The sequence below is a fragment of the Saccopteryx leptura genome, chromosome 4 (assembly GCF_036850995.1).
Source record: "Saccopteryx leptura isolate mSacLep1 chromosome 4, mSacLep1_pri_phased_curated, whole genome shotgun sequence".
Taxonomy (NCBI): domain Eukaryota; kingdom Metazoa; phylum Chordata; class Mammalia; order Chiroptera; family Emballonuridae; genus Saccopteryx; species Saccopteryx leptura.
The window spans coordinates 103,774,066-104,062,423 of NC_089506.1; the positions used below are offsets into that span (position 1 = coordinate 103,774,066).

Below are 288,358 nucleotides of genomic sequence, written 5' to 3' on the forward strand. Positions count from 1 at the left end.
CAAAAATACTTCCTACAACGAAGGTAGTAAAATCCATACATATGTATGTGTCCCGTGTGGCAGTTACTTTTCCAGGATGTTTATGGCTGAGCTTTGAGCTGAGTGTAGCAACAGAGTTAGCAACTTCATAGCAGCTCTGAGAACTGGAGGACAAGATGTGCATAGGCCTCATGTCCAGACTCTTAAATTACCATATTTTCCTATGTATAAGATGCACTTTTTGGGAAAAATTAGGGGTGTAAAAACTGGGTGCGTCTTATACAGTAGTCGTAGAAGTGTGGCATTTCAAATGCCATAGATGGAACTGAGGTCGAGGCAATATATGAAGACTGGTTCATCATCAGACACAGAGGAGGACAAGCTAATGGATGGGAGTTTTGACAGTGATGAGGATTTGTATGAATTTTATAATGAATAAAACTTGAGTTCAATAACTTTATGTAATACTTTTTTTTTTTTTTTTTTTCAAATTTTGGGCCCCCAAATTAAGATGCGTCTTATCCATGGGGAAATACAGTAAGTGACTGTCTTAGCAATGCTTATTACACTTTTTCCCACATTATCAATAGTAAGCCCTCTTTAAATGCTCTGTTTCCCTGGCAAGTCTATTTAACTGCCACTGCTCCTCTGAAGAATGTCACTTAGACATTTCTAGGTGCCTTCCGTTTTTACACCGCTATTAAAACATTTATCACACTGTATCTGCTCTTCACCCACAGTTCTCTTCCCTTCTCTAACAAGTGTTCCCCAAAAGGCCAATAATTGTCCTCCAGTTTGTATCTCCTAGTGATTGGCAGAGCTCAGCTCCTATTACACGTCCCGTCAATGTTTGTTTTTGTTTTGGCCCACCTTGCTTTACGGATTGGGCGGGAGGCGAGCGGCGGAGACCGCAGCACCGCCCCGGAGGAGAGGGCGCGCCGGCGGCCGGTGCAGCCGCCTGATACTGCCCGCGGAGCCGGGCCGCATCCCCTGACTCACCCGCAGATGGGCGAAGGGCCCAGTCTCACCCACCAGACTGTGCCGGGCCCCGTTACCGGCGCCCATGCCCGGAAGGGGGAGTTTCGGGTAGTGACAGGTTCGCGCGGGCCGCAGCCTCAGGGGAGGCGCCTGGGCGCAGGCCCGGGCTCCCTGCCCAGCCCGCCCGACCTCGCGCCCCCGCCCCGCGCACCGCCCGGCGCCCCGGTTCCCTCCAGACGCCGGCGGGCCCGGGAACCTCGCGGACGTGACGCCGCGGCCGGAAGTGACGTTTTCCCGCGGTTGGACGCGGCGCTGTGTTGCCGGGCGGGGGAGGGCTTGTCGGTTTTTCTCAGGGGACATTCATATTATTTTTGTAACGGGAGTCAGGAGAGGACGGGGCGTGCCCCGACGTGCGCGCGTCCCTCCTCCCCGGCCGGCCTCACCGCTCGCTGGCTCCTGCTCTGGCAGGGCGTCATGCCGCCCAAAACCCTCCGGAGAGCCGCCGCCGCCGCCGCCGCACCCCCGGCGCCGCCGCCGCCGCCGCCCCCTCCTGAGGAGGACCCCGAACAGGACAGTGGCCCGGAGGACCTGCCTCTGGCCAGGTGAGCGAGCGGAGCCGCTGCGGCGGCCGGCACGCGGGATGGGCGCCCCGAGGATGCGGCGGGACGGGCGCCGCGGCGTCTGGCGGGGGCGCGTCTTCGCCGGGGGCCGGTCCCGGCGGGAGGAGGGTCCCGCCCTGTCCCCCATCTCGGCGGAGCGCCTGGATAAGGGTGACAGGGGTCTGGTTTCGGGAGCGAGGGGAGGGCAGCCGGAAGGGGTCTGGCTTTAGCTTGACAGGTGTCGGGCGGGTGGGGCTCGGGTCCCTGAGCGAAGTGACAGGTGCCGCCTTTCCTCCGCGGGACTAGAGGCTCGCAGGCGGCGGGTAATTTCGAGGCCCCGTCAAACCGGGAAAAAAGGAAACTAACCCCCAAGACAAAAAGAGTAGTGTCTCTTGGAGAGATTGGTAGTACTCCGGTGGTCGCGTGACTTTCTGTTTTGGTCTCCTGGGATGCAACAGTTGGAAATGTTTTCCTCTGGACGTGCAACTGCATCTGAAGCCTCGTTCCGGGGGAGGCCAACCAGAAAAGCCTTGGACGCTGCTGCGGAGACGCCAGTGGACCTAAACCTCAGGGTCCTGAGTGTCATTTGCCCCAGCAGTACTTGGCTGAGGTGCTTCGTAGGGTTCTTACAATCCTGCTGAGTTCTTGGGGGATACAAAGCCATCTTAGTGACTGGTGGAACGTAACTCTTGAGAAAAATTGGTGTATGGGCAAAAGTTTAGCCTAAGTACTTAAATGTTTCTAAACGTTTTTTGTTTTTGTTTTTGTTTTCTTGTGGCATAAAACTGTTCTTGCATGTTAGTCTGCGTCAGCGTGTCTCTATTTCTTCCATTTTGCCTTTTGGCTTCGAGCCAGCAAGGGTATGGTGGCTCACCCCCCTTTGTTTTGGCACAAAATTAGTGGTGTTCTTGTGATCTCACGAACTGTTTTTTTAAACCTAAATGGAATTTAATTTAAGAAAGTTATGTTACCATGATATAATTAAATATCATGATTATGCAGGAAGATATTTACTGTATTGCCATATCTTGCTTTTCTTGATTGTGATACTCTATGGTTAAGAAGCGAAGAATGATCCTGACCGGGAGGTGGTGCAGTGGATAGAGCGATGGAGTGGGACGAGGAGGAGCCAGGTTCGAAACCCTGATGTCGCCAGTTTACCTGGTTTGAGCAGGACTCACCAGTTTGAGCCCAAGGTCGCTGGCTTGAGCAAGGGGTCACTCCGTCTGCTATAGCCCCGCAGTCAAGGCACTTATGAGAAAGCAATCAATGAGTGCCACAGCATATCAGAAAGCAGTATGAGTGCCGCAACGAAGAATTGATGCCTCTCATCTCTCTCCCTATCTGTCCTTCTCTCTATCTCTCTCTGTAACAACAACAACAACAACAAAAAAAGCGAAGAATGAGAGTATAGTCATTATTCTTGTCAGTACTGGTTCTACTTTGAGACTGTATATCCATTGCAGGGAACTGGGACACCTTTCTGTCCCTCACCACTTCTTGCCTCTTTCTAGTCCATTCCCAAGTACTGTTTCTTTCATCTCCCTAGACAGGAACAGAATTCAGGCCAAATTGTAAAATTTGGAAACTTTTGGAAATGGCCTGTAAAAGAGGAAATGGCCTATTGAAAATTTATATATTTAAATACACTGTCTTTATGGGGTCAATTAAAAGTCATAGTGACCAGTTAAAAAAGAGTCAGGGGAAGCAGTTGTGGGAGAAGACATTAATTTCTGATTAAACTCTGGTGTGTCCAATATTTGAAAGTTTCCCTTTGGAAAAAGCGGTTAAGCCTCCCTAGTGAAGTGTTCCATGTTATTAACAGAGCTTTGGAAGCATTCTTGATTACTCTATGGTAATCAGAAATATTGAAGCCCATCACTTGGGACTGTGTTTCTTTTATATTTTTGAATTTTTAAAAAATATACCTTATACTGCAGACTGGTGGTTGAAAACCACAGCCTTAATTCATAGAATTATTAAATTCTCCTATAAGTTAAAAGCATACAAGGTGCAGTTTGCTCTTGATTATCTATACCCATAGAAGGTTTCTTTAGCATGAGCAATCAAACTCTATAGATTAACTACTTAGCAAGGATAGAACCAATGCCTGGCAAGTTGAGGCTGAGAAACTTAGGGGTGGATTCAGGACCCAGTCCAACTGCTGTTCCAGTGACAAAGTCCATTTCTACCATGAGAGTTGAAATCTTATTTCTGTTGCATTATCTCTGGCCTAAATGATGTAATTGAAAAGGAGACCCTCACTAGTTAGAGCCGGCCACCTTCATTTTGAGATAACCAAAAGTTAATTATATTTTGAAAGAGGGTTGGCAGTCTGGAATAGTGGTCAAGGGCACTTACTGACTGTCATCCCAGGTGAGTGCTTTAACTACTCTGATTTGGTACTTAGCTGCAAAATAAGGATATAAGAGTACTTACCTAATAGGTCTAATATGGAGATTCTGTGGAACTATGCATCTGAGCAACTTTATATGGGGTCATAGTAAATATTCAAAAACTATTAGCTTATTTTCCTTATTATTATTATACATATATTATTTATACAATATTACACATACTGTTAATATATAAAAATTATTAACTATTCCTTATAATATTATACTACTCAAAAATTCGGGAATATTTCAAAATGAATATGAAGTGATAAAAAAGCATTTGATTTTTTTATTAAACAAGAACATCAGAAAAGCAAGCAACAAGTCAAAGAAAGTTGTTTGATTATGCAAATGAGATGCAAAACCAACTTTTATTTCATTGATGAAAATGCACTATACAAAAGGCTGAAAGTACTGGAGTATTGACACATTCCCTGATCCCCCAAGTTTTGTGAGCAGTATATTATTAGATGGCAAGTAGACATTCAGTGAATGAAAAGGAATTAATAAAAAATTTATGTCAAGTTAATCATTATGTAAGAAATGCAAGTAGGTAGGCTGCATATGTGAAACATTGATAAGTGTGGACTCTGTTTTAACTGTCACTGATAGTGAATTGATTTTATAGTAAGGGGGTTCCTCTTCTTCCTTTATTATCCCAATTTTCCCAAACAGCTTTAGTTACTTTACTCACTTTCCTTCACAAAGCTATTTTGTTGCTCTGATGTATATGTGGTTCACCAGGCCAACAAACATTTTTCACTGTGTGGTATCCTCATTTTGGAAAGACTATAAAAAAGTTAAACATATGCTTAAATTCTAAGTGCATCTATTTGAAATTTTAAAAGTTTATTTAAAATGGTCCATATGGTATGTACATCACAGTTGGTACAAAACTGCCTGTATTTAGTTTGAAACACAAAAACAATGCACATGAACTATATTCTTTGAAAAATAACTAAAAAAGCTGCCCCTGCATCATAATGCAGACTTATACCAAAGTGTCGACAGTATTCAGAGAATTAACAAAACAAGCTGAATAGTCAAGTACTGAAACATTTACTTTGATTTTTGGTTACAACCGATAGGAATAAGAGAACTTGCTTCTAAATTAACTCAGGACACCTTATTTATTTATTTATTTTTTTGTACTTTTCCGAAGCTGGAAACAGGGAGGCAGTCAGACAGACTCCCGCATGCGCCGGACCAGGACCGGGATCCTCCCGGCACACCCACCAGGGAGCGATGCTCTGCCCATCCGGGGCGTCGCTCTGTCGCGACCAGAGCCACTCTAGTGCATGGGGCAGAGGCCAAGGAGCCATCCCCAGCGCCCGGGCCAACTTTGCTTCAATAGAGCTTCGGCTGCGGGAGGGGAAAAGAGAGACAGAGAGGAAGGAGAGGGGGAGGGGTGGAGAAGCAGATGGGCGCCTCTCCTGTGTGCCCTGGCCGGGAATCGAACCCGGGACTTCCGCACGCCAGGCCGACGCTCTACCACTGAGCCAACCGGCCAGGGCCAGGACACCTTATTTTAACTCCCTGAAAAAAACTTGCAATATGTATTCTAAACAAAAGCAAAATTAGGCACTTTTAAAGGCACTTAAAAAGAATTTACTTCTTGTAGGTTTTGCAGCTAGGTGGCTATTTAAAAATCCTCACCCCTTTGACTGTCATTCTGTGACCTTGAAGGCAGAAAGCTACATGTACCCTATGGGAAGGCTTTGATTGGAAGAATGGTTTTTGTAAAACATTTATTTTCCTAAGTAAAAATTTAATGAAAAAATATTTCTAAGTGTAAATTTTTTCAAGGATAAATAAGACCCTAAAGTACTTAGTGATGCTGCCTTTCATAACAGAGCCATTATTTGCAAACCATTGAAACAAATGTTTACTTAGTTTCATTTATAATTTTGTGCCTATTAATATATATATATATATATTTTGTAGGCTTGTATTTGAAGAAACAGAAGAACCTGATTTTACTGCATTATGTCACAAATTAAAAATACCAGATCATGTCAGAGAAAGAGCTTGGTTAACTTGGGAGAAGGTTTCATCTACAGATGGAGTATTGGTAAGAATTTTCCGTAAATTTTGAATACATCTTCCTCACCTTAAAAATAATTTTTTGGATCACTGTAGAAAATTTGGGAAATAAAAGCTAGTAGTAATACTATTACCAGAGATAATTTACCTCTTATAACATTTTTAAAAAATCACCACATAAGCCTCTCATTAAAGTACTTTAAAGCCAATCTTAGATAAATTTTATTTATAAATACTTCACTATGATATAATGCCCCCCCCCCTTTTTTTTTTTAGCAAAAGAGGGACAGACAAGAAGGGAGAGAGATGAGAGAAACAACTCATAGTTGGCACCTTAGTTGTTCCTTGATTGTTTTCTCTTTCTTTTCTTTAAGATTTTATTTATTCATTTTAGGGGAGAGAGAGAGAAAGAGAAGGGGTAGGAGACCAGGAAGCATCAACTCCCACATGTGCCTTGACCAGGCAAGCCCAGTGTTTCGAACCTGTGACCTCAGGGTTCCAGGTCTATGCTTTATCCACTGTGCCACCACAGGTCAGGCCTGTTTATTGTTTTCTCATATGTGCCTTGACTATGGGGCTCCAGCTGAGCCAGTGACCCCTTGCTCAAGCCAGCAACCTTGGGCTCAAGCCAGAGACCATAGGTTTCAAGCCAGCAACCTTTGGGCTCAAGCCAGCGACCATGGGGTCATGTCTATGATCCCACACTCAAGCTGTAACCCTGCGCTCAAACTGGTGAGCCTGTGCCCAAGCAGGATGAGCCCGCACTCAAGCCTGAGACCTCAGGGTTTTGAACCTGGGTCCTCAGCGTCCCAGGCCGACGCTCTGTCCACTGTGCCACTGCCTCGTCAGACTAAAGAGTTTTTAAAAATAAAGCCATATATTATAAAATCATTTTTAATGTCTTATAGTATGCAGTAAATGTTTAAATTTCCTGTAAGTCTTAGAATTAATTTTGTTAGAATTCAGAATTCTAACATTTTCATATGATTCTTCCATTTTTTTTGGCGTATATATGCATGTCTTTGTAATAGTAATAACACTTAAAAATGAATATTAGTTCTTTATTTATACTGGGGAAATATTGTAAGCACTTTGCAAATTATTCATTTAATGTCCATTGTGATATGAAATATAAAATATTTATTTTACATGTGTTATGTAAAATCTTCATTTTACAGATGAAGACATTGAAATAGTGTGAGGTTAAGTAACTTGACCAAAGTCCCTGGCTAGTAAGATCTACAATACAGATTTGGGATCATATATATAGTTATATAGTTGTATGTAGTTATATATACTTTGTATCTTGCTTTAAAATTTTAACATATCATGAACACTTTATTAATATTTGATATTTGATAATGTAGTTTTCAGTGGTAATATATTTTTTTACATGTATTTTAATTTGTTAATGCTTACTATGATCAGTATTTTTTCCGAACTATTTTGCCCGATAATGAGATAAATTTTCTTCGTTATTCATAGGAATTATGCTGGCACAAAATAAGTCCTTGATAATATATTAAATAAATTAATGACTCTGATTATTAGAGTAAATTTTTACAAGTTGAATTACTGAGTCAAAAGCTATGAACATTTACAAAACTGTTGGTAATTATTGCTAAATTGCACTTAAGGCAGTCACTTTTAATGAATTTAATTTTTTGTCAGCATTATATTAAAGTACATCTTCTGCTTTTTACTGACCAGATCAACAGAGCAAACTATGTTTTTATATATCCCATAAAAATAACTAATTTCTGGTGTCTTAGTCTATTCTGGCTACTATAACAAAATATCATAGACTTTGTAGTTTATAAACAACAGAAATTTATTTCTCACAGTTCTGGAGGCTGGGAAGTTCAAGACCATGGTGCTGGCAAATTCTGTGTCTGGTGAGGGCCCAATTCCTGACATCATAGTGCCTTGTCACTGGCCCCGCATGGTGGAAAGGGTGGGATCTTTCTCTAGCCTCTTTTTATAAGAGCCCTCATCCCATGCATGAGAGCTCTGCCTTCATTACTTAATCACCTCCTAAAAGCCCACCTCCTAGTACCATCATGTTGGGCATTAGGTTTCAGTATATGAATTTGGGGAGGACTCAAGTATTCAGTCTATAGCATCGGTAATAACAGAGAAAACAAATCTCAGAGTTCCAAACGTCTGAACATATTCTAGAATTCCTTACTGAAAAAGGAATGCTGTGAAGTGTTTTGGATGAATGACTTTGGTATTATCATCCCAAAGCATCTAATGTATAACCACTAATTTGGATACTTCATGTTCAAAGCTGATTTTGTGTATATGCAGTTAAAGAGAGTCATGACTTCTCCACCTCCTTATCTTCTGTAAAAACTAGGCTTTTAGTTTTCGGAAAGTTGGGAAGGGGTAGTTGCTTATAGAGTATTAGTGAATATCAATAGTCTCCATTTTATAAGTGGGTTGTGTTCTAAATCTCTTTGTAAGTAGTGCAACATGATAGTTCTAGTTAGTTTGTACAAAACTTTTTTTATACTGAACTCCAGCAGTAGTAGTTTTAATTGTGGAGGCCCTCTCAGGCTTCAGACTTGAATACGATTAAATGATCCTCCTTTCTTATCTGACCTGCTCTTTTCTCCTGGCTTTGCCCCTGCTTTCTGTGGGAACTGGTATAGTTTAAAACTCATTTCCTAATGGAGCTCATGATGGGGCCTAAAACATGTGAAATCATTTTTGGTTGTATTCTGGAGGAAGACAAGAAAGGAATTTCATGTTACCTTTGTGATTTAGGGTACCTTTTTGGAGGTATAACAGAGGACCACACTTTTACCTAGAAATATTAAGTGATATTTATGTTTTTGAGGTGTGGCTTGAGAATTTAACCTTAATTTATGCAATGATTTCTAAGGGAGAATGTGACCGAGTGTGTGCCGAGAAGCAAATGTCATGACAAAATGAACCTGTTTTCAAAGTAGCTTTCTTGTTGCAATTGGCTCTCTTCTCTGAAACAAGAGGAGGAGGACTGTGGTAATACAGGGATTTCTTTCTTTCTTTCTTTCTCTTTCTTTCTTTCTTTCTTTCTTTCTTTCTTTCTTTCTTTCTTTCTTTCTTGCAACTGAAAGTAGATAATATTTATTGGAAAAGACAGTGATTTTTTTCAACCCTTTTCATCTCATTACTAAAATTCTGTGGCCTACCAAAAGACACTTTTTTGTCAGTCTGACAAAAAAATAGGTATAATTTTGATTCATTCACACTGGACAGCTATTGTGTGTTAGCTGTTGTCATTTCTTTTCTTTTTTTAATCTGACAATGTATGAAAAGAGATCAGTGTCCCTGACTAAATAGTCAGTTACTGCATGTTTTAAAAATTCTTGCCACGCACAGGTTGAAAATCGCTGGAATAAAGGATGGGCTAAGAGTAAGGATTAGTTGTCAGACTAGGCTGACTCAAGTCTCAGATCTACTGGCTCCATTATCTTGAACAAGTTACCTAAAATCTCCAAGCCGCAGTTTTCTTATCTGTAAAAAGGACAAGTAATAATTTCTGGGTCTTAGAGTTACTCTGTGGCTTAAATAAATTCACACATATAAAGAAAGACCTTATTAGTATAAATGAGTGCCTGTATTAAGTCATGCAAGCCAAATAATTTGACTCAAGAATTAATATAAATTTTTATGAGAACTTAAGAATCAGTTAAAATACTTGAATTTTTAAAGGCATGTGTAGTGATTTTGATGTGGTACCTTTGCTATAATTAATATTTTTAAGTTCCCGAGAGTCAGAAAAGTTGTTTATGCATAATAACAGCATATATTTGTCCTTTTTTAAGGAAAGTTTTGTCTAGAAGAGTGTTTTCTCCCTTTTGTATTAATGTTTAGGAAGTACAATACATGATTGCTGTCTTAAGATTAGATTGTGTTCATGCTGTTTATGGAGTATGAATATGGAAGGGACTTCTCATTAAAGAAATTGGCTGGAAATGCTGTTCATATTGTGACTTGTGATGAATCAATTGTTAAAATTTTGGGTTTTTTTCTGCATGTTGAATGGCATTGTAGAAAGGCCTTGGACATCAAGGCAGAGAACTTTGATTGTAGTTATATTGTACCTGTATGATTTTAGACAAGTTGATTAACTCTCTAAGTATCAGTTTGCTCATCTGTAAAGTAGAACTCATACCTGAATGTCAAACTTCCTAGGGTTTTGTCTGTGTGTGCGGTGTATTCAAAAGCTTTGAAATATATTTAGAAATATATTTAGAAAGATAATGGAAAGAATAGTTTGGAACAGTAATTTTGGCCATTTCCTTTAAGTTACACTACAGAAATAGGAAGAGGTTTCTTAATAATCTTAAAAAGCAGACTGTCTTTTTAAAAATTATGTGTAATGAGAGGTGTCTACCTATTACTTTCCAGTCCTGAGTAACATATGTATACTTTCTATTTGAAGATAGTGCTCGTATTCTGATTGCATGTGGGTGTTGCTGAGAAACAATTTTCTGAGAAAACATTTATGAACATGTATATGAATGTTATATTTTGTTTTATAGATGTAGGGTACCCACAGATTCTTTTATAGATTCATTTTATTATTGAGAATTTCTGATATTTATAAAAGTAAATACAGAAAATAGTATGAACTCTCCTCAACCTCAGCCAGTTTCAACAGTTGAACTTGGCCAAGCTGTGTTTGTCCCTGAGCCCAGACTATTTTACAGTAAATCCCAGATAGGGTATTTCATCCATAAACATTTCAGTATGTATGTGGAAAAGATAACTTTTGTTATTATTTTTTATTGATTTTAGTGAGAGAGAGAGAGAGAGAGAGAGAAAGAGAGAAAGGGGGGAGAAGTGGGAAGCATCAACTCATAGTAGTTGCTTGCCATATGTGCCTTAACTGGGCCAGCCCAGGGTTTTGAACTGGTGACCTCAGCGTTCCTGGTCGATGCTTTAAAAGATAAGAACTCTTAAAAAGTAACCACAGTCACCTGACCAGGCGGTGGCGCAGTGGATAGAGCATCGGACTGGGATGCTGAGGTCCCAGGTTCGAGACCGCAAGGTCACTAGCTTGAGTGCGGGCTCATCCAAGGTAGCTGGCTCGAGCAAGGGGTTACTCCATCTACTGAAGGCCTGAGGTCAAGGCACACATGAGAAAGCAATCAATGAACAACTAAGGTGTCACAATGTGCTACGAAAAACTAATGATTGATGCTTCTCATCTCTCCGTTCCTGTCTGTCTATCCCTGTCTATCCCTCTCTCTGACTCTCTCTCTGTCTCTGTAAAAGAAAAAAAAAAAAAAAGTAACCACAGTTAATCACACCTAACAAAATGAAATTTCTTCCTCCCCACCCCATTGATTTGAGAGAGAAGGAAGGGGGGAGAAAGAGAATGAGAGAGAGAGGGAGAGAGAGAGGAAGGTGGGAAAGGGAGAAAGAAGCATCAACTTGTTGTTCCACTTAGTTGTGCACCCATTGATTGCTTCTCATACATACTCTGACTCAAACCCACAACCTCAAGATGGAGCTGGTGACCCTGGGATCACATTCCAGGATGACACTTTATCCACTGAGCCACTGACCAGGACATGAGAATTTTTTTTTTTTTTTTTGTATTTTTTTGTATTTTTCTGAAGCTGGAAATGGGGAGGCAGTCAGACAGACTCCCGACCGGGATCCACCCGGCACGCCCACCAGGGGGCGATGCTCTGCCCATCCAGGGCGTCGCTCTGTCCCGACCAGAGCCATTCCAGCGCCTGGGGCAGAGGCCAAGGAGCCATCCCCAGCGCCCGGGCCATCTTTTGCTCCAGTGGAGCCTCATTTGCGGGAGGGGAAGAGAGAGACAGAGAGGAAGGAGTGGGGGAAGGGTGGAGAAGCAGATGGGCGCTTCTCCTGTGTGCCCTGGCCAGGAATCGAACCCGGGACTTCCGCACGCCAGGCCAACACTCTACCACCAAGCCAACCGGCTAGGGCCGAGAATTTCTTTAAAGTAAATATCTGGTCTTTAAAATCTCTTGATTGTTTTATAAATATTTTTTTAGTATGTTCAATCAGGATTCAAATAAGATTCAGACATTATGATTGGTTGGTTAATCTCTAAAATACCTTTTAATCTGTAGTCTTTACCTCTTTCTTTCCTCCCCCTACTCCTCTGTTTCCTTATACTGTATTTGTTGAGTAAACTGGATTATTCATCCTGTGAAATTTCCTACATTGTGTATTTTAGATTTCATCTCCTTTACTGTTTAACATATTTGTCTAATTTACTGAAAGTGGATCTAGAGGCCTGATTAGATTCTGGTTTGCTAGTTTTTGGAAGAAGTATTTCAGACGTATTGTGTATGTATGCTGTTAGGAGGCACATAATGTTTTGTTATCTTTTTTTTTTTTTTTTTTTTTTCCTGAAGCTGGAAATGGGGAGGCAGTCAGACAGACTCCCGCATGCACCCAACCGGGATCCACCCAGCATGCCCACCAGGGGTCAATGCTCTGCCCATCCGGGGCGTCGCTCTGTTGCGACCAGAGCCACTCTAGCGCCTGGGGCAGAGGCCAAGGAGCCATCCCCAGCGCCCTGGCCATCTTTTGCTCCAATGGAGCCTCGGCTGCGGGAGGGGAAGAGAGAGACAGAGAGGAAGGAGAGGGGGAGGGGTGGAGAAGCAGATGGGCACCTCTCTTGTGTGCCCTGGCTGGGAATCAAACCCGGGACTTCCGTACGCCAGGCCAACGCTCTACCACTGAGCCAACCGGCCAGGGCCTTGTTATCTTTTTTGATGTAAAGCTGTTACTACTGGATCCATTAGGTGTTACTGAATGATTAACTCATAGCTTTATCATTCTTTTTTTAATTATTAGTTGTAATTCTTCTGTAAAGAGAAACTTTCTCCATCAACTGTTCTTATTCTGAAGTATAGTTCATTCAGAAAAAGGAGGATAAAAGCTTATTCTTTGTTTTCATTGACTAGTTTTCAAATTAATGAGTTTGTTCTATAACATCCTCCAAAGGGGACCAGTGCTTACAATAATTTTTTCAAGTATTACCTTGATAGCCAACAGACTGGTTTGTTTATAAATAGAGATTTAGTAAGATCTTGACTCAGGGCTGATGCGACATATTTAATAATTTCAAGAATTTTATGTAAATGGGGCTGGCTTTTTTCACTCAGTGTATTTCCCTGAGGATTCATTGAAGTTATATATCTATATTTTAGTTTGCTAGGGCTGCCATAATAAAATGCTACAAACTAAGTCAGTGGTCGGCAAACTCATTAGTCAACAGAGCCAAATATCAACAGTACAACGATTGAAATTTCTTTTGAGAGCCAAATTTTTTAAACTTAAACTATATAGGTAGGTACATTCCTTTTCGGGGTAGTGCCTGCACGTGGCATTTTGTGGAAGATCCACACTCAAGGGGCAAAGAGCCGCACGTGCTCATGAACCACAGTTTGCTGACCAGGGAACTAAGTGGCTTAAATAATAGATATGTGTTTTCTCAGTTCTGGAGGTTATGTAGCATGCACCGGATACGAGAACAAACATCGGAGACTTTCAGGAGTATAGATGTTTCTTTATTGGCCAGTTTAACCTGCGCAGGGGCGAATTCCCTGATGTCCAAAGACACTGTACTCACAAGGAGCTGCAATGGGAATCGCTCCTAGCGCTTACAGCTAAGTCTTTTTATAAGCTCAGCAAGCAAGCAGTTCATAGAAGCAAATGTGGCGGTTAGCTATTGGCTAATTCATACTTATGTAGCATCACAACCCAAATATGGAATGGAATTTTTCAAAATTCTGCAAGTCTAAACACGTATACTGTTATTGTGTGGTCAGTGAGTCAGTATCTTGAACAACCTAAACACATATACTGTTATTGTGTGGTCAGTGAGTCAGTATCTTGAACAACCTAAACACATATACTGTTATTGTGTGGTCAGTGAGTCAGTATCTTGAACAACCTTGGTCATGGCATTCCTAACGGTCAGGGACAGGACCTGCCTGTACACTTAAGTTACCTGTTCTGTTAGTGCCTTGCCTACATCCTGTTATTTTAAACATTCTGATCCTTTCTTGGTCTTTACAGCTAGAAATCCAAGAAGAGATGGCCCTCGATTTGGTGTTTTCTGAGGCTTCTCTCCTTGGCTAGCAGGTGGCCACCTTCTCCTCATGTTGTAGAATGGTTTTCTTTTTTTTTTTTTATAAAGATTTTATTTATTCATTATAGAGAGGGGAGAGAGAGAGAGAGAGAAGGGGGGAGGAGCAGAAAGCATCAACTCCCATATGTGCCTTGACCAGGCAAGCCCAGGGTTTTGAACCGGCAACCTCAGCTTTTCCAGGTTGACACTTTATCCACTGCACCACCACAGGTCAGGCTAGAATGGTTTTCTTAGTGCACATGTCTGATGTCTTTTTTTTTCACACTGCACATATCTTATTTATTTTTTAAATTTTTATTAATTTTAATGGGGTAACATCAATAAATTAGGATACATATCCTTAAAGAAAATATGTCCAGGTGATCTTGTCATTCAGTTATGTTGCATACCCATCACCCAAAGTCAGATTGTCCTCTGTCACCTTCTATCTAGTTTTCTTTGTGTCCCTCCCCATCCCTCTTTCCTCTCCCTCCCTCTCCTCCCCCCCCCCCCCCAAACCACCACACTCTTATCCATGCCTCTTAGTCTCGTTTTTATGTCCCACTTATGTATGGAATCATGCAGTTCTTATTTTTTTCTGATTTACTTATTTCACTCCGTATAATGTTATCACGATCCAACCATTTTGTTGTAAATGATCTGATGTCATCATTTGTTATGGCAGAGTAGTATTCCATAGTTTATATGTGCCACATCTTCTTTATCCAGTCATCTATTGAAGGGCTTTTTTGGTTGTTTCCATGTCTTGGCCACTGTGAACAAGTTGCAATGAACATGGGGCTACATGTGTCTTTACGTATCAATGTTTCTGAGTTTTTGGTGTATATACCCAGTAGAGGGATTGCTGGGTCATAAGGTAGTTCTATTTTCAGTTTTTTGAGGAACCACCATACTTTCCTCCATAATGGTTGTACTACTTTACAGTCCCACCAACAGTGAATGAGGGTTCCTTTTTCTCCACAGCCTCTCCAACATTTGCTATTACCTGTCTTGTTGATAATAGCTAATCTAACAGGTGTGAGGTGGTATCTCATTGCAGTTTTGATTTGCATTTCTCTAATAATTAATGAAGATGAGCATCTTTTCATATATCTGTTGGCCATTTGTATTTCTTCCTGGGAGAAGTGTTTGTTCATGTCCTCTTCCCATTTTTTATTGGGTGGTTTGTTTGTTTGTTGTTGAGTTTTATGAGTTCTTTGTATATTTTGGATATTAGGCCCTTATTTGAGGTGTTGTTTGAAAATATCATTTCCCATTTAGCTGGCTGTCTGTTTATTTTGTTGTCAGTTTCTCTGGCTGAGCAAAAACTTCTTAGTCTGATGTAGTCCCATTCATTTATCTTTGCCTTCACTTCTCTTGCCTTTGGAGTCAAATTCATAAAATGCTCTTTAAAACCCAGGTCCATGAGTTTAGTATCTATGTCTTCTTCTATGTACTTTATTGTTTCAGGTCTTATATTTAGGTCTTTGATCCATTTTGAATTAATTTTAGTACAAGGGGACAAGCTCTAGTCCAGTTTCATTCATGTGGCTTTCCAGTTTTCCCAGCACCATTTGTTGAAGAGGCTTTCTTTTCTCCATTGTGTGTTGTTGGCCCCTTTATTGAAAATTATTTGACCATATATTTGTGGTTTTATTTCTGGACTTTCTATTCTGTTCCATTGGTCTGAGTGTCTATTTTTCTGCCAATACCATGCTGTTTTGATTATCGTGGCCCTATAATATAGTTTGAAGTCAGGTGTTGTAATGCCCCCAGCTTTATTCTTTTTCCTTAGGATTGCTTTGGCTATTTGGGGTTTTTTATAGTTCCATATAAATCTGATGATTTTTTGTTCCATTTCTTTGAAAAATGTCATAGGAATTTTGATGGGAATTGCATTAAATTTGTATATTGCTTTTGGTAATATGGCCATTTTGATTATATTTATTCTTCCTATCCAAGAACAAGGAATATTTTTCCATCTCATTGTATCTTTTTCGATTTCCCTTAACAATGCTTTGTAGTTTTCGTTATATAGGTCCTTTACATTCTTTGTTATGTTTATTCCTAGGTATTTTATTTTTTTTGTTGTTGCAGTTGTGAAGAAGATTATTTTTTTGAGTTTGTTTTCTAATGTTTCATTGTTGGCATATAGAAAGGCTATGGACTTTTGTATGTTAATTTTGTATCCTGCGACGTTACTGTATTGGTTTATTGTTTCTAGTAATCTTTTTGTGGATTCTTTGGGGTTTTCCATGTATGGGATCATATCATCTGCAAAAAGTGATACCTTTACTTCTTCTTTTCCGATATGGATGCCTTTTATTTCTTTATCTTGTCTGATTGCTCTGGCCAGACCTTCTAGCACCACGTTAAATAAGAGTGGAGAGAGTGGACAACCCTATCTTGTTCCTGATTTAAGGGGGAAAGTCCTCAGTTTTTTGCCATTTAATGTAATGTTAGCTGATGGTTTATCATATATGGCCTTTATCATGTTGAGATATTTTCCTTCTATACCCATTTTGTTGAGTGTCTTAAACATAAAGTTGTGTTGTATTTTATCGAATGCCTTTTCTGCATCTATTGATAAGATCATGTGGTTTTTGTTCTTTGTTTTGTTGATATGGTGTATTACATTAACCGTTTTACATATGTTGAACCATCCTTGAGATTCTGGGATGAATCCCACTTGATCATGATGTATTATTTTTTAATATGTTGTTGTATTCAATTTGCCAGTATTTTGTGTAGTATTTTAGCATCTGTATTCATTAGAGATATTGGTCTGTAGTTTTCTTTTTTGTGCCATCCTTGCCTTGTTTTGGTAAGAGGGTTATGTTGGCCTCATAAAATGTGTTTGGAAGTATTGCTTCTTCTTCAAATTTTTGGAAGACTTTTAGTAGCATAGGAACCAAGTCTTCTTTGAATGTTTGATAGAATTCACTAGTATAACCATCTGGGCCTGGACTTTTATTTTTGGGGAGGTTTTTAATAGTTTTTTCTATTTCCTCCCTGCTAATTGGTCTGTTTAGGCTTTCTGCTTCATGACTCAATCTAGGAAGGTTTTATTGTTCTAGGAATTTATCCATTTCTTCTAGATTGTTGAATTTGGTGGCATATAGTTTTTCATAGTATTCTACAATAATTCTTTGTATATCTATGATGTCTGTGGTGATTTCTCCTCTTTCATTTTGTATTTTGTTTTTATGAGTTCTTTCTCTTTTTTCCTTGGTAAGTCTTGCCAAGGCTTTGTCAATTTTGTTGATCTTTTCAAAGAACCAGCTCCTTGTTCTATTAATTTTTTCTATAGTTTTTCTGTTCTCTATTTCATTTATTTCTGCTCTGATTTTTATTATCTCCTTTCTTTGGCTGGTTTTGGGTTGTTTTTGTTCTTCTTTTTCCAGGTCCTTAAGGTGTGAAGTTAAGTGGTTCACTTGGGCTCTCTTGTTTGTTCATATAGGCCTGAAGTGATATGAACTTCCCTCTTATTACTGCTTTTGCTGCATCCCAGATATTCTGATATGTCGTATTGTCATTTTTATTTGTCTGTATATATCTTTTGATCTCTGCGCTTATTTCTTCTTTGATCCATTCATTTTTTAAAAGTATGTTGTTTAGTTTCCACATTTTTGTGGGGTTTTTTCCCTCTTTTTTGCAGTTAAATCCTAGTTTCAAGGCTTTGTGATCAGAAAATACGCTTGGTACAATTTCAGTTGTTTTGAATTTGCTGATGTTATTTTTGTGGCCCAACATATGGTCAATTCTTGAGAATTTTCCATGTATACTAGAGAAAAATGTATACTCTGTCGCTTTGGGATGAAGTGTCCTGTAGTTGTCTATCATATCCAGGTGTTCTAGTGTTTCGTTTAAGGCCAATATATCTTTATTGATTCTCTGTTTGGATGAACAATCTAGAGCTGTTAGTGGCGTATTGAGATCTCCAAGTATGATTGTATTTTTGTCAGATTTTTTTTTAGGTCAATAAGTAGCTGTCATATATTTTGATACTCCTTGGTTTGATGCATATATATTAAGGATTGTTATTTCTTATTGATTCAGTGTCCCCTTAATCAGTATGAAGTGACCATTTTTGTCTCTGAGTACTTTTTCTGTCTTGTAGTCAGCATTATTAGATATGAGTATTGCTACACCTGCTTTTTTTCAGATGTTATTTGCTTGGAGTATTGTTTTCCAGCCTTTCACTTTGAATTTGTTTTTATCCTTGTTGCTTAGATGTGTTTCTTGTAGGCAGCATACAGTTGGATGGTCTTTTTTAATCCATTCTGCTACTCTGTGTCTTTTTATTGGTGAGTTTAATCCATTTACATTTAGTGTAATTATTGATACTTGTGGGTTCCCTATTGCCATTTTAGAAATTGCTTTCTGTTAGTTTTGTATCTTGTTTGATTCTTCTCTTTTGTTTTTCTGTCATTTGTTTTTGTTTGGTTGTATTCCATTCTTCTTTCCTCTGTTGCTACCTTTTTTAAGTCATGTGCTTCTGTGGAGGTTTTTTCAAAGGTAGTTACCATTAAGTAATGAAAAGGGTATCTACCATCCATGTTCATTGTAGTACACTATCTTATGAGTGTTTCTGTACTCCATCGTCCTTTGCTACTGTTATTCTCCATCCTCTACCCTTTTATTTGCTTTTGTTGACACAGTTTAAATTTGGTTTTATTTTGTTCTTGTTGGAGCTTTTACTTGTGGTTTTGTTTTGTTTTTTTCTTTGTATCTGGTTGGAAAAACCCCTTTAGTAATTCCTGGAATGGGGGTTTTCTGATGATAAATTCCCTCATCTTTTCTGTATTTGTGAATGTTTTTATTTCTCCTTATTTGAAGGAAAGCTTTGATGGATATAGTATTCTTGGCTGAAGGTTTCTCTCTTCAGGGCTTTAAATGTTGGGTTCCACTGTCTTCTAGCTTCCAGAGGTTTTGCTGAGAAATCTGATGATAATCTAATAGGGCTTCCTTTATATGTTGTATTCTTTTTCCTGGCTGCCTTGAGAATTTTTTCTTTGTTGTTGGTTTGTGCCAATTTCATTATTATGTGCCTTGGAGTAGGTTTGTTGTGGTTAAGAAAACTCGGTGTTCTGTTTGCTTCTTGAATTTGAGGTTTTAGTTCTTTCCACAGGGTTGGGAAGTTCTCGTCTATTATTTGTTTGAATATATTTTTCATTCCATTTTCTCTGTCTTCTCCCTTTGATATATTTATTATTCTTATGTTATTCTTTTTGATGGAGTCAAACATTTCCTATAGGGCTTTCTCAGTTTTTAAAATTTTTGAGTCTCTCTCTCTTCTTCTCTCTGTTTTGCCTCAAGTTGCTTGTCTTCTATTTCACTAATCCTACCTTCTATCTGGCCTGTTCTATTAGCTAAGCTTGTTACCTCATTTTTCAGTTCATGAATTGAGTTTTTCATCTCTGTTTGATTTGTTTTTATAGTTTCAATTTCCTTGGTAATATATTCTTTGTGTTCGTAGAGTTGTTTTCTGAGCTCCCTAAATTGCCTTTCTGTGTTTTCTTGTATATCTCGGAGGATTTTTAGGACTTCTATTTTAAATTCTCTGTCATTTAGCTCCAAGGTTTCCAATACATTAAATTTTTTCTCCATAGATTTTTACACATCTCTCTGTGCTACTTCTCTATCTTTTGTATCCATGGTATTCGATTTCCTTTTTGTTAATGGCATCTTAGGATGGTCTTGTTGCTAGCACTAATGAGAATTAATAAAGAATAGAAAGTAAAAAAAAAAAAAGTAAAAAAATGGAAAAAAATTTGGAAAAAAATACACAAAAAAACCCAATAAGACTTTATTATTTCCTCCTTTTCTTTCTTCTCTTCCCCTCCTCTTCCCTCTTCGTTAGGAAAATATCGTGATGAACTGTGATTTGTATTATGCTAAATGGAACAAACTGCCTATAGTGGAGGGCCTGAGTTGGGGGGAAGTGTCAAGGGGCAAAAAAGGAAAAAATTTGGGTCAAGAATAAAATGATTTGCTTGTAAGTGATGGTTGAATAGGAGACATAATGAGAGGTATAAAAGGGAAACAGGAAAAAGGAAAAAAAAAAAACTATTGTATTAAGTGGAGCAAAAACTAAATAGAATGGAGATCCTGGGTTGGGAGGAATGCTAATGAGTTAAAAAGCGAAGTAAAAAGCATCGAAAATGCCACACAAAAACAACTTGAGTCCCAAACTAAATAATTTGTTCGTGATTGAGGATTGAATGAGTGGACAAGTAAAAGGTAGAAAAGAAAAAACTAATAGAGAGGGAGAAATAAGAAAAAGGGGAAAAGGAAAAGAAGAAAAAAAAATCAGAGAGAGTTAAGGGTTTTGGAGTGTAAGCCTCATGGAGAGTAAGGAATAAGAAAAGAAATAAAATGTAACATTTATGGGTAGTGTACTTCAAGAAGAGGTAAGAATAAGACAGGCAGAGAATAAAAGGACCAAGGTGGAGGAAATAGAAATAATAATAATAAAGGCAAGAAGATGAAAGAAACAAAAAAATAGTGGAACAAGGTATAAAGTCTGTGGATTTTTCTTGATTTTGAGAGGTTAACTTCTTCTTCCTTTTTCTTTCCTCTCCCTCTTCCTGGTTGGTGACTCTGTACCCCAGGCTGTGCCCCTGTGGCACGCTTAGGTAGAGATTTGCAGTTGATGGGACTCTAGCAGGCGTCCCCAAACTACGGCCCGCGGGCCGCATGCGGCCCCCTGAGGCCATTTATCCAGCCCCCCGCCGCACTTCTGGAAGGGGCATCTCTTTCATTGGTGGTCAGTGAGAGGAGCACTGTATATGGCGGCCCTCCAATGGTCTGAGGGACAGTGAACTGGCTCCCTGTGTAAAAAGTTTGGGGACCCCTGCATGTCATATATTAGGCTTAACTCTCGTTGGTAGTCAAGGCTTATTAGCATTTGCAGGCTCCGACAATGAGAGAGTCCATTTTCCTGGAGCCTCTCTCTTAGTCTCTCCTTCCTGAATTAGCAGCCTGATGATCCAGCAATGAGGCTGCCACTGCCTTTGCCTGGGGAGTAAGAGGCTCAAAGAACTGGCAAATCCCCACTCTATCCCCACTCAATGCAAGGCTCTGGGTAAGGCTCTGGCAGTCAGGGCCGCCAGTGTAATCAGGCAGGGCTGGGAGCCAATTGCTCTCAAGGTGCCTTTCTATGAGCCTCCAGGCCTGTTCAGCATGCCTAGCACTCTGTGGGACCACTCTCCCCAGGCTTTCCGCACTTTGTAACCTGTTTTGGCTGGGAAGAAGATGCCCTAATCGCTGCCTGCAGTACAGGAGGTCTCACCATCTGCCAAGTCCCTCTTCTTAGTGTATATCCCTGAGTATGAAAGCTCTGCCAATCAGAAGTTGCCCCTACCCCTTTAGCAAGAAGCACTAAAAAATATCACGCCTCTTGTCTTGGATCGCTGAACTGAGAGAGATCTTGTCAATTAGAGCTGCGTAGGTCAGTTGGGAGGTGAGCAGACTGTGGGTTTAGCTAATTTCAGCGATTGGATCCGCTGATCTGCTCCAGAAAGGACTGCAAGCTGCCCGCGCCCCTCCCCCGAGGCTTGATTGTTAGCTTGAATGGCTGGGTGTTGCGTCCCCCCTCCCCCCCCAGTCCAGAGAAGCTCGGGCATAGGAAAGTTCGCTTTGGGACACTCCCTGCGCGCCGCTGGCAGCTGCTGCTCTTGGTGCATAGGCGTTTGCTTGCGTGGGCTGATTCAGCACAGGCACACTCTTTCCTCGGCTTGAATGAACGTCCCTGCGGCAGCCTAGCTTCCTCCACACCAGGGGTCCCCAAACTGTTTACACAGGGGGCCAGTTTACTGTCCCTCAGACCGTTGGAGGGCCGGACTATAAAAAAAAAACTATGAACAAATCCCTATGCACACTGCACATACCTTATTTTAAAGTAAAAAACAAAACAAAACGAGAACAAATACAATATTTAAAATAAAGAACAAGTAAATTTAAATCAATAAACTGACCAGTATTTCAATGGGAACTATGGGCCTCCTTTTGGCTAATGAGATGGTCAATGTGCTCCTCTCACTGACCACCAATGAAGGAGGTGCCCCTTCCAGAAGTGCGGCAGGGGCCGGATAAACGGCCTCAAGGGGCCGCATGCGGGCCGTAGTTTGTGGACCCCTGCTCCACACCCTTAGCCCCCCTGACTCTCAGTTCGGAGTGAAAGCAGCCTTTGCTCAGGTTAGTGAGGAAGTCAGAGTGTTCCTTTGTCCGACTTATTTCCTTCAGGGTTGAAATATATTTAGTCAATTTTTTGCTCGATCCTACCTTCGCCTTCAGTGTGTGGAACTTCCATATGCTCCAAGGATAGATTTTTCTGTCTCTGGTTGATGAACTTTTTGAAATTTTGGGGAGATTTGTCGGTTGCGCTCCTCACGGTGCCATTTCTCTGACGTTACTCAAATACAATTTCTTTAACAGATATGGGCAATTCACATTTACTGTTATTTTGGCAGTTTGTGTTTTTTAAGGAATTTGTTTCATGTAAGTTGTTGAATTTATTGGCATGAAATGATATATATATATATTTTACTATTATATCTTTAATGTTATCTTAATATACTTGGTTATTAATATATCTTATATTGTAGGTATCACATATAATGTAACATATGATGAGATGACCCTTTTTATTCCTCAGAATATTCTTTGCTCTTGTCTACTTTTCTAATATTAGTACAGTCATGCCAGCTTTCTTTTGATTTGTATTTTGTATAGTATACCTATTTTTTTAATCCTTTTACTTTTAACCTATTTGTGTTTTTATATTTAAAGTGAATTTCTTTGCCCTGGCCAGTTGGCTCAGTGGTAAAGCATTGGCCTGGCCTGTGGATGTCCTGGGTTCAATTCTTGGTTAGGGCACACAGGTTAGTGCCCATCTGCTTCACTCCCCATCCCCTCCCTGTTTTCCTCCCACAGCCATGGCTTGATTGGCTCGAGCAAGTTGGCCTTGGGCACGAGGATGGCTCCATGGCCTCCACCTCAGGCACTAAAAAAAAAAAGACTCTGTTTTCAACGGAGCAATGGCCCCAGATGGGCAGAGCATTGCCCCCTCCTGGGCTTGCTGGGTGGATCCTGGTCAGGGCACATGCAGGACTCTGCCTCCACTCCTCTCACTCCAAAAAAAAAAAAATATATATATATATATATATATATTATATATTTATTTTATATATAAAAAATATATATTTATATAAAAACAATATATATATATAAAGTGGGTTTCATATAGGAAATATATAGTTGAGTCATTCTTTGTTTTTTAATTGTGATTTAATATGATTACTTAAATGGTTGGGTTTAAATCTTCTATCTTGCTATTTTTTCCTATCTATTCTTTGTTCTCTTTCCCTTTTGCTGTCTTTGTTTGGATTGACTGATTTTTATGATTCCTTTTTTCTCACTTGTTGATTTAGTAACTATAACTCTGTGTTGTATTATTTCAGTCAGTTTTGGAGTTTATAGCATACCTTTGAAGCTTTTCAGTCTTTCAAACTATATTACCACATTTCAAATCATTATGCTTCCATTTATTATCTCTTGGGCTATGTTCTGTTCTCATTACATTTTTACTTCTATGTGGGATATAAACTTCGTACACATTATTATTATTATTTTTTGCTTTAAACAGCCAATTATTTAAAAGAAATTTAAATAATAAGGAAAAAAGTTTTTCTTTAGCTATGTAGTTAGCATTTCCAGTACTCTTTATTGTTTTGTATAGGTCCATATGTCCTTCTGGCATCATTTGCCTTCTGCCTGAAGAAGCTTTCTTAACATTTTTTATAGTGCAGGTCTGATGATGATTTCTGTCAGCATTTGTATGTCTGAACTAGCCTTTATTTTGCTTTAGTTTCCGAAGATATTTTCACTGGTTAAAGAACTGTAGCTTGACTTTTTCTCCTCAAGTACTTTGAAGATGTTGTTCTGCCTGTTCTAGCTTGCATTGTATCCAAAGAGAAACCTGATACCAGCTTTATCTTGTTCCTCTGTATGTAATATGTCATATTTTATGATCTCTTTCACACTAGTAAGTTTAAGCAATTTGATCATGATGATTTTTGGTGTTTTAAGATTTTCATGCTTGAGGTTTATTGCACTTCTTGAATTTGTAAGTTTATAATTTTCATGAAGTTTGGAAAAATTTTGGCCATTATGTCTTCAAAAAAAGTGTTTTGGTTCCTTTCTCTTTTTCTTCAGGGTCTCCAATTCTACATATATTTTACTATTTGGGATGTTTTTCCACAGTCCATTGGTACTCTGTTCAGTTTTTGGTTCCCTATTTTCTTTGCTGTGCATTTTATTTTGGATAATTCCTTTTGCTTTATCTTTAAGTTCGCCTATCTTTTCTTCTGCAACAATCTGATTTTCTCTTAATTCCATACACTGACTTTTCATCTCAAATTTTTTCAGTTTTCATCTGTAGAAGTTTAATTTATGTGTTTTTGAAAATATATTCCATGTGGCAACGTGTCCAATCTTTTCTCTAGCTGAGGGGTTGGAAAACTTTTTCTTTATTTTCTTTTATTTTAGTGAGAGGAGGGGAGGCAGAGAGACAGACTCTCACATGCGCCCAACCAGGATCCACCTGGCAAGCCCATTAGGGGGCGATGCTCTGCCCATCTGGGGCCATTGCCCCATTGCTCAGCAGCAGAATCATTTTTATCACCTGAGGCAGAGGCTACAGAGCCATCCTGAGCACCCAAGGCCAATTTTCTCAAACCAATCAAGTCATTACCTCAGGAGGGGAAGAGAGAGAGGTAGAGAGATAAGAGGGAAAGGTGGAGAAGCAAATGGTCATTTCTCCTGTGTGCCCTGATCAGGAAGTGAACCCAGGAGATCCACACGCCTGGCCGAAGTTCTACCACTGAATCAATTGGCCAGGGCTGAAAAACGTTTTCTATAAAGGGTCAGTTAATAAATATACTGCTCACAAAAATTAGACAATATTTTATCGCTTCATATTCATTTTGAAATATCCCCTAATTTTTGTGAGCAGCATATTTTAGGCTACCGGTCTGCCATTGTAATATGAAAGTAGTCATAGACAAAATGCAAATGTACAAATGTGGCTGTATTCCAGTAAAACTTAATTTACAAAAACATGCAGGCTGGACTTTAACATATGGGATATATATATATATAGTAACTGATTGAATGTCCTTATCTAATAATTCTGTACATGAGTTAAAAATTTTGATGATATTATGGTTATTTTCCTGCTTCTTTGTCTATATAGTACTTTCTTTCTTTCTTTTTTTTTTTTTGGCTACCAGATAGTTTAAATTTTATCATGTTGTGTATTGAATATTTTTGTATTCTTCTAAATATTCTTCAGCTTTGTTCTGAAATTTGATTATTTTTCTTGGACACAGGTTGATCCTTTTAGGTTTTACTTTTAGATGACACTAGAGATGAGTTTAGTCTAGGGCACTATTGATATTTTGGGTTGAATAGTTTTTTTGTTGTGGAGGCTATCTTGTGCATTGTAGAGTGTTTAGAAGCATTATCTCTGGTCTCAACCTACTGATGTCAGTAGTAGTATACCTCACAAGTTGTGACAACCAAAATTGTCTCCAGACATATGGCCATATATCCACTGTGATGAAAAATTATTCCTGGTCGACAGCTACTTATGTAGCATTAAATCTTCACTATTGAGGTAAGCCCCTTTCCTTTAATGTATACCCTCTGTTTTACCATGATGTTTTCTCCTCTGGCCATTGAGAATAGGCAATATTCCTAGCCAGAAATACTTATTTCTCATCTTGGTTGCTTTTGGATTTTGGCAATTTTGAATAAATCCATGTGTAGGTTTTTGTGTGGACATAAATATCTCATTGTTTTAATTGCAATTCTTTAATGGCATATGGTATTGAACATTTTTTTGTGTAACTTATTTGTCATCTGTATATCTTCTGTAGTTCAGACTTTGTGCCCATTTTTAAATTGTGCATTCATTTTCTTATTGTTGAATTTTAAGAGTTGTTTGTGTACTTTGCATAATAGTTCTTTATCAAATATATCTTTTGCAAATATTTTCTTGGCTTAACTTCATGTTTTCTTGACAATGTGTGTCACAGAGCAGAAATGTTTAATTTTTATGGTCTAGCTTATCAATTTTATGAATCATGCCTTTGTTGTTTTATGTAAAAAGTCATTGCTATCATGCTTTCTGATATCAAACTGTGTTACAAAGCTATAGTAATCAAAATGTTATGGGATTGGCATAAAAACAGACACCTGATTAATGGTATGGAATAGATAACCCAGAAATAAATCCATAGAAATATGTTCAAATAATTGTGACAAAAGGAACCAAGAATATTTAATAGGGATAAAAGGACAGTCTGTTCAATAAATGATGCTGGGAAAACTGGACAGCCACATGCAAAAGAATGAAACAAGATTGCTATCTTTCACCATACACAAACATCTACTGAAAATGACTTGAATATAAGATCTGAAGGCATAAAACTCCTAGAACAGCGGTTCTTAACCTGTGGGTCGTGACCCCAGCGGGGGTCGAACGACCAAAACACGGGTCGCCTAAAGCCATTGGAAATACATAGGCAACCCCTGTGTTTTGGTTGTTCGACCCCTGCCGGGGTCACGACCCACAGGTTGAGAACCGCTGTCCTAGAAGAAAACATAGATAGTGAGATCCTTGATATTGGTCTTGATGACTATTTTTTGGGTTTGATGCCAAATGCAAAAAAAAAAAGTAAGTACAAAAATGAGACTACATCAAACTAAAAAGCTTCTGCACAGCAAAGGAAACCATCAAGAAAATGGAAAGGCAGCCTGCTGAATTGGAGAAAACATTTGCAAATCATATTTTCTTAGAACCTAGTATATCCAAAAAAAGAAAGAACTCAGTGAAAAAGCAAACAATCTGATTAAAAAATGGGCAGGCGAACTGAATAGACATTTTTTTAAAAAGAGACATAAAGATGGCCCATTGGTACATGAAAAGGTGCTCAATGTCACTAATGATCAGGGAAATGGAAATCAACCTCAATGAAATATCACCTCAACTGTCAGAATGGCTGTTATCAAAAAAGACTAGAAATAACAAGTGTTGGTAAGGATGTGGAGAAAAGGGAATCCTTGTGAACTATTTGTGGGAATGTAAATTAATGTAGCCACTATGGACAACAGTATGGAAGGTCCTCAAAAAATTAAAAATAAAACTACCATATGATCCAGTGATGCCACTTCAGAGTATTTATTGAAGGAAACAAAAACATAACTCAAAAAGATATATGCATCCCCATGTTCAAGAGCCAAGATATAGAAGCAACCTAAGTGTCCATCAGTAGGTGACTGGATAAAGAACTTTTGGTATTCGTGCGCACACACACATAGGGATATTATTCAGCTATCAAAAAGAAGGAAATCTTGCCATTTATGACAGTATGAATGGACCTTGGGGCATTAAGTAAAATAAGTTCGTCATAGAAAAACAAATGTTGCATGACTTTACTGATATGTGGAATAATGATAATAATAATAAATTGAACTCATGGGTACAGATAATAGATTGGTGGTTGCAGAGATGAAGTGGGAGTAGGCAAAATGGATGAAGATGGTCAAAAGGTATAAACTTCCAGTTATAAGTCATGAGATGGCTTACATAAATAAAGTACAACATGGTAACTGTAGTTAATACTGACTCTATTGTGTATTTGAAAGTTTCTAAGAGAATAGAACTTAAAAGTTCTCATCACAAGAAAAAATTTGTAATTGTGTGTGATGATGGATTTTAACTAGACATTGTGGGGATCATTTCACAATATATGCAAATAGTGAATCATATTGTACACTGTTGACAAGTATAATGCTATATGTCAGTGAAAGAAAGTCATTGTGAAACCCAAGCTCAACTAGATTTTCTCCTATGTTACCTTTTGGGAATTTAATAGTTTTACATTTTATATTTAGTCCTATGATAAATTTTGAGTTAATTTTTGTAAAGGGTATCAGGTTTGTGTCTAGATTAATTTTTTTTTGCACTTGTACATATTCAAGTTGTTCTGGTACTATGTGTTGAATATACATCTTTTCTTCATTGTATTGCCTTTGCTTTTTGTCAAAGAGTTGACTATATTATGTGGGTTCATTTCTGGGCTCTATACCTGTTCTGTTGATCTATTTGCCAGTTCTTTCACCAATATCACACTGTATTAATTACTGTAGCTTATAGTAATTTATGAAGTTAGGTAGTATTGATACTTTAACTTTGTCCTTCTTCAGTATTATGTTGGTTATTTGGGGCCTTTTGCCTTTTCATATAAACCTTAGAATCAGTGTGTCGGTATTCACAAAATAACTTGCTAGGATTTTGATTGAGATTGAATTAAATCTAGAGATGAATTTGGGAAGAACTGATGATATCTTGACATTATTGAGTCTTCCTATCCATTTATTTAGTTCCCTTTTGATTTCATTTTCAGAGCTGTAGTTTTCCTCAGATGGATCTTATAATGTATTTCATTTTTTTGGATGCTAAAATGAATAGTATTATGTCTTTTATTTCAAATTCCACTTGTTGGTAAATAGGAAAGTGATTGACTTGTATATACTAATTAGTCTTGTATACTGTAGTCTTACTATAATCACTTATCAGTTCCAGGAGTTATTTTTGTTGTTGATTCTTTCAGATTTTCTAAATGAACAATTTTATCATTTGCAGAGTTTCATTTATTTTTACCTAATCTGTATGCCTTATTTTTTGCCTTCATGTTATAGGAATTCTAGTATGATGTTGAAAATGAGTGTTGCTTTATTCCTGGTCTTTCTTGGGAAAGCTTGTAGTTTCTCACCATTAACTATGATTTTAGATCAGCGGTTCTCAACCTGTGGGTCGTGACCCCAGCGGGGGTTGAATGACCAAAACACAGGGGTCGCCTAAAGCCATCGGAAATATATATTTTATTTAAAAATGTATTGTATAATAAATATGTATTTTCCGATGGCTTTAGGCGACCCCTGTGTTTTGGTCAATATGTATTTTCCGATGGCTTTAGGCGACCCCTGTGTTTTGGTTGTTCGACCCCCGCTGGGGTCGCGACCCACAGGTTGAGAACCGCTGTTTTAGATGGTGGTTGTTTGTAGGTGTTCTTTATAAAATTGAGGAACTCCCCCCTCTAGTAACAATTTGCTAAAAGATTTTTATCATGAATGGTGTTGGATTTTGTCAAATAATTTTTCTTCATCTATTGATAGGATCATGTCATTTTTCTTCAACCTGTAGAAGTAATGGATTACATTTATTGGTTTTTGAAGGTTGCATACCTAGAATAAATCCCACTTGGTCCTAGTGTATATTTCTTTGTATACATTGTTGGATTCAATTTGCTAATATTTTGTTGAGGATTTTTGTGTCTATGTTCATGATAGATATTAGTCTATAGTTTTTTCTTTTTCTTTTTTCATTCTTGTAATCACTTTGTGTTTGGTATTAATGGTAATGTTTGCCTCATGGAATGAGGAAGTAGTTCCTTTTCTTCTGTCGTCTAGAAAAGGTTGTTATGAATTGGTGTAATTTCTTCCTTAAATGTTTGTTAGAATTCAGTGAATATATTTGAGCACGGTGCTTTTTGTTTTGAATAGTTATTACTTATTGGTTCAATTTGTTTAACAGGTTATAGGTCTGTTCAGATTCTCTATTTCTTGTGTGACTTTGGCAGATTGTGTCTTTAAAAGTCCATTTCATCTAGGTGTGGGCATGGAATTATTCATAGTATTTCGTTATCATCCTTTTAATTTCCATGGGTCTGTAGAGATGTCCTCTCATTTCTGATATGAGCAATTGTTCTCTTTCTTTTTGTAAGTTAATTTGACTTGTAGGCTTATTGTTTTTATTGCTCTTTTAGAAGAAAAGGTTTTGGTTTTATTGGTTTTTATCTTTTGATTTTCCATTTTTAATAATTTTTTTGATGTTTGTAGTGAAATATTTAAGTTTATTTCTTATTTTGTTTGGTGTATATTTTTTAGCTGTTTTCTTTGTAGTTACTGTGGGAATTACATTTAACATCCTAAGAGTTATAAAAGTCTAATTTCAGTTTCTTTCAGCTTCTATTACATAAATACTATGCTCCTTCAACAACTTGGTTCCCTTTTAGTTGTCAGTGTCACAAAATTACATATTTATAAATTGTGAATTAAAAATCATTAATAATTTTTAAAGGATTTGTTTCTTAAATTATGCAGAAAACATGACTTTGAGTTACTGACTTTTGTCTTTCATTTCAACCTGTAGGACTTTGAAGCATTAGAAACATTACTCACAGAGCATATCTTATTGCAATGAACTTCCTCCACTTCTGTTTATCTGAGAATGTCTGAAGTTTTCCTGTACTTTTGAAGGACAATTTTGCTAGATATAGCAATCTTGGCTGACAATATTTTTTCTTTTAGCACTTTGAATATATCAGCCCACTTCCTTCTGGCCATCAGAGTTTCTAATTTGAAATCTGATGACAATTATATGTAAGATTCCTTGTATATGATTACTTGGTGCTTTTAAAATTCTCCCTTTGTCTTTGGACAGCTTAATTATAATGTGTTTTGGTATGGGTTTCTTTGAGTTCATCCTACTTGAAATTTGTTACATCATTATATGCATTGTAATTTTAAAGGTCTATAGTCATGATTTTTGATGTTGAGAGTTGTAGTTATTTCTGGTACATATTCAACATATTTAACAGAAAATCAAGTTTATCTGAGACCTAGATGTAGGACAGTTTTGAAGTGAAATATTTTTTTTAAACAGTCTAATTCTTTCCCTGTCCAGTTTGCTCAGTGGATAGAAGTATTGGCCTGACATACAGACATCTGGGGTTTGACCTCTGGTCAGGGCACACATGAGAAGTGACCATTTGCTTCTGTTTCCCTCCCTTTCTGCCTTCTCTCTCTCTTCCTCTCTTGCAGCCAGTGGCTCTATTGGTTTGAGTGTTGGCCCCAGGTACTGAGGATAGCTCAGCTGGTCTGAGCAGCAGCCTCAAGTGCTGAGGATAGCTCAGTTGATTCAGGCATCGGCCCCAGATGGGGATTGGTGGGTGGATCCTGGTCGGAGTGCATGCTGGAGTCTGTCTCACTATCTCCCCTTCTCTCACTTAAAAAAAAAAAACATTCTTACTCTTGTTCCTATTTTAATTTACTTCTTTTATATATGTGTCTTGATTTTCTAATTCTACAAAATATTTTTTAAGGTAAGTTGAATCAGAATTGTATTACACTCAGAAACCACCAAATTTTCCATTATTAGTTTTCTTTGACCTTGAGTCTGTTTCAGAGTCTTTACCAAACTTTGTTTATTAAGAATTATTTTTCACTAAACTTATATAATCTTATTAACCAATGTCACCCCCAATACATTTAATTAAAAATTTATTTCTCCTAGCTTTATTTAAGGCATAGCAAGTTGCCAGCCAGTTTTTGTTTGTTTGTTTTTTGTTATTGTTTTTTTAAATCAGCATAGAGATAAATTGTGTTACCATGCTGCAGTGAATTCTGGAAAAAGCAAAGTTTTAGTTACTGAGGCTTTATTGAAAGTAAATAAATGGTTTTATTAAGTTTTTTTTTTTTTTCTTTTGTATTTTTCTGAAGCTGGAAACGAGGAGAGACAGTCAGACAGACTCCCGCATGCGCCCCACCGGGATCCACCCAGCACGCCCACCAGGGGTGAAGCTCTGCCCACCAGGGGGCGATGCTCTGCCCCTCCGGGGCGTCGCTCTGCCGCGACCAGAGCCACTCTAGCGCCTGGGGCAGAGGCCAAGGAGCCATCCCCAGCGCCCGGGCCATCTTTGCTTCAATGGATCCTTGGCTGCGGGAGGGGAAGAGAGAGACAGAGAGGAAGGAGAGGGGGAGGGATGGAGAAGCAGATGGGCGCCCCTCCTGTGTGCCCTGGCCGGGAATCGAACCCAGGACTTCTGCATGCCAGGCCGACGCTCTACCACTGAGCCAACCGGCCAGGGCCCTAATGCTAACTCTTTTATCATTAGTGATATTTCTATTTTTTCAAGCAGCACATGTGCCATGGTAGAAGGAGTTGAAGTGCAAACTTTGGAAGATATCATTTATTCAAATAGTTGAATATAAGTTGTAGAAATTGACCTCTCCAGTGTTTTTCAACCCTGTTTTTAGGAGTGGTAGACATCAGTTTTGTAGCTCTTTTATAGACATGCCATTTAGTTAGTGGCTGTCTCAGTACAATGGCAGTTTTTCCTTCTTCTATATGATTATGTCTTCTTGGATCAATTATCTTTGGGCCTTTACTCCATAAACTAAGCACTAAACTTAATTTCTTCACTGGAAACTAAGTTTGAGGTCAGTTTTGTATACATGTTTAGAAAAAGAGATCTGGCCTGACCAGGCGGTGGCGCAGTGGATGGAGCATCGGACTGGGATGCGGAGGACCCAGATTCGAGACTCCGAGGTCACCAGCTTGAGCGCAGGCTCGTCTGGTTTGAGCAAAGGCTCGCCAGCTTGGACCCAAGGTTGCTGGCTTAAGCAAGGGGTTGCTTGGTCTGCTGAAGGCCCACGGTCAAGGCACATATGGGAAAACAATCAATGAACAACTAAGGTGTCGCAACGAAAAACTGATGATTTATGCTTCTCATTTCTCTCCGTTTCTGTCTGTCTGTCCCTATCTATCCCTCTCTCTGACTCGCTCTCTATCTATGTAAAAAAAAAGAAAAAAAGAAAAAGAGATTTGTAATAGTATTTCTTTATATGACTTACTCTCGCTGATACTAGTTTGTTACTAATGTGAATGGGAGCTGAAGAAGCTATAGTAGAACCAATAGTCTTGGTGATTGATTCAATTTCTCCTGTTTCTCCGAGTATACTACGGGAAGAAAAAGACAAAAGTATTCTGTCCTATACAGTATTTAGGTATGGCTATTGCTACTGTTTTTTATTTGTTTGTTTGCTTTTTAGTAACATTTAACATCAAGTTAGTGTTGGCTCTTGAGGGTATAGCAGTGAATTAGATATAATTCTTCTGCCTTCAAGATGCTCTCAGACTGAGACAGATAAGTGAGTCAGCAAGTAAATCATAATTCAGTTAAGTGCTTAGATAGGCCTATCCACTGAGTTCTGTAGATGTTGTTAAGGGAGGGATTCCCAAGTGTTCATCTTTTGGGGCAAGGGCCAGGTAAATCTGAATTTGTTGGTTACTTATTATTCTGGAAGTCGAGTCAACTCTCTCCCCACAAAGCCACTGTGTAACTGGATGCATGATTCATATGATGTTTACCACTGCATGTCGCATCAAAAAATGTGATGAGTACAAGTAATGTTAGCCTTTGCATTCTACTTCTTAGCTATGTTACTCTTGACTTTTAATTCTTCTGAGAACATCAAAGAATGTCCTTACCACTGACTACTGTCAGCTAATATACAAATGAGAGGGGGAGGTTTTCTGACATATTTGCATGTTATCCCTTTTGTTTCTACATATAATATGGTGAAAAGGAAATCCAAGTGTGGAAGAGAAAGGCAGCTTTTATCTTTTATATTCCTCTAATACATTCCTGTAATATATTTAACTTGGACCCTTATTGCTAATCATGCATTACTATCTCATGAATCAAGTGTAAGGATGTATTCTTTTGACCCTGAGAATGAGAGCTATTTCTTATGGCTTATTTTTATCTTGGTGGTAGAAAATATTTTAAAATGTGAAGATTTGAGACAATAGTATTTTTAACTTTTAAAATTTTAAGTTAAATTCAAGCAAGTTAACTTAGGATAGCATGAATAGCAAGGTAACCTGATTTTCTGATGCCAATTTTTCTGATATTTCCAAAATGGTTTATGTTACCACTTGGTGGTGCTCTTTTATAAGTTAGTGTGTTATAAAAAAGTAAGTACAAGTCTTCACTAATTAGGGGTTATCCTTAGGATAAGTCAAGTGAACTAAATAAACTAAATGATAGCTTCGTAAATAGCCTCTTCAAATATTAATTGTAGACTTTTATTTAAACTAACATATCTAATTAAAGCTTAATTATTTTTATGATGTTTTTCTTGGTAGTCTTGATTTTTCTCTCTTGCTTTAAAAAAAATAAATGTAGACTTAAAAATTGACTACTTTCTCCCCTATTTTATAATTAATAGTTAACTGGGAAAATGAATCTAGGATTAATGAAGAAAATAAAAATCATTTGTAATTCTACCACCTAGATTTAATATTAACATTTTGATATATATTTGCCTTCCCTTTTTATTTATTTATTTTTTTATAAAACTGGAATAAAACAAACAGAATTTTGTCTTCTGGTGTCTTTTTCTCTTCTCATATCTTGGATATTTTTCCATGTTTTTATAATCTTTTAATTGTTTAAAATTATACCATAATATAGCTCTATCAAAATGTAACTATTTTGTTTTAAGGCTATTTCCCTGTTTTTACATTAGAAATAGTTCTTTGAATATCTATTCATCTAAATATGGACTCAGCTCTCCAGTTTTTATTGGATAAATGCTTATATATAAAACTGTATTCTTAAAGATCTTAATGAATATTAACAGTGTCCTACATTGACACTATTCTGAATTTTAGCATTTTCCAAATATGTTTGTTGGAAAGTACTTTTTAATTTTGAAGATCCTTTTTCTTGCTGTTTGCCCATATTTTGCCCTCCATGGTTTTTTAAATTGATTTTAATTTGTTGTGTTTACATAGTTACAAGTGTTCCCCCGAATATATCTCCCTCCCCCCCCCCCTGTTCTCCTTGGTACCCCCTTTGCCCCTCCCCCATCACATTTCCCCCCCCTTCCTTCCATGATTTACTATCTTGCCCTTTATCTCTTTGTGTTATGTGTATATACTTTCACTAATGTCTTTCCTTTCTTTGATCCCCTCCTCTGATTCCCTTTCCCTCGGACCATTTTCCCTCTGGACTCTTTAAGCCTTTCTCTGCCTCTCTTCGGTTCCTCAGTTCACATTGTTCATTGGATTTCTGAACAATGAGTGAGATCATATGATATTTTTCTTTCTCTGCCTGGCTTATTTAGCTTAGCAATAGACTCCAGGTCCATCCATGTTGTTGCAAAGGGCAAGATTTTCTTTTTCACGGCTGTGTAGTATTCCATTGTGTATATGTACCAAAGCTGTTTAATCCACTCCTCTACTGATGGACACTTGGGCTGTTTCCAGATCTTGGCTATTGTAAACAATGCTGCAATAAACATGGGGGTGCATTTTTTCTTTTGAATCAGTGATTTGTTATTCTTAGGATATATTCCTAGAATTGTGATAGCTGGGTCAAAAGCAGTTTGATTTTTAATTTTTTAAGGAATCTCCACATTGTTTTCCACAGAGGCTGCAATAGTCTGCATTCCCACCAGCAGTGCAGGAGGGTTCCATTTTCTCCACACCCTCACCAGCACTTGTTATGTGTTGTTTTGTTAATGAGCGCCATTCTGACAGGTGTGAGGTGGTTTTAATTTGCACTTTTCTAATGATTAGTGATGTTGAACATTTTTTCATATGCTCATTGGCCATCTGTATTTCCTCTTTGGAGAAGTGTCTATTTAGTTCTTTTGCCCAACTTTTGATTGGATTGTTCACTTTCCTGGCGTTGAGTTTTACAAGTTCTTTATAGATTTTTGTTATTAACCCCTTATCAGACGTGTTGGTGAATATGTTCTCCCATTGTGTGGGTTGTCTTTTTATTTTGTTCATATTGTCTTTTGCTGTGCAAAAGCTTTTTAGTTTGATATAGTCCCATTTGATCATCCTGGCCTTTATTTCACTTGCCCGTGGAGTTAAATCAGCAAATATATTGCTGCGAGAGATGTCGGAGAGCTTACTGCCTATGTTTTCTTCCAAGATGATCATGGTTTCACAACTTACATTTAAGTCTTTTATCTATTTTGAGTTTATTTTTGTGAATGGTGTAAGTTGGTGGTCTAGTTTTACTTTTTTGCATGTATTTGTCCAGTATTACCAGCACCATTTGTTAAAGAGGCTGTCTTGACTCCATTGTATGCTCTTACCTCCTTTGTCAAATATCAATTGTCCATAAAGGTGTGGGTTTATTTTTGGGTTCTCTGTTTTGTTCCATTGATCTGCATGCCTATTCTTATGCCAGTACCAAGCTGTTTTGAGTACAATGGCCTTGTAGTATAACTTGATATCAGGAAGTATGATACCCCCTGCTTAATATTCGTTTTCAAGATTGCTGAGGCTATTCATGTTCTTTTTTGGTTCCATATAAATTTTTGGAATATTTGTTCTATATCTTTGAAGTATGACATTGGTATTTTAATAGCAATTGCATTGAATTTATATATTGTTTTGGGTAGTATAGACATTTTAATGATATTTATTCTTTCTATCCATGAACACAGTATATGCTTCCACTTGTTTGTATCTTCCTTGATTTCTTTTATCAATGTTTTATAATTTTCCAAGTACAGGTCTTTAACCTCCTTGGTTAAATTTACTCCTAGGTACTTTATTTTTTTGGTTGCAATAGTGAAGGAGATTGTTTCCTTAATTTGTCTTTCAGACAGTTCATTGTTGGTGTATATAAATGCCACTGATTTCTGAATATTGATTTTATGTCCTGCCACCTTGCTGAATTCGTTTATCAGGTCCAGTAGTATTTTGACTGATACTTTGGGGTTTTCTATGTACAGTATCGGGTCATCAGCAAATAATGATAGTTTTACTTCTTCTTTTCCAATTTGGATGCCTTTTATTTCTTTTTCTTGCCTGATTGCTGTAGCTAGGACTTCCAGAACTATGTTGAATAAGAGTGGTAAAAGGGGGCACCCCTGCCTTATTCCTGATCTTAAGGGGATTGCTTTTAATTTTTGCCCATTGAGTATGATGTTGGCTGTGGCTTTGTCATTGATATCCTTTATCATGTTGAGGTATGTTCCCTGTAATCCCACTTTGCTGAGAGTTTTGAACATAAATGGCTGCTGGATTCTATCAAATGCTTTTTCTCCATCTATTGATATTATCATATGGTTTTTATTCTTCCTTTTGTTTATGTGATGAGTCACATTTATTGATTTGCAAATATTGAACCAGCCTTGCCTCCCTAGAGTAAATCCCACTTGATCATGATGTATGAGTTTTTTCATATATTGCTGGATCTGGTTTGCTAATATTTTGTTGAGAATTTTAGCATCTATGTTCATCAGGGATATTGGCCTATAATTTTCTTTCTTTGTAGTGTCTTTGCCTCATTTTGGAATGAGGATTATGTTCGCCTCATAAAAGGAGTTTGGAAGTTTTCCCTCTTCTTGAATTTTTGGAAATAGCTTGAGAAGGATAGGAGTTAGTTCTCCTTTGAATATTTAATAAATTCACCTGTGAAGCCATCAGGCCCAGGACTTGTTTCTTGGGAGTTTTTTGATAACTGTTTCAATCTCTTATGTTGTAATCAGTCTGTTTAGGTTTCCTGATTCTTCCAGATTGATTTTCTTTTTTGTATTTTTCTGAAACTAGAAGCTGGGAGATAGTCAGACAGACTCCTGCATGTGCCTGACCAGGATCCACTTGGAATGCCCAGCAGAGGGTGATGTTCTGCCCATCTGGGGCGCTGCTTCGTTGAGGCCAGAGCCATTCTGGTGCCTGAGGCGGAGGCCATGGAGCCATCCTCAGCACCCAGGACAACTCTGCTTCAGCCTTGTCTGTGGGAGGGGAAGAGAGAGATAGAGAGGAAGGAGAAGCAGATGGGCACTTCTCTTGTGTGTCCTGACCAAGAATTGAACCCAGGACTTCCACACACCTGGCCGATGCTCTACCTCTGAGCCAACTGGCCAGGGCCCAGATTAATTTTTGCATGATTATATTTTTCAAGGAATTTATCTATATATTTCGTCTAGGTTGTCCGATTTTCGGTATACAGTTCTTCCTATTATTTTCTTATAATCCTTTAAATTTCTGCTGTGTCAGTTGTTACTTCTCCACTCTCCTTTCTAATTTTATTTATTTGAGCCCTCTTTTTTTCTTGGTGAGTCTAGTTAAAGGTTCATCAATTTTGTTTACCTTTTGAAGAACCAGCTCTTGGTTTTATTGATCTTCTGTATTTTTTTTTTTTTTTTTTGCCTCTATATCATTTATTTCTTCTCTGATCTTTATTATTTCCTTCCTTCTACTTCCTCTGGGCTTTACTTGCTGTTCTTTTTCTAGTTCTTTTAGGTGCAGGGTTAAGTTGTTAATTTGAGCTTTTTCTTCTTATGGTATACCTGTAATGCTATGAACTTCCCTCTCAGGACTGCTTTTGCTGTGTCCCTTAAATATTGAGTTGTTGTATGTTCATTTTCATTTGTTTCAAGGAAGTTTTTGATTTCTTCCTTGATCTCATTGTTAACCCATTCATTATTTAATAGCATGCTATTTAGTTTCCAAGTGTTTGAATGTTTTTCAGTTTTTCTATTGTAGTTGATTTCTAGTTTTATGCTGTTGTGATCAGAGAAGGTGCTTGATATTATTTCAGTCTTCTTAAATTTATTAAGACTTGTTTTGTGTGCTAACATGTGGTCTATTCTAGAGATTGTACCGTGAGGACTTGAAAATAATATATATTCTACTGCTTTGGAGTTAAAGGTTCTGAAGTTATCTGTTAAATTCTGTTGATCTAGTGTGTCATTTAAGACCACTGTTTTTTTGTTAATTTTCTGTCTGGAGGTTCTATCCATTGATGTTAGTGGGGTATTAAAATCCCCTACTGTTTTAGTATTGATGTTGATCTTGCCCTTTTTGTCCATCAACATCTGTTTTATATATTTAGGTGCTCCTTTATAGGTGCATATATATTTATAATAGTTATATCTTCCTGTTGTAATGTTCCCTTTATCATTATGTAGTGACTTTCTTTATCTCTTACTCTAACCTTTGTTTTAAAATTTATTTTGTCAGGTATTAGTATTGCTACTCCAGCTTTTTTTTTTCTTTCTGTTTGAAATATTTTTTTCCATCCCTTTACTCTCAGTCTATGAGTATTTGTTCTGAGGTGGGTCTCTTGTAGACAGCATATATATGGGTCCTGTTTTCTTATCCATGGAGCTACTACCCTATGTCTTTAGATTGGAGCATTTAATCCACTTACATTTAAGGTTATTTATTTATTTTTTTAAAATAATTTTATTTTTTTAATGGGGCGACATCAATAAATCAGGATACATATATTCAAAGATAACAAGTCCAGGTTATCTTGTCGTTCAATTATGTTGCATACCCATCACCCAAAGTCAGATTGTCCTCTGTCACCTTCTATCTAGTTTTCTTTGTGCCCCTCCCCCTCCCCCTTTCCCCCCCTCCCCCTGTAACCACCACACTCTTATCAATGTCTCTTAGTTTCACTTTTATGTCCCACCTACGTATGGAATAATCAGTTTCTGGTTTTTTCTCATTTACTTATTTCACTTCGTATCATGTTATCAAGATCCCACCATTTTGCTGTAAATGATCCGATGTCATCATTTCTTATGGCTGAGTAGTATTCCATAGTGTATATTTGCCACATCTTCTTTATCCAGTCATCTATTGACAGGCTTTTTGGTTGTTTCCATGTCCTGGCCACTGTGAACAATGCTGCAATGAACATGGGGCTGCATGTGTCTTTATGTATCAATGTTTCTGAGTTTTGGGGGTATATACCCAGTAGAGGGATTGCTGGGTCATAAGATAGTTCTATTTTCAGTTTTCTGAGGAACCACCACACTTTCTTCCATAATGGTTGTACTACTTTACATTCCCACCAACAGTGTATGAGGGTTCCATTTAAGGTTATTTTTGATTTGAGGTTTTTTTATTGCCATTTTATTCTTTAAATCTATAATCCTCTTTTTCTCAATTTCTTTTTTTCTTTGCTCTTTTTACAGCAAGCCTCTTAACATTTTCTGCAGTACTGGTTTGGTTGTAATGAATTCCTTAAGTTTTTGGTTTTTTTTTTGTCTGGGAAGCTTTTTATTTCTCCTTCAATTTTAAACGATAATCTTTCTGGATAAAGAAGTCTTGGTTGTAGGCTCTTGTTTTGTACTACTTGCCATTTCCTTCTGGCCTCAAGTATTTCTGTTGAAAAGTTGGATGTCATCCTTATAGGGGCTCCTCTGTAGGTAATTGACTTCTTTTCTCTTATTGCTTTTTTATTTTTTCTTTATCTCTTAATTTTATTGTTTTTATTATGATGTGTCTGGATGTAGGCCTCATTGGGTTTTTTAATTTTTTATTTTTCTGAAGCTGGAAACGGGGAGGCAGTCAGACAGACTCCCGCATGCGCCCAACCGGGATCCTCCCAGCACACCCACCAGGGGGCGATGCTCTGCCCATCCAGGGTGTCTCTCTGTTGTGACCAGAGCCACTCTAGCACCTGGGGCAGAGGCCAAGGAGCCATCCCCAGCGCCCAGGCCATCTTTTGCTCCAATGGAGCCTCGGCTGCGGGAGGGGAAGAGAGAGACAGAGAGGAAGGAGAGGGGGAGGGGTGGAGAAGCAGATGGGCGCCTCTCCTGTGTGCCCTGGCTGGGAATTGAACCCGGGACTTCCGCACGCCAGGCCGACGCTCTACCACTGAGCCAACCAGCCAGGGCTGGGTTTTTCTTTATTGGGACTCTTTGTGTTCTTGAACTTTTGTGACTTTTTTCTTCATCAATTTAGGAAAGTTTTCAGCTATAATTTCTTTAAACAGGTTCTCTATCCCTTCTCCTTCAGGAACCCCTGTGATGCAGATGTTATTTCTCTTCATATTGTCATAGAGTTCTCTTATAGTTTTCTCAGACTTTTTGAGCCTTTTTTTTTTTTTGCTGCTCTGTTTCTGTGGTTTTATTTATCTTGTCCTCTAATTTGCTGATTTAATCCTCTGCTTCATCCAGCCTACTGTTGATTCTTTCTAGTGTAATCTTCATTTCTGATATTGTAATTTGATTGATTCTTTTTTATGATTTGTGTCCTTTTTGATACTTGCAATTTCTTTATTGAGGTGCTCATTAAGTCCATCCATTGTAGCTCTGAGATCCTTAAGCATCCTAACAATCATTATTTTAAACTCTGCATCCAGTAATTTGGTTACTTCCATCTCATTCAGTTATTTTTCTGTGGATTTCTCTTGTTGACTCATATGGATTACATTTCTCTGTCTTCCCATTTTTTTCTGTGTGCGGTTTGCAAACTTGTTGCAGTTGTGGATCTGAGGTTGGTATATGGAATGCGGCCTCTCCTCCAGTGCTTTATCCCTTAGCCTCTGTTGATTGCTCAGATTTTAATTCTCCTTAATATGTTGAACTGCTTAAAAGTCTTAATTTCCCTACTGTTTGTTAGCTGAGCCCAGCAGGGAACTTCTGTGTTTAGGATGGGTGTAGTGGGCATATCTTGCTCTTTGACCCCAGTTGAATCTCTATCCAGGAATGGTGGGTGTGACCTCTGAGAATCAGAAGGTGTGGTTTGCTCAATTACTCTCTGGGGGCGGTGTGCATTCTCTATCAGAAAGGGGAGGTGTTACTCAGGTCTCCCCGGAAACCTGAGTCATTCCCCTCCCCTTCACTTCCTTTTTTTGAATGGCCTTTTACGCTGAGTGGAGCTGGATAGCTTTTGGGAGGTGGGTCAATTGGCTTTACGCTTGGCTTGTGCTGGACAGAGGTAGTGACCCTCCCCCCAGCTATGACAGCCTCATTATTGGAGAATAACTCAGCTCAGGTATTCTTCTCCCTGTTACTGTTTGTGTCCCTGTGCCTTGATCTCCCCACTCGCCTCATGTAAGACCAGTCCTATCAGCCCTCCTCACCCCTGGAGTCCCAGGTAAGTGGCAGTGAGTGATATTTTCTGTGCTGGCCCTTTAAGGATGCAACTTCTTCACCAGCCCTTCCCACAGACAAATACCGCTCTTATCCCCACTCAGTGCTGTCAGGCTGTCTCTTCCAGTCTCTGGGTTTCTAGGCTGAGGCTTCTGTCCTGGGACTGAGGACCCCCACCTCTCAGGGTCTCTCTCCCCGCAATGAGAAACCCTCTGGACCCTCAGCTGCCCCTTGCTTCTGGGAGCGGGGGAGCCCCCACCATGTCCCTGCACTTTTACCAGGTTTGGTGTGGTTTCTTCTCTGCTTCTTGGTTTTCGAGTCCTGTTCTTTTAGTCCAAAGTTGGTTTTGCATGGTGATTTTCTTAAATTAATTTGTAATCCAGTGTGATCCTGTGAGGTGGCAGTTTGTATGTCTGCTTACTCTGCTGCCATTTTGGAATCTCTCTTCTATGTTTCACTATTTGTTTTTGGTAATTCTTTTGGCTGAGTAAGAAGAATTTTTTATGGTGCTGTTTTGAGCCCTCTTCATAATTCTGATGTAAATTTTCAAGAAAACACATCAGTTACAGATTTTAGATTTTAAATTGCCATTGGAAAATAAGGCCTGGATCTTGAGAGACTAATAGGGGCTGGCTGGAAAGCAGGATGAGCTATATGAATCATCTATACCGAAGTGATGGGGATGCTATGGAAGTGGATGAGACTACTAAGGAAAAGAGAAGATGGTGGAAACAAGTCCTTGGAGTTAGGAAACACTAAAAAAGTTGTGAGGGAAAGGAAAGAGAATGAGGATGTTACAATATTTTAAAATCAAAGGAAAAAAGTTTACTGTAAGAGTGTCAGATACTACATAGAAATCTTTGTGGATGAAACCAAAAAAGGTCATTTAACTTAGACAGATTTTTAAAAAGCACTTTAAAAATTAAATGTATTTGGTATACAATCGTATATTGGTTATATTAGTTTTCAGTGTTCAGATTTGACATTTTTATAACTTAAAATGTGATTGCACCACTAATTCTAGTAATCATCTGTCACCCTTAAAGTTATCACAATATTATTGGCTCTATTTTCCTTCCTTTTTTCACTCATTGTTCCCATCTTCTCCTTTCAACCATCCCTTTTATTCTGTTTCTAAGTTTTTTTTTGTTGTTTTTTTTTACTTCACATATAAGTGAAACCATATGGTATTTGTCCCTCTGTCTTAACTTCTCTTAGCATAATACCCTCTAAATCCATCCATGTTGTTGAAAATGTCAAGATTTTGTTCTTTTTTTGTTGCTGTGTAATATTCCATTGTGTGTGTGTGGGTGTGTGTGTGTGTGTGCATGTGTATACCCCATCTTCTTTATCCACTATTATATTGATGATCACCTAGATTGCTTCTGTATCTTGACTATAGTAAATAATGTTGCAGTGTACACAGGGGTGCATTTATCTTCTCAAATTAGTGTTTTTGTTTTCTTTGGATAAATAACCAGAAGTGGAGTTGTTGGGTCATATGTTATCTCTATTTTTAGTTTTTTGAGGAATCTTTATACGGTTTTCTATAAGGGCTATCCTGATGTGCAATGGTGCAAAAGTACACGAGGGTTCTCTTTTTTTCACGTCCTTGTCAGCACACATTACTTGTTGATTTATTGATAATAACCATTCTGACTGGTGTGAGGTGGCATCTTGGTATCTCACTGTGGTTTTGATTTACATTCCCCTGATGATTAGTGATGTTGAACATTTTTTCATATGTCTGCTGACCATCTGTTTTGTATTGAGAAATTTTTATGTTCTCTGCCCATTTTTTTATTAGATTTTTTTTTTATTACTTAGTTGTATTCTTTCCTATGTATTTTGAATATCAACCCCTTATTGGAAATACCATTTGCACATATATTCTCCCATTCATTAGGTTGTCTTTTTATTTTATTGAAGGTTTTCTGCATTGTGCAGAAACTTTTTAGTTTGATATAGTTCTATTTGTTTATGTTTGCTTTTGTTTCCCTTGCTCAAGGGGACATATCCAAAAAGATATTACTCAAACTGATGTCAAATAGTTTTTTATAGGAGTTTTATGATTTTAGGCCTTACGTTTAAGTCTTTAACCCATTTTGAGTTTATTTTGGCATATGATGTAAGAGGAAGTGATCCAGTTTCTTTCTTTTTCTTTTTCTTTTTGCATGTATCTATCCAGTTTTCCTAACATCATTTTTTGAAGAGACTGTTGTTACTCCAGTGTGTATTTTTGCCTCCTTTGTCATAGATTAGTTGACTGTATAAACAAAGATTTCTGGCTTTATATTTGTGCCTTGTTTGATCTATGTGCCTTGTTTTGTGCCAGTAACATATTGTTTTGATTATTATAGGTTTGTAGTATAGTTTGAGGTCAGGGAATGTGATACCTCCAAATTTTTTGTTCTTTTTCAAAATTGCTTTTGTTATTTGGGGTCTTGTGGTGCCATATAAGTTTAAGATTAGTTCTAGTTCTGAGAAGAATGATATTGTATTTTGCATTGAACTGTAATTGCATTGTGTAATTACATTGTAATTTCATTTAATCCATAAATTATTTTGGTTAGTATGGACATTTTAACAATATTAATCCTTCCAATCCATGAATATGGCATACACGTTCATTTATTTGTATCTTCTTCGGTTTCTTTCTTCACTGTCTTACAGTTTTCAGAGTATAGGTCTTCCACTTCCTTGGTTGTTCAGTCCTAGGTATTTTATTCTTTTTGATGTAATTGTAATTGGGATTGCATTTTTCACTTCTCCTTATGATGTTAATTATTCATATATAGTAATGTGACAGATTTCTGAATATTAATTTTATATTCTTCTACTTTACTGACTTCTTTTACTCTGTTAATATTTTTTGTACATTTTTTTGGTTTTCTCTGTATAGTATCATGTCATCTGTAAATAGTGATAATATTACTTCTTTCTTTCCTATGAGCAACAGAGATCTTTGAAGGCTGAGAGAATAGCCTCAGTAGAATAATGCGTGTACAGTGAGAGTATGTGTTCAGTGGGTGCAATATATGTGTGCTGTGAGAGTAGTGAGTGTGTGTATGAATTGTGAGAATCATGAAAGGTTTGTATGTGTAGTGAGGACAGTAGCTTGATAATGTCCAGGGATAGAGAATAGGTTATTTTTTTAAAGGTAATATAAGCTTATTTGTGACTGAAGGGAAGAAATTTGGGAAGGAAACTGTTCTTCCTAAGAGAAATTGTAAAAGACAGGAAGGAATTAGTAAACTAGATCTTAAAGGAGATAAGAGGCAATGTGAACCAAAGTGGGAGGTAGGGAGAATTAGAGTTGTTCACTTGCGTGTGGAGGAGACTGTCCATTGTCAAAGTCAGAAGAGAAGAGGAACTTAGGTTGAAGATGTAGAGACATTTTGAGGAAGACTGGGGTATATGTAATTAGAAATTATTTGATATGGAAAAGAATGTTGAGGCTTTAGGTATTGTGATTTTTTTAATGTGCTCTTAAAATAAAAAAATAGAATATATAGTAGTTGAGTATAGAACTCTTGGTTGGGTAATGAGATGAAAGATTTCAGGAGTGAAAATGTTAGGAATATCACTGAGAAATGTAATACTGAATTATTTTAAAGAAATGGAACAATAAGCTTTCTATTCTTTATTAATCTGAACAATGAGAAGTGAATCAGATGACCTTTTTAGATTGAAAAATTTTGAGTAAGTTGAACTAAAAAAATGTATAAAGCTATATTCTAGGTGAAAGAAAGACAAAGTAGGTCAATGGAACAAAACAGAGAATACAGAAATAGTATTTACACGTGTGTAGTAAGTCTTTGCACACAGAGGTGCAAAAGTAATTCAATGAAGGAAGGATATTCCTTTCAGCAAATGATGCTGGAGTAATTGAATATATATAAGCAAAAAAAAAAAAAAAAGAACTTCAATTTCTGCCTTGCACCATTTATAAAAATTAACTCAAATGGCCCTGGCCGGTTGGCTCAGCGGTAGAGCGTCGGCCTGGTGTGCAGGGGACCCGGGTTCGATTCCCGGCCAGGGCACATAGGAGAAGCGCCCATCTGCTTCTCCACCCCCTCCCCCTCCTTCCTCTCTGTCTCTCTCTTCCCCTCCCGCAGCCAAGGCTCCATTGGAGCAAAGATGGCCTGGGCGCTGGGGATGGCTCCTTGGCCTCTGCCCCAGGCGCTGGAGTGGCTCTGGTCGCGGCAAAGCGACTCCCCGGAGGGGCAGAGCATCGCCACCTGGTGGGCAGAGCGTTGCCCCTGGTGGGCGTGCCGGGTGGATCCCGGTCGGGCGCATGCGGGAGTCTGTCTGACTGTCTCTCCCCATTTCCAGCTTCGGAAGAATACAAAAAAAAAAAAAAAAAAAGAAAACATTAATTCAAATGAATCATAGACCTCAACTTGTACAAATGACATAGGAGAAAATTTTTGTGACCTTAGGTTATACAGAGATCTCATAGATAATACCACTGAAAGCATGATCCTTGAAAAAAATGAATAAATCAAGCTTAATCAAAATTTAAAATTTACATACTTTGAAATGTCTTAAGAAAATGAAAAGATAAGCCACAGACTGAAAATTTTTGTAAGATACATATATTAAAGGATTTGAGTCTAGAATATATTAATAACTTATAATTTCTTTTTTTTTTTTCCCCTGAAGCCAGAAATGGGGAGAGACAGTCAGACTCCCGCATGCGCCCGACCGGGATCCACCCGGCACGCCCACCAGGGGCGAAGCTCTGCCCACCAGGGGGCGATGCTTTGCCCCTCCGGGGCGTCGCTCTATCACGACCAGAGCCACTCTAGCGCCTGGGGCAGAGGCCAAGGAGCCATCCCCAGCGCCGGGGCCATCTTTGCTCCAATGGAGCCTTGGCTGCGGGAGGGGAAGAGAGAGACAGAGAGGAAGGAGGGGGTGGGGGGTGAAGAAGCAAATGGGCACTTCTCCTATGTGCCCTGGCAGGGAATGGAACCGGGGTCCCCCGCACGCCAGGCCGAAGCTCTACCGCTGAGCCAACCGGCCAGGGCCAATAACTTATAATTTAATAAGACAAACTGAATAGGAAATTGACAAAAGATTATTCATATCTCTTTATCAAAGAAGAGATAATGTATTTAAGTAAGATTTGAAAAAGCACTCAAGGTCATTGGTCCTTAGTAAAATGTACCACTACACACCTATTAGAATAGCTAAAAAACAAAAATCAAGTGCTGGTGAGGATGTGAAGCAGCTAGGTACTCTCATTTTTGCTGGTGGGCATTGGAAAATTATTTGTCAGATTTTTATAAACTGAAACTCACATTTAACACAATTTAGCTATTTCCCAACTAGGTATTTGCCCAGAAATGCAAACATACATCTACTTAAAGACCTGTAGCAAGCCATTTAGGCTTAGTAGACTCATTTATAACAGTGTATTCAGCTGTTGGAATGGATAAACAAATTGTAATATATTTATACAATGGAGTGTTAGTTGGCAGTTAAAGTGAATAAATGCTAATTTATTCACTTTAACACAACAATATGGATGAGTCCTTAGAGGCATTATTCTGGGTGAAGAAGCCAGACAAAAAAGCTACAGACCATTTAATTCCATTTGTATGACATCCTGGAAAAGGAATTGAAATCAGATCAGTGGTTGCCAGTGGCTAAGGGTCAAAAAACCATTTTTCTTAAAAAACAAAACTATAGAATTTCAATATTTTTAAGGATGCCTGTTTAGAATTAGGAGAAAGTTAGAGGGTCAGATAGTTGGTAGTGTTGAGACAGATTTGATATAGTGGAATGAGTGGATTGCTAGATTCACTGAAAATACCTAATGTTGCTAATGACAGTTAACTTTGAATCAGTGGGTACAATATCAGGTACCATACTGATTACTTAAGAGCATCCTCACTGTTACTTTTCATAATAACTCTATGGTTAGACACTATGTACATCCCCATTTTAGTAGAAACTGAGGTTTGATTAGATTTAAGCAAGTCACCCACAATTATACTCCTAGAGTATGTATTCAAACTGTTGAATATTTGACACTGAAATCCATCTTCTTAATGTAAATATTGATAATAGAGTATAAGTTCCAGGCAGACAATGAATTTGATTTTGTTTCCAGTTCCACTCAACGTCAAACCTCTGGTAGTTACATGATGAATATTTCTTGCAAAATTAATAGAGATCTCAAATTTTAGAAAATATAAAAGAAAACAAATTAGAAGATGTAAAGACACCTGTGTGAAGATAATGATAGTGTTTATACTGATATTTTTCATTTAGGCATTTATCATATCAGATGACTGTATTAAATTGTTTTTGGTATGTTCAAATAAAATCTGGTTTTTAAAATTAAAAAATCTTTTTTTTTTTTTAGTGAGAGAGATATAAGAAACATTAGCTTTGTAGTTTCATCACTTTTAGTTGTTCATTGACTGCTTCTCATATGTGCCTTGACTGGGGGGCTCAAGTTGAGCCAGTAACCCCTTGCTCAAGCCAGCTACCTCTGGGCTCAAGCCAGTGACCATGGGATCATCTATGATCCCATGCTCAACCCAACGAGCCTGCGCTCAATCTGGATGAGCCTGTGCTCAAATGGGTGACCCTAGGGTTTTGAACCTGGGACTTCAGTGTCCCAGGTCCATGGTCTGTCCACTGTGCCACTACCAGTCTGGCGATACTGGGTTATTGAAAAGTAAAAATATGTACTTTAAAGAACTGATTGACCTCTTAATTTTCCACAATAACTTGTAATTTAACTTTTTGGTGTCTCTAGTATTTTGCCTTATAATAAAAAATTAAAGTGTTTGTTATTAGTGCAGAATTAAATGCTCTTATATATGTCATCATAAGGATTTAAACAGTATTGTTATGCTGAATAAAAAAATTACATATAACACAATTTTAACAGTATTCAATGTGTGAATGACTTAATGAAATATTTGAATTTTTTCTTTGTTTTTTAGGAAAGTTATGTTCAGAAGAAAAAGGAGCTATGGGGCATCTGTATCTTTATTGCAGCAGTTGACCTAGATGAGATGCCATTTACTTTTACTGAGCTACAGGAAAACATAGAAATCAGGTAAAAAATTTTACATCAGTATCACCTCAACCATTAAAGAAAATTACATCTGGATTTTTCTCTTATTAAACATTAGGGAATTAGTGTGAAGTGTTAAAATTAAATGAAACATAAAGGACTTAGGTCAACTAATGAAATATCATGAAGCCCTTAATGAAAGTGTATTTATGCTGTACTTTCTTAAAAATGAACCAGTTTGTGTCCTGGGGAGATGTTCATCATGTCTGTCACTATCTTTAAACTTTTGTAATTGTAGCTCTTGCTAATATGGACAGAAAAAACAAGGATTTATAAAGTAGCCTTATTATGTATTAAAACCTCTATAAAAGTAGCATGAGTTATTTTAAAAGAATTTAGTTAAGATTTCTTAAAGTTTAAGATTGTTTAATATAAATGTTATATATATTTTTGAGACTATATTCAGTTGAATATTTATGTCCCAATAATTATTTATTTTTTAGTGCACGAGAGAGAGAGAGAGAGAGAGAGAGAGAGAGAGAGAGAGAGAGAAAGGGAGAGAGAATTAGATACATCAACTTGTAGTTGAGTCACTTTAATTGTACATTGATTCCTTCTCATACATGCCTTGGGGCTCCAGCTGAGCCAGTGACCCCTTGCTCAAGCCAGTGACCTTCACCTCAAGCCAAAAACCGTGAGCTTATGTCTATAATCCCATGCTCAAGCTGACAACCCCATGATCAAGCTGGTGAGCCTGGGCTTAAGCTGATGACTTCAGACTTCAGGGTTTTGAACCAGGGTCATCAGTGTCCCAGGTCGACGCTCTATTCACTGCACCACCACCTAGTCAGGCCCCCAATAATTACTTAGTGCTTGTTGAGCTTATAAACCTTTTAAGAAGAGTTAACTAATTTGTTTCTAATAACTCATGAACTTTATCTTGAAAAGCCTTCTGAAACTTCCAATCATTTCATTTGCAGCATATTTATGACATGTAACAGTAAATAATTTTACCAAAAACACAATAGTGTATATTTCTTCTTGGATAAATCCCTCTAGAATGAAATATAATTGGTGTTTTATTTAAATGAGATACAGTACTTTAAATTGTTGCATTTTATGTATTTTTTTGCATGATAATACTTTTTTCTTACTACTTTTATATAAAATGTGGAAGCATAGGCTTTGTGTATTCATATTTAACCTGTTGTAATGATTTTCAACAGGTGTGCTGCAAGAATTTTTAAAATAAGCAGTACCTGACTGTTTAGTCAAGGGCACTGACCTCTCTTCCCTTAGATTGTCAAATAAAAAATAACAAAAGCTGATACAATAATAGCCATCCAGTGTGAATGAATCAAAATTATACCTTTTTTTGTCAGAATGGTAAAAATATGTTTTCTGTGTGTCACAGAATTAGTTTACATGTGCCATGAGGTGAAAAAGGTTAAAAATTGCCGACTTACTGAATTTAGAATTGGTTTACCTCTTAGAGTTTTCACAGTTTAACTTTATTAAATAAAATCACTATATCAAAGTATAGGCAGTTCCTGGGTTATGTCTTAAGTTGAATTTGTATGTAACTTGGAACAGGGACAGTTACTTATTAAGCATATGTTTGTCTTAACATAATATTTGTTTTTACCTTTCATGCATCTGAATACTTAAACATTTTCAAACCTATAGAATCTATCTTGTTCATAACCCCGAGACTGCCTGTAGTTTCTATGTAGCTGATAAGTAATCTAAATATATAAGTAAATAATTTATTCATTCACCAAATGTTTTATTGGCTTCAGAAGATTGGAAAGAATATGGATGTTTGAGTTAAGATAAACTGGGTTTGAATCTAAGTTTTACTTTTTAATTTAATTTTTTTGGGTTTTTTTTTTTTAGCAGGAATAGAGAGATGAAAAGCATCAGCTGGTAGTTGCAGCACCTTAGTTGTTCATTGGTTGCTTCTCATACATGCCTTAACTGGGGTGCTCCAGCTGAGCCAGTGACCCCTTGCTCAAGCCAGAGACCTTAGGTTTCGAGCCAGTGACCTTGGGCTCAAGCCAGCGACCACAGGATCATGTTGATCCTATGCTGAAGTTGGCAACCTTGGGGTTTTGAACCTGGGTTCCCAGTGTCCCAGGTCAGCACTCTATTCAATGCACCACCACCAGTCAGGCTGGGCTCGGTTGTTTTATAAGCTATATGACTTGGAGCAGATTGCTCACCCATTAGTCTCAAGTTCCTCATCTGTGAAGTGAAAATTATTAGCTACTTCAGAAAATTATGAGAATTAAATAACTTACAATGAATAAGGAAGTAAATATAGTCAAACCTGTAATGTCTTAGTCACTGATGGGGCTTGATCTCATTTTCTTTCCTTTTCTTTTTTTTTTTTTTTTTGACAGAGAGTCAGAGAGAGAGAGGGGCAGATAGGGACAGATAGACAGGAAGGGAAAGAGATGAGAAGTATCAATTCTTCGTTGGGGTACCTTAGTTGTTGTTCATTGATTGCTTTCTTATATGTGCCTTGATGGGGGTTGCGGTGGACTCCAGCACAGCGAGTGACCCTTTGCTCAAGCCAGCAACCTTGGGCTCAAGCCAGCGACCTAGGGCTTCAAGCCAGCAACCTTTGGGCTTGAACCAGTGACCAACGACCATGGGGTCATGTTTATGATCCCACTCTCAAGCCAGTGACCCTGCACTCAAGCTGGTGAGCTTGTGCTCAAGCCCAATGACCCAACGCTCAAGCTGCTAACCTCCGGGTTTCAAACCTGGGTCCTCTGCATCCTAGTCTGAAGCTCTATCCACTGCGCCACTCCCTGGTCAGGCTCTTTTTCTTCTGTATCCCTCTCCCACTATGCCTGCTGTCCCCCCACCAGGAAAAAAAAGGAAAGAAAGAAAACCTAAACAACTATTAGGCACTGTGATACTGTGCTAAGTTTTAATGCTTTAGAGGTGAAAAATAGTTTCTGGCCTCAAGAAACTCAATCTACTGGGGGACATGAAGAGATGATTGCAATACAGTGTCATATAACAAGTCATAGGTTATTAAATAAATATGACAGAGAAAGGCTACTACATCTTTTATCTATAAAATAAAAGAATTTTCCTGGCAAAGCTTTTCCTAAATTTTTTTTGAGTATTCACAGAGCAACTCTGATTTATAAATTGGGTACTTCATAAATAATAAATATATACTGTTCACAAAAATTGGGATATTTTATTGTTTCATATTCATTTTGAAATATCCCCTAATATTTGTGGGCAGTATAGTAATATATTTGGTATACTTTTTTTTGGGCATCTTTCAGTGTTCTGATAACTATTCAGGAGTGTTACCTGAGCCATTGCTTCTTAAATTCTGGTACTCTTGTGAAGAATTCATTATTTTTATTTCCAATATGTCATAGATTGATAATTTTTTTAAAAAAAGTAATATAAATCAAAATGAAAAAATAAATAAAAAAATCATACTAGATATAGGACCAAACCTTTTATTGTACGCTTCAGCAGGTATAAAATTAGTGTCAAATTGCTATAAAATGTTTACTCTCAATTTCGGTACTTATTTAATTGTGGACTGATAACAATTCACAGATCAGTATGAAGCATTTATCTAGAATATGTAGTTAGTTACAAATCAGTGTGTTTTATTTATGGCTTTTTATGCCAGCCTGCCTGCTGCCTACCCTTCTTCTCTGTTTCCCTTCTGAGGAGGGTTACAGAAGGAGTAGACAGTCATGTAAGTTAACCCTAGAAAATAAGACTTTGTAGTAACAATTCACAGTTTTGATGGTGTTACATGGATAGGTAATACCATATATCACATAAAACTAGAGCTGAGCAAATGGTTCTTGAGTAAATGCCATTCTAAAGTTTTCTTTTTTCCTGGATGTATCTGCACATTTATTCTCTTCTAAGTAGCAGTCTGATCATCTATTCCTTATCATTTCAACTTTCTTTTATTTGCTTTTCCATGGAACTTGTCGTGGCTGCCTTAATCTCTTCTATCTCAAAGGAGCTTTTAATAATCTTCTTTTGGGTTTTGTGCTCTTTGCTGATAGCTGAAGATTTTATTTTTTCAGTTCTTCAGATAACTGTCTGAGTGGTCCAGCCTGTTTTTTTTGGAATGAAACCTATAACTCCTTGGTTGCTGGACAGCCTATGTATGGATTTGGTGACTGTCCTGGGGGGAAGTCCAGGATGAAAAGTCAGTCCCAACAGGAGAGGACAGTGCCCATGTGGGGGAGTGGGTAGAGCTTTGGAGATGGAAGGAGGTTGCATACAGGCAGACTGTGTCAATAAATTAAAGATAAATGGATCCCAGTGATAAATAAGTGACTATCAAAGAAGAGTTATAAACACGGAAAAAAAACCCCAAAACTCTGGATGAACCTATTGGTTTTATCTTGGAATTAGAGAAATTAATGTGAATTTATGGTTTTAAAAACCATATAGATAGGGCCCTGGCCAGTTGGCTCAGTGGTAGAACAACAGTCCCACGTGTGGAAGTCTCAGGTTCTATTACTGGTCAGGGCACACAGGAGAAATGACCATCTGCTTCTTCATCTTTCCCCCCACTTCTACTCCCTCCCTCCTTCCCTCCCTCCCTCCCTCCCTTCCTCCCTCCCTCCCTTTCTCCCTCCCTCCCTTCCTCCCTTTCTCTCCCCTTCCCCTCTCCTGCAACCATGGCTTGAATGGTTCAAGCAAATTGGCCCCAGGCACTGATGATGGCTCCATGGCCTGCTTCAGGCACTAAAATAGCTCAGTTGCTGAGCAACAGAGCAGTGGCCAGAGCATCACCCTATAGTGGGCTTGCTGAGTGGATCCCAGTCCAGGTACATATGGAAGTGTGTCTCTCTGCCTCCCTGCCTCTCACTTAAAAAAAAAACAACCCAACCATATAGATAGATATAGAAATAAATATATATGTATATGGCTCTCATACTTTTTTTATTTTCTTGATGATAAATGATGTAGACATAGGTACTTAGATATAGGAGAGTATGTTGAAGACTAGTGGATTTTTTTCCTTTTCAAATTCCAGGGAAATAAAAAGAAGTAATTCCTTCCAAAAGATATATTAGTGATTTGGTGTAGAACTTATAATCTATTGAATTGAAATGTTTGCCCTTTGAAAATGAAATAAAATGAATTTTTAAAATTTTGATTCACTTTTTTCTATTCTTTCCTTTGTAGTGTCTCTAAATTCTCTGACTTACTAAAAGGATTTGATACCAGTACCAAAGTTGATAATGCTATGTCAAGACTATGGAAGAAGTATGATGTGTTGCGTGTGCTCTACAGCAAATTAGAAAGGTAAAGTAAAAATTTTGTTAGGATTGCGACCCTGATTTTTTATGTCATTGTTCGTGATTAGATTTCATCTTGGAACTATTACATATTTAGTAAAATTATTAGGTATTACCCCTTAGACTTATCCCCTTTGTTGTTAGTTTCTTATTAATTCTTAGCTTTTTTATCTAATTATATGCATTCTGATTGATTGTTCCTCTAAAATTGTTTTCCTATCTTTTCATATTTCCCTTTGTCTTAAGCTTAGTTTCCACTTTAGCCTTCTTTGACAGTAGACTTCTAGTCCTAAATGGAAGAATGACCTAAATTTAATCTCCTTCCTAATGGTGTTATTCGATTTAGAAAGAGAAGCCATATTGTCATTGAAAGATATATGTATCAAGTCATGATAGTATTACCCAGTAGTGGTTTAGGAGATGTTTCATTACTTACTGTTCAACTGGGAGAATGATGAAACTCAGATAAACTTGAATTAAAATTTTAATATACTTTTCATCCAAGTCCCCATTCCTACCTAGTACAACAGCCTTTAATTTGGCCTATGCTTGTTGTTACTGTGTTCATTTGGGAGATAGAATATGAAAGTTAAAGTTTTAGCCAAATAAGCAATTGTAAAGGGAGAAGGGAAAAAGAGGCATGTCCTTAAATACCCAGAGATGTTTCTGTTTTTCCTTTTCTTTTTGGTTGGTATGTCAGTCAAACTTCAGCGTGTGATGGAGAAGAGGAAAGTGGAAAGAAAGCTCGAAGATTAGCCTAGGATTTTTTGAAAGGGTTTTTCTTGCTCTAGTTTTTTATTGTAATATGGTAGGATTAATCATCATTTTCTTCTTTGTATTTCTTGTGTAAGGTAGAAGCTCTTTGTACAGGAAAAAAGGGAAAATATTAAAAATATTTTTAATTATTAAAAAATGAATTAAGGAATTTGCATAAGGAATGTGAATTGTAGAATATGTGGAAAACACAGAATGGCATAAATAAGAAAATTTGAATGAAATATGAATGACTCAGACCTTTTTTTTTTTAATTAAATGACGGGCAGGGAGGCAGAGACAGGCTCCCACATGCGCCCCAGCTGGGATCTACCTGGCAAGCCCCTACCAGGCGATGATACTCTGCCCAGCTGGGCCACAGCTCTGTTACTAGGCATCTGAGCCACTTCAGCGCCTGAGGCTGAGGCCATGGAGCCATCCTCAGCACCCGGGGCCAACTTTGCTTAAACTGTTTGAGCCATGGCTGTGGGAGGGGAAGAGAGAGAGAGATAGAGGAGGGGTGGAGAAACAGTCATCCTGTTCTCCTGTGGCCCTGACCAGGAATCAAACCTAGGATTTCCACACACCAGGCTGATGCTCTACTACTAACCCAGCTGGTCAGGGCAAATAACTCAGACCTTTAACCCTGGAGATAATCAGTATTTCCTTTTTTGAACATTGTTTTACATAGAGTAGATTGTATTGTATATATAATTTTTGTCTTGCCTTTTTTTTTAACCTAACAGGGACTTTATTACTACTTTTCTGCTCCTTAAATTTGTTTATAAACTTTATTTCATATCTTGGAGCTTATCCTAAGAATATACTAAATACAAAAATGCTTTAGAGATTTTTATCATAAAATTATTTATACCACTGAAAAATTAGAAACAGCATATATGCACTACTGAAATAAACAATAAAATTTTATAAATATAATCTAGTTATTAAACATTATAAATAAACTAGAAAGCCCGGCAGTCATACGAAATGACCGCTGTTCTAGGTATTATAAATTGTAATTAAAATGATTTGTGCAAAGGTGTCTGCTAATTCAAACTGAATTACCCAGGGCAGGCGGCGAGGACGCCCCTTTGCTCACTGCCCCATGGCATTTCCCCCTCCTACTTGCTTAATTGCTTAAAGTAGAGTGCAATGAAGGAAACCACTGGCGGTACATTTCTTAAGAGCCACCGCTAGCTCAATAAATAAAGGTGATTTAAATAATAAAATGTTCATTCACATGTCAAAGATCTCTTTGTACAGAACATTTCTTGTGTAGATCTTTCCATCATTTTTAAGCTCGCCTTGCAGAGGACCATCAGTTATTTTTAATTTTACATCTGTTCTTTCACGAACTCTTGAACAGGCAACATAAAGTTGACCGTGTGCAAATGCAGGCTCAGGTAAAAAAATGCCAACACGCTTAAGCGTTTGGCCCTGAGACTTATTGATGGTCATAGCAAAGGCAAGTTTTACAGGAAATTGTCTACATCTCAGTTGAAACAGCAACCCTGTTTGAGATGGAGCCAAATCAATTCTTGGAATGACATGTATTTCACCTTTAGAGGAGCCAAAGACTTAGCTATTATGACATTATTTTTCAATTGGAGAACCTCTAGTCTTGTACCATTGCAAAGACCCCTTCTGGTGTTAAGATTTCTTAACAGCATAATAATTGCTCCAATCTTTAACCTCAATTTGTGAGGTGGCATGCCAGAAGGCGGGACTATTTGAATGCCATGGCAACTTCACCCCATTGGCTAGTACAGTTACGCAAGCAACCAATAAGCTATCGGCGACAGACAGTTTAGCCACATATAATAAAGAAGTTAAAATTTGAGGAGTAATAACATTATGGAAAAATTCTTTCAATGTTAAATAAATAAAGCAGGGTATACTCTATATAATTGTAGGAGAAAAACCTAGACACTAATGCGTTGAATGAAATGACTAGAAAGCAGTGTACCAAAATGTTGACTTGAAGCTTTGTGTAAATAAATTACATATGTGTTACCTATTAAAAAATTAAGCAAAAACTCTCTAAGCCAGTATTTAAAAATATCTATTCTGTAAAGACGTACCTCAAAATCCAGTTCCAGAAGTAATCACCAGGTTATTTTTAGATAGACATAATTCTAGGCAGAGTGATTAGTATTTGTACAAAACCAAAGCGGTAGCTTGATGTGTTTTGATATTGCTATTGGCTGACAGGTAGGAAGGAATTAGATTGAAAGTGAATTAGACTTTGCCCTGCAGGTGATGGAAAGTCATTGAATGAGTTTAAGCTAGGGAGGAACACAGTCATCTTTGGCTTATAAGGTCATTCAAGTCTTAATAAAAGGGATTAGAATTTTTATTGACGTAAGATAATTTAGTGTTTACTGGCCTTGAAGTGTATTGGCAGGGTTTAAAATTTTTATTTGTGCTTTCTTCTGAAGTGTTTGGGAAGGTTAACTGTGATACCAAAGCCTATTTATTTCAGGATACACTATATGTGCATATATGGCAGCATGCTGTAATGATTATGGTAACTTTTGAAAAGCTAAACAGATCTAGGTATGAATATTAAATTTTTCCTTTTCTGTGTGTGCTAGGGAAAGATACTTAACTTCTCTAGACCTCAATTTCAATCTTTAAAATATAGCTAATACTTTCCTTTTGTGGTAATTATATGAGTTAACTAAAATAATCTTACTGGTTATCTTGCCTCCTAGAACATACTGCTTTATAAACAGTTTTTAAAGCTCCTATTAGATATATTGGTGCTGTCCCATAGAAATATAATGCAACCCATGTATTTTATTTAAAAATTCTTTAATGTTTATTTTATTGGTTTTACCTCTGTTCTTTGGGTTTGATGCTCTAACCAATCAAGCTGTTTAGCCTGGGCCAAGCCATGCATTTAAAATATTCTAGTGGTTACATGACAAAAATAAAGGAAACAAGTGCAATAAATTTTAACATTTTATTTAAACCATATATCCCATAATATCTAATTTTAACATGTATCATTTACACAAAAATTTGTGCACAAAGATTCATAGCATTATTTACACTAGCCAAAAAGTGAAAACAACCCAAATGTCCATCTATTGATGAATGGATAAACAATGTGATATAAAAAAAGAACAAAATGCTGTTATGCTGTAACATGAATGGACCTTGAAAATATTAACCCAAGTAAAAGAAATTAGACACAGAAGGTCACATATTCCATTAGATGAAATGTCTAGATAGGCATATCCATAGAGACAAAGGAGATTAGTGATTGCCAGGGAATGGGAAGTGAAGGGAATGGGGAGTAACTGCTCTTACGTATGGAATTTCTTTCTGAGGTGATAGAAATATTCTGGAATTAGATAATGGTGATGATTGCCTTAAAAAGTGAATATACTGAAAACTTGAATTTATATGCTTTAAAGTGGTGAATTTTATGTGAATTATATTTCATTAAGAAAACATGAAGCCAGTATAAAAGTTATTAATGAGATATTTTGCTTTTTTTTCTCTTACTAAGTATTTTGAATACTTCAGTGTATAATTTATGTTTATAGCACAACTTTATTTCAACCAGCCACATTTCAGAGTTTCAGTATTCATAGGTGCTTGTGACTACCATATTCAACAGTACACATTTATACTGAATGTAATTATCTTCACTGTATAGAATTTTATTCTGAGTTACATTAATTTACAAAATGATAAAAACAATTCATTTGACATGAAACATTTTTTATAATTAAAAAATTTCTTCTGGCCGGTTGGCTCAGTGGTAGAGCATTGGCCCAGCATGTGGAAGTCCCGGGTTCAATTCCCGGCCAGGGCACACAGGAGAAGCGCCCATCTGCTTCTCCACCCTTTCCCCTCTCCTTCCTCTCTGTCTCTCTCTTCTCCTGCTGCAGCCAAGGCTCCATAGGAGCAAAGTTGGCCCGGGCTCTGAGGACGGCTTCATGGCCTCCGCCTCAGACTCTAGAATGTCTCTGGCCCCAATGGAGCAATACCCCAGATGGGTGGAGCATCGCTCCCTGGTGGACATGCCGGGTAGATCCTGGTCAGGCATGTGCAGGAGTCTGACTGCTTTTCCATTTCTAACTTCAGAAAAATACAAAAAAACCCCAACAAACCCAACTCCTTCTTGATTACTGCCTGTCTTTTATTAAAATAGTTTTATCTATATAAATTTATTTTTTTGAGAGAGAAGGAGAAGAGAGAGAGAGAGGGAGAGGGAGAGAAGCATTAACTTCTTCCACTTAGTTGTGCCGCCATTGCTTTGCTTCTCATATGTGTCCTGACCCGGGTTCAAACTAACGACCTTAGTGTTGAGCCAGTGCCCTTGGGATTGAGCCCTGATTTGGGCTTGAACCATTGACCTTGGGGTCAGGTCAACTCCCTTGGGACTGAGATGGTGATCTCAAGATCAGTGATTCCGGGATTGGGCTGGAGACCCTGAGCTTGAGCCAGTGACCTTGGTGCTCCAAGATGATACTATATCCACTGTGCCACTGGCCAGGGCTCTATATAAATTTTGATATACATGTTTTTTGTGACTGGCTTCTTTCATTTAGCATGTTTTCATGGTTCATCCATGTTGTATCATGTTTCAATATTTCATTATTGTTATTATGGAATAATATACCATGTTTAACTACACCACATTTTATCCTTTCATCAGTTAATAGACATTTGAGTTATATGCCTTTTAAAGTAGTTGAGAGTATAAAGGAGAACAGTGTATATTTATAGAGTTTGTTATATTAACTTTCTTATTTACTATTTCTTGTTCTTTTCATTTGTTCTTGTTGATTCAATATACCATCTAGTGTCATTTGTTTATTTCAATACAGTTTTGATCCTACCCACCTCCTTTGTGCTGCTGTTGTCACATACATTTCATATGTTATAGGCCCAGTAATATAGCTATCTATATTGTGTTATACAATTGCCTTTTACAACAATTAGGAAAAGAAAGGAGAAGAAATATGAAACGACACCAATTTTTTTAGTAACATAATTACCTTTACCAGTACATTTGTTTTCCTTTTCACTGTCTTGAGTCACTTGTTTTCAGCTTAAAGAACTTTTCTTAGTATTTTTCTGTAAGAGGATTCTACTCTCAACAAGTTCTCTGTTGTTGTTTGAAAATGCCTTTCTTTCCATTTCCCCTTTGAGATATAGTTTTGGCAGATATATGATTCTTGGTTGACTTTCTTTTTTTTCTTCCAGCACTTTGTGTATGTAATCCCATTGCTTTCTGAATGTGACTGTTTCTGATGAGAAGTTAGCTGTTAATGTTATTAGGTTCCCTTGCATGTGATGGAATATTTTTTTCTGTGGCTGCTTTTAAGATTTTTCTCTTTGTTTTTCATCATTTTTACTATGGTACATCTGGACGAGGATCTCTTTGCATTCATTCAACTTGGAATATGTTGTGTTTCTTGGATGTGTAGAATAATGTTTTTCATCAGATTTGGGAAATTTTTAGCCATTATTTCTTTAAATATTATTTCTGCTCTCCCCCTCCTACAACCCTCCCCTTTTTGTATTCCCATTACCCTTATATATTGGTATATTTTTTTGGTGTTCTGCATTTCTGTAGGGTCTTCATTTTTTTTTTCCTTTTTCTCTTTGTTCTTCAGATTATATAATATCTTTGAATTTATCTTCAAGTTTAGTGATTCTTTCGTCAGCTCAGATCTACTGTCAAGCTCCCCTAGTGAATCTTTCATTTTGGTTATTATACTTTCCAACTCAGATTTTCATTTGATTCTTTTAAAATAGTTTATGTCTCTTTATTGATATTCTCTGTTGGATAGGACATTGTTAACACATATTTCTTTTTTCTGTAAGTCTTGTTTCCTTTAGTTCTTGGAACATATTTGTAAAAGATGCCTTGAAGTCTTTGCTAAGTCTGACATCTGGGCTCTATAAAGGTAGTATCTGTTGCCTACTTTTTTCCTTATGTAGAGGTCATAGTTTCATATTTATTTTTGAAAACTGGCATTTTTTATAACATTTTGGCAACTCTGGATAATGATTTTGCATCCTGGGACTTGTTATTGTTTTCTTGTTTGTTTAGTGACTTAGCTATAGTAGTTCAGTGAAGTCTATTTCTCCCGTAGTGTGTAGCCTCAGGTGTTGCTCCTTGGTGTAGCTTTGGACATGTATGAAGTCACTCTGAGGTAACGCTGTTTTTAGTTGGATTCTCTTTGACTGTCTTTTCCCCTATCTCTCTTGTTAAGCTAACTGCTCTGTTGGTGTTATACCTAGCTGTTACTTTCTCCTAATTGCTGAACAGTTGCTTTATTGTTTTTGACAATGCCCTGGGTAACAAATTGCTACATAGTTTGATTCATTTAAATTTGGCTCCCTTTGTTAAAGGAGTCTTTGAATCCAATCTTGAGGCCTATTCTGACCTCAGGAGAACTTTTCTTAGCTTTCCCCCACGCCTACCCCCTTTCCTCTTGTAGATGGTGTAGCATTTAAGTTGTTGCTCTCATAAAGCTACTAGCCTTGTCTTACTTTCTAATCACCAAAATCTCTGTTGTTTTCAACAGTGCTTTTAGTCTTGATTTTCCTCACACTGTTCCAGATGAAATTAATTCCCTTGGGGAGAGCTTCAGAGCTCTCTGTTCTTAAGGACTACCCCTCCCCTGGGCAATACTTCTGTGCCACTGCTTAGGAGGTCAGGGTGGAGACAGTGTTCACCTCTGCTTTAAGAGTGGGGTGCTCAGAAGAGGCTACAGTTCCTTGTCTTCTTCTCTGATTGATTGGAACCTCTGTCTTATCAGCTAACTGGGGCAAGGGAAGTCAGGGCCCCAGTATACTTTTTTTAAAATTTTTTTAATTTTTTATTGATTTTTAGGGACAGAGAGGAATGGTGGGTTGGGGGAGGAAAGAGAGACAGATTTGTTGTTGCACTTATTCATGCCATCATTGGTTGATTCTTGTGTGTGTTCTGACTGCAGATCAAACCTGTAACCTTGGCATGTTGTGATGACGCTCTAACCAACAGAACTATCTGGCAAGGGCCAGAGCCCCAGTGTTCTTGATCTGCTCTTCCTGGATCTTTTGCCCAATGAATGGGGCTAAGGGGGGGAAGGAAGCACCCATACCTCTTAGCTTGTCTTACCAGGGATAGACCCTCTGCAACACAGAGCTTGGGGTAATGAAAAATGCTGATATCCTACCCTTCCCAGAGATATAATCCAATGCTGGGAGCAGAGGAGCCTTGTGTCTTAACTGTACCTGCCCAGGCTAGAGCTTTGTGATACTGGACTAGAAAGGAAGAGAAAGTTAGTTTTTCTTTGAATTCCACAGACTGTCATTGTTCTTACCAAGATTTAGGAGAAATGTTTCTTTTTTTTGCTTTGTATAATCTTAGAAAGATTTCCAGAACTTCAACTGTTTTGTTTTTTTCTTTTAAATTTTTACCAACTCTAGTTATTATACTGCAAACTAGACTGTGGAGACCCTTATTTCATCATTCTGGGAGTCACTGTCCTAACGTATAGGTTTTATGGTACTTTTCATGTGTGTTATTTTTGTGAGACTATTAATTAAATAGGCTTTTATGACTTGATCTGGGATTCTAATGAGATCAAAATTCAATTACAAATGTATTCTGAGTTACAGATGCACATATGAAGTCAAATCCTTTTGTAGTTAGATATTTACATTAATGTGTGTGAAATGTCACAAATTGGAAATATCTATTTTAACTGTTTCATAATGCTATACGTTTTTGTTTTTAAAACATATACTTCCTAAGATAATAAAGCATGATGAAATTGATTTCTGAATAGTGAAAGAAATTACAAAGTAACTTTTAAAAAAATCCTTAATGTTAATATAATTATTGTTTTTTTCAGGACATGTGAACTTATATACTTGACACAACCAAGCAGTTTGTAAGTAGTTCAGAGCATGTTAATTTTCACTTTTTTTTTAAAGATTTTTCTGGAGTGATCCCAAACATGTTGATAATGTCAGGGTTAGTCTGATTGATTATGGCATGCTGCTTCATAAAGTAAGGTTACAGATTATATACCTTCTCATGAAGAAAAATGGTATGAAATACTTGCCTTTTACTATAAGGAAGAACTAATAAAGTGGAAGTAGATTCAGTGCAATGTATCATCAACTCTGGGAAAAATACAAATTCACTGACTAAATCTTTTTTTTGTACTTGATTTTAGACAGATAGAGGAAGAAAGATAGATAGATAGATAGAGAAGTGTCCATATCTTGTTCTACTTAGTTGGTTGCTTCCCATATGTGTCCTGACTAGGGATCTAACCCACACGTTGGTGTTTCAGGATGACATTCTTAACTGACTGAGCTAACCAGCCAAGGCCCATTGAATAAATATTTATTGAAGGTTTATTACAGATAGTTTATTTATTACCTAAGACTCAGAACATAATTTTTATGTAAAAATAAGTATGAAAATTTATATTAAAATTTCCAAATTATTTTTTTAATGTATAATACATGTTTCAACATTATACCCATGTAAGATCTATAGAGTTTTTCTTTGGAAGAATGATTGGTATATAAGATTTTCTGCCCTATTCAAATATTAAAATTTCCAAATTATTTTTTTAATGTATAATACATGTTTCAACATTATACCCATGTAAGATCTCTATAGAGTTTTCCTTTGGAAGAATGATTGGTATATAAGATTTTCTGCCCTATTCAAATAGTAGCATTGAAGATGATTGATATATAAAAGGAAATTGTTGTGCCTGACCAGGCGATGGCGCAGTGGATAGAGCGTTGGACTGGGATGTGGAGGACCCAGGTTTGAGACCCTGAGGTCACTAGCTTGAGGGTGGGCTCATCTGGTTTGAGCAAGGCTCACCAGCTTGAGCCCAAGGTCGCTGGCTTGAGCAAGGGATCACTCGGTCTGCTGTAGCCCCCTGGTTAAGGCACATATGAGAAATCAATCAATGAACAACTAAGGAGCCGCAACAAAGAATTGATGTTTCTCATCTTTCTGCCTTCCTGTCTGTCTGTCTGTCTCTATCCCTCTCTCTGACTCTCTCTGTCTCTGACACACACACACACACAAAATAAATGAAAGGAAATGGTATATTTATTAATCAACTCTGTTATTTATTAATTTTATTTGTTAATTCCAACAAGTAAATGAATATGGAAAGGTTAGTAAGACAAAATTAAATTGGTAAACCAGAATCAACCTAACCTCTATTTTTTCTGCTTACTGTGTTGATTTTAATTAGAAAACAAAGAGCAGAAAAGTACTAAGTAACTGGAAACCCAGTACAGTATAGTATACTACTTCCTATGCATATTTTTAGATTAGATATGACATATTCTTTTTTTCTTTTTAAGTGAGAAACAGACTCGTGCATGCACCCTGGCTGGGACCTAGCTGTCAATCCCCGTCTGGGATGGATGCCAAATCAACAGAGCTATCCTCAGCACCTGGGGCTGATGTTTGAACCAATCAAGCCACTGGCTGCAAGAGGGGAAGAAAGAAAGGAGGGGGAGAGGGAGGAAAAGAGAAGCAGATGGTTGTTTTTCATGTGTGCCTTGACTGGGGATCTAACCCGGGCCATCAGCATGCTGGACTGACACTCTATTCACTGAGCCAACCAACCATGGCCAGATATTCAATTTTTTAAAATAAAATGTTTATACTACGGGAGGAATAGAAATACCTTGGTATGAACACTGATTCAAAGTAGCAAGGTCATGTGTAAACTGTGCATTTAAAGTGGACTGTATTCTGTTGTGTAATCAACTCAGGTCTGTAATTTTAAAAACGGGAAAAAATCTGGTATAGTTGGGAAAGCTATTGTAAATTTTTTTTCTTCTTCCTATTTGTTTAATAGGATATCTACTGAAATAAATTCTGTGTTGGTGCTGAAAGTTTCTTGGATCACATTTTTACTAGCTAAAGGTAAAGTCATTATGTTTGTTACATGCTAATGTGTCAGTTGTAATAACTGATAATTCTTTTGGATTAAGCTCAAAGTTTTATTGAATTTAGCATGGCATCCCAAAACCCCCACCCCATCAATCCCAATTCTTTGTATGGCTTTTTAACTGTTAGCAAGTTCTTGTAATTTTGGAACTGGAAGTAACATTGGAACTATATCATTTATTTCTGTTTCTAATATCCTTTCTTCCTGTCTTTCTCTTTTTTAAAGAATAATCTTTATTCTTTAAAATTCTGATTTTCTAAAAATCATATGTACTTATTAAAAAGAATTAAAGTAATACAGCAGAATGCAAAGAAAAACAGAAAAGTAACCCAAAACCCATTCAGAAATAATAATCATTAAAATTATGGTATTACCTAAAGCAATATACAGATTTAATGCAATCCTCATCAAAGTCTCAATGACATTTTTTAAAGAACTAGAACATAAAATTATCAGATTTTTATGGAATCATTAAGGACCTTGGATAGCCATAGCAATCCTGAGAAAGAAAGAATGAAGCTGTGGGTATCATACTACCTGACTTCAAAATTATATTACAGAACAATGAAAATCAAAATAGGATAGTATTGGCCAAAAAAAAGAGACCAATGTGACAGAATTGAGAACCCAGAAATACATAAAAGCACAGGGGTATGGGCAAATACTTTTTGACAAAGGAGCCGAAAACAGTAGAGAAAAGAAAGCCTGTTTTATAAATGGTGCTAGGAAAATTGGAAAGCGACATGCAAGAGGATGAAACTAGACTACAATTTGTCAGAATTTATGAAAGTTAATTTGAAATGGATCAAAGACCTAAATATAAGATCTGAAACAATAAATTACATAGAAGAAAACGTAAGTACTAAACTTATGGACATTGGTCTTAGAGAAGGTTTTATGAATTTAACCCCAAAGGCAAAGGAACTAAAGGCAAAAGTAAATGAATGGAACTATATCAACCTAAAAAGCTTTTGCACAAAGATACTGCCAACAAAACAGAAAGTCAACCAACTAAATGGGAGAAGATATTTGCAAGCAGCAGCTCCAAAAAGGGGTTAATATCCAAAATATGTAAAGAACTCATACAACTCAACACCAAGGTACCAAATAATCCAATTAAAAATGGGCAGAGGACTGAACAGACACTTCTTTCAAGAAGACACACAGAAGGCGAATAGATATTTGAAAAGATGCTCAAATTTTACTAGCTATTAGGAAATTGCAAGTCAATACTATAATGAGATACCACCTCACACCTGTTAGAATGGCTATTATCAAGTGCTAAGAAGTTGTGGAGAAAAAGGAACCTCATTTACTGCTGGTGGAAATGTAAACCAGTATAGCCATTGTAGATAACTGTATGGAGGCTCATGAAAAATTAAGAATGGAATTATTGCCCAGGCTGGATAGCTTGGTTGGTTGAGCATTGTCCTGAGAACAGAGGTTGCCAGTTCAATCCCTGGTCAGGACACGTACAGGAACAGATTGATGTTCCAATCTCTACCTCTCTCCCTCTCTCTTCCTCTCTCTAAAATCAATAAAATAAACATTAAAAAAAAAAGAGTAGAGTTACCACATGACCCAGCAATCCCTCTTCTTGGTATGTACTTGAAAATTTTGGAAACATTTATTCACAAAATATATATACCTCTAAGGTGATTGCAGCATTATTCATGGTAGCTAAGATATGGAAATGACATAAGTCTCCTTTGATAGATGGTTGGATAAAGAAAATATGAAACATATATACAATGGAATACTACTTAGCTATAAGAAAAGATGAAATACTGCTATTTGCAACCACATGGATGGACGTGGAGAATATTATACTAAGCCAAATAAGTCAGTCAGAAAAATATAAGAACCATATGATTTCACTCATATGTGGAATGTAAAACTGAAACTCAAAGACATAGACAACAGTATGGTGGTAACCAGAGGGAAGGGGGTGGAAGATTAGTAAAGGTTAAAGGGGGCCAAATATAGGGTGACAGAAGATGATTTCACTTTGGGTGGTGGGCACTCAGTGAAATGTACATATCATGTATCATGAAACTGTACACTTGAAACATATATAATCTTCTTACATAATGTCACCCCAATAAATTAATTAAAAAAAAGAACAGTTAATAAAAGCCACAATTTTCAGGTTTAGTTTTTTAAAAAAATTATGGGATTGTCATTGCAGATATATTTTTGTGCATATATGCTGGTAAAAAAGGTGGAATATGAGTTCATTCACAAACATTAATTTTTTTAAAAATAGGATCATATTGTAGTGCTACATTTAAAATATAAAAATTAATTTTACACGAATTTGACAGAAAAAAATAAGCAATAGAAATGGAGGAATTGCTTAGTTTAGATAAATGCTTTGTTACTTAAACTGTATTATTTCTAAAATATTTCTCTAACAAAGTATTGTGAAAAAATGAAGTTAGAATCTTGATTTAAGTTTGTATTTTGATTTAAAGCAAATATATATTAATTTGCTTTGAAAGAAAAGAATGCTGGTATTCTCGTTCTTCCTGTTACCTCTTTTTTTCTCCGCTTTCAAATTTGTTTAGTATATTGCTGTCATTAGATTCTGTTTCATAACTATGATTATTATTAAGCTCATTTAATCTTCTGTATTAAACGGATTCTAAAATTATTGTGATTCTTGTGTCATACCTTCTCCATTTTTGAGTTCTTGGCTTATCCATTTCTGAGTTCTTTGTTTTGATTCATTCTTAGCTGGCTGGTGTTTACTATGAAGGAGGTTTCTTTGGTTTGTTTTTTTAAGTGCCGTATTTGGCATCACACGCTCTGTGTTTGGCATGTTTGTGAGTTGTGGTCATAGTCTCTATACTTGGAGGACATCATGGCTGTATATCCTATTCTTGTGTCTTGTTTTCTTCCTAAGGACATTGTTTTCTGGTGTTAAACATTACTGCTGAGAAATCTGAGTCTAGTTTAATTCCTTCCTCCTCATTTACTTCCTGAAATACTTGTAGAATTTTTTTTTATTTGAGGTTTAATACCTTAACTAGGATATCTCTTGATTTTTTTTTTTGTATTAGTTTTTCTTGGGAAACTGTATCCCTTTTTAAACTGAAAGTGTTCTTCCTTTCAGATAATTAACATACCACATTTTAAAATTTAATCTATTTAATTAAGTACTTATTCTATATTTTGTTATGTTTCAAAAACATTAACTATGTTACTTTGGCTTGTTTTTGTCCTATACATTTACTATCTTCTCTCATATTCTTTTTCTTTTAAAAATTTTTTCAGTTATAGTTGACTTCTCTCATATTATCCTAATCTTCAGTGTCTTTCTTATGTATTGATATTGACTATTTTTATCTCAATCTTTTATTCTCTTTTGAGCTAAACAATATTTGGAATTGTGTTGCTTGATCTTCAGGTTTTTCTTAGGTTGTGTAAGCCCCCCCTCCTTTTTTTTTAAATAAAATGTGTTTTAGTGCATGGAATCATAGGACATTTTCTTTTGATAGATTATCTTCCAGATTGGGTTTTCTATATGATTTTTTTACCCCTTCTATGTTGTGATTATATTTTTCTTTTCTGTAATATGTTTGTATAATATCTGTGCTTTTCTGCTCATATAACTAGGACTTCATGTGGGCAATTCTGACCTGATGGTTCTGTTTTCCTGATGTGGTGTGAATAAATCTTATTTTACTCACTTTGCATATTATCTGTGACTTGTGTTTCCTCAAAAATCTATGAGAGCAGGGTTTTTTTTCTTAATACTTGAGTCAAAGGGAGAGGGAGAAAGTAGAGAGTTTATCTGGAATAGCTGTCTGTTCTGAGAGTTTTGTTAGAATGAACTCTAAAATGGCATACTTCTAATGGCAGTTATATCCTGTTTTCAAAATGGGATTGTGTTGGGATTCAGATTGTTCCCCAATCTGGAATGTGTTTGTCAGAAAGTTAGCTATAGCATTTTACTTCCTCCATTTTTCCTTCTCTCATCATCAATTTCTACTATCTCCAAGTAAAAAGATGATACTGTTGGAATCCGTATCTGTCAAATTTGGTATTGGTGCTAGCAGTTAACCAATATATTTTTTTCTTTTTTTTATTAGGTACTGGAAGAGAAAAATTCTTTAATTTGACTTCATTCTACTATTTTTAACTACAAGTCCTTTATATCATTCTTTACCTCTATGGTATTTCTTTATTTCTTTTTTTTTTTTTTTTTCGAAGCTGGAAACAGGGAGAGACAGTCAGACAGACTCCCCGCATGCGCCCGACCGGGATCCACCCGGCACACCCACCCGGCGACGCTCTGCCCACCAGGGGGCGATGCTCTGCCCCTCCAGGGCGTCGCTCTGTTGCGACCAGAGCCACTCTAGCGCCTGGGGCAGAGGCCAAGGAGCCATCCCCAGCGCCCGGGCCATCCCTGCTCCAATGGAGCCTTGGCTGCGGGAGGGGAAGAGAGAGACAGAGAGGAAGGAGGGGGGGGTGGAGAAGCAAATGGGCGCCTCTCCTATGTGCCCTGGCCAGGAATCGAACCTGGGTCCCCCGCACGCCAGGCCGATGCTCTACCGCTGAGCCAACCGGCCAGGGCCTATGGTATTTCTTAATAACTTCTAAGTACTATAATTAATTTATTTACAAATTTTGTTATTTCTTAGTGGCTTTGGTTATTATAATATTTTGAAGGGGGTTTAAAAATGGAAACGTGCAGATTTATAAATAAGTAGAATTAAAGATTAGCATATATCATGATTCAAAATTATTTTTGGAAGTAATAAATTCTTTTTTTTTGTTTGTTTTTCTGAAGTGATAAGTGGGGAGGCAGAGAGACAGATTCCCGCATGTGCCGGACTGGGATCTGCCTGGCATGCCCACCGGGGGGCAATGCTCTGCGCATTTGGGCTGTTGTTCCATTGCAATGGGAGCCATTCTAGCGCCTGAGGCGGAGGCCATGGAGCCATCCTCAGCACCTGGGCCAACTTTGCTCCAGTGGAGCCTTGACTGCAGGAGGGGAAGAGAGAGAGACAGAGAGGAAGGAGAGGGGGAAGGGTGGAGAAGCAGATGGGCACTTCTCTTGTGTGCCCTGGCCGGGAACTGAACCTGGGACATTCACACACTGGTCCAATGCTCTACTCCTAAGCCAACCAGCCAGGGCCTTGGAAGTAATAAATTCTATAGCTCTTACCAAAGCTGGAAATTTAAAAAGCATTTAAATAAAATAATTTAGACATAGAAACTGAATCTTAATATCTTAAGTTTAAAATTCTCATTGTAAACATTTTATTTATAATTTCATAAATTTATATATTTTTATTTACATTTCTGTATATATCAAATCTGACTGAGTTTTTACAAAAAAAAACACTTTAACATGCCTCTAGGAATTATTGAATAAATGAGTATATGGATACATTCATAATGACAATTTTCCCTGACTTAAAAATTGCAATCTCTAATTTTAAACTGTGAATCTTTTTTATATTCAGGGGAAGTACTACAAATGGAAGATGACCTGGTGATCTCATTTCAGTTAATGCTATGTGTCCTTGACTATTTTATCAAACTTTCACCTCCTGCATTGCTCAAAGAACCTTATAGTAAGTATTTTAAATATTTTGTGCTTTTTCTACTTCATCATTCAACAGTTTTTTATTGAATGTCTGATGGGTCCAAAAAGTGGTGTTGGAGCCTAGAATATGATAAATAAATCAGACATGGACTCTGCCCTCAAGTAGTACAGGTTATAGAAGGAAGGATAAGATAAGGAAGCAGGTAATTAGAGTATATGGTAGAAAGTGGTCTGGGCCAAAGTGCAGCAAATATTATGGAAGTTCAGAAGAGAGACTTTTTTTAGCTGGGGAAGAGCAAAGAAAACTATATAAAAGAGCTGACATTTGAGATGAGTGAAAAGAGTAGTGGGATTTGAGTGTTGTGGTAAGTTGTGGGAGAACATTTCTAGTAAAGAGAAAATCAACAGGCCGTGTACAGATATCATTAAGACTGCATGGGTTAGAGTGGTCCATTCTACAGGAACAGATTATTTTTATCACTGGGTACTATAATGATTATGTGACTTTTTTTTGCATATGATCTATTTCAGTGGATAATTAAGATGGTAAATTTATTTAAATAAAAGTAACTATTACTAAAATAGATATCATTAAGCAAAGGTTAGTATATTGCTTTTAGAATGAAGTTGCTTCCTCTGGTGACATCATGAGTAGGATCAAAATTAATTATTATATTATAGAAAAATGTAAAGTTAACTAAGGCTGAATTGATTCCTTGGCTCCTAAAATGATGAAGGCATTAATAATACTAAAAATAATGTCAGACAGCTCAAAACATGAAAGTCTCAAAGTGTTGTTGAAGTGGTTGAGAAGCTGAAGCCTAATTAATCTTTGTGAACAACTTTAGGGGAAAATGAAGTCTGCAGCAGAATTTTGAAAATTTGTTGAACCTGGTTGACAGAAAAAGCACTCACTTAGCAGAAATCACATGCAAAATGGAGGGAAAAAATAGAAAATAAACTTCAAAATTTTCTGACTTAAAAAAATTTTTCTTTGTATGCCTTTTCCTCAATATTTTCAATGTTATAATGTTAATAAATTGACAGAGGATGTTACTTTAGGTTGACAGGCTCTGTTCTTTTGGATAATTTCAGTGTACATTTAATTCTCTAATCCTGTGTTCAAGAGAAATCAGGATAAGGTGTTGAATTGACTGAGTATGATACACTTCAAAATGACTTTTTATTATGGAGAATTTAAAATGAATACAAAAGTAGACAGTGGAATAATGAACTCCATGTATTTATCACCTACCTTCAACATGTAATTTATGGTCAGTCTGTAGCACCATCTACTGTCCAGTTCTACTAGCTGTATTACTTTGATGCACATTTTTGCCTATAGTTTCATCCTTATAAATTTTAGTATGTATTTCTAAAAGATAAAGTCATTTTAAAAAGCATAATGACAATACCATTATATCACACCTAAAAATCAGTTAATACTGATTCTTTAATACTACCAAATATTTAGTAAGTGCTCATATTTTCAATTGTATAAAAGTAATTTAAACAATTTTTACAGGTTGCCTAAATGAGAATCTAAATGAGATCTATATTTTGTGATTGGTTGATATGCTTTTAAGCTTTCTAAAAAAGTTCTTCATCTATTTCTTTTTTTCTTGGAAATTTATTTATTAAATAATCAGGTGGTTTGTCCTGTTGAGTGTCCCATAATTATGATTTTATTGATTGCATCCTATTGTATAGTTTAACATGTTCCTTTAGCCTCTCAATTTCTTGTAAGTTGTTGGTTGCGCCTAGAAGCAGTTAATACTTTTTACACATAGTTGTCTAGTCAATTGTAATCTCTTTAATAGCCGAATCCACATTGTTTGAATTGGAAATGCACAAAATAATCCAGGGGATTAAAAAAATCAGTTTATTATCACATTATATTTATATACTCATCTTTTAAAAACATCATAATGGTATATAAGATAGAAAACATTTTTCTCCTTGCAGACCGAGTAGGATAATTTAGAATTACTTTATAAATTGTCTATTTTCCTTGCCTTCATATTTGCCCTTTAAATGAAGCCTAATAATTAAAAGTAGCATAATGTGACCATTTTTGACCTTCCTACTTATAATTAAAATATTTCATTATTTTATACAGTGGAATTTACAATTGTTCTGATCTAATTTACCATTTTTACAGAAACAGCTGTAATACCTATTAATGGTTCACCTCGAACACCAAGGCGAGGTCAGAACAGGAGTGCACGGATAGCAAAACAACTAGAAAATGATACAAGAATTATTGAAGTTCTCTGTAAAGAATATGAATGTAATGTAGATGAGGTAATTTAACTTTATGATTTCTTTAAAATTGTTGAAGTAGATTTAGATATAAGTTCTTTCTAACAGTATATGGGGAGTTCTCGGGTTACCACACAGGAAAAATAGAAAACAATAAACTTCAAAATTTTCTGACTTTAAAAAACAGTGATGTAACCCGAATTTTGTTTTAAGTCGAAATATACCCTAGCCTAACACAAACGGAACACTTGAACTTTTAACAGTCCATACTAGGGAACATCAACTCCCTCACGCCACGTTACTGTTTATTCTGCCACTTGCAACCAAACTAATTCTCCCCCATATGATGCTAATGGTATAAGCTGAAACACTCACATATCAATTTTTTTAAGTTTTTATGGGAGTGAGCGTTGTAAATTCGAAACATCATATGTTGAGACTGTTGTAACCCGAGGACCGCCTGTATACTTCTTTTGTAATGAACTTGCTTTTTGTAATTAGTGCCAGCCCGTTTGCAATAGCAGAATTTTAGAAAAAAAATTAATTTTCATATTCAGTTACTTTGATTTTAAAGACAGTTGCTCTCTCACTCTGGAATCACCAAAATGTAAATCGTTAAGGCAGTATTTATTTTTTTATTCCTCTGTGATTACTTACACTCCTAATGTTTAAAAATGCCCTATAATAAGAAAGCCCCACTGTTTCTGGTTTAGTGGTAAGTGATACCAGCATTACATTTCTGTTCAGTCTTCTATAATTACTATTGTTCAGATGTTAGTGGCTAGAAGAGAATAAACATAAACACCCAGGACTAGCTTATTTTGTTCCTAGAATCTGGAATGTTGGAATTAGAAGGAATCTCACCAATACATAGTATACTCTGCCTCCTTTTAGTAATGAGTAAAAAGCTTCTAGAGACTGATATAGCTAATTACTAACAGTCTGGACTTTGGGAACATCTCCTAGCAGTGCTCCAGTCACTATGCCATGCTGTTTATCTCATAGATGGTTATATTGTCCACAGTTCACTACCACCAAATAGCTGTATGAAATGTATCTTTAAAATTTCTCTGTGAGCTCTGGGGAGCAATGAGGGTATGATATCAAAAATCTAGTTTAAAAAGTGTTGGAATTATTTATCAAAATATCTGGGTTTTAGCGCTGTTGCTTTTGTAAATTTCAACTATAAAAACAGATGTATCAACTTTATATATATGTATGTATTTTTATAGAATCAAATTATCTTTGCAAATAAGCTGATAAATGTAGTTGAGAAATATTTTATTTACTCTGGTCTATTGCTTAGTCAGTTTTCTAATTTCTGTTTGTTAATTCTCTGAATTTCAAAACTATTAATATTTGTAAAATTTCATTTAAAAAATCAGAAATAAGTTATTTTTTCCTTTTAATTTTTACTCTGTTATAATTTAGAATTATTATAGGTATGCTTTTCTAAAGTATAGGTGATTAAAAGCTTTGGTGGTAATTGTCATTAATTGATAGTTGGTTATTTATATAGAATTTATTGGTTATACTTATGGTTATATATTATTGGTTAGTCATATGGTTATAAAACTAGTATTTAGCTATATTTATGGTTATATAATTATTGCTTAGTCATGCCAATTGATTAACTAGAACTACCCACCTTATAAATATTCTAGTTAAGTGGGAATTAACTAGAAAACAAAACTAGTAAGTTTAACAGAAGCTTAATTCTTACAACTTATTTGTGTAAAAGAAGATAGGAACTGGCATTAAATTATTTTCACCTTAGGACATGTAGATACTCCAAAATTGTAAAAGGAAGTTAAATGAGGGAAAGTAAGTTGTTTTAAATTTTACAGCACATAACAAATGTAGAATAGCCAGGAATATAACTCCAGGTTTTCTGAGTAGAGTCTATCTTTTGCATGAAATTGCATAATTCCACAAAAAAGTTTATTTTGGTTTTGAATTCAATTATTGGATATTATTTTTTTTGTGTGTAATTATTTTGTTACAAAGCAGATTGTTTTCCTAAATTTATGCTAAAATAATTGACTTAATATTCCTTAAGCTAGGTACTAGATGATGTATGTGAAGTGGCCTAAAATATGTTTTGGGGAGAAATCAGAGGCACTTTAGGTAAAAGGAGTCTTGGCTTCAGTGTTAGGCAGATTTGGTTTAAATTCATAGTTGTGTGATTTGGGTCAAGTTACTTAATTTTTGAAGCTGCCAGTCTTTTCATCATTTGTTAAATGTGGAATATTGAAGTTGGTTTCAATGGGTTTTCTTATGAATCCCATCTCCATTTTGGGGCCTGAAATCTGACTCATGTAATTTTAAAAGTAAATAAATTAATCATTAATAAGTGTCACAGTAGATTGAGTGTAAGTCATTGATCAACATGTCAGTTAGCACTTTCATTCTAGTGTTAATAGTGGAGATTAATTTTTTAAATTTAATTGTCATGTAACTTTATCTTTTTCAGGTGAAAAATGTTTATTTCAAAAACTTTATACCTTTTATGAATTCTCTTGGAATTTTAGCTTCTAATGGACTTCCAGAGGTAATTTGAAAGACAGCTTAATAAAATGTTAATGTGTTTTCGGACTTTTGAGAGGGGGGAATAGTTGTCTAAATTTCTTAAGATCACACTTTTTTATATATTAGTTATCTTTTCTCAGAAAAGGAATCTAAATAGAATTGTGGTGAACCAACTTTATATAGTAATAAAGAACACTTGAATATATACTTAAATGAATAAATAAGCAGCATTTTGTAACTTACACTAGAAATTGGAACTGAAATTTTTCAAAGATTTAAGTGTAGGCTTTTGAATTTATTTTTTAAAATTTTATTTAGAAAATTAAATTTAAAGGGGTAACATTGATCAATAAGAGTACATAGGTTTCAGGTAAACATTTCTATAACATTTGAATTGTTGATTATGTTGTGTACTCATCTCTCAAAGTCAGATCATGTTCTTTCACTGTATATTTGTCCCTCTTAATTCCCTTTCCTCCACCCCTCTCCAATTCATTAAATATTTAAATATAACTAGTGCTCACTTGGGCAGCATATATTCTAAATATAACTAAATACACAATCACAACTGACTCTAATTTGCTTTCCTGCACATCCTCATGAATAGGATCCATGATTAATGCCATTAACGTTATTGGTGTTACTGTATCACAGAACATCTCTTCTGAGTATTTTTTAAAAACTACTTAATTGAAAATAAATTCAGTTGAAATGACTGTGATTATATTGCAGAAACGTATTATGTTAGTGGTGTACCATCCATCCATCTGTTTCTTTTCACATTTTGCCTCAAATGTCTTGCTCTTTCATGAGAACAGAACAACTGAGAATTTATGTGGTAAGGCAAAATATGTGGAGAAAAGGATGCTTTAGATAAATGAAGAACAAGTAGTCAGTGATAAAGCAGTGTTTTAGAAGAGCTAGTATTAGTCACCAAGACCAAAAGATGTGAAATCAGCTGAACTGTACCTGGATTGATAGCCAGTCCTTGAATTAGGTAATTTATTCATTCAACAATTATTGATTGATTGCTTAATATGTGCCAGGCATTGTGCTAGATGTCATTGATGCAGAGATTTAACTCATAGTTGCTGTCATTAAGGTGTAGTGGGAGAGACACAGACAAAGAAACAGAACATTATAGGAGTCAACAAGAGTCTGAAAGGCCCTGGCCAGTTGGCTCAGTGGTAGAGCCTCGGCCTGATATGCGGGGGACCCGGGTTCGATTCCCGGCCAGGGCACATAGGAGAAGCGCCTATTTGCTTCTCCACTCCCCCCCTTCCTCTCTGTCTCTCTCTTCCCCTCCCGCAGCCGAGGCTCCATTGGAGCAAAGATGGCCCGGGTGCTGGGGATGGCTCCTTGGCCTCTGTCCCAGGCACTAGAGTGGCTCTGGTCACGGCAGAGCGACACCCTGGAGGGGCAGAGCATCGCCCCCTGGTGGGCAGAGCGTCGCCCCTGGTGGATGTGCCGGGTGGATCCCAGTCGGGCACATGCGGAGTCTGTCTGACTGTCTCTCCCCGTTTCCAGCTTCAGAAAAATACAAAAAAAAAAAAAAAAAGAGTCTGAAAGAAGTATACACAGGGTGTTGTGATATCTTGGAGGAGGGCAACCTAATCCAAAGTGAGGCAGATAGGATTCATGGAAAATTGTTTGCAGGTACTATTGTTTCTGAGCTGGGTAAGCTTCATGAAAAATGACATTTCCAAGGGTGATAGATTCAAAGGCATGATATTGTATGATAGTTTGGTTTGTTCAATGTCGTTAAGATTGGGTTACAGGGCAGAAGAGTGGTAAGAGGCAAAGTACTAGAGAGGCAAAAAGGGGCCAGATGTGTTACTGAGTCTTTTTATAAAAAAATATGCTGTTCACAACTCCAAAGAATGTTAAACATTAGTACTAAGTTTTCTTCCCCTGGAAAGGATTGCAGTTTTAATAGAAATCTAATTAAGATAAACTTAACATTTTCTTCAGTATTTTACATATAGTACTAATAGCTGTCAATCACTAAATGATTGATAATTAATGCTTAACTAAGCTAGGGCAGTAACAATTTTTAAACTTAAACATGGATGTTATACCTAAAATCCTTATGCAAAGTTTACACTTAATTGGATTTCTTCTCCCACACTTTTTTAAAATCCAATTTTATTACCCTCAGGTTGGTAACAGTTTTGCTTTAAAAGTCGCAGCAGAAAGCATGCTAAATAATTATCTATTGTGTATTGGTTTTTAAATTATGATTTGAAAGGATGGACCAAAACTGACAAGAATCGCAGATTCTAGCCATTGAAAAAGTGTCTAAAATTTGGAATAAATTATGTAGGTGTGTTAATTGGGTGATTAACTGAGCTAATGCTCTTGCCTAAGATACTTACCTGAAAGAATTGAAGTGAACTAAAAGATTTTAAAAAGGCAGAATGTATAATCAAGAGGATTTGTTATATATGATTGAGAAAGACTTTATTTTATATTGATAATTATAATAGAAGATTAAAAGTGAAAAATGTAGGCCCTGGCCAGTTGGCTCAGTGGTAGAGCGTCAGCCTGACGTGCAGAAGTCCCGGGTTCGATTCCTGGCCAGGGCACACAGGAGAGGCGCCCATCTGCTTCTCCACCCCTCCCCCTCTCCTTCCTCTCTGTCTCTCTCTTCCCTCCCGCAGCTGAGGCTCCGTTGGAGCGAAGATGGCCCGGGCGCTGGGGATGGCTCCTTGGCCTCTGCCCCAGGCGCTTAGAGTGGCTCTGGTCGCAACAGAGCGATGTCCTGGAGGGGCAGAACATCGCCCCCTGGTGGGCAGAGCTTTGCCCCTGGTGGGTGTGCCGGGTGGATCCCGGTTGGGCGCATGCGGGAATCTGTCTGACTGTCTCTCCCCGTTTCCAGCTTCAGAAAAATACAAAAAAAAAAAAAAAATTAAAGTGAAAAATGTATGAGATGTTTAGAGGATCTTAGCAGTTAAGAGGTTATAATAATACCTATTTTTATCTTACAGTTTCATCTCAGTACTGATTTGTGACATTGATGAATCTTGTCTACATAACATTCTAATTATTAGGGTGCATGCATAAAATAGGTTTAAAATTGGAGTTGAAAATTTGCAATTTTCTTTACTTTGCTTGCACATACACCTTATTTATACTGCATATCAACTCACTGTGTTGTAAAATTAAGTGTATATATACAAATATTCTTTAATTAAATCGTACTTCTGTGTACTGAGAGATGTAATGATGTGAAAGGATAATCATCATTTTTTTTTTCTTTTGAGGTGGAAAGTCTTTCTAAACAGTATGAAGAAATTTACCTTAAAAACAAAGATCTAGATGCAAGATTATTTCTGGATCATGATAAAACTCTTCAGGCTGAGCCTATGGACAGGTATTGTACATGGTATATTTTTGTTGATATGCTTTTGCTCTAGATCAGTTTTGATAGAGAAAGTTAAATAGGTTTTTATTTAACTCAGTGACCCTTAAATATCATTAATAATAATTACTTCAGATGTATTTATACAAAGTTAATAAGATAAACAATATTCTATGTATATAATTTACTAACAAAGAGATTTTTTATGATGTAGTGCCTTTACATAGATTGTAAATCTATTCTTTTTATTAGAACAAAAGGAAAAACATTATTTGTATTATCTATGTCAGTGGTCCCCAACCCCCTGGGCCGCAGACTGTTACTGGTCCATGGGCCATTTGGTACCGGTCCACAAAGAAAGAATAAATAACTTACATTATTTTCATTTTATTTATATTTAAGTCTGAATGATGTTTTATTTTTTAAAAATGACCAGATTCCCCTCTGTTACATCCATCTAAGACTTAGTCTTGATGCTTGTCTCGGTCATGTGATACATTTATCCGTCCCACCCTAAAGGCCAGTCCGTGAAAATATTTTCTGACATTAAACCAGTCCGTGGCCCAAAAAAGGTTGGGGACCACTGATCTATGTGAACACTAGTTTGCATCCTAGTATTCACAGGCTTGATTTTTAATTTTTAAAGTAATTTCTTACCAAGTCAAGGCTTTCCTCCATTGTAAAATACAAGCATTTACTGTAGAGTCACATGTATACATTGTACATATACATGTGTATGGATCAGAGTACCATGTAGTAAAGTTATAGAAGAATGCTGGCTACTTGATTCTCAGATCAACTTACAGGGTTAAATATTTTTTCATAGAACTAGGATAGGATGACTATGATTACATAAAAAAGCAATCAAACCTAAATTAGAAAAGTGAAAAAGTGATGATATGAACAGCCATGTGAATATGGTCCTTTTTATTTTTTAAATTAAAAAAAGTTAACCCACTCCCCTCCATTCCCTCTGGTGACTACCAATCTGTTTTAAGAGTTTGGATTTTTTTGATAGTACATATAAGAAAGAACATGCCATATTTGCTTTTCTCTTTCTGATTTCATTTATTATAATGCTTTCAATGTTCAAGTGACAAGATTTAATTCTTTAATGGCTGAATAATACTCCATTGCAATATTTATGTTTCACTTTTTTTAAAAATCATGTATCTATAAATGGACACATAGGTTTCCATATCTTAGCTGTTGTAAATAATGCTGCAGTGAACATGGGGATGCAGTTACCTTTTCAAATTAGTGTTTATATTTTTGTTTTTTGAATAAATACCCAGAAGTAGAATTGCTGGATCATGTGGTAGCTCAGTTTTTAATTTTTTTGAGGAATTTCCATACAGCTTTTCATAGTGGCTGCATCGATCTACTTCCCACCAACTCTGCTCAAATGTTCTTTCTCTTTTCTTCACATGCTCACCAACACTGGTTATTTCTAATCTTTTTGATAATAGTCATTCTGGCATGAGATGATATCTCATTGTGGTTTTGATTTACCTTCCCCTGAAGGCTAATGATTTAATGTACCTGTTGGTCATCTGTGTATCCTTTTTGGAAAAAATGTCCATTCAGTTCTGCTTATTTTTAAATTTGATTGTTTTTGTTGTTGTATTCTTTGTATATTTTGAGTATTAACTTCTTAAGAGGTATGATTTGCAAATATTTTTTCTTATTGAGTAGGTTGTCTTTTTAAAATTTTGTTGATGATTTTTTTTGCTGTGCAGAAGACTTAGTTTGATGTACTCTTGCTGTTTTATATTTGCTTTTTGGTGTCAGACTAAAAATATCTTTAACATTAGTGTCAAAGAGCTTATTACCACCTTGTTTTTTTCAAGGAGTTTTATGGTTTCAGTTTCTACATTCAAGTCTTTAATTCATTTTGAGTTAATTTTTGTGTCTGATGTAAGATAGTGGTCAAGTTTTATTCATTTGTATGTGGCTATCCAGTTTTCGCAGCACCACTTATTGAAGAAACTGTGTTTGCCTTGTTCAAAATTCTTGGTTTCTCGTCATAAATTAATTGATGATATATGTATGGGTTTATTTCTTGGATTTCTAGTCTGTTGCATTGATATGCGTGTCTATTTTTTTGCTAATTTTGTACTATTTTGACTACTAGAGGTTTTTATTTTTTAGGAATTATTTATTTATTTTTATTTTTCTATTTACAAATTAAATTTAACAGGATGACCTTGGTCTATAGGAACATATAGGTTCCAGGTAAACATCTGTATAGCATTTTTTGAACTGATCTTTGTGCTATGTTACTATAGCTTTTTTTTTTTATTTTTATTTTTTACAGAGACAGAGAGAGGGATAGATAGGGACAGACACACATGAATGGAGAGAGATGAGAAGCATCAATTATCAGTTTTTTGTTGCGACACCTTAGTTGTTCATTGATTGCTTTCTCATACATGCCTTGACCGTGGGCCTTCAGCAGACCAAGTAACCCCTTGCTCGAGCTAGTGACCCTGGGTCCAAGCTGGTGAGCGTTGCTCAAACCAGATGAGCCCATGTTCAAGCTGGTGACCTCGGAGTCTCGAACCTGTGTCCTCTGCATCCTAGTCTGACGCTCTATCCACTGCGCCACCACCTGGTCAGGAACAATTTATTTATTTTTGTGATTCCATTCAAATTTTAGGATTGTCGGCCCTGGCCGGTTGGCTCAGTGGTAGAGCGTTGGCCTGGCGTGCAGGAGTCCCGGGTTTGATTCACGGCCAGGGCATTACAGGAGAAGCGCCCATCTGCTTCTCCACCCCTCCCCCTCTCCTTCCTCTCTGTCTCTCTTCCCCTCCCGCAGCCAAGGCTCCATTGGAGCAAAGTTGGCCCGGGCGCTGAGGAAGGCTCTGTGGCCTCTGCCTCAGGCACTAGAATGGCTGTGGTTGCAGCAGAGTGACGCCCCAGATGGGCAGAGCATTGCCCCCTGGTGGGCATGCTGGGTGGATCCCGGTCGGGAGCATGCGGGAGTCTGTCTGACTGCCTCCCCGTTTCCAACTTCAGAAAAATACAAAAAAAAATAATAATTTTAGGATTGTCTGTTCTATTTTTATGGAAAATGCCATTGGAATTTTGATTGGGATTACCTTGAATATGTATAATAGATTGCTGTGGGTAGTCTGGATATTTTAACAATATTAATTCTTTCATTCATGAGCATTGAATATCTTTCATTTAATTGTGTCTTGATTTTTTTTTTATCAGTGTCTTTTACTTTTCAGTGTACAGGACTTTCACTTCCATGGTTAAACTTATTTCTAGGTATTTTATTCTTTTTGATGCAATTATAAATGGAACCTTTTCTTAATTTCTCTTTATTATAGTTTGTAATTAGTGTAAAAAACACAAATGACTTTTGCATATTGATTTTGTATCCCGCAACTTTAAAACTTTATTAGTTCTAACAGTTTTTTGATGGAGTGTTTAGGGTTTCCTATATATAATACCATTCTATCTGCAAACAGTTTATCTTTTTTCTCTCCAATCTGGATGCCTTTTTATCGTTTTATTGCCTAATTGCTCTGGCTAGGACTTTCAGTACTATGTTGAATAAAAGTGGCAAGAGTGGTCATCCTGGATTTGTTTTTGATCTTAGGAAAAGCTTTCAGCTTTTCATCATTGAGTATGATGCTGGCTGTGTTCTTGTCATGATTGACCTTTATTATGTTGAGGTACTTTTCCTCTGTGCCTGCTCTGTTGAGAGTTATTATCATAAATGAATGTTGAGTTTTGTCAAATGCTTTTTCTGCGTTTGTTGAGATGATTATATTATCTTTATCTTTTATTTTGTTAATGTGTGGGTTAATGTGTGGTGTAACACATTGACTGATTTGTATATGTTGATACTTTCCTGCATCCCTGGAATAAGTCCATCTTGATCCTGTCTTGATCATGTGTATGATTCTTTCAAGGTGTATAATTGAATTTGGTTTGATAATATTTTATTGAGAATTTTTACATTTGTTGTTCATCAGGAATATTAGCCTATAACTTTTTTTGTGTGTGAGTCATCTTAGTCTGGTTTTGGTAATAGGGTAATGCTGGCTTCAAAAAATAGATTGGGAATAGTTCACTCCTCTTTTGTTTTTTTGGGGGAAGAGTTTGAGAAGGATTGGTATTCTTTTTTGATTGTTTGATAGAATTTACCACTGAAGTTGTCCAGTCCTGGACTTGCCTCTGTTTGGACATTTTTAATTACTGATTTAATTTCCTTACTTGTAGATCTATCCAGATTTTCTATTTCATTATGATTAAGTTTGGGAAGATTTTATGTTTCTAGAGATTATCTATTCTAAATTGTCCACTTATGGTATATAATTGTTTATAGCAGTCTTATGAATTTATTATACTTCTGTGGTATCAGAAGTCCATACATCTCCTGTTTTATTTCTGCGATGAAGAGTGGTTGAAAGTAACTATAGAAATTTTTGAATGATCCTAGTATGGTTAATAACTATTTTACATATTTGTGTGTATATACTCTTTTTTTCTTGTTGAGTCTAGCTAAAGGTTTTTTAATTTTGTGTATTTTTTTAAAGAACCATCTCTTTATTGATCTTTTCTGTTATCTTTTTAATCTCTAGTTAGTTATTTTAATCTCTTTATTTCTGCTCTGATCTTTATTTATTTATTTATTTTTAGCAGGATTGAGAGAGAAAGAGAAAGAGAAAGAGTGAGGGAAAGAGAGGGAGGAAGACAGAGACAGGAAGGGAGAAAGATGAGAAGCATCAACTTGTATTTGAGGTACTTCAGTTGTTCATTGATTGCTTCTCGTCTGCTCTGATCTTTCTTTTGTTCCTTTTACTCTCTTTGGGATTTGTTCTTCTTTTTCTAGCTCCTTGAGGTATGAAGTTAGGTTGTTTATTTGAGATTTTTCTTTTTTTTGAAGTAGGTGTTTATTATATGAACTTTCACCTTAGAACTGCTTTTATTGCATTTTATAACCTTTGGTATTATACATTTTTGTTTTTCTCAAGGTATTTATATCTTTTGATTTTTCTTTGATTCAGTGGTTGTTCAGTAGCATGTAGTTTAAGCTCCATTTATTAGTGAATGTTTTAGTTTTCTTCATGTAATCAATTTTTTGTTTTATACCATGTGGTCAGAAAAATGCTTGGTATGATTTTAACCTCTTAAATTTATTAAGACTTGTTTTTCTGGCATAACGTGATCTCTCTTAGAAACTGTTCTTCAGAGTGCACTTGAGAAGAATGTATATGCTGTTGCTTTGGATAGAATGTTCTTTAAATATCTGTTAATTCCATATGGTCAAATATGTCAATTAAGGCCAATGTTTCCTTATTGAATTTCTGTCTGGATGATACATCTTTTGGTGTAAATGAGGTGTTAGTGGAGTAACGGAAGGGAACTTTTCTACTATTAATTGTGTTGCCATCTATTTCTTCTTTCAGGTCTATTGATATTTGCTTTATATATTTGGGCACTGCTATGTTGGGTGCATGATATTTACAAATATAATAAATGTTATATATGTCTTTTTGTTGGATTGACCCCTTTATCATTATGTAACACCCTTTTTTGTCTCTGAGATAGGAATTTAATGTGAATTTTTTTGTATATCATCTATTTTTTTTTTTTGATTAAGAGAAATAATTGTTGAAGAACAGTTGTCCCTTGAACAATTATTGGTTAGAAGCTCCAACCACCTGTGCAGTCAAAATCTATGTATATTTTAAGCTGGCCCCCTGCATATGCAAATTTTGAACTGTGGATTGAAAATACAGTTGATGGTTAAACAATGCAGGTTTGAACTGTGTGAGTCTGCGGTGTAAGGGAACAACACACATTGTTCAAGGGTTAACTGTAATTTGTTGATTCAAGGGATTGCTGTCCTTTTTCAGCCTTTCACTTTCAGCTGTTACTTTCTTGGTTCTCTTTATATATTATATATATACATATATTTTTTTTATGAAGCTAGAAGCGGTGAGGCTGTCAGACTCCCGCATGTGCCTGACCAGGATCCACCTGGCATGTCCACTCGGGGTGATGCTCTGCCCATCTGGGGCATTGCTCCGTTGGGGCAGGAGCCATTCTAACACCTGAGGGGGAGGCCATGGAGCCGTCCTCAGCACCTGGGCCAACTTTGCTCCAATGGAGCCCTGGCTACAGGAGGGGAAGAGAGACAGAGAGGAAGGAGAGGGGGAAAGGTGGAGAAGCAGGTGGGTGCTTTTCCTTTGTGTCCTGACTGGGAATCGAACCCAGGACTTCCACACGCTAGGCCGACACTCAGGCCCCCTCAGTCAGGCTGAGCCAACTAATCAGGCCCCCCCCCCTTTTTAAAAGTTAATACAAAAGTGTATTCTCTTGAATTACCATATAGAATTCTAAAGTAAGGTTGGTTCAGAGAAATTACAAAACATTTTGAGTGACTGTAAGTATGGTTACTATTACGTTTTTGGCATGAAATATTTTACGCTATAACTGAAAAATATGTAATTTGGAAGTTAAACACAAGTAAAATATTTCTAATTTTACATAAGTCAAAGTAAAGGCTTTAGAAGGCATAATGATTGAAAAACTTGAGCTTTGATATTTTTGTTTCGGAAAAAGTTTATTAATAATGTCATTGAACATCTAACTTTGTAGGAAAATCATCTAACTTTTACTTTCAAAAGAATTTTTAATGATCGATGTACTACTTTGTAGTAAAGCTAGTGGAAAGAAACCCAACTTAAAAACAATAGTGAGAAAAATGTATTTGTGAAGCTTTTGGATTATCTATCTTTTATTAGTTCTTTTATAGACTTATCATTTTGTATGATATTATGAGGCAACAGAACATATTTTACTGCTTTTTTTGACTCATAAAGCACAAAGTGTAAATTTTCAGTCTAAATGACTTTGTTTTTCATTATTTAGTTTTGAAATACAGAGAACACCACAAAAAAATAACCTTGATGAAGAGCTGAATGTGATTCTTCCCCAGACTCCAGTTAGGTATGAATTTTCTCACTTTTCATTTTCATTATAATTGTTTATTCAGTGCTTTATAGGGATTTGGGTTTGTTGATTTCATTATGTATTTGCATATACATGCCATGAATATATATAGTACATTGAGTACTCTTTGTGTTCCAGGTACTTTGCTAGTTGCTGATGGTATGATTATTAGACCTAGTTCTGTCTATTGTTAAAAAATATAACCTAGGATGGGATTGTGTTCCTTTTCAGTAAATAAAAAAGCAAAAGAGCCTGACTAGGCAGTGGTGCAGTGGATAGGGCATCAGACTGGGATGCGGAGGACCCAGGTTCGAAACTCCAAGGTTATTGGCTTGAGCACGGGGTCGTTGGCTTGAACATGGGATCATAGACATAACTCCATGGTTGCTGGCTTGAGCCCAGAGCTCGCTGGTTTGAAGCCCAAGGTCCCTGGCTTGAATCCAAGGTTGCTGACTTGAGGAAGGGGTCACTTGTTCTGCTGTGCATATGAGAAAGCAATCGATGAACAACTAAGGATCTGCAATGAAGAGTTGATGCTTCTCATTTCTCTCCCTTCCTGTCTGTCTGTCTCTATCTGTCCCTTTCTCTGACTCGTTCTCTCTGTCTCTGTCAAAAAAATAAAAAGCAAAAAAATGCATCACTATTTGGTTAGCATACAACCCAGAAGCCATTCTAGCACCAGTGGTTGTTCAGTAGCATGTAGTTTAAGCTCCACTTATTTGAGAATGTTGTAGTTTTTTTCATGTAATCAATTTTTAGTTTTATACCATTGTGGTCAGAAAAAATGCTTGGTATGATTTTAATCTCTTAAATTTATTAAGACTTGTTTTTCTGGCATATCCTTACTTACTTTTACACATCTCATCTGTTATCAAGTGTTGTTGAGTTTACCTCTAAAATATTTTTCTTTTCTTTTTCTTTTAAAGTGAGAGGAGGGTAGATAGAAAGATAAACTCCTGCATGCCCCGATCAGGATCCACCTGGCAACCCCCATCTGGGGCCAATGCTCGAATCCACTAGCTATCCTCAGCGCCCAGGGCTGACGACTGAACCAACCGAGCCTCTGGCTATAGGAGAGGAAGAGGGAGAGAGGGGAAGAGAGAGGGGGAGAGAAGCAGATGGTCACTTCTCATATGTTTCCTGACCAGGGATTGAACCCGGGATATCCACATGCCCAGCCGACGCTCTACCTGTTGAGCCAACCAGCCAGAGCCTAAAATTCTTGAGTTCATCTGTTCTCCATTCTAATCTCACAATTCTTTTCCAAGATACCTTTTTTCTGGGATATTTTTGCAGTAGCCTACTATCTGATCTCATTGCATCTACTTGCATCACCATTCCTTTCTCTCCACCACCAAATCTATTCTTCAGAAAGCCCCCAGAAAAATATTCTGGAAATGTAATTCAGATCATGTTTACTCTGCCATTAAACCTTCTCATTGTTTCCTATTGCAACTGAAATACATTGCAGATTTCTTTCAATGCCTGTGAGACCTTATATGGTCTAGTTCTGTTGCCTCTCCAACTTCACCTTGTTTTCCTGTCCATTATGTATCAGCCACTTTCCCAAACTCTCCAACTTCTTTTGTGCTTGAGAACCTTAATACAGCACAAATAGAACTTTTTAAAAAATGTACTTCTCTCTGAAGTATTTCTTTTATTCTTTCTCTTAGCATCCTTTTTAATTCCTTCACAGTATATATCACAATGTTTAATTATAAAACTATGTGTGTGTTTGCTTGTCTTTGCTAATAGCCTTTAAGTTGTATACCACATGGGCCATGACTTTTTGCTCATCATATAATAATTAGGATTGAGGGTAACACTTGGTACATAGTAGGCGATCAGTAATATTTTTTAAATGACTATATAGACATATAAAAATGGATTTTTGTGTAAATATAATAATAGACTTACATTAATGAGTTGGCACAGAAAGGACTTTGTGTAGTGATGTTTAAACTGAATTTTGAACATGTAAGGTTCCGTGTCACAGGATAATGGCATTATAGTGGCTGGGAACAACATAAGCAAAGGGGTGGAGGGAGGAAACAATAAGATGTGTATGGGGAACTATTGGCAACTCTCTATTGATTATAAATTGAGAAAATGACATGGCAGGAGAGGAGGGTGGGAACTAGATTATGAAGGGGCTTATATGTCATACTTACAAATTTTGACACTAGCTTTTGTGTGATATAGCCTGTTGCTATAATTGAGTGTTAAACAGGGGTAAGGACAAAGACAAACTTGAGTTTTGAAAGTTTACATAGTATTAGTTTGTGAGGAAATGGAGACAAACATGGTGAACACTAGAGACACCTTTCAGTCTGTCACAATGGTTCTTAACTAGGGGTACAAATTAGAATAACCTGAGGAGTTTTTTTAAAGTACATACACCTAGACCTTACTACCATATACATAGGCATAGTGAGTCAAAATCTCTAGACTGCCGTATTGCAGCAATTCAGCTGAAAGATACTAAAGTCTTGAACCAAGGGATAGGTGGTGGGATGAAGGAGCAAGAAAAGGTTTGATAAATATTTGATGAATTTGTATTTAGAATATTATTCTTAAGGCCTTTATGGGATATGAAGATGTGTAGTAAGTAACAGGATATAAGGATCAGATCGATTTGGAAATAATCGGGGAGAGTACAAACCCAACAAATAAATGAGGTTGCCTGAAGTAAGTATGTGTAATGGCAAGAATGTATGGCTAGGGGCTGAGCTAGAGAAAATGCTGGCATTTAAGGGCTAAATAGAAGTTAGATTAAAAAAGAGTTGAGAGGTGTGATTGAGAACTGAGAGAGTGGAGGCAAAAAAAATCCACGGGACTGGAGGGAATTTCAGGAAAGAGCAAGTGTTAAAGAAACTATAGTATACTTCAAGGTAGTCAAGTATAACCACAAACGAGAAAGATTTTTGGTTTAGCAATTTGTGGCTTAAGTCACTGTGGTTTAAATAGATTTCTAGATGTACAAATCATAGAATCATTGTATTTGAAAGGTGAGGAAATATAATCAGTTTAGAGATCCTTGACTTAGAATGCTGAACACATTTTACTAAATAATATTTAAGAACCTTTTCAGCCACAAGTATTTTAGAGTTTTTTGCATCGAGTGGTGCCTACAGTAGCAGTATACTGCTACTCTGAAATTGGAGCATTAATACTATGTCCCATACATAAAATTATAGAATTAAAGAGATCTTAATATACTGAGCTAATTTTATGTTTTACCAGTGGTGATTTCTAAAATTATGTATGCTTTTTTTTTTCAAGAAGATTTCTGTAAAGGAGAGTCACTTGGTTCTTTACCTGAGTTATTAACTAACTTGCCATCTTTATTTGAAAAATTTAGTATTTAATTCTAGTAATAATTTATTGAAATATTACTATTTTGATGCCAGTTTATATGTTTTCTTTTTAAAATAATGTCATTAGTTTGACCACTTAATCCTTTATTGATTTATAATTTTATTAGTCAATAAGTATATCAAGTTCTTTAATTATAAACTGGTTGATTATGAACACATTCTTTCTGCAAGATTTAAGTAAAATTTAATTCCTTGTAAACAGTAGTACACTAATGGTTTTATAAAGTTATTGCAGAGAACTTTTTAAAGATAAATGGAAGACAGTGAGTTTGAAGATATGTTTAACTTGTGTGATAGATACATTTTTTCCCCTTCATTGCTTAACACTTCTGTTCTTTTTCTCTAGGACTGTTATGAATACTATTCAACAATTAATGATGATCTTAAATTCAGCAAATGATCAACCATCAGAAAATCTGATTTCCTATTTTAATGTAAGCCGTATATGAAACCTTATTTATTGTAATATCTTGGCAAAAAGTATTTGAAATTCAAAGTTACATTTCTGAGTATTTTTAAAAATATAGTACTTATCCCCCAAAACATAGTTGTGTATTACCTAATTTCTTGCCTTTTAAACCCTCCATATTAGATATTATTAGTTGATATTACAGCATTTTCTTGGATTTCCTCATTTTTACTATTAATCTTGCTCAAATTTTTTCTTGCAATATAGACCTCATTTCCAAGATCTTTTTCTTTCTTCTTCAGACATATCTTTTATTTAGTTCCTTTAGTGAGAATTAGTCTAGGATGAACTTACAAAGGTTTTTAGAATTTTATGTCTACTAAAAATTGCCTGTCTCAGAATGGTCACGTTTTAAAGATTAGTAAGTTTTTCTTTTATTTTGCTCTCTGATTAGTTCAGGTTTCATAACTTTTAAAATTAATGTCATTAGCGGTAGAGCGTCGGCCTAGCGTGCAGAGGACCCGGGTTCGATTCCCGGCCAGGGCACACAGGAGAAGCGCCCATTTGCTTCTCCACCCCTCCGTCGTGCTTTCCTCTCTGTCTCTCTCTTCCCCTCCCGCAGCCAAGGCTCCATTGGAGCAAAGATGGCCCGGGCACTGGGGATGGCTCTGTGGCCTCTGCCTCAGGCGCTAGAGTGGCTCTGGTCGCAACATGGCGACGCCCAGGATGGGCAGAGCATCGCCCCCTGGTGGGCAGAGCGTCGCCCCTGGTGGGCTTGCCGGGTGGATCCCGGTCGGGCGCATGCGGGAGTCTGTCTGACTGTCTCTCCCTGTTTCCAGCTTCAGAAAAATGAAAAAAAAAAAAAAAAAAAAAAAAAAAAATGTCATATTTCCTTTTGTATGTAAGTAAAATGTTAGCAGCTTATAGACATATTAATGGACATTTTGGAAACTGATTTTATGACAGGAGATGCTTCTTTGTTACCATATTTCTAAGACTTGTGTGTTGTTTTGTCTTTTCAGAAAGATAAAAGTATTGATTTTATAGAATATGAAATTTTGAATGACACTTCATATTTCAAAGGAAATTATTGTTAATTTTGGACAGTTTATTTTCTAATGTGTAATATTTTGAATGTATTTGATTGATAAAGATTATAAAGTTCATCTTTGGTGATAACTAAAGAGAATCAGGTTTGTGATTATATTTTAATAAATTACAATAAGAACTATGGTATTTTAATAAGCATAATATGCATTTTAATAATTATCTTGTGATATGTATTTTAATTTCTAAAGTTGATAAAGCCCTACCTTATATAATACATGTATTAAAACTTGGTAACTATTTCTCTATCTTGTATTTCTGAAATGTAGCTAAATTATTTAGTAATTCTTAACTCTTTTTGAAAGTATGATTTAAAATTAGGAAATGATATCAAGTTCAAATCTTAGTTTTACTTTTATAATTTGGTTTTGGGGGGATAACATACATTTTAATATAACTCTTAATTGAAGATAATTTATGAGAACATGTTCTTTTTTTTCGTAATTGTTTTATTTTTTCAAGGTATAATTGACATATGACATTGTTATTTTCAAGTATACAACATAATGACTTGATATTTGTATGTATTGCAAAGTGATCACTACAGCATGTCTTATTAACATCTGTTACCAAACATAGTTAAAAATTTTTTGTTCTTAAGAACTTTTAATATCTACCCTCTTAGCAACTTTCAAATATGCAATGCAGTTTTATTAACTATAGTCACTGCTGTGCATTATGGCCCTATGACTTATTTATTTTATATCTGGAAGTTTGTACCATTGACCCCCTTCACCCATTTTGTACACCCTCCCCTCGTACACACACCTCTGGCAACCACCAATCTGTTCTCTGTATCTATGAGGCTATTTTTGTTTTATTATTTTTTTTTAGATGATGTATATAAGTGAGATCATAGGGTATTTGTCTTTTTCTGATTTACTTATTTCACTTAGCATAATGCCCTTAAGATCAAATTCATCCATGTTGTTATAAAATTTTCTTTTTAATGGTTGAATAATATTCCATTGTATGTGTATGTGTATACATGTATATATGTGTGTGTATATAGATATGAGATATATATGTATGTGTATCTACACACACACACTCACACTCACACTTATATACACATAAACATATACCACTTTTCCTTTATTCATTTAGCCATTGATGAACACTAAGGTTGTTTTCATATCTTGGCTGTTGTAAATAATGCTGCAGTGAACATAGGAGTGCAGCCATCTTTTTGAGTCAGTATTTTTGTTTTCTTAGATAACTACCTATAAGTAGAATTTCTGGATTATATGATAGTTCCATTTTTAGTTTTTAAAGGATTTTCTATACTATTTTTCATAGTGGTGGCACCAGTTTACATTCCCATTAGCAGTGCACAATTCCCTTTTCTCCACATCTTCACCAGCACTTTATATTTCTTATCTTTGGTCACAGTTTAACAAGTGTGAAGTGATATCTGATTATGGTTTTGATTTGCATTTCTCTAATGATTAGCAACATTGAGCATCTTTCATGTACATGTTGGCCATCTGTATGTCCTCTTTGGAAAAATGACTATTCAGATCTTCTACTTATTATTTTTTTTACTGAACATTCTTTTTTATTGATTTTAATTTATTGTGTTTACATAGAGTGTCCCCCCGAATACATCCCACCTCCCCTGTAGTCCTTTCAACATCTCCTTTACCCCTTTCCCATAGCGCCCTCCCACCTTCCCTTCAGGTTTATCCCATCCAATCATCCCCTTTCCTCTGTCCTCTTTTTCTCTGGTCCCTTGATCTCTCCTCTGTCTCAATTCCATTACTCAGTTCACATTGTTCATTAGATTCCTCAAGTGAGTGAGGTCATATGATATTTTTCTTTCTCTACCTGACTTATTTCACTCAACATAATAGTTTCCAGGCTCATTCATGTCGCAAAAGGTAAGATTTCCTTCTTTTTTATGGCTCCATAGTATTCCATTGTATGTATGTACCATAGTTTTTTAATCTACTTGTCCACTGACGGACACTTGGGCTGTTTTTAGATCTTCGCTACTGTGGTCAATGCTGCCATAAACATGGGGGTGCATTTCTTCTTTTGAATCAGTGATATGGTGTTCTTGGGATATATTCCTAAAAGTGGGATGGCTGGGTCAAAAGGCAGTTCCATTTTTAATTTTTTGAGGAATCTCCATACTGTTTTCCACAGTAGCTGCACTGTCTGCATTCCCACCAGCAGTGCAGTGTCTCCACATCCTTTCTAGCACTTATTATGTGTTGTTTTGCTAATGTGCGCCATTCTGACTGTTGTGAGGTGGTATCTCATTGTAGTTTTAATTTGCATTTCTCTAATGATTAGTGATGTTGAACTTTTTTTTTTTTCTTTTTCTAAAGCTGGAAATGGGGAGAGACAGTCAGACAGACTCCCGCATGCGCCCGGCCGGGATCCGCCCGGCACGCCCACCCAGAGGGGGCGACGCTCTGCCCCTCTGGGGCGTCACTCTGTTGCGACCAGAGCCACTCTAGCACCTGGGGCAGAGGCCAAGGAGCCATCCCCAGTGCCTGGGCCATCTTTGCTCCAATGGAGCCTTGCTGCGGGAGGGGAAGAGAGAGACAGAGAGGAAGGAGAGGAGGAGGGATGGAGAAGCAAATGGGCGCTTCTCCTGTGTGCCCTGGCCAGAATCTATCTCAGGACTTCTGCACGCCAGGCCGACGCTCTACCACTGAGCCAACCGGCCAGGGCATGAACATTTTTTTCATCTGTCTATTGGCCATCTGTATGTCCTCTTCGCAGAAGTGTCTATTCATTTCGTTTGCCCATGTTTTCATTGGATTGTTTATCTTCCTGGTGTTGAGTTTTATAAGTTCTTTATAAATCTTGGTTATTAACCCCTTATCAGACGTGTTCTCCCATTGTATAGTTTGTCTTTTTATTCTGTTCATATTGTCTTTAGCTGTGCAAAAGCTTTTTAGTTTGATATATGGTAGTCCCATTTGTTTATCCTGTCTTTTATTTCACTTGCCCGTGGAGATAAATCAGCAAGTATATTGCTGTAAGAGATGTCGGAGAGCTTACTGCCGTTTTCTTCTAAGATGCTTATGGTTTCACAGCTTACATTTAAGTATTTATTTTATCCATTTTGAGTTTATTTTTGTGAATGGTGTAAGTTGGTGGTTTAGTTTCATTTTTTTGCAGGTAGCTGTCCAATTTTCCCAACACCATTTGTTAAAGAGACTGTCTTTACTCCATTGTATGCTCTTACCTCCTTTGTCAAATATCAATTGACCATAAAGGTGTGGGTCTATTTATGGGTTCTCTGTTCTGTTCCATTGATCTGTATGCCTATTCTTATGCCAGTACCAAGCTGTTTTGAATACAATGGCCTTGTAGTATGACTTGATATCAGGAAGTGTGATACTACCCCCTGCTTAATTTTCTTTTTCAAGATTGCTGAGGCTATTCGTGTTCTTTTTTGGTTCCATATAAAGTTTTGAAATATGTGTTCTGTATCTTTGAAGTATGTCATTGGAATTTTCATTGGTATTGCATTGAATTTATAAATTGTTTTGGGTAATAGAGACATTTTAATGATGTTTATTCTTCCTATCCGTGAACATGATATATGCTTCCAATTGTTTGTATCTTCCTTGATATCTTTTATCAATGTTTTATAATTTTCTGAGTACAAGTCTTTAATCTCCTTGGTTAAATTTACTCCTAGGTATTTTTTTTTTTTTTTTTTTTTTTGGAATAGTGAAGGGAATTGTTTCCTTAATTTCACTTTCTGACCATTCATTGTTGGTTTATAAAAATGCCTCTGATTTCTGAGTATTAATTTTATATCCTGTCACCTTGCTGAATTCATTTATCAGTTTCAGTAGTTTTTTGACTGAGACTTTAGGGTTTTCTATATACAGTATTATATCATCTGCAAATAATGATAGTTTTACTTTTTCTTTTCCAATTTGGATGCCTTTTATATCTTCTTCTTGTCTGATTGTTGTGGCTAGGACTTCCGAATTATGTTGAATAAGAGTAGTGAAAGGAGGCTCCCCTGCCTTGTTCCTGATCTTAAGGGTATTGCTTTTAATTTTTTCCCATTGAGTATGATGTTGGCTGTGGGTTTGTCATAGATATCATTTATCATGTTGAGGTATGTTCCCTGTATTCCCACTTTGCTGAGAGTTTTGGTCATAAATGGGTGCTGGATTTTTATGAAATGGTTTTTCTGCATCTATTGAAATTATCATGTGGTTTTTCTCCTTCCTTTTGTTTATATGATGAATCACATTGATTGATTTGTGAATATTATATCAGCCTTGCCTCCCGAGAATAAATCCCACTTGATCATGATATATGATCAATATATTTTATATATTGCTGGATCCGGTTTGCTAATATTTTGTTGAGGATTTTAGCATCTACATTCATCAGGGATATTGGCCTATAATTTTTTTCTTTATGTTATTTTTGCCTGGTTTTGGAATCAGAATTATGCTGGCCTCATAAAAGGAGTTTGGAAGTCTTTCTTCCTCTTGAATTTTTTTTTCCCCAGGGACAGAGAGAGAGAGTCAGAGAGAGGGATAGACAGGAACAGACAGACAGGAACGGAGAGATGAGAAGCATCAATCATTAGTTTTTCGTTGTGCATTGTAACACCTTAGTTGTTCATTGACTACCCTCTCATATGTGCCTTGACTGGGGCCTTCAGCAGACCGAGTAACTCTTTGCTGGAGCCGGTGACCTTGGGTCCAGGCTGGTGAGCTTTTTGCTAAAGCCAGATGAGCCTGTACCCAAGCTGGCGACCTCGGGGTCTCGAACCTGGGTCCTTCCGCATCCCAGTCCGATGCTCTATCCACTGCGCCACCGCCTGGTCAGGCTTGAATTTTTTGAAATAGCTTGAGAAGGATAGGAGTTAGTTCCTCTTTGAATACTTGGTAGAATTCACCTGTGAAGCCATTGGGCCAAAGGCTTTTGTTTGTTGGGAGTTTTTTGATAACTTTCTATCTCATTTGTTGTAACTGGTCTGTTTAAGTTTTCTGATTCTTCCAGATTGATTTTTGAAAGATTATATGTTTCAAGAAATTTGTCCATTTCACCTAGGTTGTCTAATTTTTTGGCATACAGTTCTTCATAGTATTTTCTTACAATATTTTATATTTCTGTTGTGTCAGTTGTTATTTCTCCACTCTCATTTCTAATTTTATTTATTTGAGTCCTCTCTCTTTTTCTTTGTGAGTCTGGTTAAAGGTTCATCGATCTTGTTTACCATTTTAAAGAACCACCTCTTGGTTTCATTGATTCTCTGTATTGTTTCTTTAGCCTCTATGTCATTTATTTCTGCTCTGATCTTTATTATTTCCTTCCTTCTACTCCCTCTGGGCTTTATTTGCTGTTCTTTTTCTTGTTCTTTTAGATGCAGTGTTATTTATTTGAGCTTTTTCTAGCTTCTTAAGGTATGCCTGTGATGCTTTGAACTTCCCTCTTCATACTGCTTTTGCTGTGTTCCATAAATTTTGAGTTGTTGTATGCTTATTATCATTCATTTCAAGGAATTTTTTTATTTCATCTTTGATCTCATTGTTAACCCATTTGTTATTTAATAACATGCAATTTAGTTTCCAAGTGTTTGAGTATTTTTCAGTTTTTCTTTTGTGGTTGATTTCTAGTTTAATGCCATTGTGATCACAGGAGATGCTTGATATGATTTCAATCTTCTTAAATTTATTGAGACCCCTTTTGTGTCCTAACATGTGGTCTATCCTAGAGAATGTACCATGAGCACTTGAAAAGAATGTATATTTTTTTGCTTTAGGGTGAAAGGTTCTAAAGATATCTATAAAATCTATTTGATCTAGTGTGTCCTTTAAGTCTGCTGTTTCTTTGTGGTTTTTTTTCTTGAGGATCTATCTAGTTATGTTAGTAGGGTATTGAAATCCCCTGCTATTATAGTATTGCTGTTGATCTCACCCTTTATATCCATCAAAGTCTGCTTTATATATTTAGGTGCTCCTGTATTAGGTGCGTAGATATTTATAATGGGTATACATATCTTCCTGTTGGATTGCTCCCTTTATCATTATGTAGTGACCTTCTTTATCTCTTACTATAGCCTTTGTTTTAAAGTCCATTTTGTCAGATATACGTATTGCTACCCCAGTTTTTTTTCATTTCTATTTGCATGAAATATTTTTTTCCATCATTTTACCCTCAGTCTATGTGCATCTTTTGTTTTGAGGTGTGTCTCTTATAGACAGCATATGTATGGGTCCTGTTTTCTTAACCACACAGCTACCTTATGTCTTTTGATTGGATCATTTAATCCATTTACATTTAAGGTTATTATTGATATGTAATTGTTTATTCTTTAATGCTACATTCCTTTTTTACTATATTCTTTTCCCCCTTTGTTCTGTTTACAACAGGCCCCTTAAAATTTTTTGCAGCATTGGTTTGGTTGTAATGAATTCCTTGAGGTTTTTTTTGTCTGGGCAGCTTTTTATTTCTCCTTCAATATTAAGTGATAGCCTTGCTGGATAAAGTAGTCTTGGTTGTAGGCTCCTTTTCTGCATTACTTTGAATATTTCTTGCCATTCCCTTCTGGCCTCAAGTGTTTCTGTTGAGAAGTCAGGATGTCATCCTTATGGGGGCTCTTCTGTAGGTAATAGACTGCTTCTCTTACAGATTTTAGTATTTTTTTTTTCTCTCTTAGCTTTGGTATTTTAATTATGATGTGTCTTAGTGTAGATTTTTTTTGGTTTCTCTTTACTGGAGTTCTCTGTGCTTCTTGAACCTGTGTGACTTTTTCCTGCATCAATTTAGGGAAGTTTTCAGCTATGCTTTCTTCGAACAAGATCTCTATTCCTTGTTCTTTCTCTTCTTCTTCAGGAACCCCTATGATGCTGATATTATTTTTCTTCATGTGGTCACAGAGGTTTCTTAGAGTTTCTTCAGACTTTTTGAGTGTCTTTTCTTTTTGCTGTTCTGCTTCGTGACTTCGTTTATCTTGTCCTCTAACTTGCTGATTTGATCCTCAGCTTCATCCATCCTGCTTTTAATTCCTTCCATTGTGGTCTTCATTTCTAATACTGTATTTGTCATTTCTGACTGATTCTTTTTTATTATTTCAATGTTCTTTCTTATACTTGCTTCCCTTTATTTAGGTGCTCATTATGTCCATCCCTTGTTGTTCTAAGATCTTTGAGCATCTTATCAATCATTTTTAATTCTGCTTTTGGTAATTTGATTATATCCAACTCATTCAAGCCCTTTTCTGAGTATTTCTCTTGATTCATTTGGGTTGCATTTCTCTGCCTTCTCATTTTGTCTGAGTATAAGAAGGGTGTGGCCACTGGGGTTCAAAGAGTGTGGCCTCTGTGTTCCCTAGATGTGTTCTGTTTGCAGGCCCGCCACTCCCTCTGCTGCTGCGCCCATGTGCACCGCTAGGGCCGCAAGCCTCGGCACCACGGGCAGGGCTGCTCACCTATGCTCATCTGCATGTCTCTGCTGGTTCCCTGGCTTTTACCTCACCCCCACGGTTGGGGCTGCGCTCGTTTGCCAGACTGCTAACCCTGGCTCTGCCGGCGGTGCTGCGCTCCTGTGCTCAGCAGTGGGTCTCCCCAGGTTTTGCCCTGCCCCCACAGGCGGGGCTGTGCTCACACACCCCACCATGAGCCCTAGTTTCAGGGTCAGGGCTCTGCCCCTGCTCTCAGCTGCGGGTCTCTGCCAGTTCCCTGGTTTTTGCCTTGCCCCTGCGGGCAGCACTGCAGTCGGACCACTCTTGCTCATCTGGCTCGCATCTGTGGGTCAGACTGCTTTTGTGTGCCCCTTCTGCCCCCACAGCCGCCCTCAGTCTTCACCCTTTCCAGGCAGGACTGAGCTCCCGCCAGGCCTCAGTTGTGGCCGGCCCGGCTTCTGTCCCTGCTGACGAGACCGTGCTTTTGCATCCTGCCGCTGCCTGCCCTTCGGCAAGCACTCAGCAGTGTGGGTGGGGGCAATGCAGCTCAGACCTTAGCACTCAATACTGTATCCCTGATGGCTCCCTAGTTTTAAGCAACTCTGCTCTGAGTGCGGCAGGAGAGGTTCTGTTTGGCTGGTGTCCTGTTTCCTTTTGCTGGTATTGCTGGTTCCAGGGGAAATATTCACTTTAGATTTTGGGAGTGACTCAGCCCAGGGATTAGGGTGACTGTTCCTCAAAGTGTTTCTCCCTGTGCCTCCTAAATTACACTTTCTTCCTGCTACTCCAATCCTCTGATCTCTAACCATCCTTCAGAGTCTGGGTGAGTGGTTGTGAAAAAGGTTTTTTTCTCAGTCCCTTTAAGAGGAATCCTGGAAACAGTGCTATGTTGTTCTTGGGGTGTAGTCCTAAAAGTGGGATAGCTGGGTCAAAAGGCAGTTTGATTTTTAATTTATTGAGGAATCTCCATACTGTTTTCCACAGTGGCTGCACCCATCTGCATTCCCACCAGCAGTGCAGTAGGGTTCCCTTTTCTCCACATCCTCATCAGCACTTACTATGTTTTGTTGATGAGCACCATTCTGATTGGTGTGAGGTGATATCTCATTGTGGTTTTAATTTGCATTTCTCTAATGATTAGTGATGTTGAGCATTTATTCATATGCGTATTGGCCATCTGTATGTCCTCTTTGGAGAAGTGTCTATTAATTTCTTTTGCCCATTTTTTGATTGTGTTGTTTATCTTCCTGGTGTTGAGTTTTACAAGTTCTTTATAAATTTTGATTATTAACCCCTTATCAGACTTATTTTCAAATATGTTCTCCCAGTGTGTAGTTTGTCTTTTTATTCCCCATGTTTATGGCAGCATTGTTCACAATAGCAAAGATCTGGAAACAGCCCAAGTGTCCATCAGTGGATGAGTGGATTAAAAAGCAATAGTACATATATACAATGGGATACTATGGGGCCGTGAAAAAGGAAATCTTACCTTTTGCAACAACATGGATGGACCTGGAAACTATTATGTTAAGTGAGATAAATCTGGCAGAAAAAGAAAAATATCATATGACCTCAGTCATTTGATCAAAGAGACCAGAGGAAAAGAGGACAGAGGGAAAGGGGATGATAGGATGGGATAAACCTGAAGGGAAGGGGGGAGGGCGCTATGGGGAGAGGGGCAAAAGAGATGGTGAGGGGAGTATGGGGGAGGGGGAATGTATTCAGGGCAACACTAGAATCTATGTAAACACAATAAATTAAAATCAATAAAAAAGAGGAATCCTGGGTCTGAGAAATCTGTCTCTTTCTCACAAACAGTATCCTGGCTTGTTTCACAGCTAAATATTGTCCATATGCTTCTTCTAGGCTTTGGCGCTGCAGTCTGGGTATTTGTTCCTGGGGCCCAGGACTGTCTCCTCTCTGCTAAACTTACTTCCTGCCACACTAGACATTCCAGGCTGCTGTTTGCTCCTGGGAGCTGGGCTGCCCTTTCCGCATTTCCGCTTTTTTTTTTACCAGTCTCAATGTGGCTTCTTCAGTGATCCTTGGTTATCAAGTTCTCTTAGTTTAGTCTAAAGTTGGTTTTTCCAGATTATGGTTCTTAAAATTAAGTTGTAATCCACTGTGGTTCTGGAAGGTGGAAGTTGGTACGGCTGCCTACTCCATCGCTGTCTTTTCAAAAAACCTACTTATTTTTTTTTAATTTTTATTTTTTTTTGTATTTTTCTGAAGCTGGAAACGGGGAGAGACAGTCAGACAGACTCCCACATGCGCCCGACCGGGATCCACCCGGCTTGCCCACCAGGGGCGACGCTCTGCCCACCAGGGGGCGATGCTCTGCCCCTCCGGGGCGACGCTCTGCCGCGACCAGAGCCACTCTAGTGCCTGGGGCAGAGGCCAAGGAGCCATCCCCAGCACCCGGGCCATCTTTGCTCCAATGGAGCCTCGGCTGCGGGAGGGGAAGAGAGAGACAGAGAGGAAGGAGAGGGGGAGGGGTGGAGAAGCAGATGGGTGCTTCTCCTGTGTGCCCTGGCCGGGAATCGAACCTGGGACTCCTGCACGCCAGGCCGACGCTCTACCACTGAGCCAACCGGCCAGGGCCAAAACCTACTTATTTTTTTAAACATATTTGTGATACAGTTTTAGTTTTATTTTTCAAATTAAATTTCTTGAGGTGACATTGGTTAATAAGATTATATAGGTTTCAACTGTACAGTTCTATGATATATCATACATCATCTGTATATTCCATTGTGTGCCCACCACCCAAAGTCAATTCTTCTATCACCATATATTTGACTCTCATTCCCTTTGGTGCTTGTTTGTTTTTCTTGTTTGTTCATTTGTTGCTTTCAGTTTTTTCCCATATGTGAGTGAAATGATATGATTCTTAACCTTTTCTCTTTGATTTATTTAGTTTAGTTTGATATTCTCTAGATCCATTCATGGTGTCACAAATGGTAGTATTTCAGCTTTTCTTAAAGCTGAATAGTATTCCATTTTATATATGTACCACATCTTCTTTATCCAATCATTGAAAAACAGTTGGATTGTTGCCATATCTTGGCCACCATGAATAATGCTGCATTCAGCTTAGGGGTGCATATATCTTGTGAATAAATATTTTCAATTTGGGGGGTAGATACCCAGAAGAGCGATTACTAGATCATATGGGAACTCTAGTCTCAATTTTTTGAGAAGCCTCCGTACAGTTTTCCATAGTGGCTGTACCACTTTACATTCCCACCAGCAATGAATGAAGGTTCCTTTTTCTCCACAACCTCTCCAACACTTCTTATTTCTTGTTTTGTTGATAGTAGTCATTTTAACAGATGTAAGGCAGTATCTCATTTGAGTTTTCGGTTTGCATTTCCTTATATGTAGTGAAGTTGAGCATCTTTTTATGTATCTGTTGGCCATTTGTATGTTTCTTGGGAGCAGTGTCTATTCAGGGCCTCTGTCCATTTTTAAAATTGGATTGTTTATTTGTTTGGTGTTGAGTTGTATGAGTTCTTTATATATTTTGGGTATTAACCCTTTGTCAGAGGTTTTGTTTGCAGATATCTTCTTTGTTCGGTTGGTTGCCTTTTTGTTTTGTTGGCAGTTGCTTTTGCTGTGCAGAAGCTTTTCTAGTTTTTTAAAAATTAATTACTTTTTAATTTATTGGGTTAACATAGTTAGCCAAACTATATAGTTTTCAAGTGTAAAACTTGATATAACAACATAACCCAGTATCATGCTCTGGCCCCCACTCCTGCTCAGATTCTTAGAGTAGGAAGCTCAGGTGACCTGGATGTTTGTACCTACCATCGAGCCCAATACAACACCTTCCTTGTAAAGACATCAGAACAAGTTTGGTTGTCAGAGCAGAGCTACCTAATATGCAGACAAAATGGTCAAAGAAATATGCTCCAAATGAAAGAAGAGAAATCCCCAGAAAAAGAAGTAAATGAAATGGAAGCAACCAAACTACCAGACACAGAGTTTAAATCAGTGGTTATAAGGATGCTCAAGGATCTTAGGATAAGAATGGATGATATTAATGAGAATTTAAACAAAGAAATAGTAACCATTAAAAAGGACATAGAAGTGATAAAAACGACAACAATGAAATGACAAATGCAGTATCTGAAGTGAAGACTGCACAATAAGGAATCACCAACAGGTTAGGAGAAGTCTTTTAGTTTGACACAGTTCTATTCATTTATTTTTTTCTTTAATTCCCTTGCCCTTGGTCAAGGGAAAATTCATAAAATATTCTCTATGACCAAAGTCCTTAAGTTTAGTACCTATGTCTTCTTCTTTGTAGTTTGTTATTTCAGGTCTTATATTTAGGTATTGATCCATTTTGAGTTAATTTTTGTATATGGGGACAAAGAGTAGTCTAATTTCATTCTTTTGCATATGGTTTACATTGTAATTTACTCAGCACCGTTTATTGAAGTTTTTAATCCCATATGTGCTTTTCCTCCTCCATTGTATATTTTTGGCTTCTTTGATTTGCCCATATACATGTAGGTTTATTTTTGGGATCTCAATTCCACTTCATTGATCTGTGTGTCTCTTTTCCTGCCAGTATCATCGCTTTGTAGTATATTTTGAAGTCAGGGAGTGTGATGCCACCAGCTTTGTTCTTTTTTCTTAGTATTGCTTTGGCTATTCAGGGTCTTCTGTGGTTGCATACAGATATGATATTTTTGTTCTGTTTCTTTAAAAAATATTGGGATTTTCATGGGACTTGCATTAAATCTGTATATTTCCTTGGGTAATATGAACATTTTAACATACTAATTCTTCCAGTACATGAACATGGAATATTATTTTTCCATTTTATTGTGTCTTTTTCAATCTTTTCAAATAATGCTTTGTAGTTTTCAGTATAGAGGTTTTTTACATCCCTTATTAAGTTTATTCCTAGAAAGGAATTATTTTTTCTATTTCTTCTGAATGCAGTGGATTTTTATAAATTGATTTTTAGAGAGAGAGAGAAACAGAGGTGGAGGGAAGATCAGGAAACACCAACTCGTAGTAGTTGCTTCTCATATGTGCCTTGACCGGGGAAGTCCAGGGTTTTGATCCTGCGACCTCAACATTCCAGGTTGACACTTGATCCACTGTGCTACCACAGGATGGGCATGTACATTGATTTTGTATCCTGCAACTTTGCTGTATTTGTTTATGGTTTCTAATAGTTTTTTGGTGTCTTTAGGGTTTTCTATATAAAGAATCATGTCATCTGCAAAAATTGCAAATTTTACTTCTTTATTCCCAATTTGGATACTTTTTATTACTTTCTCTTGCCCAGTTGCTTTGGCTAGAACTTTCAGGACTGTGTTGAATAAGAGTGGTGAGAGTGGACATCTTTTTCTTGTTCCTGATCTTAGAGGAAAAGCTTTCAGTTTTTGACCATTGAGAGTGATAGTAACTGTGGGTTTATCATATATTGTCTTTATTTATGTTGAGATACTTTTCATCTATACCCATTTTATTGAGTGTTTTAATCATACATGGATGTTGTATCTTATCAAATGATTTTTCTACATCTATTGATATGATCATGTGATTTTAATCTTTATTTTATTAATGTGGTATATTACATTGATTAATTTGTATATATTGAACCATCTTCTGCCCATTGAATGAACCTCGCTTGATTGTGATTTATTTTCCTTAATATATTGTTGTATCCAACTTGATTGTATTTCATTTAGGATTTTTACATCTGTATTGATAAAAGATTTTGGTCTTTGTGTGTGTGTGTGTGTGTGTGTGTGTGTGTGTGTGTGTGTGTGTGTGTTTTATCTTTGCCCGATTTTGGTATCATGGTTCTGTTGGCATTCTAAAATGTGTTAGGAAGCATTGCCTCTTTAATTTTTTTGGAAGAGTTTGACAAGGATAGGTATCGCATCTTTGAATGTGTAGTAATATTTACTAGTGAAGCCATTTGGTCCTGGACTATTACTTTTGGGAGGTGTTTGATATTGTTTCAGTTTTTCCACTATTGATCAGTCAGTTGAGATTTTCCAATTCTTCATGATTTCATCATGGTTATATATTTCATCAAGGTTATATATTTCTAGAAACATATCCATTTTTTCTAGGTTCTTGAATTTGGTAGCATATAGTCTTTCATAGTATTCTTGTATGATTCTTTGTATTTCTGTGATGCCTGTGGTAACTTCTGATGACTATTCAGATCTACTCATTTTTAACTTGATTGGTTTCTTTTTTGCATTTAAGTTGTATGAGTTCTTTATGTATTTTGAATAGTAAACCCTCATGAGACATATGATTTGCAAAGATTTTATCTTCTTGAGTAGATTACCTGTTTCATTTTGCTGTGCAGAAGACTTAGTTTGATGTACTCCTACTGGTTTATTTTTGCTTTTGGTGTCAGATTAAAAGTATCTCTAACACTGATGTCAAGAGCTTATTTCCACCTCTTTTTTTGTCAAGGAATTTTATAGTTTCAGGTCATACACTCAAGACTTTAACCCATTTGAGTTAATTTTTGTGTATATGTAAGATAGTGGTCACGTTTTATTCATTTTTATTTGGCTGTCCAGTTTTGTCAGCACCACCTATTGAGGAGACTGTCCTTTCCCTTTTCTGAATTCTTGGTTTTTTGTCATAAATTAATTGATGATGTATGTGTGGGTTTATTTCTAGGGTCACTGCTCTCTCTATTGATCTGTGTTTCTGTTTTTCCAATTCCATACTGTTTTGATTACTCTAGCTTTGTAATGTAGTTTGAAATCAAGGTGTGATGGCTCCAGCTTTGTTGTTTTTCCTCAATATTGCTTTGGCTATTTCGGTGTTTTGTGATTCCATGCAGATTTTAGGATTGAGTGTTCCATTTATTTGGTATTACTCAATTTCTTTCATTAGAGTCTTATAGTTTTCAGTATACAAGATTTTCACCTCCTTGGTTAAATGTATTCCTAGGTACATAATTCTTTTTCATGCAGTTGTAAATGGGATTATTTTCTTAATTTCTTTTTATCATAGTCTGTTCTTAGTGTATAGACATACAACTGACTTTTGTGTATTGATATTGTATCCTGAAACTTGACTGAACTTTGTTTATTAGTTCTAACCATTTTTTTTTTTTTTTTTTTTTTTTTTTTTTTTTTTTTTTTTTTTTTTTTGTATTTTTCTGAAGCTGGAAATGGGGAGGCAGTCAGACAGATTCCCGCATGCGCCCGACCGGGATCCACCCGGCACGCCCACCAGGGGGCGATGCTCTGCCCATCCGGGGCATTGCTCTGTGTGACCAGAGCCACTCTAGCGCCTGGGGCAGAGGCCAAGGAGCCATCCCCAGCGCCCGGGCCATCTTTTGCTCCAATGGAGCCTCGGCTGTGGGAGGGGAAGAGAGAGACAGAGAGGAAGGAGAGGGGGAGGGGTGGAGAAGCAGATGGGCGCTTCTCCTGTGTGCCCTGGCCGGGAATCAAATCCGGGACTTCCGCACGCCAGGCCGATGCTCTACCACTGAGCCAACCGGCCAGGGCCTAGTTCTAACCATTTTTTGATGGAGCCTTTAGGGTTTTCTATATATAATATCATGTTATTTGCAAAAAGTGACAGTTTTATCTTTTTCCTCTCCAATTTGGATGCCTTTTCTTTGTATTGCCTAATTGCTCTGGCTAGGACTTTCAGTACTATGTTGAGTAAAAGTGGCAGGTGTGGTCATCCTGGTCTTATTTTTGATCTTAGGAAAAGTTTTCAGCTTTTCACCATTGAATGTGATGCTGGCTGTAAACTTGTCATACATGACCTATTATGTTGAGATACTTTTCCTTTATGCCTGCTCTGTTGAGAGTTATTTTTATAAATGGATGTTGAGTTTTGTCAAATGCTTTTTCTGCATTTGGTGTATCGCATTGACTAATATTTAGATGTTGAAGCATCCTTGCATCTCTGGAATAAATCCTTCTTGATTATGGTGTATGATTCTTTTAATGTATTGCTGAATTTGATCTGATATTTTGTTGAGAATTTTTGCATCTGTGTTCATTAGGGATTTTGGCCTATGACTTTATTTTTTGTGACATCTGACTGGTTTTGGTATCAGGGTAGTGCTAGCATCATAAAACGGATTGGGAAAATACACTCTGTTTTTTGGAAGAGTTTGAGAAGGATTAATATTAATTCTTTTTTGACTGTTTGATAGAATTTACCAATGAAGTTGTCTGGTCTCGGACTTTTGTTTGTTGGGACATTTTCAATTACTGGTTTAATACCTTACTGTTGATTGACCTATTCAGGATATATATTTCTCATGATTCAGTCTTGGAAGGTTATATGTTTTTAGGAATTTTTCCATTTCTTCTAGGTTGTTTAATTCTTGGTATATCATTTTATGTAGTAGTCTCTTATGATCTTTGTCTTTTTTTGATATCAATTATAATTCTGTAAGGCTTTTTTTATGGATGAAAGAGCTAACAAGTCTATGCTTCACTAACCTATCAGCAGAAAATTTAGGTAATAGGGCTTTTATTTTATTCTGGTATTTTTTGTTCATTAACATTTGAAAGTAGAATTATTTATTTTCAATATTTTTGGTAGTTTTCTTACCTATTGTGGAAATGTTTTCACAGTATACCTAATCTGTTAATTTTCATTAAAAATATTCTCAACAATTCTGTTTTCTTTCTTAAAGAACTGCACAGTGAATCCAATGGAAAGTATCTTGAAAAGAGTGAAGGATATTGGATACGTTTTTAAAGAGAAATTCGCTAAAGCTGTGGGACAAGGATGTATAGAAATTGGGTCACAGGTAACTTTAATTTTGATTACTGCTGTTATATTTCAAATGCAACATCTGTCCAAACTGTATAAATATAATACTATTATGATATTTGTCCAATAGTTTAAAATGTTGATAGACAGTATATCTTGGCTGCCCATGTATGCTGCTATTTTTGGAAAACTTTATGGGAAAATGTCTCTTGTTTCTATAAGAACAAAAGAAAATATGCCTAAAATTTTCAAAAAAATCAAAGAAGGAAAAAACGGAAACCTTTGATACTATTAAATATTTTTGCATATGCTTTGTCTTCTACATTTAGGAATACTCATGTATGCATGTACTTGTATGAATAGGATCATAGACATGTCATTTATCAGTAATATTTTTTATCAGTAATATTTTTAATAGTGCTATTATTATTTCAGAAAATTTAAAACTAATATATTGGGTAAAAATATGGGCTCTGGATCAGAATCATCGGCTTCTACCATTATGATCAGTCATTTAACTTCTCTGAAAATCAGGTTTTTATATTTGTTCTGCTTTGTTGTGTGGCATTAATGAAGTAATACATAAAGATATGTTTAAAAACTGTATTTTACAATACATATTTATGTCAGTTTGTGAGTTTATATTTTGATACATGAGTATATTAAACAATTATACTTAATTTTTAACATTGAAATTATTGGGGTGACATTGGTTAATAAAATTATGTAAGTTTCAGGGGTACAATACTATAATACATCATCTTTATATTGTGTTGTATGTTCATCACCTAAGTCAAGTTTCTTTCCATCACCATTTATCCTTCCTTCACTTTCTCCTACTTGATAAGTTCTTTTTATGTGTATATAAAATTTATGCTCATAATATGAAATGAAGGAATATGGTTTATGGTTTGTGTCTGAGAGTGTATGTGTCTGCACGTGCGTTTCTCTAAAATTTGGTCATCCCTTGAATTAATGGGAACTAGTTATTAGGTTAAAAATTTGCTGATTATATCAGTGAAATCTGATTTTTTTCCTTTGCCTATTTTATGGACAGAGGCCATTCTGTGAATCCTGGACAGCTATCTTGAAAATACATGATCTGGGTCAGGAAAAGTCTCATAATAGTATGTAAAAATAGTACTAGGCACGTCACATATTTTATATATAAATACATACATCTGTTGAATGATACAGACTGAAGTAGAATGAATGAAAACAAAGACCTCCCTCTTGATAATTTATTGGGAGTGTTAACTATCATTTTATAATTAAGTCTTGAGTTTTAGACAAGTTGGCTTTCATGATCTCTTGGTAGCTACAATATATTCCTAAGAAGGTTCTGAAATGTATTTCAAGAGAAAACTTAAAAAAAAATTAATAATTGTGATTTTCTAAAGTAGTGAGGACTAATTATTTTTCTTTATTTGTAGCGATACAAACTTGGAGTGCGGTTGTATTACCGAGTAATGGAATCTATGCTTAAATCAGTAAGTTAAAAAGAAAATAATAGGAAAAAAATTCAATACTGTCATAAAATGGTTTCAGTTTAACATTTTTTAATGTGTTTTAGGAAGAAGAACGATTATCCATTCAAAATTTTAGGTAAATTTTTTATTTTTAGTAAAAGAATTTTTTCTTTTTATAGAAGTAAGTGTTTCAAAATCACTTTCTTTTTCTTTTAGCAAACTCCTGAATGACAGCGTCTTTCATATGTCTTTGTTGGCATGCGCTCTTGAGGTTGTAATGGCTACATATAGCAGTAAGTTAAATTTTAGTAAATAAAACATTTAGTTTAATTTAAAGTAAAAAAAAAACAAATTTAAGGTGTTTTGTGTTTTTTGGTGGGAGCGGTATCATTCAGGTGAAGAAATGAGTATTTTATATCAGTATAGACTGAAAATGTAATTGGTCACCATAAACTATTTAACTGGCTTATATTCTGAATTATTTCAGGTCATCTTGGGAATAGTATTTCACTTAGGCTCTTATTCTGAATCTAGGCAATGTACCTATTTAAATTCCTTCAAATACTAACGAGATTGTAAAATGCCAAAGGAGTACTAAGGAACAGCGTTCACTGATCCAGAAGTACTGTTATAAACTCTATGATCATATGACCAAAGGTTGGCGCTAGAATTCATCGGATAAACAGAAAGAGGCCAGTGATAGTGTTTTCTTTTTTTAATATAATTTTAAACATATATTATTTTGAAAATAACATTATAAATGTTAGAAAATACTTTTTTCTGCAAAAAACAAAGATTTATCTAAGGATACAAATACACAATAAAAGAGAAACAAATTAGTAAACAAATATGAAAAACTGTAAATCCTTATTAATAACCAAGAAATGCACATTTAAAAAGATAACGTTTTCTAAGGAATAAAATTATCAAAATCTTAAAAGAATTCCTCTCTACCTTCACCAAGAATTACTGAGACAGTTAAAATGGGTATGTTAATGCAGTGCTGGTTAGATATTAAACCTGTCCCTGATATAAGTTTGGGGTGTTTAAACATTTAAAAATTTGATATAAGCTATGAACCCTTGATCTTGGAAAATCATATGTGCACATACACTCAAAGTTTTGAAAACTATTTCCTGGGAGTCTGTGGGTTCCAAAATAAAAAATTCTGTTCCAAATAAAAACTTCTGTTTCGTCTTTTATTGTGTTTTAATTTTTTTGTTTGATAAAACCTTCCAGCCTAAAAATATGTAGTTCAAGGCTTAACATTTCATGCCTAAGTTACATTTTTTCTTTCATTTTTAGGAAGTACATCTCAGAATCTTGATACTGGAACAGATTTGTCCTTCCCATGGATTCTGAATGTACTTAATTTAAAAGCTTTTGATTTTTACAAAGTGATTGAAAGTTTTATCAAAGCAGAAGCCAACTTGACCAGAGAAATGATAAAACATTTAGAACGATGTGAACATCGAATCATGGAATCTCTTGCATGGCTCTCAGTAAGTAACTAGCTAAAATAATTCAAGATATTTATATGCATATGGCATATCTATTAGTGAGAGATGTTAGTTAAAATTTAGCTTTAGAACAAATATACAATTTAATGAATATTATGATTTCAGTGTATAGCCCAAGAGTCGAGTATTAGAGTTTTCTTTTATTTGAATTCCCTTGACCATCTAATATAGTGATTTATTTAAGAAAAGCTTTTCTTAAAGTATGGCACTTTAACGCAAAGCTGAATTCTTTAAAGTATGGAGGTAATTTTTTTAAAACAAATGTTTTATGTTTGAAATTTTAAACATCTCTTAAATTTTAACAAAATGAAAAAAAATTTGAGATTATTCTATTTAGATGATTTAATAGTACAGTTTTTTTAGTTGTTTAGTTGGATTTTCCCCTTATTCTTAAAAATAGTTCAAAAATCTACACTATTATTCAAGTATAGTTATTGTTTATAGCATTATAGATAAGGCAGAAATTATATTCTCTATGTATTTGATTTATAGCATATGAGCTATTGAAAAGGTATTGTTTTACTGAAGGTGGAATTTTTATGTAGTAAAAGTACAGTATTTGAAGTTCTTCTATAATGCTCTTTAAATTTGCATAGTTGAGTAAAACTTTGTGAATAATCAGATTTATAGATTAATATTGAATTGGTTTCTTTTGAAATTGTTGCATTCTTGTATCTTTTTTTTGTGACAGAGACAGAGGGACAGATAGGGACAGACACACAGGAAAGGAGAGAGATGAGAAGCATCAATTCTTTGTTGCAGCACCTTAGTTGTTCATTGATTGCTTTCTCATATGTGCCTTGATGGGGGTGGGGGCTACAGCAGAGCAAGTGACCCCTTGCTCAAGCCAGTGATCTTGGGTTTCAAGCCAGCGACCTTTGGGCTCAAGCCAAAGCCAGAGACCATGCGGTCATGTCTATGATCCCATGCTAATGCGGGCAACTCCACATTCAAGCTGGTGAACCCACACTCATGCCAGCAACCTCAAAGTTTCAAACCTGGGTCCTCTGCATCCTAATCCTATGCTCTATCTACTGTGCTACCACCTGGTCAGGCTGCATGCTTCTATCTATTGCATGCTTGTATATATCTTTTCATTTACTCTAGTATATAGAAATGCAATGAAAAAATTAAGACTTTAGTTTCATTAGAATCCTAATCTGTACATGTAACCTTAATTTTATTTTTTTGATATTTTAAAAACCTAATGGCTAAGCAATAACTTATTTCTCAGTGTTTTCTTGTATTGCCATATAGACAGTGGATAAAAAGGAGGGTAGTAGGGCAAATTGATAGAAGGATACTACATTGCTAGTCATTAAATTTAGTAACTTGTTTAAACAGGAACTTTCACTTTATAAGAAAAAGAGCTGTTAAGAGAAAATTAAGAATCTGAGGGTTAAAAGTAGAAAAAATAAATGAATAAAATAAAATTAAAAAGTAGAGAGTACTTTTCAGAGGCTAATGTACCCTTTCCTTGTAGATATTGAAGTGACATTTACTGAATCATCTGAAAGTGACCATTCTGATTTCTTTCAGAGAATTCCTTTTATTTCCCTAAGTATACATCTGCTATATGCCTTGCATTGGGGAAGACATTGTGAGGATACAGAAAAGACATGGATTTTGTGGAGGAAATAGTAACCATTCACTGTTTAAAAACTGCTTGTGCTCAAGCCTATTTAATTAGTACATTTCACAGTGTTCTAGAATTCTAAATTCAATATTTCTTTATTTTTGAGAATTTTTGGAGAAAAAGTGAAATGCTCAAAGCCTGGCAAAGGGTACATTTTATTAATAATAGGATGATGTAGAAGGTTAAGTGTTATCTCTAAGTGATGAAATTATAGATAATTATTATTGTCATTTTTAATGTGTAAATTTAAAAAACACATATTACCTTTTTAATCATAAAAAGAATAGAGTGGTAGTGGGTAACTATCAAGATAAGTCAGGCCACGCAAATAGAATACTATGAACTTTTCCTGTGAGAATAATTGACATTTTAGAAAAGGGACATGCTATAGATATATTTGAAGCTTTCACAGACCTTAAGATTTTCTTTTTTATCTGAAGAACATTGTATATAATGAAAACTAGATAGCACAAATTATAATTCATTGAATTTTTCACAAATTGGACACACCCATGTTTTTAGCTCACAGATCTAGAATTGGAGCAAATTTCTAGTCTTTTGATTCTGTATTGCAAGAATTTCTTATTAAACTATAAACATATAAAACATATTTAGGCCCTGGCCGGTTGGCTCAGTGGTAGAGCGTCGGCCTGGCGTGCGGGAGTCCCGGGTTCGATTCCCGGCCGGGGCACACAGGAGAGGCGCCCATCTACTTCTCGACCCCTCCCCCTCTCCTTCCTCTCTGTCTCCCTCTTCCCCTCCCGCAGCCAAGGCTCCATTGGAGCAAAGTTTGCCTGGGCGCTGAGGATGGCTCTGTGGCCTCTGCCTCAGGTGCTAGAATGGCTCTGGTTGAGGCAGAGCGATGCCCCAGATGGGAAGAGCATCGCCCCCTGGTGGGCATGCCAGGTGGATCCCGGTCGGGCGCATGCGGGAGTCTGTCTGACTGCCTCCCCGTTTCCAACCTCAGAAAAAAAAAACACAACAAAAAAAACATATTTAAAAGTGTTTCACCTAAAGAAACATTAAGTGAAGTATTCCTTACCCCCCTTATGTGGTTTAATGAAAGAACATCTTTGTAATTTTTGTTTTGATATTTATTTTACTTTTAATTTTTTAATATTTCAATTATAGTTGACATTCAGTGTTATATTAGTTTCAAGTGTACAGACATTTATATAAATATAACTTAGAAGTAATCCCTTTGATGAGTCTAGTACTCGTATGGCATTATATATAGTTACTATAATGTTGTTGACTATATTTCCTCTGCTGTACTTTACATGCCTGTGACTGTTTTGTAACTCCAATCTGTACTTCTTAATCTCTTCACCTTTTTTACCCAGCCCACCAAGCCCCTTCCTTCTTGCAGCCATCAGTTTGTTCTCTGTATCTGTGAGTCTGTTTCTGTATTGTTTATTTTATTCATTAGATTCGACATATATGTGAAATCATATGGCACTTGTCTTTGTCTGCTTATTTCACTTAGCATAATGCCCTCTAAGTCCATCCATGTTGTTGGTTGTTGTAAATGGTAAGATTTCATTCTTTTTTTATGACTGAGTAATGTTATATTGTATATATGTACTGTATCTTCTTTATTTGTCTTTTGATTGGACCATCTATTTACATTTAAAGTAATTATGTATAGTATGTAGTATTGCTGTTTTATTAGTTGTTTTCTGATTATTTTTGTACTTCCCTGTTCCTTTCTTATTCTCTTGCTCTCTTTTGTTGTATGTTGGTGGCTTTCTCAATCGTATTGTGTTTGGATTCCTTTCTCTTTATTTCTTATATCTCTCCCTTGCAGATTTTGGGTTTGTAATTACCAGGTGCTTCTTATATACCAAGCCATGTTTATAGCAGCATATTTTAAGTTTATGGTTGCTTCAAGTTTGAACACATTCTAAAATCACTACTATTTTTACTCACCCCCTACATGTTATATTTTTTAAATTACTTTTTACTTCTTTTCTGTGAGCGTTTATGTGTATCCCTTAATTTACTGTTATAATTACACATAGTCTTCCTACCTTTGCTTCTTAACTTTTGTACTAGTTTTCTGGTTGATTGATGCACTGCTTTTATCATGTGCTTGCCTTTGTCAGTGAGAATTTTTTTTCCTTGTGATATTTTATTATTCATATTTTTAATTTTTTTTTTCGTCGTCTAAAAGAAGTCCCTTTAATACTTCTAGTAATACTGGTCTGGTGGTGATGATCTCCTTCAGCTTTTTTCTTGTCTGGGAAGCTCTTTCTGTCCTATGATTTTATATGATAGCTGGGGAGAGTAATCTTGGTTGTAGTCCTTGCTTTTCATCACTTGGAATATTTCTTATAAATCCCTTCAGCCTACAAAGTTTCTGTTGGGAAATCAGCTGACGGTTTTAAGGAAGCTCTCTTGTAGGTAACTCTCTGCCTTTCTTGTGTTGCTTTTAAGATTCTCTGTTTGTGTTTAACCTTTGGCATTTTAATTATATGTCTTGATGTGGTTCCTTTTGGGTTCTTCTTATTTGAGACTGCATTTTACAGACTTGTATGTCTATTTCAGTAGTTTAGGGAAGCTTTCAGTCATTATTTCTTCAAATAAGTTTTCAATCATTTGCTTTTTCTCTTTGCCTTCTGGTACAACTATTATGTAAATGTTATGCTTAATGTTGTCCCAGAGGTCCCTTATACTGTCCTCATTTTTTAAAAATTCTTTTTTCTTTTTGCTATTTTGATTGGGTATTTATTTCTGCTACCTTGTCTTCCAAATCTCTGATTTGACCCTCTGCTTCATCTAATCTTCTATTGATTCCATCTAATGTATTTTTTTTTATTTCAGTTATTGTAGCCTTCATTTCTTTTTTTTATGATACAGACAAATAGGGACAGACAGACACGAAGGGAGAGAGATGAGAAACACCAATTCTTCCTTGCAGCACTTTAGTTGTTCATTGATTGCTTTCTCATATGTGCTTTTACCAGGGAGGCTACAGCAGAGCGAGTGACCCTTTGCTCAAGCCAGCAACCTTTGGGCTCAAGCCAGCAACCATGGGGTCATGTCTGTGATCCCATACTTAAGCCAGTGACCCTGCACTTAAGCCAGTAACCTTGCACTTAAGCCAGTGAGCCCACATTCAAGCTGGATGAGCAGGCACTCAAGCTGGTGACCTCGGGGTTTCTAACCTGGGTCCTCTATCCCAGTCTGATGCTGTATTCACTGTGCTACTGCCTGGTCAGGCTATTCTTTATTTCTGACTGGTTGTTTTTTATGGTTTCTGTGTTCTTTTTTTTTGTTTGTTTTCTATCTCATTGTGTAAGTTCTCACCAAGATTATCTATTCTTCCCCTAAGTTCATTGTGCATCCTTATAAGCAGTGTTTTCAAATCTGTATATGGTAGAATGCTTGCTTCCATTTTGTTTAGGAATTGTCTTGTTTTATTCACTTGGGATATGTTTTTTTGTTTCCTCGTTTTGGATGCCTCCCTGTGTTTGTTTTGATGTATTAGGTAGATCTGCTACATCTCCCAGTATTAGCAGAGTGGTCTTATGTAGTAGGTGTCCTGTGGAGCCTGTGGCACATTTTGTCTGTTCACCTGAGCTGGGTACTCCAAGTGTGTCTCTTGTGTGGGTTGTTTATGCTCTTCTGTTGTAGTTGAGCCTTGCTTGCTGTTGGCATGTCAGTCAGTGGGTGGCATCACCCCTCAGGCTAACTGGCTGTGAGGACTGGCTGTGACTAATAGTGGGTGAACTATTTTTTTGGGGGGCTGACCCCAAGGAGTGGGATTCAGTTTAGTGGGGCTCTGGTGCCTGCCGAGTTCACTCTTTGTGTTTGTCATTTGTGGTACTGATTTGCTTTAGTGTGGTCTGAAACCAGTCACTGGGTGTGTTGGTTCTGAGGCTTCTAGGAAGGGGCTTCTGTACAGGCCAAGGTCAGCTACTGCCTCTTTTTGTTCCAGGGCCACCTGATAAGAGCTGCAGGTGATTCGTGGTTGGTAGCAGCCTATGCTGGGCTTGGAGGTGCCTAGAAGTGGTTATGCTGTGAACTGAGGTCTGCTGCCACTAGCACCAGACTTTAGGCTGCTTTTTGAGAGGCACAGGGCATGTGGAGGCCAGTCACTGCTTGTTTGGGATGTGTAGGCCTTTCAGAGATTTTAAGAAAGTCTGCAGCATGGGCTCAGACCAGCTGCTTGTGTGGATTAGCCTCTAAAAGAAGTTTGGGCTGGACATGAATTGGGTGTGGTGAGGCCTCAGAGAATCAATAGGATGGGTGAGAATAATGTTAGCCAGGTTGATGGAGATTCAGATTTGTTGCCCACCTGCCCCTGCAGGCTGTGTGTGGGAGTTCATAAAGGAACAGTGGCACCTGCCAACACCTTAGGAGAAAGCTGCTCCCTCCAGGCCTTGCCTTGAAACTAGACAGTTCGGTTTCTCCCTGTAAGTTTCTGGTGCTTTTGAGTTACTGTTGCTTCTCTGAGCTGAGGGCGACTATTATCTGAGTGAGTCTGTGCTCAGGCCCTTAAGAGGATGTCTGGTTCTACAGCAGCCCTTCATCTCACCCAGACTGAGTCCCTACTGATTTTCATAGCCAGCTTGTGGGAACTCTTCCTGGCACTGGTGCTCTGAATTGGGGTTCCTGGTATGGGGCTGGAGCCCCTCACTCCTCAGTGGTGACCTCCTCAGCCAGGATCTCTCTCCTGATTCTTAGCTGCCATATGCAAGTATATCCTTAGTTAAAGGAATTCTGTTCAGCTATTCTTCAGGTGGTTCTCAAAGGTAGCTTTTCTGTAATTTTTTTTTTTTTTTTTTTGCAAGTGAGAGAGAAATGAGAGGCATCAACTCGTAGTTGCAGCACTTGAGTTGTTCATTGATTGCTTCTCATACATGCCTTGACCAGGGGGTTCCAGCCAAGCCAGTGACCATGGGGTCATGTTGATGATCCCATGCTCAAGCTAGATGAGCCCATGCTCAAGCCAGTCACCTTTGAAAATTATGGTTATTTTTTATAAAATATTATTTATGTTAACATAATGATCTTACGTTGGTTGTTTAAAAATTTTCTATTTTAATTAAATTAAGATTTAATTACTAATACAGTATGTATTGATAGATATAATCCACGTGACCAGAAACTTGTGGGTCCTCAATAATTTTAAAAATGTAAAAAGATTATGAGTCCAAATATGTTTGAAATTGCCTACCTTATATTCTTTTCTCTATTCAGACTTTTATGTTTACTATCATAAACCATGTCTAGAGTCTTTGTTCAATTCTATGTCCACTTGAAATGCTTCTCCTGCCTTCTAGTTTACCAGATTTTCAGGTCTACTTCCATTTTGCCCATCGTGACCACCCTAGTGTATAATCATGCTTCCCTGCTTTACAGTCTTAAGTGTTTATTTATACTACTTTCTAGTCATTTATGAACTTTATTTCTTATCTGTGTGTGTCTCATGTTAAATAAATTAATTTTTGTAAAGCATTTAGAACAGTATTTGGCATTGTATTATATGATGTGGCAACTAATAATAAAAGTAGGAATGATGGACAGAGAGGCCAACTGATAAAGACATCTAGGTAGTGTCATTCATTAAAATACCCAGAATGAATGAAATTTGCTTGGGAAGATGAATTTTATTTGATTATGTTGTTTGAAATGATGGTTATTCAAGTAGAGGTGTAAAGTATAGTTGATATGTATGTGTGGAGCTTAGTAAAGAAACATGTGAGGACTGTGAACCTTAGAGCTGCAGGCACAAAAATTTCTAAACTTTATTGACAGCTTATCTTGTGCTAGGTGTTGTGGTGAATACTTGTGATAGTTTAATTTTCACAAACCTTTGGTAGTATTATTCTCCATGCGGAAATTAATGCTTAGAGAACTTGAATAACTTGCCCTAGACCACTCAAGCTATATGGCAGAGCTGTGGTTTGAACCAACGTCTCTCTGGCTTCAAAGCTATTAATTTCTATGTTTTCTCAATAACTAAAGGCTAGAGAATTGATAAGTTTACCTAAGAATAGTATACAACGAGAAGGCAGCTAAAGATAGAATACGAAGGATCTGCAACATTTATGGATTAGACAAGAAAGAGAAACCTACAAAAGAGATTGAAATAGATGAGAGGAGGAGGAAACAGAGAGATAGGAGGAAAATCAGAAGTGTCATAGAAAGAGAGCACTAAAAGGTCTGAGTGCCTTCTTGCTGTTTCACATACTATAGGAGCAACCAGTAAGAACTGAAAAGTGTTCATTAGTTTAAACAACAAGGAAGCCACTGGTGATGGTAGCAAGGATTGTTAAAAGAAGTAGTGGGGGCCTGACCTCTGGTGGCGCAATGGATCAAGCATTGACCTGGAATGCTGAGGTCACCGGTTCAAGACCCTGAGCTTGCCCAGTCAAGACATTTAAGGGAAGCAAGGTGTTACTTCCTGTTCCCCTCCCCCTTCCTTCCCTTCCCTCCCTCTCTCTCTAAAAACAATAAATGAAATCCTAAGAAAGAAGTGATGGGGGCAGGAGTGATGACAGTAGGGTTTAGATGAGATGTAAATGAGAGATAAATAAGGTATGGAGCCAGTGATTGTAGACAGTTTTTACAAGAAATGTCTCTGAAAGGAAGTAAAGATATAGCTGGAGATGTGTGAGGTGGAGGGAATACTGTTTTTTAAGATGGGAAGGATAGGATTGAACATTGATCGAAAAGAGCCATTAGGAGTGTTCTCTATTGTTGGATGACACATTAGTGACTAAAATAATCATTTTATTTTGCCCGTGAATCTGTGGATTGGGATTTGGGAAGAGCTTGACTAGGTGGTTCATTCTTGACCATATAGTGTCAGCAGGGGTCTGGGGCAGGTTCCACTTCCAATGTACTTCTTAACTCACAAGTGTGACACCTTGCTTACCTTGGTACATGCTAACCCTCCCTCCATCCTGTTTTCCCTCCTCATAGAAGAACCTAGGCATCTCATAGCAGTTTGGTTTTAGGGTAATCATGCTTCTTATATAGCAGCTGGTCTCCAAAAGGCTTCTATGAACCAAAAAGACCATAGCTGAAGCTTTGTTTTGTTAGAATAGTCACAGGGCTTGTCCAGGATCAGGGGGTCCCCTTGAATACTGATGTCCCATATATTACGTAGATCTGGCTGATGGAAATCAGAACTCTTTCTGGTCGTTTGTCAGCCCCTGGAATAGTCCTGCTGCTTCCACTGGTTCTTTCCCTGGCATTGGGGAGCTTCCATACATGAATGCACTAATCTGTACCTAGCTGAAGATTTGAGAGTAAACTTCTGCAGCCCCTGTAGCTCTCTCTCTTCAGCTCTCTCCTTTTTCAACCTCACCTTTCTCTATTCTGTCAAGCTAATTTTAGCTGTCTTGGCTTCCTTGAATTCTCAACTCCCTCAAGCAGGGAGACCATTAAACTCTATTTCAGTTTTTCCTGCCTGTATTGTAGCCTGGGAACCCTCTCCACACATTAAGCTAAGGCAGTGGTGGGGTTTACCATTTGTTTTCTTTTTCTCAGGGATTATGTCTTATGCTGCTTTATGTATTCAGTGTCTGAAAGCTATTGTTTCATTTATGTTTTTGATTTTGTAGTTATTTAAGATAAATTAGTCTCTGCTCCTTCACGACTGGAAGAGTTATATATAGTATTTAGTGATTCATAATGTTGTTATAAATATGTGTACTTAAAGAATATTTAGAGTTTCATTTCTGTTTTCCCATATTAAATGCATCCTATCTTCTGAATAATACTGTTTCAGAGGGCTCTTTTTTTTTTTTTTTTTTTGCATGGAAAGGTTCATATATTTATCAATCAGGGAATTATTCATTGACATTTATGCACAATGAATCTCATAATATACAGGCTTGTGTACATCTACCTTTTTTTTATAAATAAATTTTTACTTTAAAGGGGTGACATCAATAAATCAGGGTACATATATTCAAAGAAAACATTTTCAGGTTATCTTGTCATTTAGTTCTGTTGCATACCCATCCCCCAAAGAGAGATCGTCCTCCGTCACCCTCTATCCAGTTTTCTTTGTACCCCTCCCCCTCCCCTTCCTCCTCTCCCTCCTTCCCCTCCCCCCCCCCCCCCCCCCCCCCCCCCCCCCCCCCGTAACCACCACACTCCTGTCCATGTCTCTTAGTCTCGCTTTTATGTCCCACCAATGTATGGAATCCTGCAGTTCTTGTTTTTTTCTGATTTGCTTATTTCACTCCGCATAATGTTATCAAGATTCCACCATTCTGCTGTAAGTGATCCGATGTCATCATTTCTTCTAGCTGAATTGTATACCATGGTGTATATGTGCCCCATCTTCTTTATCCAGTCTTCTATTTTTTTTACAGTGATTTAAAGCCTTTAAGCAAACTTTTGGCTAATACAGCAAGAATCCATAAAAGAGTAGTGTCCTTAACATGTTCACCAAGTCCAAGTTGGCCCATCACCATGCCAAATCCCTTTCTATAGAAAGCATAGAAATACTAGTTATTAACTATTTTCTTGTATTAAATTTTAACAAATCATGGGAAAGTTGAGTCTCCTTTCAATGCTGTCAAATATAGCTGACTCATTAAATTGGATCTGTCATACTGTTTTTCTGTAGTCACTGAACATTAGCAAGTTTCTTCATTCAATTATACAAATATTTGCCCAAAGCGCTTTTATATGAGAACAGATTAAATATATTTCTTTTTAAATTATTTTTGCAAATTTTAAATTAAGGCCTGTTTTATACATCACTACAGTTACAATGAATAGGGGTTTTTCTTTCTTTTTTTTTTTTTTTTTTTTTAGAAACTTATAAAAAAATGTTTAAGCGTCTTTGATTCTTTTGAAATGTCAAACAGGAAGTGTACACAAAAGAAAGAAAGCCTGTGGCTTTGAAAAAGCCCCAAAGGATATCTGTTGCATTATCTGTGTGGGGGATAATTAACCTCTGGTGCACTTTGCACAAAGATTATAGTATTTACCATTAGACAATGTTTTTAAAGAATGTTACATTTTACTAAGAGGTATGTCTCAGGAAGGTAAGTGAATTATAAGGTAATGATTAAGCTATATTTAACACTTTAAAAAAATATGGGTAGGTGCAATGAACTAATATGATGCTATATATTATATTTATACCATGCTTCTTAATAAAAAATGTTTTAAGTTGGGTTTTTAAAAGCTCCTCATGAATTATATAAAACAACCACATATTTACTTTTTATAAGCAATAGGATTTTTAATTTTTAAAAATCTGACTTTTTCTGAAAATCTAGTTAAGGCTTTAACCTTTCAGTCTGACCAGTGTCAGACTTCCTAATTTCTTGCCCTAACTCCTGCAGCCAACTAGTAGCTTCTCAAGTGGTTTAGGAGACTTGATTTCACCATTCAAAACTGAAATTCTTTTATTCTAAATACAACTTTGCTTCCCAATATTTTTACATTACTTTTCAATTCATCCAGGATTGAATACTGAGCATTCTGTCTTTTCCTCTATAGTTACCAGGTATAAGAGTCTTTAAAAACAAAACAAAGCTTTATTATGTATCTTGGATTTACTTTATTATTATTTTAAAAATCTATTTCATTTACATTTTCGTAGAGAAGATTATCACCTTTTTACATTTAACTTACTACAATATTATAGGCTCCTGTTTGGTCTCTGAGCTTTGACACTGTTCTCCACTTTATACTTTGGTGCCGAGTTAATCTTCCTAAATACTTATTCATGCAATGCTAATGTTCAGAAACCTGTAACTCCTTATTGCCATTCAGAAAAAATTAGCCTCTCTGCTCTAGTTGTGATTATCTGCTCCTGCCTTATCTTCACATTCTTACTTACCCTATTCCTCAAACACTCGTATAGACAGAGAGTTCTTTCATCTGTGGCGCAAACCACCATTATCCAGTGAGAGATGGCGTGGCCTGCCTAACGTGGGACATGGAATCAGGAGACCTGGCGTTAGGTCCTAGCTTTTTCATGTACAACTTAATGTCTTTGTATCTGTTTATTGCTTTGTAATCTGAGACAGTCCAAAAGATTTGGGCCCTTTTTAGCCCAAGAATTTATGTTTCTATAAAACTATTGAAATGTTAAGAATTATTTGCCACTATTGAATGTGGATCCATATTCTTTTGGATTGCTTCATGATTTGTAAAATATTGGAGAAAAATTCTTTTTAAAAAAGGTAGCACAGAGGTCTCATTCCCCTATTCTCCTTTAGCTCTGTTCTTCCCTGTTCTCCTTGGACATACCTGATATTTTATACATCAGATATTTTTAAAGGAATTGTACTTGCCTCTGTGAGGTACATAATGATGTGGGAAATAGCTTCTAGCCTTGAAGGAGCTTGGACTGTAGTAGAAAAGTGAATAACTGTATTGCACCATAAAATACAGTCAGCCATGAGAGTCAGTGGAGGGAGTGATCGTATGTGGATGGGAAAAGACTGGTACAGGTGTGGAAATGTAGAAAGACACAGAATTAGTAAGGCCTAGCTCTAGAGTGAGGCATATTAAGGGGAAATTATGGCTCAACTATGGCAATGGTAGATGCATACTGATTTAAGACTACCATAATTTAGTCTTAAAAGGTATTAAGTTTTTAATGTTGTTAAAAATGGAAAGCTAGCGCTATTGGTAAATGTGATAGTATACAAAAGTTAATGTAGCGGATAATTCTATGCACTAATTTTTTTAAAAGTGGGTTTATTAAGGGAAATCTTCTTGAAATAGAGTTTATACATGTCTTCTTCAACATAAGATATTTAATTTTACTTTTTGAGTGAGGGACATCATTATAAACATTATTATATTATGTGTGGGCTAGACTGCCATTTGCTTCCAGAGAATATTGTCCTCTATTCCTACAGTTCTAGTTTTTTTCTGCGTTTCCTCTCTCTTTCCCTGTGAGTTACTATTTTTTAGTGTTCAGGTCTTACCATTCCATAATACCCACTCTAAGTTGCTCTCCTAATATGATAAATCAATATACACTACTGAACATGCCCTTTGTCCTTTTGGGGTTTTGGCACAACTAGCTTGACAAAGTGTCTTTCTTTCAGACTAAGGGTTTTTTGTTTGTTTTGTTTTAAGCAGTGCTTTTCAAACTTGAGTGTCGGTGGGAATCGCCTGGAGATCTTGTTAAAATACAGATTTTTATCAGGTAGGTCTAGGGTTAGTCTTAAGATTCAGCATTTCTAACAAGCTCGCAGTTGATTACGTGATAGTGGTAGCCTGTGGGACCCTGTTTGGAGTAGCCAGTTTCTGGATGACTGTAAGGCCCTGACATTATATGGCTTTCATGTGAAATACTCTGTTGGTTCTTTACACGAACTCTGCAGAGTAGAAGATGTAGGTATAGTTCCAGTTTTGCATATGAGGAAAGAAACACAGAATGTCTATAAAGTACTGGTACTCCTTTCCTTGTACCACATTATTTCTATTAAATCATTCACACTGTTCTTATTAACACTATAACATCTAATAGAGCATGTTAGACAGTATAAAACGCAACAGTATAAATAGTAAGTGAATTTTATTCTAAGTGAAAAAATAATATATGTACTTTTTAATCTTGATCAGCAAGGTGTTTTGCCTAAGAGCTAAGCATTGATGGGAAGGGGAAAGTACCCTCTGTTAGCGGGCTCCTTTTTGCAGTGCACTGACACTGTTGTTATAATGTATCCCTTAAGAAAAGATTCAAAGAAGACTTTGCAAAAAAGAGCAAAGTATATTTTCAAAGGAAATATACTAGTGTGCATATATATTTCATTCATGCAACTCTCAGAAATGAGATTTTAACATGTTTTTTTAGAATATATAGTAACTTAGGGTTGATGAATTAGGTATTTGGATCATCTCTGAAAGAGATTGATTGAAGGGAGGGATGAGAATGATGTTAAATGGAAAGTTAGGTCTGTTTCCATAGACTGAACTGTTAGAACTGAGTTTGCTCTCAGTTTTAATGAAAGACTCTGGGTATGCTCCAAGTCTTCTATAAGAATAAAGAATGTAGAGCCTGAAAAGTAAAAATAAAGGAAGGCAATATCTTAGCAATACAATTTTTTATAGTGACCTTGTGTTTTACTAGTAAACTATTTTAGAATTAAAAAATAGATATACAGCAAAGTACAAACAAGTAAAATAAGGGTGGTAACTTAGTTCACAGAAATAATTATCCACTGAAATGTGGGTAGATGATTGCTTTAAAAAGATCTAAGAATATAAGCTCAATTTAATAAAATCATTCTGTATCATCAAAATTGTTAAGGATCAGTAAAGAATTTGTGATTTTTTTTATGTGGTTCCCCATATATTAAAAGAACAAACAGAGGCCCTGGCCAGTTGCTCAATGGATAGAGCATCAGCCCAGCAAATGGATGTCCCGGGTTCAATTCCCTGTCAGGGCACACTGGAGAAGCGGCCATCTGCTTCTCCCTCCCTTCATTTTTCTCTTCTCTCTTTCTTCCCCTCCTGCAGCCAGTGACTTGATTGGTTCAAGGGTGGCCCCGAGCGCTGAGGATAGCTTGTTGGTCTGTGTGCTTCAGCCTCAGGTGCTAAAAATAGCTCGATACTTGAGCATTGGCCCCCAATGGGGTTGTCAGGTGGATACCAGTCAGGGCGCATGTGGGAGTCTGCCTCACTGTATCCCCTCCTCTCACCTAAAAACAAATAATCAAAAAACCCCAGAAAACCTAACCCTGGTCAGATAGTTCTGTTGGTTAGAGCTTTGTTTCGAAGCACAGAGGTTGCAAGTTGAATCTCTGGTCAGGGCATATAATAGAACAAATCAGTATTCCTGTGTCTCTTTGTTCCTTTCTCTTTCACTAAAATCAATAAATTAAGAATACAGAAACCCAAAGAAACCAACATAGCTGTTATAAATTAATGTAAGTCTTATATTAAATAGTTATGTGAGATTGAGTTCTTGATCCAGATCTGTTTATGTTTTTAAACATAAAATATTTTTCATGACTAAACATCTGCTCCAGTGCCTTCTTGTCTTGAAACGCATGTTTGATCTCTTAGTCTGTTCTTTTCTTTAAGCAATTACCTCCTCCTTTAATCTTTCGAACACTCTGACACATGAGAAGTTGCTCCAGTTCACTATGGAGAAGTATTCATAACTTGTCCATTCATGTCTTCCTTCCTCCTCCCTCATTGTCCATATTATACATTTTTCTTGCTCATGAATTGACACAGGGGTTAATGAAATACAGGGATGGAAAAAAAAATCCAACTCAGAAATGTCTCTTAGGTATGGAAAGTTGGTTTAGGAAGCAGTGCTTATAAAAGGTTTCACTGGTATACTTCTTTGGAATCTTTCCTGGTCATCATACAGATCTGCATCAAAATAACTGATTATGTATATGAATTTTCAGTGTACAAATTATAATTAACCCTTTGAGTAGTATGAACATTCATATACGTCCTCGTACTTCCTGACCGCAGGCGTCCCCAAACTACGGCCCGCGGGCCGCAATGCGGCCCCCTGAGGCCATTTATCCAGCCCCCACTGCACTTCTGGAAGGGACACCTCTTTCATTGGTGGTCAGTGAGAGGACCACTGTATTTGGCAGCCCTCCAATGGTCTGAGGGACAGTGAACTGGCCCCCTGTATAAAAAGTTTGGAGACCCCTGATGCAGAGTATGCTCGTGACAAAATTTTTTATTTTAAAAATGTGTAAGGCAACACTAAAAAAAGGCAAATGTATGTTCTTCTTGTTTCCATAAATTGGTTATCACACAAACATGATTGTAAGTTAATAAAACTGTAACTGGAACTAATTTCAGTTTTTGAAAAATCTCACTCCCAGGGGTCAGCGAGCATGAAAAAGACTCACTACTCAAGGGGTTAATATTTTTACATGTGCTGTTACAAGCACTGTTAAAGTGCTGAAATGTGTTAATTCATTTATTTCATACAGCCCTGTGAAATACATGCTATCATTATTACCATTTCGCAGATGAAGAAACTGAGGCATTGAGAAATTGAGAAAGTTTCCCTTGTTCACAAAGCAAAGTTGTTGGCAGAAGCAAAATTTTAATGCAGGCTACCTAGTTCCAGAGACTGCTCTTAACCTCTCTGTTGCCTCTTAGGGTGTTGATTAGTTTACTGTTAGGTATCTGCACGGTTGTGATTAGCTTTTTTACTCATGTTTTCTCTGTCTGTATCTTTCTCTTTGTGTCACTGTGCTGTAGCAGAAGGAGCCTGAGCTTCAGAGGCACCAGCTCTCATTTTATCTTCACAGAAGTAAACATTGTTATCTATGTATTTTACAGATAAGGAAAGCTGAGGTTCAGAGGTGTCATGTAACTTGTTCTGGTGTGATTTTGAGAAAGTTATGTCTGTGTCTCAGGTTTCCTTGTCTGTTAAATAAGGGTGATTTTCAGTAGTGGGATTCAGCTGGATTCGCACCAGTTTGGCAGACAGATAACTGATTTTTTTGTTGAGTTCAGAGAACCAGTTGTTAAAATGGTACTTGTAATCAGGGTTCTCTCTAAGATGGGTGCCTGGGCAGCCACCCAATGTGGAAATCACAAATTTATATTTTTTATTCTTTTTAAATTAAGTTCATCTGTGCAATAGCATTTCTAAGTGCCTGGTCCATAGGTGAAAAGAATTGGATGGAACAGTATTGTAACTGCTTGTAATATTTATTTATTTATTTCATAAAACTCATTATACTTTTGATGAAATACTACATTTTAATTCCCTTGAGTTTTTACTTCAGTAAACAAACTTATAACGTAAAGAGAAAAAGTGCCAAACAATCAGGGGGTGACAAGCTGTCACTTGTTTCAGCAATATGAAAATATCTTAACAGTTTTATTGTTTTTTGTCATATATTATTTAACATTTTTATTAATATTTTAAAACTCTTATAACAATGTAGTTTTGTGTACCTCTTTTATTGTTCTTATTTAAATATTAAATGCATGAAATAATAAATTACCTTTTGGAATATCATTTGTTTATACTTAAAATGGTCATTAGGGCAGAGAACTGGTTGTTACATTGTAGTATTTGAATCCCACCACTGGTAATAATACTTTTCAGAGTTGTTGTGAGGAATAAATGAACATTTATGAGAATGGAACATTTTAGAAAGAAACATCACAATTGTTAGTTCACTTCATCCTTGTCCCCTACTGTTAAGAGGTTTCTTAAGAAAAGAGAAAGAATGCGGTTAAAGGGTATTGGATCTGTTTACCCCAGCTTATATAAGTCTGAAGAACTTTTCTCTTTTCCTGAGATGCCCCTTCCCCCTTTTCTTCTCAAAATGGAAAAATTTCAGGGAATGCAAGGTGTCACTGAACTCCAGCATTGTTAAATGTGGGCAGTGTTCACTGTTCTCTTGTAGCTGGAATTTGTTACATTGCTATAGTTATGAATAATGTCAGTAATTACCCCTAGGTCAGTGTTTGTTCATTATCAAGTACAAACAAGAAGAGAGATAGCAGCTGTAGAAGAATAGCTTGGAAATACTCTCTGTACTTTTAACCTTTGGGAGTGGAAGCACTTGGACTCTGCTTCAGAGGGTGTACAATAAGGTCATGATGTTTGAAAGTTACTGAATACAGTCTTAGAATTTTTAGTCTCTAAACTTGTAGTCAGATCCTAACTGTAATTGTGAGGAAGGGCTCTTGAACCTGGATGTACAAGAAACACAGAGTAGAAATATCTTAGAGGGTATCTATGCTAATTAATGTAGTTTCTGAATTTCTACAGCAAAATAAGAATATGATATTAATGAATTTAGTAAAACTTTAGAATCACTCTAGAGTAATTATTCTTAAATCATCTGAGTTCATTTACCTTTAATTATAAAATATAAGCAACTTTTTGACATTTATCTTTTACAGATATTTATGGCTTGTTTTTAAAACTCTGATCTGTTATGACCTAGTTTTAAAACGCATGTGAGTGTTGTATGGTTTTATCAATTTACTTACTAAGTCTTAATATTTTTCACTATTGTTAGAAATAACCAAATATTAAGCATATTTTTTAAAATTGAATTTATTGGGATGAAATTTCAAAAGTATTTCTGGTGTCTTCCTGTGCTAGATTTAGAACATAATAAGGAAATGTAGACTAGGAAGCAGCTGGATTTGTTTCTCTTTTTAAAAAACCGTTTCTGTTTTTGTTAAGTTCTATTGTTTCTTGCCTTCAATAAATATAACAGATAATTTCTCTTTAAGATTTTAACTATACTTTTTAAGAATTCTTCAAAGACTAATATAAATATGTATTACTGTTTTTTAAGTTCATTTTTGGGGGAGTTTAATATCTGGTTATTTTTATCTTTATTAAAATTAACAAACATTTACTATTTTTATTAATAACTGATCATGTACTGGACCTTTCCATAGTCTAAGATAATTTAACAGATTTTTTATTTACTTACTAAGTAACACTGGTTTTTATAATTTGTTTTGTCATTTCAGTTTCTTTCTTTTAAACATTAAAATAAGAAAGATGGGGAGGTAAAATGACTTATCTATTACTAAAAATTGAGTCATAAACAAAAGTGAACATAGAGTTCCCTAAACTAGTACCAAACTCTTTAAAATATAAACTTGTTCTTGAAAATACAGGAACATTGTAAATATGCCTGTAAATAGACATATTGACCACTTTTAATATCATGCATTTTAGACCAGGATTTAACTCACAGTTCTCTTTCAGATGAAGAATAAATGTCCTGAGTAAATGGGGATGGGTAAAAATTGCCATGATGATACAAAAATAGCGTCTCTGACTTTTGTAGTTATTTCTCTAGGAACAACTCTGTAATCTTTTCTAGACTATTTGTACACATCCTTTTCTATTTTTAATACATGTCCATTTTATTCCTTAAGTAATTCAGATTATGTTGAATTACATGTGTTTCAGTCTAAAGAAGCTTTATGGTACCACAGCACAAAGTGTAGCAATTTTTGCCTACCAACTTTGAAACCAGTCATTTCAGCCATCAGCAAAAATTACATATGGGGCATGCAGGCCAAGGTTGTAATTGTTTAGTGCAGTGTTTGAAGTAATACTCATTTTTTTAAAATGGACTGCTGCTTCTGCTTCATCAAGTACTATACATAAAATCCTTTTCACAGAAAAGCATAAATTTTAGTTCAATGTTAATGTTTTACTCATGTAAGTAAATAAATTTTTTTTTTTTTTTTTAATTTTTCCAAATCTGGAAACGGGGAGGCAGTCAGACAGACTCCTGCATGCGCCCGACCGGGATCCACCCGGCATGCCCACCAGGAGGCAATGTCCTGCCCCTCTGGGGTGTCGCTCTGTTGCATCCAGAGCCATTCTAGCGCCTGAGGCAGAGGCCACAGAGCCATCCCCAGCGCCCGGGCCATCTTTGCTCCAGTGGAGCCTCGGCTGCGGGAGGGGAAGAGAGAGACAGAGAGGAAGGAGAAGGGGAGGGGTGGAGAAGCAGATGGGCGCTTCTCCTGTGTGCCCTGGCCGGGAATCGAACCCGGGACTCCTGCACGCCAGGCCGACACTCTACCGCTGAGCCAACCGGCCAGGGCCAATAAAAATTTATTTTAAAATCAAGAACTGTAGTAAGTTTTCATAGATTTTTATGCCCTATTAAAATATGAGCTAACAATTTTAATGGTTAAAGAATTGGAAATTTATCATTTTTTAAAGAAAACTAACCTGAAGGTTGTGTTCATAGCATGTAAAGATTGGCTTTTTTTTGTGACAGAGAGAGAGGGATAGATAGGGACAGACAGACAGGAAGGGAGAGAGATGAGAGAAGCATCAATTTTCCATTGTGGCACCTTAGTTGTTCATTGATTGCTTTCTCATATGTGCCTTGACCAGGGAGCTACAGCAGAGTGAGTGATCCCTTGCTCAAGCCAACGACCTTGGGCTCAAGCTGGCGAGCCTTGCTCAAACCAGATGAGCCCGTGCTCAAGCTAGTGACCTCAGGGTTTCTAACCTGGGCCCTCCGCGTCCCAGTCCAGCGCTCTATCCACTGCGCCACCGCCTGGTCAGGCGGATTTGCTTTGTTTTTATGTGTAAGCTTCATGCATGTTATTTTTTAAGATCAGTAAAAGGGGTTGTGTGGTATAATTTTTTCTTATGTAACTTAAACTGTGCAGTTGCTTTTAAAAGTGAGAATATTTGTGGTTCAGAATAGCAAAGTGAGCACACACCTTTACCTCTTTTTCTTCTCTAAACCTTTGAATGGTGACAGAAAAGGAACAAAATTAAACACATGGGGATGAAACCAAGCGGTACTGAAACTCTGAAGGGCAGAGTATGGAGGGAAGTCGAGGGATTGATTCAGTTTTGAGAATAAAAAGAAAAGGGTATACTGATGGATACAACAAAGTAGAGAACTACAGCCCTGAATATGCACAGAAAAGGGCTCTGGTGGGAGTGGAAGACTTTGTCTTCAAGGACAAGATAGCAGGTACAGAGAATGGGACAGTAATCAGGAGAGTTGTTTAAAGTGCTGTCTTAGAGACAGCACTTAGACTAAATTCTAAGACTTAGAGAGTCTTAGGATTTGTATTTCTAACATGTTTCCAGGTGATGCTGATAACTGCTAATCTGTCATCTTTATTTTTTACAATTGTGGATTTGAGAACTACTGGTCCATGAAACACCAGGCCAGTCTGCTACCTATCACTGTGCTAGCCTATAAGAATCAGGAAAATGTGTCTCCTTCTGTACTAATGAAGAAAAAGACACCCCTTTGGACATATGCGCCTAGGCTTGTACAGAATTTAGGCAGAAGCCTTGTGCTTTTGTGCGGTGCACAAGCTATACAAATATACTGCTCACAAAAATTAGAGGATATTTCAAAATGAATATGAAGTGACAAAATACCCCTAATTTTTGTGAGCAGTGTATATGTCTGCCCCCCCTCCCCCAACTTTTGTGTATATGTACATACAGAGGGCTAAGCTTTCCTGCTGGTGCCTGCAAAGAAGCACAATTGAAATTAAGGTAAATCCAGACTTCTATCACAGACTTGAAGAAAGATTTAAAAGAGAGAGAGAGAGAGAGAGAGTAATAGGAAAAGTAATTCTGTTAAGAGGCAAATACCATAAACTACTGACTGCACTACTGAGTTTATTGCCCTTATTTTGGTATTTTGGGGCACCTCAGTTCAATATGTATTTATTCATTCCCAAAATAAAAGCCAAAGAAAATGAAAGAGAGAAAATAATAATTAAAACAACAACAACAACAAAAAAACAACACACAAAAATTTGCAAACTTAATGGAAGCCAGGGCACTTGAGATAGAAAGGACCCATAGAACCAAGCAGGATGAATGAATGTGGATAAATCTTGGTGAGAATTCAAAATTTAAAAAGTAATAAATCAAAAGCTTCAGAGAGAAGAAGTAAGTTATTTACAGGGGAAAAAGGCCCAGATCAGCATCACAGCTTTTATCTGGGGTTTTATATCTGACCTACACTGTCAGACAGGAGGGGGAAATGAAACAATTTTCAGACAAGCAAGGTCTGAGAAAGTTTCTTGACTATCCTTTTTGAGATAAAATTACTACAGAATGTGCCTTAGCAAAATGAAAAAGAAACCCAAGAGAGGAGAAATCATGGAATCTGAAAAAAGAATGAAACTGTCACAGGCTGCAGAGAGAAAAAAATGGGAAAAATTCTAGTATTCAGCTAGCCTAGAAAATAGTTGTTTCAAAGGAGAAGTCATGTTCTGTAAAGAATGTCTTCAAGAACAAGGTGGTTTAACAATATATAACTTCATCTAAGTGGGATTCAACAGAAATAGGTTAAGGTTGATAAACCAAGTAATAAGAGTTATGGTGACTACTGCAGGAATTGAGTTCTTGTGTCAGAGCAAGTATTGGTAAAAGAAAATTTGCCTTTTTTCCCTTGTGCTTTGGAAGAATTAAATGAACCATAGATTTGGTGAAACAAAAGGCAGTCTTTAGTTTCCTTACATATCTGTGTGTAGGTATAGGACATTTTTTAGAACTATATTTATAAAGACCCAAAGTACATACTATATAAGTAAATAGATATTAGTTATTTAAAATTAATCTTCAGCATGGCAGGAAAATAATATATAATTTGCTTTTAACTTTTAAGCCTCTTTTCCCCAATCTTGACTCTCTTTACCAAAGTCCTATATGTTAGGTGCTACTGAGAATGCAAAGAAGTATAAGACATAATCCCCTTCTGTAAGGAGCTTGAAGCCTCTAGTTAGGAAGATAAGACATGGCTCATGTAAAATATATAACTAAAAAAGGCAGTAAAGAAATACAAAATAAGTGATACAGACAATAAGTGTTATCAAAGATTTTGTTTAGAAGTTGAGCTGCGCCTTGTAGAATGAAAAGGGAAGAGGAGCAGAGTGAGCCTTGTTGACTGATTGTGGGGTAGGGAGAGGGGTGAGTAGTGTGTCATGTGCCTAAATGTCTAGAGTCAAGAAAGTGAAAGTTGTGAACACAGGACAAGTAGTGGACCACTCTGGAGTAGAGGTATGCTGATTGGGAGATGAGAGAAACCAAAGTTTTGGGTTAGTTGGGGTTGGATTTTGAAACTTGAACCTGGGCTTTTTCCTTCAGGCAGTGAAGAATCGGACAGCTTTTAAAACTGGACATTAATCAGTACAAGGTGATTAAGAGGCAAATCTTGAGCTGTCTTGGACAGGTTCAAGGGAAGAAAGTAGGAAGCGGGCTGAGTGAGGGAGTGATTGCAGTAGTCCCAATATAACATGGTAACAGTGCTAGAAATGGTTACTAAAAGGAAGGAAGATTACTAAAGGGAAGTTATAACTGACAAGAACAAGAAACATAGGATATGAGGTATTGCCTGGACCTTATGTAGTATCTAGTTTAAAACCCATAGTTAAAGGTAAAGAGGTCAACCTAGAAAGGTTAAATCGCTTAACTAAAGTACGTATTACTATATACTTAGTAGCAAAGCCCTGACTAGAACTCTTGTCCAACTGTTTTATTTTTATTTTATTTTTGACAGAGACAGAGAGAGGGACAGACAGGAAGGGAGAGAGATGAGAAGCATCAATTCTTTGTTGCTGCGATGAGAAGCATCAATTCTTTGTTGCTGCACCTTAGTTGTTCATTGATTGCTTTCTCATATGTGCTTTGACCAGGGGCTCCAGCAGAGCAAGTGACCCCTTACACAAGCCAGCAACCCTGGACTCAAGCCAGAGTCCTTTGAGCTTGAGCCAGCAACCATGAGGTCATGTCTATGATCCTGCACTCAAGCTGGTGACCTTGAAGTTTTGAACCTGGTTCCTCCCTGTCCCAGTTTGACGCTCTGTCCACTGTGCCACTGCCTGATCAGGCATGTCCATCTTTTAATAGAACTTTAAGGTTCATTCACTCAACAGATAATTATTGAAACCTATTATGTGCCAGGCACTCATAAAGATGTACTTCTAGGGTTTTATTTTTTTTATCTCTCATCCTTGTCGACTTTAGTTTTTGACTGTGTAAGATAGGAGGTAGTACATATAGCCCATGGGCTGTTTTTAAAAGTAGTTTTATTGGAACACAGCCACACTTGTTTATGTGTTATCTGTAGCTACTTTTGCACTGCAGTGCAGAGTTGCAATAGGATGGCATATATTGCAGGCCTACAATATTTACTATCTGATCCTTGAAAAAAAGGTTTTCTGATTCCTGATGAAAGACATAAACATGCTTCCCAAAGCCTTACACTCAGCTGTTATTACCTTCAGTATTGCTCCTACACCATTCCCCATCCCTGTTCCTTTTTGGTTTATTCTTTTCATGCTTCTTTTTGTACAAATGAGCAGATATATGTATGTTTACTTGTTTTGTCTTTTTCTAACACAAAAGGCAGGATACTATGTGTGTTTTTTTATGCTTTGTTTCTTCATTGTTAATAATACTTTCTGGATATTAGTTCTTGGAGATCTTATTCTTTATTATAGCCACATAATACTACAATATGTATATGTGCTACAGTTTATTCTGTGTTTAGACAGACATGTAGGTAGTTTCCAGTATTTTACAACTTCAGATAATGCTGCACCTTGAACATACATATTTTTATATTATTGAAAGTATGTCTTCAAGGTAAATACTAAAAAGTGAGAATGCTGGGTTAAAAGGTAAATATGTGGTGTGTGTATTTTTAGCTACTGCCAAATTCCCAACGGTAAGTAATGCATTACTTTGTGTTCCTACCAGTAGTGTATGAACGCACCAGTTTCTCTATAAGGGCTACTAACTTGTGCCAACTACTGATGCTAAAATAGCCTATCTGTGTATCATCACCGTCATTTCCAAAATGAAAGACCATTTTAATAAGGGAGAAAGGACATAATAAAAATGAAGGATAAGAATAGCTCTTTAAATTTAAATTGAATTAATGTAGCTCTTATTATGATTCCTTTTTTTTTCCTTTTTGCTGAAGACAAATGTATCTCTACCCTGTTATTAGAGAAATCAATTTAAAATTTTATCAATTTGATCATGTCTCTTCTTTTACTTGTGATCCTTTAGGACTTTACACAACTTTTCAGATCTTAATATGACTTTACTATGGCCTGTAAGCACATGTGAGGACTCAGCCCTACATCTCCAACCACTTTGGCTTTGTTTTAATCCTTTCAGTATTCCAACTTCTCCACAGGGCCTTTGCATGTGCTCCTTCCCTTGCCACTTTGGAGAAATAGACATGTCAAAAAAAAATTTCTTAACCTGGCTCTACTTTAATTTGTTACGTGACCCTTTTAGTTCTTCAGTTTCCTTACCTACATAAGATGAGGGCGTTGTTTCAGATGACTGCCACCCTCTTTCAGTTATAAACTGAATTTACCAGAAGCTATTTTGGTAGGAAGATAATAGAACTTTATAGGTATTAACATTCACCCTATGGTTATTAACTATAAGTTGGCTGTAAGTATATAGTACATACTAGTTTTTTATTCTTAATGTTTACTTAAACTTTATTTTAAAAATTACTTGATTGAATCTATATGAATAAAGCAAGTTTTGAGTTTGAAAACTAATTATTAAATTCATAAGTTATCTCTACTTCTGGGATCCCATCTTTTGAATTCTGTTTTTGCCATTGGACATAGTGTAGAGAAAGATAATTTTGTACCCTTTAAGCAGTTATTGAGTAAATCTTTTTGGCAGAGGATAGAAAGGGAAAGACTCAGTAGAGAAGTTTGCCTGGAGTTAATTTTGTATTCTTTTATTATCTTGCCTATTGTCCTACTTAAGTGATATGCTTTGTACTTTTATAAAATTGTCAGAAATGCATAGCAGACATCAAATAAAAAAGATAAAGAAAGATAAAATATGAATTTGAGAATTAGTGGTTTTAGGATTATGTATATGTTGATCTCTGGAAATTTATTCCAATTAAATATTGTTGATTATTAATTATTCAGGTTGATTTAAATATGTTCTGTGACCTTAAGTTTTTCCACTAGTCCTTTTTAATTTGGAATTTATTTCTTAGAAGTCATGTTATAAAAGGACAAATCTGGTTTCCACAGCAGCTGAAAAGAGCTTTTTAAAAACAATTTACTTTAGGATTACCTTCATCTGCTAGTAAGCACTGCTATAAAGTTTTCTGTAAAAAAAAAATTCTTTCTCAACTAACAAAAAGCACTAGGTCACATATTTCTTCACTTGTGACATTGGGCTGGATTGGTATGTAGGCACTAAAATAGTTTGGGTGTTGGGAAGTAATCAAGATTCTACTAGGCAATAGTAAGTTAAGATATTGACAAGTTTGCTAATTTTCCATTTTGTACACTATTTTCTATTCCTAAACTGAATGACTAATTTCTTTAAATACCAATATCTATAATTAAGATTTGTTCTGCAAATCTGCTTTTAGTACTTTGAATGTAGAATATAAACTCAGAACTCCTTCATAAAAAAGTATCATTACTTCCTCTAAATTTTTTGTGGCTATATTATGTACAATGCATATATTTTCATACATTCTTTTGATAAAGTAGTTACTTGGTATTTTCTCAGTAAAGGTCATTTCTAGGTTCAGAACCAATCATTAGGATGCTGGAAAGCTGTTCTCCACACCTCAGTATGTTCTTTTCTCACTTCTGTTCCTTTGAAGGGAGTTGATATGGAAAGGAAGATTAGTTAAATCATCTTCTTTTATAAAGACATGGAAAACAGTGGGCACTGTTTTTTGGGAGGGAGAGCTTGGTACTGTCCCTTTAAGGTAACAAAAAGTAAAATTCTTAAGAGTTTTATTAATATAGGTTTTCTAGGTAAAGAAGAAAGAAAACTCTAGGAATATATATTTTACTTTAAAGTACAACTCTAACAAAAGAAGAAACTTTAGTACTCCTTTGTCCCTGTAGGTGAGATTTACCCAGGATTTAAAGTTCTAAATGTGAACTAGAATTTGTTAATCTGTTAAGTATTTCTTTGTGAACAATCTTTCACAACTTTTGATTCATCTTCCTGTTGACAACAGGGCAACATAAGTTTCTCCAGTAAGTACAGTAAGAACAACTATCTGATGACTGTTTTGTTTATATTTTAAAGTAATATCCATGCTTTGAGATCTTGCTCAGATATCTTGCTCACAGATCTTAAGCCAAAGAAACTTCTGAGAAATTTGTTAACACACCCCTATCCTTTTCTTCCATATCAGTAAGTTGTTACTTGCTTTTCAACTCAAAAATATACAAGGTAGGTTAAAAGTATGTTACAGTTGTTCACATGAAAAATAATACAATAATAATAATTCAAGAATAAATTTCATTTTATGTACTCACAACTGTAAACCTACTTTTGCTCCACCCTGTATGTTTTCAGCACTAAAAGTTTTGTTTTTTTTTTCCAAAGAGTGACGTCAAAGGAAGGTACTTTGGAGTCAATTAAAGAAAACATATTTACAGCATATATACTTCTTTTAGGGCACAAGGGACCATGCTCAAATTTTTTCTCTATTTTTTTAAGGATATATTTTGCTTTAGGTTTACCTGAAGGAAACCATGGCCCCAAAAGAAAATCCCCCACCATTACTTTATTGAAAATGGGTTTGCTTCTCTAGCAGATAACTGTGATTCCTCTGCAATCGCTGCAGTGCAAACCCAGAGAACAGCAAAGTCAAAGTTAAATCTTAAAGAGTATTTGTCCAGAGTTGTATTCAGTACTTGAAAGAGGAAGGTGTAAAAATCAGATAGGTTGAATGCTGAATTGAAATTAATTATGTCTTTTTTCTCAAATAAGTGATTTTTAGTTAACTTTGGAGAACTACTTGAATTTGAAAATAAGGATATATTGGAAAAGGAAAAAGTTTTAGTATAGTTAGTATATCATATCTAACATTAATAAATATATTATTAAAATATAATTTTTATATGTAGTGAAATGAAAATGTAGTTGTGTTTAGTTATTTGGCCCTGTAGTTTTACTTCTTTTTTATATAAGGAACTGTGTCCTTACTTCATAAATTATTTTGACATACAGTAACATTTTGACTACTTCAAATATTTTCAGCTATTCATTATTTGGCTTTAAGTGCAAAAGATGGAAGGGATGTAATACATACATAGATTACTTTCTAAGTGCCACATATTGTGTTTTATTATCTCACTATTTATAGTGTTTCTCTAACCTAAAATGCTTAAAATACAAGTCTTTTAGTGTGACATATACCATTAAAAGGTACCTTTAGTGGTATTTTATTTTTTTAAACTTTTACTTAGCTAAATAACATTTAGTTAGTTTTCTCCTTCTTAATTTTTGTGCCATATATCATTTTGAAATTGGGTGCTGTTAAAGCCAGAAAATGGATCAAATAGTAATTTAAAGCATGCTGTACTATATAGTTAGGTAGCATCTGCTTCTTATAAATTGCATAGAAATACAAAATCCTTAATATATAGTGTCTGTAAGTGTAACTGCTCAAGATCCTCTGATAGTGTCAGCATGTCATTATTCTACAGAAGATGTTTTTAGCTATTTTTTGAAAAATAGTCCCAAAACGCTTATTGATTATTTCAAACTACTCTGGTTTCTTTTATATTATAAGAAATGTGATTAGTTTCAATTCAAATGAAACAAATTATATATTGAATAAAAATAATCCTTCAACAAAACATTTCATATTTGTAAATCATTTAGTATAAGACTACTAAGAACTTCAAAGGCAGTACAGATGATCATAATCACTTTTAGACTTTGAACAGCTTTTTAAGGGATTTTTTAATGAACGGGAAGGTACAGATCAAAACTGCTAAGAAAAATAAAATAGGGTGTACACGAGAATAGAATACATTTGAATGCTTAACACATTGTATACAACTTTTTAATACTAAAAACTTTTAAATGTCCACATGCTTTATTTTCTTTCAGGGGTGGAGAAATAGTTGTTGAAGAAAACTTTTTCACAGTTGAAGGAACTTGGAGGCTCTGTCCCAGCGAAGTTCCAGTGGTTTTATGTCAGGCAGCTTATATTGTAGACTCATTGTCAAATATCTTAGTTTTTAAGGCCTGTAGGTTATGTTGAATAAAGTTCTCTGTGCCTTGAACTTCAGAGAATCTGGAGTCATTTCTCCTAGTAGACCAGTTTTTCATTTTTATTGAATTCTGAATTGTGTCTGACGTGAAGTAGTAAATTATTGGGTCAAAACAACAGTTCAGAACAGCAATGCAGAGAGTGATTGGGTACATGGTCCTCACTGCTGCCACTACTGAGCAATTCACTAGTGTCTGTGTTCTCATAAGAGAGTATAAAATAAGATTGATATTATAAGGCACGAAACAGAAACAGAATATGACCAAATGTACAAAAATCATTTTTAAAACTTTAGTTTTGTTTATTTTGCCTCTGCTTAATGTAACAGGTTTATTTAACGTTCTTAACACTATACTAGAGCAAGTTACATTTAAAATTAGAGGAATAAAAAATCCCACTATTTCAATGAAAATTACAATCCTTGAGAGATAGGTTTTCCATGTGGCTTGTGGGAAATTTTCAAAGCAGGCTTCTGAGGTATTGTTACCCCGAGAGTGGGTAGACTGAAAGAAAACTGCCGGTGCACTTCCTCCCATCACAGTTAACCACACAGCAATACAAACGATTTTTGCATTTCGTTTGGTTCTTAGAGTCTTTGACTTAAATGGGTAGACAATTGCCAGAAATCGATCTACACTAATGCAGGTTAAGAACAGAATGCTTCCGTACATGTTGGTATAAAACAGCATCACTGAGATTTTGCAAAGTAAATCTCCAAATGGCCAATTCCGTGCTGCAAAGTAAAAAATCCTGAAGGGTAGAGTAAAAACGAAAAGCAAGTCTGACATTGCCAAGTTAATCATGTACGTTGTAGTTTCATTTCGCACTTTGAGGGTGCAGAAGAAAATGTATATGGCAACACAGTTGGATATTAACCCAAGCACAAACACCATGCTAAACATGCACCCATACAACGTGTACTTAAAGGAGTCATCATAGGGGCATTGGGAGCTGTTATTGCTTACCATTATAAAGGCACGTTCGGTTTACTGTGGTGAATGAAGTCCTTTCTGTGGTCAAGTCCTTTCCTCAGCAGCAGTCTCCTTTGATATTCAGACTGTGTTCACTTAAAACCTCCAGTGTGTTTGCAAATTCTTTGGATCTTTGGGTAGTTTTATAAATACGTCCTTTCCCCCCAGAATCTCCAAAGGAAACATGAAATTTGTTGCTGTAAAGTTTCTAGTTGGTTCTTCAACAGGAAAATAGTCTTATTTTCTAGTCTCCAGAAAATCTGTGAATCCAGGGCTTGTTAAGCAATGAGCAACCTTTAAAAACTGTAGTCAGTGAAGCCAGTCCATTGGATTATGAATTGTAAAGAGACGCTGTGTTCTGAGATGGAATAAATCTGCTCATCTGGTAAACTTTTATTTCAGTAGTCAGGAAGATATTCCAAAATTAAAGTTTCTGTATGCTCCAGAATGTTTAAGCTAAAGGTAGCAATTTTATTTTGCTTTTCAATGCAGACTTCCAGAGATTTAAACATTCCCAAGTTTTAGTCTCATTTACTGCTTGCTTTCTTTAAATGAAGTTTTCTTTTTTGATGTTTCGATAGTAGATCCCAGATGGTAGTAAGCAGAAGAGTCTTTTGAATGTTCCGAAATAGATTCCTAAGCGTGTTAGCTCTTGCCGAACGAGGCCTTTTCCTCCGTTGCCAGCTGTATTGTGTGATGGACTTTCTCTGAAGTGAAAAATAAAGGCTTGCCAGACTTGTAATATGACATCACAGGAAGAGGAGGCTGGGCTTGGACAAAGAAAGGTTTCAGCCCAGTTTGTTTGCAGTTCTTTAATCTGATAATGTGTCTGCTGAGGACGTACCTAGGAGGCTTGCAAATAAATGGTCACTGTTTAGCTGGGATGTCTGGCTATGAACTCTTTTTATGCAGAAATGCCTTGTGGAATGATGGCTACTTCTCAGGGAGTTTTCTTTCTTTTCTTTCCTTTTAGCCTTTCTTCTACTATTAATAATTGAAAAAAGAAAATCAGTATTAAGCCTGTTTCTCTCTTGTTTGCTTTTGTATTTGGGATATGACTTTTTTTCTCTTTAGAAATAAAATGAATACGAATATGTATTTTTGAATTGAAATTGTTAGTGGTATCTTGAGAAAGCATTTTAAAAACTGTTTAATGACTGAAAGAGAGAAATTTAATGTTTAAGTGTATAAAGGGCTTGATTGAGAGACCAACAGTAGTTGTACCACTCTTGGCTTCTGTTTTCCATAATTGTTCCTCAAGATTTAATTTAATTTTATTTAATTGGTATGATTGTGAATGGCTCTAATTCTGATGTCTTTTATACTATATCTGATAAACAATTTTCTAACATTCTTTGCTCTTTCCTATAAAATTGAATTAATATTTTAGAGCACTTTCTATTTTTAAATTACCACTAAAGAATAAATTTAAAAATGTTTGTTTGGTTCAGTATTAATCTTATGCACATAATTAAATTGCATCCTTTTATACAAATTTTATTTTCATTCTCCAGTCCTCCCCTTACCTTCTTAATACCTATATTTTGGAATATGGTTCAAATTTGTCTTCTTTTAAAAGCTCTGATAAGTGGTTTCTCTTTGTATTTATATTTAAAGTATACTCTGAAATGAACTGGAAGAAGAAAGTGTGTGTGATGGTGCAGTTGAATGAAATGTTACTAACTCAAGGACTAAACCACACATGTTTTTCTTATTTTAAAGTACCATTTTTCAGAAAAGGCTAGATTCAGTTGTGTTTTACTGTCCTTATTTTCTAGTTTGGTTCAATTTGGGCTGAAACTCTGTCTTTTGATATCAATTAATGAAATTTAGGGAATTTAAGAGCAATTATCTTTTGTAAATTACTCAGCTAATTTAAAAATAATGTATAAAAATTTAAAATATGTGTTGCAGGAACATATTTTATGCTGATTTTGTACCTTTTTAATTTAAGCTACACTCTTGTGCTCCACACCTTTTGTTGTTTGTTGATTAATCCCTCTTGAATTGTAATTTATTTTTATTGTTTTAACTGGAAAATTTTTTACAATCAAGTAAGACAAAAATGAGTATTACTTATAATCAAACTTAAAACTTTAAAGGACTGAATTTCTTTTTATAGCATTGATATGGGAAAAAAGGTAGTATGTGTTCACATAAAACATATCAGGAAACTTTGACTAAACAGTAATGAAAGAAGGAGTATTAGTAAGCTTATATTCTCATTGGAGAAAAAAAAATTATATAATTTTTTAGTAATCTACTTTCAAATTGATAATCTCCTCTTTAGTCATTGTTAAGTAATAATGAGATATAAGCAATTATCTGCCCTGACCTCGTTTACGTCCACTTTCATTTTGAATATGGCATTTTGTCAAATAACTAAAATGTATTTAATATTAAAATATTCTTCTACATATTGTTGTCATTCACTTGACTTCTTATTCACTTCACTGTTCATTTGAAACATTTTATGTGTGAGTTATCAGTGCTTAAAAATAGAATACTGTTTGTTAAATTAAGCTTTTTATTATGAGCTAACTCTTCACAGTGCTTCACCCTTAGTAGGTAAAAGTTTACTGATGAATGAATTATATCAATAAACCTGAATTTTGTTAAAAGTTGTTTCTACTGAGAAAGAGCAAGGGAAAAAGATTATTGAATGCTGGATATTTTGAGATAATTAAAGGACCAAAGTGAAATTAGGTACTTTGAAAAATTTTTAGGTTAAGATTTGAAAAATATAGAGTAGCTACTTACAAAGGAAGTTAAATAAATCCAGGGTATTGAATATATTTAATAGGTGCTTTTGTATTTGATAGACTCAGACCAAAGTGTTGTTTAAATGTGAAATTTGTATACTTCTGCAAGTTAAGTCTGAATCAACTTGTTTCTTGTCTGCGGCTTTTAATGGGTATAGTAATATGTCAACTGATTTGAAATTTAGTGAATCTATTAGATTTTTAATTACATCAACAAACCAGATAAATAACCAGCTAGCCTATAAAATAGATGTTTTTATTAATCACTACAGTAATGGCATATAGTGTTTAGTTATATAACTAATTTTTATCACTTTGAGAGACAGTAGTACTCTATTAGTTAACCATTAGAAGTTTAAGGATTTGGGTAACTTCTGAGTTCTTGACTGAATTTCTGCTTATAACTGTGGCTTTGAGGAGGCACATTTTAATGATTTTTTTAATGCCTTTTCAAAATAAACTCATAATAATGTTTGTTGAATGAATAAATAAACCTTTATTGAATACCCACTATAAAATAAGTAATGTGTAAACTGGGCTCCTCTGCTATTCTTCTTTTCTCTAAATTTTTATATGAAAATTTCATATATATATATATATATATATATATATATATATATATATATACTAGAAAGCCTGGCGGTCATACAAAATGACCGCTGTTCTAGATATTATAAATTGTAATTAAAATGATTTGTGCGAAGGTGTCTGCTAATTCAAACTGAATTACCCAGGGCAGGCGGCAAGGACGCCCCTTTGCTTACTGCCCCATGGGGTTTCCCCCTTCTACTTGCTTAATTGCTTAGAGTGCAATGAAGGAAACCACTGGCGGTACATTTCTTAAGAGCCACCACTACCTCAATAAATAAAGGTGATTTAAATAATAAAATGTTAATTCACATGTCAAAGATCTCTTTGTATACAACATTTCTTGTGTAGATCTTTCCATCATTTTTAAGCTTGCCTTGCAGGGGACCATCAATTATTTTTAAATGTACGTCCCTTCTTTCACGAACTCTTGAACAGGCAACATAAAGTTGACCGTGTGCAAATGCAGGCTCAGGTAAAAAAATGCCAACACGCTTAAGCGTTTGGCCCTGAGACTTATTGATGGTCATAGCAAAGGCAAGTTTTACAGGAAATTGTCTATGTCTCAGTTGAAACTGCAATCCTGTTTGAGATGGAGCCAAATCAATTCTTGGAATGACATGTATTTCACCTTTAGAGGAGCCAAAGACTTAGCTATTATGACATTATTTTTCAATTGGAGAACCTCTAGTCTTGTACCATTGCAAAGACCCCTTCTGGTGTTAAGATTTCTTAACAGCATAAAAATTGCTCCAATTTTTAACTTCAATTTGTGAGGTGGCATGCCAGAAGGCGGGACTATTTGAATGCCATGGCAACTTCACCCCATTGGCTAGTACAGTTACGCAAGCAACCAATAAGCTATTGGCGACAGACACTTAAGCCGCATATAATAAAGATATATTGTTTTATCTTGACCCCTCTTTATGCTCACTGCCACCTTTTAGGACTAACCCTGTTCACTCTTATCTATACAGTTGCTATAATGTCTTATCTTCTTATTTTTAATCCTACCTTTTTCCAGTTTCCTCTTGCCAGACTGTCACAGATCAACTCATGAATGAATTCACTAATTATTTATTAATTTATACTCTCTTGCTTTCAGAAAGAATTTAAAGCAGATTACAATTTCAAAACTGATGGACGTAAACATTTAAGATTTTAGGATTTTATTATATGTAAATAATACCTAAATTTTAAAAGTTTGAAAAGAAAGTCATTGTAGGACAGTTAAAAACTTAAATGAAATTTGTGAGAGAAACTATTCTAAACAGTCATATTTACTAGCCTAAAAATTATTTATTTGAACACAGTAAATGTTTCCAAAAGGTAAAATATAATATAAAACACAAATTCATAACACATTAGTAAAAGAATAAAAGCCAACAAGGGTGGGAAGGGTGGTGTGTAGTATGATGTTACAAAATCTAGGCTGCATTTGGAGAACACAATGGATTATGTAGTTTTAATATGATGAAATAAAACTTTCCAGAATGTCAAGGGAAAAACTTTTCTTTATTTCAGAATTACATTGTAAATCTTGACACACGAAACATTCAGTGACAACTGCAAATCGTTTTTTACTGGTACAATATATGCCATTTTTTATTCAATTCAAGAAAAGTACCCAATGTCTAAGTGTGGTTCTGGGAAAACATATTTGTTGGTAGATTAATATAGTCCAATTATATGTGGTAATTTGGTTTAATGCTGGGGTAAGTTTGATAGTCTACTGCAAAGGCTCTCCACCTGAGGACCTGGAAATCTCTGGAAGCCCTGCTGTATACATTCCCCTAGAGGTTGGGTCCATGGCTTTAATAAAATCATCAAATAAGATGTGACTAAAAATAGGTAAGAAACCACAGATCTAAAGAAATGAAGAGGCCCTAGCTGATTGGCTCAGTGGTAGAGCGTCGGCCTGGCGTGCAGAAGTCCCAGGTTCGATTCCCGGCCAGGGCACACAGGAGAAGCGCCCATATGCTTCTCCACCCCTCCCCCTCTCCTTCCTCTCTGTCTCTCTCTTCCCCTCCCACAGCCAAGGCTCCATTGGAGCGAAGATGGCCCGGGCGCTGGGGATGGCTCTATGGCCTCTGCCTCAGGCGCTAGAGTGGCTCTGGTCGCAGCAGAGCGACGCCCCGGATGGGCAGAACATCGCCCCCTGGTGGGCGTGCCGAGTGGATCTCGGTCGGGCACATGCGGGAGTCTGTCTGACTGTCTCCGTTTCCAGCTTCAGAAAAATACAAAAAATAAAAAACAAACAAACAAACAAAAGAAATGAAGAATTAGAAAATCTTATAGGCTATTTCTCTGAAATAATCTGGAAATCTCTGAAATGTTTTGAAAGTTTTTCTCTGTAGGTAGACTAGAAAGAACGTAGACTATCAATTGCTATTGCACATTCTTTATGAATGAAGTAAAAGTGTATATAGGCAATAAATGTAAATACAATTTCATATTTGAAATAGGGATTTGAAAGAGTTGTGAAAAGAGCATAGCAGAGAATCAGAGACACTAACATACAGTCACTTGACCTTTCTTAGTTTCTGGCCCTTTGGCTATTAAATGAGAGAGCTGGACTGCTACTGCTCAAAGATCCCTTTTTGCTTCTGTATCTGATTCTGATTCTTTGAATACTCTGAATGCTTATCCTGCTAAGTTGAGTTCTTTCACTCTTAGGTGTAACAAATCAAGGAATCACTTTTCATTCTTTGTGTTTAAGGATATTTACTTTTGCAACCAGGTTGTGCAAGAAATATTCTTTGCTTAAGCAAGTGTCTCATGATATAAGATGAATTTTGTTAATATTTTGTTATGCTATAAAGATTAAACATTTCAAAAACCCTTTCCTTTATATTTCTATAGCAATTTTCTTTAAAAAGACCTTTCCTTTCCAAAATACAAATAAGGCACTATGCTCTTTTCTTTTTTTGGGGGGGGAGGGGAACAGAGACGGATTCAAAGAGAGAGAGAGAGATAGGGACAGACAGACAGGAAGGGAGAGAGATGAGAAGCATCAATTCTTTGTTGCGCACCTTAGTTGTTAATTGATTGCTTTCTCATATGTGCCTTGACCAGGGGGCTACAACAGAGCGAGTGACCCCTTGCTCAAGCCAGCGAACTTGGCCTCAAGCTGGCAAGCCTTGCTCCAACCAGATGAACCTGCAATCAAGCTAGCGACCTTGGGGTCTCGAACCTGGGTCCTCTGTGTCCCAGTTCAACACTCTATCCAGTGCGCCACTGAGTGGTCAGGCGCCATGCTCTTTTACTATAAGGTTTATCAAAGAGGAATTGATGAAAACTTTAAAGTCTTTCATTAAAAGTTTTGATGGCTGTAACTGGGATTGTACCTAAAATAACATCGAGAACATGAGATAGGTGAAAAATTGGATGAGAGAGTATATAACTTAAACTGAATAAATTTGTTCATGTCCAGAAAAAAGCGTGGAACAGTAAAATTTTAAAATATAACAAATATTTAAAACTTAACTGTACTTATTTTGAATGTAGGAAATATTTGCCATGATGAGATGTGGCTCTTCAAGATTCTTTCACATTTCAAATTTACACTTAATGAAAAAAGCCAAAAGTTATTTTCATTTTGAATTCTTCTGAAGCCTATGATAAGTTTTCTGTTTAAATTTAGAATTGAACAGAATTCTTACAGTTTGAGAATTGAATATTTGTTATTTATGTTAATAGAATGTATTTATTTTATATTAAAAGATCTTTTAGCCTAACAGGAAAATTTATTAAAATCTAGACAAATTTAGTATTACTGTAAGTAGACTGATATCATTTGTAAGTGATTTACTTTTCTATCATTATGGCAAAAACTTAACACTTTTTATCACTCTTTGCCCAAGTTCAAAGGGTTGAACTAGCTTGTAAGGTTAAGGCAAAGTAAAAGTGGATGGGAATGATCTTTGAAGTAGCAAAGAGGGTAGTGGAAATTAAGAGAAGTAAATAAGTCTACTTGAGTAAATATATTTATCACTGCCAACACTTGAGTTGTCTCTTCTTCCTTTTATTCTACCTCTGCCTGCTCCCCCTACCTTTATCTCTGCCTCTTAAATTCTATCACACTTTTCTGTGGAGACCTCTCAATATCATCAGTTCCTTTTCAGTACTTTCTCAGCATTTTGTCTTCCTTTTAAGACATATTCATACAATTCAATTAAGATTAAAAAACAAAGAAATAAATCCAATACAGAGTGTAACTGTAGGCGTTTGTACAGAGTGGCAATGAATATTATCCAAGTTAATTAAAGGGCCTCCAGTGGACATGTCTAACTAGTCTTTGAAGTTGAATTAATATTTCAAATTTTAATTCCTGAAGGCTAGAGCCTTGCCTGGTAATAATGTCTTAATATAGTACCATTAGTATGGTCATATTGTCTTTCTCAACTGAACACACAGAAAATGATTTAAATGATAGTTTTCTCAATTATCACAAGGATGCTACATAACTAGTTTCCCTGTAAAAACCAGAAGAGAGGTTAATGTATCACATAACAATATATGCTTTGGTTTATAAAGGTTTAATTTGGTTATAAAATCTAATTGAGGAAGGTTAGATGGGTTATGGTTTTCAAAAATCTTTTACCTATTTACTGTAGAAGCACCAAAGAGTAGTGAAAAAAACAATTTGATTAGGTGTTAAGTGACTTAGATTCTAGTCCTAGCTGTGTTACTAAAAACTAATGTGACCTTGAACAAATAATTTAACTTCTCTATTGTGTATTTGTAGAAGGAGAGTACTGAACTAGCTTTATGTTTCTATCTAATTTATTCCTCACACTAATTTTGAATGACAGCATATTTGGTCTTGATTTTACAGATTAAGAAACTGAAATTTGGAAAAGTTGTGACTTGTCTAAGATTACAAAGTGATTAAATGATGGAAAATGATGAATCCAGAACTAGAAACTAAGTTCTTACTATTAAGTACCCAGCCCAATTTCTTGTACATGGTTGTCAAAGAATGCAATTCAATGAGTACATGGAGAGCTGGAACAAGAATTCTAGTTTATTTTTTTAATTTCATCGAATTTATTGGGGTGACAGTGATTAACAAAATTATACAAGTTTCAGGTGTACAGTTCTATCACACATTATCTGCATATTTCATTGTGTGTTCACCACCCCAAGTCAAGTCTCCCTCATCACCATCTGTCCCGCTTCTGTCCTCCCCCACCTCCTCCCATCAACCTTTTCCTCCTGCAATCCCCACACTGTTGTTTATATCTATAAATATTTTTTGTTGCTTAATCCCTTCACCTTTTTCACTCAATCTCCCAACTCCCACCCCCTGGTAGGGGTCAGTCTGTTCTCCATATCTATCAGCCGATTTCTGTTTTGTTTGTTAGTTTTTGTTCTTTGATTCCACATATACATGAAATCGTATGGTACTTGTCTTTCTCTGACTGGCTTATTTCACTTAGCATAATAATCTCCAGGTCCATCCATGCTGTCACAAAATATAAGATTTCCTCCTTTTTATGGCTGTATAGTATTCCATTGTGTAAATAAATGTACCACAGCTTTTTTATCCACTCATCTACTGATGAGCACTTGGGCTTCTTCCAAATCTTGGTTATTGTAAATAACACACTGCAATTTGACATCTAGTCAAGTTTTCTCTCTATTAACAGGTTATCTTCTAATCTATTTTTTTATTCACATAAAATACAAAAAACCTTGATTCATAGCTTAGGTCAGTGGTCCCCAACCTTTTTGGGGCCACAGACCAGTTTAATGTCAGAAAATATTTTCAGGGACCAGCCTTTAGGGTGGGATGGATAAATGCATCACGTGACCGAGACAAGCATCAAGAGTGAATCTTAGACGTAACAGAGGGAATCTGGTCATTTTTTAAAAAAATAAAGCATCGTTCAGACTTCAATATAAATAAAACGGATATAATGTAAGTTATTTAATCTTTCTCTGCAGACCAGTATCAAATGGCCCACAGACCGGTACCGATCTGCGGCCCAGGGGTTGGAGACCACTGGCTTAGGTGACTGTTAAGCAAGCAAGAATTTTGTTTTTTTGTTTTGTTTTGTTTTGTTTTGTTTTCGTATTTTTCTGAAGCTAGAAACCGGGAGAGACAGTCAGACAGCTTCCCGCATGCGCCCGACGGGGATCTACCCGGCACGCCCACCAGGGGCAACGCTCTTCCCACCAGGGGGCGATGCTCTGCCCCTCCGGGGCGTTGCTCTGCAGCGACCAGAGCCACTCTAGAGCCTGGGGCAGAGGCCAAGGAGCCATCCCCAGCGCCCGGGCCATCTTTGCTCCAATGGAGCCTCGGCTGCGGGAGGGGAAGAGAGAGACAGAGAGAAAGGAGAGGGGGAGGGGTGGAGAAGCAAATGGGCGCTTCTCCTATGTGCCCTGGCCGGGAATCGAACCCGGGACTTCTACACGCCAGGCCGACACTCTACCACTGAGCCAACTGGCCAGGGCTAAGAATTTTGTTTTTTATATGCGTAGGCTATGTAGACATTTTTTGAAACATGAACTTCTAAAATTCTAAATTTAACCTAATCTCTTAGAAGTTTCCAATTTTCTTTAGATTAAAATTATACTGCAACTTTACTTCTTTATTAGCTTCATTTTTATTGATTAAAAATTATTGGAATTGGAAAAGATACTGTGCCATGTTTTATACAGAGGGATGAAATATTTCTGCTTTCAAATAATTAGAACAAGGGTTTGCTGTGAATAGAAAATTTAACATTTTCCAGCAGTGTTTATTCAGAAATTCAAGTACTCTAGTTTATCTTAATAAGTATTTATTGACTTCCTTTTACCCAGTATTGAGGGTGGAGATATGAAAGGATTGCTCTCTCAGGATGCTCTTGGATAGCTAAATGTTTGTGGCTAGAAAGCTACTGTTTGCTAAACCTGAGTTCTTTTGATCCCAGTAATGAAATTGAATGCATATTAAAAGTTAAATATATTTATTTCCAAATTTATGTTTGTTGGTTATATGTGTTATGAAATACAAGGGCAAAAGTGTTTTTAGAGAACCAAGTTTAATGCTTTGGGATAACTTAGAGGTGAGTAGCTAAAGATATGTCATTGAGTTAGATGTATACATATTTCTATTAAAGATTTAGGAGGGATGCCATAAGAAATGAGCAGGACTGAGTCTCTAGTTCTCAGATTGCTTTGTAAGTGTCTTTATGTGCTCACTCTACACATAGTGTAAATCATAAACACATTATTGCTGTGGTTTATAGAAGAAAAACAACTTGGAATTCTACTGAAAAAAGAAACTTGACCCTACATAAAGAGAGTTTTTAATGTATGTACATTTTATATTTTTAAAAACTCAAGTTAAAGATTTCTTAAAATATATGTATCACTTAAAAATGATTTTAAGGTATTTAATTTTTTTTTTTTTTTTTTTTGTATTTTTCTGAAGCTGGAAATGGGGAGGCAGTCAGACAGACTCTCGCATGCGCCCGACCGGGATCCACCCGGCACGCCCACCAGGGGGTGATGCTCTGCCCATCCGGGGCATCGCTCTGTTGCGACCAGAGCCACTCCAGCGCCTGGGGCAGAGGCCAAGGAGCCATCCCCAGCGCCCGGGCCATCTTCGCTCCAATGGAGCCTCGGCTGCGGGAGGGGAAGAGAGAGACAGAGAGGAAGGAGAGGGGGAGGGGTGGAGAAGCAGATGGGCACCTCTCCTGTGTGCCCCGGCCGGGAATCAAACCCAGGGCCTCCGCACGCCAGGCTGACGCTCTACCACCGAGCCAACCGGCCAGGGCCCACTTAAAAATGATTTTATGTTAAACTTTTTTTTTATTACCTTGTGCCAATCTTATACAATAAGATAACCTCTGAATCAGCAATAACTAACTGGTAAATGTAATGAGAAAATGATTCAATTTAGAACACTAGTATAAATAAAATAAATGTAATATAAAAAGAGCAGAATCTAGATGAAAACAAAAGACCACAATCTAATAAAGGCCATAAAAGAACAATTGAATTTATATGTGTATGTTGTATAATCTAGTAATTTATTTCTAAGAAAATCTGCCTTCACTCCCATTTGTATTCCTATCAGTAGTACCTATTTCCCCACACCCTCACCTAAATCAAGTTATCAGACTTAAATGTTTGTTAAATTAATAGATCAAAAGTGGTATTTTATTTAATTTTCATTTAAGTTATGAGTGAAGTTGAACCTAGAAATAGACCCCGAACTTAGTAGAACACAACATATGATAATGTTATCACTTCAAATCAGTGTAGAAGTAAAAATATACATAATTCAGTAAGTGCTAATGAATCATCAGGGGAGCAATTTGGGGGAAAAATGGACTTCAAATTACTCTTAATGCCAAAATAAATTCCAGCTAAATTAAAAATATAAATGTATAAAAATGACTTCATTAAAAAAAAGACTCCATAAAATTTTGGGGAAAAAAATTATACTTATAAAAGACAGTAGAGTACTAAAGGTTTTCTATGTATTATATAGGAAGTCTGTGGTTTTGTTTAAAAAGATACTTTGACTTAATTTTGTTTTGTTGCAAGAAACATTGTAAACAAAGTAGAAAATGTCAGTTTATCATATTGCATTTTTATATAATAAGTTAATTTCTCCCCAGAAATGTATATTAGAATAAAACTAACAAAAATTAACAATTCATTCAAAAAAATGGGGAAAAGATCTGAACAAGCATATAATTTTTTTCCTTAACTAAAAGGTAGTTTTCAGTCAGTTTTAGATACTGAATTAAAATTAATATTTTTTAATTTTTTTAATTTTAGGTCTTCAAAATTAAAATGAATATACCTGTGATTATATTTGTTTTTATTTTTTACTTATGGATTTTTAAGATCTAGTTCTATGAACATTATTGCAAGTACACTTAAAAGCAGAAACACATTTGACAAACATTTATTGAATTTTAAAAAATTTAGAACTCTACTTCAGCTGATCTGTATTGGCATCTAGTCTTAATGAAACGGGATTTTTTTTATATATCAATACATGTATTTATTTATTTTTACATTTTACTCTTGTTCTGCCAACAGTGTCTGGAAATAGCAGTAATCCTATGCTTCAGGTGCTTTTACCCTACAAGCTCAGGATTTCCAAGATTCCTTTTCCCACCAGGAATGTTGGAGCAGCAAGTGGGACCAGCAGAAGGGACATAGCGACAAGAGGCAGACTAGCCTGATACTCCCCTTCCCTGCCAAAAATTAGCCAGGCTGTAGAGAGATGCCAGTAGGGAGACTTCACCAAAACCCCTCCTGGATTCTGTTGGAAAAGGGACAAATATCTATTTAGATTATCTGCACATTTAAAAATTGGATTGTTTTTTGGGGAGTGCTAAGTTATATGGATTCTTTATATATTTTTTTATATTAACCCCTTAGCAGATATATTATTGGCAAAGGTTTTCTTCCATTCAGTAGGTTGTCTTTCATCTTGTTGATAATTTCCTTTGCTGTGCAAAAAGAAATAGTTTTAGTTTGATGTACTCCCGTTTACTTACATATTTTCTCTGTTGTTTCCCTTGCCCAAGGAGATAAGTAAAAAAATATTTACTAAGAGCCATGTTAGAGAGTTTATGCCTATATTTTCTTCTTAGAGTTTTATGGTTTCAGGTCTTACACTTAAGTCTTTAATTCATTTTGAGTTTATATGTGTATATGGTGAAAGAATGTGGTCTCATTTCATTTTTTTTTTTTTGCATGTATCTGTCCAGTTTTCCAACAGCATTTATTGAATAGACTGTTTTTACCCCATTGTACGTGCTTGCCTCCTTTGTCATAGACTGATTGACCATATAGGTGTGGGATTATTATGGAGCTCTCTGTTCTGTTCCATTGATGATTAGTTTTTATACCAGGACCCTGCTGTTTTGATTTCTATTGCCTTGTATAGTTTGATATTGCATGATACTTCCAAATTTGTTCTTATTTCCGAAGATTGTTGTAGCTATTTTGGTTCTACATACATTTTAGGAATTTTTTTTGTTCTAGTTCTGTAGAAACTTGAAATAATATTGTAATAGTATTGAAAATACTATTGGAATATGGATGAGAATTGCATTAAATTTTCATTTTGCTATAGGTAATATGGCTATTTTAACTATGTTGATTCTTCCAATTCATGGGCATGAAATATTTTTCTATTCTTTGTGTCTTCTGGTTTTTTTTCAAGAGTGTCTTGTAGTTTTCAGTGTATAGGTCCTTCATTTCCTTTGTTAAGTTTGTTCTAGTTCTGTAGAAAATGCTATGGGTGTTTTGATAGGGATTGCATTGAATCTGTAGATTGCTCTGGGCAGTTTGGACATTTTAACAATGCTAACTTTTCCTATCCATGAGAACAATTTCTACTTTCATTTATTTGTATCTTCTTTAGTTTCTTTTTTTTTAAGTCTTATAATTTTATGAGTACAGGTTTTTTACCTCCATGATTAAATTTACTCTTAGGTATTTAATTTTTTTTGTGTAATTGAAAATGGGATTGTTTGCCTATTTTTTCACTACAATAGTTCATTATTGGTGTATAAAAATGCTACTGATTTGTTTATATTAATTTTGTGTTCTGCTACTTTACTGAATTCATTTATAAGTTCTGAGAGTTTTTTTGGTAGAAGCTTTAGTGTTCTTCATATACAGTATAATGTCATCTATAAATAATGACAGTTTTACTTCTTTCATTACAATTTGGATACCTTTTTTTCTTCTTGTCTGATTGCTGTGTTAGGACTTTCAATTCTTTGTTGAATAAAAATTATGAAAGTTGACATCCGATGTCTTGTTTCTTATATTAAGAAAAACACATTTGACTTTTCACCACTAAGTCTGATGTTAGCTGTGTTTTTTCATATATGGTGTTTATTATGTTAAGGTGTATTCTTTCTATTGCCGCTTTGCTGTGAGCTTTTAACATAAGTGTTTGCTGGATTTTGTCAATTCCTTTTCCTGCATCTATTGTTATGATCATATGGCTTTTATCCTTCATTTTGTTTATATGGTGTATCATACCTATTAATCTGTGGATATTGAGCCAACTTTGTATCCCAGGAATAAATCCCCCCTGATCGTGTTGTATTGTCTTTTTAATGTATTTCTGAATTTGGTCTGTCAGTATTTTGTTCAAGATTTTTGCATCTATGTTCAAGGATATTGGACTATAATTTTTTCTTCTTTCTTCTTCTTTTTTTTTTCCCGTAATGTCTTTATCTGGTTTTGGCTTTAGGGTAATGTTGGACTCATAAGATGAACTTGGGAAACTTACCTCTTCTTCAGTTTTTTCAAATAGCTTGGGAAGGTTAGATGTTCATTTTTTAAATGGTCAATAGAATTTTCTAGTGAAACCATCTTGTCCAGAACTTTTGCTTTTTGATTACTAATTTGATTTTGTTAGTAATTACCAGTTTGTTCAAATTTTATTATATCTTGAATCAGTTGTGGAAGATTGCATGTTTTTAGGAATTTATCCATTTCTTCCACGTTCTCCAATTTGTTGATATATATTTGTTCATAGTATTTTCTTATAATCTTATGTATTTCTTCGGTATCAGTTGTCATTTCTCTTTTATTTCTGATTTTTTTTTTATTATTCATTGTAGAGAGGAAAGGGAGAGACAGAGGAGAGACAGAAGGGGGGAGGAGCTAGAAGCATCAACTCCCATATGTGCCTTGACCAGGCAAGCCCAGGGTTTCGAACCGGTGACCTCAGCATTTCCAGGTCAACGCTTTATCCACTGCGCCACCACGGGTTCTGATTTTTTTAATTTGAGTCCTCTTTTAATTTTTCCTTGATAAGTCTTTTTAAAGGTTTATCAATTTTGTTGATCTTTTTAAACAACCAACTGTTGGTTACATTGATCTTTTGTAATTTTTTAGACTCGTATTTTGTTTATTTCCATTCTAATCTTTATTTTTGTCCTTACTTTGGGCTTTTTCCGTCCTTAATTTTAGTTTCATTAAGAGTAATGTTGGATTGTTTATTTGAGATTATTCTTGTTTCTTGAGGTAAGTCTGTATTGCTATGTATTTTTCTCTTGGAACTGCTTTGACTGTGTCTCATAGATTTTTGGGATTGTTGTGTGTTCTTTTTCATTTGTCTCAAGGCATCTTTTGATTTCCTCCTTTTCTCATTTTTAACCTATTTCTTGTTTAGTGGCATGTTATTTAGCCTCCATGTATATTTTACATGTTTTATTTTTTTCTTGTAATTGATTTCTAGTTTTATATCTTTATGGTCAGAAAAGATTCTTTATATGTTTTAAATTTATTGAGACTTGTTTTGCGTTCTAACGTGGTCTATTCTGGAAAATGTTCCGTGTGTCTTTGAAAAACAATGTGTGTGTGTGTGTGTGTGTGTTTATTTAACCCCTTTACATTCTTTCATCTAGCCCCTGTCAGTCTGTCTCATATATCTATGCCTCTGTTTCTGTTTTGTTCATCAGTTTATTTTGTTCATTAAATTCCACATATAAGTGAGATCATATTTGCCTTTCTCTGACTGGCTTATTTTACTTAGCATAATAATTTCCAAGACCAGCCATGCTGTTGCAAAAAATACGATTTTCGTTTTTTTAATGGCCAAGTGGTAACCCATTGTGTAAATGTACCATACCTTTTTTATCCACTCATCTACTGGTGGGCATTTGGGCTATTTCAAGATACTTATTATTGTAAATAGTGCTGTAATGTACATAGGGGTGTGTGTATGCTTTTGAATTAGTGTTTCAGGTTTCTTCTTTTTTTTTTTTTTTTTTTTTTTTCATTTTTCTGAAGCTGGAAACGGGGATAGACAGTCAGACAGACTCCCGCATGCGCCCGACCGGGATCCACCCGGCACGCCCACCAGGGGCGGTGCTCTGCCCCCCAGGGGGCGATGCTCTGCCCATCCTGGGCGTCGCCATATTGCGACCAGAGCCACTCTAGCGCCTGAGGCAGAGGCCACAGAGCCATGCCCAGTGCCCGGGCCATCTTTGCTCCAATGGAGCCTTGGCTGCGGGAGGGGAAGAGAGAGACAGAGAGGAAAGCGCGGCGGAGGGGTGGAGAAGCAAATGGGCGCTTCTCCTATGTGCCCTGGCCGGGAATCGAACCCGGGTCCTCCGCACGCTAGGCCGACGCTCTACCGCTGAGCCAACCGGCCAGGGCCTCAGGTTTCTTCTGATATAGTCCCAGTAGTGGGATCACTGGGTCAAAAGGCAGTTTCATTTTTAATTTCTTTTCTTTTTTCTTTTTTTTTTTTTTTTTTGTATTTTTCTGAAGTTGGAAACGGGGAGGCAGTCAGACAGACTCCCGCATGCACCCAACCGGGATCCACCCAGCATGCCCACCAGGGGACGATGTTCTGCCCATCTGGGGCGTTACTCTGTTGCGACCAGAGCCATTCTAGCGCCTGAGGCAGAGGCCACAGAGCCATCCTCAGTGCCTGGGCCATCTCTGCTCCAATGGAGCCCTGGCTGCGGGAAGGGAAGAGATAGACAGAGGAAGGAGAGGGGGAGGGGTGGAGAAGCAGATGGGCGCTTCTCCTGTGTGCACTGGCCAGGAATCGGACCTGGGACTCCCGCATGCCAGGCTGACACTCTACCACTGAGCCAACCGGCCAGGGCCCATTTTAAAATTTTTGAGGAAACTTCATACTGTTTTCCACAGTGGCTGCACAAGTCTCCCTACCAACAGAGCATGAACGTTCCCTTTTTACTACTTCCTTGTCAGCACTTTTTATTTGTTGATTTATTGATGATAGTCATTCTTACAAGTTTGAGGTGATACCTCTTTGTGATTTTAATTTACATCTCCTAATGATTAGTGACAATGAACTCTTTTTCATATAACTCTTTGCCATCTATGTATCCTCTATGGAGAAGTGTCTCTTCATGTCCTTTCCCCATTTTTTAATTGAGTTGTTTGTATTCTTAGAGTTGAGTTGTATAAGTTTTTTATGTATTTTGGAAATTAATTCCTTATCAGATGTATCATTGGCAAATATGCTCCTATTCAGTGGGTTCCCTTTTTATTTTGTTGATGGTTTCTTTAGCTTTTTAGTAAATTTAACCAAGGAGATAAAAGACCTGTTCTCAGAAAAATTATATTATTCTGAAGAAAGGAATTGATGAAGATAGAAATAAGTAGAGGCATGACCATGTTTATTTTTTTATAGAGCATTATTTTAGTTATTATATTTTGTATTTCTGACTAGTTCTTTTCTAGTGTTTCTGTGGGTTTTTTTTTTATGTTTACTGTCTCTGTTGAACTTTTTCTGGGTTCTTTTATTCTTCCTCTCAGTTCAGTGAGCAACTTTAGAACCAGTTTGTTGAATTCTATATCCATTTTGTTTAGTTATTTTTCTCAGGTTTTGACTTATTCTTTCATTTGGAACATTTATTTTGGCTTCTTATTTTGTCTACCTCTCTATTTATTTCTATCTATTAGTTAGACCTGCTGCCTTTCTGGTCTTGGCAGGGTGGCCTTATTTACTCAATATCCTTGAGGCCCAGTGGCAGTCTCCCTGGTCACTTGAGCTGGGTGCTCTATGAGTGTCCCTTGTGTGGGTTATGTGTGTGTCCTCTTATAGTTGGGCCTTGATTGCTGTTGGCACAGCAGTGGATGGGGTTTACTTTCAGGCTGCCTAGTTATGAGAATTGGCTACAACCACAGTGTATGAAATGTATGTGGGGGCTAGCCCCATAGATGGGTATTTGCCTCATTATGGTCTTTTGTCTGCTGAGACCATCTTTTGGGTGTGCTGTTTCTGGAGCTAATTGGGTGGTGCTTCTGTTGTGTTCCGAAGTCAGCCAACTGGTATGTATGTTCTGAGACCTCTTAGGAGGATCTCAGATCCAGGTTAGGGTCAGCCACTGCCTGTGCCTCACCTGCAGCCATCTGGTGTGAGCTGCGTAGTGATTATCAGTTAATAGCTACCTGTGCTGGACCTGGAGACATGAGGGAGAGGCCATGCTGCAAAGTAAGGCTGGGTTCCACCAGTGGCCAGCCTGGGGCTGCTCTGCAAGAGGCATAGGAGATACCAAGGCCAACCACCACTGGCTTGGGGTTTGTGGACCTTTCAGAGTTTTTAGGAAAGTCTGCAGAACAAGCCAAGGCTGTCTGCCTGTGATGAAGAGCTGCTGTAAGAGGTTTAGGCAGTTCACAAGTTGGTGGGGCAGGGTCTCTGGGAGTTGCCAGGGTGGGTGAGTAGTGTGACCAGTTTAATGCAGATTCCATTGTGGCACCTGTCTATACTTACAATCTGTATGATGGGAGAGCTTAGCACAGGCAAGCACAGGAATAGTGGTGCCTGCCTGGGCTTGCAGGCTATGTGAGAGTATAGCACAACAGTGGAAAATGGCGACTGTCCCTGAAGCCCTGCCCTGAAATGACACAATTCGGTTTCTCCCCATATGTTCCTGGTACCTTTCTTTTATATATATATATATAAATTTTGTTAATGTTAATGGGGTGACATCAATAAATCAGGGTACATATATTCAAAGAAAACATGTCCAGGTTATCTTGTCATTCAATTATGTTGCATACCCATCACTCAAAGTCAGATTGTCCTCCATCACCCTCTATCTAGTTTTCTTTGTGCCCCTGCCCCTCCCCCTTCCCCTCTCCCTCCTTCCCTCCCACGCCCCCCCTCCCCCCACCCCCAGTAACCACCACACTCTTGTCCATGTCTCTTAGTCTCGTTTTTATGTCCCACCAATGTATGGAATCATGTAGTTCTTGGTTTTTTCTGATTTACTTATTTCACTTCGTATAATGTTATCAAGATCCCACCATTTTGTTGTAAATGATACGATGTCATCATTTCTTATGGCTGAGTAGTATTCCATAGTGTATATGTGCCACATCTTCTTTAACCAGTCTTCTATTGAAGGGCTTTTTGGTTGTTTCCATGTCTTGGCCACTATGAACAGTGCTGCAATGAACATGGGGCTGCACGTGTCTTTATATATCGATGTTTCTGAGTTTTGGGGGTATATACCCAGTAGAGGGATTGCTGGGTCATAAGGTAGTTCTATTTTCAGTTTTTTGAGGAACCACCATACTTTCTTCCATAATGGTTGTACTACTTTACAGTCCCACCAACAGTGAATGAGGGTTCCTTTTTCTCCACAGCCTCTCCAACATTTGCTATTACCTGTCTTATTAATAATAGCTAATCTAACAGGTGTTAGGTGGAATCTCATTGTAGTTTTGATTTGCATTTCTCTAATAACTAATGAAGATGAGCATCTTTTCATATATCTGTTGGCCATTTGTATTTCTTCCTGAGAGAAGTGTCTGTTAATGTCCTCTTCCCATTTTTTATTGGATTGTTTGTTTGTTTGTTGTTAAGTTTTATGAGTTCTTTGTAAATTTTGGATATTAGGCCCTTATCTGAGCTGTTGTTTGAAAATATCATTTCCCATTTAGTTGGCTGTCTGTTTATTTTGTTGTCAGTTTCTCTTGCTGGGTACCTTTCAACATGCTGTTCTTTCTTTGGAGCTTTGGGTGAGTGTGACTGAGTCTGTGTGTGGGCCCAGTAAATGGGCACCTGGGTTTCCAGCAGCCCTTTCTCTCTCTCAGACAGAGTCCCTCCTGATTTTCACAGCCAGATATTATGGGAATTCTGTTTCCTGGCACTAGTGCTCTGGGCTAGGGCCGTCCCTATGTGGGGCTGGGACCCCTTGCTTTTCAGGCGGCACCTCTGCAGCTGAGGTACCCCTCCCAATTCTTTTTTTTTATAATTTTATTTTTTAATGGGGTGACATCAATAAATCAGGGTACATATATTCAAAGAAAACATTTCCAGGTTATCTTGTCATTCAATTATGTTGCGTACCATCACCCCAAGTCAGATTGTCCTCTGTCACCTTCTATCTAGTTTTCTTTGTGCCCCTCCCCCTCCCCTTTTCCTCTCCCTCTCCCCCCGCCCCCCGTAATCACCACACTCTTATCAATATCTCTTAGTCTCGCTTTTATATCCCACCTACTTATGGAATAATGCAGTTCCTGGTTTTTCTGATTTACTTATTTCACTTCGTATAATGTTATCAAGATCCCACCATTTTGTTGTAAATGATCCAATGTCATCATTTCTTATGGCTGAGTAGTATTCCATAGTGTATATGTGCCACATCTTCTTTATCCAGTCATCTATTGATGGGCTTTTTGGTTGTTTACATGTCCTGGCCACTGTGAACAATGCTGCAATGAACATGGGGCTGCATGTGTCTTTATATATCGATGTTTCTGAATTCCCAGTAGAGGGATTGCTGGGTCATAAGGTAGTTCTATTTTCAGTTTTTTGAGGAACCACCATACTTTCTTCCATAATGGTTGTACTACTTTACAGTCCCACCAACAGTAAATGAGGGTTCCTTTTTCTCCACAGCCTCTCCAACATTTGCTATTACCTGTCTTGTTAATAGCTAATCTAACAGGTGTGAGGTGGTATCTCATTGCAGTTTTGATTTGCATTTCTCTAATAACTAATGAAGATGAGCATCTTTTCATATATCTGTTGGCCATTTGTATTTCTTCCTGAGAGAAGTGTCTGTTCATGTCCTCTTCCCTTTTTTTATTGGATTGTTTGTTTGATTGTTTGTTGTTGAGTTTTATGAGTTCTTTGTATATTTTGGATATTAGGCCCTTATCTGAGCTGTTGTTTGAAAATATCATTTCCCATTTAGTTGGCTGTCTGTTTATTTTGTTATCAGTTTCTCTTGCTGAGCAAAAACTTCTTAGTCTGATGTAGTCCCATTCATTAATTTTTGTCTTCACTTCTCTTGCCTTTGGAGTCAAATTCATAAAATGCTCTTTAAAACCCAGGTCCATGAGTTTAGTATCTATGTCTTCTTCTATGTACTTTATTGTTTCAGGTCTTATGTTTAGATCTTTGATCCATTTTGAGTTAACTTTAGTACAGGGGGACAAAGTGTAGTCCAGCTTCATTCTTTTGCATGTGGCTTTCCAGTTTTCCCAGCACCATTTGTTGAAGAGACTTTCTTTTCTCCATTGTGTGTTGTTGACCCCTTTATCAAAAATTATTTGACTATATATATGTGGTTTTATTTCTGGGCTTTCTATTCTGTATCATTGGTCTGCGTGTCTATTTTTCTGCCAATACCATGCTGTTTTGATTGTCGTGGCTCTATAATATAGTTTGAAGTCAGGTATTGTAATGCCCCCAGCTTCGTTCTTTTTCTTTAGGATTGCTTTGGCTAATCAGGGTTTTTTATAGTTCTATATAAATCTGATGATTTTTGTTCCATTTCTTTAAAAAATGTCATTGGAATTTTGATGGGAATTGCATTAAATTTGTATATTGCTTTGGGTAATATGGTCATCTTGATTATATTTATTCTTCCTAACCAAGAACAAGGAATATTCTTCCATCTCATTATATCTTTTTCGATTTCCCTTAACAATGGTTTGTAATTTTCATTATATAAGTTCTTTACATTCTTTGTTATGTTTATTCCTAGGTATTTTTGTTGTTATTGTTGCAATCGTGAAGGGGATTATTTTTTTTGAGTTGGTTCTCAAATGTTATTCTTGGCATATAGAAAGGCTATGGACTTCTGAATGTTAATTTTGTATCCTGTGACTTTACTGTATTGGCTTATTGTTTCTAGTAGTGTTTTTGTGGATTCTTTGGGGTTTTCGATGTATAGGATCTTATCATCTGCAAAAAGTGATACCTTTACTTCTTTTCCGATATGGATGCCTTTTATTTCTTTGTCTTGTCTGATTGCTCTGGCTAGTACCGCATTAAATAAGAGTGGAGAGAGTGGACAACCCTGTCTTGTTCCTGATTTGAGGGGGAAAGCCTTCAGTTTTGTGCCATTTAATATGATGTTAGCTGATGGTTTAGCATATAAGGCCTTTATCATGTTGAGATATTTTCCTTCCATACCCATTTTGTTGAGAGTCTTAAACATAAAATTGTGTTGTATTTTATCGAAAGCCTTTTCTGCGTCCATTGAGAAGATCATGTGGTTTTTGTTCTTTGTTTTGTTGATATGGTGTATTACATTAACTGGTTTACGTATGTTGAACCATCCTTGAGAATCTGGTATGAATCCCACTTAATCATGATGTATTATTTTTTTAATACGTTGTTGTATTCGATTTGCTAGTATTTTGTTTAGTATTTTAGCATCTGTATTCATTAGAGATATTGGTCTGTAGTTTTCTTTTTTTGTGCTGTCCTTTCCTGATTTTGGTATGAGGGTTATGTTGTCCTCATAAAATGTGTTTGGAAGTATTGCTTCTTCTTGAATATTTTGGAAGACTTTCAGTAGAATAGGAACCAAGTCTTCTTTGAATGTTTGATAAAATTCACTGCTATAGCCATCTGGGCCTGGACTTTTATTTTGGGGGAGGTTTTTAATGCTTTTTTCTATTTCTTCTCTACTAATAGGTCTGTTTAGGCTTTCTGCTTCTTCTTGACTCAGTCTAGGAAGGTTGTATTCTAGGAATTTATCCATTTCTTCTAGGTTGTTGAATTTAGTGGCATAAAGTTTTTCATAGTATTCTACAATAATTCTTTGTATATTTACGATATCTATGTTGATTTCTCCTCTTTCATTTTGTATTTTGTTTATATGAGTTCTTTCTCTTTTTTCCTTGGTGAGTCTTGCCAAGGGTTTGTTAATTTTGTTGATCTTTTCAAAGAACCAGCTCCTTGTTCTATTAATTTTTTTCTATAGTTTTTCTGTTCTCTATTTCATTTATTTCTACTCTGATTTTTATTATCTCCTTTCTTCAGCTGGTTTTGGGTTGTCTGTGTTCTTTTTTTTTCCAGTTCATTAAGGTGTGAAGTTAAGTGGTTCACTTAGGCTCTCTCTTGTTTGTTCATATATGCCTGAAGTGATATGAACTTCCCTCTTATCACTGCTTTTGCTGCATCCCAGAGATTCTGATATGTCGTATTGTCATTTTCATTTGTCTGTATATATCTTTTGACCTCTGCACTTATTTCTTCTTTGACCCATTCATTTTTTAAAAGTATGTTGTTTAGTTTCCACATTTTTGTGGGGTTTTTTCCTCTTTTTTGCAGTTGAATTCTAGTTTCAAGGCTTTATGATCAGAAAATATGCTTGATACAACTTCGATTTTTCTGAATTTGCTGATGTTGTTTTTGTGAGCCAACATATGGTCAGTTCTTTAGAATGATCCATGTACACTGGAGAAAAATGTATACTCTGTCACTTTGGGATGAAATGTCCTGCAGATGTCTGTCATATCCAGATGCTCTAGTGTTTTGTTTAAGGCCAATATATCTTTGTTGATTCTCTGTTTGGATGACCGATCTAGAGCCGTCAGTGGTATATTGAGGTCTCCAAGTATGATTGTATTTTTGTCAGTTTTTGTTTTAAGGTCAATAAGTAGCTGTCTTGTATATTTTGGTGCTCCTTGGTTTGGTGCATATATATTAAGAATTGTTATGTCTTCTTGATTCAGTGTCCCCTTAGCCATTATGAAATGGCCATTTTTGTCTCTGAGTACTTTTGCTGTCTTGTAGTCAGCATTATCAGATATGAGTATTGCTACACCTGCTTTTTTTTGGATGTTATTTGCTTGGAGTATTGTTTTCCAGCCTTTCACTTTGAATTTGTTTTTATACTTGTTGCTTAGATGAGTTTCTTGTAGGCAGCATACAGTTGGATTTTCTTTTTTAATCCATTCTGCTACTCTGTGCCTTTTTATTGATGAGTTTAATCCATTTACATGTAGTGTAATTATTGACACTTGTGAGTTCCCTATTGCAATTTTATAGATTACTTTCTGTTAGTTTTGTGTCTTGTTTGATTCTTCTCTTTCGTTTTTCTATTTTGGGGGGGTTTTTTGGTTGTAGTCCATACATCTTTCCTCTGTTGCTATCTTTTTTAAATCATGTGCCTCTGTGGTGGTTTTTTCAATGGCAGTTACCATTAAGTAATGAAAAGGGTTCCTACCCTGTTCATTGTAGTGCACTATTTTTTTTTTTAATAAATTTTTTCTTTATTTTTTATTTATTCATTTTAGAGAGGAGAGGGAGAGACAGAGAGAGAGAGAGAGGAGAGACAGAGAGAAAGAAGGGGGGAGGAGCTGAAAGCATCAACTCCCGTATGTGCCTTGACCAGGCAAGCCCAGGGTTTCGAACCGGCGACCTCAGCATTTCCAGGTCAATGCTTTATCCACTGTGCCACCACAGGTCAGGCTGTAGTGCACTATCTTGTGAGTACTTTTGCACTCCATCGTCCTTTTCTACTGTTAATCTCCATCCTCCCCCCACCCCCCGTTTTTTTGTTGTTGTCACAGTTTAAATTTGGTTTTATTGTGTTCTTCTTGGAGCTTTTACTTGTGGCTTTGTTTGTTTTTTTTTTGTTCTTTGTATCTGATTGGAGAACCCCCTTTAGTAATTCCTGGAGTGGGGGTTTTCTGATGATAAATTCCCTCATCTTTTCTGTATCTGTGAATGTTTTTATTTCTCCTTCGTATTTGAAGGATAGCTTTGATGGGTATAGTATTCGTGGCTGAAAGTTCCTCTCTTTCAGGACTTTAAATATTGGGGTCCACTCTCTTCTAGTTTGTAGAGTATCTGTTGAGAAATCTGATGATAATCTAATGGGCCTTCCTTTATATGTTGTAGTCTTCTTTTCCCTGGCTGCCTTCAGAATTTTTTCTTTTTTGTTGGTTTGTGCCAATTTCATTATGATGTGCCTTGGAGTAGGTTTGTTGGGCTTGAGAAAACTCGGAGTTCTGTTTGCTTCTTGAATTTGAGGCTTTAGTTCTTTCCACAGGCTTGGGAAGTTCTCATCTATTATTTGTTTGAGTATGTTCTCCACTCCATTTTCTCTCTCTTCTCCCTCTGATATACCTATTATTCTTATGTTATTCTGTTTTGATGGAGTCAGATAATTCCTGTAGGGCTATCTCATTTTTTTTAATTTTTGAGTCTTTTTCTTCTTCTCTCTGTTGTGCCTCAAGTTGCTTGTCTTCTATTTCACTAATCCTACCTTCTATCTGGCATGTTCTATTAGCTAAACTTGGTACCTCATTTTTCAGCTCGTGAATTGAGATTTTCAATCTCTGTTTGATTTGTTTTTATAGTTTCAATTTCTCCGGTAATATATTCTTTGTGTTCATTGAGTTGTTTTCTGAGCTCCCTAAATTGCCTTTCTGTGTTTTCTTGTATATCTCTGAGTATTTTTAGGATTTCTATTTTAAATTCTGTCATTTAACTCCAAGTTTTCCAATATATTAAATTTTTTCTCCATAGATTTTTTCTCATCTATCTGTGTCACCTCTCTTTCTTTTGTATCCATGATATTTGATTTTCTCTTCCTTAATGGCATCTGAGGGTGGTTTTGTTGATAGTATTAATGAGATTTAATAAAGAATAAAAAGTTAAAAAAAATAAAAATGAAAAATAGAGAAGAGTTTTTTTTTTAATTTTTAATTAATAATTAAAAATTAAAAAAAAAAGAAAATTATTTCCCCCCCCCTCCTTTTTTCCTCTCCTCACCTCTCCCCTCTTTCTTGAGAAAATCTTGTGGTAAAATGTGAATTATATTGTACTAAATAGAACAAACAATGCCTATAATGGAGGGCCTGAGTTGGGGAGAAGTAATAAAGGGGCAAAAGAACGGGGTATAGACCCACAAAATGCAAATAAGGAAAAAGTTTGGGTCAAGAATAAAATGATTTGCTTTTAGGTGTTGGTTGACTAAGAGATATGATGAGAGGAATAAGAGGGAAACAGGAAAATGAAGGTAAAAATTTAAAAATTTCTATTGTATTTAGTGGAACAAGAACTAGATAAAATGGAGAGCCAGGGTTGGGAGCACTGCTAGTGAGTTTTAAAAATTAAGTAAAAACCCCCCAAAATGCCACAAATATAAGTTTGAGTTCCAGATAAGATAATTTGTTCGTTATTGAGGATTGAATGAGAGGAGACATAAAGGAGAAAGGAAGAAACTAATATAGAGGGAGAAAAGAGAGAATAAAAGAAAAAAAAGAGAGTGTACCACTAAAAGAAGAAAAAAAAAAGAGAGAGAGAGAGTAAGGGTTTTGGAGTGCAACCCTCATAGAGAGAAAGGAAGAGGAAAGAAAAGATAATGGGAGATGTAACACTTATGGGTAGTGTAGTTCAAGGAGAGGAGAGAGTAAGACCGGCAGAGAATTAATGACCAAATTGGAAGAGGAAAAAAAAAAAAAATCAAGACATGAAGATAAGAGAAACAAACGAACAAATATAATAAAATGGGATAGGTTATAAAGTCTGTGGATTATTCTTGATTTTGAGAGGTTATCTTCTTGATTTTTCTTTTCTCTCCCTCTTCCTGGTCGGTGACTCTGTACCCCGGGTTCTTCCCATGTGGCACGCTCAGGTAGATGTTTGCAGTTGATAAGTCTCTATAGCGATGTCATGTATTGTGCTTCAGTCTCGTTGGCAGTCGAGGCTCATTAGCATTTGTAGGCTCCGACAGTGAGAGAGTCCGTGCTCCCAGAGCCTCTCTCCATTACTTTGACGTTATCCAACCCCCCTCCCAATTCTTAATCACCACACGTGAGTGTCGTACCAGTCTGTTTTTCATCTCTGCCCCTCCTGTTAGTCTTGAGGTGGCATCTTCTTTATATCCTTAGTTATGGAAGTTTCATTCTTGGTCTTGAGATGGTTTTCCAGGGTGATCGTTCTATAAATTAGCCTTAATTTATGTGTAGTTCTTGGAAGAGTTGAACACACGGTGTACCTACTCTACCTACTCTGCCATCATGACTGGGAGTCAATCTGGCTTTTTTGATTTTTTTAACCACTGAGATTTGAGTGTTCTTTATGTATTCTAGATACTAGTCTTTTACTGAGTATGTGCTTTGCAAATAATTTTTCCTAGTAGCTGCTTTTTTTCCTCCTCTCCACATGGTTTTTCTCATAAGAAAGGTTTTTAATTTTCATAAAGTCTAGTTTATCTCTTTTCTTTTTATGGATCATGTGTTGGTATCAAGTCTAAGAACTCTAGACCCTGAAGGTTCTCCACTATGTGTTCTTTTTTAAAAGTTTTATACCTTTAATTTTTAAATTTAAGTCCTTAATCTGTTTCAGTTTATTTTTGTACAAGGTTTGAGATCTATCTTCTTCCCTCCCTCCCTCCTCCCTTCCTCCCTCATCCCTCCTCCCTTCCTCCCTCCTCCCTCTTCCCTCCTTCGCCCTTCCCTCCCCTCCCCTTTCCTCCCCTCCGCTTCCTTACCTTCCCCTCCCCTTCCCTTCCCTCCCATTCCCTTCCCTCCTCTTCCCTGCCCTCCCCTCCCCTTCCCTCCTCTCTCCTCCCCTGCCCTCCCCTCCCTTCCCCTCTCCTTCTCCCTTCCCTCCTCTCCCCTCCCTTCCCCAATATTCAGTTGTCCTGGCACCGTTTTTTTAAAAGCCTGTACTTTTCCCATTAATTTGCTTTTGCACTTTGTTAAAAAGGGAATGAATAACAGTGGGTCAAATATACTGCTCACAAAAATTAGGGGATATTTAAAAATGAATATGAAGCAATAAAATATCCCCTAATTTTTGTGAGCAGTGTAGAGTTAGGATTTAAACTAACCATATTATCAACAGCAAAAAAAAGCCCACCAAATAATCCAATTAAAAGTGGACAAAGGACCTGAATAGATGCTTTCTAAAGAGTACATACAGATGGCCAGTAGATATGAGAAGGTGCTCAACATCACTAATCATCAGAGAAATGCAAATTAAAACCACAATGAGATATCACCTCATACCTATCAGAATGGCTATTATCAATAAATCAACAAACAAGTGTTGGCAAGTGTATAGAGAAAAGGGAACCCTCCTGCACTGTTGATGGGAATGCAGATTGGTATAGCCACTGTGGAAAACAATATGGAGTTATCTCAAAAAAATAACAAAGAAACTGCTTCAACTGACTCAACAATTCCACTTCTGAGACTACACCCAAAGAAACCTGAAACACTATTTCTAAAGAATATATGTACCCCTATGTTCACAGCAGCATTACTTACAATAGCCAAGATCTGGAAATAGCTCTGCCCATCAGTAGATGAGTGGATAAAAAAGATGTGGTACATTTACACAATGTAATACTACATGGCCATAAAAAAGAAGGAAATCTTACAGCGAAGATAGACCTGGAGAGCATCATGCTTGGTTTAAATAAGCCAGTCAGAGGAACACAAGTACCACATGATTTCATTCATTTGTGAAATGTAGTGAACAAAATGAACTGACAAAATAGAGACAGCCTCATACTTACAGAGCAGGCTGACAACTGTTGAGGTGGGGGACTGGGTGAGGGTATTGGAGGGATTGAACACAAGACAAAAAAAAGAAAAAAATTAAAAAAGAAAGACAATGTAGATATAAAAGTAAAATCAGAGGAGAAAATGTTGGGAGAAAGAATGTTGTGAACACTTGCTAAGGAAGAGATAAGAATTTTTAAAATTATCAAAATAATATATGTAAGGATGTCTGGAGTCTATTTGTTTTTGAAAAAGTTAAGAATTTGTATTCAACAACAAAAAATCCACTTTAGCAGAGGTATTCAATAGAGTGAAATGTTTGATTTTTAGTCTATATTAACCTAGGAGGACACAATATTTTTAAAAGCAGAGGGTTTTGTTTTTGTTTTTTGTTTGTTTTAGTGAGTGAGAGACAGACAGGAAGGAAGAGAGATGAGAAGCATCAACTCATAGTTGCAGCACATTTAGTTGTTCCTGATTACTTCTCATATGTGCCATGATCAGGGGGCTCCAGCCGAGCCAGTGACCCCTTGCTCAAGCCAGAGACATTGGGCTCAAGCCAGAGATTTAGACTTCAGGCCAGTGAGTGACCTTTGGCTCACACCAGTGACCATGGGTCATGTTTACCATCCCACGCTCAAGCCAGATGAGCCTACTCAAGCTGGTAACCTTGGGGTTTCAAACCTGATACTTCAGTGTCCCAGATCAATGCTTTATCCACTGCATCACCACCTGGTCAGGCTAAAGCAGAGTTTTAATTAAATAAAATAGCACATAATAAATCTAGTTGTTAAACAATTGAAGACAGAAAGATCAGTTACAAGTTTGAAATGATGCTTATTCAGAGTCACCTAGGAATAACAGAGAGGAAGACTTTGCTAGCAGGCCATCAAGATCCCCTATTTCAGTTCAACAATATATCTCCAATTCATCTCTTTTACTTGTTGTACAATTGTTTAGTATATAATTTTAAAGAAAGAGCAATACAAAAAAGAAGCATGCTTAATATCCCAATACAAATATCAATATATCAACTGGATAAAAATGTGCAAAAATTCAATTTTATATCCTATATATAAGTGGAATCATATGGTTTTTTAACTTTTCTGTCCGACTTAGTTCACTTAACATAATATTCTCAAGGCCTATCCATGTTGTTGCAAATGACAGTATTCCATCTTTTATCATGTATCTCAGAAATGTACAGTTGAATCCTGTATAATTGTATTAACCAATGTCACTCCAATAAATTTAATAAATAAAAATATTCAAGCTTTGCCATTATAAAAATAAGAAAAGAAACTAACCATATTAATAATATGTTAAATGTAAATTGTCTAAGCACCCCAGTTAAAAGGAAGGGATTGTCAAAATGGGAAAAAACTTAAGATTCAACTATGTGATATTTTCAAGATGTAGAGTAGACTTAGAGCTTTTATTCTTTCTATCTATAGTATTTATTAAGAGTAAGTTGTACTAATTTTGCTGACAGTCTTGTTTCCTTCATAAGATTTTAAATAAAAAGACATAAATGAAAATAGAAGCATGATGGAACTGAGAAATTTTAAGATTTGTACTGTGGGTGATTAGGTAGTTGATAACACAATTAACCAAGGAGGATATTGAAAGAGTCATAGGCTGATTGGTGATGAGGGTGATGAATTCATGTGAATGTTTGATCATTTTAATATTTGAAATGTTTGCCACATGTGGATATCTGGGGTGTCTAGTTGGAAATAATTGATCTGGGACTTAAAAGAGTAATTGTAGTCAGAAATGTAGATTTAGGAGAAATATAGATATAATTAAAGCCATGATAGTGGCTCAACCATCTATGTTGGCAAGAGGATCCTGAGGAATATCAATATTAAAGAAGTAGTAAAGTTAATAGGAAGAACTTTCAGAAAGGTCAAAGCCTGCACAGAATTTTCTTAGTTGCCATTTGCAAGGCAAAATGGTGTTATAATGATTTGGCTTAGGATAGAACAAAAACATTTCCTGTAAATGTAAGTACAATAATAATCCTTAAAATACCCAGAAAACAATAGCAATTCCTGTCTTCCACTTCCCCTTTGTTAATTTCTCAACTAGCACTGAGACCTTGAATTTACTTGGATTATCCAAGCAGATTCTTTTTTAGGAATACCTTGACTTAATAGTCATTAGACTTTTTACTCTCTGGAGAAGTCCATACTTGCTCTGGAAATATACTTAATTATGATAGATGTGGAGTAGACTTACAGCTTCTACTCTTTCTATACATGTGACTTATTAAGAGTGATTTATACTTATCTTGCTGACAGAGTCTGGCTTATTTCATAAGATAAGTGGAAAAATAGAGTGAAGTATTTATTGTCCGAAGAGTAATTATACAGACAGTTAATTTAAGTAGATATGTAATGACATGAGGCAGCTTGGCCGAGTCCCAGGTAAAACTGTTGTCTGAGTCCTGGATGGAAACAATGCTACAGATATAAATACCTAAATTTTCAAAAATTAAATATACCATTAAATCTTATAGTTAAAAAAATCAGTTGCTCTATTACCTGTTCTGTATAAAAAGTTACCCCCAAACTGCGCAACTTAAAACAATTAACATTTTTTATTGCAGTTTCTGAAAGTCAGGGATACAGGAGCAGCTTAGCTGTATGGTTTTGGCTCTGATTCTCTCAGGAAAGATCGTTAAGAGTACAACCAGGGCTGCAGTCAGTGTAAGGCTTTACTGGAAGCAGAGAGCCTGCTTCCAGGTCTACTCACATGCATGTTGGCAGCCCTCACTTTTATTTTTATTTTTTTTTACAGAGACTGAGAGTGAGTCAGAGAGAGGGATAGGCAGGGATAGACAGATAGGAACGGAGAGAGATATCTGAGAAGCATCAATCATTAGTTTTTCATTGCACGTTGCAACACCTTAGTTGTTCATTGATTGCTTTCTCATATGTGTCTTGACTGCGGGCCTTCAGCAGACCAAGTAACCCCTTGCTAGAGCCAGCGACCTTGGGTTCAAGCTGGTGGGCTTTTGCTCAAACCAGATGAGCCCACGCTCAAGCTGGCGACCTCGGGGTCTCGAACCTGGGTCCTCTGCATCCCAGTCTGACGCTCTATCCACTGCGCCACCGCCTTGTCAGGCAGCAGCCCTCACTTTTTCACCTGGACTTCTCCATAGACTACTCATTACATGGCAGCTGCTTTTCCCCAAAGCAAGAGATCCTAGAGAGAGAAAGTGCCTAAGATGGAAACTACAGGTTGTGAGCTAATCTCAGAAGTGAAATGCCATGACTTCTGTTATGCCATGACTTCTGCTGTCTGCCATTGACCACGCAGAATAGCCCCAGTAAAATATATAGGAGGGGGTTTATACAAGGGCATAAATTCTGTGTTAGAAATCTTGGGGGTTATCTTGGAGGCCAGTTGCCACATTTGATAACAGCATCTATTGGAAAGTAAATTATATGATCATTTTCTTTTTTTGCTTTGCTGTATTTGACTTAACCCATGATATGGTTATGTCATATTACATTCTGGAAATATCTATTGAGTGTCTATTTTATGGGAGGCACTGGATTTTAAGAACTCTAAAGTCCTATCTGGTTCCTGTTAGTCACATCCTTAAAATTTTTTCACTGAGTTTTTCTCTTGCTCTTTCCTTGCTGTGTAATCTATGTTTTACTTTATGGAACAAATCATTTCTGTCTTAAGAGTTTATGTCCCAGGGCAGTTCTGAGTACTTTGCACTTACTTAATTTTCAAAAGAATCCTATGAGGATTACAAGTAAATTATGTCAAACTTTTCAAGATTTACTCAATGGAAACTGTTGTTTGTTTTTTAATACCTGATTGATCTCAAATTTACCTGGGTTATTAATATTCAAGAAAATAGAATTTAGGGACTGTTTGAAAGAATGCCTTTTGAAACCTAAGAAGACAAGAAATGCAATTGCGGCAATATTGCTGTTTAAGAAAGGATAGTGAGTCACTTCAATAATGTTTGCTCAGTTTCTAAGTTAATTTTTTTCTTGAAAACAATACAATGTTCAATTAAATTTTTTTTGACACAAAACTTTGGTATTATGAATAGGTTAAACCTGCCATAATATTTGCTATTATGAAATAATAATTAGGGGATATTTTATCACTTTATATTAATTTTGAAATATCCCCTAATTTTTGTGAGCAGTATATCTTGGGTTAAGTGTACTAGCTAGATTTCTATAGGTAAAAGTCTGGTATGGTGGCTCTGGTTTAGAGGCAGGAATTGAGGAAAATGACTTGTGATCATTTAATCATAGAGTATTTCTGTTTTTGTTTTTTACTTCTTTATAAATCTTAGTCATTGGCATAATAGATAATTTGATAATTCCTCACTTCAGTAAAGCAATTATGTTTATTCTCACCTTTGAACTTCAATCTACCCTTCTTGTACTTTTCTGTTTGGTAATCTTTTCTTCAAAATTCGGTAGAATGTCCTCGATTTCATCATATTCAGATATGCTAGCTTACTTTCATGAATTCTATATCCTATTCCTCTCTTAATGTCTGTTTCTCACACTATATTAGTTTCCTTCATAATATTAATTTCTCCTGCTGTATAAATTTTTATTCACTTTGCTAATATTCATTATAGGTATTTTTTCAGAAATTTGATTAGAGTAGGATCATTTCTTAGGATTAGGAACAGTAAGTTTCCCAAAATGTTCATGGTAAATTTTACAAGTAATGACTTTTCAAGGTTTTACTGTGACCACTAGAAAGGAAGAAGCCCTCTTTTGATATACTTGCTGTGACCATTGAAGATAGTACTGATGGGAGTATTTTGACTCCTGTAATACTTCATTCAGAAAAGTGGCTATCTTTCATTGCATGAATTTCATCACCTCCTCTGCAGCTGTGTACCCAGAGCAAGTATGTCAAACATCCTCACGTAAACGCTGACACAGTTTTAGAAATCTTGGTTAATTTTTAGTTAGGAATTATTTTATTTAAACAATATTTAAAAATTAACAAAAGATGCAAAATATAACAGTATATGAATTACATTTTAGAAAAATAATTTTAAAACACACATCATTACATAGTAACTCAGTTTGAAATAAATTATAATGGATCTAACCAAATTAATATACCTCTCATTCCTTTTGAAATTTTTGACCAAGCTATAAGTTTAGAAAATACTATTTTTTAATTTATTGATTAGAGAGAGAGAGAGAAACATCAATTCTGTTCTATGTATTTATACATTTATTGGTTGATTCTTGTATATGCCCTAATCGGGGATGGAACCCTCAACCTTGGCATATATATACAACATTCTAACCAAGTGAGCTACCCAGCCAGGGCCTAGAAAATTCTTTAAAAAATACATTTTAAAGTACAGAATTATTTGAAGTGTTCATGTGTGTAAAGTTGTATATCATTGACATAATAACATTACCACTTAAAATTTTTCTAGTTCTTAAAAATATCTTTTTCATTTATAATTTAACAAAGGAATCAGTTTTTGAGAGACATAAAAAATTGCTTTAAAATAATCACTTTTCGTGAAAATCTAGTTAGAATTTGGGGCCTATTTTGCTTACTTTCTACTTTAGTTTGTTTTTCAAAGCAGTGCCTCAAACTCAACGTTATTTAATCTGTTTATAATATAAATTGTATAGCACAGTCAGAAGACTCAGAGGTAATCATTATATTTTTGTATTTATTTAACTATGTTAAGTTGATAATTATAATATGATTAATTTATAAATAAATTATAACTTATAAATTATATTGTTTATGATTGTAATTAATAAATTTATTAATATGTTATATATTAAATATATACTGCTCAACAAATTTAGGGGATATTCAAAATGAATATGAAGCGATAAGGAAAAGCATTTGTTTTTTTTTAATTAAACAAGACCATCAGAAAAGCAAACAAATTAAAGAAAGTTGTTTGTTATTTCATTGTTGAAAATGCAATATACAAAAGGCTGAAAGTACTGTAGTATCTGCACGTTCCTTGATCTTGAAAGTGCATTTTGAAATATCCCCTAATTTTTGTGAGCAATGTATAATATACTTATATATTTATTATACCAGAATGTTACCCTGGAAGGGAAAATAATATTTTATATAAGCTGTTATTATTGGGTAAATTATATTAAATGTTGTAGAAGTAGAAATTGGAGATAGTCACCTCTGATTAAATAAGTATGGCTTAGTGTTGTTTTCTGCTAGAAGATTGATTATCAAGAACATTTGGTTTTATTATATAGTGTATAATACCATGATTATCCCTGGTAGAATTAATTTATTTATGTTTAACTGTTGCCGTTTATTATACTGAGAAATTAATGAAAAATTATAGTGTGTAAGAGATCAGACTATGAGCCCTGAGACTCCCTAAGTTCAAATCTCTGTTTTGCCACTTCTTAGCCTAGATGTATTTAGAAGTTAGCTCTGGGTTTGTGTTTGCTTGTAGATGCCATTTATCAGATTAAGAAGTATCTTTCTTTTCCGGTTTACTGTTTTCTTTCTTTTTAAAAAAATTACAAATGGGTTTTAGGATGGAAATTTTTATTGCATGATTTTGATAAGACTTTTCACCTTAGATTTATTAGTGAGGTGAATTGCATCATAGATACTCTGATGTTGAAACAATCTTGCAACCTAGACAAACTCAACTTGATATTGATATATTATCTGTTTAACATTGCTGATTTGGGTTGCTAATATTTCTTTTTTATGATTTTTATGTTTCTTGTCATGAGTGAGAATGGGCTATAATTTACCTTTTTGTAAGGTCCTTCACAGGTTTTAGTCAATGTACTAACTTCATAAAATAAAATGGAGAGTTTTCTGTTTTTTTAATTCTCAGAAGAGTTTGAGTAAAAGTGGAATTATTTGTTTCTTGAATGTTTGGTAGAAATTACTGGTAAAACTAAAGGTGCTTGATGTGTTCTTTATGAGGAGGTTTTTAATTACTCATTCAAATCATCTAATAGTTTATACAATTATTGAGCTTATTCTATTTCTTTTTATTGAGTTTCGTTAATTTATATTTTTGTGGAATTTTCTACTTGATATAAATTTTTCAGTTTATTGACATAAAATTATTCACAACAGTTCCCTACTGTATTTCTAATCTTTGTGATGATGGTTTCACTTTTTGTTGTTAATACTGTTTATCTGTTTCTTTTTCTTAGTCAAGATGATGGGAAGTTTATTTAATTTTATTAGTTATTCCAAAGAAACAGTTATTAGGTTTGTTGATCAAACTGTATTTTATCTTTTTTTTTCAGTTTCATTAAATTTTGCTCATATCTTTATTTTTTTTCTTTTTACTTTCTTTGGGGGTTTTTCTGTATCTTTTCCCCTAACTTTACATTTCTTTTCTAATATAAGCATTTAAAGATGCAGTTTCCTAATCCTTTTTTTGTGTGTATAGTACCAAAATTGGCGATCAGTATTCTCAAAATAGAAAAAAAATCTCATTCTGACTTCTCAATTGCTGCTGTCAATTGTGACTAAATTTATAGTGCTCAACATGTCAAAAATATGATTCTTATATGTACGTGGAAAAATCATACTTAACCAATGTTGTTTTAATGTTATCTTGTTTCATTATAGGATTCACCTTTATTTGATCTTATTAAACAAGCAAAGGACCGAGAAGGACCAGCTGATCACCTTGAATCTGCTTGTACTCTCAACCTCCCTCTCCAGAACAATCACACTGCAGCAGATATGTAAGTAGAGAATGTGTTATGTTATCCAACCTGCAAATAGATTTTGGGCACAGTGTAATGTGAGATACTATATAGAAAAGCTGTAGGAAATAGCATTTTTAATAAGATACTGTTGCTGCTTTCAAGAAGCAGGAATACAAATGCATGGCCCAAATAACAGCCATGTAAAGTCTGAAATCACTCACATTTGGGATAATGAAGACAGCTTTCATGGTGGAGAGGTGATTTAATAGATTTTCAAAGTGGACTAGGATTTCAGCATGGAAACTGGAGAGAATAGAGGAGACGGAAAAGTGTTCCAAGAGTAAAAAATGGCATGAATTCTAAAGCAGAATAGTCAGGAGAGTAGGAAACATTTTTGGATTCTTTTTTTTTTTTTTTTGTATTTTTCTGAAGCTGGAAACGGGGATAGACAGTCAGACAGACTCCCGCATGCGCCCGACCGGGATCCACCCGGCACGCCCACCAGGGGGCGATGCTCTGCCCCTCCGGGGCGTCGCACTGTCGTGACCAGAGCCACTCTAGCACCCGGGGCAGAGGCCAAGGAGCCATCCCCAGCGCCCGGGCATCTTTGCTCCAATGGAGCCTCGCTGCGGGAGGGGAAGAGAGAGACAGAGAGGAAGGAGAGGGGGAGGGGTGGAGAAGCAGATGGGCGCTTCTCCTGTGTGCCCTGGCCAGGAATCGAACCGAGACTTCTGCACACCATGCCGACGCTCTACCACTGAGCCAACCGGCCAGGGCCAGTAGGAAACATTTTTAAGGGAGTTTAGATCAGTGCATTTGGAGTGAAGCACAGGATAGGCACAGCGAGGATTATGTATATGAGACTAAAACAGTTGGTTATTATATAATAATGATGGAACAAAAAAGCAATGGCCAACATTTACTGAGGGTTCACTGTGTGCCTAAGTACTTCAGGTTCTTTTTTTTTTTTTTTTTCTCATTTAATCTTCATAGCAGCCCTGTAAGGTAGCAGATAGTGCTGTCAGCCTCAGTTATCTATAAAGTACAAAATAGAGCAATAAGGTAACTTGCCAAAAGTCCACAGAAATCAAACCCATCTGACTCCAAAGCCCATGTTCTTAAACGTTTTAGCTGCAGTGCTTTTCATAGAAATGACCTAGTGTTACGTTTCTGTTTAGTTCTGTGTAAGAATTGACAAGAGTGTTCTGTGATTAGTTCAGGGACTGTTTTCCAAAGATACTGTTTCCCTACTGACTTGTACCTAGAGCATTTCTAGCATAGGAAACTTCAGCCCTCACTTATAAATTTGTTTGTTAGGTAATAAATTAATATAAGTAAGTCAAGCTGTATCATTTTCTTTAATACAATAAGGCAGTTGTCAGGAATCTTTCTAAGCAGTAGAAATACAAAGGCAAATACAATGGACTAGGTCCTTCCCCTCATAGAGCTTACATTCTGGAGGGAGGAAATAGACAGCAGACATGTAAATTAATGCATACAGTGATTTTAGAGTATGGTTTAAGTTCCATAATGAAAATAATACGAGTGTGGCAAAGGAGGGAAACTGAGAGAGTGATAGAATGTTTAGGGAAACTTTCTCTGATGAAGTTTGACCTGAGGCCTTGGGCAGGTGGATGATCTGCATGGTGTGCATTCCCGACAGAGCAGGCAGCAATGCAGTGGTCCTAGGCAGATCGAACTGAGCTGGGCTGAGGAACAGAAAGAACTCCCAGTGTGGCTGGCATAAAGTGAGCAAGAGGAGACTAGTACAAGATGAGGTTGGAAAGGCAAGCTGGGGCTACACCTTGTATGTTCTCATAGGCCATGGGAAGGAGTTTAGATTTTAACAGGGCAAGGGGAAAACATTAAGGTTTTAGGCAAGGGTACAGCTTGCTATAATTTGTATATTGGCTGCCGTTTAAAGTACAGGTGGAATTAGAGAAGAGAAAGGAGGGAACAGGGCAAGGAAGAAAGTAGGAAGATGAGTTTGGAGAAAATTTCAGCTGTCCAAGTAAGAGATATAGGTGACTTGGTCCAAAATATGTTAGTAGAGATAGAAAGAAATAGACAGATCTCAGATTTATTTTAGAGGAAGATTTTTTTCATTGGGTTTGGAGAACTAGAAAAAGAGAGAAATTAGAAGTAACGCCTACGTTTTGACTTAAGAAACTGGATGTAATGGAGAGCCATTTATTGAGATGGGAAAAATGGGGAAGAAATCAAGAGCTCCACTTTGAGATTCAAGTAGTGAAGTCCAGTAGGTAATTGAATATTTACACCTAGAAATCAAAGGAGACTAAATTCTACCCAAATTCAGTCAGTCAGTAGTAATTGAAGAGAAATTTGAGGTTGATAATAGACTAGACCCAGACACTTACAAAATCATTATAGTAGTGATTCCTTTTTCCTAGTATACTAGTTTAATATACTGCATGTAGTAGAAACATCCATGGTAAGGTGCAAATCCTACTTCCTGCTCAGAATTATTTTTCAGCTACTAAAACAAAATTAAAAAGTGACTTGGATTACCCGTAAATAAGGGCAGCACAAAGCTATGGAATGTCAGAAATTGAGAGATAATATTTACTAATATTTCTGCCTCGATTTACATCTGACACACAGGGTGGGGCAAAAGTAGGTTTACAGTTGTGAGTACATGAAACAGAATTTATTCTTGTATTATTATTTATTAATCATTGTATTATTTGCTGTACAGATGACTGTATACTTAATGTTGCCCCATCCTGTATTTAGTATACAGGTGTAACTATGCCTTGCTAATGTTATCCAAAGTATTAATTCATAGAAACCTGTATTAAATAATTTAGATAGATGTATGTGTATGTAACTTAAGTCTTATCATACATATGAACCATAGTTATCAATGAAACATTTTTTAAGAGGAAAGAAATATGGCAATACTATTTTGGTATAAATAACTTGTTCTTTTTAAGCTGGAGTCATTTTATGATCTCAGTCCTACTAAAGTTATTAAAATTAAAGATATATACTATATAGTTTTTTTTCAATAAAGCATTAATTCCCAGGAACAGCCATTTATTAAAGAGTTAGAAATGATAGTGACAAGCTTAAATTTTCCTAGTAAACTATCTTCTCCAGCTTGTATTTAAGTAGCCTGCTCAAGGGATTTGGTAGAGAATAATATATATATTAAGTAGACAAGGTGCGTTTGAATGCATGTGTACAGCCGTGTGTCTGTGAGAGACAGAGGGAGGGAGAGAGAAAGAGGTATTTTTAGTAAACTTATATGAAGACTTTTCCTTTGATTATATCTAGGTATCTTTCTCCTGTAAGATCCCCAAAGAAAAAAGGGTCAACTACACGTTTAAATTCTACTGCAAATGCAGAGGCACAAGCAGCCTCAGCTCAGAAGCCATTGAAATCTACCTCCCTTTCACTCTTTTACAAAAAAGGTTAGTAGGTGATTACTCTCAAGAGCATAGTCTCTGAAACCAGGCTGCCTAGGTTCAAATCATGGTTCTTCTGCCTTCTAGGTACGACCTTAGGTGAGTCCACTTAATATCTCTATGCCTCAGTTTCTTCATCTGTAAAATAAAAATGAAAATAATCTACCTTATAATTATAATAATTTACCTTATGGGGTTTTTGAGATAATTAAATGAATTAGTACATAAAATGCCTGCAATAGTGCCTACACATAGCAAGCACTCAGGAAGTGTTAGATGCGGTTACTGCTGCTGCTGCTGCTGCTGTTATGCTTTCAAAACTCTGTTTGGAAATATTTGCCCTGATATTTCTTTTACTGTTCAGGTGTTCAGGTGTATATGAGCTTATACAGTGTGCTGTACCCCAGTACAGGCCCATTTCCTCGCAATCAGGTTGTATAGCAGCTCTGATCGTGTGTGTAATATTATAGGGCACGGAGGTTGGTTTGTATGTTTGTGCAAGTGTTTGTACATACAAGTGCATGTCCACTTGGGGTTCTTTGGAGGAAAGTGAATGTCTTGATTTCTTTGTGTTAAATATATTTTCTGATTTATTTGTCAGAAATATTTTAAGACTACCCTTACAAGAGCAGTGGCTCCATAGTGTGGTCCTCAACCAGCAGAATCCAACTTACTTGGAAATACATAGAAAGGAGAATAAACTACTCAATCAGAAATTCTAGAATGAGGCAAAAAAAAACCCCAAAACAACCGCAAAAAAACTCCTTTTAACAAGCCCTCCACGCAAGTCAGATGCGTGCTAAAGTTTGAGAACCACTGGGAACTAATTGTTAACTAAAAAATTCTGATTACCTTTTAAAGCTACATTTAAACCTTTAGGTTTTTATATTTACAGTAGATGGTAGAAAATTCAATTTAATGGGTTCTTTTCCTCTAAACCTCTATTCCAGCAGAATTTTTAAATACTTTCTAAATGAAGTTTTTAACACAGTCACGTTATCACTATGGTTACAAGTCAGTGATTTTCAACAGAGTATGCTCCATTGGCATTTTATAGAGAAATACACTTTGTTTTAGGATTGGAAAAGATTAAGACACTGGATATTCCATTATTTTTAAAAGTAATGTTCCATGCCTGACCTGTGGTGGCGCAGTGGATAAAGCGTCGACCTGGAAATGCTGAGGTTGCCGGTTCAAAACCCTGGGCTTGCCTGGTCAAGGCACATATGGGAGTTGATGCTTCCAGCTCCTCCCCCCTTCTCTCTCTCTCCCTCTCTCTCCCCTCTCTAAAAAATAAATAAATAAATAAATAAATAAATAAATAAATGTAATGTTCCCTCTTGAATGCTGATAGTGAGAATTTCCATCATCTGTGATTAGTGGTTACCAACAGAACTGAAACAAATCCTATGTGGTTTGTCTAATTTCACAATATCTCAGGATCTTTCTTCCTCTTTCACTCTGCCTCAATTTTATGGTGTAACAATTAGTTCTGCAAGTATTATTTTGCCTTCTATTTACCAGTACTATGCTAAGACTAGGAGTCAAATTAGTGTTAGAAGGAAGGTTATTGACAAAATTCTGTTGGACGTCATTCTAGTTATAGCCATTTAATGTTTTGAAAGAAATCCACTGGGAATTCAAAATGAACAGTAAACATAGCTAATTCTCCTTGTCTCTCCAAGTGTACCGACTAGCATATCTTCGGCTAAATACCCTGTGTGCACGGCTTCTGTCTGACCACCCAGAACTAGAACACATCATCTGGACCCTTTTCCAGCACACACTGCAAAATGAGTATGAACTCATGAGAGACAGGCATTTGGACCAGGTAAGAGAACAATGTACTTCACTACTCTTCCCGTACTTACTTGTTAACTATGCACTGATTTCTTAAGAAAAGATCAAATTCGCCCTGGCCGGTTGGCTCAGTGGTAGAGCGTCGGCCTGGTGTGCAGGAGTCCCGGGTTCGATTCCCGGCCAGGGCACATAGGAGAAGCACCCATCTGCTTCTCCACCCATCCCCCTCTCCTTCCTCTCTGTCTCTCTCTCTTCCCCTCCCGCAGCCAAGGCTCCATTGGAGCAAAGTTGGCCCGGGTGCTGAGGATGGCTCTGCAGCCTCTGCCTCAGGCGCTAGAGTGGCTCTGGTTGCAACAGAGCAGTGCCCCTGATGGGCAGAGCATCGCCCCCTGGTGGGCATGCTGGGGGGGGAATCCCGGTCGGGTGCATGTGGGAGTCTGTCTGACTGCCTCCTCATTTCCAACTTCAGAAAAACAAGAAAAGAAAAGAAAAGAAAAGAAAAGATCCAATTCAAATAAGCTAGATCAGCTCAGTAGACTTAATGTTTATTTACTTGGTGGCTACCTTCTATATTTTTGCTGTAATTCTTAACAAATTAGAGCTTGAGAGTATTACATTAACTTTGCATTTCATTAATGAAGGATCTTGTATGTAAAAATCACTGATGAAACTGTTTATCATTTGTTTTCCCGTGTTGTGATAAGCTAGATTTCATTGCAGTGTGGACACAAGCAGGAGACTTAAGAACCAATTGATATAAAATAGTGTTATTGAATGAAGGAATGAACTAACAAACGCCTGAGTTAATTAACTTACAGGGAACACTCTCTTATTTTCCTTTTTCTTCCCTGTAACAGGATAATAAGAATATTTTTTTATAACAGCTTTATTGAGATATAACTCATATATCATACAAATTACCCATTTAAAGCGTACAATCCAGTAGTTTTTTTAGTATGTTCACAGAGTTGTATACCATCACCAAAGTCAATTTTAAAACATTTTAATCATGGCAAAAAAGAAACCTCATTCCCTTTAGCACCAACCCCACCCCACCCCATCCCAGCTTCTGCAGCCCCAAGCAATGCTAATCTACTTGCTGGCTCTACAGATTTGCCTATTCTGACTATTTATATAAATTGAATCATATAATATGTTATCTCTGTGTCTGGTTTCTTTCACTTAGTATAATGTTTTCATTGTTCATCTGTGTTACAGCTTTTATCAGTACTTCATTTTTTTTTTTTTTTTTTTTTGTATTTTTCTGAAGCTAGAAACGGGGAGAGACAGTCAGACAGACTCCCGCATGCACCCGACCGGGATCCACCCGGCATGCCCACCAGGGGGCAACGCTCTGCCCACCAGGGGGCGATGCTGTGCCCCTCCAGGGCGTCGCTCTGACAAGACCAGAGCCACTCCAGCGCCTGGGGCAGAGGCCAAGGAGCTATCCCCAGCGCCGGGGCCATCTTTGCTCCAATGGAGCCTCGGCTGTGGGAGGGGAAGAGAGAGACAGAGAGGAAGGAGAGGGGGAGGGGTGGAGAAGCAGACGGGCGCTTCTCCTGTGTGCCCTGGCCGGGAATCGAACCTGGGACCTCCACACGCCAGGCCAACGCTCTACCACTGAGCCAACCAGCCAGGGCCCTTCATTCCTTTTTATTGCCAAATAATGTTCTGTTGTGTGGATCTACCACATCATGTTTATTTTTTTGTTATTGATGAACTTTTGGTTTTTACTTTTTGGCTATTGTAAAAAATGTTGCTATGAGCATTCATGTACAAGTTTTTGTGTGGACAAAAATGTTTTCATTTCTCTTGGGTATTTACCTTGAAGTGGAATTTCTGGATCACAGGGGAACTCTATGTGTAACCTTTTGAGGAATGGCCAGATTATGTTTCAACATGGCTACTCCATTTTTTGTTTCTACCAGCAGTGTGTTAGGATTCAGTTTCTCCATAACCTGAAAATCTTGTTATTTTCCTTTTTTGGATATAAGTATCCTAGTGAGTATGAAGTAGTTATCTCTTTGATTTGTTTCCTTCATGGCTAATGATTTTGATTGAGAACCTTTTTATGTGCTTATTGGCCATTTGTATATCTTCAGTGGAGAAATAACCTTTGCCTGTTTTTAAACTGGGTTGTATTTTTATTATCGAGTTGTAACGGTTCTTTATGTTTTTACATACAAGTCCCTTATTAGATATATGATTTGAAAATATTTTCTTCCATTTTCTGAGTTGTCTTTTCATTTTCTTAATGGTGTCCTTTGAAGCACAAAAGTTTTTAATTCTGATGTTCAACTTACTTATTTTTCCTTTTGTCACTGGTGCATTTGGTGTCATATCTAAGGAACCATTGCCAAAACAGAGGTTGTGAAGACATGAGCTTGTTTTTCCTCTAAGAGTTTTATACTTTTAGCTCTTAAATTTAGTTTTTGTCCCAAAATTTTGAGTTAATTTTTGTATATGACATGAGGTAGGAGTCAAACTTCATTCTTTTATACATAAATAGTAGTTGTTCCAGCACCATTACTTGAAAAGTTTTTTCTTTCCCCATTGACAGTTGTTAAAAATCAATTATCTGTAAATGTGTGAATGTTTTATTTCTGGTCTATTTTATTGATCTCTCTCTCTTTCTCTTTTATTAAGTAAGAGGTGGGAGGCAGAGACAGACTCCTGCATGTGCCCCAACTCGTATCCACCTGGCAAGCCCCTACCAGGCTATGCTCTGCCCACCTGAGCCACTGCTCTGTTGCTCAGCAACCAAGCTATTTTAGTGCCTGAGTCCAAAGCCATGGAGCCATTCTCAGCACCTAGGGCCAACTTTGCTTGAACCATTCGAGCCATGGCTGCGGGAGTTGAAGAAAAAGGGTCGGGAGAGGTGTGTGGGAGGAGAAGCAGATGGAATCTTCTCCTGAATGCCCTGACTGGGAATTGAACCTAGTACTTCCACATGCCAGGCCAGTGCTCTACTGCTGAGCCAACCGGCCAAGGCCTGTGTGTCTCTTTTTATGCCAGTACCACACTGTCTTGATTACCATAGTTTAATAGTAAGTTTTAGAATAGGGAAGTATGAGTGCTAGAATTTTGTTTCTTAACAAGATTGATTTGGTTATTCTGAAACTTGCATTTCTATATGAATTTTATGATTAGCGTGTCAATTTCTCCAAAGAAGTCAGCTGAGATTTTGATAGAGATTGAACTGAATCATAGATCAGTTTGAGGAGTACTGTCAAAACAACATTGTCTTCCAATCAATGAACATTTTATGTCTTTCCAAATATTTAAATCTTCCTCTATTTTTTTTATTGATTTTAGTTTATTGTGTTTAAATAGATTCTAGTATTGCCCCGAATGCATCACCCTCCCCCATATTCCCCTCAACATCTCCCTTGCCCCCTTTCCTCAATTTTTTTAAATAATGTTTTTCAAATCTTTAGAGTGTAAGTTTTGCACTTGTTTAGTTAAATTTATGCCTAATATTTTATTCTTTTTAATACTATTTTAAATAGAATTGTTTCCTTAATTTCTTTTTCAGATTGTTCATTACAAATGTATTGAAATAAAATTGCTTTTTGTATATTGATCTTATATCCTGCAGTCTTGCTGATACTGTTTATTCTAATAGTTTTTAGTGGATTCCTTAAGATTTTCAATATAAAGATCATGTCTTCTATGAATAGAAATAGTTTTATTTCTCTTCCTTTTCAGTCTAGATGACTTTCATGTAATTTATGTGCCAAATTGCCCTGGCTAGGACCTCTAATACAATGGTGAATGGAAGTGGTGAGAAGAGACATTCTTGTTTTGTTTCTGATCTTAGGGGAAAGTATTTATTATTATTAAATCATTAACTAGGTTGTTAGCTGTGGGTTTTTTAATATATGCCCTTTATCAGGTTGAGGAAGTTTCCTCTATTCCTAGTTTATTGAGGACTTTTATCATGAAAGGATATTGAATTTTGTCAATATTTTTTATATCTGTTCATTGTTTTCTCCTTCTATTGATACCTAGTATATTACATTAATTGAATTTTATTTATTTTTAAAATTGATTGCTTGATTAATTTTAGAGAGAGAGGAAGGGCGAGAGAGAGAGAGAGAGAGAGACAGTGACAGAAACATTAGTCTGTTCCTGTATGTGTCCTGACCTGGGATTGAACTGGCAACCTCTAGACCAGGGGGTCTCAAACTCGCGGCCCGCGGGCCGCATGCGGCCCGCCGAACAATTTTGTGTGGCCCGCAGACTAATCCACGAAGTTCAAAATATTTTGGATAAAATTAAGTAAGCCTAGGGGCCTACTTGTATTTTTCATTTCTCTAGCATCCTAGCTAGATATTAGCTTAGTTAACAGCAGTTGTGATGCGAACTACAGTTTCTGGTCGTTTTGTGACACTGAGTAAACTGCATGTACGATTGTGCTTGTTGTACTGATTTTTTTTTGTTTTCAACTGCAGTGAGAAAAGTGTTGCGTAACAGTTGCCTTTTGTAGACCTAGTGCGGCCTGCCAAACGGCTGTGATCTTGCTCTGCAGCCCACATGCTGAGTTGAGTTTGAGACCCCTGCTCTAGACCCTGGGATGAACCTCTAACCCAGTGGTCGGCAAACCGCGGCTTGCCAGCCACATGTGTCTCAATCAGATTGAGGATGTTTTTAGCAAAGACCAGTTTAGGAGTACCCTAATTAAGTTAATAACAATGTACCTACCTATATAGTTTAAGTTTAAAAAATTTGGCTCTCAAAAGAAATTTCAACCATTGTACTGTTGATATTTGGCTCTGTTGACTAATGAGTTTGCCGACCACTGCTCTAACCAACTGAGCTATCTGGCCAGGGCACATTGTGAATTTTAGATGTTAAACCAGCCTTGCATTTCTAGATTGAATCCCAGTTGGTTACAGTGTACCCACAGTGTTGCTGAATTCAGCTTGTTTTTGTTGAGGATTTTTACATTTATAATCATAAGAAATGTTAACAATTTTCTTGTGATGTCTGGTTTAGGTATGAGAAATATTGGCCTCATAAAATTAGCTGGGTAGTATTCCCTCTTCTTCTAATTTCAGAAGAGTTTTTGAGGAATTGATACTGATTTTTATATGTTTGGTAGAATTCACCAGTGAAGCCGTCTAGGCTTGGGCTTTAGTTTATAGAAAGTTTTTGATTAGTAATTAAAGCTCAGATCTTCTTGAGTCAGTGTTGGTAGTTTATGTTCTTTTATAAATTTTTCTATTTCATCTTAGATATTTGGTTCTTTTGTTTTTTGGGTTTTAGGGTTTTTTTTGGTATACAATTATTCATAATGCTCCCTTATAATTTTATTTCTGTAAGGTTGGCAGTAATATTCCCCATAAAAATGATGTGTTGAGCATTGTTGGATTTATTAAAGTAGGCCCTTACTGCTTTTTGGTTCCACTGATTTTTTACAATACAGAAAGATATAAACAGTAGTGCCAAGGGTTTTCAAATAATTAGGTTATCTAGAATCAGGAACATTTTTTGAGAGGTACCTTAGGTAAAGTGTTGGATTAGGAGAAATATGTGAATTAGCAAAGGATATTGGATGGCCTTCTAAATGGGAGGAATAGAATTGGGGCTGGTGAGATGCTGAGCAAGGGATGATGAATCAGGATTCTTGGCAATGGTAGATGTGAGAAAAATTGTTGCAGAAGATATAAGTGCTTAAATTAGGCAATAAAATTCATGCTAATTAAGAAGTTTGATGTTTTAAAGTCACAGGGAATCATTTTTTTTTTTTCTGAAGCTGGAAACAGGGAGGCAGTCAGACAGACTCCTGCATGCGCCCGGCCGGGATCCACCCAGCACGCCCACCAGAGGGCGATGCTCTGCCCATCCAGGGCGTCGTTCTGTCGCGACCAGAGCCACTCTAGCACCCGGGGCAGAGGCCAAGGAGCCATCCCCAGCGCCCGGGCCATCTTTTTGCTCCAATGGAGCCTCGGCTGCGGGAGGAGAAGAGAGAGACAGAGAGGAAGGAGGGGGGGTGGAGAAGCAGATGGGCGCTTCTCCTGTGTGCCCTGGCCAGGAATCGAACCCGGGACTCCTGCACGCCAGGCCGATGCTCTACCACTGAGCCAACTGGCAGGGAATCATTTTAAATCTTACTTTTTCACTTAGAAAAATTTTAGTTGAAATGTAATATGCATATAGAAAAATCCATATATTATAAGGGTACATCTTGATGGAATTTCATCACCTGAATTCACCTGTATAACCAGCATCCAAATCAAGAAACAGAACATTATCAACAATAAAAAATATTCTCTTCTGTTCCCTTTCAGTCACTACACTCCCTTTACTACCACCATCAAGTGTAGTCAATATTATTTTACCTGATAATTTGAACCTTTTTCACATCTGGCTTTTTGTTTTTTAAGTGTAAGTTACACAGCTAATTGATTCCAGTTTCAGTTTATCTTCTGGGAAATATCTGCAGGCGTCCCCAAACTACGGCCCGCGGGCCGCAATACGGCCCCCTGAGGCCATTTATCCAGCCCCCACTGCACTTCTGGAAGGGGCACCTCTTTCATTGGTGGTCAGTGAGAGGACCACTGTATTTGGCAGCCCTCCAATGGTCTGAGGGACAGTGAACTGGCCCCCTGTGTAAAAAGTTTGGAGACCCCTGAAGGATTAGGAGCAAAAGTAAGAGTTATTTACAAACCAGTTGATCAGTCCTGAATAATCAAGAATTGGCTATTTGCAGTTTGTTCTTTAAATACAAATTAGATTAAACACTTCACATAGACTTTCAAACTGAGCTCAGGATGGTAAAAGATAATCCTATAGGAAATTAAATTTCTTTAAAAAGAAAGGTAACAAGAGCTTTTTACAACACAACCATGTTATAAAATTTGACTATTTTTACATCACATTTATTTATTAGATTATGATGTGTTCCATGTATGGCATATGCAAAGTGAAGAACATAGACCTTAAGTTCAAAATCATTGTCACAGCTTACAAGGATCTTCCTCATGCTGTTCAGGAGGTAGGTAATTTTCTATGGTAATATTTTTTGAAATATATTCATATCTACAATATGGATAACCTCAGTCATTAATTAGATCATATATTCTGACATTATATAAATTCACCCCATTAAAATAAAAAAACCAAAAAATCACATTAATTTTTTACCTTTATATTAATGGCTAATTATTTGTAACTAAAGTGGAATTAGAAAATTAATGCTCTTTAATATTCCAATTTATGTTATAAAATTAATAAGGAATACTATATCCCTGCAATAATTAAAGCCTAAGAAGGCTTCACATTATTTTATTTCCTGTATAATATGTGCTTCTGACTGTTAAAAAGTATTATGAACTGTTAAAAAAGAAAATCTAAAGATATATTCCCAAATTCATTTAACAATTAGTGTTTTTCTTCTTTTCCCTCAGACATTCAAACGAGTTTTAATCAGAGAAGAGGAATATGATTCTATTATCGTATTTTATAACTCGGTCTTTATGCAGAGACTGAAAACAAATATTTTGCAGTATGCTTCCACCAGGGTATGTTAAAAGTATCCTTTGATTGGGAGAATCTAATTATAGAGTGGATCTCACTAAAACATTAAATAAATAATTTGTCTCTTTACTTTTGCTCCAGCCCCCTCCCTTGTCACCAATACCTCACATTCCTCGAAGCCCTTACAAGTTTTCTAGTTCACCTTTACGGATTCCAGTGGGGAACATCTATATATCACCCCTGAAGAATCCGTATAAACTTTCAGAAGGTCTGCCAACGCCAACAAAAATGACTCCAAGATCAAGGTTTGTTTATCCTCTTTAGGGAAGTGGTAAAAAATAAGAAGGGATTATATTGATTCAAACATAAAAATATAAAGCTTTCTTCATTTAAAATAAGCTATACTCTTGCATTCCTAATTTGCTTATTTATATTAAGTGATGTGATAAGAATTTAGGGGGAAAGAAAGATAATCTGTTTACTTAAGTAGGTTTACAAATTTAGTTATTAACTTTCCTGGATGCTGGTGTCTGTTTTTTGTAAATAGTCTGAGAACCAGTTTGATAATAGGTTGTAAATCATATTTTTGTTAACTAGTTTACTAAACAGAGATTGCTTTTGGTTAATACGTTTTATTCTGTAGTTTATTGAATGTCCTGTAAACTGTTTCTGTGGACCTGTTCATCTTGCTCTGTTATAAAAATGTAAATGGCTGATGAAATGTGGATGACTAAATTAAGTCTTTAGAATTTCACCCATAATTCTTCCTGTGGCTTCCTTAGATTACTGTGGAGCAGAGAAGTGATGATTATGAAGCAGTTATAAATTCTTAGATGAAAGATTCTTTGCAACTACAAATCATTATGTTTCACATTCAACCACAACTACTCTCTGGCTTTGAAGTGCTTCACTTGACTTATTATATGTTATCATGGGCTATTTGAAACCAACTATTTGTATAAAGTAAGAGGTTGATTAGTGAGTGTAATCTCATTTCAGAAATTATCAGCCCATATAGTTGTACTTAATGGGCAAGAAAAACAAACAAGGAGAGAAAATATATTAACCCCTTAGAAAATACTTGTGTGGTGTGCTTAATTATATAAGTAATGCATAATCGTGATAAAAATTCAAACAACAGGAAAAGATAAAGTAGAAGATAATTGGCGAATGCTCTTGTATGCCCCCATACCATCCTTTATTTATCTGGCGTTCTTACAGTTGAATATCTGTGTAATGAAATATACAACTTATTAGCTGCTAAGATGCCACACCATGTCTATTTAATTTACCCAGTCCCACACTTCCACATGAAAATGTATACTAAGGTAATTTTTTAATGACGATAATTAATCCATGTTATGTTGATAATGATGGCTATTTGCTGGTCCTAGTGAAATCACTTGGGTAGGGATTCTGTAGCAAAAAAGTCATATGATTATCCTGATAATCATTGGTCAAGCATTAACTCTCTACTGATACAGCATATTCAGGTATTCTGGTTAATCAAATATATAGAGATTGGTGGCCACTTATCAAGGAGTTGAGGACAATAAAGTTTGTTTATCTACTAGTTCCCTGCGTGTTTCATCACATCTGCTTTGTCAGGCTAATGCTGTTCAGCTTTGTTACCAAGAACATAATTTATATGGTTCGAACAAGGCCAAACAGACTAATAGAGATTTCTGATTCTATGATATATGGTAAGTAACATTTATATCAATATAGGACCTAATTAGAATTAATCAGTTTTGTCAAATGTAATGTGAATTTTTAATGAGAAAATGTGAAAAATTTTAGTTGATAACTTACCCATTTATTTATGAGGAATTAAGTACAGGTACATTTAAAGTTTTCTGTTACCCTCTTTAAATGTGGCTAATGGCAGAATATGTTCTTGCAGACATAAAGTTCTTGCTTTAAAAATCTAGAAGACTAGCTCAGTGTATGACTGGACTAGCACTGGAAGCCTTTAATGAGTATAATTTATCAGTAGTCCTCAGGATAGAGGAAACCTTTGGTTTGGTATTTCTGATAGTTCAGAATGCTGCATGTATGTTCATCTCTGCACAGTTGTCTATAATTCTCCTTATTAATTTATATTTTATCTTAATTTGACAGGATCTTAGTTTCCATTGGTGAATCATTTGGGGTGAGTGTTTTTTTTCCTATGAAATATAGTGACATGCACGGTAACTATAAAAAGAAATTGAAGATTTTTATAATTTGAATTTACAAATGCTAGGATTTAAACACCTCATCCAGGCATATTGCATAGAATTTAGAAGATATATATATCAGGTTTATTTTCAAATCACGTGTTTTCTAAACATTCCTTTGAGATTATGTAATACACATGTACATACATACCTTCATGTATGTAAAGGTTCATATTCTCAAAGGAATATTTAGAAAACAGTTTTGAAATTCACTAATTATGAGTATGATTTGAAATAAAATACTTCAAAATGTAACCACCATATCCAAATGTTACCAGCCAGTTCCTACCTACTGGTCTTCTCCTTCTATACTAGACACACTTTTACTTGTTCTTTCTTTGGTTAATTGACTAGGACTTAATTACATGAGACTCTGCCCCAGTGTAGATGGCAGGGTATGTGGTGGTCTTTGTTCCAGAGGGATCCAAGGAAGAGCTTAGCTTTGAAAGTTACTCTAGGCTGGAACCCACTATTCTAACTGGCCTTCAATTAACATCACTAATTCAGTAGTCCTATACTGTTCACAAAAATTAGGGAATATTTTATTGCTTCATGTTCATTTTGAAATATCCCCTAACTCTGCTCACAAAAATTAGGATATATTTTATAGCTTCATATTCATTCTTAAATATCCCCTAATTTTATGAGCAGTATATATGCAGTGTACAGTACAGTATTATGAATGGTTCAATACCACCATCTCTCTTGCTTCTATTAGTTATTTATTGCTGCATTACGAATCATGCCCAAACTTAGCAACGTAAACATTTTTTATCTCAGTTTTCTCTGGTTCAGTGACGCAGGCATGGCCTAGGTCCAGGACCTGTCTTCATAAGGCCGCAATCAGCATGTCAGCTGGGGCTGCAGTTACCTCAGGGTTCAAACGGCTGGCTGATTCTTGATGGCTCTCTGCCCAAGCCGTCAGGAGCTTGCTTCCCCAGAGCAGGACCTCAGAGAGGGAGGGAGCGGAAGGAGATAAGCAGCAAGATGGAAATCTCAGTCTTTTGGTCACTAATACTGGAAGTGATGATTCATCACTTTTGCCATATTACTTTGGATATGTCAGGAGCAAGACAACACTAAGTCCAACCCACACTGAAGGAGAAGTTTATACAAAGGAGCACAGAGTGGGAGGTGGGGGGTTAGTGAGAGCCATTCCAGCCTGCCTGCCACACTTCCCCAGATGAAATCACTAGAGAAAAAAGAGTTTGTATACTAAAAGACCAGTGTTAAAATGTGTTACAAGTAATCACGTGCTGTGACATTGAGCTCAGGGTAGACTGCAGCTGTTTGGCTTCACAGAGGAGACCACGCACATTAATAGGGTTGGATCTGCATGGGTAGAGAGCAGTGGGATTCAAACTTTCCTGCTTGCCACACCTTTCAAGAACTAAGAAAATGTTGCTATATGTACTTCCATATTTTAAAGCTGATAACTCAAAATCTTATTAATTTAATAAGTGTACAGGATTTAGTTTCTATCATATATGTGTGCTCTAAATATATTTTCTATCAAAATCTGTTTTTGCATTTAATTTTTGGAAAACAAGGCATAATCCAAAAAGTTAATCCCCACTATCAGATCAATCAGTCAAGTAAGATTTAAGTTCTCTCAGAAAGTCTGACTTCATTTTTAGTTCAAATGAACGTGTCCATATATGTCTCTGAATTAATCACTTCATCTGGTTCTCCCATCCAAGTACTGACCAGGTCCAGCCCTGCTTAGCTTCTGAGATAGGACGAGATTGGGTGCTTTCAGAGTAGTGTGGCTGTGGACTTCCCTCTGGTTCTAAAATAGATAAGAAATAGAATTTTCCCTCATATCTCTCCCTTGGATAAAATAAGGTATTGTACCCCCATTTGGTATTTCTTACCAAAACATTCTTTACTTTGCTGTGACAGGATTCTCCCTCAGGAGATGTATCTCTCCAACCATCTCCAGTAATATTGGATGAACCCAGATTCTTAAATCTTTTTGATATTTGATCTTTTATTTAAAAAACTTCTGGCCTTGGCCGGTTGGCTCAGTGGTAGAGCGTTGGCCTGGCGTGCGGGGGACCCGGGTTCGATTCCCGGCCAGGGCACATAGGAGAGGCACCCATTTGCTTCTCCCCCCCCCCTCCTTCCTCTCTGTCTCTCTCTTCCCCTCCCGCAGCCAAGGCTCCATTGGAGCAAAGATGGCTCGGGCGCTGGGGATGGCTCCTTGGCCTCTGCCCCAGGCGCTAGAGTGGCTCTGGTCTGGCAGAGCAACGTCCTCTGGTGGGCAGAGCGTTGCCCCTGGTGGGCGTGCCAGGTGGATCCCGGTTGGGCGCATGCGGGAGTCTGTCTGACTGTCTCTCCCCGTTTCCAGCTTCAGAAAAATACCAAAAAAAAAAAAAAAAAAAAATTCTATGAATTAGCTGCATTTCAACAAATACTATATCAGTGATGATTTAAAATATATAAACTGTATGATTTGTCAACATAATACCCATAAAGTGAGTCCAAAATTATTATTCACTGGATATTTCACCTCATTAAATTCTTGTGATAGTCTCTCTGGTTAGGTTATGCTCTCAAAAACAAAAATCTGTCAAAAACAGGCTTCCAGAAGGCTGTCCTAACTGCCTCTGCCTCTGAGAGATGGAGCCCGGCTTTGGTGTGTGGGCATGCGGACACCATGCGGACACCGCGGAGCCTGACTTTCAGAGCAGCGGTCAGAGCTGCTGGAGGGAAGGGGTCATGGGAGGAGACAGGAGGATTTAAAGAGTGGGGGTTTACTTGGTCACTCCGTTACTCTGATTCTGAGATTTTTCACACATCTTTTTTGGTCCAGTAAAGCAGAACATTTAAAATGCAGATATTCGCTCTGGCTGATTTTTGACACACCTCAAACTATAGTTAAGGGTTGCTAGCTACAAAATGCTGACATTTAAAAATTTAATAAAAATTCTGTAATCCATAGACTTCTGAGAAGTTCCAGAAAATAAATCAGATGGTGTGTAACAGCGACCGTGTTCTCAAAAGAAGTGCAGAAGGAAGCAACCCTCCTAAGCCACTGAAGAAACTGCGCTTTGATATCGAAGGGTCGGACGAAGCGGACGGGAGGTAGGAATGGTTGCAGAGAGGTGCTGAGTGCTGAGCTGGTCCTCGGAAGACCCGGAGCACCAGCCCTGCTCTGACTTCTGCCAGTCCCTGTCGTGCCAATTTTACTTGGACATTGTGAGGATTGCACTAAATAATAGGTGTGACTGCATCCCAGCGTTCAAAGCACCATATAAATAAATCACGTACCACCTACTGAAATTCATTGAAAATATCGGATGTTTAAAATCTGATCATTTTTTACAAAAATTAGTAAAATTTTGTTATTTTTGATTAACATTAGATTTTAAAATGCTTACTCTTGAAAAATATTAGCTACTGTGTTTTATAAGAACCACTGAAAAATTATGTAGGATCATAAATTTGTGACATTCATATTTTAGATGGTCTGTTTATAAACCTTTGAAATTAAAAACTACTCACTAAAATATAATATAAAATAAGTCATGGAAAACACCATAGTCATTGGAAATTTGAGTTCTCAATTTATATGTATACTTACGAAATTATTTTCTTTTTTTAATCTGCAGTAAACATCTCCCCGGGGAGTCCAAATTTCAACAGAAACTGGCCGAAATGAGTAAGTACTTATTTCATTTTATGTAAATAAAATCGTTTACATTGCAAACAAACATTTCATTTTAGAAAAGAATAAATACATAATTTTTTTCAATTAGTGGATTTGCTCATGCATTTAAAATATAATTTAATTAAAATGTATTCCACTGCTCACATAAATTCAGGGATCAGGGAACGTGCAGATACTCCAGTACTTTCAGCCTTTTGTACAGTGCATTTTCACCAATGAAATAAAAGTTGGGTTTGCATCTCATTTGCATAATCTAACAACTTTCTTTGACTTGTTCGCTTTTCTGATATTCTTGTTTAATGAAAAGAAATCAAATGCTTCTTTTTTTTATAGCTTCATATTCATTTGAAATATCCCCTAATTTTTGTGAGCAGTATATTTACCTACACAAACATTTGTACTTTAAATGTATATTGCAAAGTGAAGGTCATCTTGACCCTCTTTGGTTATAAATGAATCTCTTGTTTGGATTTCCCATTGACTAATGTATTCCTATTATAGCTTTTAAATAATTGTGGCTTTTCCACCCCAGTACATGTAAATAGAAATGAAGCTTATAACCAAAATCAGGTCTTGAAAACGTGGCAAGATGGAGCCCACAGATACGCATTTTAAAGGTAGCAGAGAGCTGTGAAAACATGTCTGTTTTCTTAGAGAAGAGTCTCATTGCCCTAGTCAGTGCACTTCCTGCTGTCATGCTTAGCTGTGATGGTGGACGCCCTCTCTGGCTGAAACTCAGGGGCTGATGCTGCTGGATAAGGGGGTGGGGGGAGAGGCAGGAGCTTTAACTGGTGAGGCTGAGGACTTCACTAGGCTCCTCTCAGCTTTCCTCAGAGGATTGCACACAAAAACTCACCAAACAGTGCTGCTTAGGCAGTGTGGAAGGCCAGAGTGACACTTAGAATTGCAGTTTTGCCCTGGCCGGTTGGCTCAGTGGTAGAGCATTGGCCTGGCGTGCAGGAGTCCCAGGTTCGATTCCCGGCCAGGACACACAGGAGAAGTGCCCATCTGCTTCTCCACCCCTCCCCCTCTCCTTCCTCTCTGTCTCTCTCTTCCCTTCCCGCAGCCAAGGCTCCATTGGAGCAAAGTTTGCCTGGGCGCTGAGGATGGCTCTGTGGCCTCTGCCTCAGGTGCTAGAATGGCTCTGATTGAGGCAGAGCGACGCCCCAGATGGGCAGAGCATTGCCCCTGGTGATCATGCCGGGTGGATTCCAGTAGGGCGCGTGTGGGAGTCTGTCTGACTTCCTCCCCATTTCCAAAAAAAATAAAAATTAAAATTAAAAAATAATAAAATAAAAAAATAGAATTGCAGTTTTCTTTCTTTTCCATATATCAGTATTTTTTGTGCTTCTTTACAAAGAGCTACTATCTATCACTAAAATCAAGAATTTAAAAATAATTTTTAAAAATGTTCTGGCAATTGTCAGAGGGGAGATGGTTAGTGGGACTGTGTGAAAAGGGTGAAGGGAGTAAGCAAAAAACAAACAAAAAACCAAAAAACAAAAATCAGGCACAGACGACAGCATGGTGATTCCCAGAGGGAGAGGGACTGAGGAGGTAGAAGAGGAGGGGGAAAGGGGGATAGAAGGGGATGGAGGGAGGCTTGGGCTGGTGAGCACACAATGCAGTGTACAGATGGTGTGTTGTAGAATTGTACACCTGAAACCTGTATAATTTTATTATCCAATGTCACCCCAGTAAATTTAATTTAAAAAAATGTTCTATTTTTATCTATGATGCAATTAATAATGTACTTTTTAAACGTCCATTTCCACATTAAATGAGCTGTAAGCTGACAGACTTTCCAGTACCTGCAGGGCATCTCTGAATACAGGGAACTGCTCATTTGTCAAGAATACCGCTCACTTCAGCGGATCACTCTGGGCCAGCCCAGGATTCTGCTCTGCTAAGGGCCACAATCTAAGCTAAGCACCTATAGAAAAGTGGTCTACAAAGTTGGACATACCTGAAAATGTATACGACTGCCTTTGGGGGTACATAAGAAAATAATAGAATTTCTATTTTTATCTCACCTACTAAGGTTTGTTTGGGGTATGTGTATAATTAATACACACATATATATTCATATATACATACATATTTTGGTGTGGTACATGCTTGAAATAAATTTGACTGTAGGGAATTTGGAAACCACTGCTTTCCTGAGCTCCACTGATTTGGCATAAGCATAACATTATAGCAGCCCTTTGCCAACTTATCTAGCACTTCAGTGCCATGAACAGTTCTTCACCTTTTTTCCAGCATCTACTCGAACACGAATGCAAAAGCAGAAAATGAATGACAGCATGGATATCTCAAACAGGGAAGAAAAGTGAGGACGTGATGACCTTGGTGGGTACTGTGTTCACCTCTGGCCTCATTGTCTCTCATGGATCTGACTGTGTAACTCTCCCAGGTTCTGTTTACCGCCACGTTTAATACATATCTTCAGCTCTTGTTATGGATATAAAGTGTGCAGGTGCCCAATGAATATTTGGGCAGATGATTCCTAAACCATCTGCAATGCTGTAGCTAATAGCATATACATTGTTATTATACAAGATTGAAAATCTTGTGTAAAACCTGCCACTTAAAAAGTTCTTGCAGCTGTTTCTATTTCCAAAGGATGCCTGGGAGTGGGAGTCCCAACAACCCACACCTGCCTGAGTACTTTGACTTCTCTTGTGGCATATGTGTGATGTTTGCTATTATTTTTATTAATTTATATTTATTTTTTTTAATTTAACGTGAACACCCTTAGAAAATGTGTCTAGTCTTCCAAATGTAATTTGGCTGACTGCCGCCATTCACCCAAATGATCCTGAACTCTTCTTCTTAAACAGACTTTAGAAACTAGAAAAAAATTACAAATTTTTACACATTAGATTTTAGTTTACTAATGGAATCTGATGTACTGTGTGTTTGTTTTATAAATTTTAGCTTTTAAATACAAGCAGAAAGCAAACGATAAACAGGATATTGTCATACTACTGATGCAGATTTCATACCTCAGGACTTTTCTTCATCCAACTCATGCTTTAAAATTAAGGCTATTAATACTCTTGGTTTTTATACCATTCAGATCACTGAATTCATAAAGTATCCATCTATTATAGTACTTGGAAAATAAAGTGTTCAGCTATAGCTTTGCTATAGAGGACCCTACCGCAGTATATCCAAAGTGCACTTTGTAATGTTTCTGGGTCCTAAAGAATCAAGATTCAAAATGATTTTACTCTATAAAACAGACTGTTAACTATAGAAGTCTTAATTTTGTTCTTAGAGATTCGCCTAATTGCATCTCAGCAGTTACTCTGCCTCCTAAATTTAGGAAGTGGTGTGCGTTCTCTGGAGTGGTACATGTCTTCTATGTATCTTTAGAGCTGGCAATAGTCTATTTAACCTTTTTTTTTTTTAAGTCAGTATGGTCTAACACTGGCACATTCAAGGCCACATTGTTTCTGATTCAAAATTTCAAATAGTATTCAAAGGTCTTTGGGTTAGACATTAATGTTTTTAATTTTTTGAAAAAATTTCAAAATACCTACATTGTAAAAGAGGTGCTTTCTCTCCTGGCACCTAATGGTATATTTGAACTATCTTGTGTGATTAACTTATTTAGAGATGCTATAATTTAAAATAGATGGTATTTAAGATAGTGTCAACTAGCTTTTAGGAAAATCATTTTGAACTCTTTCTAAAATAAATCTGGTCTATTCGTTAGAAAATAAAATTTTATTTTGTGCTCAATTAAGTTTCAAACTTTTTTTTTTTTTACAGTTATCTTGATAACAAAGGCACTAGAATGCTTTACGCCATTTCTTCATTAATGTTTGCATGAATATCATACAGATCAGTTATCTTTTAGGTCAAGGACTCACCATATTTGCTCATGTTAGAATTAGTGCCAGAATTTTAAGAACTACAGAGATTGTGTATTAAGATTTCTTCAGTAAGGTTTCCGATACTGCTTTATTGCTTTTTGTATTGGTTAAAACTGTACATTTAATATCGCTATGTTACTATTTTCTATAATTAATAGTTTGTCTATTTTAAAATAAATTAGTTGTTAAGAGTCTTAATGGTCTGATGTGATCTTTGCATTAAGTTCACTAATGTTCTCTTATATATCTAAATTCTCTCCTAGCCTTTAATTCTTAGCCTTTAATGGGCTTATGCTTCCTAAATTTGTTTCTCTAGTGCCAACCTCTTTGTGGAGGTCAAAGCTCACATAGCCAATAGAATTCATTCTTCCGCCTGACCTGTGGTGGCGCAGTGGATAAAGCATCGACCTGGAACACTGAGGTTGCCAGTTCGAAACCCTGCCCTTCTCTGGTCAAGGCACATGGGAGTTGATGCTTCCTGCTCTTCTACCTTTCTCTCTCTCCCTCTCTCCTCTCCTCTCTAAAATGAAGAAACAAATAAATTAAAAAAAAAAAAAAGAATTCATTCTTCCTACTCCTCTCCCCTCTCAATTTCTCAAAATATGAATGAAATCAAACACACAAAAATACCTTGTTTCTTCCGTAGTCTTACCTCATTTTACTAAACACTGGCTTGAGCCAAAAGCCTGAGTCACCTATTTATACTTTTCTTGACCACTGTTACAGACTTCTAACTGGTCTCCATGTTTTCTCTCCTTGTTTACCTTCCAGCTCCATAAAGAGCAAAAATGATTCCTTTAAAAGAGGAATGGGGGTTGGGGAGCTGGGTGGAAAAGGTGAAGGGATTAAGCAAAGAAAAATACACAGACAAGTGTGGAGATTGCAGGAGGGAAGAGGGGTAGGGGAGGTGGAGGAGGTCAGAGCGGGGATAGATGGTGAGGGAGACACACAATGCAATAATATACAGATGGTGTGTTATAGAATTGTGCACCTGAAACCTGTATAACGTTATTAACCAATGTCACCTCAATAAATTCAATAATAAATAAGAATTCATGAAAAAAAGTGTAAATTGAATTGACACTGCTACTCTGCTTGCAGTATTCACACTCCTCGCCATGGCCGGTGCACTGCCCACTTCTCATCCCCACCTCACTTCCTCTTTGCTCACTGCGCTTTACCACACCAGCCTTCCCTAATGCCAAGCTTGTTCCTGCCCCTCCGGCCTTGTGTTTGCTGCTCCTGCTGTCCTGGTGCTCCTTCCCCAGAAGTCTGCCTTGTCTTTCAGGGCTCAGTTCCGAGGACTTCTTTGACCACCCAAGCTAAAATCCATACTCTGTATGAATTGTGTTTCTCTCCTTCAGAAATGTAACAGCAGTTATTAGCTGAAGTAGCCTTACCTTACTTGCCTATTGCCTATCTACCCGTCCTTGTGTCGGCCGCTCCCAGATTGGAAGCATCAGCCCAGCTCGTCTTATTTATAACTACAGCTCTGGTACCCAGGAAGAAGCCCATAGGTAGCGGGGGGGGGGGGGGGGTATTTTGAATATTTTTCCAAATATGTAGAAGCAAATAATATTCTCTTCCTCTTTTCATATGCCACGTACTGAGTAGATAATACATTCCTGTCATGGTTGTAAGTTTGGCAATACAACAATGAATAAGGAAAACTAAATTCCCATCTTTATGGAACTTACATTGTAATTCTAGTTTCAGGGAAAGACAGCAAATGATAAATGAATACGGAATCCATAGTATGTCCAACTGTATTGTGTACCTGAAAGACGGAGCAGGGAGCACAGGGAGTGCTGGTGGGAGAGGAGTGCTGACTTGAAGTAGGTGGTCAGGGCAAAACTTGCTGAGATGGTATTTCAGCAGAGCACTGAGGAGGTGGGAGAAAGCTGTACACCGACAGGAAAGCAGTCCGCAGAGGGGAAGAGCCAGTGCTAGGGGTTGGGGATGTGCTGGTGGTTTGAGAAATAAGGCATCATAGAAGAATGGAGAGTTGTAAGAAAAGGAGTGAGGGAGCAGATATTGCTCTTTGTCTGGTATACAGTTTATGAAAGGTCTTCCCTCCCAAGCATCCTTTATGTACATTATCAGCCCAGAGTCCTTTGCAATTCTGAAATCCAAAAAGCTTTTAAAAAAAAAGTGGGTTCTGTTTGGTGTCAAAAGTTATATGGCATCAAAAGCATATCTAAACTGGCATGGAGCTATTTAGAGCCTTTATCCTACTTAGTGGGGATATTCTTATTTTGCTACAAAAGTATTAATACATTGATTTTGGGGATCTAACCTAGGCTCTGCTCAAGTATTATATATTATATGGTATATGTACCTTATTATCATACTAAACTCCAAAAAAATTATGAAACACATCTGGTATTTAGGTTTCAGATAAGAGATTATCTTGAGTTTAAGAAATAAGATTTCTCAAAAAAAAAAAAAAAGGTGGATAGTTCATAAAGGAAGAAAGGCAAATAAAGAGGTTAGAGCAGGAAACGCAGGAAGCATACCTCAGCGGGCTCTGTTTATGTTGGATGGGGATCTTACGGGAAATGCAGTCTCTTAGGTCAAGACGAAGTCAAGCGGCCTTCATGACACTAAAACTTTTTAGTCTGGATGATAGCAAATTGATCACTCTTAGCAATTAATTTAGCATTCTAGTAATTAAAGTTCTTTATGATAAAAAGAATAAGTTCAAACTCATATACTTACTTATTTTTCATTAGTTTCCTGGTGTAAATGGTGGGGGTGGGGGTGGAATCCTGCGTGCTAGTTCTATTAGCATCTGACTGATTTCACAGAAACTTGCCTGTAGAAGTATATATATATATTTGTTCCTCATTTTGGGGCCAGAGAATGTACACAACATTGGTAAAGATTCATTGGGTAGCATTTTCCTTTGGACTAAATAGATATTTTACATGACAACGTGAAGCCTTGTAAATTTCTATCACCAGAGTAGTTTCTCAAATAGAAATATATTATGTTAACACTGTATAATGTCTGGGATTTTTTTTTTGTTTTTTATTATTAATTTTAATGGGGTGACATTAATAAATCAGGGTACATATGTTAAGAGAAAACATCTCCATGTTATTTTGACACTTAATTATGTTGCATTCCCATCACCCAAAGTCAAATTGTCTTCTGTCACCTTCTATCTCAGCGGTTCTCAACCTGTGGGTCGCGACCCCGGCGGGGGTGGAACGACCAAAACACAGGGTCGCCTAAAGCCATCGAAAATACATATTTTGGCCCTGGCCGGTTGGCTCAGCGGTAGAGCGTCGGCCTGGTGTGCGGGGGACCCGGGTTTGATTCCTGGCCAGGGCACATAGGAGAAGCGCCCATTTGCTTCTCCACCCCCCCCTCCTTCCTCTCTGTCTCTCTCTTCCCCTCCCGCAGCCGAGGCTCCATTGGAGCAAAGATGGCCCGGGCGCTGAGGATGGCTCCTTGGCCTCTGCCCCAGGCGCTAGAGTGGCTCTGGTCACGGCAGAGCGACCCCCCGGAGGGGCAGAGCATCGCCCCCTGGTGGGCAGAGCGGCGCCCCTGGTGGGCGTGCCGGGTGGATCCCGGTCGGGCGCATGCGGGAGTCTGTCTGACTGTCTCTCCCCGTTTCCAGCTTCAGAAAAATACAAAAAAAAAAAAAAAAAGAAAGAAAAAGAAAATACATATTTTATTTAAAAATGTATTGTATAATAAATATGTATTAATATTGTATAATAAATATGATGGCTTTAGGCGACCCCTGTGTTTTGGTCGTTCGACCCCCGCCGGGGTCCCGACCCACAGGTTGAGAACCTCTGTTCTATCTGGTTTTCTTTGTGCCCCTCCCCTCTCTCTTTTACTCCCCCCGCCCCCGTAACTACCACACTCTTGTCCATGTCCCTGAGTCTCATTTTTATGTACCACCTATGTACGGAATCATGTAGTTCTTAGTTTTTCTGATTTACTTATTTCACTCTGTATAATGTTATCAAGATTACAACCAAAAAGCCCTTCAATAGAGGACTGGATAAAGAAGATGTGGTACATATATACTATGGAATACTACTCAGCCAAAAGAAATGATGACATTGGATCATTTACAACAACATGGATAGATCTTAATGTCTGGGATTAAAACAGGCCCTTTTAATATGAAGTTGGGATAGTGCCCTATTCTTATAAATTCTTTTTGTGTCCATTATTTTGGGATTAAACTTACATATTAGTATTGACATATATAATGAGAGTTTGATATGAATGTTAAATTTATTACACAGACCATTACCTGTTACTTCCTAAATAGAAAAATGTGATTTTAACTGAATTTAGTGAGAGAAAATCAGTATGGTTTGTGTCTTTATGCTTTGGCAAAGACTGAATTAAAAGTAACAGTAAGTTATCATTTTTCCTTTCTTTTTACATTTCTCCCAACCTATTTGTTATAATGATTGGATGGCAGAGGGCTAACAAGATAAAGACTGTGTCAGTTGTATAGTAGTTGCTTCCTTTTCATTATTACTGGTCAAGAATTCTGCCTCTAAAAAGAACTCACCAGCTTATGGTTCAGAATGACTGATAACATCTATAGGTCTCGGTGAAAGAAAATCAACCTTTACTTGTTAAAAAGCATTAAATGTTATCTTCTTAAACATCTGTCAGCAGGTGAGGACACTATTCCTATAAAACTTTAATTTTTCTCTAAGTTAGGGTAAAATTATATCGGGAGCATTAAAACATTGAACTTCATTGTGTGAGCAGAGTGGAAACAAAACTTAAGGATAAGAAAGCTAAGCTAAAAGAAAGGATCTGTTCATCTCTGCTGTAGCACCATGTGAAAATGTACCTTTTCTCTTGCATGCCCTTGACTTGTAGCGCCTGTCTTTGAGGTTCTACAAACACAAGTCCGTCTGCCGGAAGTGTTATCCTTCACATGGCAGTGTTGATGGCAAGCCTATCCTTAAAGAGCAGTCACAGGCAATATAATATGAACAGTAAGTTGTGTATAGCATTTATGTTTTAAATGGGCTTTGTTATAATACCTTTTTTGAGTAACTGCTTTAAAAAACAAGCTCATATCACATGGACTTATGTATATCTAAGAGACATAAGGTTGACATAACTTCGCGGTTTCTTAGGGTTTACGAAACACATCATGAGGATGTAAAGTACAGCACAGGGAATATGATCAATAATATTGGAATAAGTGTATGGGGCCAGGTAAGTACTGGAAATGTCAGGGACACCAGCCTGTAAAGCATATGACTGTCTAACCACCATGCAATACACCTGAAACTGATACAGAATAATACCAAATGTAACTTGTAATTGAGAAAGAAAAAAACCCACATCTGTTCAATTATCTGCAAATAAGCACTTTATTATCAAATTTTTCTGCATCAAAACAAGGTTTCTAATTGCAAAAGAGTTTTCTTTACATGATGTATCTTATTGTGACTGTGAACACAGTAGTAGAATCTGATACTACATCTTACTTCCCATTCCAGTTTCTCTTTTGCCATCGGGTAACTTGTTTTGACCTAATAAGTATAAATTGCTTTCACTCTTCTGAATCCTGTACATGCAATGTATTAGTTCCTTTTCAGCTAGTACATCATAATCATACTGTGCCAGAAAAGAAGCCTGATTTAAAATGACATAAAAGTCAACTATAAGAAAAATGCATACACTTTTTATTTACAGATGCAAATCTCTCCACACAAAAGCAAAGGACATTATGCAATTATGTAAGGCAGGTGTGCCCAAAAATAACATTCATTCAACAATAGTACTTCATATTTAATGATCCCATATGAGAAATCAATGACTCAGTAAATAGAAAATTAAAGTTAGCCCTTGGGCCTATGACAATTCATTTGCCAAGGCCTTTTGTGAATTCTAATCAATGCTCTAAATTAGCCACTATTTCTCAGAATGATGCACCAGAAGAATAAAAACCTTAATAGATACAGTTATTCCTTCATTGAGAATCCCACAAATAAAGCTGTTCTTAGGGCATACTTAAGATTTATAAGAAGTTGAGTGCCTGCTGTATGCAAGGTACTGCACTGGATGCTGAAAATGTGGTGGTGACAGCATTTCTAATCAAGCTATCGATGCGATAAAACAGCCTGCGAATAACGGAACGTTCGGCCAGACAGCATACATTTAGACCCATACACCAAAAGTGTCCAACATAAGCGACTCGAAAGAAGAAATGGTACATAGAATAAGACATTTTAACTTTTTTCCCCTGGAGCTTAGTCACATCTGATCAGAGCATTTAATGCCTTCTATATCAACTTGGGATTTCGGAAGATGGGGAAGATGGACCACCATCCCTCTTTTGACAGAACATAAATATTCAGCCAAATGTAGTTCATCATTAATACTATCAAAGAGAAGTTATTCTCTTGCTTTTGCAGGGAAAACGGAAATGCTAAAATTTTTTTCCTGCGGGTGAGGATCAATTTTTAAAGGCGCCAACTCTGCTTGCTTTGCTGATAAAGTTCTTCAGGAGATCATGGTCCATTTCTGCAAAGCCTGAAGTTTGTGTTACTACAGTCAAATGGTTTACACAAAACCTGAAGCAGAATTCTTCCAAATCCTAGGAACAACAACAAAAGGATATAACTAATTAGTGTTTCCCAGTGTGATGCAACATAAAATAAAAATTTCTAAAACACGAAGGCAAGGAAAAAGGCCTTGACAGCCAGTAGGAAGAAATGTTGATACAACAATACCTGAAAAACAGTTATAAAACTATAAAGCTAATATGCATTCATACTTGTAAAAAGATAAATTGCAGAATAAAACATTCAAGTTCCTACACACCAGTCAATGCCAGAGGCACCTACATGTATGAATTCTGTACATTTTACTGTTCATTTCACTTTCAGAATTTGTTAAAAGTATGACATGACTCTTTTATATTCCCCTAGGGGCTTTCAATATTTCTACCTGTAAAGAGTTTGTGAGAAAAAAGTTAAGTCATAAAAAAACAGTAATGCTGGGAAACTGCTTTTCTGAAGTCATGAACAGGCCGTGGCTGTTTTTCCTCTCCAAGGAGACAAAGGAGGGGATCAGCCCTGGCATGTCTTCAGTAATCTTAACTGGGGAAATGCTTTGAAGAAATCGTGACTTTAGCCTAAGAGAAACTCAGATTGGTGTTTCTGGCTTACTGTAATGCACTCTGGACCAAAGAATAATCTTGAAGTAATTTTCTTGATCAGGTCTGTAAACCTGAGACAGAATGAAGGTGGCTGGATACCTTTTTGGCCCCAGATGAGTGAGACTTAAAGTGAAGCCAGCCTGCAAGGAATCCAATGTGCCTCTGACCCTGGGCTACGCTAACATCTTGACCCCAGGACAAGGTGCTGCCAGGTGGTGATGAACTTTTAAGGTTTCCATTCTATTAGCTAAAACTAACTTGTAAAAAATAAAGCCCCAAATAATGTCCAAACAATCGTATATACACATTACACAATATATACTCTTTTCTTCTTTACACAAACGTAAATTTTAGCAAATGCTAGAGATGAAATAACAGACAAAAATTAGCAATACTAACAGCCATGCCAATCAAATTCACAGGATGTTTTAAGAAACAGAGTAAATGAAGAAAACCTATCTATTTGACCATAAACAGCTTCCGTAGGCTGCGAAGGTCATACTGCAGTATGACATCTCTCAGTCCCAGGAAAGCCTGAAGTGATGAAACAGGCAAAATTCCACACACCCACTTGACATCCTAGCATGTGACAATACACAAAAATGTGCTTCATTAATATATACTGAACAGACTAATACCCATTTAAAACTATGGACTCTTGCTTAAATTTTTAGAAATGACATGTTTGCCTATAGCACACTAAAGTGACACAAGACAGCAAACAATTTCTTTATGAAAACTTGTATTTTAAGGACACATATGACCTATTTTACTTGTAGTGTATTATATTCTCTTAGTACAATTAGTTAGATGGGCTCCGGTAAAATATAGTGCCTCTATAGGCAAAGTGCAACATTCATTAAACAAACGCACTATCCTAGTACTAGATATTTGGCTGTGATGAGCAAAGCAAAATTCTTGCCATTCCTCAGGGAGCTTACTTTCTAGAAAATAGAGGGCTGGAAGGTAACCATACAAATAATTCACATAAATAAGGAATATGAAAAAATCTTGGAAAATGAGGCCTCATTCAGATGCAAACGCTATGCGCCCACCATCTTGTCATCTGTGGTAGCCCACCAGATTCTAGTATTATCACCATGACTTCAACAAACTAGAAAAAGCACACTGATTTTTTTTCTTTTTTTGGCCATAAAGCATTTTCCATGTTTTAAGTACCCTTTAAAGTATTATCTTGACAAAAGACAATTATTCATTATGCTTTTAAATGTCAGTGTTTTTTGGTGGGTAAGATTTTTTTAAAACGGTAAGTTTAAAAAAAAAATCTAGTATTTAGAGATATATACATGATATAATCTAGGAAAAGATCAGAAAGAACTGTGAAAATGTTTTACTGTCTGGTTGGTGAGTCATTTCCTTCCTCATTCTTTTTGTATTTTCCAAATTTCTTTAATAAGCATATTATTTATATAAGCAGAAAAGAGGTCATAACCATTTCTTTTGCACACCACTAAAATGTCCCTGTTTTTTTTAACCAAAAGAGAGGATATCCTTATGACAAAAAGAAATCGACTCCAAGAAGCATAGCCTGTTTCCTAAAGATTTAGCTCTAAGGTTTTCTTTCTTGGCAAAACAATACATGGTCACTGTACAAAGTTCAGAAAGAAACAAGCAAAGATAAGGAAATGAGAATCATCCATAATCCTACCATTTAAAGATAAACAGGGACTATATTTTTTAAGTCTTTCTTGTCTTTGTAGATAATGAATTACAGTCCTTTTAAATTTTTATACTTAAAAAAATAAAAATAGGACCATAGTTTTTCAGTTAATGACATATCTTGAATAGCTGCATAATTTCATATTATAACATTCTATGTAGTTTAAACAATCCTCTAGTTCACAATGACTTTTTCTAACTTTTCAAAATTATAAACAATGCTGCAGTAAAAATCTTCGAAATTAATCTTTGTCCAAACTCATGATTACTCCCTTAAGCCAAATTCCTGTATGTAAATTTCTTAAAAGAATTCCATCTTTAAAGCTTTTCTACATATTATACCAAATTGCATCCCAGGATGATGGTGCCAATTTGCATTTTCATCAGTTTAGGAGAATGCCCACTGTTGTGAACCTGTATTATTTCTAAAAAATACATATTTCATTTGTTCATAAATCTATTTGATTCATTTTTATCAATCTGCTTGTGTTTTCTTTCTTTTTTTTTAAGAACTATCCATTAACGATGGTAAGCTTGCTTCATTATATTTTGCTAAATTTCCCCAGTGTCTCATTTAGTTTCTAATTTTCTCTGTGGCAGTCTTTGGTGTATAAACTTTTTTTATCTTTTTGAAATCAAATCCATCAATCCTTTCCTTTATGGTTTCCTGCCTGTGAGGTCCATTCCAACATTATATAAACACGCGCTACCATTTTGTGTGATACTTAACTGTGTTCACGTTAAGTACTTAATCTACCAAGACTTCATTTTAGTTTAAGATAGGAAATAGATGCCCACCGACTCTTCCAGAAGGGAAGCTAACTGAAAGATGCTCTTCTTACCTGAGCGTCGTACTTGACAGCGGCAGACAGCAGGGCAATGGCGTTCTCCTCACAGATTCCTTGCTTGATTGTTTGCTGGCAGAGCTTTTTCAAACGATTTTCTCTATAAAATGTAGCCAAATCTAGCAATCCTGGCAGAAGGAGATGTTTGTTAGGGGAGTGACTTCAAACATCCTGCTCTAAACTCATTAATTCTTCAGAGATGATTCAGACATTATTTTGAATAGAATCCTTAGGGAAGGCTGTGTAAACAGACTTGTGCCGACCTCTCTGAGCAGTGGCTCTCCAGGAACATAGCTGAACTGGTCAAATACAAAGCTCAGACAAGGAGCCATGGATAAATAAGAGCACAGGGAAAATGGCTTTAAGGTGTCTCCTAGAAATGACCCTCTAATTATCTGTCTGCCTGTATTACCAATATCTGCTCCTGGGTCATTCCCATTAGTATACGTACATGCTATAATAGTGCTCATATCCTTAAAAAAAGGAACAAGAAAAGCCTTTCAGAGACACATGTGTACCTCTCATCACCCTGCCCCATTTCTCTGTCCTCTCCAGCCAACCTCCAGGAGAGTCACCTCTGCTTGCTGCCTCCATCTTCTCACCACTCATTCTCAACTCAGCTCATTTCAGGCATAATTCCATCTGCTCCACTCCTGGCATCACACCTGGTATTGTCACTAATGGCTTCCACAATGCCAAGTCTATTCTCTGGTTTCACCTTACTCGAGATTGACACAGAATTTCACCTGGTTCATGATACTCCGGTTCCTTGAAATGCTTTGTTACTTGCTTGTGTTTTTCTTCTCAATTAGTTACTCTTTTGGTCTCAGCTGGGCCATTTTTCCTGACTTCCAAATGTTTGCGTGCCCCAGGGTACAATCCTCAGGTTCTTATTTCACATATTTCCCTAAGTGATTCCAGCCCCATGTTTTTATTTTTTTTTCCAGCCCCATGTTTTTAAATACCATCTATAACTGTTGATGATTCCTGTCATATTTATCTGTCACTTACTTTCAAATAATTTAACACAGAGTAATATAGCACATATACAAGTTAGTTCTCATCTGCCCTGTGGAACTATGAAGTACTGTAATCAGGAATGGCCAGTTAGCATTCAAAAGGCCCTTGTCAGGAGCTTCAAATAACACTACTACCTAAACCTTCATTAAAGAGTGCTAGAAATACTTTGTTATTGGTGAAGACTAGTATTCGGGATATGTGGCTTGGCTAGAAATATTCTGAGGGTCTTTTTGCTTTTGCATGAATGGGGTTCAAGCATCATGAGCTCTGCAGTCCTACACCCTTGGAGGAGTACATTTGCTAGGTCAACATCCAGTCCTAGGCTACCACCTGATCACAAGGTTGGCTACATCCTGCTACTAGAATATTGTCACATCTACTTCAAATTAACCTTTCATGCAAACTATTTCATAGAGGGCGTAATGGACAGAGAGCTGGAATTTTATCATTCTTACTACATCAACTGTTTTTGTATCTGTCTGCTACTAAGTTATGTACATGTGAAAGAATTTGGTTGGAAACTTGCTTTCATTGTAACATAACAAACTATCAGTTATGGAAGAAAGCCTACGGCCCAGTGGAGGATACTGGAACCTTGAGAGTTGTGAATGGCTGAACTGTTTTTGGTTAATTCTCAGTGACTCCCAAAATCATGTCAACAGCCTTATACATCCCCAAGCTTGAGAATCACATTGACAGGTGCTCGCAAGAACTTCCCTAAGAGCGAGCCCTCCCCCGAGTCCCTGCTCAAGAGGGCCCCACTCTATACCTCTGTCAGGCACACCCGCATCAAAAGTGTGGTCAAGGAGCCATGCACCCACTCTAAGACCACACTGTGGGTGCCTGGGACACTGGGATTCCCTGCCTACTGGTCCGAGGCTGCATGTGTGGATATTTCCTCCACTCCAAATTGCCGTAATACCCAAGTACAGACCCTACCCAGCCCGAAGGGATGGCCGGAGTTGGGGCTGGATGGAGCTTGGACATGCAGACTGGGGTGCCCACACCCCCTGTGTGAGGCAGGAGGTAGCTGGTGGTGAGGAAAGAAAGGCTGCCGGCTGTAAGCGGAGGCCAGAGGCATGTCCCCCCGTGCCGCTGTGTTCTAGCGCAGCTCTCCAGGAAGTCCCACACTACATTTCAGCTCAAACTCAAACCCAGCCTTTCCGTTCTCAGTGAATATCTACTTTTCAGGGTATGAAGATTGAACATATTTTATCTGAAGTTAGCTTGGCAAATAACTTTAAGTTTTTAGACTTATGGTATGCAGCCCTTAATTTGGTCCCTTGCTCAGGGCCCTGCGAATATACTGCTCACAAGAATTAGGGGATATTTCAAAATGAATATGAAGCGATTAAAAAAAGAAGTATTTGATTTTTTTTATTAAACAAGAAAATCAGAAAAGCAAATGAAAAGTCAAAGAAAGTTGTTCATTTATGCAAATAAGATGCAGACCCAACTTTTATTTCATTGGTGAAAATGCACTATACAAAAGGCTGAAAGTACTGGAGTATCTGCATGTTCCCTGATCCCCTAATTTTGTGAGCAGTGTATTAGAGGTGGGCCTATCAAATAGCAGCCACTTGGATGTCTAATAAAGCCACTCAAGCTCCTTCAACTTTTCAAACCCAAGAGCAATACCTCTCCATCTTCTTCATCATAATGAATGATACTTCCATTAGCCTGCCACTCAGGCCAGGCACCTCACAGCAGTCATCCTTCTCTTTCCCTCACAACCCACATCCCATCCACTGACAAACCCCATCCACTCACTCTAAACTACCCAGACTCCGATCTCGTCAGCACCACCCAGCTACACCACTCAACCCAGGGACCGTCATCACACATCTAAACCATTAGACTTCTGACCTTTTCACAACAAATCCCATCATGCCTATGGTAGAAGCTACTTGTTGCTTCCCCACTGCACACACACACACACACAAGAATCCATTCTCCCTTTCTTCCAAACCATAGACTATTTAGCTGAGCCATGGCCACCTTGATATGACCACACTCTCCCCAACCTCCTGTGCCTGTGGGTTATGACCTTGGTCAGCTCCAGTTCATGGTTTGAAATAAGTCCAGGACCTTTCCCTAAGAATCACTGGATATTTGCCCTTGTCCCCTCCTCCATCCTGCTACTGCAGATGTAGTCTTGAACCATACACACAGGGGCCACATGTAGCAATGCCCTGCATTGTATTCCTGTTTTTAGAGAAAAAGAAACTATCTTGTTTAAGTTACGTTTTCTTTTATTTTACTGTTAGAATTAAAGCACATCTAACTAACACAATTCTATGCTCAAGACCTTCCAAGGCTTTCTACCACATGCAGAGTAAGACCATAGCCCCTGGGGTGTGCATGGTCTTGCCCAGCTCTCAGTTCCTCAGTCCCGACCACTGAGATCCTGCTCCGTCACTCCGGCTGCCCTGGCCGCCTCCTGCTTCCTCTACATGCTCAGTGTGTTCCTGTCTCAGACCCTGCACTTACTATTTCCCAGGCTTACAGTGCTCTGCCCTGGGGAGCTTAAAGGGCATGGCTCACTCCTTCCTCACCCCCAGGTCTCTGCTCAGTGCACTCCCAGACCCTCCTGCCTGACTGCTCGTCTTTATTTGTTTAGGGCTGGCCTCCCTCATATGACTACAAGCTCCACAGGAGCAGGGCCTCAGTCTGTCTCCTCACAGACACTGAGAAGGGCTATGGCACTAAAACATTTGTGGAAGGAAGGAAAACCATAAAAATTCAGAAATCAGACTTGTTTACTTGAGTAAAATTAAATGCTGATCTGGTAAAAAAATGTGATTGGTTTATATGTGTAAAATGAACGTTTTATTTAAAAATTTGGGGATTGAACCCTTTCTTTAGTTCCTTATAGAAGTAATTCCTTAACTTTTCTGTACTGGCCAACAATACTGCTGAAGCTGTAAACAGACACTTAGTATGTTTTCAACTCTGCTCCCATTGGATTCCATGTTGCTTTTTTTACTGTCAGGTAAACCCCTCACACCTTTCAGGACAGGACCCATCAGATCACAGTTGTCTGTCCCAGATCTTGGATGGAAATTCACAGATATGGAAACCAGCAGGGCTTATTATTATGTGGATTTTATATTGTTAATAATGCAGTGGTCTAGAGGGCAGCAGGTATGGTAGCTAAAAGTTATATACAATAATAACATGTAGTAATTAAGATGGCACCTGCTCCACAGTGGTGATGGTTTGATAAGTCATCTATCTCTTATCTATCCAGTCAACCTTTGTATGAAGTAGAAATGAGGGAAAGAGTTTGGGTTCAACGCACAAAAAGAGAACTACTTTTGTGATTGCTCTCCCAGCGTCATCCATTTAGGCTCCACAGAGACCACCTGGCCAAGTTACCCAGCACTTTGCTAATCTCTTGGTCAAGTCTGGTGGCAGTTAGTTACCTATTGCCTCCTCAGGGGGAAGGCTGATGCTGTCTGTGTACAGGTATTCCAGGAAGGCTCGGTAAACAGGATATGAAAATTCACTCATTTCTACAATATTATCTTCACTGTCTTCCAATGAAGAACGAAAATGTTCACACCTGAAGAAGAAAAGCATGTCAGCTCTTAGCTTCTGGGCAAGAGCAGATAGGCACCAGGAGCACACCCTGTGGGCTCAGAGGGGAAAACAGTAACAGGGGAAAGGAAAACACAACACCACACACGACACTGTCCATGTTGCACACACTCTGCCCTTGCCGTGGCCCCTCGCTTCCTCTGCTGGAGGTTTTCAAACAACCATGAACTCGACAAGGTTGCAAATGCACACCTGCGCAGTGGAGCTGCGCCTGCAGACACACTGGGCGGAGACCACACCGGCCTCCCTAGCACAGTTCCTACACCACATCCACTGAGAGGCACTTATGGAAATCAGGTGGGTTTATTTTAATAACTTCTGACTAATTTTGTTTCTTCACTTCCTGTTATGGGCTAAAATGTGTCTCCCCAAAATGCATATGTTGTTGAAGCCCTAGCCTCAGAATATAACAGTATTGAAGAAAGGATCTTGACGAAGGTTACTAAGTTACAGTGAGGTCATTAGGGTGGACCCTACTCCAGTATAACTGGTATTCTTCTTTTTTTTTTTTTTTTTTTTTTCATTTTTCTGAAGCTGGAAACGGAGAGACAGTCAGACAGACTCCCGCATGCGCCCGACCGGGATCCACCCGGCACGCCCACCAGGGGCGACGCTCTGCCCACCAGGGGGCGATGCTCTGCCCATCCTGGGCGTCGCCATGTTGCGACCAGAGCCACTCTAGCGCCTGGGGCAGAGGCCAAGGAGCCATCCCCAGCGCCCGGGCCATCTTTCCTCCGATGGAGCCTTGGCTGCGGGAGGGGAAGAGAGAGACAGAGAGGAAAGCGCAGCGGAGGGGTGGAGAAGCAAATGGGCGCTTCTCCTGTGTGCCCTGGCCGGGAATCGAACCCGGGTCCTCTGCACGCTAGGCCGACGATCTACCGCTGAGCCAACCGGCCAGGGCCATAACTGGAATTCTTCTAAAACGAGGGGAATTTGGACACACACACGCACACCTACAGTGAGAATGCTATATAAAGACTGGAGTGATGCTGCCACAAGCCGCGGGATGCCAAAGATTGCCAGCAAACAACCAGAAGCCCAGAGACTCATTGATCAGATCGTTTTTGAGAGCCCTCAGAAGGAACTCATGCTGTGAAAGCTCGACCTTGGACTTCTAGCTTCTAGAACTGAGAGAGAATACATTATTACATACTTTATTACAGCAGCCCTAGCTAACACACATCTACTCTTTAGGAAAGTTTGTGGATTCTAGTAAGAGTGAACAAATGTTGCACAGCCTGACCTTCTGACCTTGAGACTGAAGTGCTATACTGAGCTTGTGATTTGTTGCAGTAGGATTTAAATATCTGTTACACAACAACATGATGATTTTCAACATCACTATGTTAAATGAAAGAAGCCAGGCACAGAAGAACCCACACTGTATAGTCCACTTAACTCCAGGAAATGCTAACTAACCTGCAGTGACAGCTGGTGACTGCCCGCCCAGGGTGGGGGCCTGAGGGACCTGGCGGAGTGAGAGCCCTGCTGTGCCTTGATTTGGGGCACTGCTGTCACAGGCATAGTCATATGTCAAAGCTCCTCCAATGCACACTTTAAATGGAAGCAGCTCATTGCTCAAAAATTACACAACATGTTTGATTTTGTAAACATCTGTGTTAACTCTACCCTAGAACTTACTGCTCTGGAAAAGCCTCGTGTCCTCTTTTTTTCAAGCATCTAAAAGTTTAGGACCCTACAGCAGGCCGAGGAGAGGGATGGTCACGGTCTAAGCCCGGCTCTTCACCAGGAACACACTTGTGTGAAGCCGCGTGGGGCTACAGACCCTCAGCACACCCGCCCACCGGGGGCGGCAGACGGTTGGTGAAGTCCCAGGAGGGAGCACGGAGCACTGTGGCGCGCAGTCAGCCACACCTGTGTGGAGCACTGGCCTCCCCTAGTTCTCGTCGTGTGTGTGTGTGTGTGTGTGTGTGTGTGTGTGTGTATACGTACACTTTCCCCGGCTGCAGTGTAAGCTTGTAAGGGCAAAATCTGCCCTACAGTTTTTCATAATTAGGATAGCAAATAATAAATGTGTTTATTCTAATTCTCAAAGTAAAGACTCCTTACCTAATTTTGAGAAGGACTTTATGTGCATAAATGTACTTCCCATCCACCAGAAATTTCAGGTCTGCAGTATTGGGGTTGTCAAATTCCCTCTTCAGTGACTCGGCCACTGTGAGGTGGTCATCCGGCTCTAAGAGAAGAACAGCAGTGTGCGCAGCGTTAGTGACAGACATAAGGAAAACACAGGCTGCAACATGGCATCACTCGGGAGGCACTCGTGGAAAGATCCATTCTCCAAAACAACTAACAATGGAGCACGGCTTTCTCCCCTAAATACAAATCTGCACCTCTGTAATCATTAAGGATTAGAACCACACACATCTGCTTGTAAATCTAGCAAAACCACAAGTAAAAAGTCTCAAACCACCTCACTAAATGAAATCTTTGGATGTGTGAGTAAATTACTAGCTAAAATTAAAAGACATAGTTTTGCAGTCAAATAAAAGTACTTTCAATTTAGTATGCAGTGTTGGTCCAATACTATTAAGAAAAATTAATCAAACTAGTTCCTTTTCAAGGAGTGCAGTAGAGGGAAATAAATTATTTGATACTGCACTTAAAGTCCTTCCTATCAAAATAAAAGCCCCAGAGTTCCCTCCCTAATTTCCAAGTCATCACCCAAATGGACAGCGATTTCTCACCCACAGACAGGAGGCGCCAGGAGACGGCGGGCGTGGCGAAGCAGGCGAACACGTCGTCCGTGCAGGAGAGGTGGGTGAGGTGAGGCAGGCTCACCGACTGGCCCCGGCACTGGCCCCACATGTACACGTGCCCGCCCTGCGTCCTGGCAGCCGAGGTGTGGGCGGAGTGGCAGGCTGCGATCTCTATAATTCTAAATTCACAAGCAAACACCAAGTAAACACAGTAAACAGGGGAAGAAAGGAGCTGACCTCCCTCCCCTTCCCTTAGGTTTAATTTCAAAACCAAAACAAGACTTAGACACCTGAGCTCAATGTCCAGGCAATATGCAGGTATTTACATTGAAGCTATGCCTCAATGCATTTATAACTTGTGAAGATCTAGTTACCACTTCGAGCCAGTAGAACTATAAAAATATGTACCATCCACTCTGAACTCAGCTACAATCCAAGAGAGTGAAGATGAAAAGAAAAGAGTAAGAAAGAAGAAGGAGGAGGAGGTGGAAGAAGAAGAAAGAAGAAGAAGGATGGAAGAAGGAAGGAAGGGAAGGAAGGGAGGGAGGGAAGGAGGGAGGGAGGAAGGAGTGGAGGAGGAGGAGGAGGAGGAGGGGGAGGGAGAGGAGGAGGAGGAGAACGAGGAGGAAGAGGAGGAGGAGGAGGAGGAGGAGAAGAGATAATAAAGACTTGAACCATCTTGACCCAGGTCAAAAAATATTTTCATCAAAACATCACCAATTTTAGGGTGAAATGGAACCTGTTATCAGTCACCCCAACTCACCCTGCAATAGTAAATTCAGTAGTTATAGCTCACTGGACAATGCCATCTAGCACCCCAAAGTGCAGTTTTCTGGGACCATGTGTCAGACCCTAGTGCAGTGAGCTCACGACCGCCAAGGAGGTAGTTCTCAGAACACTTCTCCATAGAAAACACTGTTTTTGTTGATTTGGAAATAACTCAAAGAAGACAGTAAGCGATTTCACCCTCCAATGAGGCTATCATCTGGATTTTGCCACAGCAGATGGTGTCAGCATCCTCGGTAACTTAGGCTCAGAACTTCAGAATCATCTTTGACTTTCCCCCTTCCTCACAATTTTCTTCAGAATATCCAGTTGACAAATAACATACATCCTTTATAACTTCTCCCATCTGCCACCACCCTCAGTCATATACACCCCACATCTCGACCAATGTAACAGCCTCTGGGTCTCTGCCTCAGAACTCCTCTCCTTTGACCCAAAAGCCACAACTCTGGCAGGCTAATAATCCTCTTGAAACCCCATTCTTGTCAGTATAGTACTTTCAGAAGTTCAGTGATTGCCCACAAGATAAAACCCAGAGAAGAGACAGTAAGGCCATCTATAATTTCACTCCCATGAATGTCCAGCGTTCTTTCCTATATTCCAACAGATGTACTCACTGCCCCTCAATGTCTTTATTCACAGTTAAAGTCCTTATTCAGGAAAGTGTTTTCTCTCTGCCTCAGGAATCCTACCCATCTTCTAAGGCCTAGTTCAAACAGCCCCGAGGTCAAAGGTCTCTCGCTCACCTGATCTCTTGCAGTACTTCCTGTCCACAGCACTTCCACCTGGCCCTGTTCTCTTCCAGATGTATATGTCTTACCTATTCAGTTAGATGACAAGCTCCTGGCAGGCTGACTCACTAGTTTACTTCTCTCTTCCTAAGCACCCATACAGGGTCTTACTAAATATAATCTGGGGATCATTTTACTGACCAATTGGGAAAGGCTCAACAACACAGAGCAACTGAGGGTTGTCCAAAGCGAGAGGCTGAAGGGTCCCTCTAAAAGGGACCCTCCCCTGTGTGCTGTAACTATTTCCCACTTGAGGAGAGATGATGGTCATTGGACAACCTGGAGAGTGCTGAGGGGGGGTTGGCTTAGGAGGCTGAGACATCTGGTTTTCATGTACAGCCAAGTAATTTCACTGATTTATTAGAAGATAGCTCTCTCAGCTCTTGGAAACAACCCCAGAGTGCTGAGGAAATGAGGCTGTCTGCCCCGGGGTGGAGAGCCTTGATGTTGGAGCTAGACTTGAATCCTAGCTTTACCACTAGGCTGTGTGACTGTGGGAATGTCCCTGAGCATCTAGGAGTCTCAGTTTCATTAGAAGGCCAGTACATGAGAATTAAATGAGAAAATGTTAAGCCACAAGCACAATGTCTGGTGTACAAGTGGTAGCCTCACAGTAGACATTGCTCAATATTACTACTTCCACTCAGCGTTTTAAGTGCCAAAGCCTCCCCTATACAGAGACTATTTCTAATGATCAATTCAAATTAGTAAGGCCTTTCCTGTTTGCATGGTTAAGTCAGTCAATTGGCTAAAATCAAACCTTGCCTACATAGGGAAGATGGGCAATAATATTTTGCTTCTCAATAAGGATATACTTTTCAAAACAAAGAAAAAGGGAGAAGGAAATAGATTAAATTCATTTAAAAAGAAGTGAATATACTATTACCATCTAGTGAATATACTATTACCATCTACCTTCATATATTACACCCACACATGAGAGTGGCAACAATTCATTTTATTTATTTATTTATTTTTTGTATTTTTCCGAAGCTAGAAACGGGGAGAGACAGTCAGACAGACTCCCGCATGCGCCCGACCGGGATCCACCCGGCACACCCGGGTGCAGTGGGGCTTGCTGGGGACAGTGGGGTCAGTCGTGAATCCAAGGCTGAAGGGTTTAGAATTGATCTGATGTGATGGAAAAATGATATCACCTGTAGCAGGGCCATGATATGATGGAACAGAGTTCTGGATTAATCAGGGGGTGACGCTCTGCCCACCAGGGGGCGATGCTCTGCCCCTCCAGGGCGTCGCTCTGCCGCGACCAGAGCCACTCTAGCACCTGGAGCAGAGGCCAAGGAGCCCATCCCCAGCGCCCGGGCCATCTTTGCTCCAATGGAGCCTCCGCTGCGGGAGGGGAAGAGAGAGACAGAGAGGAAGGAGAGGGGGAGGGGTGGAGAAGCAGATGGGCGCTTCTCCTGTGTGCCCCGGCCGGGAATCGAACCCGGGACTTCCGCACGCCAGGCCGACGCTCTACCACTGAGCCAACCGGCCAGGGCAACAATTCATTTTAGATGGCTTGGTACAGTAGGCAAGACATGGACCTGGGAATCAGAGGCCACGTTACTTAAACTCTTATAACCCATTTTTATCATATTAAAAAGAAAAAAGAAAGGTGTAGGATTGTGGTGAAGAGTAAATGGAATAAGCTATCCAGCACAGTGCACATTCAAAAACCGTTTCTTCCCACAACTAATGGCTGCTTCAGGGTCTCTGGGGCCGGCCACACGAGCTCGTGACTTAGCTGAAATGAGAAGTAGGTAAAACTGCGAAGAGTCCCCAGACAACACCACAGTGTCGCGTGGCCTCCAAGGGCTCTGATGAGTAAGAGGAAATGCCTGGGGACTCCTCAGGGAGGACCTGAGGTGAAAGGGAGTTCAGTGGGGCCACGTAAGCTCTGAATGAGTAAGAGCACATGAAGCAGAGAGAACTGTATGGACAAATGTAGAGGCAGAAGGTGGACCAACACAGCTGAAGAAGGTACAACGTGAAGAGGACCAAACTGGAATAGATGGGAAACTCCAGGGAGCAGAGTGCAGTGGGGCTTGCTGGGGACAGTGGGGTCAGTCGTGAATCCAAGGCTGCAGGGTTTAGAATTGATCTGATGTGATGGAAAAATGATATCACCTGTAGCAGGGCCATGATATGATGGAACAGTTCTGGATTAATCTGGCAACGGTGTGCAAACCAGGTGAAAGGGAGATAAAGAAAAAGGCTAGCTGAGCTGGGGAAGGCTGATGGGTGTGCAGATATCACACCTAAGCACGGTGCCAATGAGGGACTGGAATGGCCCCTGACACTGTGGGAGTTCAGAACAAGTCACCCCAAGATGTGCTTTTGTAGTGGGCAGACTGTTATGACCTAAAGGCCACTTTAACTGAGGGCTCAAGAGAAACTTCTGCCCCTCCCTTAACTACCTAGAACTTGAATTAGGGGCCTAGCCCCATTAATAAGGCATTATCAGAGATAACTTCTTTTGACCTATTTCTATAGGACAGGGCCTATATTCTATTTACTAAACACTGATCTTAGCTTTTGCAATGACCCTTTGAAGCCTCCTGGGCACCTTACCTCATCCCTAGATCAGAATGTCTTATATACCCTTGTTCCCTTTCTATCTCTGAACCTTTTGTGGATGTGGGGTCTCTAACTCTCTCATGTATGTAGGGTTCCCATACACATGTATGTATTAGACTTGGTTATTTTCTCTTGCTAAAGTGTCTCATGTCTATTTGGTTATTAGACCAGTCACAAGAACCTTGATGAGGATACAGGAAAGTTTGTGCTCCCCACAATATCAGTGAGAGGAAGAAGAGGCTTCCAAGATGGCCCCAGAGTCTATGAAACGCCAGTCTAGCTGTGTGGAGAGACACAGTGCTGGTCTGATGACGGGACAGGGGCTCAACATACAGGTATCTACGCAGCTAACAAAAGAAAAAGACCTACATTTTAACCACTTTGGTTATAAAGCAATCTGTTATTCTCTGAGAGAAGGGGAGGTTAGAACAGCCCGACACTGTTTAGATAAACATGAATTAATTCCTCTGTTTTCATCATATTTAATCACTTCCACAGTGACCTACTAGGCAAAGATGTTTAGATTTTTTAGTATCTTTTGTGTATTATGGGAAACCACTTAAAATGAGCCTCCCTTGTTTGTGATAGTGTTCTGTGAAAAAGGAAGCTGGTTGAAACACAACAGTGTCCATCTGGGATAAACTACCCACCACAGGAAATCAAAATAATGTCATTGTCACATTCACTTCTGAAATACTGATTATTCGCTTTCACTGGAGGGGAGCACCGTGTGCTGTTACAGGAGGCAGGAACACTGCTCCGTGGAGAACAGCTGGTGCAGGCAGAGCAGAGGGGTTCGGGTCGGGAAAGATAGGGACCCAGCCTTCCTAAGCAGGCCTGGGGACATTTTCCTGAACACCCAGCTCCATGGGGCAGTCAGATGAGGGGCGCAGGCTGGGCTGACGCAGCAGCTGCTACAGGGAGGAGAGTGGAGAGAGTTCAGAGGGAACCTTCAGGTCTAGGTTTGGGACAAAGCCGCTGCCAAGGCCCCTGCCTCTGCTAAGGTCATCTGTTCTTACACCTGATTCGTACCAAGCAAATTTTCCTAAACCACAGAAGACAGACTGCAAACATTATCAACTTCCTCTCAAGGATGCAAAACAGAAGACAATGAAGGAGGAGGGACACGTACTTGGTGAGAGAGAAGAATAATGCAGAGTAGCTGCTGGGCGTTCAGTTGTTGCATAGAGTAGCTATTGGAGGTATTGATGAGATATGGCTCAGGGAAGATAGAATATTTACCATACAGTCAAATTTCCCAACAAGTCAAAAGCCAGTTTTAAAAAGGAATGAATGCTCTTGTTAAAGAATATCCTAATACTAGCTGTACGTTCCCCACAAGTCTATATTATGTCTAAGTTTTGTTCAGTCACTAAGGAACACTAAAGTCATTTTGAAAGTGCAGGTGTTACCTGTCCTTTTCCACAACGACAGGCGTAGGATAGGACTGGTTATTTTTATTGCCAGTGCCCAACTGGCCGTAAGAATTTGCACCCCAAGCATATACTTGGCCGTCATCTGTTAATACTAATGTGTGTGCGTAGCCACAGGCGACCTGAAAGAGAAACACCAGATCCACTCAGGCCTGCAAACAGAAGAAAACATGCTTTCACAGAATAGGTTAAGAATCAAAAATTGAAGAAACGAGAAGCGGCAGCCTGCTCAGAGAGGCAAGCATTAAGTTAACCAATCCCTCCAGAACTAGCTTAGGCCCTCTGTGTGGCTGAAACTACAAGTAACAGCAACATAAGTCCTTCAGAGACATGAGACCAGTATGCAGCTATAATAATGGCATTCATTATGCTCACAGAGATCAAGGGATGTGAAGTTAATAAACAGATACTTTTATTTTTTAAGAATTTTTTTTTATTTTAAAAGTAAACATGTTCAATGTGAAAAAAAGTAAAGTATAAATATGAAAGTAACTTCAAGATCAATATTATTTTCTATTTTTATAGAGATATGCACAGATGGATTTCTTTGAATGATCAGATTGTATAAGCAGTTCTGCATCATGTTTTACTTAACATTATATATAGCTGTTCCTGATCATTAAAAATCCTTTATAAACATCATTTCTGCTCATATAGATTTAGGATAACTTATTAACCATTAACTTATTATTTTATTAGATAAATTATGCTACATCTGTTATTTACTAAAGTTATTCTTTTCTTTTCTTCCTTTTTTTTCTTCTTTATATCTTCTCCACTAATTCTGTGTTTCTCTTTGGTTCCTTAGAATGAGTAAAATTACAGATCAAATGGTATGCATATTTAATTAATTTTTTAATTGTTTTGCGGAAAGAGAAAGAAGAGAGAGATGCAGGAAGGGAAAGAGATGAGAAGCATCAACTCATAGTTGTGTCACTTTAGTTGTTCACTGATTGCTTCTCATGCATGCCTTGACCAGGGTTATCAAGCCAAGCCAGTGACCTTGGGCTTTAAGCCAGGAACCTCTGGGCTCAAGCCAGCGACCTTGGGATTTCCAACCTGGGACCTCAGTGTCCCAGGTCGACGCTCTATCCACTGTGCTATCACCGGTCAGGCAAAGAGTATACATATTTTTGAGGCTTTTGATATATACTGCCAAGCCAAAGTTTCCTTGGAAAAGATTTTAACAATTTATATTCCAACAGTTGTATATGACAGTGCCCTAGAAATTTAAACTTTCTGATGAATAACTATAACAACTCAGGGCTTAATTTAGAGCTTAAACCTTTACTTCAATGAAGATATCCAAGCAGCTAAACTTCTAATCCTGCTGTAAAAACGGTTTTTAATAGACTGGCATTAAAAACATTTTTGTCAACAAAGACTTAAAAACTGGCACACACAGACCACACAGTGGACGTACCCGCTGGACACGAATGCCTTGCAGGGCTGCTATCCTGCAGGGGGTTGACTGGTTGCCACTGCTGCCAAGCCCCAGCTGCCCGTTTCCATTGTAACCCCACACGTAAACCTGAGAGGAGACGAGAGACTCAGTGCCAACGAAGACAAATAGCAATCACGTTCTCGGCTGTGAGAAATATGCCAGGTTGGTATAACACTGAGAAGGCAAACAGGTTTTTTAAATATGTAACATATAAAATAACTTTCTTACCTCCCCGCTGTCCACCACCACCATTGAACACATCTGCCCACATGCTATGTTCACAACTACTTTACTCTGTAAGCAGCCAGTGACTCTTCGAGGGATCGGCTGGTTAGCTGTGGATCCAGACCCTACCTGCCCAGAGTTATTATACCCCCAGGCAAATACCTATTTGAAAGAAGAGGTAAGTTAATAAAATATGCTAATTTATAAAGGGTCTCAATCAGACAGTATGCTTATGGCACCTCATCTTTGCTCTCAAAGTGATCATAAATTGTCACAGCACAGGCAGAGAAGTTTTTGTAAGATTCATTCTTATAAAATGTATCAATTTATAAAATTAGGTTATTGCTATTATCTACACATAGCATTAATCATCAAATATCATATACTATTTATAAAACTACAGTACTTGCTTCAGCCATATTTTTTAATATTTGGGGATTTTTCTTATTGCAAAAAAAAACCCTTTAAGTAGAGCAATATAGAATAAACAACACATCCTTTTAAATTTTGCAGTAATAGATATCCTTATTACATAACACAGTATAAACACCATGACTATGAGCTCCTAACAAGAATAAGGCTGAATCTGAGGGAGGCAGTTATTTTAATTAAACAATAAAGTTTCTAGGACTGCTCTAGGAATCTATATAATCACATTGAAAAAAGTCAATGAGATTTATGCTGACTATTCTTACCTCTCCATCAGATGTCAGCACCAAAGAATGGTAAGACCCACAGGCCACTTCAGTCACTTGTTTGTTTGACAGATTAGTAGAGATCAGCCAGGGCACTAAACCATGATTAGTGGTCCCGTTACCCAGCTGGCTGTAAGCATTATGACCCCAGGTAAAGACTTCTCCTTCTGAAAATAAAAAGAAACATAATTCGTCTTCAAAATATTTACTTCATTACATGAAATTATGTATTGCACATCTCTACAGATTAAAACTAACAATTAAGTTAAAAAAGCTAATCAACTACCCTATTCCACCAAACTCAGTCTGTAGAAAAATACATTCCAAAAATATAAACTACATTCTACCTCAAAGCAACAAGATGAAATTTAAATAAATGCAATTATAATAGTTGGAAGATAGACTTTAACTAAACAGCAGAAAAAAAGGCTGCTAAGAGTAATGGAAAAATACATTAGGTTGAAAGTCAAAACTTTAACTTCTATATTTGGTTCTTTTTCAAGTCTTTTATGATCTCTTTTACGAGCTCATATTTTATTTTTTCTAACACAGTAAGTACGGCCATCTTATAACAGATGTCTGGTAATTCTAGTATCTGATATTTAGTGGTCAGTTTTTGCTGGTTCTCACTCGTGGTGCCTGTTTCCTTATGTATCTGGTTGTCTTTGACTATGTGCTGCTAATTGCCACTGGAAAAAATGATTTTTCTTTTTTATAAATTGAATTTATTGGGGTGACATTGGTTAATAAGATTACATAGGTTTCAGGTGCACCATTCCATAATACACCACCTGTACACTGCACTGTGCATTCCTCACCCCAAGTGGTCTCCTTCCATCAGTTTACCCCCCTTTACCTTCTTCTACCCCCCTCCTTCCCATAAACACCACACTGCTGTCTGTGTCTATGACCTTTCTTTCCCTTAATCCCTTCCCTTTTCCACCCAGCCCCCAATCTTCTTTCCTGCTGACAGCTGTCAGTCTGTTCTCTGGATCCATGAGTCTGTTGTTATTTTGTCTGTTAGTTTATTTTGTTCATTAGATTCCACATATGAGTGAAATCATATTTTGAAAGAATATAAACAACCACTGCAGCGTTATTTACAATAGCCAGGATATGAAAGCAGCCCAGCGCCCGCCAGCAGATGAGTGGATAAAAAAACTGTGGCACACATACACACATACACAATGAAACACCGCTCAGCCTTAAGAAAGCAAGGGAACCTCCCCCTTCGCTACAGTGGAAAATGATTTTTCAATGGCATCATACTCCCTCAGGCCCAGAATGAAGGTGCCTTCCTATAGAAAGGATTTGCCTTAACTTCTTAAAGGTGCTTAAAGGCATCTCTTTAATAAATCCAGGACTGGAGATTTCTTGACCATCCAGTCTGATGTGAATTGGAACACAAATCCGCAGTTCCAATCTCTCAGGGAGAGGTTCTCTTTCTTCTTTCCTGCCTGGCTTGCTCAGAGCCAAGGAAGTCTGTAGTTCAGTGCTGTAACATGGAAGAACTGGCTCATCCTTGCCCTGAGACTGCAGCCCTATGTGGTCTCAGCCTAATGTGCTGACTTGTGGCCCCTTCACCTCACGAGTACATCAGACCACAATTCCACTGAAGGATAGAGGCAGATGTCTTTAAGGCAAAATTAGCTTCATGTTCCCCTCTTTCCCCTAAATCTGATCTAGTGATTCCTTTCTGCTTGTCAGTGTTTTGATGCCTTCATGAAAAAAAATTTTTTTAATATTATATCTAGAATGTTTAGTTGTTTTCAGTGAAGAATTTATCTGAATAATCTAGCCTGCTATTTAATAGCAACCAAAAATCCCTAAAAGTTATTTTTAATGTGAATTAAGTATAAAAAATAAAAAATTTATTTTCAGTTTTAAAAATACTAATAAAATAAATACCCAGCTTAAGAAAAACTCTGTGTTTTAATTATAATGTCTTATTGGTCTGAATTCATGAGATAGGCATAAGAATATTTAATTCCCTACATCACTAATACCAACTCCAGTCATCAGTCACTGTTGAACATAAGAATCACAGGATACTAAGAGTTGGAGGAGATCTTGGAATCTGGCTTTCATCTTTCAGTTCATAGATCAGGAATCTCAAATTCAAAAAGTCTAGAGAGAGTTCTCAGTTTTAATGCAAAATTATTACACTTATAAAGTGTAAACAAAAGGGGCTTTACCAGGCATAAAGCACTTAATGCTTTATTGAAGTCCAATAATTGCTAGATTCCATCTGCTACATTACCTTACTCTGATATTCAGATATATTCATGTTTAATGCTGTTCAAAGCATAGGCAAGTTCACAGGGCAGAGCCAGAAACTCTTGCCCAATCAAAAAGTATGTTCTCAATTGAAGGGATGTTCCTAGTCCAGTTTCTCAACAAACAAAACAAGGGCGAAATTCTACACTGTGTTCCTGGGTTACCTGTTGTTGCCAGCACAATGTGTGGACCACTCCCGTAGCTGAGGCAGGCTATTTTTTTGCCACTTAAAGAATCCAGTCTTCGAGGTTCTATGGTGCTCTGGACGTCACCTAATCCCAAACAGCCACAGCAGTTGGTGCCAAGCGCAAAAACCTGTGGGAAAACCACTGTCGTTAGTTCAAGCAGTTCTACTTCTGACAAACCTATCATTACATTCAAACAGGCTCAGTCCTCCTAAAACAATAATGCTTCATTATATAATAATAAGAATCTACTCTTTGTCCTTTTTTTTTTTTACCTTAATTCCTTAGTTTCCTCAAGATCTTCAGTTTAACAAATCCATTACTGAAAACAGAAGTGGTTGAATTTTTCTTCAAAATTACCTCATCATTTACAGTCGTATATAAAACTTCATTCCCCGCACTTCCAAAGACACAAGCCTGCCGAATCAACTGCAGCTCTTCCTCAGAGCACAGGGAGAAAATGGGCCACTTCCCCACATCTAACATCTTCAAAGATGACAGAGTAGCCTGAACTGGCTGGAAAGGAAAGAATATTTATTAAGACCATTCATTAACAAATGAAGTTTCTTTGCCCCTTTCCCTTCTGTAAAAAAGCCAGCTCTGCTTTAATGAGAAACAGCCTGGGCCCAGGGAGGCTGTGCGCCCCTGCGGACAGGTACGTGGCCGTTGCCAGTTCAGTGGCCGCGCTGCTGCCCCCGTGCAGTCAGGGGCCACAGGCTCTGCTCAGAATCGGATTGCATCTATTTCCCTCATGGATGCGGGGATCTTCCAGGCTGAACTTTGGGGAACTGAACATCTATCTAGCAACCACTTTAAGTGTTGGCTGTGTCTTAGATGTAGCTATGGAAACCAGATTGGTTGTAAAAGCAGCAAAAAAAGGGAGAGAGAGAGAGAGAGAGAGAGAGAGAGATACGGCTACTGTCCAAATCTTAGTAAGTCCTTTAAAAAGAGCAATGCTGAAAGTGACACCAAGGAAATGATCCAGAAATTTCGGGTCATGGGTTAGTTCTGTCCTTCAGTTAAAACAGCTGGTAGGCTCCCTCATCCCCACTCAGGTCTCATTATTGATGGGAAGAAACATCCAGAGTATGCATATTAGTTTGTAGGGCTACTGCAATGAAGTACTACACACAGAGTGGCTTAACAACAGAAATGTATGTTCTCACAATTCTGAAGGCTAGACGTTCAAAATCAGGGTGTCAGCTAGTTTGGTTCCTTCTAAGGGCTGAGAAGGAAGGTCCTGTTCCAGGCCTCTCCTTGGCTTGTGGATGGCCATCACCTCCCTGTGTCTGCACACCGTCTTCTCTTCTAGGTGCATCTATTTCTGTGCCCAAATCTTTTTTTAAGGACATTGGTGTCCATACTTGATTAGGGCCCATCTTATCAAAACTACATCCACATTGACCCCATTTCCAAGTAATCACCTTCTGAAGTACTGGGGTATCTTAATCTGTTTGGGCTGCTATAACAAAATACCACAGAGTGGTGGCTCATAAACAACAGAAATTTATTTCTCACAGCTCTGGAGGCTGGAAGTTCAAGATCAAGACATCAGCACAATTATGTTCCTGGTTCACTTCTCACTTCTCACTAAGACACACTAAGGCCTGTCTTTCCCATCAGCTATTAAGTCAACCTCACCAGCAATGAGTTCTGGTAGCGTGATGATCATATGATATTAGATTCTTATTTTTCTGCAGACCTGAAAAGATATTTGTCCCTTCCAGACTTAGGAGCTGGGGCCCTGCTGACACTTCGGTTTTAGACTCTGGCCTACAGAACTAGGAGAAATACATTTCTGTTACTTAAGGCCCTCAGTTTGTGGTCTTTGTCAGTGCAGCCCTGGGAAACAAACACAGAAGTGAGGCAGCTTGTCAGTGCTAAGAGAACCACCCTGAGTTAGTGGCAGGGCGTGAGCGAGGGCAAGCTCCCCCGATGCCAAATCCAGCCACTTTACTTCCCCATGCCACGTGAACTGTAAGACCCTGTCCCAAGAATGGAATCTTCTATTACCTTTTGGCTATCACCCAAGGCCACTTGAGAGCTAAGGATAGAATCTAAACTTCTACTTTAAATGATCCAATTCCTGATGTCACCAAAGAACCTAATTTTCTATGAGGTCCTTATTTTAATTTTTTCCTATTTAAGTCTAGAAATTTCAAAAAGAACAAAGGGATGTGGCATCAAATATTTAATGTAGATGTCCTATGTACTAGTTAAGAGTTCTTTTGTTTCTAATTTTATCAATTGTAGGACATACAGTGTGTCTGTAAAATCATGGTGCACTTTTGACCGGTCACAGGAAAGCAACAAAAGACGATAGAAATGTGAAATCTGCACCAAATAAAAGGAAAACCCTCCTCCTAGATGTGACAGCATGTGCGCATGCGCAGATGATGACGTAACACCATGTATATAGCGGAGCAGCCCCGGCCATGCCAGTCGAGATATGGACGGTAGAGGAAAGTTCAGTGTGTTCTGTGGCTCGCTAAATTCGAATCCGTGACCAAAGTGCAACGTGAATATCAGCGCATTTATAACGAAGCACCACCACATAGGAATAACATTACTTGGTAGGGTAAGCAGTTGAAGGAAACCAGCAGTTTGGTGGAGAAACCTCGTTCTGGTAGGCCATCAGTCAGTGACGAGTCTGTAGCAGCTACATGGGATAGCTGCCTAAGAAGCCCTAAAAAAAATCTGTGTGAGCCCACATAGAACTGCACTGAATAGGTATGAAACTGGGAGAGCTTTCCTGTTATTTGGTGCAGATTTCACATTTCTATTGTCTTTTTTTGCTTTCCTGTGACCAGTCAAAAGTGTACTATGACTTTACGGACACACTGTAGATATTGCTAGCCTTGTTTCCCATATGAGGAAACTGAGGCACAGAGAAACTAAGAAATCATCCAAGATCACTAGCTTCTAAGTGGGTGAGCCCAGATTTCTTTCCAAACATCATTTCTTGACAAGTAAGAAGTTCACATAAAAAGTTAGACTACTAGTAGACCTAGTGTTGCCTGCACTTGCAGGGTTTGGCTGTTGTTCACAGAGTCCTTAATGAACAGGGCAGCGATACCCACTGTGGGTTGTTGGTAATGCACAAACAGGGAAGATGGCAACACAATGAGAAAACAGCAGCAATATAATGATTGATTGCTAGCTCATTTTCTCCTTTCAAGCAGGCATTTGGATTTCAACCTGCCCTACTACAAAATCAAGTGGTTTCTTAGATGCCTAGAATTAGGTTGTAAATTCAACCAGCAACTAAATACTTGTCTACAAATTATTAGTTCTGAACTTTATTCCTGGCCCACCTATATGAAACCTGTAGTACCCAGCTCACAAGTCTGCTGACCACTGGGATTCCACTGTGTTTGTAATGTCACCTGCAGTCACATATTTGTGAAAGGACATACTGGATGAGAGAACCATTGGTCTGATGGTATCACTGAGCATTTACTGAGTGTCCAATATTTACAGCATAAAAAATGGGACATAATCACTCCCTTCAAGGAGCTCACAATTTAATAGAAGACAAATAACTATACAATATAACCTACGTAAACAGAGGTGTAAACACATGGCTTTTTAAATCTGTCAGAAGGCTGGCTGCTAAAGTTTAGTGAGCAAAAACTCATTTTTCTAAATCTGTGGGGAACTATTTCACAGGAAACTGATGACTTTCTTTATGAAATGTATTATGTTTACACTTTTTGAAGTAAATATTTAATAGCAGCCTCAAGGAACTGAAGCATCTTTGTTCACAGAAGAAAAATACATCCTTCTGATCAGTATAATCATGAGTGCATATAATTATATACATCATATGTATTATATACCTAGGTATATACATATAGTATATCTGTATTCCTTGTGTATATACATTGTATATATATATATAAGTATATATATACATACAACACCCTGTAAGAGCCTCAATCAGCTGCAGCCACCTGTAGGATGGGAGCCATCTCCATAGAAGGCACCCAACTACCACTGTGCCCAACTGTCAGGTCAGGGACTGGCTGAACAAGAGCCAAGAGTGGGCAACAGAAAAATCTGTATGGGGAAGACATGCTACCAAAGAATGAGAGCTTGGCAGTGTACACCATTAAGACCGAGTCCCTGGTGTCGCAGTCCTTGTCTGGCCCAGGTGAGCCTCCTTCCTGCGCAGAATACGCCCAAAGGCAGGAACTAGTTCCAAGCCAGCTCTCCTTTACTGCTTTGTTCACATCCAGTCACACTGTTTGGGAAATGTAAAGTAGCAAAAATCTAATATTAGCTCAAGGAAAATATATTTAAGAAAATAGAACTCCATAAAATTAGAAACTAAAATGTATTTTATTATTCCCCTGAGTGTGTGCTACCTGTATAATTGTTTTTCCATCAAAATGAAAACCAAGTGGATTATAATACTTCACTTAACTACAATTATTAAGTTGTCATAATTCAATTTATTTTTTTTTTAAAGATGCTTCAAAGATTTAAAATTTTTTATTTATTGCTTTTAGAGGAAGAGGAAGGGGAAAAATGGGCAAGAGGCAAAATCATGATCTGTTCCTTTATTGTCCTGACTGGGGTCACCCCAGGACCTCTGTGCTTTGGGATAAATAATGCTCTAACTAGCCGAGCTATCCGGGCCGGGGTCATAATTCAATTTAAAATACAGCACGTGGAAAAGAATTAAAATTACATGTTGGACTTGCACACAAAAATTTTAAGAAATTTTAAGAAAATTTTAAGAAAACCAGTCAATACCTTGCCCTTTGAAGATTTCCTGGCAGGATAACACTTTGTATATAATAAAGGAATTTCATTGCAAATTCTTTGAGTCCATTGTTTTATTTTTTAAACCTGTCTCCAGAAAAAATTAGGAATTCATCTATTAACATTTTGTAAGACTCTCAGCTCCTAAATACTACTTTTGTAAGCTATTTTTGGACTTTCCTACAAGGGCTCACAGACAAGCACTTTGAGTCAGCACATGGTAATACTAGGGTTCAGTTTCAGAAGCATCTGAAACTATGCTGGCTTTATGTAATTATCTATGATACATCGGTGGTAGTCAACCTGGTCCCTACCGCCCACTAGTGGGCGTTCCAGCTTTCATGGTGGGCGGTAGCAGAGCAACCAAAGTATAAATAAAAAGATAGATTTAACTATAGTGAGTTGTTTTATAAAGATTTATTCTGCCAAACTAGCGAAAATCCGACATAAAGTACTTGGTAAGTAATTATTATTATATGCTTTAACTTGCTGTAACTCTGCTTTATAAATTTTATAAAGTTACTTCCCTACTTTATAAATCACCATTACTGTGGAACCGGTGGGCTGTTAGAAAATTTTACTACTAACAGAGATACAAAAGTGGGCGGTAGGTATAAAAAGGTTGACTATCCCTGATCTACATTGTTCACTGTATTTTGACAATATTTTATTTGAAAAGAGAGGAAACAGAAAAGTTAATAGTGGCAGTTAATATTAAGCTGTTAACAGTGAAGGACAGATATTTTCTAAACTTAATAAAATTAACAGTAGGGGAAATCAATGTGCATGCTGAAAGATGCAATACTTTTGACATCAATTGAACACTGATTGGACTCAAGCTGGTTGACTATAATGTTCAGATATGATGGAAAAGAAATAAAAAATATTTATGTTGAATTAAGAACCTGTCATCTAAGATTAGGTATTTCATACTTTTTTAAATCTTGGGAAATGAGTAAACATTCCAGAGTTTGTGTTGTTTAACACAAACTCTTCTGCAGGACAGCATTATCTGCAAACATAGGTATGGCCTGTACTCCTTGTCCAGTTCAAACATCACCATCTTTGGGAACCCTTTCTCTACTCCTTAGACATTGTCCATAGTTTCCTGCTTGCTCCTTTACCCATTACATTCCATTTACCACAAAATTATCTGTGGGCATCTTAGTCACTACATTGTGAGCCCCTCAAAGGTAGATACTATCTCACTGATCTTCCCATCGGATGACTAATAAATGTTTGATGAAGTGTTTCACATGACAGAAACTACATGCTCCAAGGGCATGATTTTTTTCTAACCTTAATGTTGCCACTTTGTTCATATAAAAGGGGAAGTTCTTCTTCCATATAGACTCGGTCCTGTGCAGTCCCTGAGAAAAAAAGTATGTGGAAAAATCAGCATCTCATATGTTGACTGAAAATAGGCAGATAAATTACTTTTAATTAAGAGAGAAAATAAGCTAAGCTCAAATATGGTGAAGAAACAATAAAACGATTAAGTATTAGGTATGGGGGTTAAAAGCTATAATATTCAGAAGGTGTTTTAACTGTTCTGGAACTATTGATACTATGTGGTTTCTTATGGGAATCCCCTCCTGAGGTTTGAAAAAGTAATCCCAGGATAAATATAGATTCTTAAATCTGAAAGGAAATAAGTAGAAAATTTTCATTTTAGAGTTGACTTCCTGTAGATAAAGAAAAATAAATTTTAGACCTTGGTCAAGTTATCCCCGGGGTTAGAAAATTCCAAATCACTATAAAAAGTAGACATCAATTCTCAGCCCCACTGAGAAATATGATTTACTAAGCTGGGGGTAGGGGAAGGAGTAATGAATGAAAAGGATGAAAGGGTAAATGAATGAATGTGGCTTTGATTTCCCAGACTTTAACAAAAATTCGAAAACAGCCATCATGTCGTAGCAACAGCACTGAATTTTCCTGCCTTAATTAACCATCTCCACAATAACTATTTTCTACTACACAGAAGCAACAGCATAAGCAGCCCTATCAGAAGATATGCAATATGTTTGGACTGTGGTTCCATCATTACACAGTCAACTATCTCATCATTAAAGATAAAAAGCAATAGAAGAAATCATACTTAATAATGTTGATATTTCTGATTTAAGTTGGATTCTATTTATTCAAATATAATCCATATTTCAATAGCTAACATGAGAACATTTTATCTGATGTCTCCTACATGTAGTTAGAGCCTTATAGTAGATAAAAACAATAATCAAAATAAGGTAAAATCTTAAAGGCATTTCTTAATGTTTTGTATGCTCTTGAGGATACTGTTAAAATTTTATTTTCCTCAGCTATAAAAATGTCTCTCAGAATGTAAGGAATAATAATATATTCAGAATAATAATGATTCAAACCATGGCAATTAATACAAATCATTACTTTTAATGTTTGCAAAAAATATGCTTGTTTTTAAAAGGATTACTTGGACTTTTCTCACTTATAAATTTATAAAATTAGATCTAGTTGCCAATGCAGAAAGATAATTTTATGTGACAGTTACTCCTATATAATCTTCTCTATCAATTTGCAAGTGATTTAAGAGAGGGAACCATGACTCTTCCATTGCTATGACCACCATAAGTGCACGGCTCAGAGGAGAATGTAATGTTTTCATTGAAAGTACCCTTTGAATACAGCTTTTTGTATGTTGGATACTAACTGTATTGGGAATTCTTCTGTTTTTGCCTCATCCTAACTGAAAGTACCTTTTCCATATCTGCCTCAACTTTACTAAATAAAAATAAAGAGAGAAGAAGGATGAGAATAAAGAGAAAGAGAAGAAAAAGGCGTATAAGAATGAAAGAGAATTCAAAGGCAAAAAGAAGGGAGTAAAGAAAAGGGACAGAAGAAGAGATGGGATGCCCTCGTTGTGCTTTAGAGCCCCTTAGTTCCGACAGAAGAGAAACCTTGCCAGTATGCTAAGATAACTGAACAGCACCCTGGGTTCTTTTTCTTTTCCACCTCACCCCTCTACCATTGTAGGTACCCCCTATTCCTGGTTGCTGGCTTTTTCTTCCTTTGTTTCTTTTTGCAAAAATAAGAAGAGGAGATATATGTATATGTTTTATTTCTCAATACAAGAAACAGTTTATACAAAAAACAGTTTAATTTATATTTTCTTTTGCAATTTATTATTTGTTTTTCACTGAACAATATATCCTGGATATCACTTGACATCAAATATACAGATTTTTTTTTTTCTTTTTTTATTTTTTGTATTTTTCTGAAGCTGGAAACGGGGAGAGACAGTCAGACAGACTCCCGCATGCGCCCGACCGGGATCCACCCGGCACGCCCACCAGGGGCTACGCTCTGCCCACCAGGGGGTGATGCTCTGCCCCCTCCGGGGCTTCGCTCTGCCTCGACCAGAGCCACTCTAGCGCCTGGGGCAGAGGCCAAGGAGCCATCCCCAGCGCCCGGGCCATCTTTGCTCCAATGGAGCCTTGGCTGCGGGAGGGGAAGAGAGAGACAGAGAGGAAGGACGGGGGGGGGGGGGGGGGGGGGGGGGGGGGGGGGGATGGGTGCTTCTCCTATGTGCCCTGGCTGGGAATCGAACCCGGGTCCCCCGCACGCCAGGCCGACGCTCTACCGCTGAGCCAACCGGCCAGGGCCTATACAGATATTTTTAATCACTGCATATTCTGGGCTTTTAAGAAGGAAAATAAATAGCTTTTTTTTTAGTCTTTTAGAAAAGTGAAGAATAGTAATTCTTTAAGAATTAGAATGGTGAAAAATGAGCCATTCTGTTTATCTGACTAATCAGGTTAAGAGATAATTGCACAGATGGCATATGAAAATTACTATTATATTCAAATAAATAATATTCAATAGGGTTAATTAACATAATTTCATTTTTGCTGGTCAGAATCCCCAATATTGTATCAAATGATTCAAGATTAATTACTGTGGAAAAAATGAATTCTCTAGCATTGTGAAAAATGGCTTTAAAAAAATTCCAATGTGATATAAACATATAGAAAAAACAGAGGAAAAGAATATACCATCTTACAAGTTTAATAAAGTCATTATTTACCTGAGAAAACACAGTTTAAAATTTTTTTCAGCTCTATTATTATAAAGTCAGTAGAAGTATTCAATTATAAAAAAATTAATAATGTAAAATAAAACTTTTAGATATACTTTATAAGTTTTGGGAGGAACCTTCAACAATCTGGACAATGTAACATGAAAAAATCATACTAAAAAAGTTTAATCTGTAGTATATCAACATAGAAAATGCAAAACTTTCAAACTTTTTTTACAAAGTATAGAAAGTATCTTCATGATCTCAGGGCAGGGAAAGATTCCTTAAATAAGACTCAACAGCATAAACTACAAAGAAAAGACTGATAAATTTTACTACTTTAAAGCTTAAATTTTTTAGCATAATAAAAGACAAAATAAACAAAGGGAAAAATATGCCAAGAAATGGGAGAAGATATTTTCAACACATATAACTGATAGTTGCCAAAGGTTAGTATGCAGAATATATAAAGAATGCCTAAAAGTCAGTAAGAAAAAAACAAACATTCAATTTAGAAATGGGCAAAGGATACAGGCAATTCAGAGAAGAAATTCAACATATGAAAAGATACTCAAATTCCTCATGGATTTTACTGTGGAAATGCAATCACAATGAGATAGTTCTCACACATACGATCTGCAAAATTAGAGAGGGAAAATACCTAGTGTTGGTGAGGATGCAAGACACCTGTATTGCTGGAAAGAATGGAAACTGATAGAACTTTAGAAAGCAATTCACCAATATTGTCTCCAGATCTTTTTGATACTCATATGTACTTAAAAGTTTCATAAAATCTAACTTCATGAGATGCTTAGTGATATCTTCTTTTCTATTTTTTATATTTTAATCTACTCTATTCTGCCCTACTTTATATCTTTATCTATTTCATTTTTTTTTTAATGCTTGTCTCAGCCCACTAAAATAATTTCAAGATCATTAATAAGTGATGCCTGTAGTTTGGGAAACAATGGTCTACATAAATTCTACAGCATATACATAAATTTTTGCAAAAACAAAGCAAAAAAATAATAAAGAACAAACAAAACTAGGAATAGCAAGTTATAAACTGTGGGCTGTGCATAACATTCAGTGATTAAATAAATTAGCTAGAATTAACAGATAAATCTCCAATACAATTTTGACCAAAATCACAAGGGTACAGAATGATACATATTTGATAAAGTTTAAAAATATGCAGAAGATAATAGTATATTAATGGGTTACGGATATAGTGATGTACAAATGGCAGGACTTTGATGGGTATTTTTTCATAGAGACATTTTAATGGAGGTAATGCCAGAGACAAAATTTGCCATGTAATTCTATCAGTGAATTGGTGCGATTTGTTTTTTCCATCTGACAAGACAGTTTTCAAGATGTTAAGCTTAAATTAATCATCTGAAAATAGGAAGATAACCCAATGTTGAGGAAAACAATTTCGTAGAATCAGAATGCCACTATTTTAATATTGCCTTTACCATGGACACGGAAATTCAATACAGGTTTGATAATGACAACTCATAATCACAATTTCTTTTTCCATCTGTAAAATAAAAAATTTATTGTGTTTTTTTTTCCTTACATGAGTTTTGGGATATATGACTTAGCTCATGTATATAGTTAATTATTCATATAAAAAAGTGCCTTGGCCTGACCTGTGGTGGCGCAGTGGATAAAGCATCGACCTGGAAATGCTGAGGTTGCCGGTTCGAAACCCTGAGCTTGCCTGGTCAAGGCACATATGGGAGTTGATGCTTCCAGCTCCTCCTCTCCTCTCTCTCCCTCTGTCTCTCCCTCTCCTCTCTAAAATGAATAACAACAAAAAAAGTGCCTTGTACTTTGCAAAATAGTTTCTTAAACGCATTTCCTCATTTTGTTTAAATATAATTTAAAAACTATGTTATTAAAGAATCTTACTGTACTGATATTTGCTTTGCAGTAGAAAGTAAAATGGTAGAATAAGTATCTTTTCTAAGCAGAGGCTCCTGACACTGATCTCTGCCTTTAAGAGGGTCAATAGACACCCAAGGGTCAATATTTCAAGTTTTGGCAAGATTAACTTTCAAAACCAAATATATAGCAACTAAGATAATCTTTTACATGACATTTCCTGTTTTCCTAAATATGTATAGTTCAATTATTTATTTCTAAATTATCCCTGTTTATGACAGATAACTTATTTTTACAGACTGTATTGTGAGAGTTTTCCCTACATTCTTAATAACTACACAGTTAAATACCAGTGGACAAGGAGACCGTCTTTCAGTGACTAAACATGGTAAATATATACATTCTGAATCCTATCAAAGATAGGTCAAATAATTCACTTCCCTGTACAAAGCATATAATAGGCAGTCTCTATATATTATTGTTGGTAATCAGTGTTACTCAGTGTCTAATATGATAACATGGCATTATTACTTGGCAATACTTTTGACCTAAATAATGAATTAAGCTGATCATAGAACATACTCACTTGTCTAATTCATCAGCAAATATTGATTTAGTGCCTGCAGTAGGCATTGAACTGAAAGCAAATGCATAAAAGAAAAAAACAGAAATAATGTGGATCAAATTAGTAACTTCTACAGAGAAAGCCCAGTGTTATGTATTGGTAATTCAGCTTAATAATAAGAGGTCAACCCTAACGCTAAGCTTGAGAAACATAATATATACAAGTTTCTAGCAATACAGAATTCAAAGCTTTTTTTTTTTTGGTATTTTTCTGAAGTGAGAAGCAGGGAGGCAGAGACAGACTCTGCATGTGCCTGACTGGGATCTACCCGGCATGCCCACTAGGGGGCGATGCTCAGTCCATCTGGGCAGTTGATCCGTTGGAAGCAGAGCCATTCTAGAGCCTGAAGCAGAGGCTCTGAAGTCATCCTCAGTGCCCAGGCCAACTTTGCTCCAATGCTTTGGCTGCAGGAGGAGGTAAGGAAAGGGGGAAGAGTGGAGAAGCAGATGGGCACTTCTCCTGTGTGCCCTTGCCAGAAACTGAACCCGGGACTTTCACACGCCAGGCCGACACTCTACCGCTGAGCCAACTGGCCAGGGCCTAGAATTCAAAGCTTTTAACAAATTCTCCTTCTGGGCAACCCAGTTGATGATGCTTTTATAACCAAAGAAACATGACATTAAAGAAAACCTCCATCTTTTAGGACACCAGCACAAGTTTACAGCATCGGTGTGTTAATGGCTCCAGCCCAAGTAAATGTCAGTGGGGTAAAAATGGTTCCTACCTATGTGCTTAGCTGAGTCATTAAATATTTGTCACCTATAAGTTATAAATAATATAAATATAAAATGTAAAATAATAAAACATGACCCCAACTGTTACTTGCAAAAAAGAATAATAGCTATAATTTACCTCCACTTGAATGAGATGTCATAAGTCAATGACAAATTACAGTAAAATACCTACACAACTTCTAACTAAAGTGGGACAATTACAAAAGGATGGAAAAAACTAAAAAACTCAAAGCACAACTAAAACTAAAGCACAACCACAATCTTTAAGAAAATGATATTGTCATGTTTATGATAAACAGCAAACTGACTTGTACAACACAGAAACATAGTTTCTATATTAATCATTTTTAAAGTTTTCAATTTTCACCAAGCATGATAAAATAGATCTTCAGTCCAAAGCAAAACTGTATTAGGTTTGAAGAGATTACTGAGTTTCTCAGTAGTAATCTGAACCACACACAGAAAATGCATCACTTTCAAATACGAAAAATAATCAACATAAACTACACAAACATGTTTAGATTAAGATTAGCTAAAATGAAATGGTTCTTGAGACATCTGTAAACACATTTGAAGTTTAAGTCCTTAGAGATCTAATAGCAAAAAAAATAAAATAAAATCCCAACATTCCTATTAAACAGAATACTAATTGCAAAGCTCTCTGCCCCACAACATATTCATTCAACAGGCAGGTCCTCTTGACACTGGCACATTTCCACTTGGGATTTATTTTGTTCAGTAGCATATATACATCCAACATAATGCAGAACATACTAAATGTGGTTACAATTTATGATCTACTCACATACTATTTACCTACTGTTACTTTGAAGCTCAAATTACCTTCCATGGGGAGATATACATAATTGATATGAGCTCGGGTTAGATTAGCAAAACTGAAGGCACACAAAAGATTGTATGACGCTCTGATGTCAGATCAATGCTGCAAAAGCCTACTATGCCTTAAATTTCCTGGAGACTTTCACATTGTTAAGATGGGATCACCAAGTGAACTAGACACAAGTTCCTTCTGGATAATGAAAACAAGAAGAATCACATCAGCTTTCCATCGAGGGACACTATGCATATCCCTTTCATCGAGTAAGCTACTTCCTTTGAAGTAAATATCCACATGTAGCCCTCTATCTTCAGCCTTGAACAGGAGTCCTAGATGTCACTCTATTACCATGATAATTCCATTCTTGGTTTCAACTCGCTCTTGCCTAGTCAATTCTGATTTATAGTATTTCAACTCCAGTAAATCTCGACAGTAGTGGTACCTTAGGAGCATTCTAACTTCAGTTTTGCCAAGTGATAAAACCAAAATTAAATATGACAAACTCCTAAAGGCATGAGCAAATCCCATGGGTACCCTACATTTACAGGTTTAGATGAATAGTTTTTGATATTTAAACACAGTGTTTGTAATGTACTTAAGGACCTGAAGGGAAACACACTTTGCTTTTCTAAAATTGTTTCTCTTCATCAGCCTTATTCTCGAAGCATCCTTTAATTATGGACTGAAATTTGGTTAGGCCTGTCTGGTTCATTCAGAAATCTCCGAGAGCAGTAATTTAATACCTTAAAGTATGACATCATATCAGGTGAATCTTCAACACAGATTCAAACAAAGAAAAGCAATGAGCACTCTTAGAAACTTTCACAAGTCCTACACACTCAGAGAGGCATTAAGAAGCAATAGCAAAGTGCAGCAAAATGTAAAGGAAATACACATTTTTTCTCAACACATCTGTAGCATTCCTTTGACTAGTCTCTTCCATTTAAGATCCCAGTCTCTTAATTTGATGTGCTGAGTTAAACCTCAAAACCCTGAATAACTTAAACTCAATCTGGAAAAATACTGTGTTTTACGTATCTATTATAAAAGATTACATTTGCCACAGTGGTCACACTACATGCCCCCCTGAAATACATAGTAGGCAATGGCAAGGATCCTTTTCCCCCAGAATAACATTTAATTCTAAAAACCAGTTCTCTGTCATAAATATCACCTTTGATTTATCCCTTCAGACCCACAGTTATCATGCTGTTTAAAATTGCAACCCAGACGTGTGCTCCCAGTTTCTTTTCTCTGCTCTTCATTTTTTCATAGCACTTACACAATTTTTTAACGTTTAATAATGAAATGTTTACTGTTAATCATTCTTTGCTAGAATGTAAGCTCCAGAAGGGATCTTTGTTGATTTTGTTCACCAACATATCCTAAACACCTAGTCAGGATCTGATACAAAACAGTCACTCACTTAACATTTGCTGAATGAATGAATGAATCCAGGTTGAGAATTCAGTACATTTCTAGATTTCCATTTCAATTTTATAGTTAATACCTACTGAGATCTGATTATGGAGGAGACGTTTCATACACATACAAAAACATGTCAGATAGTGTTAAATGCCAAATAGAGCAGGGTAAGTACCACCGCCCAGGAAGGTGTAAAGCCATGCAGAAATGTAGTACTAGAAGGGTGCAAAGCCAGGAGGCTCAATAAACATCAGTGGCTGTCCCTTCCCAGTCTAGGGGAAAGAGCTTCGCTCAGCACTGTTCTGAAGTCGACTACTCATTCAGCTCTGCCAGAGATTAAGTCGCCAAGCGAGGTACCAGGCAGCCCTAGGACATGCATTCTATTCCAGTCTTGGACTAGAACTGTTCCAACGTTTTATGTAATTCCCCAAAGAACAAAAGCAGAAAGTTCATTCCGAACTCGCGTTCCAACTGAAGCAAGTTCTTCCTCCGCCAAGGAGGAGCAGTTGGAAAGGTAACAGCATCTGAAAATCTCCATTTCCGGGTCTGAGCCAAGCATTTCTCCTCTGACTTAAAATAAAGCTCTAGCGATTTCTCCCCATCCTTTCCACAGCAGTTTCAGAACAGCTTCTCCTAGCTTGGTCAAACTTTCTGCGCGGTCCCTCGAAATCAGGACCAAAAGTCGTAAGTTAGTGAGCTTGTTGGGGCGGGAGGTAGGTGAATAGATTGACCGACTGGAGCTCAGGGTCGAAGCGACAGACAGGAAAACATCGGTGGCCTAGGCGGGGCGGCGAGTGGGAAGGGAAAGAGGAACTCCAAGGCACACTCCTCCCTGAAGCTCAGGTAGCCCTTCCCAGACAGGATGGCCAGGGCCCAGGGCAGGGAAGTCTCCCGACAAGCGACACCACTGGGACGACGCCAAACACAAACCCAGACTGGGCGCGCCACTTCCGCCAGCAGCCTGGCGCATGCGCGGCGACGGCACGGCCCGCAGCCTGGGTGGGTGTACAGTCCCAGAGCCGCGCGCCGAGCCCGGGCCAGCCGCTTTGCGCACGCGCAGCGAAGCCTCGGCCCTAGGCCTCGGGGCGCTGTAGTCCCAGAGGCCCGTGCCTAGGCCCCGCCAGCACGGTTGCGCTCCTGAGCAGCCGCCTGGGCCCACGGTGTGGACGAGGCTGTGAACAGGGGCGGCTTCTCAGCGGCGGCACCGTCCCGGAGCTCGGGCAGCAGGGGCGGGAGAGGTGGCCCGCCCCGGGGGTATCTGACATTGGCCCGCTTCGTCCCGGCGTCTCCCTCCCCCGCGACTTGCCGTGCCGTGCCCTTTTCTACTCCCTACCTCAGCGCAGGCCCCACCGCATCCGCTCCGCCTCCTGCGTCGCCGTTACTGCACGGTCGGGGACCGGCGCCGCGGCGGCTTGGCGCCTCCCCTTGCAGCGGCCTGGCCGCGGGCTGGGATGCGTTCGCGTGCCGGCGGCCCGGGGAGGGGAAGGGAGAGGAGCGCACGCGGGAGAGGGGCCGGCGAGCGCCTCGCCCCTCCTCTCCCGCTTGGGCTGCCCGCTGCGCCTGGGCCCGGCCGGGGCTCGCGGACCTCCCCTCCTCTGGCGCCGACCCCAGAACGGGACACGGCCCCCGCTCTGGGTCCATCTCTGTCCGCTTCTCGGAGTCCCCATGTGGGACCCCCCCCCCCCTGCACACACACCTTCTCCATGGCTCTGGTCCCCTAATCTTAGGAGTTTGAAGATCCCTGACTCTTGAGGGTGAGGCGTGCATGCTGCTGTGGGCAACCTCTTCCACACTCCCTCTGTCCTGCTGTCCGAGTGGTGGCACCCTCCCCATTAGGGGTCTCAAGTCGCTTCTTCATACGGTTTCCCCTGGCTTTCACCTCACTAGAGGGGGACTGCAGTCCTGTACCCTTCTAGAACGAAGGCTGAAATAACTAGTGATGTGTGTTGGGGAGGTGCCCTGAGAGACTTTGGCACCAAGACCTGGAACGGCACGCTCCCTTTTAGTAATTCGCGGTAATTTCTTGTAGTAACTGCACTTCTGTTGGCTTTAGTAGATTTTAGTAAAATGCACCACAGCTTTATAGTGTGCAGTGATTTCTGACCTGAGTGAGTTTTGGTAAAATGCTTCACAACTAATATTATTAGCTGTTCCTATCAAACTAATCTGGTTGCTTATATAGCAGCTTTTAAACAAAGACACACGTTCAATGTTTAAATGATTTCCCAAATCACCACAGCCATCTGGTGTAAGTGATTATGATTAATTTCATAAAAGAACTGAAATTTCAACTCAGTTAACACGTCAGTGAACAAACTGTTTAATTTGGACTGGCTATTGTCATTTATTTGGAAAAATGACATTTCATTGGAAATATTCCAAAGTGTCTAGCTGCCCTTATTGTAGCTGTTATAGTTGGCATTTATGTCTATAATCAGAGCTAGTCTACTGAGCTCAGAAGCAGACTTGCATTTCTTTGTACAGGGTGTGAGCAGGGCAAAAGTCTAGATGCATGGCATTGCCTAAGACAGACTTATCCCCTGAAACAGTTACTCTGGCCTTTTAATGTAAACTCTGATATAACTATAACTGAAAGGAAAACTTGGTGTATTGATTTTTTTAAAAGGATAATTAGAGGGACTCCCTCAATAGTACTAATCTAAAGGAAAGGGTATGAGGAGGGGTTATCACTCAACACACCTTCCTTATAAAACAATTACTTGAGATGTTTATATCTCACTAGATTGAGGGCACCAATCATGCCTTATTAATTTCTGTATCACAAAATGCTTAATAGATGTTTGTAGAATCAAATTACATTTATTACATGCCTTTAGTTCTTCAAATATGCTTCTGCATAAGGTAATCAATCGTTCTCCTTTAGGGAGGACAGTCTTTCTTTTGTAAGTTCCCTCTTCCCTCAAAAAGTGTCCTCTTGCCTGACCAGGCGGTGGTGCAGTGGATAGAGCTTCGGACTGGAGTGCGGAGGACCCAGGTTCGAGATCCCAAGGTGGCCAGCTTGAGGGCCGGCTCATCTGGCTTGAGCAAAAGCTCATCAGCTTGGTCCCAAGGTTGCTGGCGTGAGCAAGGGGTTACTCGGTCTGCTGAAGGCCCACGGTCAAGGCGCGTATGAGAAAGCAATCAATGAACAACTTAGGTGTCGCAACAAAAAACTGATGATTGATGCTTCTCATCTCTCTCCATTCCAGTCTCTCTGTCCCTATCTATCCCTCTCTCTGACTCTCTCTCTGTCCCTGTAAAAAAAAAAGTGTCCTCTTACATGTCCTCCTTTTTGATATTAGAAGACTAATCTGTAAATGTCCGTATTCTATCAATGCAGAGTTGATCCATTATGTGTGATGTGACGTATTTGTATTTGCCATGATGATTCGTCAAGGATCAGTACAGTGTGGTGAGACACGATTATGAGACGCATGCGCTGTGTATGGGAAACCTTGGGAGAGTGCGCAATATACGAAGTGCGCAAATGGCTTTGTGTACTTCTTCCTGAAATACGACATGGCACATATGTCATTGTAGACTCATGATTAGTTCTTTCTCAGTGAATATTCAATCATAGACAGGTAAGCACAATTCATGTTTTATTAATTCATTATCTATTTAATAATTTCCAAATACATATAATTGTATTTACAAGTATTTTCCCAAAATTTGAGTTTTAAAGTGGAAATCTAACTTCAAACCATATATATTAATAACGCATTTGAATTAAATAGTTGAATAAAACATGTTTTTAATTTTAAAAAATGATAAATATACCCGAATATCACTCCAAATTAGTGGTTTTGTTTGATATTTAGTTTTGTTAATTTAGCTTCCAGAAAATTCGCCTACCATTATGTAACGTTTTCAGTTCCTAATGTGCTTGCATCATTCTGTGGCTCTATATTTTATTTTTAATTTTAAATTTCATTTAAGGGATGGAAAAATAAAAAAAGAGAAAATACCATTTCAATGATAAATTGAAAAAGGAATTTCCATCCCTCATATCAAAGAAAGATACCATTGCTTTCTGCAATATTTACAGCGGAGAATTTTATATTGCAGTTGGGGGCAGAGCAGCGATAACGAAACACTTGACCACCAACAAACATAAGCAATCATTAGATGCATCAGCTTCCAGTTGTAAAGTAACAAGTTATTTTAACAATTTTTTTTTTTTTTTACAGAGACAGAGAGAGAGTCAGAGAGAGGGATAGACAGGGTCAGACAGATAAGAATAGAGAGATGAGAAGCATCTATCATTAGTTTTTTGCTGCGCATTGCGACACCTTAGTTGTTCATTGATTGCTTTCTCATATGTGCCTTGACTGTGGGCCTTCAGCAGACCAAGTAACCCCTTGCTCGAGCCAGTAACCTTGGGTCCAAGCTGGTGAGCTTTTGCTCAAACCAGATAAACCCGTGCTCAAGCTGACGAGCTCGGGGTCTTGAACCTGGGTCTTCGGCATCCCAGTCCGATGCTCTATCCACTGCACCACCACCTGGTCAGGCAAGTAACAAGTTATTTTAAAACTTCAAATTATTCTGAAGTGAAAAACAGTTGGCTGCAATGGAGGGAACATTTGCATTTCATACCATAATTCACAATCAAAGTTTCTGTAGTATGGATTGTACAACTAAATTATTGAAAAAGTTTCACAATGCAAAATTTTCATGTGCCAGGACAAAAATGCAAAGCTATTTTGAAATCAGTACTTAAAAATTACTGTGACAAAATACTTACAGAGGACTTGGAAACTGCAGCATTTGTAACGATTTTATCTGATACAAAAATCATAATGAAATTGAATTGTATCCAATAATAGTAAGACATTTTAATGTTACCAAGGGCATTCAAGTAAAATTTTAAAATTTAGAATCCATTGAGGGCGAAACTTTTGAAATCTTGTCAAACCATCTCCATCTATACAGAGTAATAAATGAAAACAATTTGAAATCCAGAGTGGTTGCACTAATGGCTGATAATACAAATACAAATTTTGGTGGGCAAAAGGGTGAATAACATGTATGTAAAATTACAAGAGTTACTCCAAAAGAAAATACTAGGAATAGGTTGCAATGCACATATTTTGTCAAATGCAATCAACACAGCATCATGTGCTATGCCAATTAATGTAGAAGTAATAATAACTACAATTTATTTACATTTTAGTCATTTTACTGTTTGTGTTGCTACTTTAAAACAATTTTGTGAAGAAGCAAATGTTGAATATAAAAAACTTTTAGGATATTCAAAAGTTAGATGGCTTGCTCTAACACCTGCTATAGAGCGTGTTCTACAATTATTTGAGCCTCTCCGTTCATATTTATTAAGTTTAGACAAATGTCCTAAAGTCTTGAAATTGTTTTTTAATAATAAAATATATGAGATATTAATGTATTTTATACATAATCAAGCATCTATGTTTCACAAAATGATTCAAAAGATTGAAGGTGAACACATTCAGCTATGGAAGTTAGTCTTATTTTGAATGACTTTATCCTTCAATATAAATCTCATTTTGAAGAAAAATTTCTTCCTTTAATTATAAAAAGAAAATTTTTAGACTTAGAGGAATCAAATCTGGTCATAACAGAAAAGTTTATCAAAGAAGAGCAGAATTTTTACCAGACATGTTTTCAATATATCGAAGAATGGTCTGAAACAAACATCACGGAAAATAACAGTTTTTAATGGTGTTTTTTTTACTTCATCGCAAGTATATTGGACAGATATTGAATCCTGTCTTGAGTTTTTATCTAAAGAAATGCCAGACATCAAAATAGACAACAATTATCTCTTTGAAAAAATTAGAAGACTGAATGTATATTGAAATTCTGAAAAATAATACAATGGGAAAATGAACACGTGGAAATTGATAAAAGATGGGTGGAAATAGTCATTTCAAAAATGAACATATTCCTGACCTGTGGTGGCACAGTGGATAAAGCATTGACCTGGAAATGCTGAGGTCGCTGGTTCAAAACCCTGGGCTTGCCTGGTCAAGGCACATATGGGAGTTGATGCTTCCAGCACCTCCCCCACTTCTCTCTCTCTCTCTGTCTCTCCCACTCCTCTCTAAAATGAATAAATAAATAAAAAAACAAGCAAACAAAAATGAACATATTCCATGTGAAAATTTATTTATTCTTGTTCAATTTACATTGTGCTGCCCTGGAACTAATGCAGGAATTTTTTCAATTGCTAATGAATTTTGGACAAGTGAGAAATCGAGATTGAATGTTGATCCTCTAGCTGCAGCACTTGCTGTAAAATTCAATATGAAGGATATTTCTTGTTCAGATATTTCCAATATATCATAACAAGATGATACATTGACAAAAAATATTCATTCAGTAGAAAAGTACTCATTTAGATAATATCTAAATGAGTAGTTTTTCTTACAATTATTAAAAATTAATAGGCATGTAAGCATAATTATAATATAAAATATAAAAAATGTTTTTATTATGCATTTATCATATTATAGTGTATTATTGCAATAAATAAAATATTTCTTTTATTTGCAATATTATTTTCTTCAATTTATTTTTGTCTTTCTTTCCATTGTAAAAAAGTTGGTCACCTTGATATTAAGAGACCTCAGCAGAAACACGAATCCACGGTCTACTCTAATTTTAGGTGGTTTATGCCACTTCTCCTGGGCCTGACTGCTTGGATAAACTGACCTATTAAGAGTGGTGGGTATCTGCCTTGGCCAGGGGCCCAGTGAATAGAGTGTTGGCCCCACGTTCAGTTCAATCCCTGGTCAGGGCACACAGGAGAAGTGACCATCTGCTTCTCTCCCATTCCTGCTCCCCTTTGTCTCTCTCTCTCTCTTTCCCTCCCAGTGGCTCAGTTAGTTCCAGCGTGGCCCTGGGGTTGGTTAGTCCCAGCCTGTCAGCCTCAAGTGCTAAGCATATCTTGGAAATGCAGTATTGGTCCTAGACAGGGTTGCCTGGTGGTGCCTGTGGAAGTCTGTTTCATTATCTCTCCTCCTCTCACTCAAAGAAAAACAAAAAAACAGTGGTGGAGATCAAATTCAAAAAGGCTTGAGGTCACTTTTTGTTATGCCCTGATCAGCTTTTTCCTTCTTCCTTTTCTTATCAAAAAGGCATATAACACTGAGTCTGCATTAAAAATGCAGACTTATTTTTCTATTCAGGAAAGGCTTTTCCTCTGATCTCCTCCAAAGTTAAAATTCATCATTAAACAAGTTTAGTTGACTCATTAAACAAGAATTGCTTCTACTGTAATTCAAACATTCAAGATCTGTGGTCATTTTTCCTCTTTATCCAGACTACTTTTTATTTAAAGCATTTTAAAAGCATTTGAGTTACCATTTAGTGAGCAAAATTACAGAAAACCACTTTCATATAGAATGTAACATATCATTTACAAATCAACCTACATAATAATTCTTTCCTTGCAGGAATGATACTCCTTTATATATTAGTATTTGCTTTTTGAAGATTTAGCTATTTTAAAATTAATAGATACATTTTAAAGGTCCTGAGATTTTTCCTAAAATGACATTTTATAGCTGAATTTCTCATTTCTAGCACTGACAGATTTTTTTTAATGGGGAACTTAATGTTCAAGTGTGATTACAGCAAGAATTAGAACAGAAGATTCAAAAGGTATTGTCCCAGAATATAGAAAGGAAAACTTCCTGTAACAAATCTGACCCCTGGAGCAGTTGGAATATGGGATGGAACTCAAACTATCTCTATTTTTACCTAAATTAAGAAATCAAGGAAGATTCAAGATGGTGATGGAATAGGAGGAAGTTCACTCACCTCCTCCCAGGACCAAATGGGAATCACAAATCAACCTGAATAACCATCTAAAGACTAGTTGAATAGAAGTCTTAAAACAAGTATTTCAGAAGAAGCCACATAGAGACTGGTAGGAAGGGCGTAGATGCAAAAGGACTGGCCACACACCCACATGAGGCAGCTGAGAATGCAAAGGGATATCTCAGCTGTAAATGTTCTTCTGCCTTAGGAGCTGGAGGGGGGTCTCAACCTCACTCTGGGGTCACAACCCCACGCTGAGTCCCAAGCCAAGAGCACCAGAGCCAGGAAGAGAATCCCACTTAACATCTGGGTGTGATAATCAGCAGAAATTCTGTCTGCCAGGAAGTCTGCTAGAAACCTGGGCACCCTCTTAATGGGCCAGAACACAAAGTCTTCGTTGCAGCCACTCATCCTAGGCTCTGCCAGAGGAAAGGTAGCTCTGAGTGGACTAGAGTCATGGGAGAAGATACTGGGTTCTATGGCTCCAAGGAGAGAGCTGAAGGTAGAACCACCAGGGTTGCTGTGCTGAGTCCCTCTCTCATACCACCCACAAACACCATCTCTTTTGGGTAGAGTACTTCCCTCCATATTGCATCAGCCTGAGGGAATGCAATAGCCCCAGCCTCCTGATTCCCTGTCTCTCTCCATGAGCTCCTGTGAACACATGTCCTGCAAAGGTGTTAGCTACCTGGGCCCAGGATATAGGGGCCTGGGAAGGCTCTGGGGGTTATGTAAGTTGTGTGACTCTGGGGAAGGCACCATTCACCCCCGCCTTCCCATGAGCCTGACCTGTGCCATTCCCCCATGGAAGTTCCACTGGCTTCACCCTCCTAACTCCCAGCAGCTCTGTCTTGCAGAGCTTCAGGTCTGGAGGAAGTCTGGGCAGAATCCAGGACAGACTGAGTTGTATGGCTCTAAGAACATTTTTCCCTCCCATACCTGACCAGCACTGGTCAGTTCCTGTGCAGAGTCCTCCCTTTTACATAGCCAAAGCTGGTCAGTTTGGGCCTATTAAAACTCTGTTGGCTTCACCTGAATGGCTTCCTAAGACCCTGCCCTGCCAAAAAGTTCTCTGAGCACCTGGTCGATGGCAGCTTTCCTTGGTGTACCCTGGGAGTTTTGCTGAGTGGCCTCAGACCCAGCACTGGCACCGAGTTTGAATCTCTATCAATCTGATAAACACCACTTACCCCTACCTGTTGACTCACTGAGAACCTTCCTCATTAAACTCGCATACTGCCAGAGGCTCTTCAGTGGCTGAGCCTAACAGGCAGACAGCAGGCAGAAGCAAGCAGAGGTGGATCTTGGGGTACCTTGGGCCTTTTGCTGACCTGTCCCCAGACTCAGTGCTGGTGGAAGCCTGCCACATGTGCAACTAGTCCCCACACACACTCAAGCTCAGAACAGGCAGCCACAAATTGTGGATTGCTTTATAACTGCAAACAGGTTGCCCAGGTCCAGTCACAGGCCGTGTCTGATATTAACCTGCACTGGAGCCCCTCCCAATAGGTTCTAGAACCAACACACCCAATGTCAGGCCTCAAACCACATCAGAGCAGGACCCAATTAGCTCCATAAATGGCAAATTCAAAGAGAGATCTTAACAGGCACCAGACTCTGCTGAAACAAATTTTGCTTCATGTGGTCAGCACTTGCACAGCAACTCAGTACACTGTGGTCAGGGTCAGTCCTCATTGTAGCCAGGCTGAGGGTCAACCCCATGCACAGATGGGCCAGCAGCAATCAAGATTTAACTACAGCCCTGGCCGGTTGGCTCAGCGGTAGAGCATCGGCCTAGCGTGCGGAGGACCCGGGTTCGATTCCCGGCCAGGGCACATAGGAGAAGCGCCCATTTGCTTCTCCACCCCTCCGCCGCGCCTTCCTCTCTGTCTCTCTCTTCCCCTCCCGCAGCCAAGGCTCCATTGGAGCAAAGATGGCCCGGGCGCTGGGGATGGCTCTGTGGCCTCTGCCTCAGGCGCTAGAGTGGCTCTGGTCGCAACATGGCGACGCCCAGGATGGGCAGAGCATCGCCCCCTGGTGGGCAGAGCATCGCCCCTGGTGGGCGTGCCGGGTGGATCCCGGTCGGGCGCATGCGGGAGTCTGTCTGACTGTCTCTCCCTGTTTCCAGCTTCAGAAAAATGCAAAAAAAAAAAAAAAAAAAAAAAAAGATTTAACTACAATAGGAGAGCTTACATAAACCACACAAGAAACATTCCTGTAGTACCCAGCTCAGATAATCAAAGAAACGTGCCACATAAGTCCACCCTACCAAAACTGGGAGAGATAGCACATCTACCTAATATACAGAAACAAACAGAGAGGCAGCCAAAATGGGGAAGCAAAGAAACATGCTCTAGATGAAAGAACAGGCAAAATCTCCAGAAAAAAAACTAAATGAAATAGAGGCAAGCAACCTACCAAATATAGAGTTCAAATCAATAGTTATAAGGATGCTCAAGGAACTAAGTGAGAACTACAACAACATAAAAAAGGACATAGAAACCACAAAAAAGAACCAGTTAGAAATGAAGAATATAATAACTAACATTAAGAATATAGTTGAAAGAATAAACAGTAGGTTAGATAAAACAGAGGACTGAATCACTGATTTGGACAACAAGGTGGCAGAAAACACCCAATCAGAGCAACAAAAAGAAAAAAACTATATATTTTTTAAGTGAGGATAGTTTAAGGGACCACTGGTACAATATTAAGTGTAACAACACCCACATCATTGGAGTACCAGGAGGAGAAGACGAAGAGTAAGGAATTGAGAACCTATTTGAATAATAATGACTGAAAACTTTCCTAACCTGGTGAAAAAAAATAGATATACAAGCCCAGTAAGTCCAGAATCCCAAACAAGATGAACCAAAGGATTCCCACACCAAGACATATCATAATTAAAATGGCAAAGGTTAAAGACAAAGAAAGAAGCTTAAAATAAGCAAGAGAAAGACAATTATCTACATGGGAGCTCTCAGAAGACAGCTGATTTCTCTATAAAAATATTACAGGCTAGATGGGATTGGCACAAAATATTTAATGTGATGAAGAACAAGGGCCTACAACCATGACTACTCTACCTAGCAGAGCTATCATTTAAAATTAAAGGAGAAAGAATCAAATGGGACTACTTCAAACTAAAAAGTTTTTTGCACAGCAGCAAAGGAAACCAACAACAAATGTAAAGACAATCCACTGAATGGGAGAACATATTTCACCATGATACATCTGATAAGGGGCTAATATCCAAAATTTACAAAGAACTCAGAAAACTCAGCACCAATAAAACAAACAATCCAATTAAAAATGGGCAAAAGAACTTGAATAATCACTTTGTCAAAGAGTACATGCAGATGGCCAATAGACACAATAAGATGCTCAACCTCACTAATTGTCAGAGAAATGCAAAATAAGACCACAAAGGGATATCACCTCACACCTGTCAGAAAGGCTATCATCAATACATCAACAAACAAGTGTTAAAGAATACGTGAAGAAAAGGGAATCCTTGGTCACTGTTGGTGGGAATGTGGCTCGGCACAGACACTGTAGAAAATAGCATGGGGGTTCCTCAAAAATCTAAAAATAAAACTACCTTATGACCCAGCAATTCCACTTCTAGTTATATATCTGAAGAAACCCAAAGCACTAAATCAAAAGAATATATGCACCCCTATGTTCTTTGCAGCATTATTTACCATAATTAAGATATTGAAGCAACCCAAGTCCCCATCAGTAGATGAATGAATTAAAAAACCATGGTACATATGTATATACAATGGAATATTACTTGGCCATAACCGTTGGGGACCAAAAAATCAACAGGTTATTTTGCAGTTTGGACAGAGGTGCTGGGAGCTGACTATAAGCTGACAGTTTGCCCAACCCCCCACCTCACCTGCCTGATTGAGTTACAAAAGGGCTGTGCTTCAGTACTCGTCCTGCCTGCCCATGTTCCCCCGAAGGACTGGAAGCTAGTTTCTTTGTGTATGTTAAGATGGTGGGGGTTTTCTGCACCTGGTGGTTTTCTTGTGTTGCCTTGGAAATGTGATTGATTTGCTAATGGACAACCTCCTTCAGTAAATAAAGAAGGATGTTTTCTGGGGGCGGCCATGTTTTTGCAGCTTGGCCAGGGCAGGAGTTACTGTTGGCAAGGAGCTGTGGCATCATCCCAAACCCATTCTTTTATTTCTTTAAGTCTATTGAGGAGCCACTGAGCCACTTCATCCACAGGTGTTGTAAGGTACCAAAAACTACAGAATTAATATTAATATTTTAAGAGGCTTGGAGAACATTTTATTAATTTGGGTTAAGGTGTGCAGAGAAATTGTGAGAATAGTCTCTGTACTGTGTGATTGGCATAACCAGGATGGCCCTTGGCATTGTATTGTAAATGCAAAGGGGAGGAAAACATGGATCCCCAGACATTCCACCACACCTGTGGGGAAAGGGGTGAATGGCTAGCCCGGTGCAGGGAAAGAAAAGCCAAAATAAACCTTTTCTTATAACTATGAGCCATTTGCGGGCATTTGTCCCCACAGAAACTACCTCTCCTATGTAAATGAAATAAAGCTTTGGTGTGTAATCAACGGACTTTGTTCGTGTCTTCAATGTTTCGGGTCCCTCTGGATTAGGCTTAACACTATTTTCTTCATTTCGTACCATTTTCCGCTCGAGACCCTGGAATGGACTTGTTGCGCAGGTCGTGGCACATAACAAATGAAACCTTACTATTTGTGACAGTTAAGTGAAATAAGTCAGATAGAGAAAGACAGATCTCTTGGCCCTGTCTGGTTGGCTTAGCAGTAGAGCACTGGCCTGGCATGTGGAAGTCCTGGGTTCAATTCCCAGTCAGGGCACACAGGAAAAGCTGCTTCTCCACCCTTCCCCCTCTTCCTTCTCTCTGTCTTTCTTCCTCTCCTGCAGCCATGGCTTGAATGGTTTGAGCCAGTTGGCCCTGGGGTGCTGAGGATGGCTCCATGGCCTCACCTCAGCCCCAGAGATGGCTCAGTTACCAAGCAACAGAGCAGTGGCCCCAGATGGGCAAGGCATTGCTTCCCTGGTGGGTACTAGTTGGGGCTCATGTGGGAGTCCATCTCTCTGCCGCCCTGCCTCTCACTTCACTAAAAAATAAAAAATAAATAAATAAAAAAAAATAAAATAAAATAAAAAAGAAAGACAAATCTCATATGATTTCATTTATATGTAGAATCTAAAAAACAATATAAATGAACAAAATTGAAACAGACTCATAGGTACAAAGAACAACTAATGATTGGGGATGGGGGTTGAGGAGACTGGGTGAAAACGGTGAAGGGATTTAGAAGTACAGGTTGGTAGTTACAGACTATTCATGAGGATGTAAAGTACAACGTAGGTGAGTACCAGACTATCAGGGGAACACTTTGTAAAGTATACAATTGTCTAACCACTATACTGTACTCCTGAAACTAAGACAAAATAATATTGAATGTAAACTGTAATGTGATTTTTTAAAAGATTAAACTGTACTAATATTTTACATGTAGATTTACAATAGTGCATATTTTTGTGATCAGAGTATATAATCAAAAATGTTTAGAAATCACTTCCATAGAGTACCATTAGCTTTGTAAGCAGGTATATGATTTCACTACATTTTAAATGTATATAATATTTTAAGTACAATATTTTGGATTTATATAACATTATAAGTATAATAATCTTAAAATATATATAATATTTAAAATTGTATCTTTTACTTATCAGTTAATAAATGTCTATCCTTCAATCACTTTCAGCTTCAGATATTTATTTAACAAATCTCGGTAATTTATATGTTTCTTTGCCTTAACTGTTGCTTTGTATGTGTATTTTATATTTATAAAATTATAGACCTAAGAGAGATTTAATATAAATCCTCACATTATAGATGCCCAGATTGTGAAGTTACTTATTTCAAGTCTTTGGACTCATAATATCAATGCTTTTTCCAACTCATCATCCTATCCATAGGAAAATAGCAGGATTTCATTATCCATCAGATGAATGATAACTATTCCCCTGTACAAGATGGGAGGAAGTTATAGTTATTTCACATAGAAATCTAAGTGAAAGAAATTACTTTCAACTTTCACTTTAAAAATAATTACAGACTCACAGGAAGTTGTGAAAATAGTAAAAAGAAGACCCATGTTCCTTGCCAGCACTTTCTTCTACTAGTTTTATAAATGGAAGAAATTTATCAGGTAACATGTTTGCTCTCAGTAAAAGTTCAAACCAATAGATTCAATAATGACAGCTGCTAGTTTTTGAGCACCTATTGTATACCAGGAGCTTTAATGATAGTATATTATTTGGAGCTCACAAATATCCTTTAAGGCAGAGATAATCCTCAGTTTACAGCTAAGGCAACTCAGGATCTGAGAGATTTAGTCATTTCTGTCAGTCCCAAGGCTAATGTATCTGCTGTGTACATTTCATCTTTTCCACATATTGACAGCTGAAGCTCAAACATTTCTTACACTATTTCAGCTGAATTCTGAAAATTATCTAACAATAAAACCATTTTATTTATTATTGTTGTTTTGAAAAATTTGACTATTTCCTCAGAAGTTAAAACCGTTTTGAAATTTATAATTTTTTTCCTTGAATATATTTATTTTATTCAGAACCAACAATTTTTGCCAGGAAGGTAAAAATTAAAAGCAGGAAGGAAAGATGACTAAATCACATAGCTTCTTCAAAATTCTTTGGATAATTTAGTCTACTGCGATCACAATATTGCTAAATTTATCAGACTAAACAGTTGTACTTTTGCAAGAGAGGTAAGTATTCCAGGGGTTAAAATTCTCATCACCACAGCTGTCAAATTTACCTGCTGTCTTAGTTCCAGTTGCTTTAACAAAGTACCATAGACTGGCTGGTTTATAAGCAATGGAAATTTATTTTTTATAGTTCTGGAGGCTGGAAGTTAGTAATCAGGTCTTTTTTTCTGGGGTACAGACTGCCATTTTTTCATTTTATTATCACACATTAGAAAGAAGGCATGAGAGCTCTCTGGAATTCTTTTTATTAAGGCACTAATTCCATTCAGGAGGGCTCCACCTCATGACCTAATGATCTCCCCAGAGCTCAGCTCCTGGTACCATCACATTGGGGGTTAGGGTTTTTACATATAAATTTTGAGAAGATAAAACATTCAGTCCATTGCACCTACATCTGGACTCGTGCTCTCTGTATACCCTCTTGTTTCTGAGAATAATGTCCATGATTCCATCTAAGTCCAACTCTTCCACTTTTGTATGAGATGTCTTTTACTTTCTCAGTGTTGTTACTCTAGTGGTTGTCACCTCTCAGTGCTACATTATTAATTTCTTTTCTCTATCCTGGATTATTCCCACTAGCATATGAACATTGTGTGCCACTTTTCCATCTTTTAAAAAACTTCCTGACATCCACCTCCCAGAACCAAAGTGGATTACAAACTAAATTTAAGAACTACCATCTGGAAAAACCAACTTTGGACTAAACTAAGAGGACTTTTCAACCAAGGAACACTGAAGAAGCCACACTGAGACTGGTAGGAAAAGCAGAAACACGGAGAGGGCTGCCTAGCTCCCCAGAGCGAATGGCAGCCGAGAGAGACTTGCATGGCGGGAAGTGAGTTTAGCAGAGAGGGAAGGGTCCTGAGCCCCAGGAACAAAGCCCCAGCCTGCAGCCCCAGAGCCGAGAAGAGGCGTAAGGACAGTATTTAGCTGGAAACGAGTCAGGATACTGTTTGTGAGAAAGAGTCTGATTTCTCAGACCCAGGATTCTTCTTAAAGGGACCATGCAGGACACCTCTCTCACAACCACTCACCCAGGGCTCCGGGGGATGGGGAGAGAGGACCGGAGTAGCAGGAAGAGAGTGTAATCTAGAAGGCACAGGGAGAAACATTTTGAGAGACAGCCACCCTAACCCCTGGGACGAGTCACTCTCCAAATCTGAAGTGAATATTTCCCCTGGAAACAGCAATACCAGCAAAGGGAAGCAGGACACCAGCCAAACAAGCTCTCCTGCGGCACTCAGAGCAGAGTTGCTTAGAAGGAGGGAGCTTCCAGGTCTACAGTAATGAGTGTTAGGGTCTGAGCTGAAGCGCCCACACCTCACACGGCTGTGGGCTCGCTGGAGGGCGGGTGGCGGCAGGACACAGAGGGGCAGTTCTGTCAGCAGGGGGGGAAGCCTGCTGGCCACCACTGGGCTCACGTGTGAGCTCAGTCTTGCCCAGCTGGGGATGAGGGGGCGTGCAAAAGCGGTCAAGCCCAGCTGCCAGCAGCCTGTAATCCAGCCTGCGGGAGAAGGGCGGGAACCCCGGAAGGGGTGGAGACCAGCCCTTGAGCAAGAGCAGAGGAGCACAGCCTTGCCCCGCCCCTGGAACCGAGGCTTGTGGCCTGACTTGGGAGCCGGCTCCTCCCGTGAGGGTGGAGCCAAAAGCCCAGAACAGGTGGAGTTCTGCTACTGAGCTGAGCGTGGCCACGCAGTCCTGCCTGGCCAGTAGAGCCAAGGCTAGCAGCCGATCCACGAGCAGGCTCCTCCTACAAGGTTGGGGCGAAAGCACGGAAACAGGCAGAAACCCGCAGCTGAGCAAAGGTGCTCGCCAGTGTCCTTAGCACCGACCATAACGCCATCCACAGGGGTGGAGCAAAGGCCAAGGCCACCAAGGCTTGTGCACCCAAGCACGTGATCACAGCCACTCCTGTGAAGGAGAGGTTGAAATCACAGCAATAGCCCCAGTAGGCAGACAACGCCCAAACCCAAAAGCCCGAGGCAGCAACAGAAGAAGGGATGGTGGGCCTGCAGACAGACCATACCTAGGGAACAGAGGCCATACCCAGTGGACTCCAAGGGCCCAAACCTTCCTTTACACAGAGAAAATGTGGAGGCAGAGAAATGCAACACAAATGAACCAAGAGAAATCCCCAGAAAAGGACCTAAATGAATCAGATATAACCAAATTACCAGGTGCAGAGTTTAAAATAACAATTGTTAGGATGCTCAAAGATATTAGAACAACAATAGATGGTCATTATGAAAACCTAAATAAAAGATAGCAAATATAAAAAAAGACATTGAAATAATAAAAAAGAATCAGTCAGAAATGACAAATACAATATCTGAAATAAAGAACACAATGGAAGAAATTAAAAGCAAGATGGATGAAGCGGAGAATCGAATCAGCGAGTTAGAGGACATGATAAATAAAGGCCTGGAAGCAGAGCAGAAAAAAGAAAAGAGACTCAAAAAGTCTGAGGAAACTCTTAGAGAGCTCTGTGACAACATGAAGAGAAATAACATCCACATCATAGGGGTTCTGAAGAACAAGAGAAAGAATAAGGGATAGAGACTTTGTTCAAGCATATCATAGCTGAAAACTTCCTTCAATTAAGGCAGGAAAACATCTTACATGTTCAGGAAGCACAGAGAACTCCATTAAGGAGAAACCCAAAGAAATCAACACCAAGACACATCATAATTAAAATACCAAAGCTAAATGATAAAGAGAAAATATTAAAAGCTGCTAGAGAAAAAAAGACTATCACCTACAAAGGAGCCCCCATAAGGATGACTTCTGACTTCTCAACAGAAACACTTGAGGCCAGAAGGGAATGGCAAGAAATATTCAAAGTAATGCAGAACAAAAACCTACAACCAAGACTACTTTATCCAGCAAGGCTATCGTTTAAAATTGAAGGAGAAATAAAAAGCTTTACAGACAAAAAAACCCTCAAGGAATTCACTACAACCAAACCAAGGCTGCAAGAAATGCTAAGGGGCCTGTTGTAAACACATCAAAGGAGCAAAAGAATATAGCAAAAGAGGAATACAGTTTTAAAGAATAAAATGGCAATCAACAATTACATATCAATAATAACCTTAAATGTAAATGGATTAAATGATCCAATCAAAAGACATAGGGTAGCTGCATGGATAAGAAAACAGGACCCATACATATGCTGTCTACAAGAGACACACCTTAAATCAAAAGATGCACATAAACTGAAGGTAAAAGGATGGAAAAAAATATTTCATGCAAATGGAAATGAAAAAAAAGCTGGGGTAGCAATACTTATATCAGACAAAATGGACTTTAAAACAAAGACTATTGTTAGAAATAAAGAAGGTCACTACATAATGATAAAGGGAGCAATCCAACAGGAAGATATAACCATTATAAATATCTACGCACCTAATATAGGAGCACCTAAATATATAAAGCAGACTTTGATGGATTTAAAGGGCGAGACCAACAGCAATACTATAATAGTAGGGGATTTCAATACCCCATTAACATCATTAGATATATCTTCAAGAAAGAAAATTAACAAAGAAAGAGCAGACTTAAAGGACATATTAGATCAACTCGATTTAACAGATATCTTCAGAACCTTTCACCCTAAAACAGCAGAATATACATTCTTTTCAAGCGCTCATGGTACATTCTCTAGAATAGACCACATGTTAGGGCACAAAAGCGGTCTCAACAAATTTAAGAAGATAGAAATCATATCGAGCACTTTCTCTGATCACAATGGCATGAAACTAGAAATCAACCACAACAGGAAAACTGAAAAATACTCAAACACTTGGAAACTAAATAGCATGTTATTAAATAACGAATGGGTAAACAATGAGATCAAAGAAGAAATTTAAAAATTCCCAGAAACAAATGATAATGAGCATACATCAACTCAAAATTTATGGGACACAGCAAAGGCAGTCCTGAGAGGGAAGTTTATAGCATTACAGGCATACCTCAAGAAGCTAGAAAAAGCTCAAATAAACAACCTGACCCTACATCTAAAAGAACTAAAAAAAGAACAGCAAGTAAAGCCCAGAGCTAGTAGAAGGAAGGAAATAATAAAGATCAGAGCAGAAATAAATGACATAGAGGCTAAAGAAACAATACAGAGGAACAATGAAACCAGAAGCTGGTTCTTTGAAAAGGTAAACAAGATCGATGAACCTTTAACCAGACTCACCAAGAAAAAAAAAGAGAGGACGCAAATAAATAAAATTAGAAATGAGAGGGGAGAAATAACAACTGACACAACAGAAATACAAAATATTGTAAGAAAATACTATGAAGAACTGTATGCCAAAAAACTAGACAACCTAGATGAAATGGATAAATTTCTTGAAACATATAATCTTCCAAAAATTAATCTGGAAGAATCAGAAAACCTAAACAGACCAATTACAACAAATGAGATTGAAACAGTTATCAAAAAACTCCCAAAAAAGAAAAATCCTGGGCCTGATGGCTTAACAAGTGAATTCTACCAAATATTCAAAGAAGAACTAACTCCTATCCTTCTCAAGCTATTTCAAAAAATTCAAGAGGAAGGAAGACTTCCAAGCTCCTTTTATGAGGTGAGCATAATTCTGATTCCAAAACCAGGCAAAGACAACACAAAAAAAGAAAATTATAGGCCAATATCCCTGATGAATTAAGATGCAAAAATCCTCAACAAAATATTAGTAAACCGGATCCAGCAATATATGAAAAAAATCATACACCATGATCAAGTGGGATTTATTTTTGGGAGGCAAGGCTGGTACAACATTTGCAAATCAATCAATATGATTCATCACATAAACAAAAAGAAGGAGAAAAACCATATGATAATTTCAATAGATGCAGAAAAAGCATTTGATAAAGTCCAGCACCCATTCATGATCAAAACTCTCAGCAAAGTGGGAATACAGGGAACATAAATCAACATGATAAAGACCATCTATGGCAAACCCACAGCCAATATCATACTCAATGGGCAAAAATTAAAAGCAATCCCCTTAAGATCAGGAACAAGGCAGGGGTGCCCCCTTTTACCACTCTTATTCAACATAGTTCTGGAAGTCCTAGCCATAGCAGTCACACAAGAAAAAGAAATAAAAGGCATCCAAATTGGAAAAGAAGAAGTAAAACTATCATTATTTGCAGATGATATGATATTGTATATAGAAAATCCTAAAGTCATAGTCAAAAAAATACTAGACCTGATAAATGAATTCAGCAAGGTGGCAGGATATAAAATCAATACTCAGAAATCAGAGGCATTTTTATACACTAACAATGAAATGTCAGAAATAGAAATTAAGGAATCAATCCCCTTTACCATTGCAACCAAAAAATAAAGTACCTAGGAATAAATTTAACCAGGGAGATTAAAGACTTGTACTCGGAAAATTATAAAACATTGATAAAAGAAATCAGGGAAAATACAAACAAGTGGCAGCATATTCTGTGCTCATGGTTAGGAAGAATAAACATAATTAAAATGTCTATATTACCCAAAGCAATTTATAAATTCAATGCAATACCGATTAAAATACCAATGACTTACTTCAAAGATATAGAACACATATTCCAAAAATTTATATGGAACCAAAAGAGAACACAAATAGCCTCAGCAATCTTGAAAAGGAAGAATAAAGCGGGAGGTATCACACTTCCAGATATCAAGTTATATTATAAGGCCATTGTACTCAAAACAGCCTGGTACTGGCATAAGAACAGGCATATAGATCAATGGAACAGAACTGAGAACCCAGAAATATACCCACACTTTTATGGACAACTGATATTTGACAAAGGAGATAAGAGCATACATTGGAGTAAAGACAGCCTCTTCAACAAATGGTGTTGGGAAAATTGGACAGCTACCTGCAAAAAAATGAAACTAGACCACCAACTTACACCATTCACAAAAATAAACTCAAAATGGATAGAAGACTTAAATGTAAGCCGTAAAACCATAAGCATCTTAGAAAAAAACAGGCAGTAAGCTCTCTGACATCTCTCGCAGCAATATATTTACTGATTTGTCTCCACAGGCAAGTGAAATAAAAGACAGGATAAACAAATGGGACTTTATCAAACTAAAAAGCTTCTGCACAGCTAAAGACAATAAGAACAGAATAAAAAGACAAACTACACAATGGGAGAATATATTTGACAATGCATCTTATAAGGGGTTAGTAACCAAAATTTATAAAGAACTTGTAAAACTTAATACTAGGAAGACAAACAATCCAATCCAAAATTGGGCAAAAGAAATGAATAGACACTTCTCAAAAGAGGACACACAGATGGCCAACAGGCATATGAAAAAATGCTCAGCATCACTAATTATTAGAGAAATGCAAATTAAAACCACAATGAGATATCACCTCACACCAGTCAGAATGGCGCTCATCAATAAAACAACACATAATAAGTGCTGGCAAGGATGTGGAGAAAAGGGAACCCTCCTGCACTGCTGGTGGGAATGCAGACTGGTGCAGCTACTGTGGAAAACAGTATGGAGATTCCTCAAGAAATTAAAAATCGAACTGCCTTTTGATCCAACTATACCACTGTTAGGAATATACCCCAAGAACACCATTGCACTGTTTGAAAAGAAGAAATGTACCCCCATGTTTATGGCAGCATTGTTCACAATAGCAAAGATCTGGAAACAGCCCAAGTGTCCATCAGAGGACGAGTGGATTAAAAAGCTTTGGTATATATATACTATGGAATACTACTCAGCCATAAGAAATAATGACATCAGATCTTTTACAACAACGTGGATGGACCTTGATAACATTATACTGAGCGAAACAAGTAAATCAGAAAAAACTAAGAACTATATGATTCCATACATAGACAGGATATAAAAATGAGACTCAGAGACATGGGCAACAGTGTTGGGGTTACAGGGTGGGGGGAAGGAGATGGAGGGGGTTGGGGGAGGGAAGGGGCACAAAGAAAACCAGTTAGAAGGTGATGGAAGACAATTTTATCAATGTCACTCCATCAAAATTAATCAAAAAAAAAAAAAAAAAGAATATGTCTCATAGCTAATTCAGGCAGTTAGAAGAATAGTATAAGGATGCTAATTCTGCTTCTCAGGCCACATCCTGCAAAAGGGGCCCCAAGCAAATTGGTGATTTGGCTCCTCTGATTTTGCCAATTGGATTAAAAAAAAATAGGTCAGGAATGCCCTGAAATGGAACTAACAATACATGAGCATTAATTTAAAAGACTTTTAGATACTGGAGCTGATGTATCTGTTATTGCTAAGCTACATTGGCCTCCTTCCTGGCCCACTCATGCAGCAGCCACAGAATTACCAGGTATAGGGCAGAGTAAATCCCCTCAACAAAGTTCTAGTTTTCTACATTGGGAAGATTAAGAAGGTCATTCTGGATTTTTTAAGCCTTATGTGCTCCCTGGATGGCCAGTTAATTTGTGGGGTAGAGATGTTTTGAAATATATGGGAGCGTTGCTTGTCAGTCCTAATGGTTTAGTCAGTACTAGGATGCTTGATGGGGGATTTTTGCCCACCAAGGGACTAGGGAAAGAACAGTGAGGAATTCTCACCCCCATAGAAATGGCACCCAATACCAGAAGGTGTGGATTAGGATATCAAAATTTAGCATAGGGGCCTTGGTAGCTCCTGCTACCTCAATAATGCATTGTGCAGACCCAATTACTTGGGAATCAGATAATCCTGTATGGGTAGACCAATGGCCCCTTTCTCAGGAGGAACTTAGGGCAGCTGCTCAATTGGTACAAGAGTAGCTTCAGCTTGGGCACATTGAACCATCTAATAGCCCATGGAATACACTTCCATATTTTGATCTTGTTGCCTCCTGGATTATCAAGGGGCATAGGCGACCCTTACAGCTTATAGGTTTTGAGCCTCAAAATTATTGTTGTTCCTTTTTTCAAAGGATCAACAGCTATGGCTCTGGGAAACTTCCACTAAATGGCAAATCGCTCTTGCAAATCAATGGACAACTTTATACTGAAACTGTCAACTTAAAATCAGCTCAAAGTCTAGAATTATATGCCATGATCATGGCTTTTCAGCATTTGCCATATTCCCCCTTTAATCTGTATACAGACAGCAAATATTTACTTATGGTGTTTCCACTATAAAGACTGCTGTCTTAGGGACAAATGCTGATGAACTATTTCAGCAGTTCCTCCTTCTTCAAAGGCTTGTATGTCAACATAGAGCTCCATGTTTTATAGGACATACTCGAGCTCACTCCATGCTCCCTGGAGCTTTAGCACAAGGGAATGCCCTTTTTTATTTTATTTTATTTTATTTTATTTTATTTTATTTTATTTTATTTTTTTTGTGTGTGTGTGTATTTTTCTGAAGTTGGAAATGGGGAGGCAGTCAGACAGACTCCCTGCATGCGCCTGACCGGGATCCACCTGGCACACCTACCAGAGGGGGATGCTCTGCCCATCTGGGGTGTTGCTCTGTTGCAACCAGAGCCATTCTAGCACCTGAGGCAGAGGCTGCAGAGCCATCCTCAGCGCCTAGACCAACTTTGCTTCAATGGAGCCTTGGCTGCGGGAGGAGAGGAGAGAGACAGAGGGGAGGGAGGGGGAGGGGTGGAGAAGCAGATGGACACTTCTCCTGTGTGCCCTGGCCGGGAATCGAACCCGGGACTCCTGCACACCAGGCCAACGCTCTGCCACTGAGCCAACCGGCCAGGGCCTCGGAATGCCCCTGTTGATCAAGCTACCCAAAAGAAAATTATTTGGAGTAACCATGACAGATTGAGCAATTCAGTCTCATACTATTCATCACCAGAACGCTGCAGCCCTTTGTAAAGAGTTTCCATTTTCTCGGGAAGCTGCACGGCAGATTGGGAAATCCTATCCAAGAGGTCCTATACTAAAATCTGCCCTTTCATTTGGAGTTAACCCGCAAGGACCCATTCCAGGACAACTTTGGCAAATGGATGTTACTCATATACCTTCATCTGGCAAACAGTCCTATGTCCACATTACAGTGGATACATATTCTGGATTTATAGTAACCTCTGTCAGAACAGGAGAGGCTGCTAAGCATGTTATAGCTCATTGTCTTTATGAACTGTTCTATTATTGGATTTCCTAAACTGGTTAAACTGACAATGCTCCTGCATATGGAGCAAAAGCATTTACTGTATTTTGTCATTCTTACAATCTTTAATGTCAAGGTATTATTAAAGTGTACCCAGAATATATTTTAAGGTCAATTTAAAAAAATTTAAAAGGGAGGAGTCATATCCTGGAACTCCTACGGGTCTACCATATCATGCTTTTTACTTAAAAATTTTTTTTAAATTTCTTTTGAATGCTGATGAACAGGAGATGCCAAATTTTTTTCTCCTGCAAACTACTATCTTCTTTATTTTATCCAGCTAATAACACTGTTTTGTCTTTTTCCAAATAGCTCCAGATATATGGAAAAGATTTATATAGGCAGATGGGGATCCTCAAACCCCTCAGCGAGATTTTCTGAGCATGGCCTTCAAGATACCAAGAGTCAGAAAAAGCCCAATAGAGATCAGGGGAAGTACCAGCTTTTAGGATATGCCCTTAAAGGCTCCAACACCCCAAAGGGGTCTCATAGGATGCCATCTGGGTCCTGCTTCAATAGTGGAAAGGAAGGTCATTGAGCTAAAGCCTGCCAGACTTACGTGCCTCTGCTGTGAGGAAACAGGAACACTGGAAGGTAGGCTTCTCCCTCGCTCTTCTAAGGGAGGGTTCAGTCTCTTCCAGCCCTGCTCCAGCCACCTATGACCTAACCTTGCCCAGAATGCTGGGGTTTGCCACTGAAGGCTGAAGGTGCCCAGGGCCGTCGGCCCCATCTACGACACTGTGGACGAGCCTAGGGTATTTCTTCCAAGAAGCAGGTAAACTGATCTCATTTGCACAAGGGCCATTAACTATGTCTTGCCTGAATAGTCAGGTTTTTTATTCTTCCCTCGAAGATCTCTGTTGTGGGTGTTGATAGTCCTATTTTCTGCTGCTTTGTTTAATATATAGTGTTTCCTTTATTCCTCCTACCTCAATGCCCCACTCATATTTCAGGCTGGGCCCTACTCCTAATTTAGAGCTCTCTTCCCCCCTTTTGCCAACTTCTATTATGAATCTACCTTCGCCACCCAGCTTAGTGTATCCCAAGTTCTCTTTTCCAAGCTACAGTCACAGAGCTCCAGGGAAAAGCAACCTGGTCTCATCTCTCCAGGCAGAGGAGAACAGAAGCTCCATCTCCACACATGCTGCAGATGGCTTTTCCAGTCTACCTGAATCATTACCAGCTAGAAGCAGCGGTCATTGGAACTTGGACGTGAGCTGCAAAGTATAGAATTGTGATAACAATTCCAGTGTCATGCGGACTTTTCCTGGATGTGGACTTTTCCTGGACTTCTGCTCCTTGTGACAGCTCCTAACAGACTGAACTGGGGTTGGGTTGCATTTTTCAGGGATTTGGCATGGTGATGGGGCCAACTTGGACTTGGTGAACATGTTAACGACACTACTCTTTTATGGATTCTTGCTGTATTGGCCAAGAGTTTGCTTAAAGGCTTTAGTCACTGTAAAAAAAAAATAGAAGAATGGATAAAGAAGATTTGGCACATATACACCATGGTATACTATTCAGCCATAGGAAATGATGACATCAGATCACTTACAACAAAATACTGGGATCTTGATAACATTATACGGAGTGAAATAAATAAATCAGAAAAAAAAACAAGAACTGCAGGATTCCATACATTGGTGGGACATAAAAACGAGACTAAGAGACATGGACAAGAGTGTGGTGGTTACAGGGGGTGGGGGGAGGGAAGGAGGGAGACAGGGAGGGGGTGGGGGAGGGGCACAAAGAAAACTAGATAGAAGGTGACGGAGGACAATCTGACTTTGGGTGATGGGTATGCAACAGAATTGAATGACAAGATAACCTGGACATGTTTTCTTTGAATATATGTACCCTGATTTGTTGATGTCACCCCATTAAAATAAAAATTTATTTATAAAAACAAAAAGAAACACACAAAGAAACAAAAACTTCCTGACAATGTATCTCTCTCCAGCTACCACCCTATTTCTCTACTTTCTCCCAAAACTCCTCGAAAGAGCCATTTAAACTAACTGTATCCTCATTCCCTCCACCAATTCATTCTTGAATTTGCTTTAATCAGGCTTTTGCCTTCACCCCTCCACTGAAACTGCTCTTGGCAAAGTCCAGTGATCTCCGTATTGCAAAATCTGTGCTTAATTCTCAGTTATCTCATTCCAACCATCAGCAGCATTTGAAACAGTTGTTCACACCTACCAACTTGAAGCATTCACTTTCCTTCTTTGACTTTCAGGGGATCCCTCTCTCTTGGGTCTTCCAACTAACCATCAGGCCCATTGGCTGACTTCCTCTCATCCCCCACATCTCCAGTCCTTTGGACTTCTCTCTTCTCTTTCCCTTGGTGATTTCATTCATTCTCAAGAAACAATTTTTAGTATTCAGCTTTGCCAGCCACTCCTGGGACCATTTCCCCTCAATGTCCTGCTATGTTATTGGAGTAGATTCATGACTCTACTCTAATAATACCTGGAACTCTTGTCCTTTTTCCATTCCATGATAGGCCCAGTCATAATGGGGCTGTCTTCTCTTTTTAAACCTCCAAAGCAGAGAAACTTCATCCTGCTTTTTCTCTTTCCAGTCAGTCAGCTACTAACACCCCACTTTCTTTTGACATTTTCTTGGGAATTCAGAAAAGTCTAATTATACTTCAGGGAAGAGGAAAATTTTCTTTCCTCTTTGCTGAATCTCCAGAAGCAAAAACTAAATACAAATAAGTTTCTCTGTAGGTCATCTCATTACAAATCAAATGAATAAATGAATTAACAAAAGAGATCTATATATTGGTGCCTGGTGTGCCTTTGATTGGGTAGTGACCTTGTGAAGCAGAGTAGTTTTCTAGAACTTAAATTTCTCAAGACTTTATAAAACTGGTGATTTATATTACATTTTGAAGTTTCCTACATTTCAGATTATATAGTAATATACACAAATGCTAAGGTAAGGCAAAGACTTGGGTTTACTAGGCTGACCAAATTCTGGGAAAGCTGACTAGACAGAAGCTGAAGATTTCAAAACACTGGTTTGAGGTAAGAAGTATGACTGATGGGAGAAGTTTCAGGGAGGAGGAAGAAGAAGGTGGGAGAGGGAAATGAGAGAGGAGGAAAAATGGAGGAAGGAGAGGGGAAGGAGGAAGGAAAGGGGAGGGTGAGGAGCAGGAGAAGGCCACTAAACACAACAGATTCCTTGGTTAGAAGAGAAGAGATAGTTTCTATAAAAGACAGACATTTTTCTTTTATGTTTCTACTTTTAATCTATTATTTCATAATTTCTAATTATTTCTCAAGTGTTATTGCAGATAATGTTATTGCTATTGCAACCTATGTTTCTGCAGGTCATAGTCTGGAAATACAACTAGGTCACATGAAAGGAGAACAACTTTCTGACTCAGCATCTAAGGACAACCTTGTGGGAATAATGGCTCTGTTTAAATCCCATAGGACAGTGGTTCTCAAAGTGTGCGCCAGGGCACACTGGTGTGCCCTAGAAGATTTCCAGGTGTGCCCTATGGTATTCCAGAAAAATTTGTGCCTGCTGGGGACCAAAAAACCAACAGGATTTTTGGAGTTTAGATTTTTAGGCAACAGAGGTGGGGGGAATTGGCTGTAAGCTGACAGTCTGCCTAACCCCCCCCACCTCACTTACCTGATTAGGTTGCAAAAGGCTTTTAAGCTGTGGTGCTGGATTGTTTACACTACCCCCCCATGTTCCCTGGAAATACTGGAGGCAAGTTTCTTCTATCCTTTGTTTGGTGTAAAGTTAAGATAGTATGTGTGGTGGGGGTTTTCTGCACTTGGTAAAATTCTTTGATTGCCTTGGAAATATGATCAAAGATCTTATTGATTTGCTAATGGCCCACTTTGCCCTATAAATAAATTAAGATGTGGTTTTGGGGCATGCTTTGTTCTTGCCAGCAGCAATTACAGGGCCCTCCCTACCCTGTATTTTCTTAATTCTGCACTGTTCCCACTCGGGACCTGGAATTACTAGCTGCGCTGATTTGCGGCATGTGCCCAGATATAAAAATAAATATAGGTGTTCTATTATACCATTTCATTATGGAAATACCACTCTTTTTGTTAACACATCATTATTATATTTATTATTAACACATCATTATATTATTTTTAGATAAATACACCCAAATAAAATGGATAGATTTCTCAAAAAGAAGTGTGATATTGAAGAATCTGATTCTGGAAGTGAGCAAAAGTTAGGTGTAAATAAAGTAGGACTTAAAGGCTGATGGGCAGAATTTAATTTATAGCATTTTCCATCACTTAACACTGAACAATACGATTGAATTAGAAACCCATTCATGGAAGCCTCAAGTGATTTTGGTTTAATATTAACAGAAGAAGAACTGACAGCTATATCTACTGATCGTGGATTGATGATTAAACATAAAGAATTGTCTCTTGAAGCCTTTTGGATTTTTATAAAAGAAAAATATGTGGCAGTATCTAAAAAAACTTTGAACATTTTACTACAATTTTCAACATCTTTTTTATGTGAATTAGGATTTTCTACCCTCAACACAATTAAGAGTAAAAAGAGAGGAATTCTTCAATGTATTGACAAGGAAATGAGAGTTTGCCTTTCAAATATATGCCCAAACATTGAAGAAATCTTTAGGACACATCAGGCCCGTGTTTCTCATAAACATAGCAATGAAAAAACTTAACACATTTGCGCAGGAACCTGCCAAATTTACTAAATCTTACTAAGAATGTATCTATATATACAAAAAGATAACCTTTTTGTCATTTTTAAAATTTTTTAACCCGTATTTTTTACGAATTCCAAAAAGCATAACTCAAGAAATATAACATAAAAATGTTTTTAATGTCAGAATAAATTTAATTTTGTCATATTTATTTTGTTTAATTACCATAAAAGCATGCTTGGAATTTATATATTTTTCTTTAATATTTGACAATTATTATAACATATTTCTAAGAAATTTGTATATAGTGCGCCTACAATTATTTGTAGGATTTTAAATGCTCCCTGACTTTAAAAAGTTTGAGAACCACTGCGATAGGAGCTAGAAGGGCCCGGTGTTCTAGTATAATTCTGCAGCTGCCATCCAGCATCCTCTGAGGTGGACGTGTGACATGCTGGTGGTAGACACGTACAAGGAAGTCACTGGGAGGATTCTAAGAAAGGGGATTCTATCCTCTCTGTTGCCCCCCTTCCCTCTCAACTTCTTTGCACATTGTCACATGAGGACTTGTGTTTGGCGAGCTGCTGCTGAAACTTGCAATATTGCAATGGATATGTGTGATGCACAATTATGAAAAATAATACTACAGATCTAGATTTATTGACATAAAAATAAAAATATGATATGTTGCTGATATGGTACCTATAATTAAAATCATTTATATAAAATTGTACACAAGAGCACATATTTACACAGAGACCTGCCTAAAATTATGTTTACTTAAATATGAAGAGTGGTGAGATATTGGTGAATTTCTGCTTTATTCCTTGTATTTTTCTATGACGTTTAAGAGTAAAATTTTTATGTAAATAATAAACTTTTAAAAGCCATATAATTCTGGGCAATTACCATTGATCTCATATTACTTATAATGAATTGTTTTCCCAAATTAAATATATTCCATCATAAAATTTCTTTTTTATAAGACCCCACAACTGGCATCATGTGACTTTTCTTCATGACATTATCATCAGGCAGGAAATGTTTTGATTCTGGAATAACATTTGCTGATAAACATTTTTTGGAAACATTTAAGCATTTCCTGACCTAAATATTTTTGTGATTTTTCTTTGTGTATCTTATTGTTTTAATTAACAATACCCCTCAGCCCTGTGGGACATAATCATCCTGTTAGAGAAAAAAAGATTAGAAAAACACGAGTTTTATTAGAGAGACTTTTTCCAGTAACCAAGAAAATAAAATTGGCACAATTTTTACTTAATGGCAAAAATAACAAGTGGTTCCCTTTCGCCTACATTTAAGAAACTTAGGTTCATTTAATTTCTTCCAAGAAACTGCATATTCTTAAAACCAAAAGGATATTGAAAAAAAATTCTAGGCCTCCAGAGTAAAACTGAAAAAGAGTCTTTCTTCCTTTCACTAATGACCCTTCGCAAGGCTGGTTCTGCCAGGCCATCGGCACAGGTTGCCAGGGCCAGGCCGACTGCGACAGTGAACTAAGGAAAGAGAATCCGCAGCTATTTATGGCTTGTGTTCTGTGTACCCTGTATCACTATAGCTGCTGTGACAAATATAGTGAAGGAGATAACCTTGCTCCCCTGGACCTCGTCATCTCAAGCAGAGAAATGCCATGAAGACATAGGGGAGACAGGCTGGAGATGAGTCTAGACAGACAGTTCCTGGAGAGCATCGACGGATTTTAACCAGAGGTCAGTGTTGGTCTGGAGAGTCACATGAGGGGGACAGAGGACATAGGGAAAGAAACAGACAAAGCCACAGGGGTCCAGATGAGAGACAATGCCATCTTGAATTTGAGAAGTGGTTTTGGGATTCAGAGGAGAGGATAAACAAGAGATTAAACAGATACTTACATTATATTGTCTGTGTGGTCATTTTTCTCTTGTTCTATCTTAACCTCAGTGGAGTCTTCAGCAGGATTTAACTTACCTCAGTTGGGGTAAGGGAAACAATAAAGGTGTCCTCCACCCACCCTTCTGTCAGAACTCTGGAGGAGGAACAGCTTGCTCCTTCCTGCGCAGCCCGCGTGGAAGTGGTGAAACTCTGAGGCAGGTTACCTGCAGGTGTGTTTTGGCCTGGAAGATCCACCGCTTCACATGATGATTAACAGTAGGACACCTCCCCATACAGATAAGGATGCAGTCCTGACCCCAGTGCAAATTCAGTAGGCCATTTATGGACTTGATAGCTTCTTCCTGTTCTGCCCTCAGCATCTTCAGCAAGTTGGGGTTCCTCATGCCCTCATCTGGGAGCATTCTTATAACTCCTGGAGTGGGACCGGTCATTTACAGCCTTCCTACACAACTGCCTCTTCAACCATATTGCCTTTTGATGTCAAACTGTCCTGAAGCCGAGTCAGAGATCAAATGAGTCAGAGTTCTGCAATAGCAGAAACACAAAACTGATGTTGCATTGCCACTCCAGCCCGAGCCAAGGTGGGTCTGCAGAAGCTATGGTAGCAAGACTACAACCTGGAGGGGAGGCAGGGACTGTCTCCCTGCCGTGCTGTTCAAGGTTCGGGATCTCAGCTCTGCTTTGGGTCAGAAATGCCATCCTGACTGCTGAAAATACAAGGTATGGGTCCATGAGAGAGTTTAAGAGTCCCACCTAGGAGAAATGTTGTTAAGATTCTATTATTTAGTACTGGTGTTTGTTTAACCCTCTCCCCTTCTGAGATTCCTATCTGGTGTATTAGTTCCATCTAGGGCCTCAGACCCAAGTGAGTAGAGAAAACTTGGAAACCAACTCATTGTATCATTTTGCAAGGTCAGTGTAGTGTTTCTAGAGCTCACTCAGTAGTATAGTCCAAACTGAGAATCTCATATATATCACAGTGAAATGAGCAACAAAATGAAACTTCTAACTCTTTTTGCAAATTGAAATAATTGCTCGTGTAATAGGTTGAGGTAAATCCAGTTTCAGGGTTTCCAAAATTAAAGTTAGGAGAGAGGTCTATAAAAAAGTTTTGGTCCTATTACCTAGAACTATCCAGCCTGGGAAATGGACCGTATACTGAACCCTTGTCCCAACATTACCACCCAGATGGCTATCAGTTCTATTCCCAGAGACCCTCCCAAACGGCATATGGAAGTAACGAAGAGTAATATTTTAGGTAAATTAGGAAGCAATGACCAGTCAATTGTGTGCAACAGGACTTGAAATAGGCAACACACACACATCATCGAGAAACAAGAAACATGTGACAAAATGCTGCTTGACTTTGGTATCCTCCATGCTCCTTTAAACCCACTTCTCATCTCTATCTACTTTCAATTCCCATCTCTTTCCTCAGGATGGGACAGCGCTTTCCTTTGGGCTTTTATATATTAAGATTTGACAGTAGCTTTTCTCTGGCTTAGTGCTGGGCTTTGACACCCTAGAATCCTCTTTCCACAAACTCTTGTCTGACCTAAGTTCTACCTCTTGTCTCCCCATCTGTGACCCAGCACTTCTACCTAGTTATTTCATCAGAATATCTAGGCCCTTTAACCAGTCTTCCTGGTTCCTGTGGCCTCAAATTCTCCTCTTCCTTTCCCTAGCTCATGGTTCAGGTACATCTCCCACATCTCTCTAAAAGCTCAGAGAAATCCCTGCCCCAAATAGACAATCCTTAAGAAGCTCACTGGCTTCCCCATTTGTTTCTAGTGCCTGAGACTTGAGGCTGGTTATTTTGATTCCAGGGATCCTCTCTCTAGCCCTCAGAAGATACAGGTCTGTAGATCCCTGCCTGCATATTCCTGGGGTGGAGAATTGTGCTCTGGTAATAATGCCAGAAAGCTGACCTCACTGAGCTGTACAGATCTCTCCTGTTCACATACAGAGTATGTAATCTCATGTCAAAACTGTTTTTAAATGAAATGTTGGTTTTTTTCAACATTGTTCCCCATATTACTGTCCCAGTGCCTCTCCTTTGCCCTGAGCTGATTTGACTTTGGAATATATATTAGTGATGAAACATGAACATGAAAAATGATTTGATGTGTGGAGCCATGGTGAATAAGGAGAAAAGAAACTAACATTTATTGAGTACTTACAATGTGCCAGGTATCAGGCACAATTAATCATAATGATAATAGTATTTACTTTATGCATATTATGTGTAAAGAATTGTGCTAAGCCTCTATATACAACCTAATTTAATCCTCTCAACTACTCCATAAGATGAGCACTGTATTAGTGTCCTGATTTCATGAATAAAAATTTTGAGCTTAAAGACGTTTAAGTGACTTGCTCAAGATAAACTGGGTTTCAAGTCAAGGTCTGTCTGAACCTAACATCTAACAAGTTTTCTCTTTCTCAACTTAAAGCTGCTACAAACCTTTGTGTATGAGTTTTTGCATGGACACATAGCTTTTTTCCCCCTCTTAAGTAGATTCCTAGGAGTGAAATGGTATATGTTTAACATTTTAAGAGTTGTTAAAATCTTTTCTAAAGTGGTTGAACCATTTTACATCCCCATTGACAATGTATCAGAGTCCCAATTTCTCCACATTCTCACCAACACTCAATATGGTGAGTCTAATATCAGAGGTTCTCATAGATGTATACCAGTATTTGATTGTGATTTTAATTTGTATTTTCTTAATGACTAATAGCGAAGGTGTGAGGAACAGGCCCTTTTATGTACTATTGATGGGATCATATATGAAAACCTCTTTTTTATATTACAATTTGAATTTTGGTAGTTCATTAAATAAAAACAAACCTTTAAACTGATTTCTAGAAATATATATATATATATATATATATATATATATATATATATATATATTGTTATAAACTGGGCATTTCTGCAAAATCTATCACGCTAAACTCAGTTTCATAATTGCATAATTTTCCTCTGATTCAGAGTGATATTCTCAGATCTTGCTGGCCAATTTCTATTTCTCCACGTTTCATTCAACACTTCAACAGTGGTTGGAATGTATGAATTATTCAGTTCTGTAGTGGTGATTTAATCTTAAATGCAGTTAGATATCTCCGTTTAAAGATGGAAAACAGAACAGCATAGTGAATTGAGGAAGTGTATTTCTTTTTTGCTTACTCAGCACATTTGGCGACAGCTCCCCATTTCCCTTGGGGAACTCTTTCCCAACTTCATGCAGTTTGGACAGGGCTGTCAATCATACTGCCTGGCATTCTTTGGTCATGGGGTTGTCATGTGACCCAGACTGGGCCACTCATGGTTCATTATATTCTTGGGATACTGATTGATCTAGGAATCGTTTCATGATTAAGTAGGAATGGAGTCTTCCTCCGGAATAATATATGGAAGTGAGGAACCAATTACTTTTCTGCTGGGGTTTCTAGGCAAAAAAAAAAAAAAAAAAAGTAGATCTGGGGGTACCAGAGGGTGCCATCTCTAGCTGCATGGAGAAAGCCTGTCTTTAGTGAGAATCAAAAGAGTGAGACCAACAAAGGAAAGCAGAGGTAGACATGGAGAGAGAGAGTAATGGGGCAAAGGCTGAAGAGAAGATGGACAAAAGAATAGGAAGTGAGAGAGAAAAATATGACTATAAATCCAAATTCATCCCTGGACTTCCCTGTTTTATGAGCCAATTTAGTTTCTCCTTCACTCTTCCTGTTTCTCTCTTCCTTAAGTTAGTTTGTCCTGGGTTTCTGAACTTGCAAGTGACAGAATAAACTGTTACATCCATCTCCTCTTCTCTGAGTCTTATCAAGAATCTACTCATACAGACCTTTTGTGAACAATGTAAAGATTCTGAATATTTCATAGAAAATAAAAAAAAGAAGGTTGGCAAGATGTATCGATAGCACACAGCCTGCGAATTCCCAAAGGGGTTTCTTGCCACTCCATTCTGGTCTGAGTGGAGCGGTTCCCTTTCGATTTTTCCACCTCACAGCCTCCAGCCCCTTTGGTTCCTCCAATTCTGTAAAACAATGTATCAATCATCTTTTGTCACTTGAGCATTCTCTTGAGGGTCTGAATTCTAAGTACTTTTTCTTTAGAAACAAAAACCAGTGTATTTATTTTCATTTAAGTATTAGCTAATCAAAAGCCTGAAACTCTTAAAGCATAATGTTCTGGTGAAGTGAAATGGAGCATGTTATTCGTGTCCCCTGTGTGCTCAAAGCAAGCTGCCAGCCAAGGGCTGCCATGAGAGCACCGGAAGTGCCTAAACATGTGCAACTGAAGAGAAAGAGACCAGAGACAAAGATGCTTGAATTATCCTTTAGGCCAAACTTTGATCCGCTGACCAATTCAACTGCATGGAAAGAAGTGGAGCAAAGTATCTGAGAAAAGGTAACCTCTGTGCACCTTTACTGTGACCTTTACTGTGCGGTGACTCTGCCCAAGAGTAATGATGGCCCAGTACATGTTTCAGAATCAAAGGATTATCCCCTCAAGTGGAGGAGGAGAGGAAGGGAGAAAGATGGAGTGGCAGAAGGTACTCGTTGCTTCTGCAATATCAATTCTTGTTCCTCAGTAATGCAAGCCCCCATATCTAGCTAGGTACTGGCCATTTAGAATAAAAACTACACTTCCTAGCTCCCTTGAAGCTAAGTGTGGTGTATGGGTAAGTCCCGGACATTGGGATGTAAGCAAAAGATGATGTGTACAACTCTCTGAAAGTGTCCTAACAGGGGATATGCCCTTTCCTCCACTTTTCCTCCTTCTCTTTGCCAGAATGTGAATATGATAACAGGATCTCGAGTAGCCTCTTGGCCCACAAGATGGAAGTCAGATGTTGAGGATAGTAGAGCAAAATTTAGAAGAAGCCTGGGTCTCCAATAATTGTAGAGTTGTGACACCAGCTTCTGTCTTCTTATGAGTCCTCTGCACATTGTAGCTGAACCTATTTTAACTGATAACAATGCAGGCATCACTTACTCTATTGAAATAATATCAAGAAGGCCTTGGACTTTATGCTAATAAGTTTAGATTTTTTTATATAATGGGAAACAAATAATGGATTTTTAGATAGGAAGAGAAATAGTGGAGGAATAAAATTCATTGACATTTGTGGTACTGTGGTGTTTTCCCTTTATATCACTGAGAACTAAGACATAATTTTATAAAATTCATGCATAGATCACTAACCACGTGAGCAAAGAACAGAAAGGGAACAAGAGAAGTGGGCTTGCCAATCTTAATCTTTACTTAAGACAAGTTTAATATTCATGTTATATGAAGAACTGAGTGAAAATGTTGAAATAAAATTTTCAATTAATAACACTTATTTTTTGTTCTAGCTCTGAAGATTTACTGGTCTTCTGCATAAAATTATGCATTGTCTTCTCTTGGGATTAATAGCTAGTAATAGGTTATCTAGTAAGTAAGAAACAAATTGGAATAAAGGTAAGGAAGTGGGATGGTAAAGTGAACATTTGTTATTTTTGGTTGCCAGGGTCCCTCCACTTGTGCTAACAGCACTGTGGTTTCCCTTTGGTATCTTATTCCCTTTTGGGAAACCACCACTTCCAGTGTGAGCATGAAATCATATGGTTCGTAATAAACACTTCTGTCATCTTTGAAAAAGTTCTGAATTTAAAACCCTTTTAGTTATTGTTGTGTACAGATTCTCTATCTTAAAGAACCTTATTTTTGCCTGAGTGTGTTTGTACCATACATATCACAACATGGGTTTTTCACTCAATATATTGTTTTTAAGACTTACCCATGGTGAATTATTTTGACCTACTTTATTCATTGTAGCTCTTATGTAATATGCAGTTTTATAAACTTATTAGGTTAAACTATATCAAAATGCTTAAATAGTAACACTTTTATATGGTTCAACCAAACATCACAATTATCTATTTTCTAACTAATAAACATTTAGTTTCAATATTTTTCCAGTTGAAGAAAGTTCCCTTATGTTTCTGAGTTCTAAAGTGTTCTTTCTGATTACTTAGAAGTCATGAACAAATGTTGAATTTTATTAAATTTTTATCATATATTAAATTCTATACATATGTCTTTAAAATTTATTAATGTGGCACGTGACATTAATAGGGTACATCTTAAACTCTTTATATGTTTTAGGAATAAACTCTAATTAGTCACAAAAATTTTTTTGTATACATTGCTGAATTCAGTTTGCTAATATTTTATTTGTGATATTTGTACCCATGTTCATACCTAAGCTTACCTGTAAGTTTTCCTTCTTATAATTTTTGGCCTAGTTCTGATTTTTCTTTTTCTATTATCTGGAATATTTTGTATAAGAAAAGAATTACTTGTTTCTTAATGTTTTGGTAAAAGTTGTTTGTAAAAATCATTTGGGCATGGTATTTTATTGATGTATAGGTTTTTGAGCTTTTAACAGTTATGGATGAGATTGACAGTTACTTGGTAACTATACCAGTTATTTTCAGCAATGTCTGCTTGGACTTGTTAATTGTCTTTTACAACTGTTGCTTGTCTTGTATCAATTGTTGAATATTTAAAAAATATTACTCTTCAGTATAGAGCTATTTAAAATTTTTAATTCTTCTTGAGTCAATTTAGATGATGTACATTTAACTAAAAAAGCCTATTAGATCTAAATTTTAAAATGTATTATTACAAAGTATTCAGTTAAAATTTAAAAATCTTTATAATAAATTCTTCAATTTCTAATATGGTTTATTTGTGCCTTCCATTTTCTCGGTCAATCTTTCCAGTATTTTATTTAGACTTTGTTAATCTATACATAGTTCTAATTTAGAGGACTTTACTCTGTTGTTTTTCCTAACTTTTGATTGAACACTTTGGTCATTTATTTTCAATATTTTTTTAAAATATAGACATTTAAGATAATAATTTTTTCTTGAGTATTACTAACTGTATCTCACAGGTTTTAAAATGCGGTATTCATATAACATCATCTAAATCTAACCACATCTTAACGTTAATTACATTTTTCTTCAGGCTACTTTTGAATTTTGATTTCTAATTTTATTGCATTATGGTCACTGTGGTTTACATGCTACTGAATGTTTGTACTTTCAAAGATTTCCTTTAAAACCTAGCTTGGTTTCATAAATTCTCTCTGTTGTTTAGAACTTAATTGTTAGATTCTCATTCATTCTTATATCAAGCCTTTTAATATTCTTGTTTATAGTTTTTTACTTTTTCTCTTTTCCATCTTTTCTCTGTCTTCTCTTTCTCCTATTCTAATATTTTATCAGATTTTTCTTTATAAAAAGTATGTGCTTAAAGCTATGTTGTTCGTTGCACAGTCAAGATTGCTATCTCTTCCTGTTGAACTGTTTCTCATTAAGTACCAGTCCTCTTTATCACTAAAACTAAAGTTTGCTGTAAAGCCTCTTTTGCTTGAAGTTGTTACAACTATATCACCCTCATTTTGTTTAGTATTTGATTGTTACGTCTTTCTTTTCCTTTCAACTTATCTGTGACATTATGATTTGAGTGTGTTTTATAGAAAAAATAGAACTGGATTGTAAACATATTTTTCAGTCAATTTCTGGTTTTTAATAAGCGTATTTTTATGTATTGTAAGAACTGATATATTGGGTTTTATTTCTGCTATCTTATTTTGTGATTTGTATTTATTATGCTCTCCCCTATTATCATTGCTTTTCTCTATTGTACTGCATTTATTGAACTTTCTTGGCCCTTCAACATTTTATTTTAATGTTTCTTTTTACTGGTTACCTTAAAATTTAGCATGCACAATTGACCTAACAAACTCTAATGTTAATTGTAATAGTCTATTACATTGTCTTTCAGTATTCATGTCCTCGTGCAGTCCCCAGCCCTTGGGTCTAGGCTGGTCTTTAACCAGTAGTACAGGGCAGAAGTGATGCATGTTAGATCTTGATTTAAGATTTAAAAAGGCCTGGTTGCTTCTGCTTCTACACTCTTGGAAGCCCTGAGTTTACGTGTAAGAAATCTGGCTATGCTGCTGAACGTCACATGGCAAAACCATGTGGAAGGGTCAGACAGACAGAGAAAAGCCTTGTAATATGTAGAAAAGTACTGAGGACCTGAGCTGACAGTGAGAATTGAGGTCCCAGCATGTGCTCCCAGTTGAGTGTTGTAATGCCAGTGGTCGTAGCCTGGCAGGTTCACATTAGATTCAGGCAGACGGTAGAGAAACTGCAGAGCCAGAAAGCGTTGGGCCATTCCATTTCATAAAGTTTCATCATGGCGGACAAGCACACAGGCAGGGAAAAAACTACTTCTCATGCAAAGAAACAGCAAGAATTACCCCTCACAGTGGCAGGCAGGAAATCTGCCATCAGCAATGCCCCTGAGCGCGAGCACCCATAGCCTTACATAGGCCATACTCACATGGCACAGCCACACACTCACATACCAATCAGGCAAAGTGCTTGCAGCCAGTACACCAGTGAGCAAGCCTAACACAGCTGCCAGCACCACATATTTGAGCCATACTAGCACATGTACTGGACAAGCGAATGACAAAACTATGTAACCACAAATTGTGAGTAATTAAAATGATTTTTCTTTTAAGCTTTTGATATTTGGAGTATATTGCTACATGGCAATAGACACCTGAAATGTTAATGAAATCTTGATCTTCGTACTGAATTATGTCCCATTCTCATGCTTTAATTCCAGTTTGCTCCCTACTTGCTAACCTTCTATGCAATGAGCTTTTTGTTCTATAGTCCCTTTAACCATCTTGAAATTAATCAGCTATCATTTTTTAATTCATTAGGTATACCAACTTGTTATTTATTTTCTTTGCTTTTTGAATCTCCATATTCATTTTGAGTCTGATTTTCTTCTGATTTAATTAGTCCCTTAGTCAATTACTCAGTAACAACTTGTAAGTGGTAATATAATTTTTTTTAGTTTTAAAATTTCTTCATTCTTCATTTTGCTCTTAACTCTAAATAATATAAAATTATGTGTTAGCATTTCTTTTTCTCTTAATACTTTGCAGAGAATACACCACTGCTACTGGTTTCTATTGTTGCTATGAGTCATTTGTTGTGAGTTTAACTTTTATTTCTTCTTAATAATACATGTTTTCTTTTTAGGTTGCTTTAAAATTTGTTTTCTCATTACTCTTCTTATTATGAAAATTCACTATGCTGTATCTATGAGAAATTTACTTCCCCCCACCTCAGGACTCATACTTTTATAATCTGATTATTTAATCAACTCAGTTCCCTTTAATTCCAAAGTAATACTCTTTTCACCTGATTAGATTTTCAATGCACAGTACCTACACTTTATGGGAGGCATGCAACTGTGGAGATTTTGTATTATTAAAAATTCACAGAAGGCGCCTGACCTGTGGTGGCGCAGTGGTAAAAGTGTCGACCTGAAATGCTGAGGTCACTGATTCGAAACCCCGGACTTGCCCGGTCAAGGCACATATGGGAGTTGATGCTTTCTGCTCCTCCCCCTCCATTCTCTCTCTCTCTCTCTCTCTCTCTCTCTCTCTCTCTCTCCTCTCTCTAAAATGAATAAATAAAATCTAAAAAATAAAAAAATAAAGAATTCACATAAGGCAAGACTAATCTTTGCCACTATACAGAAATATCCTAGAAATAGTACAAAATAATAACTTTGATTTTTTAAAAAGGAACCCAGGTAAGGAGAACTATTGTATTGCCAGATCCGAAATTGCTGCATATTCATCAAAATATGAATGGTATCTTTAGTCTAAGATTCAATGAAGAAAGAAGTTTCTTTCAGGTTAAAAAATAGTTTCTAGGTTTTGATTCACTTCATTCACCTTTAACTTTCTTTGAAATGGAAAAAAAGTAGAAACTATTTTAGTAATTATTGATATTTATTTCTTATTCAATACTAAAATTATTCTCAAAGTTTATGCTTATTGAATGCATGGACTAATGTGTAAACAAATTAGCAACTAGCCCCAATTTTCTGATCCCTAATGAATTACTACTCTCTCTTAGGAACTGATAGAACCACTAGACTGAAAATCAGCAAGGATACGGAAGATATACCGTATTTCCCCATGTATAAGATGCTCCCATGTATAAGATGGACCTTAATTTTGGGGTCCGAAATTTGGAAAAAAAAATTACATAAAGTTATTGAACTCAAGTTTTATTCATCATAAAATTCATACAACTCCTTATCACTGTCAAAACTCCCATCCATTAGCTTGTCCTCATCTGTGTGTGATGACGAATCACTCTCTTTATATATTGTTTCATCCTCAGTTTCATCTATGGCATTTGAAATGCCACACTTCTTTTTTTGTGTGTGACAAAGACAGAGAGGAACAGATAGGGACAGACAGATAGGAAAGGAGAGAGATGAGAAGCATCAATTCTTCGTTGCGGCACCTTAGTTGTTCATTGATTGCTTTCTCATATGTGCCTTGACCCGGGGGCTAGAGCAGACCAAGTGACCCCTTGCTCAAGTCAGCGACCTTGGGTTCAAGCTGGTGAGCTATGCTCAAACCAGATAAGTCTGTGCTCTAGCCAGTGACCTTGGGGTTTCGAACCTGGATCCTCTGTATCCCAGTCTAACACTGTGCCACCACCTGGTCAGGCAAAATGCCACATTTCTTAAATGACTTGACAAGAATTTCAATCTTGATATAATTATCCCAGAATCTTTTTACTCAGGTACAAACTTCTCCTATAGTTGGTTCACTCTTCCTGCTGGTGTCAAATTATCCCCAGAAGACTTTATCCATTGGTTCTATTCATCTCTCATGGAAGCTTTGAAGAGTTTGTTAATGCTGACATTGAGTGTTTGGAGCTGGGATGTCAAGCCTCCAGGTATGATGGCAAGTTTTGTTTTTCGCTCTGCAGCAATCTGCTTTGTGAGCCTCCACTTCAGGCATTAAAAATAGCTTGGTTGTGAGCATAGCCCCAGATGGGCAGAGCTTCGGCCCCAGACATGAGCTGCCAGGTAATTCCTGGTTGGGATGTATGTGGGGGTCTATTTCCCCTCCTCTCAACTTGGAAAAGAAAAAAATATATATATATTATTATACCTCAACAAATGTAAAACAACTGAAATCATACAGAGACTGTATTCTCTGACCAAATTAAAAATCAGTAACAGAAAAACAACAGGAAAATCCCTAAACATATAAAAATTAAATAACAGACTTTTAAATAATATACAGGTCAAGGAGGAACTCTCTAAGGAAAATAAAATACATAGACTTGGGTGAAATAAAAGTACAATATATTAATATATGTGGGATTTAGCTAAAGCAGTTCTAAAAAGGAAATTTACAGCACTAAATGCTAACATTAATAAAGATATTAAATTAGTAAAGGAAAGGTATTAAATCAATAATTTATTACCTCAAGAAACTAGAAAAGAAAAATAAAAATAAACTCAAAGTAAGCAAAAGGAAGGAAATAATTAAAATAAGAGAAAATGTCAAAGGAATATGAAAATGTTAGAGAAAAAAATCAATTAAACCAAAAACTGATTCTTTGAAAAGAAAAATCAATAAAATTGATAAACCTCTAGCAAGACTGACAGAAATTTAAAAAATTTTTAATTACTTAAATCAGAAATAAAATAGAAGGTATCACTATAAATATATTTAAAAATTAATAAAGAAATACTACAAAAAACTTTATACCTACCAATTTGACAATAGGAAATGGATTAATTTTGAAAAACACAAACTACCAAATCTCAACCAAAATGAACTATATAATCCAAATAGCTATAAGTATTAGAGAAATTGAATTCATGATTTGAACTATTTTCTTGAAAAATAATTTTCTAAGTCCAGATGTTTTCATAGGAGAATTCCAACCAACATCTAAAAAGAATTAACACCAATTTTATATAATCTCTTACAGAAAATAAAGGAAGTGGACTACTTCCCAACTCATTTTATACAATCAGTATTATTCTAATATTAAAACTTCACAAAGACAGTAGATTTATTTTTGTTTTTTAATTTTTTTAGTATTTGTATTATTTATTTATTTACTTAACTCCAAGTTAAGTCTTGCTATTTATTTATTTTTAATCTTTTAAAAAATTATTTTATTTCCATTTTGAAAATAAGGATGAAAGGAAGGAAGAAAGAAAGCAAGGAGGGAAGGTAGGAAGAAAAGAAGAATCTGCAGGCTAATATCTCTCATAAATTTAAACATAAAGATCCTTGGCCCTGGCTGGTTGGCTCGGTGGTAGAGTGTCAGTCCAGCATGTTGAAGTCCCAGGTTTGATTCCCAGTCAGGGCACACAGGGGAAGTGCCCACCTGCTTCTCCACCCTTTCTGCTCTCTTTTCTATCTCTTTCTTCCCCTCCCGCAGCCAAGGCTCCATTGGAGCAAAGTTGGCCCAGGGACTGGGTATGGTTCCATGGCCTCTGCCTCAGGTGCTAGAATGGCTCTGGTTGCAACACAGCCATACCCCAGACAGGCAGAGCATCGCCCCCTAGTGGGCTTGCTGGGTGGATCCCGGACAGGTGCATGCTGGAGTCTGTCTCTCTGCCTCCGCGCTTCTCACTTCAGAAAAAAAAAAAAGAGTTTTAACAAAATATTAGCAAACAGAACTTGGTATAAAAGAATGATACACCATTACCAATTAGGACTTATTACAGGAATGGAAGGGGGTTCCAACATTTAAAATCAATCAATATTATATCATTAGGCTAAAGAAAAAAAATTGTGTGATCATATAACTTCACACAGAAAATTATTCATCAAAATCCAATTCTTATTAATGAAAAACAAAACAACAGCAAGAAAACCTCTCAGCAAATTAGGGGAATAAGCCGAATTTGTTAAAGAACATCAATAAAATAACTGCAGCTCACATTATGCTGAGTGGTGACAAACTAAATATTTTTCTCCTAAGATCAGGAAAAAGACAAGAATGTGTGCTCTGACCACTTTTATCTAACAGGGTACTGGTAGCTCTAGCCACTGTCATAAAGCGAGAAAAAGAAATATAAAAAATAAAAACAAACCCTATTTGCATAATTGTCTTCATAAACAAATTATAAGAAATCTACCAGAAAAAATCCTAGAGCTAATAAGTGAGTTCAGCTATATGTATTTCTACATGCTAACAATACACATGTAGAAACTGAAATTAAAAACAATACCATTTATAATCATTCCAAGAAAATTAAATGCTGTAGTTATGTACTTAATAAAATGTATATAGGATCTGTATGCTGAAAATTACAAAATGTTGATGATAAACATCAAAGAAGATTTAAGTAAATGTAGAAACATAACATGTTCATGGATTAGCAAGACTCAACATAATAAAGATGGCAACTTTCCTTGAAAAGATCTATGGGTATAATGCAATTAACCCAACAAGATTTTTGTTTGTTTGTTTGTTTTTTGTGGATTTTTTTTTGTGGACATCAATAAATGTATTCTAAAATGTATATGAAAAGACACAGGCATAAGAATAACTAAACAAACCCTGACAAAAAAATCAAGTGGGAGATGTCACTTAACTCCAAGTTAAGTCTTGCTATATAGCTTTAGTAATCACAACAGTTTCACATTGTCAGAGGAATAGGCACATAGATTAATGAAACAGAATAAAGAACCCAGGTAGAGATACAAGTATGACTCACTGATTTTTGACATAAAAAAAGCATCAATAAAAGCAACTGAATGGAGGAAGTTTAGCTTCTAAATAAATGACGCAGGAGCAAATGAACACTCATAGACAAAACAAACAAAACTGAACCTTAATCTCAGACATTATACAAAATAAATTCAAAATTGATTTACATAAAAATCTATAAAACTTAAAATATAAAACGGGAAAACTTAAAATCTAGAGCCAGGCTAAAAGTTCTCAGAATTGACACCAAGAGCACTATCCATAAAAGGAAAATTGATAAATTGGGTCTCATTAAAAATTAAAAATTTGGTTCTAAAATGCTTATAAAAATATAAATTACAAACTAGGAGAAAATATTTACAAACAACATGTACAACAAAGGATTGGTTCCTGGATATAAAATATATAGAATTCTCAAATCTCAATATTAGCAAGCAAGCAGACAAAAATGGACAAAAGACATGAGGAAAAATTTCTCTGAAGAGGTCCTATGATTGGCAAATAAGAATATGAGATGTTCGTCATCACTTGCTACTCAGGAAATTCCTAATTAAGACCATGATGAGATATCACTGTACACTCACCAGAATGGCTAAAATTAAAAATAGTGACAATGCCATGTGCTGGCAAGGATGCAGAGAAACTGGATTGCTCCTGTATTGTTGGTGGGAATGTAAATGGTATGGCCACTCTAAAAACAGTTTGGCATTTTTTTATAAGGCTAAATATGCAGAGGCAGATTAAGGTCAGTTGAGGCCCTGGGTGCAGAAGAAAATATTGGCCCCTTAAAAAAAAGAGAGAGAGAGAGAGAGAGAGACAGGGAAAATAAAAATACATGTTCACCCTATTTTTAAATAAAAAAAATGTTATGCACTATTAATGTTAAAATTGCACATATAAAACCAAAGTTGGTGCCATTAGAAAAAAGTGTAAAGTTGAGGTTTTGGCCCTGGCCGGTTGGCTCAGTGGTAGAGCGTCGGCCTGGCGTGCAGGGGTCCCGGGTTTGATTCCCGGCCAGGGCACACAGGAGAAGCACCCATCTGCTTCTCCACCCCTCCCCCTTTCCTTCCTCTCTGTCTCTCTCTTCCCCTCCTGCAGCCGAGGCTCCATTGGAGCAAAGATGGCCCGGGCGCTGGGGATGGCTCCTTGGCCTCTGCCCCAGGCCCTAGAGTGGCGCTGATCGCAACAGAGCGACGCCCAGAGAGGCAGAGCATCGCCCCCTGGTGGGCAGAGCATTGCCCCCTGGTGGGCGTGCCGGGTGGATCCCGGTCGGGCGCATGCGGGAGTCTGTTTGTCTCTCCCCGTTTCCAGCTTCAGAAAGATATAAATAAATAAATAAATAAATAAATAAATAAATAAATAAATAGAATAAATAAATAAAGTTGAGGTTTTGCGGGGTCCTTCAGAAGTTGGGGCCTAGGGCATGCACCCTGTGCGCCTGCCATTAAATCTGGATTTAACTATGCAATTACTATATAATCAAGCAATTGCATTCTAGGACAAGTCAAATGAAAATCGTACATGAATATTCATAATGGCATTCTACAATATAATAGTTAAAAACTGGCAACAGCCCAGATGTCCTTCAACAGGTGAATGATTAAACAAACTGTGGTATAGACATGCCATAGAATACTGTTCAGAAATGAAAAGGAATGAACATTTGATATATTTAACAACTTGGGTGAATCTCCAGAGAATTATGCTGAATGAAAAAGGCCAATTGCAAAAAGGTTGTATGTGTATAATTCCTTTATGCAACATTTTTGAAATGAAAAATTTTAAAGCCTGACCTGTGGTGGCGCTGTCGGTAAAGCATCAACCTAGAATGCTGAGGTCGCCTGTTCAAAACCATGGGCTTCCCTGGTCAAGGCACATTCAGGAAGTAACTAAGAGTTGATGCTTCCCGCTCTTCTCTCCCCCTCCCTCTCTCACTCTTCTCTCTAAAATGAATAAATGAAATCTTAAAAAAAAAAAAGAATTTATAAATTAGAAAAGAAAAAAGAAAACTATTTTAAATGAAGAACAGATTAATGGTCGCCAGGAGTTAAGAATGGTAGGTAGGGAGAGTTGAGTGATGTTGTAAAAGGGCAACAGGAGGGATCCTGTGGGGTGGAATACTCTGTATGTTCACTGTGGTGGTAAATACCTGAACCTACATATATGATAGAATTGTATAGAATTAAATGCTCACACACAGTACGTACATATTAAGGTGGGGACAATGAATAAGATAGGCGGATTGAATTATGTCAATACCTTAGGTGTGATATTATACACACTCTGGTTTTGCAAAGTGTGACCACTGGAAGAAACTGGATGGAAGGTGCTCTGTATTATCTGTCACCACTGAATGTGAATCTACACTTCTCTCAATAAAATTTCAATTAAAAAAATGCTTGACAAAATTATCTAAATTTTTAAAATTACTTCAAGTAAAGTTTCATTTTTATCTCTTACTGATTTATTGCACACATTTACAAGATAAAGCTATTTTGCATATTACTTCTTAAAGAGGAAAGAAAATAGTAAAATGGATAAACATGCTCCCAACTAACAAACTGTAAGAGAAGCTTTTTGGTTCCAGTGTTTCCCAGCTGAGTCAGCCAGAGTAAAATCTACCTTCTGTCGTTATAGGAGAAGAGTTGTAAAGGAGACACTTGCCTTGGCTGTGGTCAGGCGGCACTTTCTTTGATAAAGGAGTGGTTAAGATCTTCTGTTCTTAGAATTCATAATGTTACACAGCATCATAAAATTGAAGGGACATATCTCTTCAAGGTTATCTGTTCTATCTTCCTACCACTGCAGAATTGTTCTCTACATGGCACTCATAATGAAATGATGATTACTGTTATTAATATTAATGGCCCCAACAACATTATATAGTATAATGGCTCCATGATTATACTGAAAAACTTAATAGAAATTATTTTCCTGAGCTCATCCTAAAATTTCTTCTTGCTCAATTTTACCTCATTATTTCTATTTATTTTTCCCTTAAAATACCCTACTTATTACTTTCCTTGTAATTAGAAGCTCACTGGATAAGGCTCTTTCATTTTGGTTTCCTCGTTCCTGCCTGGAGGATTGCAGGCACTCGGGTGATGCTGTTTAACTTTGATGTTGACATCTTTAAATGGAGACAGGTGGCTTTACAAGTGAGGACAATCATTGCATCAACCAGGATTAATTTGATAATTTGCTTCAAGCTCATTTTAATACTGGCTCTTCCCCAAGCACCTTGATTTTTGACAGATTAGTGGTGACAACCAAGCTTGTTATTTTTAGACTTTAAAACTCCAACCCAAAGTGCTCCAGAATTTTTGTGAATTTATTGTTTCGAGTGATATTTAATTTAAAAAATATGTAAGGTCTTAACAAGGTTGACATTTGTCAATTAAGTTGATAAATTATGATATTATTATTTTCAGGTTCATTTTTATTCTGTAACACAGATCTATAACAGATTTGTACCTACGTTGGTGAGTTTATAAACTCTTAAACAGAAGCATAAAGTGCATTAAGAAAATAATTAAGCAGCAATTGCACCACTTACTGCTCTGATGTGTCTGAAAAAGGAAGCGACTGAAAACCACAAAATAACCTACACAACTTACAGGAAATACACCTAAATTACAATAATGTGACAGGTTAAATATAGTAGACGCTGTTGCCTAAAAGATCATATTTTCTGCAGCGCTGGGTAGAACAGTAAGCTCACGGATGGTGTTCTAGTGAGTGTTCATTGAAATGGACTTACAGACCCACTGTCCACACAAATCTGCAGTTGAAAGTAAATCTATAATGCTGCTGCTGTTGTATCAGAAAACAAACTTAACGCAAATAGAGTTTATATTGACCGGCGTCTTCTTGGCTGAATTTTACTGCATAAAAAAATAGCGAACAACCCTAACTTGAGATATTTAGTACCTTATCTGCAGGAAGCACTACTGTCCAAAGAGGAAGAGAAACAGAAAATACACATGAGAGAGAGCTGGTAAGAGGCAGTGAGAACTGGATCTAAGCCTTTAATTTCACAAAAAATGTGGCTTCTCATTTGATCAACACTGAGAGGTTCCCTGTCTGGGTTTCTGTTCTGCCACTTAGTCTAACATCATCACCCCAAATTGCAGACCCAGACTTGTTACAGTTTCTCCATATCAACTAAATAACTTGTACCAAACTTAAAACCATGGTAAACAAATGAGTAATATGTGGTAAACAAACATGTGCTAATATGCCCAAACTTGGGCAAAGTATGGAAGAACAGCAAAAAAATTTTTTTTATTAGAAGAAGCCTAATGTTACCAGAGTAACATGGATGAAGTTGAGTAAAAGTAATATAACACAATGGAGTAGGTTGAAACCTGGAATTGAAGGATACAGAAGGAAGGCTTCTCACCACCACTCCTACACTTCAAAGTAACTTCGGGATTAGGAAATGCCATTTTCCATCTCTAGTTAGGATGATGTGCCTCTTAAACACATGGTATCTTTGCCTTGAATTCTTCCCACACATCTGCTTCTCAGTGGCATTGCTGCTCAAGATTGCTAAAACCAAGAGCAACTGGAAGAAAAAACATTTTATTCACAGAAATACTTGACTGCCTCCTCTTCTGACCACGATGGTTTTTAAGGCAAGATGTTCTTCAGTGCAATAAGAAAACATTCAACTTGATTTTCTTCTGAATCCCTCACTGAATTTAAATTCACTAAAGCTAAATGTTCCCAGAAATCAGTGTTTAAGGCCTGGAATCACAGGCTCTTTGTCAGGATCTCTGTACTGCAAAACTCTTTCTAGGAAAGTCAGGTAATATTTAACACTAGGACTCTAAGGATGCGATTTAGGTAACAAATATATTTATTGTCTAAAAGTAAAAAATAATATAAACCTCTAATTTAATGGAAATATACTCGGCCAAGTCTAATTTGTCACCCAGCCAACTGTTGGTCTCAGATGAGTCCCCTGACCTCCCTGGCACCCAGCTTCCTCATCAATAAAATAGAGATTGGGTTAGATAATACCCGAAGCCCCTCCCTGCTGTAACCCTCCCCAATTCTTCAGAGAACCAAGACAGAGTAATCGTTTCTCTAATTATCATATAGTTTCCAGTTATCAATCCCATTCTTCTGGTTGCTTA

At 37.4% G+C, this 288,358-nt stretch overlaps 3 protein-coding genes and 1 non-coding gene across 11 annotated transcripts; 2 read left to right on the plus strand and 2 right to left on the minus strand.

Annotated features, from left to right (window-relative positions):
* The first annotated feature begins 953 nt into the window (after positions 1–953).
* Positions 954–197,693, plus strand: RB1 (RB transcriptional corepressor 1). 3 transcript variants are annotated; one of them, XM_066380876.1, is made up of 27 exons: positions 954–1,559; positions 5,897–6,023; positions 48,848–48,963; positions 54,118–54,237; positions 62,855–62,893; positions 64,847–64,914; positions 70,414–70,524; positions 72,658–72,800; positions 75,232–75,309; positions 78,551–78,660; positions 85,543–85,620; positions 89,347–89,434; positions 106,572–106,688; positions 108,085–108,141; positions 108,225–108,256; positions 108,337–108,413; positions 109,426–109,622; positions 174,937–175,055; positions 178,317–178,453; positions 180,133–180,278; positions 187,143–187,247; positions 187,660–187,773; positions 187,871–188,034; positions 189,851–189,881; positions 192,893–193,035; positions 193,563–193,612; positions 195,865–197,693. In XM_066380876.1, the coding sequence occupies exons 1-27, from the start codon at positions 985–987 to the stop codon at positions 195,921–195,923; spliced, it is 3,201 nt and encodes a 1,066-aa protein (XP_066236973.1). In that variant the 5' UTR covers positions 954–984; the 3' UTR covers positions 195,924–197,693. The 3 variants fall into 3 exon arrangements, with proteins under 3 accessions (XP_066236973.1, XP_066236970.1, XP_066236971.1); XM_066380873.1 differs by having other exon boundaries at positions 958–1,559; positions 195,884–197,693; XM_066380874.1 differs by lacking the exons at positions 954–1,559; positions 5,897–6,023; positions 48,848–48,963; ... (3 more) ...; positions 70,414–70,524; positions 72,658–72,800 and adding an exon at positions 73,810–73,853 and having other exon boundaries at positions 195,884–197,693.
* Positions 76,453–76,528, plus strand: TRNAI-GAU (transfer RNA isoleucine (anticodon GAU)). The gene has a single exon. It is a non-coding gene; the product is annotated as a tRNA-Ile (tRNA).
* On the minus strand, positions 137,653–140,195 carry LPAR6 (lysophosphatidic acid receptor 6). Its single transcript, XM_066380886.1, has one exon. It carries the CDS (start codon positions 138,737–138,739, stop codon positions 137,705–137,707), a length of 1,035 nt encoding a protein of 344 aa, XP_066236983.1. The 5' UTR covers positions 138,740–140,195; the 3' UTR covers positions 137,653–137,704.
* A 5,154-nt stretch (positions 197,694–202,847) lies between the features above and the next one.
* Positions 202,848–241,197, minus strand: RCBTB2 (RCC1 and BTB domain containing protein 2). 6 transcript variants are annotated; one of them, XM_066380879.1, is made up of 13 exons: positions 240,975–241,197; positions 231,012–231,082; positions 225,306–225,461; positions 224,925–225,075; positions 222,484–222,650; positions 221,792–221,950; positions 221,543–221,650; positions 220,099–220,241; positions 214,518–214,708; positions 213,880–214,006; positions 211,635–211,774; positions 207,187–207,317; positions 202,848–204,100 (listed from the first exon to the last, which is right to left on the minus strand). In XM_066380879.1, exons 2-13 carry the CDS (start codon positions 231,057–231,059, stop codon positions 203,960–203,962), a joined length of 1,662 nt encoding a protein of 553 aa, XP_066236976.1. In that variant the 5' UTR covers positions 231,060–231,082; positions 240,975–241,197; the 3' UTR covers positions 202,848–203,959. The 6 variants fall into 6 exon arrangements, with proteins under 6 accessions (XP_066236976.1, XP_066236975.1, XP_066236974.1 ...); XM_066380878.1 differs by lacking the exon at positions 240,975–241,197 and adding an exon at positions 240,612–240,900; XM_066380877.1 differs by lacking the exon at positions 240,975–241,197 and adding an exon at positions 235,422–235,483.
* Between the last annotated feature and the right edge of the window lie 47,161 nt (positions 241,198–288,358).

Coding starts and splice junctions, on each gene's coding strand:
- LPAR6 (XM_066380886.1), bottom strand. CDS start 138,739: ATGGTAAGCAATAACAGCTCCCAATGCCCCTATGATGACTCCTTTAAG.
- RB1 (XM_066380873.1), top strand. CDS start 985: ATGGGCGAAGGGCCCAGTCTCACCCACCAGACTGTGCCGGGCCCCGTT. Junction 85,621..89,346: donor CTTCCCCAGACTCCAGTTAG/GTATGAATTTTC, acceptor CTTTTTCTCTAG/GACTGTTATGAATACTATTC. Junction 109,623..174,936: donor AATCTCTTGCATGGCTCTCA/GTAAGTAACTAG, acceptor GTTTCATTATAG/GATTCACCTTTATTTGATCT.
- RCBTB2 (XM_066380879.1), bottom strand. CDS start 231,059: ATGGAAGAAGAACTTCCCCTTTTATATGAACAAAGTGGCAACATTAAG. Junction 211,775..213,879: donor AAAGTCCTTCTCAAAATTAG/GTAAGGAGTCTT, acceptor TTTCTTCTTCAG/GTGTGAACATTTTCGTTCTT. Junction 207,318..211,634: donor TCCCCCTGAGGAGGCAATAG/GTAACTAACTGC, acceptor TCCTTCTGCCAG/GATTGCTAGATTTGGCTACA.